This window comes from Lampetra fluviatilis, chromosome 54 (genome assembly GCF_964198595.1).
Source record: "Lampetra fluviatilis chromosome 54, kcLamFluv1.1, whole genome shotgun sequence".
Taxonomy (NCBI): Eukaryota; Metazoa; Chordata; class Hyperoartia; order Petromyzontiformes; family Petromyzontidae; genus Lampetra; species Lampetra fluviatilis.
In genome coordinates, this window is record NC_136328.1 from 4,097,946 (window position 1) to 4,332,257 (window position 234,312).

A 234,312-nucleotide genomic window follows, 5' to 3' on the forward strand; every position below is an offset into this window, starting at 1 on the left:
ATGCGTACATACGCCTGACGCACCCCCCCCCCGAATCCTATAGAACAGCCGATATTTAATCCACGCAGAAACGATCAATGATTAATAATATTAACGTGTTTAAGCAAACAGACAATCCTCCGACGGCTGCGTTCAATAATTAAGTTGTGTACCTTGGCCACTTATTTTGCTGAGCTGCGTGATAGCTGCAGTCAGGGGCACGGTGGCATGCAAGTGACGTCTCTCCCACAGTCCCACTTCTCCCGGCAGTACTTGTTGTCTGACAGCTGAAGAAACTGAACTGTGGCTCATTTGCAGGCCAATGTAGACAAATTATTATCGAGGCTTCACCCCCCCCCACCCGTTTCCTATGCGTACATTGTCAGTACGCATTTGGATTAACCCCCCCTTCCCCCTCCATGCGTACGTACTAGACGGATGGCCCTTTACGTGGCAGCCTGTTGATCTGCAATGGAGCTGTCACCTTTTGCGTTGACGATGTATCACGGTTGGCTCCATACGGCGCCGAAAGAAGTTCAACGTACGTACGTGCCGTCGTCATCAAATCATCGTCGGAGTCATCGACATCATGATTTCCAACAATGGTGAGATGGGAGATCCGGACATCGTTACGTTTTCAATTATATTTCTCATAATCATCGTCGTCCTGAATAATCATCAGCGTCTTTAGCATTCTTGTAAATGTAGCATCAGTCAGCCAAAGGATGGAATACGCCTGACTGGACGCAAACCGCGGAGACAGAGCGATGCAATCAGCTGGCGTGCAGATGGATTGTTGCGTCACAGAGCCCGGGAGAGATGGCGACAGTTTGGCGGGGCCTTCATCCAGCAGTGGAGTCATCGCGGTTGATGATGAGTGACGGTCAAATGTTTGGCTGTCAAGCATATATAAACAAAAATTGCGTCAACTATTAAGTGACGCTAAAGAGAAATAGGTAATCATTTATACTTAACGTTCCGTTCAGAATGAGCTCATTATGTATTTCGGCGCAGTAAAGCTTTTAGGAGAAGATAATAACAGTAATTACTATTATTACGACGACCCAAGACAGCTTCACTCAAGTGTCGCGGAGTTGTGTTCAGGAGGGCCATGCATTGAATTGAGATGTTTGCCCAATTCTATAAACGATTGGAATGTGAAACAAAACCGGAATACCCAGAGAAATCCACGCATGCAACTGCGAGGGGGGTATGTAACATGCCACACGGCTTCACAAATCAGTGTCTGTACCGCAAACTCCCGGTCAACTCACAGCCTAAGCCTGAAGTTTTTCCAGGGCAGTCTCCGATACAAGCACTAACCAGACTCAGTCACCCGCTTAGCTTTCGAGAGCTGACAAAGGTGGAACATACTCTTTGGTTCTTTCGGTAAAGTCAGGTAGGTATAAAATAAAATAAATCACGACGTTTCGGGCGCAACACAAGTGTCCGGCATCAGGTGGTTGCGCCCGAAACGTCGTGATTTATTTTATTTTATACCTACGTGACTTTACCGAAAGAACCAAAGAGGATAGATTCCTGCAGTCACGAAGGCTTCAAATCAAGATTAAAGGTGGAACGCACATCCAGGGCGATATGGTGACATACTCTTTGTTTTTTTCGGTAAAGTCACGTAGGTAAAACATAAAATACAATAAATTAAAACAACCAAATTAATTCACGACGTTTCGGTGACAGGCGAAACACTGCCCTCGACTAGCGGTGTATTGTCAAACGATATGGTCGACAGCTTTTAGAACGTCTACGGTGCCTACATTACGCGCGCGTGCGCATGCGCGGTAAGGTAGCAGTGAGCGCGGTAAGGTAGCAGTGAGCGCGGTAAGGTAGCAGTGAGCGCGGTAAGGTAGCAGTGAGCGCGGTAAGGTAGCAGTGAGCGCGGTAAGGTAGCAGTGAGCGCGGTAAGCTAACAGTGAGCGCGGTAAGGTAGCAGTGAGCGCGGTCAGGTAGCAGTGAGCGCGGTCAGGTAGCAGTGAGCGCGGTCAGGTAGCAGTGAGCGCGGTAAGGTAACAGTGAGCGCGGTAAGGTAGCAGTGAGCGCGGTCAGGTAGCAGTGAGCGCGGTAAGGTAGCAGTGAGCGCGCTGCGCTGCACCGAGAACGTAGCGCAGCGCGCGAACCGCAGACCGGCGACGCGGGTTCGATTCTCGTTCACGGCCAACACCCAGTGACAATTATCTTAACCGGTCCTGGGCATCCCCTAAGTCGACTCAGCCTCAAATGACTACACGGTCTGATGTGTGAATGGCATGCACTGAGAAGACAAAGGTGGCCGGGCGTGGTGGTGGCGTGGTGGTGGTGGTGTTGGGCCCCACCGCCTCCCAACTTACCGCAACAGCCTGCGCGGACTTTATGGGGGAGTGGGGGCGGAGGAGTGACACTCACAACAACGAGCAGAGCGTTGGGCGGATAAAATACAGGAAGTTAGCACAGTGGGCAGCACAGGTGCTGGATTTATCAGTCGTCTCGGTCAGCCAAATCATAAAACGTGGGTCTGTCTCGTGACCTCCTTCCAGCAGCGACCCTTCCACACTTCTTCACGTGATAGCCTGAAGGTGCACCTAGCCTGGTACAAGCACCGTGGTGACATCACCGCCACTTAGTGGCCAACGGTGGATGTTGTTGTTGTAAAAGGGTGTGTGGTTGCCACGGTGGCGAGATGTTAGCTACCTCGTCTGGTATACAGGAGGTCGCGGGTTCGATCCAGAGCCTGACGCCTGCTGTTGTATATTTGGAGTTTTCGTGTCTCTCTCCCCTTGGCCGCGTAGATTTTTCTCCGGGTCCTCCGGTTTTTCCCTCCACATTTAGAATCAACGTGTACGGTGATTTTTTTCTGCAATATTTTGCTGTCTTTTCTTGGATTTTCTGTTTGCACTTAGTCACATATTCACTTTAAGATGTTTTTTGTTCATGTTTTTGTTTTTTGTTTGTTGTGGTTGCACCCGATTCAAGAGCCGAATTGCTCACAGGGCTATACCTAATAAATGAACTTGAACTTGGGTTTAGACGTATTTGCCTGCTACAAATTTCCACGTGATGATGATAAGCCACTTCGTCGAACTATTATTCAAGGTAGCCAGGTCGCTTCTGAAATAGAGCTACACAGCTCAGTGGGCCTTACCTGGTGAAATAAAAACACATGTTTATAGTTTCAGTGTGTGTGCGCGCATGTAATTGTGTGTACACGTGCATGCATATACTGGATATGCGCGTACATTCCTTGGTGACATTAATGCACGGGCCACGAACCATTATAGTAACTAAGCCAAGCATTTGTAACTTGAGCAGTGAAAGGGGAATCGTAAGTCCACGGGCAGATTCATTGTCGTCATCTACTTAACAGCTTTTAGCATCCGTGAGTATACATTGGAATCGGATTGGTCCTTCCCCATGCACGTCCGGGCACATGGCAGGAAGAGCGGCAGAAGAAAACATCAATGTGATCATTCCACGTTAGCTTCTTTCCAGTGAGCTGAATGCCACAAACATAGCAAGTATATACCAGGGAATGAGTGAAGCAACGGCCGTCTGGAACGCTCTTCCTTCCAATGTTAGGAAGCCACTGGAGCTATGCACTTTTAAATCATCTCGACTGAAAACTCATCTCTTTAGACCTGCTTTTTGTCTTTAGTTTATTGTCCTTCCCCATGCACGTCCGATTAGCACTGTTGACCATGTACGGTGCAAAAGAAGTTCACCGTACGTACGTACATACGTGGCGAGCAACACACACCAATGCCTCGAGGAAGGGGCATGGCGCACAATCGTGTCGCTGCGCGGCCACGCTTCTCGCCACTTTCGCTTATTCCAGCGACCACCGGCACCACAGGACTTGCGTGCGGTCGGTGCTAACCACACAACGCTGGGATTACGACAATCGGATCGGAGAGTGTGCGTGCCGGGGAAAGTGGCTTCCGCGTTGGGACCCATCCAACATGCGATGCGAGTGCGATGGCATCGATGGCGATGATTCACTGGAGGGCCGAGGGTGCCGATGCTGGCCGCTGTCAAATGCTTCACACATTCAACCGCAGCACTCAGAAATTTTGAGGTGGGGTTCGTTTTTGAGCCGGCTTAGTCAAACAATGAAATGCGTTAAAGGTGCAGCCCTGCACTTGCCTCCGCTAGAGCGAGCTCTAAAACTAAACCATTTATTTTACCAGGTAGGGTTCACTCAGCTATACAGCTCTTTTTCAGAAGAGACTTGGCCGCAAATCATAGCTCAAGAAAGTGCATTATCACTCTGTGGAAATGTATAGCAGCCAAATAATGAAAACGCATGTTGATTCTAAATGTGGAGGGAAAACCCGGAGGACCTGGAGAAAAATCAATGTGACCTCGGCGAGAACATACAAACTCCAAATATACAGGTGACAAGGTCAAGATCGAACCCTGCATACCAGGCGAGGTAGTTAACATCTCGCCACCATTGCACCCAAGAGCCCCCTCGTAAGGGTATTTGGCCTACTCTTCCACGCTGGTCAAAAGTCTTGAAATAGGTGGAGGTAACCACACTTTACCCGGCCGCACATGACCTACCGATCGACAAATTTGTGGTGTGCCCATTTATACCGATGGGTGGACAAGGGCGGTGGGATTTAACTGCCGCGCCAGGAGATTAAACCAGAAACCTCTGGATTGCAAGTCCAGTGACCAAGCCATTGCACCATCGCAGCATGTCTACCAAACCATAACATTGCAATTATACATCCCGGTGGCAAAATATTACGCATGATATATAATCGAAAACTCTACAGCGTGTTGATAAATAGTTTGTAGGGAATATAAAAATTAACTTTTTTTGAATTTTACAGTTAGCTTATTCACTTCCGATTATTTTTTATTTTTTTCCTCTCCCAGCGATGGAAAAGACGTCCGCTAAAAGTGCCACGAGGACATGATATTGCACATTTGCAGTCCTGCTGTCGGCGACGTTGGGAAGACAAAGGTGGGGAACGCGCCAACCTCCTTTCTCAACGCCAACGGCTTTTAACCTCCACGCCCAAGGACAGGCGGCCCATTTTTCCATCTCTGTGAACCAAACTCCGAGACTTCCGTAAAAAAAAAATTATCCAAACTTTTTTTTTGTCGCACACACGCGCCTCGACAAATATCCCCCCGTGTATGCAAAGTACATGTACACAAAAAATCAATCTCCAACTCCTACGGCTGCTGATGAATTCTTGACAATTATATAAATAAAATAGTGTGCCTGCACTTAACTTTCGTTGTTTGCACTGCTTAAACCTCAATGAGTACCCGAGACAGGAGGATAATGCTTAGATGTATTATGCATGCGCATTTACATTTACTTAACTTGCATGTGGATGTTTGAGCATGCTTAAATATTTGATACCGTTTTAGTTGTTTGATGTTTTGGTAATATTTTATATATCTTATATTTTTTGGATAAATAATATATTTATGTATTTTTATGGTTTACGCATTGCAGAAGGACATTTTAATTAATTGTCCAAAGACAATTACCGGACAACTGGGCAGAAGTGTGGATTTGAGATGTCACAAATGCCAGTGAACTTCAAGCTGTGTATGTATTGAAAGAGACGGGTACCCCAATGCATGCACCTGTAACATACTCGACAGTTCGTAATGTCACGCGCGCACACGCGTGGAAACAAATGCACACATACAGAAATGTACTCGTGCGAAAGACGATCAATTTTAGTACACCATGCATGAATAGAGCGATCGGTGTGTCATTTTCTTCCGTCTAAGCATGAGTGTGTAAGTACACTTGCATGTATGCGGGTAGGCGTGCCATTGCGTGTGTGCGTGTGTGTGTGTGCGTGTGTGTGTGTGCGATGGCCCTTATAAAAGGCGCTCCTTGGGGTAAGCTAAGATCATCAGACAAGCGATCTGCTGAGAACTCCTCGTAAACCTTATCTGATACCACTCTCCACCAGCTCTCTTCAGCGACAATGTGCGAACACTGGGGCTACGGTTCTGAGAACGGTAAGTTTCTACACACCCACGGTCACAACACATTGGCGTTAGTGTGTACGTGTGCGTCTCGCTCACGGCCAACATCAGTGACGATTATCTGAACCGGTCCTGGGCCTCCCCTAGGTCGACTCAGCCTCGAATGAGTACCCAATGCGGTGTGTCGTGCCAAACTTCATAGGTGCTCGCTAACAGCACTTGCCCCAAAAGTCTGTAAAGGCTACGGGGGATCTTTGTTTTTGTCTCGCCTCATGCGACGTGTGCTACGCGTTGTCGCCGCCCGTTTGTTCGGCACGATGTCCGACGTTTCGCTCCACGTGCCAAACGCGTCCTCTTCTTCTTCTGCAGGAACTGAGCATTCAAATTGGGGAGATAATATGGTATTATGTTTGGAAAACGTACACACTTGGCATTCATTAACTATGAGTACACTCTATTATAAAAACATTTTATAACAGGTGTGAATATGTGAGAAAAAAATGTTTCAGGGACTGCGTTGGTTATGTTAGTGACTTGCTTACCTTTCCTATGCTTTGCACTCCCATCGTGTTTTCTGTATTGTTTGTTGTTGTGAATGTCTGACCCAGTGCCCCACCTGGGCACCTCTAATAAAAGATCTTCATAGTTCATCGGATTCCACCAGTATGAATACAGATTCCTATTCTCTGTGTGTAAAGGCAGAGGGGATAGAATAACGTTACCACCAAACCCAACAATTGAAAAAATAGAGTGAACATATGTTCGCATATTGGCTCCTTCTGCGAGCAGATCGAGAGGGAAGGCAAAACTTAGGGGCCAGTTTGTCTTAAAATAGACAATACCGCAGCAGCCTGCCACTGAAAGTCACAATCTGCCATTCCGATCTCTCAGTTTCTGAAGAAAAAGGGTGGCTGCAGAAACATTGCTTCACCTTGTCATTTTATATTTTAAATAACTCTCGACCAATTATAGCGTTGGTACAATATTTGCAGCCTAGATAGATAAACGTGCCTTTGTAAAAGTGACGATACAATAACGGCAGGGAAGACGAAAGTGTGGCGCTCTGTGATTAGACGAAAGTGTGGCGATGACATGGTGAGGCCTTCATCCAGCAGTGGAAAGTCTAATGGATGGCGATGATTATGAATTTTCTGGATGACATGTAACCTTAGCATTTTATAAGCTGGCTTTCGCGAGCAAAATTATTATTTATAATTGGATACTATCGGGTTGGATCGTGTCGCTGTGACCCTCCAACACTCGACCGTGACAATCGAATCGAGTTGCCTTGTGGGATGTTTTTGTTACAATTGATTAGTTTTTTTTAGCTGAGCTGTCGTTAAGATCTGGATGTAATTTCCAGCGAAAGGTCAAATAAAATTTGTTACAATTACACTCCAGAAACATATCGTACCGTTGAACCACACGCGGTGCTCCAAGCCTGCGGAGGCCACAAACCAACGGCGGCGGTAGGGCACAGAGCGAGAGAGGTCAAACGTTTACATTTGTCAAAGGAAAACGAATCGGCCTTTTTGACAAACAAAAAAAAATGTTATGTTTAGCGACAAGTGATGGCAGCCTCAGGCGTGCCCCATCACGGTAAGGCCACTGGCACCGCTATCAAGGCGGAGCTGCTGGAATCACATTCCCTTCACCGTCAACTTTTTTCGCCTTTTGTGAGATTCTGACCACCTCCGTTGGGTGTTATTGTTTGCGTGACTATTGTGTGCTTAACGCCTGCGTGCGTGCGTGTATCAATGTAGGTTTGCTGTGTGTGTGTGTGTGTATGCCGAACCTGTTTCGCACCGTACATATCCAACCGCGCTAATCCGAGGTACCGGGGGGGGGGGGGAATGACCATTAAACACAAAAAAAATCTGTACCTGTTGCCCTTGTTAAAATGACATCTTCAGTAAAGTAACTATTATTTCGTTTACGTGGTTATGCACTGCTCGGTGTAGGCTTGCACGGTATATCCAGGAGTTCCCAATTGTTACCCTCAGTGGGGGCACCTTGTAACAAGACAAATACCCCAACTTATTTTAAAAACCCAGCCCAGGTTTAAGTGTTCAGGGTGGCCACCAAGGACGATTCCAACTTTGTGGGCCATTTTTTGTAAATCCAATTCCTTCTCTTTACCGTATTTTGCCACCACCCATTTCTGACACCACATTGTTCGTTACCTCGGTTATTACAATTCAAGGTTGTCGTTGTTTTGCTTGTTTTACGTGATACAGTGTATGAATCGTAAAGCTAAATCATTAACAACGCCTCGGAGCCAGGCAAGGTTGGGGCCAGGCGGGTCCTAGGGTCAGCTGTGGCCAACCAAATGCCCCCTTTGACTCCACCCAAGTTCACTCTGCTGCTTAGCAGTATGTCACTGTTGTGGTGCCCCCAACTCCAATCCGATTCCAGACGTACTGGAGCCAGGCCTTCACAGAGCGCAGTTCGTTTAGCCTCAGGGGACCCCCTTAAACTACAAAATATATTTTTTCATTTCACCAGGTGTAAGGCCCACTGAGCTAAATAGCTTTTTCAGAAGCGACCTGTCCACAAATGATAGCTCAACGAAAAGGCTTATCGTGTTGAAATGGAGAGCCGCTAAAATACTCGAAACGCGTGTTGATTCTAAATATGGAGGGGGAAAACCGGAGGACCACGGAGAAAAATCCAGGTGACCACGGGGGGAGACAGAGAGAGACACGCAAACTCCAAATATACAGCAGCAGGTGTCAAGGTCAGGATCGAACCCACGACCTCCTGTATACCAGGCGAGGTAGTTAACATCTTGCCACGACCGTGGCGCCCCTTACCCGATGGCAGCTGTCCCTGTGCAACACAAGGCAAGCACAACACCAGCCTGCAAGTCGTGGGCATTAGTCTGCGATGTTGCTGTTTGGTTTCAAATCATCGAACTAATTTGGACCCGTGACGCCGTCACCCGATGTCTGCTCATTTTCCAAGAACGTCGCTCGATATTTAGCGGCCACCGTGAAGCAGACGAACGCATTGCGTTGTCGTATTTGTTAACACACCCACCGCGGTGTGAAATCAAAGTGGCATTTATGTGTTTGTTTTTTTATTTTACCAAGGTGCAAAACCTTATTTGAATTTCAGGCACAGAACTGCCATTAATTAATACACGTAATGACGCTGTTGTTTTCATATCCAAGTTACACATTGGGTGTATCACAGTCTTGCTTTTCAACCATTACAAAGTTTCACAGACTATGTGGGGGGGGGCGGGGAGGGTTTGTGGTTCGGGGTCAAATTCTAGGCTGCTGGCCCTGCCCTGGCCTAACAATCAGGGGCCTGCATAGACAGTCCAACGTGTCGCCTAAACAGCCCGTTAAAGACACAGCGCGTCGCCTGCGAATGTATTAGGGCAGTGGTTCTTAACCTGGGGTGCGGGTGCGGAGATGCCCTTTCTGGGGGGGGGTGCGAGACGCGGGCAGATTTTTATTTCGAAGGTAAATAATCGAAAACACAAATTAATCACGGGCACGTAAGTACAACTTACTTTATATTCTTTCTTTCGGTAAAGTCACGTAGAAGGGAAATATTATTTTATTATTTCCCTTCTACGTGACTTTACCGAAAGAACCAAGAATATGAATCCCTGCAGTCACGAAAGCTTTAAATCGAAATACAACTTACTTTGTTTCATCAAACCCCCTATGAATTTATGAACATTATATTGTTAAAAACATTACGATTGAGAAGCTAAGGGGTGCAGGGCTGCAGTAAAGGTTAAGAACCACTCCTTTAGGGTCTTTCGACCGTGATCCTGCGTGACCCCGGCGAGTGGTAAAGTCTCGATAGGAGCCATCCCGGGGACTTTGCACGACCACGGTAATTGCGGGCACGTGGTTCAAACGGGCAGAATTATTACTTTTTATCGCTATTGAGTGGCACCTTAAATTGGTCGGTTTAAAAGTCACCTGTAGTTAAACATTTAACGAAATGGCCAGGAATAGGTAAATACGTTTTAGCGCCGTGATACAGCGCACACGTAACACTTATTGGCAGTTTTTTTTGCGAGGGTAATAATTAGACTTAAGTCGTCTTTACCCAACTCTGCCCCCTTAACAATGACACGATTTGCACTTCTGATCGCACAGCTGGGGGCTAATCCTGGAGTGTCACTTAATCTGAATCATATTATAATTGATTTTATTCGCATTTTATTCAGTCAAACTAATTTAACGGCATGTTCGCAACAGGCAAAAATGTAACCAAACGCAAACTAGGTGACGTGTATCAAGTGATCTTTGAGCTATAAACACGCGTGCAAAATATGTTTCAGGAAATTGACTTTACCTAATATCACGGGAAACCTCATAAGTCAGTTAATTATGTCACTGTTTGAATTAGTGTGGGGTTACCTGTACCCTGACCCTTAATCGTGACCTCTACTGATGATGTCTTTCTTCGAAGAGTGAGGTCCGCCCAGACATATGATAATCTGCTTTGAATTGGTATTTCAATATTCCCATTAAAACTGGCATCAAGCTACATGATAGTCACGGTGTGTTTCCCAATCATTCGAAACTCATTTCACAAAGACTCACAACAGAGCCACAGTCTAGACTCAAAGGATAAACCTCTCTCCAGCCTAATTCCCGTCCTCTGTCATGAAATAAAATAAAAGATTACACTGCGAACTGGATTTGCAAACTGGACATCACCGGTTCGATCCAACGCGTTTCTTACATCCGCCTCCCCCCCCATCTAGCGAACAATGCAAATCTGTGGTTAAGTTGTTCGGCAGGTCACGCGAGGTGGGTTAAAGTGTGTGGCACTCCCACCACGTCTGCTCAGTGCGGATGAGTAGGCCAAACACCCTCGAGCGGGGCGTCCTTGAGTTTCCCTCTCCCGGAAGCCCTTTCACCCGCCTCAGAGTGACCAAGCAGTCGCCAGGCTGCACCCACAAACCCGTCTCTAGACGAAGGGAAAGCCACTCACAGCTCTCCGATCTTATGGCGCAATGCGTCACGTTCCTCCCATGCGTTTTCGTGTGCCCCCCCCCCGCCTCCCAGACAACGAGACAAGAAGTCATTTAATTTTTTACCTACGTGACTTTACCGAAAAAAACAAAGAGTATGGATCCTTGCAGTCACGAAAACTTCACATCTAGAAAGGGATGCCAAATAATGCTGTTTTGAATGTTCGCCCTTACCGTTCCCTCCCCTATTATTGTATTTTTCCCATTGCCCCTATAATTATATGTTCCCAATTGCCGTTCCCTCCCTTATAATTGTACGTTCCCCATTACCGTTCCCTCCCCTATACTTGTGCAGTGCAGGACTTAGGAGACGACATTTGTGGAGGCACCTTCTTTTATTAACACACACGATCACGACGATACACACTAGCCGACACAACACTAGCCGTCCAGCATCGGCGGCGCTAACGAACTAAGGCAGCTGGCAGGCTATCTAGCAGCGCAACATCGAGGGATGACAGAGACGACGCCCCCCTTCTCGAACCCACTAGGAGGATCCAGGGGCTTCCAGATGGACCCCTCCCGACTTCTTACACTCTGCCGACACACACCGTGCATGCTGTCGGTCACTAGCGTGTGTGCTGTTTTTACACCGCAGTTGCTGCTTTTCGTCACCAGCCGGCGCTATTACACTACAACTTGTATGTTGCCCCCCTCGCCGCTCCCTCCCCCCATATAAACGTTCACTTCTCTCTGCTCGAGTCTCCCCGTACCTGGGCGTGGGGCCGCGAGCCCAATCCGCCCCTCTTCACCAAGCTCGCCCCCGGCCGCGTCCGATCTTCTGCTTCTGTGACCAGCGGCAATGTACCGGGCTCGTGTCGAGTTGGCAGAAATAAATGCAGGCGGTTTTGTGTCACGACGTCTATAATCGTCTCGGATTAAAGACAAGGATGACCGTGCGATGATTGCAGGACCCGAGGTGTGGGGCAAGCATTTTAAGAACGCCGATGGGTCTCGTCAGTCTCCCATCGACATCGTGCCAGCCAGCGCCGTCTACGACGCGGCACTGGGCGCCCTCTCCGTGAGCTACTCCGGCGCCGATTCCATGAGCATCTCCAACAGCGGTCACTCCTTCTCCGTGGACTACAACGACTCCGGCGACAGCAGTGGTACGCGAGCGTTCTTTTTTTTTATCATTGCCTGCCTCGATTTCTCTAAATCGGTTTCTTTTTGCTGGAACATTACTTAGCCGGCTGGCTTGCAGGAGGGGACTATCGGCCTAAAGGCAAACTTACCTGCCGCTAGACCAGGGGCAGGCAAACAAAATAACAAGAGCCATTTTTTTTGTTAGAATTCGGTTAAAACAACAATAAACCCAACTCAATATTTCAAGAGACGCAATGCACTGTGGTGGTGAATACGAGCACCACCGCGTTACTTTATCCCTCCGCGTACTGCAGCTCGAGAAAGTAGTTCGTCGTCGACCGCTCACAAACCGCGTCCTGTGAAAGAATGTCCCCTTATGAAAGAACCATGTTACGGCGAAGATGCGTCGTGCGAACACCACGCAGTGTGCGTGTGTTTATGTTGTTGATCCCCCCCCGCCCACACCTCCGATCAGCACGGTTGACTACGTACGGTGCGAAAGAAGTTCACCGTGCATAAGCTAAATTTCGATTTAAAGCTTTCGTGACTGCAAGGATTCATCTTCTTGGTTCTTTCGGTAAAGTCACGTAGAAGGGAAATAATAAAATAATACAAATAAAACATAATAAAATAATTCTCACGACGTTTCGGCCACAACGCCAGCAGCCGTCCTCAGGTGAAGAACAGGTCTGTCGTGACTTTACAGACAGACGCTGTCTCCCCGACAGACCTGGTCTTCACCTGAGGACGGCTGCTTGCGTTGTGGCCGAAACGTCGTGAGAATTATTTTATTATGTTTTATTTTTATTATTTTATTATTTCCCTTCTACGTGACTTTACCGAAAGAACCAAGAAGACGTGCATACGCTTTTTAAAATGCAGCAGCGCTCACAATATCCATGCGGCCAAAGTTGGGCTGCCTACCAAGCTCTTACTTTTGAATCCTCGGACGTATCCTGGAGCGCGGCCAACGGATGAGATAAACTGGACTCTTAAATAGAACAATGAGAGCACAGCGAACGATAACCAATCTCTCCTACGGATATTGCTTCACATTGCGGCGAAGCCAGCGGCTGATTTGATCACGTTCTATACACCACACACAATGCCACGCTTTATAACATTCGTAAAGTTTGGACTCGATTACACTTTCCCTCCGTCATTCATCGTCGGCAGTTCCGGTCACGAAATGGGCATTTATGCGCTTAGATAAAGATTAATTGGGGAAAATATTAGCACGATCTCATCCTCTCTATGGGCGCGTGGTGTCTTTGTATAGCGGTGGAGATGATAGAGAGATGGTTAATTCTAGATTTGAAGTTTTCGTGACTGCAAGGATCCATACTCTTTGGTTCTTTCGGTAAAATCACGTAGGTAGAAAAATAAAATAAAAATGAAAACAACTAAATTTAGTTGTTTTTAGTTGATTTCATTTTATTTTATTTTCACCTACGTGACTTTATCGAAAGAACCAAAGAGTATGATAGAGATAGATTAATTATTAGGTTTTTTTTCGATTCAAAGCTTTCGTGACTGCAGGGATTCATCTTCTTGGTTCTTTCGGTAAAGTCAATGTATTTTATAATGTTGTATTTTTATTATTTTATTATTTCCCTTCTACGTGACTTTACCGAAAGAACCAAGAAGATAATGATTAGTTATTCACCGACGGGCATGCTTTCCACCTCATTTTTTTTTATTAAACCCAGAACATATAATGAAAGGAAGAAGGATACCTCACAATACCGAAAGAAGGGAGGACTTTTCGTGTCAACTGTGCTGGATTATTACTTAACTAACCCAACAAAAAACTGCGGCTATTAATGTCCCCGGCAAGACCTCCTGTCATCCTTAAAGCGCACATGGCTTGGCACAAGCGCCATGGTGACACCACCGCCACTTAGTAACGAAGGGCAGTTGTTGTTGTTGTTGTTTGCGGTGGAGCGGTGGGTGTAGTGGTTAGCGCTACGCTGCTCTACGAACCCAGCGACCCGAATTCGATTCCCGCTCACGACCAACACCCGGTGACGATTATCTGAACCGGTCCTGGGCCTCCCCTAGGTCGACTCAGCCTCAAACGAGCACCTGGTGCGATGCGTAAACGTCACCATTGGGGAGACAAAGGCGGCTGGGCGTGGTGCCGGCATTCATAGGTGCTACCCGCTAACAGCACTTGCCCCAACAGTCTGTCGAAGGCGATACAAGCGGGGGATCTTTGTCTTTGCAGTGCTGAGTGGGGGGCCGCTCGCCAACCCGTACAAGCTGAAGCAGTTCCACTTCCACTGGGGGACCTCGGACGCGAAGGGATCCGAGCACACCGTGGATGGGAATTCCTACTCGGCCGAGGTGCGTGTGTGACTCTGTGTGTGTGACTGTGTGTGTGTGACTCTGTGTGTGACCCTGTATGTGTGTGACTATGTGTGTCACTGTGTGTGTGACTCTGTGTGTCACTGTGTGTGTGACTCTGTGTGTCACTGTGTGACACTGTGTGTGTGTCACTGTGTGTGTGTCACTGTGTGTGTGACTCTGTGTGTGACTCTGTGTGTGACTGTGTGTGTGTGACTCTGTGTGTCACTGTGTGTGTGACTCTGTGTGTCACTGTGTGTCACTGTGTGTGTGTCACTGTGTGTGTGTCACTGTGTGTGACTCTGTGTGTCACTGTGTGTGTGTGTCCCTGTGTGTATGTCCCTGTGTGTCACTGTGTGTGTGACTCTGTGTGTCCCTGTGTGTGTCTCTGTGTGTCACTGTGTGTCACTGTGTGTGTGTGTCCCTGTGTCACTGTGTGTGTGACTCTGTGTGTCCCTGTGTGTGACTCTGTGTGTCACTGTGTGTGTGTCACTGTGTGACTCTGTGTGTCACCATGTGCGTGACGCTGCATGTCACTTTGCCCGTGACGCTGTGTGACTGTGATACTGTGTAACACTGTGTCACTGTCTGTACCACTGTGGGACACTTTGCAATATTGTCTGTACTACTGTGTGCAACTGTGTCTGTGTGTACCTGTGTGTCACTGTGACCCTATGTGTCACTGTGTATATGGGATCCTGTGTGACACATTCACGCAACACCATAAGAAGTTGGCCAAACACCCCCCCTCCCATATCCAGATCCTTCCTTAAAAGATAAACGTCATAATAATAGTTAATTTTGTTATATACACAGAGATAAAATGGATTGGGGTCAGTGTTGCAATAGCTCAGTGGGCATTTCCTGGTTAAAACAAGTTGTATTTATCTTCTTGCTTCTTTCGGTAAAGTCACGTAGAAGGGAAGTAATTAAATAATAAAAACAAAACATAATAAAATAATTCTCACGACGTTTCGGCCACAACGCAAGCAGCCGTCCTCCGGTGAAAACCAGGTCTGCCGGGAGACAGCGTCAGACCTGAGGACGGCTGCTTGCGTTGTGGCCGAAACGTCGTGAGAATTATTTTATTATGTTTTATTTTTATTATTTTATTATTTCCCTTCTACGTGACTTTACCGAAAGGACCGAGAAGATGAATCCCTGCAGTCACGAAAGCTTTAAATCGAAAGTTGTATTTACAGAGTTTTTAAGTGATTTGCTAACGTTTTCTCTACTCTGCACTCCATTCGTGTTGTTGTCCTGTTTGTTGTTGTGACGTTCTCACACGCCCCTACTGGACATATGTGGGAAAAGAGCTTTATAGCTCGTCGGATTCTTCCAGCGTCAACAAATACTCTTTGGTTCTTTCGGTAAAGACACATAGGTAGAAAAAGTAATAGATCACGAAGTTTCGATCGCAGTTATTTTTTCTTGCTGTGGTTGTCCCACCTGATGACGATTGCTTGTGTTGCGATCGAAACGTCGTGATCTGATATTTTTTCTACCTACGTGACTCTACCGATAGATCCAAAGAGTATGGATTCCTGCAGTCACGAAAGCTTCAAATCAAGTTTCAACACAAATACTCTGATGCTGTATTCTGTGTTCACAACCATACGACTGCAATTGAGGGGACTAGAACCCATCGTCTCACGGAAGCTAAAGCCTGCTGCGTAGTCCTGGGATGGGTGACCAACAAACGCTCAACACAAACTCTCTGTCAATCTTAATTTGGAGCTTTCGTGACTGCAGGAATTACTCTTTGGTTCTTTCGGTAAAGTCACGTATAAAGATAAAATAATAAATTAAATAATAGCATACTACGACGTTGCGATTGCAACACAAGCAATCATCATCAGGTATAAAAGACATAGCAGATATCACAAAGATACATAGAGAGAGAACGTCTCTCTGTGTGCCAATGCGTGTTCTCTCTCTATGTATCTTTGTGATATCTGTCTGCTTATATGTCTGTCTATAGTTTTCTGGTTAGATTTGTGTTGCTATTTCTTTTATACCTGATGATGATTGCTTGTGTTGCAATCGAAACGTCGTAGTATGCTATTATTGAATTTATTATTGTATCTTTATACGTGACTTTACCGAAAGAACCAAAGAGTAAACTCTCTGTCCCCCAATGCCCTCTCATGGATGGCAGACCTCGACATTGGCATTCAGCAAACTGAGCATATTGCCATCGCGCGCGAGGACGGGCTAGTGGGAATCGGAGAGTGTCACTGTCGCAAACAAAAATCCACAGCTGGACTGCACTTCTAAGCTCAGTCTATGCTCCCCACAGTTATCGATCAGCGTGGTTAAGAACATTTTGACGAACCCCCCAAGACTCACGCGGTGGGTGTGGGGCAAGGCCATAATTATAATATATATTGGGGGACACACATCCCCCCCCCAATATTTAAATATGCTCAAAATGTCCTCCCCAATATATTGCTATAAAATAAATTTCTGTTTATATGATTGTGGTTATGGTTGTACTTTATTAATCCCTAATCTCTGCCATTACATACAATGAAACAAGAAAAGGTAAAATTTTAAAAACACAGCAATGTAATACAATACACTATTAGACATTATTGTAAAAAAATAAATTAAAAGCCCATCCCATGTGTTAGTGAATTTTGGAATATTTTAGGCAGGAAATGAGTTTTCAAATTGAGATTTTTTTTCTGGGGGGGGACCCCCAGACCCCCTGGAAGATTTGCCCCCCCCCCCCCAATGTTGACTCCATGGCTACGGCCTTGGTGTGGGGAGGCGCTCATCCAGCAGTGGTATTGACACACCGCTGCACGGGTACATGCCAGGACACTTCACCGTGACATCTCATAGCTGTCAACCCGTACGGTTTACCCCGTGTTCTTGTACAGGGAAATTTAGTTTTCAGGCCCATACGGCGTTACAGCCGTTTCAATACGAGCAACAAAAACTAATTGTTTAGTAACATAATTTTCCTCTGTTCCTTTGTATTTCTCCCTTGTGATGGGACTTTGTAGGATAAACGTTGAGATTTAGAAGGCGCACGGGGCGACCAATAAGGTCTGAATTGGTATGCAATAAGGCACTGATAAGGGTTTGACAGGTGTGCGTCACCTCCCATGTGGCCCCGTCCGCCACGCAGTGGCTCACCGCGCCCGTGTCTCTCCGTTGCAGCTCCACCTGGTGCACTGGAATGCGGTCAAGTACGCGAGCTTCGACGAGGCGAAAGACAAGAGCGATGGGCTGGCTGTGCTGGGCGCCTTCGTGAAGGTGCTCCACTCGAACAAAGATCCCCCCTATAGCCTTTACAGACTGTTGGTGCAAGTGCTGTTAGCGAGCACCTATGACAATCCGAACAGTACACGAGGGGGTGGGTGGCCAGCACCATGCCTGATCACATTTGTCCCCCTAGTGGCGATGATTTTACACACCGCACCAGGTACTCATTTGAGGCTGAGTCGACTTAGGGGAGGCCCAGGACCGGTTCAAAAAATCGTCACCGGTTTTGGTGGCCGTGAGCGGGAATCGAACTCGGGTTGCCGGGTTCGTAGCGAAGCGCGCTAACCGCTCACCGCCACACTACCGCTCACCACATCCACCCTCACCCAGACTCACCCACCCTCACCCACCTACACTCACAAATACAAAGATCCACTGCATAGCCTGTAACAGACTGTCGGGGACAAGCACACCCCTTGGACATTCTCATATTCAGCTTCAGTGTGTAACGGTAAAGCTGACGTCGGATTTTACATTTTTTCCAGGTTGGCGCAAATAACGCCGGATTGCAGAAGGTGACGGATGCTCTGAAGGCCATCGAGAACAAGGTGAGGACACGACAGAATGTGTCGACACGTGACGCACAATCCCAAAATCCCACGGGCAACGTCAATGAACACGAGCATTGTGGACTGTCGAGTTTTCTGAAAGCAGACGTTACAAACCACCGGTTTGCAACAACCAAACAAATAATAACGTCAGTCATGTGTTTTTGGTTGACGTGGTGTTATCGCTGTTTAATTTATAGAAAGCGTTCGAAAACAAGAAAATAGCAAACTCTGCTCACGAATAGAAATGCTCCGAGCAAAATTCCTTCGCCATCCAATAATAATGGTAATACAATTGATAATCGACTCTGCGTCACTGCGCGATTATCCGGCTTCCAACATTATCCGGCGATGCTGGGCCGATCCGGCGAAACCGGCAAAACTGCTTCAAAGGCTGTAACCAGGTCCGGCGATCGGCACCATGTGGCGTGACAAAAAATAAAGTAGCCATGCTTGATTTCGGTGTTAAATATGATATAAAGTACACTATACACTACATACAACTTAAGCAATGAAAATACTGCGTGTATGTACATCACCCCATGCAGAGTCTTCGAGATTGGAGTGGTAAGTACGGGTGAGCAAACACAGTAACTTCTTAAAGTATGATATTTATTTGTGTCTATTTGTATGTTTATTCATCGTAATTAACGTGAAAGAATCGGCAACATACCGTATCATGGCCCGTCTGGCAGCAACGGAGTGAGCTAGCAATTGCAGCACTGCACCTATAACTTCACTTCCATAGTTATATTGAACTGGATTAAGTCTCTACCTACAGCGGGTACATTCAATCAGGAATATTATGTACGGTTTTGATAGTTAGGGTCTTTTTCACTATAGAGTTCACTCATCAACGTTTAAAGCTTCCCAGCTGAGCTTCCCTTTCAGCAAAGATGACATCTCGAACGCATGAGCTCAACTTGATCTCTGCTGGACTTCCATAGGAAGTCAGTGGGCGGAAATTATTTGCTGCACTGCGCCATTAATGCACCAACAAGAGTTTGATTTCCAGCCAGGGCTAACACAAGCGGCGATTGATATCTAAACTGATTCTGGGCCACCCCGACCTTCAGAAATGTGCAATTGTCCAGCGTATGGTTCAACAACCTCCATATGGCTGACAGAGCATGGGGGAGGTTTTCATCCAGCCCGAAGTAAAAAGTATTGTAAATAATTGTGATTTCAATATTTACATTGCTGAAATTTTTTTAAAATAAAAATCGAGAGTGTTCGAGTTTTGGTGGATTAATATTATAGACGGATGCCTGCATTTTAACCTGAGCCAACATTAACGGTAAGACCGTGAAAAAATTAACCCGTAAAAACAAAGTTTTTCACTATAAATCCTTTATATGCGTGGCGGCTAGAGTCCTCTCGTCCTCTGGCTTGAGATGGCTGCCACCTATGGGTCAGATGATTGCATGCAACCATTAAGCAATTGGTAATTAAATATAATATTTTTGTCCTAAAAAGTGTAAAAAAAATTTAAAACAAATTTTCACGAAAAGTTATTGTCACGCACAACGAGTCTGTGTGGAAAATGTCAGCTCGATTGGATCACGGGAAGTGGTTTAAAAAACGACCGAAAGATTTGCACGGTCCTAAGCAAGCAAGCAAGTGAACTTAATATAAAGGATTTAAAAAAAAAACATTTGTTGCAAGCGACCTCACTCGGAGTGCCGTATTTATTTATTTATGTATTTGTACTCCAGGGTGCCAAGGCGGACTTCAAGAACTACGACCCCTCGGTTCTCCTGCCCAAGTCCCTGGACTTCTGGTCCTACCTGGGCTCTCTGACCACCCCGCCCCTCAATGAGAGCGCTATCTGGATCGTGCTCAAGGATCCGATCTCCGTCAGCAAGGAGCAGGTGAGACAGCGATACAGGCCCGGGGTGGGGGGGGGTACTGGGAACACCATGGGTGCTTGAATGTGTGGCGAGATGTTAACCACCTCGCCTGGTATACAGGAGGTCGTGGGTACGATCTATTCCGACCACCGACGCCTGTATATTTGGAGTTGGCGTGTTCTCCTCGTGGTCGCGTGTATCTTTCTCCGGGTTCTCCGGTCTGTCCCTCCACATTTAGAATCGACTTGCGTTTTAGAGTATTTAACTGCTATAAATGTCCACATGATAAGCCACTTCGTTGAGCTATCCTTTGTGGCCAGGTCGCTTCTAACAACAAAAAAGAGCTATATAGCTCAGTGGGCCTTACCTGGTAAAATAAAATAAAAGCTTGCCTCACTTATCTGTACAGTCCCATCGGTGAGCTCCTCCAGCAGGGAAGGCTGCGCTGGCTGGATCATGTAGCCCGCATGCTCAGCCACCGCATGCCTAAACAGCTTTTGTTCGGCCGGATAGAGGGCCAAACGGGCGCGGCACGGGCTAGAGAATAGATGGAATGATGTGGTACGAGAGGATATGGATCTAAGATCGGCATCTGTGGAGGAGGCTCGTGAAGGACGCTACTGAGCAGTTGGAGGCAGTCTTCCTCCAGCAACAGCAGAGGGCAGAGGAGCGACGCTCACAAGGGGAGCTGCTAAACACAGCAAATTGGCACAGTAGAGGGCAAAGTTGGTGCATCTGCCGGTCATCTCAGTCAACCCATGGCACCTGGGTCTGTCCCGTGACCTCCTGTCAGCGGGCGTTCGACACTTCACGTCGCCTTAACGTGCACGTAACCTGGCACAAGCGCTGTGGTGACGTCACCGCCACTTCGTGACAAATGGCGATTGTTGTCGGAGTCTCGTTAAATCTCAATATTATATTCTTGGTTCTTTCGGTAAAGTCACGTAGAAGGGAAATAAAAAATAATAAAAATAAAACAATACATTTTCACGTTTCGGCCACAACGCAAGCAGCCGTCTTCAGGTGAAGAACAGAGCTGTCGGAAAGACAGCGGCCTAATCAACACTGCTAAGCTTGGCAGCGTATTTTAAGCTGGGTGGGAGGAGCAGAAAGCCTTGACAAAGAAGTTTACATATCAACATAATAATTTAGCATGTTGATGACAAATGCAGATACGGGGTTAGTCACTGCTCGTGGAATGTGTAGGCGGTAGGGGGTCTCAAAGTCATATTATTTCCCTTCTACGTGACTTTACCGAAAGAACTAAGACAATTATTCCCTGCAGTCACGAAAGCTTTAAATCGAAATTTAAATCTCAATATTATCTTTACAGGAGGGTCTTCCGTCGGGATATTTGGCCAATTTCCACAAATTAAGTGTTTTGGACTCTTGTGGAAGGAGCGAAAATGCCAACAGAAACCATCGTGTGTCGTGCTACTCGCTAACACCACTTGCCCTCTGGTATGTTAAGGGCTATACGGGGGCGGGTATCTGCCTCTCATCTTTCGTCTTCGTTTTGTTTTTACCTCTCAGCTGGCTGCATTCCGCTCAGTGAAAGCGAGCGACGGCTCCCAACTGGTGTGCAACTTCCGTCCGACGCAGCCTCTCAAAGGCCGCGTGGTGCAGGCCTCCTTCAAGTGAAAATCCAGCCGGACGCAGGGTCCCGTGTGCGCGTGTCACCGCGTGTGTCACCGCGCCTGTGCTGTTGTGCCAATTGCGCCGAGTGGTTGTGGAATTGTGTCCGCCTGCTAATGGAATTGTGCCAAATACGCCATTAAAATTATATACATAGTAGGATATAGATAGCTGACAAATTTGTAGGGGGGATTCATCGAGCAGTAGATAAATTATGGCTGATGGTGATCTCATATATATAGAATGAGTATCTATGTGAATTACCTGTTGGGTATGCAATGATTTTTTTAAGGATTGAACATCGGTGACAGAAGCACAAACGTTGGCACACAATTTATACCTAGATATATATTTAACAATTCTAAGTGTCGACTTATTTTTGGTAGAAAAAAATAGATCCACATTTTTAAATGTTCAGCTTATCAAACCCATAAAATGTGTGGCCGACTGTCTTTTCTTGGTTCATATTTTTGGTTTGCAAAGTGTCCGCTAGGGGGACCAAAGTTTGTGACGATGACTGGAAATGTAACACACAGCACTTAAAACACAGGATCCAGAGGCAGCCTCCGTTTGCTATGTGTGCTTTTATCTATCAATCGAAGTGAAATGCCGTGATTATGCCTTCTTACACGCTTCCGTGAAGATTTGTGCCAAACTTTACATGTTGAATATTCAGAATGTATCAAATTTTCGAACGCAGTGATTATTCTGTTTAAATTATTCAGTTTTTTAGTGTTCTTTTTATGAGCCGTTTAAGAAAAGTGGCTGAGAACCACTTTGACAATACAATAGTTAGTAACAGTGAATAATTTAAACACCAATGATCCGTGAATATTTAATAGCTTACTCTGTAAAGCACATTTCAGTTTGCTCGAATCAGTTTGCGCTTCCGACTGTTGCTTTTGGGATAATAAATATCAAATAAACTCAACGTTTGACTCACTTATGCTGAGTTGTGACTCGTTTTAAGAGAATTGTATGGTGGTGGTGATGCTGCTGCGGCGTTGGCAGTGGTGCAGAAACAACAAAAAGCTCAACACAATCGTCAATAAGTGGCCTCTATTTTTCCTGTTAAGGCCTCAGAGATATCGTGGATAACGTGTTCTTTTGCCTGTTCATGTGCCTATCCACGTCTAAAAAACTGTTCAGAAAACATTTAAATTAATGTCATTATATATGAGACCCTTTTTCATTAACTTTATCTAGACTGGAGGAATCATCTTCACTGGTATTAGTTTTAAATACAATGCATATTTACGACGGAAACCGGGAGACTTCACAATTCTGGCTAAGGGGCCGTCCATAAATGAAGTCACGCACCTGGGGGGGTGGGGGGCAGACATTTGTGACGATGTGTGACGAGGGGGGGGGGGTGAGAAATGCGCAACTTTGAATAGAAAACCGCTTATATATAAGCTCCTAGCTTGGTAGTGTCTCATTCTTCACCTGAAGACGGCTGCTTGCGTTGTAGCCGAAACGTCGTGAGAATGTTTTTATTTTATTATGTTTTCTTTTTATTATTTTATTACTTCCCTTCTACGTGACTTTACCGAAAGAAGTTCTACTTATTTAGAGCGTGCACGGCGGGTAGGACGGTGACGTCATGTCCCCCTGGGGTATTTAGGCGGGGACCCGTGACGTGTTGCAGGAGTCCGTGAAGATGGAAGTTGGAACCAGGGTAGTGGGGAAATTAGCGCCAGGATAGAGCAGCCTGTGTAAGTGCTAGAAATTCCCAGTACCCTTCCCTTGGTGTGTAGAGTGCGGCTAATAAGAGATGGGAACGTGTGCCTGCAGTTGGGAACAGCCCAGCCTCCGCCGAAGGCTAGAGGGTTAGAGCCCCACCTTGTCACCAGGCGGTGATGGGCGAGCCCCCGTCCGGGGCAGACGAGGGGAAGCCGTGCCGGGGGGTAAGAATAATGGGAGACAGTTCACGTGCATGCCAGAGTTCTGACGCGTACCTTAACGGGTGTAGGCGTCGGGTGTGGAGTGTAGGCAGCGAGTGGGCCGTACTCAGAATGTAAGCAGAATCGTGTGTGAAGAAGTGTGTTGAATAAAACTGGCGCAAGCCCTTACATGAAGCTCCGTCTGGATCTACAAGTCTCCAATGGTGTCAAGCTTAACCACACAACAAATGTAACTCATCAGGCCCTCACGGTGTAAACAAGTGCCAGCTCCAGCCCTTACTATCCACTCCGTCTCTCTACTGGCCTATGCACGTGCTTTGAAAAAAGGCTTTGCCCGAAACGTCGCCCAATTGTTTCATTTTAAGTTTTGCCTACTCTTGCGTCGCATTACGACGCTACTTGTTTTGAACTTCTTTCGCACCATACGTAGCTAATCGGAGGTGCGGGAAATGACAGTATCGCGGAGGTGCATTGTACGTGGTCAGAAATTATGGGAGAAAACGGAACCAGGGGAGATCACACAAACTCCTTGTAGATAGGAATCGAATCAGGGTGTCACGTGATGTTAAGGCACACGTCGTTACCACGGGGCGGTCTTGTCACACGTAGTAAATGTGGCCTACAGCGTCCTCTCGTGGGAGACATCGTACACTACAATAATCTTCAAACCTCATCTGTTTTGCCTGCATATTTGGACGGTCTTATGACCAGTTCACTCAGAACACCAAGTGGGTCTCGCAAGCCAAGCAGGTAGCAGCCTGGATATTCCCCGAATTGGCAACCGCGATGCACAACAGGTGTTATCGACTGCTTCGGGGCCATGTCAGAAGGTGGCATTGCAACATCATTTGTTGAACTGCATTTTCAGTCCGTGTTCCCCTGGATTCACAAACCCACAGTTGATCAACGTGCCAAAGTACCATCATTAAAAGCTACGACCTGTACGCATGTGGAGTCGGCCGTCAATGCTACACTCGGTTAAATGAAATTGTCAATGAGATGAGACGTAGACGCAAAGTGAAGGCAACACGGGGAGGGGGGGGGGGGTTACAAATGCACGAAACAAAACATGCGTGAAAACACGCAGAGCTGAAAAAAATACGACGTAAAATTAACTACGAGCATATCAGGAGCCACCACCATGGTGCTCTGAGAAGACATTTGAGGCAAATATTTAAAGGAAACTGAATCTTAAAGTTAAAATATGGAATTATGGATTTAAATGCAGCCAATTTTAGTCAATGGGTATCAACACAAATGAGAACAGGAAGTTAACGAAACTACCACGCAAACGAAGGCATCACCACATTGTCCCAAGCATTAGTTCATTGCAAATTAAATAAACCTTCAGACACCACCAAAACAACGTAGACAAATAAAAATCACGAAACATCCCAAGTGTCGAGCTGTGGTCTTTTATTGATCAAAATCCCGCATTACAGATCGAGTGACCCTCTCACTTCTTCTTGGGTTCAATACCGCCGTCCTCCGCCGCCTCCTTGGCGCGCTTGGCGCGGATGCCAAAGAGCCTGGCATGGCTGCGAGCCACGCGCAGGGTGACGAACGCCTTGAAGTTCTTCTCATCCTCCGTGATCTTGCGCGCCTTCTCCACCCTCTGGTGCTGTGGGACGAGAGTTTTGGTGGAAAGGAGATGGGGGGGGGGGGTGCGGGATGGGTTGGTATTTAATTAATTATAAGCAAACATATAAACATTGGATGTTACAATACGCATTGCCGTCTCTTCAGAAGACCTTTCCACCGTCTGAAAACACGGGGAATTTCACACGACTGGATAATTAAGTGCAATTTAATCTATATATAACATATGGTTGCTTCATCTTGTAGCTACCTATCCACATTGCCGTGAGTCGTTTTAAAAGAACTAGAGAGGCCATCTTTACAGGACACAACTGACACTTTGCAAATTTTTTATGAAGTTAATGCACCACTCATTAGTCTTTCTTCAAACTCATGACGAACAGCCACTAAGACAACCGAGGTGTAGCTAGAACGTAAGCACTGCCATTTGGGATGCATCGTCCTTTGAACTCTTAATGCAAAGTTACTGCTTTAACATCCGAAGCGTGAGCAAGTGCCACTTCTCGCTAGCATGTGTAGCCGTAGTGACTAGACTACAAAATGCCACTGCATCATCGGTCGTCAGACAAATCAGGGTTCAGACGGATTTTCATCAACGAGGTACAGAGATTCCGGAGAAGCTGTCATCACACGACCGATAAATGTCAGAGCAGTGGAAATAAACCGTTCATTTCGTCAAATAATCGAGCGAAATGCACTCGAGTTTACCCTAAACGAGGTGCTTTAAAAAAGCAGAACCCCTGACAAAATTACAAATAGGCACGAATGACAAAATGATGTGCAACAGATGTTACGGATGAACACTGCATGAAAGCACAAGTATATATACGACTCCGTTTGTATAGCTTTAGACACCACAAACATGACGATAATAGCAGCACACGTACCTGTGAAATCGGCATCACCGTTCCCTTCAGCTGTGTGGCCAGCTTGAGCTCCTCGGGCTAGAATGAGAGAAACAGAATCGGTGAGAGAGGCAACGTTTCACAAGACCACTTCTTGATCCATTTCACAAGATCCTTCAAAACACAGCGATTGCACCGCGTGTGAAAAGTAGCAAGAACAATTATAGAAAACGCGGCATGGCTCCCACTGCTGGAAAACAGCTGAAATACACCTTACATGATTGTTGCCATGGTGGAAAGGGAGGGGGGGCGCAACTGGTGTGTACATGCACAATCCTTGTGTCAATAAACTTGCTCCATGACATGATCAGCTAACAAGGCAAGACGTTATTTTAAAACCAACAAAGTTAACCTTTAAGCAGACATGCACTTTGAAACCTTCACCACCTTCAAACACATTTGTTTGAGAGTGGAACTGCATTTACATGCATATTTACATAGGGTGCAGAAACTCTTGGTGCATGGGAAAATGCTGCACCCAGCCTTAAATGCAGTTGACAAGGGAAATCTTCAGCTTAAGCATTAAACAAACTTCTAGCAAGGTGTGAAAGTCCACCGGCTTCACTCAGGACGTTAAATATCCCAACGCCATCAGCAAGGGTAGACCATTGTGTAATGGCATGATCCAAATTTGAAAAAAATTACATGCAAAATTAATACATGGCATATTCTTAGGTTTTTTTTGGTAAAGTCACGTAGGTAAAAAATTTAAATTAATAAAAGTAAAATATAATAAAAATCAAGACGTTTCGGAGTACAGCTATCGTGCTGTGACGGTTCCACCTGAAGACGGAAGCTTGTGTTGCCTCCGAAATGTCGTGATTTTTTTAAAATTAATTTTTTTACCTACATGACTTTACCGAAAAAACCTAAGAATATGAATCCTTGCAGTCACGAAAGCTTCAAATCTAGAATTAATACATGGCAATCATCACACCTCTCCCCAACTGCGAAAACATGGCAGGACTCTCCTGAAAACAGCCACGAGACTCTGCGAGGCTTTCCTGGGGAACCAAGCATAGTAATAATAACGAAGCAACACGCACCGAGCTGTCTCCCTTGGCAGGCTTGGCGGCCCTCTTGGGGAAGAGGATGAGCTTGGAGCGGTAGATCTTGAGACGCTGCACGTTGGCCTGCAGGGACTCTGTTGACTTGTTGCGCCGCCGGTGATCCACAGCGATGCCGATTGTGCGAGCCACCTTGCGGTTGATGCCGGCAGCCTGGAGAAAAAACACAAAGGGTTCCATATAAAGCAGTGTTCTTCATTGCAAGGCAGCCCCTGGTGGCCATGAGTGCAGCCCCTCACCAATGTATTACACTGGTCACTCTTTTTCTGGCATAAGGTATTCCAACGGTTTTTAAGGTAATTTTGGGGTGCCGATTCCAAATCGGGCATCAGTTTTTGTCTATCACATCAGGTTTTTGAGATATCAAATATTGCATTTTCAATAAAAACTGCAGAAGAAAAATATTAAATAAATGTGGATATCTACATAAAATGATATAAACACACGATCCTAAAAATACAGCACCATATTTTAACACTAAAGCAGTCACTGACTCGCAACAACTTGCAATCATAAGTGACGGAGTTAATTTAGGGTAAAATCAATGAAAATGGGTTATGCCGATAGCATAAAATGAGATGTGATAGAGCAAATCTGAGATCAGATTTGGAATCGGCACCCTGAAATTAGTCTAAAACAGCTGCAAAAGTCCAGGCCAGATTTTTTTTGTTGACCAGTTATCAATGAAAGTGCCTCCCTTTTGAAAATTAGCGAAGAACGCCGAGCAATAAAGCATTAAGCGACATGGCCGCAATGTTGTTGTACAAGCACAGACAACAATTTCTACATATGCCATATATACTCGAGATTTTTAACAAAGAAAAAATTGTCGGCTTACATTAAGGGAACTAAATGTGTTTTCTGGAAGAGATCACAAGTTTCATAGCCTTGGTATCCCCATCATGTGCTGATGAAGTTGAATTGAGAACATCTGGCTAGCTTTGCATGTGTTGTACATAGAGAAGTAAACACACATACAAACAAAATTTGAAGAACCGATTGACAGACTGTTGAAATCAGATGTTTATGGAAGTGTACAATACCGATGTCAGAAAACAAAACTTCAACAGATGGGTGCCATTCACATTTTCAGAAGCAAATTCCGCTTCATCCAACCCTGCCATGCTGGGGGATTTAACTGGTGACCTCTGGATTCCAAGTCCAGTGGACTAACCATTCCACCATGGCAGCTTCCCCCCAACATCTATGCAACAGGTGGTCAAAACAAAGCCATGAAAGCCCATTTAAATTTACCAAAATCACCAATACAATTTACTCCCTCTCAACCTTTTCCCATGTAAAAGGCAGAAACAGAGAGAAGTAAAGTTGGATGACCACCGAAGGGGGGGGGGGGGGGAGACGTGAAACGACAGACGCGCACAGGTGCTCACCTTCAGCTCCTCGAGGGAGAATCCGCGCCCGGAGCGCACCTTGGTGTGGTAACGCACCGTGGGGCAGCGCACGACGGGCCTGAGGTCACCTCCCACTGGCCTGGGGGCGATCTTCCGGGCCTTCGCAAGACGATTCTTGCGCCTATGGGACCACGCGCACAACTGCGTTGGTCAAACCTTGGTTGTTGATGATGGAACGTGGCTTGCAAAACCCATCGCCGGTTTTAGGAACTCACCTTTTTTTCTGATTTAACGCACGGCGCGCACTCATTACCTTGTATTTATATCGCAAGGTATAATCAAGGTATAATGGATGGTGACATGGTGCCCGCTGCAACTAAATATGTAAACAACAAAACTACAATTATAACAAATTGCTTTAAAACTACATCTTATAATAGTAGTGCATGCCACCATGGAGCAAGATAGTGGGTGGGTTTTACTGCTGTCAGACAAAAAGGGTTCGAGGGTATCATCAACAGATGTACAGAGATTCCGGAGAATGTCATCACCCAGCAGAAGATTGCCACCCCTTACCTTGAGTCCTACACTTCACAAGTAATTTATTTTAAATCGCTTTGCCGTTGCAGTGGTTACGAATTGTTGCAGTGGTTGAGTGCTCTGAAGAGAAAAACATGGTTCACCTAAACTGTCCCAGCTTGGTGTACAAGTGGAAATATTCACTCCAAAAATGGACAATGCCAACCTTTAAAAAAAACTATTTACTTTTATATGCACAAGCCCATTTCGACAAGTCGTATTTTTCAAGACCCTTAGCCATACAATCTGTGTAGGCCAATCATATAAATGGGTTTGATTCATAATCCGTAGAGGCTTTTGGGTTAGATCGCGTAAATATATGCGTCGTTAAAACCCACCACCACCCAACAGCCAACTAGTAAGGGTTGTCACGTAAACAGAACGTGCCAATTCGTCACTAGTACAGCACGGACTTAAAGAGACCAAAAATGTACTGTAAAAGACATTAGCAAACACGAATCACCAACGCGTGCTAAACACTTGTTAAGTAGTTTGGCCCTTTCAATTACAATATCGGTGCCACCGACCCAACATGCGCAGCGGGGGACTTGGTAACGTAGGTGGCGTGGTGGTGCAAGTCCAAGTAGGATCACGCTGTATTCCCATATGTCCTGAAGCAGAAGATTTTTGCTGGATCCAATCACATTTGCAAATTTGATTTGTAATTTTGATCATTACCTGTGTATCGATAGTCTAATTTTAATGCGCCATTTTATTGAGGGACTGTTATCTCGGTGGGGTCTGGGAGTGTGTTGTTGTTGCTTTCTGCTGCCTTGCCCAACAATAAATAAGACATGTTATTTATATTTAGTGACTTGCTTATCGGTTTTTTTTCTTTATTTAGCCCTATCGTTTCTGCTGTATTGTTTGCTGTTGTGACTCGCCGACTCCCCGTGCCCCGTACCGGACATCCGTGGACGAATTAAAGAGGGCTTCATAGCTAATCGGATTCCTCCTCCAGATTCGGACCCCGACGCGCGCCATGCGAAAACATGCGACACTCGGGTGGGCCCACTCTTTGGTTCTTTCGGTAAAGTCACGTAGGCCACGTGGCAACTCGGGTGACAGTATACCTCACCTGCGCTCCTTGCGGGCGGGCTGGTTGAACCACGTGCGCACCCTCTTCTGCCAGTCCTTGTGGAAATGCGCATTTGGGATCATGTTGTTCCGCTTGGGCGCCATGCTTGCGTTTTGTTAGTCGGCCCTGCGAAACCCACACAAACACGTAAATCCAACGTTCCTACCAAAGCGATTAGCTACGTCCGACGCGAAAGAAGTTCAACGTACAGTACATAGACTGGACTTAGGTTAAAACGAGCTTCATAGCTCATGGGATTCCTCCAGTATACATAAATATTATTCTGATACACGTAATGTGTTAAGGCAAAACACAACCACAGCTGGTCACGTGCTTAACACCATTTTGGTAACACCCACTCGTGCAGATGATTGTGTGTACATCCATGTACACACCAGCGTGACGGAGACTAAACCAAAAATTATGTTTTGGGCAAACTCGAAGAGCAAAGATAGTGGGTGGGTTTTACTGCTGTCAGACAAAAGGGTTCGATGGTATCATCAACAGATGTACAGAGATTCCGGAGAATGTCATCACCCAGCAGAAGATTACCACCCCTCATCGCCTACTCTCCAGGAGTTGCCCGTCAACCCACTAGTCAAAACCAGTGAAGATAAAGCCCCTTAACATTGCTCTCGTGCTCCTGCGGGCATTTAAAAAAAATCCCGCGGTAGCTTTAAGAACCCCCTCCAACCCCACGCGCGCCCATCCCAACATCAGCAGCGGCCACGGTCAATCCACTGCTGGACAAAGGGCCTCTCACCACACCAAAGTCAACGCCACAATCACAAGTTATTTATACCGAAGGAATCCTGATGAGCCATGAGCTTCCCCCCCCCCCACTACAGACGTCCAGGTCAGAACGTTACAAACGCACGGCTAGGATTTGCAGACGAGGTGTTACGAACACTCGAGATCCGTGCACGCATTTTGGCTGCCCACTCCCTCCCACGTCCCCTATTCTTCACCATCACAGCCAGCATGGATGATGGCATCTTCTAGCACCGCCGCGTGCCAAAGCCCGCGTACGTTTATAAAGTTTTGTCGTCGTTGTTAAACCCGCGTGGTACATCTAATGTACGTCTCCGCAACACGTGGGCGGCAACACGGTGGATTGAACCAGTGCTGCCCGAGTCGAGTTACTGTACGAAGGTTATCGCTTAAATCAATTCACGCAGATTCTGGCCTTACGATTCACTCTCGATTATCGTCTTTTTCCCCACGTTTCCCTCGCATATCACATGTCCGTCTCTTTTACGATTCAGCAAATCGAACCCACAGGAGACAGGACGGAAAATAAACTCGGAGAGCCCAACATTCACGATGCACGCACGAATCGATATCGCATGGAGGCAAAGCGAGGAGGGAAGAGAGAGGGAGGACGCGACACGTCTCCATCCAGCTCGCGCGAATCCCAACATCTCCCTTCATCCGCGCCGACCGCGCCGCTAAACGTCGCGGCTCCTTGAGCTCTCCGAGCGTGGCCGTGGCGCGGCGTGCGGAGCGCGGGCGACCGCGGATGGACGCCGATTGCGAAGGAGCCACGGAGCGCAACTCACCGCTGGCGAGAATGGCCGCGCCGGAAAAGGGACCCGCGCACGGAATTGTGGGGGGTTTAAGGCGTCGGTTTGGGATCACGCCCGAGCTATCGCGAGATTTGGGCCGAGGGCGCTTCTCGTGACGAGCAAGTCTCGCGAGACTTAATTGGCCCCGCCTTTAAAGGGACTGCGTTGCGAACCATGCAGGGTTTGCCATCGCATACAGGACCTGTCAATCCCTTATCAGATAAATTCAGACCTTATTGATCAACCCCGTGCCTCTTATAAATCTCAACGTTCATCCTATACACGAAACTATGCACTACACTATAAACTCCACTATACAGTACACTATACACTACACTATTATACACTACTATACACTACACTATACACTACACTACTACATGCCTGTCAACCCCTTATCATACCAATTCAGACCTTATTGGTCAACCCCGTGCCTCTTGTGAATCTCAACGTCCTATACACGCCACTATACACTAAACTATAAACTCCACTATACAGTACACTATACACTACACTGCTATACACTACACTATACACTACACTACTACATGCCTGTCAACCCCTTATAGAAATTCAGACCTTATTGATCAACCCCGTGCCTCTTATGAATCTCAACGTTCATCATATATACGACACTATACACTAAACTATAAAAGCTCATCAGCGAGCCCCATGACCACACAGCCCAGCTTCCACAACACAGAGCTCATCGGCGAGCCGACGACCACACAGCCCAGCTTCCACAACACAGAGCTCATCAGCAAGCCCACAAGCACACTGCCCAGCTTCCACAACACAGAGCTCATCAGCGAGCCCACAAGCACACTGCCCAGCTTCCAAAACACAGAGCTCATCAGCGAGCCCACGACCCCATTTCCCAGCTTCCACAACACAGAGCTCATCAGCGAGTCCACCACCACCCTGTCCAGCTTCCACAACACAGAACTCATCAGCAAGCCCCAGCACCACGCGGCACGGCTTCAACAGCACAGAGCTCATCAGTGAGCCCACAACCACACCGCCCAGCTTCCACAACACAGAGCTCATCAGCGAGCCCACAAACCACACCGCCCAGCTTTCACAACACATAACTCATCAGCAAGCCCCAGCACCACGCGGCACGGCTTCAACAGCACAGAGCTCATCAGTGAGCCCACAACCACACCGCCCAGCTTCCACAACACAGAGCTCATCAGCGAGCCCACAAACCACACCGCCCAGCTTTCACAACACAGAACTCATCAGCAAGCCCCAGCACCACGCGGCACGGCTTCAACAGCACAGAGCTCATCAGTGAGCCCACAACCACACCGCCCAGCTTCCACAACACAGAGCTCATCAGCGAGCCCACAAACCACACTGCCCAGCTTCTACAACACATAACTCATCAGCAAGCCCCAGCACCACACGGCACGGCTTCAACAGCACAGAGCTCATCCGTGAGCCCACAACCACACCGCCCAGCTTCTACAACACATAACTCATCAGCAAGCCCCAGCACCACACGGCACGGCTTCAATAGCACAGAGCTCATCCGTGAGCCCACAACCACACCGCCCAGCTTCCACAACACAGAGCTCATCAGCAAGCCCCACCACCACACGGCACGGCTTCCACACCACAGAGCTCATCAGCGAGCCCACCACCACACTGCCCAGCTTCCACAACACAACTCATCATCGAGTCCACAACCACCCTGACCAGCTTCCATAACAGAGCTCATCAGCAAGCCCACGACCCCATTTCCCAGCTTCCAAAACACATAGAGCTCATCAGCAAGCCCCACCACCACATTGCCCAGCTTCCGTCTTCCACGGCTAGAATGGGCAGCACTTGTCCGGTTCGACACAAACCACAGAAAAATCGGACGCCTAATGCACAAGTGGAAGATCAAAGCCTGTCTTGATCTCCTGTGCGGGACTGCGGCTATGATCTGAAAACCATGGACCACATTACATCGCACTGCCCCAGTTTACATTTAAAGGTCCTGGGTGAGAGGATGTATCTGCAGTTCACCGACTCTCAAAACAATGAAATAGTTACATCACTGAGAGGGGAATTTCTATTAGACTAATACATTTGAAAGTTAATCTTAATTGTCCACACAAAAGAGTGTAGGATTTACGGGTCTTTACAGACAGGGCAATGCGTATCCACCCATTTAGGTCACATTGTATAGGCGGGAGTGACTTGTGTGACTCTGCCTCAGTGTTTCGATTTAAAGCTTTCGTGGCTGCAGGGATTCATCTTCTTGGTTCTTTCGGTAAAGTCACGTAGAATGCTTGCGTTGTGGCCAAAACGTCGTGAGAAATATTTTATTATTTTATTATTTCCATTCTACGTGAATTTACCGAAAGAACCAAGAAGATGCCTCAGTGTTCTTCACTCATTTTCAGAGCGGGGGTGGCGGGGGGGGCACTTTCGCCGATAACTCTTCATTTTATTTTACCATGGAAGGCCCACTGAGCCACACCGATCTTTTTCAGAAGCGACCTGGCTATCACGAATGATAGCTCAACGAAGACACGAGTGTGTGCGGGCCGCCAAGCATTTGAAACAATTGGGGGGTTTGACAGCAGCGCGATTATGATGGGAGGGTGGGGGGTGTTGTCACGTGTTGTGTATTGTCGGGGGCCGCACGTAAGGCCCACCAGTGGTCTGCGGGCCTCGCAATGCAGAGCACTGCTCTACCCTGTTTCGCAACCTCCGTAGTGAGCAGCAGATGGCAGTGCAGCATTATCCATTGTCCTGCATTGCACACCACCCGCACATGCTCACCGCCTTTGTAAGCCAGCAACAACCAGAGAGAATTGTGCAGTATGGTTAATCTTATTGTTTCTTTCGGTAAAGTCACGTAGAAGGGAAATAATAAAATAATAAAATATAAAACATTATAAAATAATTCTCACGACGTTTCGGCCACAACGCAAGCAGCCGTCCTCAGGTGAAGAACAGGTCTGTCGGGAAGACAGCGTCTGAGGACGGCTGCTTGCGTTGTGGCCGAAACGTCGTAAGAATTATTTTATTATGTTTTATTATTTATTATTTTATTATTTCCCTTCTACGTGACTTTACCGAAAGAACCAAGAAGATGAATCCCTGCAGTCACGAAAGCTTTAAATCGAAATTCAGTATGGTTAAGTTACCCCCATGACCGACAGTTTCTCGGTCGTGGTGGCCTTTGTCAAGCAGTAACTTGACAATAGGGTTGTACATGTAGATTATTATAAACGGATACATTCTGGATCCTGCATTGATGGGATACTATAAACTTTTTTTTTTATTTTACCAGGTAAGGTCCACTGGGCTATATAGCTATTTTTCAGAAGTGACCTGGCCACAAATGAAAGCTCAACGAAGTGGCTTATCATGTGGACATTTATAGCAGCCAGATGTTCTAAACGCATGTTGGTTCTAAATGTGGAGGGAAAAACCCAGAAGGACCCGGAGAAAATGTCACGCGGCCACAGGGAGAGAGAGACACTCAAACTCCAAATATTCAACAGCCGTCAGTGTAGGGATCGAACCCTCGACCTCCTGCATACCAGGCGAGGGAGTTGACATCTCGCCACCGCAGCGATTAAATGTTGATGGTGGCCCCTAGATACAACCCGAATGGCAATTTACCACAGGGAAGGTGCAACCCAAATAAGGGGATACATATTACTCGACATATATAAGTGGACGACTGCGGTGGAATGCATCAGTGATTGAACAATTGTTATTAGTATTATTTTTGTGCTTATTGTTTGCAATAATGGCCAATCGTGCCCTAAAAAAACATCAAATGGGATATCTCTCGCAGAGAAGTACAACGCTTCACATGAGAGAACAGTCCATAGCAGTGGATGCCACAGAGCCATCTCTGACATCCCTTCACGTGATCCCGAGGCTATACAATAGGGGCAGCACTTTCCTACCCCGATGACAGTCAAACCGATCATTTTCAATCTAAGAGGTGGAATTTTGCCAAATTAAGTACTGTACAGTATAAAAGGAATTTTAATGTAAATATGTTTTTTTGGTGTGTGTGTGTGTGCAGTCATTGGTGACCGGACCGAGACCATCATTATTAACTCACCATGAACTCTCAGCACTCGAGAAACCGATTGAATCGCGGACGACATCCTGAAATCGAACCCAGGATCTCAGCGTTGCCAGGCTCAGCGCTCTGACCTCTGAGCCACCCGGCGCCCTCCTCATTAAAGTGTCTTCAATATCCGGTCGCCCCTTCTCCTCTCTCGCCTACTCCTCCCCCCCACAACCGCATTTTTTACCGAGCAAGCTGGCACACACGCCTAGCTCCAACTATGCTGTCATACACTCACGTTAATCACGTTAATCCTCACAATCATGAGCCACGCACAGCAGATTCACAAATGTCCCCTTGGGGGCCCTGTTAGAGGGGTGGGTTATATATATTAAAAAAGAAGAGAACACATGGGACTGCGAAGTAAAAATGCATGACATGGCATGATGTGATTGTTTGGCGGTTTAAGAAGAAGCCCCCCTAGGGAAGCATTCGGTGGTTTGAGCCCGCTGGCTGAGAAGGTGGAGGCTGCGTGGATGTCTTCACCTCACCCTGCGGTCGTGCGGCTTTGCAACAAAAAAAATCGCATGACATCACCCGCGTGGAACGCGGCTCGCTGCAGCCGCGGAGCCCACGTGCGTGTGATGTCCGTGGCGCTCTCTCAGTTCGCTATCGGAGCACGAGGCACAGTGTTCACCACCACTAACACACTCGTTTCTGTGTTTGCGAATTCAACCCAGGCACACAAGAATTGTCACGCTACGTGATTAAACACGTGCATGTGGTGACACGGCGTTGGTCGTGGTGCACAAGCGCAAATAACTAAAACACAAATCAACACAAATAAAAAAAAGCCGCTGCTGCTGCGAGGATGACCAGAGTTCGCGTATTGATGCTCCTTGAGGAGGTCAGCGAGGTATCGTAGTCCATTTGTGGCAAGCACTTTGTGTGTAATGGGTGCATGGTGGCTCTCCCCCGCCCGCCACTTAACCAACTTGCACTGACGAACACGGTGAAGCAGACACGGCATGGGGAGGCGTTCAACCATCCTGGTTGGACAAAGATCTCATATTGAATACTTCAATTTTAATTCAATTGCAGAGGAAGCATGGCATGGGGTTATTCCATTGATGATATGCTTTTCATAACGAATGCCACAAAATCAGTGCTGCCACTGTCTCCCATCCGGCCAAGCCTTAGAACACGCTCAGGTGTGGCAGTGAACAGAACTTCTGTATTCTGGGAATGCCTGTGGTGGGCCTGGCTTCTATGGGCTCATCACGCCAGCAAGCCACATCACGTCCACGCCAGGGCTTTTTACAAAACTAAAAAAAATTTAACCGACAGTAGTGAATATGAGACTATTTTTAACAGATTATATCATACAGCCTTTGCCTCGAAGAAGGAACGTCCTTTGCCGGTCTGCGTGCCCTGGCATTTGCGCAGAATCAATCCATGTAGCAGCCCTCTCTTGTGAATCCACTGCTGGATGAGAGCCTAGCAGCAACGCCGTGCGGATCACGGGAGTTATTTGACCATACTTCACCATCAAGGTCAGCGCGGGTTGGTGAATGAGAACATATATCCGGAAGCATAGACGTACAGTACAACAATTTATGTTTTTTCTCGCACTGCTTTCTGCTGCCCACAACGTGACCCCGCAACAGCCGATAGCACCTGTTTTACGCACGGTGATCACCCCATCCAATCACCATCTGAGTCTCATTTACCTTAACCCCCTGGGTGATGTGGTCATAGGCACGATCAATAGACGTACCGATGCATGCATTGCTCCTGAGATTATTTAGATTATTTCGGGGCTATAATTGCCCAAATGACGGGGCCACTTTGTCTAGCTACCATTTGTGGTCAGGTGTCTTCTGAAAAATAAGTTAATATCTTAGTGGGCTTTGCCTGGTAGGGAGGGGATGGTTTAGTTTTATTTGTACGTGTTTTGTTTACCTTTATTGTACTTTGCACTACTATCATGTTTGTACTGTTTGTTGTTGTAACGTTCTTATCGGCCCTCACTGGACATCTGTGAAAAAGAGCTTCATAGCTCATCAGATTCCTCCAGTATAAACAAATATTCTGATTAATAAGAGATACGTCTGTGTGTGTAGCCTGTGCACGGTGAATGTCCACATTGCCACAAAAAATCATGCGGTTACCGGTAATGCACCCACCCCCCCCACACGCAATTTTTACAGCCCGAGTATAAACACAAGGCGAGCGGAATGGCGAGGGCTAACAGGACTTATATAGCAACCTCATACATATTTCACCAGCGTATACATTCAAACACAACCGGACACAGGCACACAAAAATGTATCATTCCGGGAGTGGGACTCGGCAAGACGGTGTCAAGAAGTTCATCTCGAGCAGAGAGAACGGCGGTGCAAGAATTCTAGATTTGAAGTTTTCGTGACTGCAAGAATTCATACTCTTTAGTTTTTTCGGTAAAATCACGTAGGTAAAAAAATAAATTAAATGTATAAAAATAAATTAAATTTATTTAAAAAAATTACCTACGTCACTTTACCGAAAAAACCAAAGAGGGTGGTGTCAAGAAGTTCATCCCGAGCAGAGAGCGCGGCGGTGCAACTGGCGCCATCGATGAACCCGTGCCCTCGGGACGAGTCAGCCTGCCACGTGCTCTTTGAAGATTTTTATTTATTTTTACTGGAGCAATCCGATGAGTTATGAAGCTTTTTAGGCACCTTGTTGTCTCTCGTGTTTGGCTTTTCATAAAATATATATTCAGACATATTCAATGTGTAGCAATGCACAATGTTTATTTAAAAGTACAACTATTTAACCCTCCCCCAAAATGTAATTCAGCCTCCCTAAAAAAAATACCTGCTGCACATATAAGTGGTCACGATTCACTTTAACAATGTATTTCATTGATGTATAATTAATTGAGCTGCAATATATATTTTCTGTTATTGTGTTTTCATAAATGTAAAGCCAGCTGGGCCAGGATTGGGCAACACCGAGCCCACGTTTCACCCACGGAAACTGAAAAGCAGCACAGGCTTAGCATAACTAACTTAACATTAAACTACACAATAACATATTTAAGAATCACAATTAAGAGACAAACAACATATATCCTATTAACATTACAATATATGTTTTTACTTAAAATGTCATTTATAGTCATAATTAAACCATCTTATAACCAGATCCTATTTGAGCCTTTTTTGTAGTGGTGAATTATTGTGCACCCAATTGCTAGAACCCGCTAATCGGAGGTGTGGGGCAAAGACAAACAACTAAACACACACACAAAATTATAAAAAACACGAGTTTTCAATCTAGATAATTTTAAAGCACATAGCGCCAGTGGCTTCCTAAAATCGGAAGAGCGTTCCAGACGGCCGCTGAGAAGCGCATCTGAAAGGACGCGCCATTGCGTGATCGTCATTGTTTAATGGCTCAGCCAAAAGCCGCCAATGCTGCTGCTGTTGCTGCGAGGATGACAACCGTAGTTCGTGGGATGATGGTTGATGCGCCTTGCCAAGATTAGCGAGATAAGGGTTACGGACGATGGCCTCAGACACAAGGAACTACAATGCACTTCTTTAAGAAATGCTGGTGCCGGTTTTGCATAACGCGCAAAGCATTATTATACACTGTTATTATTGCTACTACACACTTTTATTGATCCCCCCACCCCCCCCAATATTCAAATACTGTATGCTCAAAATGTCCCCCCCAATATATTGCAGTAAAATATATTTATGTTTACATGATTGTGGTTATGGTTGTACTTTATTAATCCCGAATCTCTGCCATTACATACAATGAAATAAGAAAAGGTAAAAAAAGAAAAAACTGAAATGTAATACAATACACTACTAGACATTATTGTAAAAAAATAAATAAAAAGTCCATCCTATGTGTTAGGGAATTAAAAAAATATATTTTAGGCAGGAAATTAGTTTTCAAATTTAGATTTTTTTTTCGGGGGGGGGACCCCCAGACCCCCTGGAAGATTTGGTCCCCCCCAATGTTGACTCCATGGCTACGGCCTTGCTTGAGCATATTGGCACAAGACAGAGGAGAGTGGAAACAAATGACGACAAACGGGCAGGGCCGGATTGAGGTTCTTGTAGGCCCCAGGCACTTCTCTTTAATAGGCCTTTCGTGATCACTTTTATAAGTTGGTACTGCTGCTCCATGGTTACGACTACCTCCGCTCTAACTCTTTTCTTTCACGCGTAGGACAACGCCGCCTTTGTCTTCCCTTGCACTACTCTCTATTGAGGATGAGATTGTGCGAAAAAATAAGCACTTTGAAGATGTTATTGTTAATTTTGCAATGAAAAAAAATTCTCGAAAATGTCATCTCCGGTATTAATTTCTCTTACCTTGTGAAAAACAACGATTGACATGACTCTGCCTCTTTATTTACACACTGTGCTTATCCTTGCTATATACATATATATTTTTTCAAGAAGATGTCTTGGTTTAAAAAAGTTGTTATACAAACAACAAAAACGTGGTCATTTGTTTTCGTAGGCCCTTTAGTTTTTACAGGCCCTAGGCACGATACCTACTGTGCCTATTGGATAATAGAGACCCCGACTCTGGGCTATCGTGATGATGATGATGCTGCTGGTGACATTTCTGTGTAGAGGGCGCTGTGGGTCTTGCCGTGAAAGTCCCACAAAGATTCTGCTGCTGCTGCGGTGGGTTTTCACAATCTCGTTTCCTAGCAATGAGACTGCCCCCAGCCCTCGCCGGACAAGACCCCGTTGTCGCGTGTGACACACCGCCCAAATATGCACCTACAAAAAAAGCCGCAGGTGTTTGTTTTTCTTAGTTTCTGGAGTCGCATTCCTTTAAATCTCAACACTACCCCCACCCCCTTGACTCGTGGTTCGTTGAGGATGTTTGTAAAACTGTCTGTCACACAGAGGGACTTAACAAAAAGCGGTTTAAGTTGGTTTACATCAGCTGTGAGCGATGCAATTGATGGTCACTTTTTCAGCAGAGATCTAACGATACCAACAATATCGATTGAGGATCAATGCTTTTTTTTGGTATTCGTATGTGTTGTATGTTATGGGTTCACGTGACCTCTGCGTATAGCACTTGGGTCACGACCTTCATGACAAGGTTAAACAAATTAAGAATCGTTTATCGAATTGGTTTTGGGATCTTGAATCGCTACAATTGTGTTTTTTTGTCATGCCCCTCTTCCCCCCACCGCCCCCCCACACACCCCCTCAATGTCACGAGCCGAATAACTCACTGTAGACTCTCGCAGAGCAGCGCGACTCTCAGCGCTAGCCAACGGCTCCACACGGAAGCAGTTGTCACAGAGCTACATCTGAGATTTCTTTCAAGTGACCTTTGTACCGCAATGTAGAGTGGAAACACACCTCTCCACGTGCTCTGCGAATGAGAGTAATCTAAGTCTTTGTGACAGTCACACCGATATATATATATTTTTTATCAAAGCTGGAATATAGCCAAATTAAATGGAGTACCGAAATTCAATGTGTGTGTGTATGTGCAGTCATTGGTAACCGGGTTGGATACCATCAACTTAGCTACACTTGTAACCTCGGTTTAATCGTTTAACAGCTGGAAACATGGGTTCGAATCCAGGATCTTAGTGGTGCCAGCTCATCGCTATGACGTCCGAGCCACCTGGCTACAACTCTGTAATTTAATCACGGGGTTGAAAATACATCACTATAAGAACGCCAGCTCATTGGTTGTTGAGTAAAAAAAAGAGGTAATTGGATGAGGGTACTGGGTCTGGAAGTGTCGTCCTTTGGTGCTGATTATAAACGTTCAGTATTGGCTCACGTCCCTTCAATTATACATTTCGAATTGTGGACGGCCCCGTTTGCAAATTTGACAAAAGGGACAAACAAACACCCTTATGCCAGTGATACAGACGACTCAATTATCCGTGGGCGGGTTATCCGGGTTGTGGATTAACCATACGTGCTTCATTTAAAAAAAAATAAACCTAAATATCTTCATACGCGCCGGTATAATTAGTATTAGCTGCTCCCCACTCGTTGAGGTTCAGCGACTGAGCTCCCACGTGACCGCAAACATTTCAGAAAGTAAACCGATTACGTTAAGAAGCAATACAAACAGATGACGCGTCTTAGACATTCACCCCCCCCCATTCTACTGAGCTAAACAGTGAATACCTGCGAATATAGCTTTTAAATGACAAGTTTAGCATGATGCGTGTTTTATCTGGGCCACCACTTTCCCACCCCATTACACCTGATTTTAAATCCCTGTTGGGCTTAATGCCCAAATGAACCACGATACCTCCCTGATCGCGTCAAGGGGAGCATACACCATCATCACACCAACTCCGACCATCCTCACAGCGGCGGCTTTTGGCTGCTGGCCATCGAACAAAGACGGTCAGACCGCATCGCGCGCTTTCAGATGCGCTCCTGCGGCCGTCCGATATTAGAAAGCCATTGGAGTTACGCACTTTAAAGTCGAGATTGAACCCTCATTTCTTTAGAACAGTTTTTTTGTGTTTCGTTTGTTTGCCTTCCCCGACACCCCGCTATTAGCACGGTTGGCTCCGTACGGTGCGAAAGAAGTTCAACATACATACACAAAATGCGTGCAGGGCGGAATAACCGCAAACAAGCACTCGGTTCTACACAGTCACCGTGCTAGCACAGTGCAGAGTGGCCGAGCAATACCTACTTCATCTCACTCGAGATAGACGGGAATAGGGCCTTCGAACAACGAAAAACAGATGCATCTGGTGTCACGCAATAAGAAGAGCACTGGCCCTTCGCAGATACGAGGATTTGCGGACAGGAATTTGACAGATAAGCGATAAGTTGAAGCTTACAAGGGCACTTGGTGTGGAGTGTGTGACGAGGGGTGAGCTTGGGCCAGTCAAGCCACACGATGTGGTGACGAGGTTCCCTTCTCTCTGGGATCAACTCAGGGTCCCTGCTAAAGGACACTGGATGCTCTCCCGTGACCCCGACGCCTGCATGTTCCATCATCACACCTGGTGGCGTATCCCTCCCTCTTCTAGCAGTTAACATCCTCCGCCATCCGTCTTCGTTGCTCCCATCACCCCCTGTCATCCCATATCATCGAATTACATCCCTTGCCTGGTATGCAGGATGTCGTGGTTTCGATCCCGACCCTGAACGCCTGTTGTATATTTGGAGTTTGTACGCCTCTCTCTCTGTCTCTCTCCATGGTCGCGTGGATTTTTCTCCGGGCCCTCCGGTTTTTTCCCTCCACATTTAGAATCAACATCACGCGCCTAGAGCATTGGGCTGCTCTATATGTCCACGTGATGATAAGCCACTTTGTTGTGCTATAACTTTTGGTCAGGTTGCTTCTGCAAAGTCAAGTGAGCCATACCTGGCAGGGTTAAAAAAATAGTTTATAGTTTTTATTGTATCGCATCAATGCAGGGTTATATTTTTATAGTTTACATAACCCCCCTCCATCCATCACCCCACTTATCGTACCTCTCTACAGCTTCCCACTCCATTCCGCATCAAATTCTCCCCACCTAATATCCCCCCCATCATCATCATACTCTCCGTAATCTCTCTCTATCCCAATCCTACTCCCACCACCACCTCTCCCACCGCCCACCCTCCCAACGACCCAGAATCATCTCCCTCCCAACTCTCCCGATAAATTCCCCCCTCCCAACGACCCAGAATCATCACCACCCCTCCCAACGTCCCAGAATCATCTCCCTCCCAACTCCCTCGATTCATCACCCCCCCAACGACCCAGAATCACCCCCCCTCCCAACTCTCCCGATTCATCTCCCACCCCTCCACGCATCCACCCAACGCCAACCCCGGCCACGTGACCCGTCCGCGAGCGCGCGAAGCCTCGCCACGCCACGCACTACTTGGCGCGCGCGGACTCACACCCACAACCACCCACCCCCTACTACCCACCCATCGGAGGAAGCGCGCCCGTTGTCGTGGTGCGTTGCGCGCGCGGCGCGTCACGCGGAATGCCGGAGATATCCCTCCGCGCGTCGGTGGCGGCGGTGTCGGCGCACGGGGGGCGGGGGGAGCGGTTCCGCGCACATCGAAGCAGCGGGCGGCAGCAGAAGCAGCAGCGGCAGCATCGTCGTCGTCGGCTTTCTTCCCCAAAGCCTCCCTACAAACTCTGCCATCATAGCTAGCTCTGTCTCTCTCGCTCTTGCAGGCGAGCAAGCGGTGAAAGGAAAGGATCGTGGACGTTCAACGCAGACATCGGCAGCAGCAGCATCAGAGTCGTCACCGCTGCTCGGTTCATGGCTCCACCGCCGCGCACGGAGCCGGGCGGGCGCGAGTGACTCCCGGGTGATTTTACCGTCACCTCGTCACTAACGCCATCGTCGTCGTCGTCGTCGTCATCATCATCATCTCGTCCGCGGGTGGGAACGGCGGTCACGAGTGGCTGCTCCCCCCCCTCCCTCCATCGCCTCTTCGACCATCGTCTCGGTCGACAACCTCCATCGCCTCGCTCCCACGTTCACCCACCATCACCTCCTCAATCCTGTTCATCTCTCTCCGTCGTCACCCCCTCGCCTCCACCGCTTTCATCCCTGACCGACGGGGAGTGGTGACGGAGGGCAAGCGGGTCCCCTCTCCCATCACCACCTCCATCATCCTCAACCTCCCACCATCACCTCCCCCATCATCATCATCCTCCATCCCAGCACCCCACGTCCATCATCACCGCATCACCCTCCATCATCGTGCTCCTCCTTCCACCTCCATCCCAGCACCGGTGAAGAAGTAGGACGAGGAGGACGAGGAGGAGGAGGTTACCCAGGCTGAACCCTTCCCCACGCTCGCCATGGGCTCTTGCGAGAAGGACTTCGCCTCCACGGCGGCCGAGGGGCCACTGCGGCTGAGGCGGTCGGGCCCCGGGGCCCAGGACGTGAGGCTGGGGGGGTCCCGGGGGGTCGCTCTGCACGGGGGAGGCCCCCCCACCGGGGTGCCCCGAGAGTTCGAGGCCGCGGGGCCCGGTGGGTACCCCGCGGGGCCCGGTGGGTACCCGGTGGGGCACGGTGGGTACCCCGCGGGGCCCGGTGGGTACCCCCCCGCGGGGCCCGGGGACGTCGCGGCCGTGCTCGCGGGGCTCCGCATCTACGGCGACGGCGGGCACGGCAGGTCAGTTGGTGGCGGCCGGAGGTGGTGGTGGGGGTGTTGTGGGGGGGTGGGGGGTGTTGGTCGGGGGGTGATGGTGGTGGTTGGGGGGGGTGAGTGGTGGTGGTTGGGGGGGGTGAGTGGTGGTGGGGGGGAGTGGTGGGGGGAGAGTTGTTGGGGGGGTTGTGGTGGTGGGGAGTGGTGGTGTTGGTGGTGGGGGAAGTGGTGTTGGTGGTGGGGGAAGTGGTGTTGGGGGGGGGTGAGTGGTGGGGGGAGTGGTGGTGGTGGGGGGAGTGGTGGGGGTAGTGGTGATGGTAGGGGGGAGTGGTGGTGGTGGGGAGAGTGGTGGTGGTGATGGTGGGGGGGGGGAGGTGGTGGTGGTGGAGGGAGTGTTGTTGGGGGTGGTGGTGGGGGGAGTGTTGTTGGGGGTGGTGGTGAGAGAGTTGGTGGGGGGGTGGTGTTGGTGGGGGGGTGGTGTTGGTGGGGGGGTGGGGGGTGTTGGTCGGGGGGTGATGGTGGTGGTTGGGGGGGGTGAGTGGTGGTGGTTGGGGGGGGTGAGTGGTGGTGGGGGGGAGTGGTGGGGGGAGAGTTGTTGGGGGGGTTGTGGTGGTGGGGAGTGGTGGTGTTGGTGGTGGGGGAAGTGGTGTTGGTGGTGGGGGAAGTGGTGTTGGGGGGGGGTGAGTGGTGGGGGGAGTGGTGGTGGTGGGGGGAGTGGTGGGGGTAGTGGTGATGGTAGGGGGGAGTGGTGGTGGTGGGGAGAGTGGTGGTGGTGATGGTGGGGGGGGGGAGGTGGTGGTGGTGGAGGGAGTGTTGTTGGGGGTGGTGGTGGGGGGAGTGTTGTTGGGGGTGGTGGTGAGAGAGTTGGTGGGGGGGTGGTGTTGGTGGGGGGGTGGTGTTGGTGGGGGGGTGGTGTTGGTGGGGGGGTGGTGTTGGTGGGGGGGTGGTGTTGGTGGGGGGGTGGTGTTGGTGGGGGGGTGGTGTTGGTGGGGGGGTGGTGTTGGTGGGGGGGTGGTGTTGGTGGGGGGGTGGTGTTGGTGGGGGGGAGGAGGAGCGGTGGCGCAGCGGTTAGCGCGCCGAACTACGAACCCTGCGACCCGAGTCGCGATTCCCGCGCGCAGCCCGACAACACCCGGTGACGATTATCGGAACCGATCCTGGGCCTCCCCTAGGTCGACTCTGCCTCAAATGAGTACCTGGCGCGGTGTGTAGTAAACATCGTCATTGGGGAGACGAAGGCGGTCGGGCGTGGTGTTGGCCACCCACCCTCTCGTGTGCCGTGTCGGCCTTCGTAGGTGCTCACTAACAGCACTTGCCCCAACAGTCTGTTACAGGCTACCCGGGAGGAGGGGGGGCCTTTGTCTTTGTTGTGTGTGTCTTGTTTTCGAGCGTGTTCATGTGTATGGGCACTGTGTTGGCACAGGTGCCGCATCCTCTGCCAGTCATCTCAGTCATCCCATAAACACCTGGGTCTGTCCCATGACCTCCTGCCGTCGTGTCTACCGGACACTTCAAGTGGCCTCGAAGTGCACCTAGCCTGGCACAAGCGCCGCGGTGACGTCACCGCCACTTTGTGGCTGGCAAATGGCGGCTGTTGTGTTGTCGTTGTGAATGGGAACTTGGATCGGTGTGTGTACGTGTCTGTCTGTGATTGAGTGATTGTGTGTGTGTGCGCCTGTGTATATGGGGAGCGGTAGTGTAGCGGTTAGTTCCATTCCCGCTCACGGCCAACACCGGTGACGATTATCTGAACCGGTCCTGGACCTCCCCTAGGTCGACTCGGCCTCAAATGAGTGCCTGGTGCGATGTGTAAACATCGGCGCTAGGGAGACGAAGGCGGCCGGGCGTGGTACTGGCCACCCACCCCCTCGTGCGCCGTGCCGGCTATCATAGGTGCTTTGCTAACAACACTTGCCCCAACAGTCTATTAAAGGCTACACGGGGGACCTTTGCCTTTTCTGCTATATGTGAGTGATTGTGTGGGGGAGATTGGGCCACATCAGTGTGTGTGCACAAGCATGCTTGTGGGGTCACAGGTCTGCTGGATAAAGGACCCTCCCCATGCAGTAAATCCTTCGCTCACAGTCTCGTCATCCCACAATGGTACACGCATACCTTTCAAACCATACGGTTTACCCATTTTCTTGTGCAGGGAAATCGAGTTTTCAGGTCCGTACAGCGTACAGACGTTTCAATACGGGCAAAAAATAGTTTTGTGTCTATTTGTTTGTGTTTCTCGCTTGTGATGGGAGTTTGTAGGATGAACGTTGAGATTTATAAGGGCAAGGGGTGACCAGTAAGGTCTGAATTGCTCTGTAATAAGGTAGGCACTGATAAGGGGTTGACAGGTATTTACACACCATCTCCTACAATCTATTCCATCTCGTGCACGTGGACTGATCCAATTGTTCCATTTCCAAGGTGGTTGTTCTCTGGGGGTGCTTCCTCTAAACTAAACTTTTTATTTTACCAGGTAAGCCCCATGAGCTATGTAGCTCTTTTTCAGAATCGACCAGCCCACACATGATAGCTCAACGATGTGGCTTATCACGTAGAAATGTATAGCAGCCATATACTCTAATTGCACGTTGATTCTTAATGTGGAGGGAAAAACCGGATCACCCGGAGGAAAATCCACACGACCACGTGGAGAGAGACGTGCAACGTCTAAATATACAGGCATCAATGTTGGGATCGGACCGACGACCTCCTGCATGCCAGGCGAGGTAGTTAACATCACCACCGCGGCGACCCACTCCATTCCATTGGTTGTCATTCTGTCACGAGTTATCCATTGTCCCATTATCGCTTCTGGCGAATGTGTCTTGGTCAAGGCCGCCGACTTTTCTTAACAGTCGTTATGTTATAATCTTTATAATGTAACATATGTCTGCTGTTCCACGCACTCTGCTTCCTGCCTCTCTTAAGTCTGATTTCGAACATGGGCATCTCCACGCGTTGTTGTTCCCTCTTCATCCTTTGTTCCAATTTCTGAATTAGTTCTCATGATTCAGATCATGATTCAAGTATGTACGTTGAACGTACGTAGCCAATCACGCTAATAGCGTTCTTGCAATGAACATCATCGCAAGATAATTTTCACTGAACTTGTGTTCATACATTTTTTTTTACATGGCTAATGCAAGCGTATAATGCGATGATGCTCTTTGAAAAAAAAGTCACCAGAACTATAATTTTGGATTCACAGAGTGTGTAATTATATATTTTTATGTTTCAAAATAAAGACATAGGCAGAGGAAATGAGGAAGGACTTTAACAGGGGAAGTGGGTTTGACAGCGAGCAGTGTCTCGTGGGAGGGATTTTCAGACAGCGGGTGCAGCAGAGGAGAAGGAGCAACCTCTCGCATGAGATCACGGCTCGAGGGGTGTAGAGTTAGATAAGAGAGGGAAGAGTCAGGCAGGGGTTAAAGAGCCCAGCGAGTGTGATCCTGTAGTTTGATCCAGCCCTGGATTGTGAGCCAGAGTTTTGGAAACACGTGGCCTTGGCCTCAGTTGCAGATAAACGCAAGAAGTCTGGCGGTGGCATTTTGGATGATCTGGAGTTTGAGATGATGGATATTAGGAGGATGTAGAGGTGGTGTGCGTGACTTTAAGTGCCCTTTACACTCTGGCCCCAGGGGTGGGGTCTTCAGGGCCAGACTAGCTGCTCATCATTGAAATATCTGGCCTCAGGGAGAGCTGTTCCGGTCAGGTATCTGTGGCTACTTTTTGTGCAGCAGGATTCATTCTTTGCATCAACGCACACTTCTAGTGCATGAAGCGACACATTCCCTTTGTTATTTAAAGCTGTACAAGTTCACGGGGTGGTGGGGGGGGAGAAATCAATGGAGGTATTTTATCGAACTATCCACAAGGGCTTTGTGCTGTGTAGCTGTGTGGATGGACGGGGTCTGTGCATCTCAAGGCCGTAATTATAATATATATTGGGGGACACACATCCCCCCCCCTCCTCCCATAGTAAAATATGCTCAAAATATCCCCCCCAATATATTGCTATAAAATAGATTTCTGTTTATATGATTGTGGTTATGGTTGTACTTTATTAATCCCGAATCTCTGCCATTACATACAATGAAACAAGAAAAGGTAAAAAAGAAAAAACAGAAATGTAATACAAAACACTATTAGACATTATTGTAAAAAATCAAAAGTCCATCATATGTGTTAGTGAATTTTTTAAATATTCTAGGCAGGAAATGGCAGGAAATTAGTTTTCAAATTTGGATTTATTTCTGGGGGGGGGACCCCCAGACCCCCTGGAATAATTTGGACCCCCCCCCCCCAATGTTGACTCCATGGCTACGGCCTTGGTGCAACTCCTAGTGCTGTCGCCTCCAATGGAGGAGAACTTCCATGGGGGTTTAAGCCTTTGGTGGGCAGAGCCGAATATTTTTTTCCCTTTTTTTCCGTTGCACTTAATTTGTTAAAAGTTCACCAAATTGGCACAAAACTGGTTGACATCCTTTCAGTTGGTCGTTTACGTCACCGCGACACCATGATAATTGTGCCCCCCCCCCCCCCATTATCATGATAGTTATCGTTAGCGGTGCTGATTATCTAATTATCGGGTCGCGTGTATATGAGCAGCTGTGCTGGGCCCGGCTATACTGAGAGCAGTTATTGTACACGCTGACTCTGAAGTGACCTGCCGAGCGTTGGCTATTTTGGAGTTCCTGTGTCGAGAAATTACTCTCGGGTTTTGATCCTGGAACTCACAACATTTAATTAGCGGCCGTTAAAAAATAAATTGTCGTACCCCGCTCACTCATTTGTTGAAATGTTCTCCCATTCCTCCCCCCCCACCCTCCCTGTCACATTCCGTTTCGCTGATGCCATGATTGCACAGTCTGCATATTCCGCAAGTTAGTGAACCGGGGTTTGGGGTGGGTGGGGGGAACTTGAAAAGTCGGAGTCAGTATGTGTGTTGGTATTCGTGTTCATCTCCGTTTGAGAACGTCGTCGTTGATTACGACGATGACGACGATGGGTGGTGGTGTCGTGAATAAACGTTGAGATTCGATTCGTCCGTTGACCACCATCGCCCTCGTTTATCCCCCTTCCACAGCTTCAGGCTTTCCCATTGTGGGCATTGCTCCAACAACCTCGGGGTCTCTTTGTCAAAACGAAACGGCGGAATATTTAAAATTGAATATTTTTTAAGTGAGATCTCTCTCTCTCTCTCGGCAATTGGCGCTCATAACTGACTTCATAACACCGGCGTGCATTCGGTGTACGCAAAGTGTCAACAACAGTCAATAGTTACTTTTAGTTTTGTGGATTAATACCACCAGAGCTAACAATACAGTGTATAGGATATTTGGACATGGATATTAGCGGAGTTGGCCAGCCCCAAGCGTTGGCAATTATTCCATGCATTAGTCACCAAACTGTTCAGCGCGAGCAGTAAGGGTTTCAAATGAGTCCAGTGGTTGATGGTAGTGGACTGGGCAGAGCTGCATTCCTCCGCAGGGAGAGTAGCACTTGGTCTGAACCATAGACACTCATTGAAGTGAGTTTTTCGTGGAAGCGGGGAGAGCCGACGGTTTTCGCCCATACAGCCGCTTTGGCCAAGAGCAGCCCTTTGGACCTGGACAGAAAACCTCACGTGGATTGCAAGATATACCCGCTGTGATGTCGGCAAACAAAACCCAAAAAATTGACACCCGTGGCCAAAGCAGGAGAAAGAATGAATTGATCAGGAGAGAGACGGGAGCAACCTTTGACCTGACCAGCAGCAGCAGCAGAGTTGTTGACCTTACCGAGGCATAATATGCGGATAGGGTGGAGCCTTGAAAGATGAAGGTAACCTGGACCTGGTCAGGGCTAATAGCTGAGAAGTCACGCCTTGGGCTGGAGGCACGAGGCTGTTTGCGAGCAGTGAGCTTGCCCCCCGCCCCCCTGCCATCATCCCCTTGTAGCCTCGCTCACTGACACAGGAATGTTTAAAGGTGGCCAGCCTGCCCTGACCGCCCTTGGGCCACCGGGTGCTCTGATGTGTGAGCATTCTAGATGTGAAGCTTTCGTGACTGCAAGGATTCATACTCTTAGGTTTTTTCGGTAAAGTCGCGTAGGTAAAAAAATAAAAAGAATAGAAATAATAATAGAAATAAAATAATAAATCACGACGTTTCGGGCGCAACACAAGCGTCCGTCATCAGGTGGGACAACCACAGCAAGAAACAAATGCTGAAGTGGGCAAAAGAGCTGCTGTAACAAGGGGCTATATAGGTAAGAGTATGTGTGAGCATCACACGTGATGCTAGGCTTGGGCTCTTTCCCTCGCGCATCGTACGAGCACTGAAAACGGCTCTCACCTTTCGCGTGCCCCCTTTCTCTCGCTCCCTTTCACTGGTGCCGAGGGCGTGTACGTGATGGTGACTTTGATTGTTATTGTTATTCCGCAGTTACTTGCCATTCCCTACCCCCGAGGGTGAAACGTGTAAAAGTTGATCTTTGGGGAGAATTTTTTTAAAATTGAGATTGTTTAGCCTCTTAATTTAAAAACGATTCTGTTCTCTTTGTTACTCTTTGTGATCAGTAATGTAGAGTTATTTGGCCATGATGCCCTCAAGTTGGTATTTTAAAATGTTTGTTTTAAATGTTAGCTCCGTACGGTGCATGTTACACATGCATGTCACGTTACTGGTCATTTGCGTTCAACTTTACACCGTATAATTGTCGTAAATAGAAAAGGTTGTTTATAGTTGTAGAATTTTGTCAACAATAATCTTCTTAAGTAATTGTTTAACAAGTTGTAACACGAGCATAAGCATTTAATTAAGTTTCACAATCCTACGTCTCAGCATTTTACTGAAATACGCTTCAGATTTTTTTCTCTCTCCAAAAATATTTGCATTCGAATCAAAGTAGCGATTACTTTGTAGAGAGCTTACACCATCTGCTTTTATAATAAATCTGCTGGCATTCGACCGTCGCTCGTGACCACTGCTGCGATCGCGTTTGCCATGGGGCGCACCTGCTTTTGTGAGGAGTGATGTGTTTGGATTATTTCGATTATTTTTGCTGCTATGAATTTCCACGTAACAAGCCACTTTTTTCGAGCTATTGCTTGTGGCGAGGTAGCTTCTGAAAAATAAGTTGATCGCTCAGTGGCTTTACCTGATGAGATAAATAATAGTTTATTTTTATTTTTTTAAAGTGATTTTGTTGACCTTTCCTATACTTTGCACTCCTATCGTGTTTTTGTATCGTTTGTTGTTGTAACATTCTGACCCCGTGCCCCTACTGGACAACTGTGAAAAAGAGTGGGACCGTCACAGCCAGATTTGCTGTGAAAAAGAGCTTTGCAGCTAATCGGATTCCTCCTCCAGTCTAACGAAAGCATCCGATTCTAAAAGATTCTCATCATGGTAATGCGACCGTGGTGATGATACTGGACATTTCTAAAAAAATATATCTTCTTCTAGCACGTCGGATTCCTCCAGCACAAATGGACATTTTCTCATTCTGAAGGGACGGCCAGTGCTTTAGGAAACGTCGCGACTACGGATGGCGCCGTGGGCCGGCCCCCCCCCCCCCTTGTCAGGCGCTGCAAAAGCGGCTGGCACGTTTTGCGTTGCGATAACGCGTCGAGCGGGCACGTGTGCCGAGTTTGCTGCCGAAGCGATAGCCTGGCTACGGCGAGTGTTGTAAATGCTGCACGTCGCTGATAGTCGCGACACCTTTGACCTAACCTTAGCTGCCGCCACGCTCCACCCCCCCGCCAACCCCCAGTCATTTTCTGCGGTGCCTCCGTAAATTTGGCAAAGCAGGCGGCCGGTGCAGCTGCGCTGTGTCGAGCGGCGACCGTGTCGTGTCGCGCCGCGGTCGATTGTCGATTAACGGCGATGCAAGATGCGCGGTAATGCAGACAGCTGGAGAAGTGTAAACATTATCTTTTTACCGTCATGGTAAAAGTGAGCATAATTTGCGGATGGGTGGAGCCTTTAAAGTGCAGCGGGAATGGAGAGGGTCTGAGGTGGCGAGGGTGTATCCGGTGTAGGTGGTCAGGGAACTGGAGTTACACAAATCGGTTTTCTCACTTTACTCCCTCGCCTGGTATGCAGGAGGTCGTGCATTCGATGCCAACCCTGACACCTGCCTGTATTTTTTGAGTTTGCATGTTCTCCCCATGGTCACGTGGATTTTTCTCCGGGTCCTCCGGCTGCTCCCTTCACATTTAGAAACATGCATTTGAAGTGTTTGCCTGCTTTACATTTCCACGCGATGATGAGCCACTTCGTTGAGCTATCGTTTGTGGCCAGGCCGCGTCTAAAAAAGAGCTGTGTAGCTCAGTGGACTTGACCTCGTAAAATAACAAAAAATAGTTAAATAGTTGTCATAGTTTTTAATAGAAATCTTGGCGTGCGCATTGCATCCTAACTGCGTTGCAGCCGGAGAGAAAAAATGCTATTAAAGTGAGGAGGCAAAGAAGTTGAGGGAACTTTGCGAGTGACCTCGGTGCGATGCTACTGTGGAGGCATCTGTGGTTGTACCGTGCGATAACCCTCCGGTGCGTTCCCACATTTTACCGCGAGTCGTCCGGTACGACGTCCGACGTTTCGGTCCGCGTGCCCGGGGTTGCTTCTTCCGCGACCGAATTCGTGAGGCGCTCAACGTCGCAGGAGGAGGACATTGTTCTGCCAAAGACTGCGTGGCATGACCTGAAAACGCATAGCGATGCCCATAGACTCACGCAGAGACCCATAGACTCGCGCAGAGACCCATAGACTCACGCAGAGACCCATAGACTCATGCAGAGACCCATAGGCTCACGCAGAGACCCATAGACTCACACAGAGACCCATAGACTTGCGCAGAGACCCATAGACTCGCGCAGAGACCCATAGACTTGCGCAGAGACCCATAGACTCACGCAGAGACCCACAGGCTCGCGCAGAGACCCACAGGCCCACGCAGAGACCCACAGGCTCACGCAGAGACCCACAGGCTCGCGCAGAGACCCATAGGCTCGCTCAGAGACCCATAGGCTCACGCAGAGACCCATAGACTTACGCAGAGACCCATAGACTCACGCAGAGACCATAGACTCACGCAGAGACCCATAGACTCACGCAGAGACCCATAGGCTCGCGCAGAGACCCACAGGCTCGTGCAGAGACCCACAGGCTCACGCAGAGACGCACAGGCTCGCGCAGAGACCCATAGGCTCGCGCAGAGAACCATAGACTCACGCAGAGACCCATAGCGTGTTGTCCTGCCCCCACACCTGTGATTTGCATGGTTGGCCACTTACAGTGCGAAAAAAGTTCAACATACTGGACATACACCTCCCGTTTGTACGAGTCGATGCTCACCCGAATGAGAGCGCAACCAAAGTTTCGGAGGGGGAAACAGTGCACCCAGATATTTAACACCACCTACCCCCCTCGCATCCTACTTTTCACCTTCCCCCTCTCACCTCCGATTGGCTACGTGACGGTGCGAAAGAAGTTCAACGTTACGTACGTAACGTAACTGCTTCACGACGGCCGGTCCCGAATCGCGGTGCAGGTGCCGGCTTATCCGTCGCATTCCGTGCCAGCAGCGACACACACGCGGCGGTGTCTCTCACCGGTGCTAGTTGCCGGAGCGCGCCGCATGAAGGTTCCCGCGCGCTCGGCGGCGTTTTTGCGGTTTTTGGATTTTTTGACGCGTGAATGAAGGGACGGAAAGCGCGCTTCAGCGGCGACACCTGGCCGCGTCGGGTTAATCCAGGTGAAAGCAAAATCCGCGCGAGCCGAGGGTTTAGCCAGCGTGGCCCACGACTCTCGCGGTGCTTGCTTCGCGCTGGAATCTAGAGTACGTCGTCAAAGTCTTGAGCGTTAGAAGCTATAAAACTTTAAAAAAATGTATTATCTTCTTGGTTCTTTCGGTAAAGTCACGTAGAAGGGAAATAATAAAATAATAAAAATCTAACATAATAAAATAATTCGTGGCCCACGACTCTCGCGGTGCTTGCTTCGCGCTGGAATCTAGAGTACGTCGTCAAAGTCTTGAGCGTTAGAAGCTATAAAACTTTAAAAAAATGTATTATCTTCTTGGTTCTTTCGGTAAAGTCACGTGGAAGGGAAATAATAAAATAATAAAAATATAACATAATAAAATAATTCTCACGACGTTTCGGCCACAACGCAAACAGCCGTCCTCAGGTGAAGAACAGGTCTGTCCCTTCTACGTGACTTTACCGAAAGAACCAAGAAGATGAATCCTTGCAGTCACGAAAGCTTTAAATCGAATTTTTTTATTATACCAGGGAAGGCCCGCTTAGCTATGTAGCTCTTTATTCAGAAGCAACCTCGCCACAAATGATAACACAACGAAGTGGCTGATCACCATGTGGACCTTTATAGTAGCCAAATTACTCTAAACGCATGTTCTTTCTAAATGTGGAGGGAAAAACCGAAGGACCCAGAGAAAAAGCCACGGGACCACGGGGAGAGAGAGACACGCAGACTCTAAATACACAGCAGGCATCAGGGTCGGGATCGAACCCACGACCTCCTCCATACCAGACCCGGTAGTATTTTTGCGATTGTGTTTTAAGTTTTTTATATACATACATTGCAAAATTGCGGTATGTGCAAGCGGAACATATATGTTGGGTGAAGTGCACTCACTGTGTGTTATAAAATACTGCCTTCTACACACAGTATGGCACGGTTGTTTTTTTTATTAACAGTAATCCATTTTACGGAGAATACTTTAAGCAGTAATAACAGGAAACGTCGCCATTGTTCACGTTCTACTTTGTTGCGACGGAGCGCCTCTTCGAAGCCAAAATGGGTTTTGTCCATTTCGTGAGGCATTGGCGTTTGAAAGGGAAGCTTATGGCTTGCACTCCCTCCGGCAGCGACTGAGTAAACAGCTCTGAGAACCTGGGTTTAATCCCGGGCCAACTGCTTTGCGTGAATCGATGGCCCTCCAGCAGAAGGTTTGATTGCAGCTTGGAGGGCCTTGCTCAACTGCAGGCAAACTGCACAGTGTCTGGCCAGTTGAGACGTCCATTTGTGATTTGGTGTCATTGCCACCCTTGAAAGGTGAAACTGAAACAAGAAGATTTAAGAATTGTGCTTTAGCCATTGACAGAACCTGTTTGAACATTGGCAACCACCCACCTCATGCTGGTAATGTCCATTTCATTTGCTACAAAGGAATGCCTAGATTGTCGTTTTGGTTTACAACTTCCTGTAAACGGTGGCTTTAACTCGTGAGTTAAAATCCTCCACTCCTCGTGAAAATTGTTGTTTAAAAGACACCGCTATTGTTAACATATCGTACATTCTGTACAAAGGAGCATTTTTTAAATGTGAACATACCTATGTTTTGTCTGGGCGAATGTACAGAATTCACCAGTGTGTGTATGTATGTTGAACTTCTTTCTTACCGTACGTAGCCAGCCGTGCTAATCAGAGGTGCGAGGGAAGGACAACAAACTAAACACAAAAAGCAGTTCTAAAGAAATGAGTTTTCAACATTTTTCAATCTAGATTTAAAAGTGCACAGTGTGTAGAACTATGCGGCGCGTGCGTAGCGCAGGTGGCAGAGATAACGCAGCGTGTACCGTGCCTGCCACAAGCGTTGCGCTTCACAAACGTGGTTGCACGTGTGTGCTGCGTGCTGCCCATTGTGAGCGGTGGGCTCGGTGCAGAGGTCGCAACCGGGTACCCGATACCCGTACCCTACCCGATACCCGGCTACCCGTACCCGGCCGGGTACGGGTACGGGTACCCGTTTGTGACCCTGGTGCGGCCGGGTACGGGTACGGGTAGACCGTGAGTCACTGGTGAGTAACTGTTTGTCACTCATTTCCCAACGTCTTGTCTCTTCTCACAATTCAAGTTCTTAGAATCAACCCACCCACGCCTGCAACATGGCTTCATCCCAGAGATCGCAATCGGGTACCCGATACCCGTACCCTACCCGTACCCGGCCGGGTACGGGTAGGGTACCCGGCCGGGTACGGGTAGGGTACGGGTACGGCCGGGTACGGGTATCCGTTTGCGACCCTGGTGCGGCCGGGTACGGGTAAGGAATCAAAACCCGTTTGCGACCTCTGGCTCGGTGTAGCGTGCTCTGCTGTGCGCTGGACTCGCAGCGCTTGCGAACAAAACCGTCTCATCTCAACCGTAATGCTCCAAGACAAGTAGAGTCTGCAGGTACCTTAGGCAGAAAACAAACATTAAAACCATCAGGGTCTGAGAAAAATTTGGGCGTTTTCTATCCCGTAAGTAGTTCACAAGCGTCCCGCGATGCCAGTGCTATCCACGTGAGCTTTCACGCATTAAAACGTATCCTTAGCATTACGAAACTCATCAATACGGCTCGTTCTTAAGCGCGTATTTGTTTTTTGCACCGTTTGAACCCTGCGCAACTGCCAATATCCCATTTATACCGTCGTCGCGTCAACCCGCGCGTTGGCTTCCGCAGGTATTCCCAGGAGAGCAAGCGCGCCAGCCTGGGCGCCTCCTACGACACCTCCACGCGCATTGGCGGCGGCAACGGAATGGCGATGCCGGGTGGCCCCTCGTCACTCCAGGACTCTCGGCTCGCCGGCAGCCCTCGCTCCAGCCTGGGCCTGCAGCCGTCTGATCATCCTCACGGCCTGCCTAGCCCGCGCGGCTCCTACACGGGCCCGTTCGACAAGTACGCCAGCCCGCGCTCCAGCCTCGTGCTGGCGCCGGGCTCTCTGTACGCGAGCCAGCGCGACGACGCAGCGGGCGCGGCCCCCGGCAGCGCCCGTTCCAGCCTGGGCTACGGCGGCGAGCTGCCGGCCAGCCCGCGCGCCAGCCTCATCGGTCACTCCGCGGAAGCGGCGGGTGGTGCGGCCGCTGCTGTTGCCGCGGCCGCGGCGGCCGCAGCTGCTGCGGTGACGGTCGGCGGCAGCAACCGCACGAGCGGGATCAGCATGGGCTATGACGACCGTTGCCCCGCGATGAGCCCGCGCTCCAGCACGGGCAGCCAGTACTCGCACGCTGTCAGCCCGCGCGAGAGCTACACCAACTACACGGGCGACTTCGACGCCTTCCGCGTGCCGCACGGCCTCCACGGGGGCGCCGGACACGTGGGTCTGCAGCAGCTGCAGCAGCAGCAGCACCAGCAGCAGCACCAGCAGCAGCACCAGCAGTACCAGCAGCAGTACCAGCAGCAGCACCAGCAGCAACAGTACCAGCACCCGTTCCACGCCGTGGTCAGCCCGCGCTCAAGTCTGTCGAGCCACAGCTCGCGCAGTTCCCGGGGTTCTGGCGCCGGCTACCCCGAGCTGCAGCTGCCGTCACCGCGCTCCTCGCTGGGCCACGAGGAGGCGGTGCCCGTTCCCGTGGAGACGGCGCAGATGCTGGCGTGCACGCCGTTCAGCCAGCAGAAGGCCTACGCCGCCCACCCGCTCACGATGTCAGGTACCGACGGAGCCGCCCCGCGTGCTGTGGCCACTGTCACGCCGGTGGGGAAAATGAAAGGGTGTGAGGTCTTGAACGAGTGAGGAGCGAGTGAACGAGTGAGTGCGTACGTTCATAAGAATTCTCACAAGGTGATGGCCCGAAGGTTACCGAGTGACTCAGAGGTCAAGAGCGTCGAGCTGGCACCGATAAATAAGGATCCTGGCTTTGAATTCAGGCAGCTGTGCCTGTGATTAAACCGGCTTCTCAACTGTAGCGAATGTGATGTTCATAGCTCGGTTGCCAATAACCGCACAACAACAACAAAAAATCCACCGCATAAAATTTGTTCTGCACTTACTTTAGTAAAGAAAATTCCAGCTCTCTGCGAGTTAAAATATCAGTTTGTTGACGAGTGGGGTGAGAAGATGCTGTTCTCTATTGTGTGAACCAGAGGTCACTTGAAGGGATTTCAGAGGTAGCTCTAGGGTGTCCGCTTTCGCAGGCCGTTATCTCACTTGAAGAGTTTTTGCGCTGCTTTGTGAGATCCGAATGGGTACTTTGTCTCTTGATTTGATGCCGATTAGCGCAATTGCGATTCAACTGGAGAAAAATTACCAAAAACAAACCCCCCTTTTCCCTTCCAAGCAAAACACATGGCAAATAGCCGACTGTGGCACAACGTTTGCTATGTGCCATCACGAATCGCAGGGAATTAAATTATAAAAAAAACCCATTGGGTTTCATCGGTCTAAGGGCTGTGGTGGAATCGGCTTAGACGTGGATCGTAACCTTCGTGCAGTGCACGCTGCGTGGACCCCTCGTGGCACCTGTGAGTCACTTGGGACCCCTCCTCTGGCACGTCCCACATATCACTCGGGGCCCCTTTGTCTGCTTCCCTCCTTTGTGACGTGCGAGAGGCCTCCTGCCTTGCATTGTTTCTGCACGACCCCGTCACGTAGTGGCCAGCCGTCAGTAAATTACCGATGGGCATTTCCTTTCTCGCAACGGTCGCGTGCCACGCGTGTCCGAACGAGTTCCCACCTGCAACCGCGCATTACGATCGGAGGAGACGGCACATCACAACCGACATAGTACTGCCCGTAGACTCAACATTGCCCCCCATGGACTCAACACTGCCCGTAGATTCAACACTGCCCATGGACTCAACACTGCCCGTAGACTTAACACTGCCCGTAGACTTAACACTGCCCGTAGACTCAACACTGTCCGTAGACTCAACATTGCCCATGGACTCAACACTGCCCGTAGACTCAACACTGCCCGTAGACTCAACACTGCCCGTAGACTCAACGCTACCCATAGACTCAACACCGCCCATAGACTCAACACCGCCCATAGACTCAAGACTGCCCATAGACTCAACACTGCACCATAGACTCAACACTGCCCATAGACTCAACACTGCCCATAGACTCAACACTGCACCATAGACTCAACACTGCCCATATACTCAACACTGCCCATATACTCAACACTACCCATAGACTCAACACCGCCCATAGACTCAACACCGCCCATAGACTCAACACTGCCCATTGACTCAACACCGCCCATAGACTCAAGACTGCCCATAGACTCAACACTGCCCATAGACTCAACACTGTCCATAGACTCAACACCGCCCATAGACTCAACACTGCCCATAGACTCAACACTGTCCATAGACTCAACACCGCCCATAGACTCAACCACCGCCCATGGGCTCAACACTGCCCATGGACTCAACACTACTCATAGTTTGTTGTCCTTCCCCCGCACCTCCGATTCGCACAGTTGGCTTACGTACAGTGCGAAGGAAGTTCAACATACATGCTTTTGACTACCGCTATTACCACGTGTGATCAACCCTCTAGATGACGATGTTCAACTTGGACCATTTTCTATTTGCTGCCGTCGTTTCCATAGCGCTGTCGATCTTTACGTAACATGCAGTCTGCGCGCACAGTGGACGACACGTCCAGAGAAGCTTTGTAACGCCTTCCTTCCACTGCGCGCATTGCAAGCATGCCTTGAAATAATGCACGCGCTTGTGTGTGTGTGCGCGTGCGTGTCTCTGTGCACCACGCATAAAATGCTTAGTGTTCACAAGTGTAGAACTATGCGGCGCATTGTAGCGCAAGTGGCAGAGATAACGCAGCGTGTACCGTGCCTGCCGGTTGCGCTTCACAAACGTGGATGGGTGTGTGTGTGTGCTGCGCACTGCCCACTGTGAAGCGGTGCGCTTGGTACCTCGCCTGGTATACAGGAGGTTGTGGGTTCGATCCCGACACTGACGCCTGCTGTATATTTTGAGTTTGCATGGTCTCCCTGTGGTCGCTTGAATTTTTCTCGGGATTCTCCTGTTTTTCCCTCCACATTCATAATCAACATCACGCGTTTAGAGTATTTGGCTGCTATTTATTTTCATGCGATGATAATTCACTTCGTTGAGCTATCATTTGTGGCCAGGTTGCTTCTCAAAAATACCTATTGTGGTTCAGTGGGCTTTACTGGTAAAATAAAATTTTTTGATTGAGTAAAAAAATGTAGTTTTTTTATTTCAGTTGACCATCTCATCTCAACCGTGATGTGCTAAACGACACACATAGAGGCTGCAAATAACGTAGACCGAAAAAGACCTTATCGGTGAAGTTTTGGGCAACAGCCCTTCTTCATATGTAGTTTCCTCTTTCGGATAGCGTTGCTGTGATTGGGCACCACTGCCAACAGCGGCAGCAGTGTCACCCGCTGATTTACAGAGGCGTTTGGAAGCTAACCCCCTCTCCAGGTCACAGTCTCACCGTGGCGGAGGAAAGATACTGGAGGGCACTAAGCTTATCCTGTTCCTCACCGCAGCATCGCAAACGTTGCGCGCGCAACATTTCGATAGGCCTAGTGGAAGGCTCCACCCACCGTCGTGCAGGTTACGGTAGCGGTGCGCGTATCACTTGCCCCCCACCCCCCCCCACCAACCGTACGACTCGCCATCCCAAGATGTCTGGGCATTTCCTTCAGATGTATTCGTCACGTCTTAGCGCCGAAGGATGAGTTGCACGGCGGTCATTCCTCGCAGCCACGCGTTGCGTAGGCATGGCCCCGGCGCTGCGTCACAAACAGGATGTGGTGGGAGCTTCCCCTCGCAATGATAAGCCTGGCCAAAGATTATCACCCACGTGGACTCACTTTGAGGAACTTGTGTCCTACATATTTTTTGTTATCAGCCAGAGCCACCACTCACGTCATCACAGACCATGTTAAATTGGATGTAAACTCGTTATTATCATCTCCCACACATCCGATGAGCACGGTTGGCTACGTACTGTGCGAAATAAGCTCAACACACACACGTACATTACGCTGGTTTTACCAGGGAAATCGTCATTGAGTCTCAAAACTCATTTTCAGGAGGGGCCTGCCAAATGAGTTTGGCGGTAATAGGCCGATGTTGCGGTTTGTAATCCCGATTGACCAATTTGCAGGTAATTTTTCAGCATGAGGATGTTTGGCCAAATATCAGTTACGTTGTGTGTTTTCAGCTTAGCATTTTTGGTTGTTGAAGAGAATGATGGATAATACTAAATATAAACATACCTCGGTTCTATGTCCTCGCGTACGAATAACACGTTTGTTCAGTCATCCCGCCCATTGGGGTTTTCAGTACCGAAAACATCAAGCAGCAGCATTCGTTCGAAGCAAGAAAACTCCCGAATGAATTTTGACCCTCTGGGTCTCAGTTTCATTTATTTGGTATAGCCCTGTGAGCCATTCGGCTCTTGAATTGGGTGCAACCGCAACAAACAAAAAACAAAAACATGAACAAGAAAACATCTTAAAGTGAATATGCGCAGACAGAAAAATCCAGGAAAAAACTGCCAAGTATTCCAGAAAAAAAGCACCGTACACCAACAGACTTGTTTAACGAATGTTGCTGGACCAACCAGGGTTAGGATGTTATCGGTGATGTGTGTTGATTATTTTCTCACTGATGTTGGAAGCGGCTACCTACGACAAAGTCGCCCGGATTGGGCTCACGTCTCGGAAGCCGTTCTGAATTATCACCGTGATTTCGGTTTGTGTGTGACACCTTGCACTTTGCAGGCAAGTTTCAAAGCATTTCAGTCGCGTGCTGTAGGTTTAGGTTTTTGTTGTTTTCGGCGTGGAAGAGTAGGCCAAACACCCTCTCTGGAGCTCATCTCGAGCGGGAGGATCTTCTGACAGCAGTGGCGTGTGCAAGCGGTTGCAGGACTGCACCTTTAACTGTAGATTTACAAAACCCTTTGGTGCGCCATTTGTTTGTCGATGCTAAAGAATGCGGATGATGTAAAGTTGAACTTGAAATTACTCTTTGGGTCACAGAGACCTTTGCAGCCTTGCCGGCGTTCTCATCGACAGCAGGTCCAGTCCAACGTCCAGGTGACTCTTGCAAATGAGACTCGTCCTGTTCTCTTTGCGTTCGCAGGCGGTCAAACAAAAGAAACTTGAAAGTTGCGAATCTCGTTTTGTTTATTCCCTCCGCCACCTTAATGTAGTTGGCCGCCTCGAGGGGGCGCAAGGCCCCACCCCTCTCCTCGCAGGGTTACAGCTCCTTTGTCTTCGATCAGATGTGCAGATCTTCTTCTTTCGACGCAGAGCAACAACTGCAACGTTACATTCAGGTGGTCAAGCCAGACGGACGACCGTGCCCGGAGCAGCGGTGCGATGTGTCGCTGCGATTCCTCCTTCGTATGTTTGTGGATCAGACATCGAGTCGTTCCGGATGACCACCGGTCGCACCGCTCCTGGAGAGTTTTACATTTTACATTTGTGCATCGGGTATCTGCATCTGCTGCCATGGTTAGTGCAGTGGATGCGAGTGGAAGATGGCAGCCTTGTAGTAGATTTATTCTTGTCATTTATGCCTTCCACCATCCAGCAAGATTGTCACATTTGCAATGATACGGTTTAGGAACGTCGCAGGTTGATGTTCAATGCAGTCATGAAAAGTCTTCGGTCTTAAACCATCGGTCAGAAGTTTCTCGCGATATTGGCAACATATATCTTTTAAAACGTGACAATCTTATTGGGTGGTGAGCGGGGGGGGGGTAAATGGCAAATTATTTTGGAATAAAACTACTGCCACGCGACCTAACCCTGTCAACGGACATGGATAACATCGGCTCATATTTGCCCAGAGTTTTCTGGTCCTGTCGATTTATAAAGAGTACCACATGGAGAAGAACAAACACAGGAAACATCAACTATTTTCACATCACTACTGTATTCACAACTATTTTTAGCCATACACGTTGTTTGTGCAGACAAATGTATAAAAGAAAACCCATGTAACACCACACACACGTACACACACAGTTAGAGTTGCGGTGAGCTTCTAACCGTTACAGCAGTCGGTTCCGCGTGCATGCAGACGTAATTAAGAGGTTTTCCTGTACTTGCACTCGCCGATAAAGATCGTTAAACGCACCGAGGAGGAGGGGGAGGGACGTGGCTGTTTTTTCACCGTGTAGGCTGTTGGAATGTTCTTGCGTCACAGTTATTTTCGCCATTGCGGCGCCCTTTTTTGATGCTTTGGTAAAATAATCTTACGCTCGCGACCAAAGGGCCGAGATGTCGTGTTCACAAAGACAGAAGTGCGCGAGTTCCCGCACGGAAGAAGAGGCTTTTGGGGCTACATTTTTCGCTCTCTCTGTCGGTATAGGGCTAGGGGTCGGCAGCCAAAATAACAAGAAGAGACATTTTTTTCCGAATTCGGTTTAAAAAAAAAAACTCGAGCCCCGAAGCGTGTGCTCAATACGAGGCGGCGTGGGTCCTCAATAAATGTATTAACGGTCACGAAGCAGCAGCCCTTATAGGGTTCGGCAACCTGTGGAGCCGCAGCCGCAGATTGCCGACCCCTGGTATAGGGCGTGGTGGGTCAGTGGGGTGAGAAATGGCTTTAAACAAGGGATGTGAGCAATGGTGATGATGGCTGGAAAGGTACGCTCTGTTAAAACTAATAGTAACTTATTTACCCAGGAAAGTCTCATTTACCGTAGTCCAGCGTTGTGTTTTCATATTCAGATTTACTTGGCCGACCAACGGGTTTTCATACATGTGAAAGCGGATCGGAGCACCCGGAGAAAACCCCTCTCGTGCGAGGGGGCAACGCTCTATCCCATACAAACAGGACAGGAGATTGGTCCGCACTGACTGTACCGCCTTGTACTAGAGGAGGCAGGCGACGGCACCTCATCGACGCCTACGGGATGGGAGTTTCGCAACATCTGTGTCGCGACCCACGAACCCTCACCGCTGCCTCCGCAGCGCCGGGTTTCAGGTGGCCACATGCGGTGTAGCCACCACCAAACACCGCCCGACTGTGGCGAGTTGTGAAGCATTGTGATGGCAAACGGAGGAAGTAAGCAGCTGCATGCTTGTGTGATGTCACAGGGTTTCTTAGAGCCATCGCCTGGTGTTATTTCCACTTAGCCGTGTCACGTCCGTGCACAGGAGAGACATTGTTTGATTCCCTTGATTACGTAACCGTTTTGTTTAGTTGGACTTTAGACCGCTGGTATTTTTCCATCCCTTAACAATTTATATTATTTTGCAAAAAAACTGAAAAAAAAACTCCTTGGTACACAAAGGAACACTTTATCACCAGGTGCCATGTTTCGGCCCTGGCGTGTGGAATTAAAAAAAAATACTGGAGGAGCGACAACGATACAATCGTTGAATGTTAAAATTGTTAACTGTAGCCTCTGACCGATTATGAAACATTCGCTGATAAACATGCAATGGAAGTATTCACGACGCGGTAAGCTTTTCGTGTTTTTCCCCCTCCGCCGGACAAGTTTAGTTTGCGTGGTAAAAAAAGTTGAACGTGCCTCTGAACTCTCGCGTGCGATTGGATGTGATGTCTGCTTACCCACAATCCCCTGCGGTTTGCGTGGAGCAGCATGGGCTTGCGTGTCGAGAAGCAAAACACTCCTGTCTGGTCGTGCTTTGGACCTTTGCAGACGAAAACGCCAGACGGTTTACCCTCGTTGTCCGGATGGGTGGCTCATCTTCGAGGCCACCTTGTATTGTTGGCACTGCTAAAGGAACTGGTAGATTTAATGGCGGTGTTTTACAACTTCTACGTGTGTATGTTGACTTGCTTCGCGCTGTACGTAGCCAACCTTACGTAGATTTGCACCCCCCCCCCGAAAGCAATTTGACGAATCATCACGATTTAGGATCGGGATTCTAATCCAAAAATCGAAATTGTATTCAACGTAGCGGCCACGAGTGGCTGCAGGGGTCACGTGAACTCATTTGTACGTGTGGTTCGATGCGTGGAATAGTTAAAGGTGCAGCCTTGCAACGGCTTCCTTCACTACACTGCTGGCAGGAGGGGCCATTGCATGGGAGTGCCCATTTTGTGCTTGGTGGATGGAGGCAGGCGGCGATTGTTAAGAAACTTCCACGGTGGCTAGGAGATGTTAACTACCTCGCCTGGTGTACAGGAGGGTCACGAGTTCGATCCCGACCGCGATGACTGTATATTTGGAGTTTGTGTGTTCTCTCTCTCTCTGTGGTCGCGTGGGGTTTTCTCCAGGACCTCTGGTTTTTCCCTCCACATTTATAAACATGTTTTTAAGAGTATTTAACTGGCCTAAATTTCCATTTGATGATAAGCCTCTTCATTGAGCTATTGTTTGTGGCCAGGTCGCTTCCAAAAAAGAGCTGTATAGCTCAGCAGGGCCTTACCTGCTAAAATAACAAATTGTTCATAGTTCATAGTTCACTGCCTCGCCAGACGTTTGAAACCGGTGACCTCTGAACCGCAAGTCCATTGTGGTTCACCAGGGCAGCACCGCGGCCACAGCATCCTCGATGGCATGCACCTTGAGCTCATCGATCAAATGTCAAACGACGAATGAAAGAAAACATAACGCCCACATCTTTCAGGCCGTCACGTTCAAAGCAACGTTCCACTTTGACGACGCCCGTCGAAACAATTTCGGAGCTCGTGAACCAAAACTTGCGGGTATAGCACTCGATTGCATCAGAACGTTCTGAATGCGTACATTTTTCAATACGTTTAAGTTTAATGTACCTTCCCAACCTACTTGGCCCTGACTCCTGCCTAGAAAGGTGAACCTTACCTGGGCCCGTCTCTAGACCTCCCGGAGTAAAAAAAAAAACAACGTTGTAAATGTGCCATTTTACCCACGCAGGAGATAAGACGACGGTTTATTAGCCGGCGCGGGGCTGCCCCCAGGACACAGATGCGGCAAGCATTTTAGTGTCATGGCAGCGTGGTTAGTGCCGCATATTTGGCTTGTTTATGGCCCGCGGGGTGAGTGCACGCGCAGGTGCGAGCGCCGATCTGACGTGGACGCCGTTGTTTCTGGGTCCCGCTTACGCCGCCGTTCTGTCGTTAAAGCTGCACGTGCGCGGCATTGCAGCTGCCTCTCCGGTCGGATTGCCCCGCGCCAAAGGAAAGCTACCGCCGCGACCGCCGCTTTGTGTTGCATGTGAAGCCACCTGCAGTGAGCTGGCGAAGCAACGGGGCGGGATAGAGCCATGTCCTCCTCACCGCGACGCCGACGATGCGGTGGTGCTCTCCTCGGGCATTTTCAAATTTCCCCCCCCCCCACCTCTTACCCCACCTTGAGTTACTGTGACGAGATGTTAATCAACTCGCCTGGTATACGGTAGGTCATGTGTTCGATCCCAACCCTGACCGCCGTTGTATATTGGGAGTTTGCGTGTGTCTCTCTCTCCCCGTGTTCCGGTGGATTTTTCTCCGGGGTCGTCCGGTTTTTTTCCCCTCCGCATTTGGAATCGACATCACGCGTTTAGAGTATTTGGCTGCTGTAAATTTCCACATGATAAGCCACTTCGTTGAGCTATCATTTGTGGCCTGGTCACTTCTGAAAAAAGAGCTACATAGCTTAGTGGGCCTTACCTGGTAAAATAAAAAGTTTAGTTTAAGTAAAAAACTGTTTAGTTTTTAGTTTAGATGACCGTCTGATCTATGGTGGAGGCTGCGGTGTGCAGTGGTTTGCACGCCGTGCGATGATTTCCGTCGATGGCGATCAAGAGTGGTGAGTCATTTCTTAAAGGGTGCTGCCCTCACTTCTCACTCCCCTTCACTGTCCCCCCACTTGACTGGTGTGGTGAAGTATGGCCAACCAACCTTTCACGACCGACACGGTGTGGGGGAGCAGGCCCCCTCATCTCCCGTTTACAGCCCTGAGCCAGCGGTGGAAATTCCACATTCCCATGGCGCCCCACGTCTCTCCGTGTTACAAAACACTGTTGACTTCTCCCGCAGAGTAGGTAACAATTTTATCGACCCTGGAGGGATGATAGGCTGTGTCAACCCCCAACTAGAGACAAGGTATCATTATTATTATCATTTTAAAACTTAGCACGTGGCTCCGACTGGTAAGAGTCGCCGACGGGCGTGGAAGACGCTGTGCCCGATGGCCCCGCGGTATTTGATGGAGCGATCGTGGATCACTCGGCGATTATTAAAAATAAGTTAAGGCCATATTTTGTTGAGTGGGATGATTTATAATGGGCGGCCTGCACTGCTGCTTTGGGAGCGTGTTTATATTTGAGTCTGCGCTTGGCTGTGAAGGCTGCTGCTGCTTTTGGGGGGGACCTCCCGCGGCGATGTTGACTGCTGTCTGGGGTCTCCGTGTGTGCGTGTGTGTGGTTAGGGTCTTGGTGCGCGTGTGGTTAGGGTCTTGGTGCGCGTGTGTTTAGGGTCTTGGTGGTGTGTGGTTAGGGTCTTGGTGTGTGTGTGGTTAGGGTCTTGGTGTGTGTGGTTAGGGTCTTGGTGCGTGTGTGGTTAGGGTCTTGGTGTGCGTGTGGTTAGGGTCTTGGTGTGTGTGTGGTTAGGGTCTTGGTGTGTGTGGTTAGGGTCTTGGTGTGCGTGTGGTTAGGGTCTTGGTGTGTGTGTGGTTAGGGTCTTGGTGTGTGTGTGGTTAGGGTCTTGGTGGTGTGTGGTTAGGGTCTTGGTGCGTGTGTGGTTAGGGTCTTGGTGTTGTGTGGTTAGGGTCTTGGTGCGTGTGTGGGTAGGGTCTTGGTGTGTGTGTGGTTAGGGTCTTGGTGTGTGTGTGGTTAGGGTCTTGGTGTGTGTGTGGTTAGGGTCTTGGTGGTGTGTGGTTAGGGTCTTGGTGCGTGTGTGGTTAGGGTCTTGGTGGTGTGTGGTTAGGGTCTTGGTACGTGTGTGGGTAGGGTCTTGGTGTGTGTGTGGTTAGGGTCTTGGTGTGTGTGTGGTTAGGGTCTTGGTGGTGTGTGGTTAGGGTCTTGGTGTGTGTGTGGTTAGAGTCTTGGTGTGTGTGGTTAGGGTCTTGGTGTGTGTGTGTGGTTAGGGTCTTGGTGTGCGTGTGGTTAGGGTCTTGGTGTGTGTGTGGTTAGGGTCTTGGTGGTGTGTGGTTAGGGTCTTGGTGCGTGTGTGGGTAGGGTCTTTGTGTGTGTGGTTAAGGTCTTGGTGTGTGTGTGGTTAGGGTCTTGGTGTGTGTGTGGTTAGGGTCTTGGTGTACGTGTGGTTAGGGTCTTGGTGTGTGTGTGGTTAGGGTCTTGGTGCGTATGGTTAGGTTCTTGGTGCGTGTGTGGTTAGGGTCTTGGTGCGTGTGTGGTTAGGGTCTTGGTGGTGTGTGGTTAGGGTCTTGCAGCGCGTGTGTTTAGGGTCTTGGTGTGTGTGTGTGGTTAGGGTCTTGGTGTGCGTGTGTGGTTAGGGTCTTGGCGCGTGTGTGTTTAGGGTCTTGGTGGTGTGTGTTTAGGGTCTTGGTGGTGTGTGGTTAGGGTCTTGGTGTGTGTGTGATTTGGGTCTTGGTGGTGTGTGGTTAGGGTCTTGGTGGCGCGTGATTTGGGTCTTGGTGGTGTGTGGTTAGGGTCTTGGTGACGCGTGTGGCTGGGTTCTTGGTGCTGCGAGTGGCTGGGCTCTTGGTCGTGCGTGTGGCTGGGCTCCTGGTGGCGCGTGTGGCTGTGTTTCCCCGTGCATGCTGCCGGGCTGGGACGCACGGGTGGACGTGTGTGGAAAGGAAAGCAGATGCAGATTGCGGGGATAGATGTAGGTCAGTGTGAGCTGGGAGGCAGTGCAGGGCGGACGGGCTGGCTGGAAGACGCACGGAGCGGAGACTCTGGCGACGCGGGCCGACTCTGCCAAGGCGCGGGCGGACGCACGCTGGGCTGAGATGCGTGCCAAGCTGAGACGTGGGGGCCCGACCGGCAAAGTCCGTGAACACAAAAGGGGAATGCAGGCCAAACCGGTGCGGGACAAAAAAACGCAACCATCTGCAGGGCTGGCTTTCTGATCCAGAGAGATGCAGGCAGATATTAAACCGCGTTGTGTTTTGATGTGGCTGGGTGGCTCAAAGGTCAGAGCACTGAGTCGGTGCTATTGAGATCCTGGGTTTGAGTCAGGATGTCGGCTGCCGAACGGTTGATTAAACCAGGCCCTCAAAGTTGTGCGGAGATTTTAATGGTCTCAGATTGAATTTCGATTTAAAGCTTTCGTGACTGCCGGGATTCATCTTCTTGGTTCTTCCGGTAAAGTCACATTCTACGGTCTCAGATTGGTCGCTTATGACCGCTGGCGCACAAACGCATGTCATTTTTTTTCTTTTTCCGCCTCCGGCTGCTTAGAAGTTTCTGTTTCTTATACTTGCTGTAAGTAATCTTTGCTGGGCACCGCAAGGTGTGCTCCTCGTGTTGGGTAAAGGTGTCCTTTCGAAGGGCCCTCTGGAGTAGTTCTGCGACGTCCTCTTCCGAACTCATTTCATTGTTGTTACAGGACGGTGTAGTGTTACCCCACGGAGTTTTGAATGGGGATGCCAAGAGCACAATTGTAATGTAAGGTTGAAGTAAATAAATCATAACTTTATTTTCAGTGGAAGATGCAGCCAAAATTATACATCCTTATCAGCTTGTGTGTTGCCTTGTGGGCTGTCCGGCAAAAAACCTGAAGATCATTCAAAGAAACCAAAAAAAGACTTCGAAGTCACGGTCGGGCACATCGTCATCGCGGTGGAGCGATGTCACTGCCGTGACGTCGTATGCGAGCAATGTCGGTCGATGTTGTCGACACAGACGAACGCCAAACGAGACGTAACGCAGCACGAAGCAGGCGCGTGCAGACGACACGACGCAGGCTCGACAGATGGAACGAAGCGTTTGTTGTCCGTCTCCCCCCTCACCCTCCGCTTGGCACGGTTGGCTACGTAGGGTGCGAAAGAAGTTCAGCATACGTACGAAACCGTAGAACGAACGGTGCAAGACATCGCAACGGGACACACAATAACAAAATAATCGAGTTTTGAATTTGAGCCTTTTCTTTGATCCATTATCACCCACATGGACTCACTTTGAGGAACTTGCGTCCTGAAATTTCTATTTTTATTAATCGGCCATAGCCTCCATTCATGTCACCACAGAGCACATTTAATTGTATATAAACTCATCATTATTATTATTGTTATCATATCCCACACCTCCGATTAGCACGGTTGGCTACGTACGGCACGAAAGAAGTCAAACACACACACACACGTACATTACGCTTGTTTTACCAGGCAAATCCTCATTGAATCTCAAGACTCATCGTCAGGAGGGGCCTGCCAAATGTGTTTGGCGGTAATGGGCCGATGTTGCTGTTTGTAATCCCATTTGAGTAATTTGCATGTAATTTTTGAGCATTAGGATGTCAGTTACATTTTGTGTTTTTAGCTTAGCATCATGGCTTATTGGGGAGAATTATGGATACTAATAAATATAAACAGCAAATCATGGTAGTGGTGATGGTGGCGGTGATGTTGATGAGGAAGTGGGGGTTGTTGTTGGTGGTGGTGATGATGGCGATGATGGTGTTGATAAATGCGGCCGTCTGGAACGCTCTGCCTTCCAACATTAGGAAGCCAATAGAGAACTGCTCTTTGTGTTGAGTTTGTTGTCCGCCTCCGCACCTCCAATTAGCACGGTTGGCTACGTATGGTGCGGAAGAAGTTCAACATACACACGAAATCATGGAACACTTACGAGGATGAACGGTGCACGACATAGCAAACGAGACGCACGATAATAATGATCGTCACAATTGCATCGGCTTCTTCTTTTTCTTTCATATGGCATGTAAGCTACAGTTTGTGTAGATGTCATAGTTGAATGTCAAGGTCCTTCAACTGATCCAAGGCAGCAGTAGCCTCTGTACAGATTGCAGCAATACCGCCAGGGTATGCATGGGTCACGCGCTCGTTGGTGATGCGTTTGAAGGTTTGGCCTTTACCACAGTCGCAGTTTGGCGATTCTTTTCTTTTTCCGTCGATGGAACACCGTGTACGCACATCTCCCGTGCCGCGTCCGAGCCGCGGTTCAGCGTGGGGTCCACAGTCATCGTGAGAGAGAGAATCCCGGCACTTGGACGGTCGGGTCCTCAGCGATGTTTTTTGTTTGCCACTTTCGTAGCCCGTCCACCGCCCTTGAGACCGTCGAGTGCCGGCTGACTGAAAATGTGCAGCGCTGGGGGGGTTTTACTTTAGCCGGGCGTGACCCCTGTGCCCGTTGCCGTGAACTCCTGAAAATACCGCACGCTCCGCGCTTGGTTCGAGCGAGCTGGAGCCGAGCGTGGCAACGTTCACGCCACATGATTGTGGCCGGGATTAAGGGTGTGTCAAGGTACATTTCCCAATGTACTACATTGCTTTGTGCTTCATCATCATCATCGTCGTCATCAAAGCAAGTCAGAAGTGATTTCCTGCCCAGATGAGCATTCAGGCCACAATGCTCATCTCCTGTTTATAGCCCCTGGGCCCGGGCGGTGTAAATTACACATTCCTATGTTGGGGGCCGAGTCTTATCCACGGGACAAACGCACTGGTTGACTTTCCCGCAAAGTGGGCGGCCATTCAAATGTCACGTGAGACTGAAAATGTGCAGTGGTTTTATAAAGGTGGTGTGTGGCTTTAGAAGGATAAGGGGAGATCTCGGAGAACAGGAGCACGAGAGAGAGAGGAGGAGGGCGTAGGGGCTGGTTCAGGCAGCATCACAAGCTCAATGCTTCCGTGGCCAGGCAAGCCCAGCAGAGCCTACCGTGGCAGTCAGCTGCTCGTCCTTACGTGGAGGATGATAGAACTTATCTCCATTTCCGCCGTGACCAACATGCCGGATGCCTCCTTATAAATAGCGAGGAAGGTCCACACACGGCGGAGAAGATGGTGGAAACGATTCAGTTCCTTTTCAGGAATATATTGTCGCGAGCGCCGAAGATGGCGAGATGAAGAGCGGTCCGAGGTGCGTTTCTGCCGCTCGTACCGATGCGCGGTTCACGGGCGGTTTCTCTTCGGAGAGCGCGCAAGGCCGCAGTAACGCGCGTGGCGGGTCGTGCCGTGCGATGGCGGAGCGTCGCGTAACAGGGCGGGCCGTCGAGCAGGCCGAGCGTGGCCGGTCGCGCGCCCTTTAGCGGTTTCGCTCGCTGTCGCCCTCATTTGTTTGTGCCGGGTACGAGAGTCCCTTTTAGGGAGGGGTCCCTCCAAATCTCCCCCGCGCGATTGTTTTACATTGTTGTTATTATTTAAGAACCCCAGAAGGGAAAGTAGATTTCTAAGAGGGGGGCGGGGGGGAAACAACAAGTCCCAGAGTGGTACACCCTTAAAATGAGGGACCAGATGTGGGGCATCTGGGATTGCTGCCCTACCCGTGGGGGTACCCGTGGGGGAACCGGTTGGGGGTAACGGTTGGCGTAATGGTCGGGGGTAACGGTTGGGGGTAACGTTTGGCATAACGTTTGGCATAACGGTTAGGCGTAACGGTTGGGGTAACAGTTGGGGTAACGATCGGGAGCAGTTTATTTACAAGGGAGTGGGAGACGTTGGAGGGAAGAGGGAGAAATAATGTCACCGAACAGAACCGGAAATGAAATCACGTGAATGCGACGTCCACATTCGTCATTCCTGTTTTCTCCCAGGGGCGCCACCGTCCCATGACTGTTTGACGGAAAGTTCCGCATCATGAAATCTTTTAGTCTATAGATTCTTTCACCCACTGGTTGTTTGTTGTTGTGCACCTTTTCAGAATTGGTTGTTGTCGTATAAATAGATGTGGAGGTCCTTTCACTCGGCGTCGCTCAGAGGGAAATCAAACAATCTTGGGATGGTTGCTACGTGTGCGTGCGTGGGTACGTGCGGGTATGAGATTCGCCTTTCACTTTCATCCGTCTCGTAATGCTTGTTGGTTGTGCATTATCTAAAACGTATTTGGTTGTCGTACGTTTCATATTCTGTACTTGAGCTGCATATCACGGCAATCAAACATACCTTGTCGGAAATCAGGGATTGTTGCCGTTAATGTTTCCCGCGCGGTTGTCCTGTCGGCTCTGCAGTAGCAGTAGCTGCTGGAGTGGAGGTAGGAAGCGTTGGCAGTGAGGTGTAGTGGTGGTGACATCTACGGCTTTGTCTATGATGACACCTTGTGGTGGCGGTGGTGGTGGTGGGGAGCGGTAGTGTAGCGGTCAGCGCGCTTCGTTATGAACCTGGCGAGCCGAGTTCGATTCCGCTCACGGCCAACACCAGAGAAGATTATTTGAACCGGTCCTGAGCCTCCCCTAGGTCGTCCCAGCCTCAAATGAGTACCTGGTGCGATGTGTAAACATTGCCACTGGGGAGACAAAGGCGGCCGGGCGTGGTGGTGCCGGCCACCCACACCTCCTCGTGTGCCGTGCCGGCCTTCATAGGTGCTGCTCGCTAACAGCACTTGCTCCAACAGTTTGTTAAGGCTACACGGGGGGCGGGATACAGGTCTTTGTGCTTGTTTGTGGGGAGCGGTAGTGCAGTGGTTGGCGCGCTGCGCTACGAACCCGGCGGCCCAAGTGTGGTGACCATATGAACCGGTTCAGGGCCTCCCTCCTAGGTCGAAATGAGTACCTGCTGCGTGGTGTGTGGACATCGCCACGAGTGGGCGGGCGGTGGTGACGACGACGACGAACGACGATGATGAGCGCGGCGTCCTCTCTTGGCAGGAATGGGCGAGCAGGTGGGGCTGCCTCCCCACCGCGGCGCGCCCGGCCTCCTGGAGGCGCCGGGCGGCGGGGACGCGACGGCCGCCGAGCGCAAGCTGGAGGCCCTGACGCGGCAGATCGAGTTGGAGATGGAGGCGCAGACGAAGGCCGAGTACTTTGGTGAGTCCGCGGGGGCCGTGTGTGGGCACTCGCATGCGTCGGTGAAAACCGATTGCCGCCAGCGTTGTTTGTTACGACCGCCGCCGCCATCGCGACCGTTGATATCGCTACGGGCCACGAAAATCATCACCTCCTGCATTGCTCATTGCTGTCACCACTGCCATTACCACCGCCACTACCAGCACCATGACCACCACCGTCACTACCACCGTTACTACCACCATCATGATCTCCACCATCATGACCACCACCGTCACTACTACCATCATGATCACCACCAAAAGATCCCCCATATAGCCTTTGACACACTTTTTGAGCAAGTGCTGTTAATGAGCACCTTTTGAAGCACACGGGGGATGAAGGGTGGACAGCACCACGCCTGGCCGCCTTTGGCTCACTAGTGGCGGTGTTTACACATCGAACCAGGTACGCACAATCGCTTATACCACTGCCATCATCAACATAATCAGCACCAACATAATCAGCACTACTTTAACACGTAGGCTTTTTGCGACCAATATTATCGATAATCATCCATTTTTGGGTTAGATCGCGTAAATATGAATGTGTCGTTAAACCCTCCACCACCCGACACAGCCAATTAGTAAGGTTTGTCACAACTAGCCTGATGAAGCTAGTTGTAATTATTGGCGAACCGTCGTACTCTGATTGTAAATGTTGTGGATTTGCTCTCCAACACACCGGTGTGCTGTACTAGTAACGAATTGGTCACGTTCTGTTTACGTGACAAACCTTACTAATTGGCTGTGGCGGGTTTAACAACATTTATGCCATCTAACCCAAAAAACCTCCATTAAGGATAATCAGCAGCACCAACATTATTCTCAACCATAAATCACCATTACGCTCTCTGCCAGTGCAGCTCATCGCATCTTGATGCAACACTTGAATGGGACCAAACAGATATTTCGCCAATCGACACAGTCTGCGATCTGGTCAAAGTGCCGTCAGTAATATCATAGTAATCCGTTACTCGTTGCTGGATGCTCTCGCTGTGAATGCCACAGTATTCCAAACACTGTTGCCACAATGAGACCCTCTGATTCAGCCGAAACGATCATAATTATTGGCACATTAAGCGCTTGTACACGTGGACAAGTTTAAGTTGTTTGGCTGTGCCGGGCGTTGGTAGGGTCTCAACCACAATGTTATGATTCATAAATATCAATGATGAATCGTAACATTGCCAGAGAAATCCCTCCGTTGATATTTTTCTCCAAATTCCAAAGCCAGCAGTGACTGCAGTCCAGGTTGTGCCCCTATGGCACGGTTGGCTACGTACGGTGCGAAAGAACTTGAACAAACATACATAAGTGCTTCCTCCTGTTGAGTCATAATAATTTACACTTTTCAGGCGCATTTCATCTGTAGATCCCAATGCGCCCAATATATATGATCCATAAAACATTGAAGATTCATCAACAACAAACACGTTTAATCACGTGAAAAACTTCAACTGGCTAAATATTACGTATACAATGCAGTACAGTGCATTAGCGTTTGAAGTTTAAAGCACATTGTTTTTTTTTATCCTACTGTCTGCACCGCAGCTCCGTTGACCGCACTTATTATATCTGTGCCTGGGGGAGGTTTGCCCTGGCGGCAGGATTATGGGGCGCCACGGTGGCGCGAGATATTATCTCCCCCGCCGGGTATGCAGGAGGTGATGGGTTCGATCCCAACCCCGATGATGCCTCCGGTTTTTCCCTCGACCTTTAGACATCGACATACGCTTAGAGTATTTGGCTGCTTGAAATTTCCACGTGTTAAGCCACGAACATTGAGCTATCATTTGTGGCCATGTCGCTTTTGAAAAAGAGATCTGTAGCTTGGTGGGCATTGGTTAAATACAAATTTGTTGATGGTTTCATATTTTTTTTGAAAGTTTATGTTCATATGGAAATGTATGTGTGAGACTGCGCAGTTACGGACGTGATGCGTGCATATTGCGTGGGGTTAAATGGGCTGCTCTGGTGCCACCTTACAACTATGGTGGCATTGAATAAGCCCAACTGAAAACTCATTAGTTTGAAAACTCATTTCTTCGAAACTGCTTTTTGTGTTTAGTTTGCGGTCCTTCCCCCGCACCTCCGATCAGTTGGCTACGTACGGTGCAAAGGAAGTTCAACAAACCGTACATACCCGCAACTCATTCCTGCAGTCGCAAAAAGTAGTCGCTTCTGATTCACAGTCGATCCATGACCGAGTCAGCTGATCGTCTCAGCTGTAATTTAATGCTGTCAGCGTCGGTAGTAGTGCCCCAGGTAATCTCCCGCAGCAGGAAAAGGCTGTGGGGTGGGGGGTCATCCCCCAAGTGGGGGGGGTGGGGGACAGTGGTAAAAGTTGCTTTAATCCTTGACCTTGAATCGGTCAGAAGTGGGGGCTGGGCAGTTGTTTTCACGTGGAGAAGCCGCTCAGTCGTCTCGCCAACACAAAGTTCAAGTGAAAGTTCAGCAACGGCTCACGTCCTGTCATCTCCTTGTCACCTCCCTGAGCGGCGCGGGAGTAGAACATGCGAGAGTTGGGTGTTTTTTTTTTACTCGACGGGACTGCTAAGTTAGGACGTGTTATATATATACACGCGTATAATATTATTAGGAAGCCACTGGAGCTATGCACTTTTAAATCGAGATTGAAAAACTCATTCCTTGAGGACAGCTTTTTTTACGTTTAGTTTCTCGTCCTTTCCCCCCCCCCACCTCCGATTTAGCATGGTTGGCTATGTCCAGGTGTGAAACGAGTTCAACGTACTCGCGTATAAATAACCACCTGCACGCCGCGTGCGCATTCCTGAATCGAAGATGTACTAGCGGCACAGCACAGCTTAGCGGGGAAAACGTTGTATTAAAAAAAAAACACGTCATATCACCGCCCTGACCGATTGGCCAGGCACACCCAGTGTAGCATTTGCGCGCGATTGAAACCGTCGCGCTGCAACAGACCTTCGCGAATGCGACCTTTTCGCACATCCACCCGACAGGTACCTCGGTCGCGAGCGAGAGTCGCACGGGGCGACGTCGCGCCGCACGTTGGAATCTCTTCGCGCGCAGCCAAAGCAACGTCGCGAGGTTTCCTCTCCGCTTTTCGCAACCAGCTTTTTTTAAGTAAGCTTATTTCACGGTGTTGTGCTGTTCCGTGGATTTTTATATTCTTTAAAAAAACATTTTCATTGCTTTAATTTATTTTGAGACGAGCTCTACGAACGATTCCCGTCGGGTCGATAGCGTAAATACCCAGAAATTTCCATAAAGTTGGCCCTGGCTGAGAGAGGAGAGAGAGAGGGCCCCCCCCCCCCCCGCAAAACGGCGGCGACAATGGCTCCATGGCGAGAGCGTGGCAGGAATGCGCCCGGCCCTTGTTGCGTTGGGGCCACGCGGGTAGAGGCTGGGAGCGCGCGCGCTCGCTAGCGCACGCGCGGGCCCCCTCCGTGCACCGGTAGTAGCAGATGGCTACTAATGCGTCACAGATGGCGTCTCATTAAGCATACAAACCCAAAGTGGTTAATCTAATGAGCGGGATCCCCGCGGGGGTAATGTGCAGAGGCAAAAAAACGGAAATTCACAAAAGTATTTGACCATGCAACAGCGTTTCCTTTGTGCTCTTCAGTGTGTGTGTGTGTTTATTTATTTATTTGTGGGGTGGGGGGGCTGAGGAATTTAATCAGGTAATCGCCAAAAAGGATGCCTCTGTCACACCACCGCCACCTTGCAGGCGAATCGTTTCAAACGCTCGCTCAACGCTGCCCTCAAACGTGAATGTTTTAGGACCCGCCTGCCACCGAGCGTGGCGGGTTTCCGGGCCGCGCGGTTAATTGGCTGGCCGGGGCGTTACCCTCACCGGCGTGCGGCGGCAGTGGCGGATTGAGAAAGATGTGGGAATGTGAGGAAAGCAACAGGCTAATTTGACGCGTGGTGCCTTTCGTGAAACCTTAAGCAAATGGGACTTTTACCGGTTTTTTGTTTGTTACGTGAATTCTAACTTTGCCGACGGCACAAAGTGGCCAGAAATTAAGGGCGCTCGTGACGGTATGGTGGATGAAAAGAAATGATCGGCGTACAGAGGATTAAAGTTGGTATATATATGAATATAATAACAGAACTTGTGATCGAACAACATTTATGATGCTGTGCAACAGGGCTTATATTCTTTGTGTATCTTTAAAAAAAAATTTATCGGACAAATTGGGATGTTTGGTATTGGCCAAACATCCCAATTCTGAAAATTTGACCTGCAAATCGCTCGAAGGGGCTCATACACAGCAGCAACATTGCCCCCCCCCCCCCTACAGGCAAGTCTGCACGGTCACTGCATCATCACTCGCGCTTTCAGATGCGCTTCTGCGGCCGTCTGGAACGCTCTTCCTCCCGATATTAGGAAGCGGCTGGGAGCTATGCAACTTTTAAATCATCTAGATTGGTAACGCATTTGTTTAGCACGGTTTTTTGTGTTTAGTTTGTTATCCTGCTCCCCGCACCTCCGATCAGCACGGTTGGCTACGTACGGTGCAAAAGAAGTTTGACGTACCCACAGAGACCCACAGAGACCCACAGAGACCCACAGAGACCCACAGAGACCCACAGAGACCCACAGAGACCCACAGAGACCCACAGAGACACTCAGCCCAGTACGGTGCGAAAGTTCAATATACGTACATCGTCTCACAGTTTGTTGTCCTTCCCCTGCACTTCCGATTTGCACAGTTGGCTACGTACAGTGCGAAAAAAGTTCAACGTACACACACTCCACATGAGACATGACAGGGGGCCATCCTTACAAGACTCGGCAAGGCTCTCCGAGGTGAACGGGCACAGCTAAATAAATAAAAAGCCTCAAATAATCATCGCTCTTAGCCTCGTGTGCGACCGCCTCGCGGCTGCGTCTTTGCGACGTTACAATTACGTTGCGCTGACCTCGGAGCAACCCCCCCCCCCCCCCTCTCAATATCGACCGGCTGCCAGCGGTTTTTTAAACGTCCACGGGGTATCATGTCTGTGGCGAAACTTAAACCCGCTGATGACCTATCTGCGAGCTGCACCGCAGTGGTCTGCAGCGGGTAGTGAATTCTGTTGCGTGATTAACCCGCTCTGGCGGCGACGTAATTGGCGGGGGCACTTGATCTCCACCGTCTGACTCGCATTTTATGTTTTAATTTGCCAGCTTTAAACCCCCTCTTTACAGTGATTTTTTTAACGTAATTATCGCCCGTTACAAATGACGGTGGACGTGGAGCCAAGCAACAACGTACGTAAGGTGATGACAATGCCGGACGCGTTATTCGTGGGTGGCTGTAACCGTTGCTCGTAACGCGACTATCTACCTACACGGTGAACAGTTGTGCGCATGTGAATATTGCGGGGCTATTAACCCGTTCCGATGACGTGCGTACGTGAACGTCATCGGTTTTTCTTCCGATCACGTTCCGATGACGTACGCGTGTACGCCTGCCGAGGCTCCCACAAGGCCCCCACGTGGGAGGGCGCGTGGCACGCAGTTTTGGCGCCAGCTATCGTAGAGTTGCGGCGGTCGTGTCACCACGGTTCTCTGCGGTGAGTTCAAACTTCTTAAAAATAACAACGGCGCTGCTGCTGCTACGCCCCTCCAACTAAAATTATTGCCGAGCCGCTCGAGCGTTCCGAGATTCGGCGTTTAACGGGACCACCCACCGCCCTGCAACTTTGCAGACGTCACCGGAACGGGGTTGGCGATCCTGCCATCCGATGCGCTTTTTCCTGGTCGGGACCGAGCTCTGTTCGGCGCCACGTCCCCCGACGATTCCGCCGCTTGTGCCCGTGGGGAGCCTCTTCGGCGGCTCCGTGTGCCCAAACTCCTCCCGCGGCATCGCCTGGCGGCGTTGGATGTGTCCGGAACGTCGTGCCAGACAACCGTGCTGGGGGGGGGTGCGGGTAGGGGGGGGCACCGAGCAACCCGAAACCGCGTCAGGAGAACTGCACAGCACAAAACCCCGAAAGATCCACGCCGTAGAACTGTCGCAGCGCGATTCGGAGATGCTTTCGCATCTCAAGATGCGGCGCGGAAATTGTGAGCGTGTTTATTTTCTAGAGTGCTCATGAAAAAGACAGGCCTAAGCTACACCCCCCCCCCCCATTGTGGCCATCTATTGTGTAACCTTGTCGACAGAGGGAACAGGCCTTTCGCTTTTGCAGCTGCTGTGGCGATGACGTTGCTAGTCCGCGCACGCCTGAGTTGTCATTAAACGTCTGAAGAACAGCTTTTCGTTGTTGTAATGGGATGTCTTTCAATCGTAGGCAGCCTCCCCACCGGACAAAGGAAAAAATGAAGGTGATAGATAGATGACCCTTTTCTAACAAGGTAAGAGCTCGTTGCGAGTAAAGAAGTTCTCTTGTTCAGCGGAGACCTGCGTTTAACTACTTACAGAGCCCTTTGTGCATTGCACAGTGGCGCGGACACAACGATCAGAGGACCTGTCGGCAGACGCGATCGGCCTCCGGTCGTTATAAATCCAGCCCGTCCATCCGTACCAGTCTCAGTGAGGCTGCACTGTTTGTGTGTGCATGCCCGCGCAACATTTTAATTGCAACAAAAAATGTAAAAGCGGCATTCTCGGTGCATTAAAGTAAGCCAAGCTTATGATATTATTCCTCTCCCAAATTTGACAGGCGTTGTTGTTGAGTAGCTTTGTCCGGGGGAGGGAGGCTTGTAAACCGGGGCATTAATTATAGATTTGAAGTTTTCGTGACTGCAAGGGTCCATACTCTTTGGTTTTTTCGGTAAAGTCATGTAGGTAAAAAAAAGGAAAATAAATTAAATCACGACGTTTCGGAGGCAACACAAGCTTCCGTCTTCAGGTGGAACCGTCACAGGAAAATAGCTGTATCAAGTGATACAGCAATCACTTGATAAGGAAGCTTGCGTTGCCTCCAAAACGTCGTGATTTTATTTATTTTCCCTTTTTTTTTACCTATGTGACTTTATAGAAAAAAACCGGGGTATGTTTAGCGCATTGGTCACGAGCGCCACGTGTTGTGGACTAGCTAGCAAGCTAGTTAGCGGGTCTTTAGCTAGTTAGCGGGTCTTTAGCTAGCTAGTGGGTCTTTAGCGGGTCTTTAGCTAGCTAGTGGGTCTTTAGCGGGTCTTTAGCTAGCTAGTGGGTCTTTAGCGGGTCTAGCAAGCGGGTCTTTAGCGGGTCTAGCAAGCGGGTCTTTAACGGGTCTAGCAAGCGGGTCTTTAGCGGGTCTAGTTAGCGGGTCTTTAGCTAGCTAGTGGGTCTTTAGCGGGTCTAGGAAGCGGGTCTTTAACGGGTCTAGCAAGCGGGTCTTTAGCGGGTCTAGTTAGCGGGTCTATAGCTAGCTAGCGGGTCTTTAGCGGGTCTAGCTAGCGGGTCTTTAGCTAGCTAGCGGGTCTTTAGCGGGTCTAGCAAGCGGGTAAAGGCCCGCTGCATGCGTGGGCGGGGAGCGGTGGTACAGCGGTTACGGCGCTGCGCTACAAACTCGGCGACCCGAGGTTCGACTCCCGCTCGCGGCCACCAACACCAGTGCCGATTATCGGAACCGGTCCTGGGCCTACCCCTGGGTTCGACTAGGCCTCAAAATGATTAGCTGGCCCGATTGTGTGAACATCTTCACCGGGGAGACAAAGGTGGCCAGGCGCGGTGGTGCTGACCACCCAACCCCTCGTGTGACGTGCCAGCCTCCATCGGTGCTACTCGCTAACGGCACTTGCCCCGAAAGTATGTAAGGCTATGCGGGGGATCTTTGTCATGTCTGTGTGTGTGTGAAAGCCCCACCGCCACTCTGCGAAGAAGCCGCGAGCCGCTGTGATCCTCTTATTATGCTGTCTAGACAGTCTCCCTCTGGGTGCGGTGTGTCGCTCTGTAGGTGTGGGGGAGGATGGATAGTGGGTGGGGGGGTGTGTGGGGGCGGTGGGTGGGTGGGTGTTGTGCCACGCTGTAGGTGTGGGGAGGTGGATGGTGGGTGGATGGGTGGATTGGGTGTTGTGCCGCGCAACTCGGGGATGTTATTTTACCATTTATCTCGGGGTCACATTCGCCAGCCTTGAAACCTCACGAAGGAAAAAAGTCTGAAAGAGATTTTTTTTTAATCGCAGCTTTCGTGGAAAAAAAAACGCGTTTTTTAAATTCCTGCTTGGCACGTAGGCTTCTGTGTGTACATTAAAATGACAGCTCGCATGATTTTCTGTTTTTGCCGGTATCAACCGTACCGAGAAGTACGGACTTTTATTTTGTTTCTCACGGTGCTAACCCAAAATAGTCTAAAATCTGTTAACGCCACGCACGATCAGTTAGCCATGAGGTGTGTGTGTGTGTTCTTGCACCACAGGGCGTAAGCTTTTCCGTGAAACCGAATTGTCTCTGTTCAAATCAAGTGGTTGAAATTCCACATTTACGTGGCAGGGCATCGGTTTTCTCCTGAAACAGAGCAGACAGGCTGATCACAGTGGGTGAGGGATGCTCGCCTGTCTTGTCCGTACGCCTTCGTGCACAGATGCCTCCTGCGTTGTCATTTCATTCGTGACTTCGCCAGTGGTGTGGTTGCCGGCTTACCCATGTGTTGGTATATGGGGCGTAGTGACACAGCAGATCGCAGACTGCGTTGTACACCCGGCTACCCGAATTTGATGAAGCCGCCACGGTGGCAAGACGTTAACTTCCTCGCCAGGTATACAGGAGGTCGTGGATTCGATCCCGACTCTGACGCCTGCTTTATATTTGGAGTTTGGATGTTCTCCGCGTGGATTTTCCTCCGGGTCCTCTGGTTTCTAACCTTTCACATTTGGAATCGACATGCGTTTATAATATTTGGCTGTTATAAATGTCAACGTCATAAGCCACTTCGTTGGGCTATCATCTGTGGCCAGATTGCTTCTGAAAAATAACGACACAGCTCAGGTGGGCCGTTACATGGTTAATAAAAATAAAAATGCGTTAAATAGTTTGATTCCTGGCCACGGCAAACATCAGTGGCGTGAACCATCTGACCCGGGTTCTGGGTCTTCCTCCTACAGCAGCCCAAACTAACGAGCATCATGAAGCAGACACGGCAACGGTATTCTGACGTTGGCCAAATGCGCGGTGCTTTGTATCGTCGCAATAATCGTTGGGAATTATAGAAGCAACCCCCCCATGACCGAGGCCTTCTTTTTGTGCGTCAACATCTTTCAGAGAGCATCTTTTATATATCTGCCAGCTTTCGGGCATTATACCCCCCCCCCCCCACAGTACATGTGGAGCAGAGCTGCGTAAATACTACCATGGTTTTGTGTTTGCCAAGCAAAATAAATCATCCGTGCACATGCGTGCATTTAAGTCGTAGTCTGGCAGCGTCGCCTACTTTCGCAACATTACCAAGCAAAGACTTTAGGAAACAGCTGCTTTGCACTTAAGCGCACGTGGTAAACAGATTGTGAGATCGCTGGGAAATTTGCCTTGTGGCACATTAGATATGTGTGTGTGCGTGTGTCTCGTCTCCGCTATTCCTGGTGTAGCGTCACGCCCAGAGCTCGTGTGACCACTACAGGCTTGTTCATATCAAAGACAATTCACCGATTAGCACAGTGACCAATCACATTTTTTTCAAAATATAATAATACAAATAGACCCCAGTATGGTGACATTATTATTGTCATACACGTACAGCCCTTTGTTCAACCCACTTTTTTTTTACCGGGTAAGGCTCACTGATCTATAATAGCTCGTTTTCAGAAGCGACTACTGGTGGATTGCCGCTAATACATGTTTTATCTAATTTTGACAGTGACGAATACAGTAATTATCTAAAGCACATTTATATTTCACGGTGTTTTAATCACCTGTTTCACTTACCTAGACACAAAACAAGTGTGAAATACAGTTTGATGTTTACCTTGACAACAATGCAGCATAACGCTGTACGCCTACCAAAATGCATTCTGGGACACTTGAAATCTGTGCACGGGTGATTAACAGCCTGTGACCTCTCACACTTCAGCATCGCAGAGAGGAGAGGATTACTGTTAATCCAGCAGTGACGCATCACTAGATAAGTTATGCAGCGGCCGTTCTATTCTTGCCTATGGCAATGTGTTCAGGAGCGGATTTTTCTCCGGGTCCTCCGGTTTTTTCCCTCCACATTTTGAATAAACATCACGCGTTTAGAGTATTTGGCTACGGCTATAAATGTCCACGCCGCCACCTCGTTCAGCCATCATTTGTGGCCAGGTCACTTCTGAAAAAGAGCTATATGGCTCAGTGGGCTTTACCTGGTAAAATAAAAATAGTAAAAAAAAAGTGAGATCTAATGTCGCTTTCTGCCAGCCCCACCAGAGTTCGTGGAGTTCTTCCTCCGTTGAAGGAGCTCACATCAGTGGTTTTACGGTGCGATCCATCGTTTGGGTTGCTTGACCACAATACAGCGGCTGCCACCCCTAATTGCACCAGCAATGAACACTTTGGTATAAGTTCAACAACAACGACTAACATCTTAAGAGTTTTCTTGAGCAAACCTCCATCCGCCCGATGAACATGTTACTCCACAATTGTATTTTAATTACAAGTGCAGTTTGTTTCGCCGACCGCTGCTAAGCGTCTACGTACGTACACGCCGCTCTGTGAAGACGAATTTGCGCCTTAACGACAAATGAATTGTCGCCCTAAACCAAAATCCACGTCCGACAACCCCCCCCCCCCCCCCAAAGGGAGTTGGTAGTGGTGTCGCTGTAAACACCACGTGAACACTGTGGACATTTTTGGTCCCCAAAATAAAATGTAAAAAAAAAACACCTGACATTTGTCAACACCAACTGGGAGCTGCCTGCGTTCATTCTTCCGATCGCTTCTGTGTTACGACGGGATGATCGTTCAGAACGGGTGCTCTCTGTCCACATTATTGCAGGCCCGGAGACGAATAGATTCAACGGCACAAATCGGAGGTTTTCTTTCTGCTGTTTGGGAGCACACATCTGCGTGTCGTTAAATGAACGCAGCGACCATCCTGAATTAATAACACGAACAAGCAGACAATATTCCTTCGTCGTAAATCAAGCTCTCCACGTAAAAATACACGAGCATTACTTGCACAAGCCATCGGCCGTACCGGTCTTATGGTGCTGCTTTAATTACAGCAGCAGTGGACGCGTGTCCACACACGTAGAATGGAAATAATACAATAATAAAAATAAAACATTATTAAATAATTCTCACGACGTTTCGGCCACAACGCAAGCAGCCGTCCTCAGGTGAAGACCAGGTCTGTCGGGGAGACAGCGTCTGAATGGAGACGCGTCTGAATGGAGACGCTGTCTCCCCGACAGACAGACCTGGTCTTCACCTGAGGACGGCTGCTTGCGTTGTGGCCGAAACGTCGTGAGAATTATTTTATTATGTTTTATTTTTATTAATTTATTATTTCCATTCTACGTGACTTTACCGAAAGAACCAAGAAGAAGAGCTTCTCAGCTCGTGAGTTCCCCCCCCCGGTATAAATAGTGTCCGATTCTGGCGGAACGATGCGATTGTCCGTCCAGCACGGCACGGCTCGGGAAGACTTTTCCACTCTCAAAGGCAGCTCGGAAACTGGTGGTGTGTTGGGGGTGGGGGCGGTGTGAGCGGCTGCCTACCGCTAGTGCGTGTGCGTGTTGCCCGCTCGGGCTCGTGTTGTTTGGGTGGGGGATGGGGTTCGGACGTTGTTGGGGGTTTGGTGGTGGTGGTTGTTGTTGGTGGTGGTGGTGGCGAGGAGGAGGAGGGTAGAGAAAGAGATGGGGGTGGTGGTGGTGACCCAAATTTCGCAGCCAGTTTGCGAGCAAAGTTGCCCCGTTGGGTTGGAGACGCGTTGGACCGGAGATTTTCCAGCGCAGAGGCACGCCAGGAATTTGGCCCGGCCCGACCCTTCCTTTCACAGTCGCTGGGCAGAAAAAGCTGAGAGCTTTATAGGGTGGCAGTTAGTGGAAGGGGGGGGGGAGAGACGATGTGTGTCTGTGTGTGTGTGTTTTTGTGTGTGTGCGTGTGGGGTTGTTGTTTTTGTTGTCTGCTTGCGAGCGCGCGCGCGTGTGTGTGTACGTCTGTGTGTGTGTGACTGCACATGTTGTATATTTGAAACTGCCGAATTCTCATGTACATGCTCCACGCTTTGTTTGACCTTCGGGTGGGAGGGGAGTGTGTGTGTGTCTGTATGTGTCTGCTCGCCTCCCGCGTACTAACGCAACCGCGTGTGCTGCTTTGTGCGCGGTGGGTCTCGTGTGTGTACGCGCCTGTGTTTGCGTATAGGGGACGGGGGGGGGGCTGTCGTCTTTGTGTGCGTGTGTGTGTACGAATTTGGGGGAGCGGTAGTGTAGCGGTTAGCGCGCTGCGGTACGAACCCGGCGACCCGAGTTCCATTCCCGCTCACGACCAACACCCAGTGATGATAATCTGACCCAGTACCTGGGCCTCCTCTAGGTCGACTCAGCCTCAAACGAGTAACCGAGTGCGGTGTGTGAAATAATCGCCACGAGGGAGACAAAGGAGGCCGGGCGTGATACTGGCCAAACCAACCCCCTCGTGTGCCGTGCCGGCTTTCATAGGTGCTCGTGAACAGCACTTGCCCCAACCCACTGTTAAGGCCATACGGGGGATCTTTGTCTTTGTGTCTAGTCGGGGGAGTCGGCGAGGTCGGTGTGGCTTTGGGGTAGTGGCAAGCTGCTGAAGAGAGGCGAAGGAGGAGGAGAAGACAGAAGGGGGGGGGGGTCGCAGTGGTGGAGGAAGAAGGGGGTGGGTGGATGGGTCCTGGGGGGGGGGGGTTGGAGAGTTTGCACGGAGTTTTTTTTTCTTGTGTAGAATCTCGGAAACAAGGCGACCCATTGTCCCTGGCGGGGCCGGGATTGTGTGGGTGCAGCGCTGCACCTGACGGGGCTAACCCCAGCCGCATTCCACAAGACCACCGCATTCACATGCAGCCAGCCAGCCAGGGCTGCTGCTGCTGACCTGCCTGCCGCTGCTTCTGCCGCTGCTGCATCTTCTGCTGTTTCTTCTTCTGCTGCCGCTTCTGCCGCTGCTGCTGCTTCTTCTGCTGTTTCATCTTTTGCTGTTTCTTCTTCTGCTGCTGCTTCTTCTGCCGCTGCTGCTGCTTCTGCTGCTGTTTCTTCTTTTGCTGCTGCTTCTTCTGCCGCTGCTGTTGCTTCTTTTGCTGCATCTTCTGCTGTTTCTTCTTCTGCTGCTGCTTCTTCTGCCGCTGCTGCTGCATCTTCTGCTGTTTCTTCTTCTTCTGCTGCTGCTGCTGCTTCTTTTGCTGCTGCTTCTTTTGCTGCTGACCTGCCTGCCGCTGCTTTTGCCGCTGCTTCTTCTGCTGCTTATTATTTTGCTTCTTCTGCTGCTGCTGCTGCTTCTCCTGCTTCTTCTGCTGCTTCTTCTGCTGCTGCTTCTCCTGCTGCTGCTTCTTCTGCTTATTCTTTTGCTGCTTCTTCTGCTGCTGCTTCTCCTGCTGTTTCTTCTTCAGCTTATTCTTTTGCTGCTGCGGCTGCTGCTGCTGCTTCTGCCCAGACGAGAATACAAGCTATTCACTATTTTTTATTTGACCACATAAAGCCCCGCTGAGCTTCTGTAGCTCTTTTTCAGAAGCGGCCTGGCTATCACAAATTATAGTTCAACGCAGTGGCTTGTCAAATACTGTAAACGTGTTTTTATGTTGATTCTAAATGCGGAGGGAAAAACCGGGAGGACCCGGAGAAAAATCCACGCGACCACGGGGAGAGAGACACGCAAATTCCAAATATACAGCAGCGGGCATCAGGGTTGGGATCGAACCCACGACCTCCTGTATACCAGGCGAGGTAGTTAACATCTCCTAGGCACCGGGACCCATCTTATCGCGCTCAAAAAACGCGACCTATCTTCGAGATTTTTTTAAAATGCATTTTTTTAATAGATTTGTTTTTCACTTCACAATAACAAAGGCCCACGCTGCAGAACGCCGGGCGAAAAGAATAAAACAGCCGCACATGGATCTACGCCAGGCCCCATGTACACGACCCGTCCTGGGTGATGGCGGGCGGGGGGCGAGTTGGGGGGGGTACAGACAACCCGGGGGATATCTTCGAGATTCTTCAGAGGCACAGGAACTCCTCCCCCCCCTTCTTTGGGATAACAACACATATTACCATACAAGTGTATATTCGTTATAAGCCGAAGAATTTGTGTCCGTGCAATAAAACATTTTTTTGTAAACTACTTTTTTTTCTGAACGTACGTATGTATTTTTTTTGTAACCGTTAGGGTTTTGCTGATGTTGGAAGGCTGTCTCAGTGGATCGCGGTTTTTTTTATTTTCGCAAACAAAACTTAGGTGAACTGGCCGAGTGAGCAGTGGCAGCGAGTTTTCCGCTCGTCGCGGCGGCGGTTCGGGGTCATGGGAAGAAGCGTAGGGCCGTGTGTGTGTGTCAGTGTGTGTGTGTCAGTGTGTGTGTGTGTGTCTGTGTGTGTGAGTGTCAGTGAGTGTGTGTGAGTGTCTGTGTGTGTGTGTGTCAGTGAGTGTGAGTGTCAGTGAGTGACTGTGTGTGAATGAGTGTCAGTGTGTGTGAGTGTGTCCGTGTGATTGTCAGTGAGTGAGTGAGTGTCGGTGTGTGTGAGCGAGTGTCAGTGTCAGTGAGTGAGTGAGTGTGTGTGAGTGAGTGTCAGTGTGTGTGAGTGTACATACATGTACATGAATGTTTAATCAAGTACAGTACAGTTAATGATTCACTCATCGTCCGTGTCATGATAAATATGAAAGGCGCGAGCTGGGGGTGGACTCGTTCCTTGCGCGGGCGATGCGGTTACCACGCCGTCAAATTCACGTTCGCGTGATGCCGGGGTGGGTGGGTGGGGTGGTTACCCGACTGCCGTGCGTGCAGCGAAAGTCCCGAGTCACACAAAGGTGCGAGTGTGAATTCGCGTATGAGCAGGTCCGCGTGCCCCCGAGACCAGAGGTCGCAACCGGGTACCCGATACCCGTACCCTACCCGATACCCGGCTACCCGATACCCGGCTACCCGTACCCGGCCGGGTACGGGTACCCGTTTGCGACCCTGGTGCGGCCGGATACGGGTACGGGTAGACCGTGAATCACTATTTTATTACTTCCCTTCTACGTGACTTTACCGAAAGAACCAAGAAGATGAATCCCTGCAGTCACGAAAGCTTTAAATCGAAATTGGTGAGTAACTGTTTGTCACTCATTTCCCAACGTCTTGTCTCTTCTCACAATTCAAGTTCCTAGAATCAACCCACCCGCGCCTGCAACATGGCTTCATCCCAGAGGTCGCAATCAGGTGCCCGATACCCGTACCCTACCCGTACCTGGCCGGGAACGGGTAGGGTACGGGTACGGCCGGGTACAGGTACGGGTACCCGTTTGCGATCCTGGTGCGGCCGGGTACGGGTAAGGAATCAAAACCCGTTTGCGACCTCTGCCCGAGACCTCACTTGTAATTGATTAAAACCAGCATGGCAACAGCGCCCCCTACTTGGCGGCAGACCATTGCCGCCCGTGCAATGCAGCCGCCTTTTCTGACAAGCCGCGCGCAACGGGAATGTCGCGAAAGGCCAGAAAAACGAACCTTGGTGGGAGCCCTCCAGCCAGCGGCGGTGCGTGCGGCAGTGGTTGTTCACGTGGCCGCCTCTAGTCCAGCGGCCGTGGAGGCAGCAGCGAAGGGAGGGGTTGGTGGATCGCCGCACACAGATGTTGTGAAACTCCCTTTCCGTGGGTGTCAAGGAGGTGGTACAGCCAATCAGTTTTCTGCCTGTACGGGGATCGAGTGTTTCAACCTGCAGGACGTCTTGGAACGGGGCAAAGGGGTTAACGGAGCATTTCACCTCCCCCACTGCTCGTAGTCGTGGGGGACCTCCCCACCGGCATTGGAGAACGCTGGCCTCTGCCAAGGAGTGTTCACATTTCGCCGAACATCGGTACAAATGCTCTACAGCTGTTTGCACTCGGTCCTCATGGAGACAACACTTGCCCAGTTTTCAGGAAAGTTCCCGTGACGTGCGCCGTTCAGGCGGAGTTCATGGGAATGTTTGGGTCGGTGCTACTTGGCATATTCTGGTGTGATGTGCGGCGAGAATCGTTGTCGATTGTGGTTGCGTGGAACGCCTTTGCTTTCACACCGGCGACAAGATCGATGGCCCATCGGGGACCAACTCGAACCATCCGTGCATCCCCGGTGGACATAAAATGACGAGCGCTTCGTGGGAATTTTCTCCTACGGCGAGAGTGACCCCTGCCATATAAATGTGGAATTTCCGTCACTAAATATTTCTGCCTGGCAGAAACCGGGCTGAGAGCGCATCCGAGCGGGAATGGTCGTGTGTCGGTGAATAGGTGCCGAGCGGGGGTGGTGATGACGCATGTGGGAAATGGGTTTGTACGACCCAAGCGATAGAAACAACTTCTATTGTTCACATCTGTTACTCCACACCTCCAGCCCCAGGGATTGTTGCGAGGGACGCGTGTAAACGTACGTGTGCGCCTTCTCACAACCAAAGCTGCTTTTTACCGTTCTCATGGTGACGAACGAGCCGGCTCCACCGCATCGTCCCCGCATGCCTCGCACCCCCCGTCATTAAGTATTATCCGGTTATGAATACTACGCACTATGGACGGGGTTGAAGAACCGACCTTTGATGCACTGCCATCTGCTGACTTGGCAAATCTCTACGATTCGCTCGCCTCCTAGATGGCGGAGCAGCTCAAGATTAACATGACACGAGTTGGGATGTCCTATATTTTATGAAGTAGAGTAATCAAATACCCTCCTGATTGCCGATGATATTACTCGGCTAATCGGATAACATTTGGGGGGGGGGGGGGGAAGTGTAACGTCTGTTGGCACGTGTGCACCGGGATAAATGTGATGTGGGCGGGGCTTGGTGACATCATTGACACAATCAGCCAAGTAAAACTGGGTGTGGCCTGTGCTGGGGGTTTCCAGCCTTCGGGAGTATGTATGTACGTACGTTGAATTTCTTTCGCACTGCACGTAGCCGACCTTGCTAATCGGAGGTGTGGGGATGGAAAGGAGAACGAACTAAACACAATAAAATAAGTGGGCGGAGGCGTGAAGTCTGGGCGGCCACTGTCTTTAAAAGGGTGGCAACGCATTGTTAATAGTCGAGCCTCACAGCAACAAGCACCTGGGTTCGCTTCCTGACTCGGGTGCCATTGCGTGTGGAGCTTGTACGTTCTCACCCTGTTTTCTACGTGGGTTCCCTCTAAGTGCCCCGGTCTTTCCTCCCATAGCTAAAAGCTTAAAAAGAAATTGGTATAATTGGACCAAACGTCCACAAATACTGACAAAGTTGACCTGCAAATTTCTGAAGCGGGGATTACACACTGCAGCATCGCACCATTGCAAATGCGCGATCCTAACAACAACAACCATTAAAATAATAACAAGTTGTACGAACAGATTATCGCAGATAATAAAACGTGCACGCTGTCAGGTTATACTAGCCCAGGGGTCGGCAACCCGCGACCTCGGAGCTTCATGCGGCTCTTTGAAGGACTACTTTCGCGGCGTTATTTATCAAGGGCCCACCGTCTCGTATTCACGCTGCAATTGCGGCTCTTGTCGTATTTATTTTGTTGTGAGTGAATTGAAAAATAAAAATGGCTCTTTGTTATTTTGGTCTGCCGACCGCTGTGCGATCCAATGTGAACCTAACACGGGGACTGGCTGTCCTGGCTATTTCACATTTTAAAAAAATACTGCAACGTGGGAACGATAGTGGGGGGGGGGGTGAAACCTTCCTGGGGAGGGGCGACCATCCATGGAGATGCCCTGGCTGAGCACGCGAACGCTGGCGCCTCTCGCTACTTACGTAACGCAGCGGTTGCCATTTCTGCGAAAAAATTGTGGAATTCCACGTGGCTCAATTCAAATCGCAGGACAGGCCCACAGTCCAACATTGATAAACTTTTGGTATGAAGGAAGAGGAAAAGCCCATTGCCACAATTGCGATTTCACTCAAATATTGTGACGATCCGATATTTGAGATGCAGATTTTAGATAATAACCAGGCGAAGGTGTTTGGATAGTTTTCGTAGGGGGGGCCCTGGGGGTGCCCTCCCCAGCCAAGTCCGTGAGCCTTGGGGGGGCGGGGGGGGGGAGAGTGGGGGGGGGGCCACCGTCGATGTTTGAGAGTCGCGACCGAGACCTCCCCTTCACGCCATCGGGTCGTTTGCGGGGAACCTCGAGCGACGACGCGGTGCGATCTCTTCACCCGAATTGCCGAGTCTTGTCTTGTCTGGTGCATTCTGAGTTTATTTGTATTTTTCTGGAGTGTTGACATTTCTACGCCTACAGCGCTCTGTGGTCCTTCGGTGAAAGGCGGCGTTATAAAAACACCAAGTTGTTTTCGTTGTCGTTTGGAGGTAGAGTTGCGACGTTAACAAGTGGCGCAACAATGCGGGGTATGGCCCACCGCATGCTCGCGAGTCATTTTTGCTTCCTGTCAACATCCTGGCATTGCCTGGCGATCGAATGAGAGGATGTACGTGTGTGTGTGTGTTTGTATGTTGAACTTTTTTCACACTGTACGTAGCCAACCGTGCTAATAGGAGGTGTGGTGATGGTCGTGAGCAGCCCCAGGTTGAAACGTTTTATTTTATTTTACCAGGTAAGGCCCGCTGAGCTGTGTAGTGACCTGGCTGTCACAAATGATAGCTCAATGATGTGGAAATGTATAGCAGCCAAATACTCTAAAAGCGTGATGTTGATTCTAAACGTGGAGGGAACAACTGGAGGACCCGGACAAAAATCCACGCGACCACGGGGAAAGAGACACCGCAAACTCCAAATATACAGGGGTCGGGATCGAACCCACGAACTCCTGTATACCAGGCGAGGTATTTAACCTCCCGACCTGTGGACACGGGAGTGGGCGTTATTCATGGAGCGACGGACGATGATGATGACGACGTCGCTTGTTGTTTTGCGTGCGCGCTGCCGTCGTGCGTTGTGCCGGACGCAGGCATGTGCGTCAAGTGCAACAAGGGGGTGTACGGCTCCAGCCAGGCGTGCCAAGCCATGGGCAACCTCTACCACACGTCGTGCTTCACCTGCAGCTCCTGCGGTAAGACCCCCACCCACCGCCCCCCCCACTCACCGCCCCCCCACCCACCGCCCCCCACTGCTCACTGCTCTCCACCCCATAGTGCTGACTCCTATCACCACACAGTGCTCCCCACCACCCCACAGCACCGCCCCCCCCCACCACCACCGCACAGCGCCGCCCCCCCCACCACCACACAGCGCCCCCCATCCACCCCACAGCGCTCCCACCACCACACAGCACCGCCCCCCCCACCACCACACAGCGCCCCCCACCACCCCACAGCGCCCCCACCACCACACAGCGCCGCTGACGTTGCCTCGGAGAGCGATGGGGACGTGCCGCTTTTCCCGGCACGTGTGCGTTTTTGAGATTGTTTTCTTTTTCTTGGGGGGGGGGGGGGGGGGAGAGCCATCGTCCAGCTGTGGATTCACAGAGGGCTGTCGTCATTATTTTATTCAAGTGATACATAGGCGCGTGGTGCGCGTCCTACGAGCACCGTTGTCATTCTTCGCGTTGTCGCGTGATGAATGAGGAGGCGTGCGCACGAGTGAGATCCCTCCCCGCCCTCGTTCACGCATGCACGTACCCACGTTGGACTTTTTTTCGCACCCTACGTAGCCGACCGTGCTAATCGGAGGTGCGGTGGGAGGATGGGGGGTGGGGAAGGACAAGAAGACGTAGGTATCGTGTGTCTGTTCCCATTCACTCGCTAAGCCCCATGGTCTCGGAGAGTTCGCCTGAAGGCACCGCGGCGTGAACAGACTACGGGCTCGGTGTCATTGCCCGAGGCTCAGACGGGCAGACGAAGGGCCCACCATTCAAGAAATAATTCGTGCGGATCGGCTTCAACGCTTGTCCTTCAGAGCTCTCATTTCAGAGGGCATCGGCACGTTGCTTTTTTGTTGTTAATCGTGCTTGTGCGCCGCTGCCAACGCAGCGGCACTGAAAAATTCGTCACATTTTAAAGAAGTTTTATTTTAACAGTGGACCTTTAAAAAACGACAGTTTTTTTTCTTCCAATTATTGTTTGTGAATTGGACGGTAAAGGAGCGTGTTTGCGCGGAACTTTTTCTCGGCGTTCGCCTCGCGCCGAACTCTGGCCGCCAAAAAAAAAGTGCTCGACTCCGTTTGCGACTTCCGTTCGATTGGGCCGCTTTTTTTCGAAATGCGACCGTCAAAACATTTCACGGCCGCCATCGTGCAAAAAACTCAAACCGTTGAAACCTTTGAAAGGTTTTTAAAGAAAGAAAAAACAGCATTGTGAGCCGATTTTGGTCGAGAATACCGCACAGCATTTTCAGCCGCACTTTTCTAGCAAAACTAGTTTTGTGTTGGGGGATGAGGGCTGGGGATGAGGGGGAGATGGGCAACCTCAGAGCACTCAAATCCCTCCTGACGGGATGCAAGTCGAGCGACGATGCTCACTATTTATGTGTGTATATGTTTTACTTGGTTAGACCCCACTGAGCTGCTCTATGTAGCTCTTTTTCAGAAGCGACCTGGCCATCACAAATGTGTGGACATTGATAGCAGCCAAGTACTCTAAACGCGTGTCGTTGATTCTAAAATGTGGGGGGGGGGGGGGGGAACCGGAGGACCCGAAGAAAAATCCATGCGAGCACGGGGAGAGAGAGAAAGAGAGACGCAGCCTCCAAATATACAACACGTGTTGGGGTCTGGATCAAACCCACGACCTGCTGCATACCAGCCGAGGGAGTTAACATCTCGCCACCGGGGCGCCCTGCACATTACGGAGATCAAGGGGGGGAGGATGCTGCGAGTGAAAGGAACTTCCCGAGGCTACCAAATCGCTTGGCACGTTTTCATTCTTTCTCTTCTCTGTGAGGAACGCCCTCCTTCTCCTCCTCTGTGGGTTTTTTTTTGTTTCACGTTGCACGGCACGCGAGAGCGAACTGATGCGTCCTGACGACTCGTCGATTGGCAGCGAATGCGGGGACCCCCTTCACGGAATGCACGGACTTGAGTGGGTGGAGGGGTGTAAATTGGCGAGCGACCGCACAGTGCAAATTCGACGGCACGAAGCACCGACCGGAGCATCGACCACACAAGTGGTGAACCAATTGTGAACTCCAAAAAAATTATGCCGAAGCAATCCGTCGCACATTTTGTTTCGGTGTTACGTAAAGCAAGCAAGGGCGGTGGAGGGGGGGGGGGGCAGCTCACTGATAAATCCACGGGAGTGGGCACCCATTGTGGTCGGTGACCTCGAGAGAAGATGCTAGGATTAGTGTAATTGGAGCAAAAGACTCGACACATTGATCAGCAACACTGACCTTAAACAGAAAAACACGCACATGTATAATGATGAAGAGAGACACTGTCCGAAACGTCGGCCATTATATTTAATCTTTTTAAGGCCTCAAAGTTGTTGTAGATGAATTTGTTGAGTTTTTCTGTTGTGCTAATTGTGTTTGTGCAATACTGACAACGCAGACGCGTCGCCAACTAATTTGTGTTGTAAAAGCAGATCTTGGGAGGTTGTGCATTGATTTTGCACATCTCCTTCCGATACAGCATCAGGGAGCCACTGGAGCAGCAGTGGCTGCTGTTGATGCCTTGCCTGGGCAATGCGCATTCACATGGCCACTTTGACTGGTGGTCAAAAAAAATCTAAAAGCCTTTGCCAACTTCCTAAACCTTGAGTCGAGGCACATTGATGAATGAATCCTTATGGGTGTTTGTCATATAAATTGTAATTGTTTACGGCTATAGCGATTCCTGGGAAGCATGCCGTAGGTTATACGCAGAAATAATTTTGAGGATATACTCGAGGGAAATATCGTCGACATCTCAGGATCATTTTAAAACCCAGTGCTTTGAAGACAGATTTGAATCAAAAGTTATGTAATTTCATAAATTAGTTCCTGCCCTATAATTCACAGTTTTTTCCAAGTTTCCCTTAAAGATTTTTTTTTTCATAACATTGGCGTATCGCGTGGTTGTAAATGATACTTAATAGGAATGGGTTTCCGATGAAAGAATTTCAGATGTCGGATTTTTAAGGATATGTTCAGATTTTGTATAATATTCATTATGCGATACATTTTATTTAACTTCGCTTCTCACTAAGAAAAGTCACTGGCACACGACCCCAATTATGGCGGAAAAAGCCAGAAGTGACATCATATAAGTGACATAATTTCCTGTGACATCATACTTTGGGATAAATCTGAAACAAATATTTTTTTTTCCGTATCATCCAATACTTCATATCTAGGTGCGATTTTCAAACCTTTCATCCAAAAATCATGAACACATCTCTAGTTGTTAATATTAAAATATACTGACTACAATAATTAATTGGCACTTATTCACGTGAAAGCTTGTACGACCTTCATCAGGCAAACAACATTTGTAAGAAGCACTGAATTGGTCTGCGTATATTCCCCAGAACATTCATATTTGTCTCTTGCATGACAGACTGTCCTTTGAGTTTCCATCGCCTGGATTTATTTCCCATGGGAAATTAACACATTGATTGCTCAACTGGCACCTCCTGTTGGACACGTTGAAAGCGTGCTCTCTTCATATTCACGGCGCAAAAAGACGTTAAAACCTTAATCTATAAAGTACCATACATATGTATGTTGAACATCTTTCGCACCGTACGTAGCCAACTGCGCTAATGGAGGTGCGGGAGAGATTGGACAAGAAACTAAACAAAAATATCTACACCACGTGTTAAATTCCATAATCAACACCTACCACATTCGATTCAGGTTTATTTCCTATTTGGTTTTGTAAATAAAATCTTAATTAGTGACACACCGAGCGATATTTCCGGTTCCTTGAAGACGTTATGCCGGGGTTTGACCGCATCGTTTTTATTGTGTCACGTTTTCTCCCCCACTCCTGGTAACAACTTCACACGTGTTCTGATTTTTCGTTTGATTCAGGTCGGACACTCCGGGGAAAGGCCTTCTACAACGTGACTGGAAAAATATACTGCGAGGAAGACTATCTGGTAAGAACACATTTAGAATCAACGTGCACGTATTTGGCAGCTCTAAATGTCCACACGATAGACCACTTCGTTGAGCTATCATTTGTGGCGAGGTCGCTTATGAGAGCTACATAGCTCAGAGGGCTTTAACTGGTAAGATAAACAATAGTTAATAGTTATGCAGTGGTAGGGTTATTCGATTATCATAATAGTAAAATATTGGATCCATTTTGTCTGTGTTGATGATGGGGGGTGGGGGGTGTTGTTTGACCATACTTCCCCACGCCGGTCAATGCGGGTTGGCGAATCGGTGGGTGGGACCGGTTCAGATATCCCTCGCCCGCCGCCGATGTTACAGAAATGGCCGGGAGTCGAACCCAGGTCGCACTGGGTTCACAGGTTCGGCGTGCCCAACCGCCTTAAATTTTCCACCGCTCGACGCAATCAGGATCACGCGGGTATTATTTGACGCGCGAGACATGCTTTTGCCGTGTCTTCCCCGTTCGACAAATGGGTTTCTGTTTGACGGGGAATTGAGCAATCCGCGGGGTGGGGAAGGGATGCGCGGTCGGAGAGGGGAAAACGACGCGTGTGCAGCCCGGGCGGGAGATGAAACTGGCGTGTGTCGTCATTGCGGAGGAGGTGGGCAGGTGTCGACGTGAGAAGACAGTGCGGTGGCGAGCGCCGCCGCGTGCATCGCAGAGACACGTCGCCTGAAACCCCTTTCCCCATGCAGAGACGTCTCTCGTTCGGTGCTGAATCACTTGAACGGTTCGGCGTTACATTTGATCACGAGCGAGGCGTAGCAGCGCCGTTGTTTTTAAAGACGCCGCAAGAGAACTTTAGCGACGTGACCGCACCACCACCGCCGCCCCAGACACAGCCAGTTAGGAAGGGTTTGTCACGTAAACAAAATGTAGTTTTTAGTTTGAGTACTTGCGGCGTTTCCCTGGTGATTACAACCAGCCTCATCAGGCGTATTTGCCAGAATTGTTAAGAAGTATTCCTGTTTCCGGTCTTAAATTGAGTAATGTGATGGTATCACATTATTTAATGTCATCACCTTCCTCTTTTACATCTGACGACGTGACGTCGAAGCGCGTGGCCCCCCAATGCGGGGGGCCCGGGGCAGTTGCCCCGATTCGCCGCCCACCCTAGGGACGGCTCTGCCTGTACTATTTATCATAATTACGAAATCTGGCTGGGTGGTGCACTGGTTAGAGTGCGCATCTCCCAATCCGGAGGCTGCGATCGAAATCCAGGTCAGAGGTCGACTCATCCCTCTGTGGCCGCTTCAGTGCGTACTACTTTGTGGCACGTTGACAACGATCCTCCCACACACAACGGGGATGTGGAATTTCTGTCGCTGAGCCAGGGCTGTAAAACCGGAAACGGGCGCCGGTCCCCCGCGCCCAGCGACGCGGGAAACCGCGTCGACTCGCCGCTTCGTAGTTGAACGATTTCCTTGTGCTTCATTCCCACAGTACTCGGGCTTCCAGCAGAGCGCGGAAAAGTGCTACGGCTGCGGACACCTCATCATGGAGATGGTACGCGGGGCGCGGGCCCTCGGTCGCCGGTGTACTGCTCCTCGTAGCGAGCAACCGCCACTGCGGTCACAGCTGTTCTGTTCCCCACCCCCCCGCTGGATAAAGGCCTTCCCAACACGCCTCTTGGCCGCGGGAAATGTTGGTGAACCCGGTACCCAGGATCGGTTTAGATTGTCACTGGGAAAAGCCCCTTTGAGCCAAGCAGCTTTGCAACAAGGGACGGCCGCAGCCCAAGGCAGCTGACAGTGGCGGCAGCCGCAGGACGTTTCGCTCGCGTTCGTTACCGCAGCGGTTGCCCCGTACACGCGGGCCCTCTGATCTGCCACTCTCTCTCGCCCCTCTTGTTCATCGCGCTACCATCTCGCGCTTATTTGCGCTATCTTCACGCCTCGGCAAACCGGCCACCCACCCCCTCGGTTAAACCGCGTCTCTCTCGGCTGTTGCTGGTGGGGGGCCGTGGCTTCGGCGGGCCAATTGGAAAGCCTCTCCCGGCCCGCGGGCTGTGCGGTGCAGCGTGTCCCCGCGGTGATGTAACGGGATCTCTGCGTCTCCTCCTTCTGCTCCTCCTCGTCCTCTCTCAGATCCTGCAGGCGCTGGGGCGGTCTTACCACCCGGGCTGCTTCCGCTGCGTGGTCTGCAACAAGTGCCTGGACGGCGTCCCCTTCACCGTGGACGTGGAGAACAAGATCTACTGCGTGCGCGACTACCACAAGTACCGTCGCACGGCACCGCTCACTTACACGCACGCACGCAAGCACGCACAAAGACAAAGGTTCCCCGTAGAGCCCGAACAGACTATTGGGGCAAGTGCTGTTAGTGAGTAGCACCTATGAAGGCCGGCACGGCACATGAGGGGGTGGGTGGCCAGCACCAAAGCTCTTTGTCTCCCAAGTGGCGATGTTTTTTACACACCACACCAGGTATTCATTTAAAGCTGAGTCGACCTATGGGAGGTGCAGGACTGGTTCAGATAACCGTCACTGGTGTTGGCCATGCGCGGGAATGGAACTGGGGTCTCTGAGTTCGTAGCGCAGCGCGCTAACCGCTGCACTACCGCTCCCCCACACAAAGACGAGGACAAAGATCAGCCATATAGCCTGAGCAGACTTTTGGGGCAAGTGTTGTTAGCACACACCTATGAAGGTCTGGCCAGCACCACGCCCGGCCGCCTTTGTCTCTCCTAGGGTTGTTAAACGGTGACAGGTAAAGTCAACGACCGAGGGGGGGTGATCGATTTCGGCTGGAATTTTTTCAAAGTAAAGAATAACGCCGATCGGTTGACTGCAGCTGGGCTGCCCTAAGCCTCCGCGTGGTACAGTTGGCCCTCATTTCTTGGTTATTAAAAAAAATGGTTGTTAAAAATACACGTAAAGAACGTCACAAAACTATCGCCGGACGTTCTTTTCGAATGCGTAAACGACGAGGGGAAAAAAAAAATCCCAATCGTAACGGCAAAATCATTGAGGCCGGGAAAAATACCAAGTTTCGAATGACATGTGAGAGGCACTCGGCATTACGCGGAACAAGCATCAGAAGTTGCCCTGCACTGTGGTCCTCTCGTCTTTAAAAACACGATCACCCAACCCCCTTTGAATGCTTCCCGTTTTGTTCATGCGGTTAGCGGTAATGCAGAATAAACGATGTTAGCCACCCCGACCGAGGTATGCGCGTTCACGCGAGGGAGGGAAACGTTTGTACGCGGCTGCCCAGTAGGGCCCGGACCTCATCGTCACGTATGCTCGGTGTGGTCTCGTTATATATTTTTTTTATTTTACACGTATATACTAGCTGTACTACCCGGCTTCGCCTGAGACTTGGCCGCCTTTGCCTCCCCAGAGGCGATGTTCACACACCACAGCAGTTACTCGTTTGTGGCTGAGTCGATTTAGGGGAGGCCCAGGACCGGTTAAAATAATCGTCACCGGTGGTGGCCGTGAGCGGGAATCGAACTCGGGTCGCCGGGTTCGTAGCGCGGCGCGCTAACCACTACACCACAATGCGTTACGCTTCCACATGCGCGAGTCACGTCACAGCTCACTTGCTGTGCAAAAATATATGCATTATTGAGCTCCCCTCCTCTAAAAAAGTGTATTTTTATAATTTTTGCATGGTGTACAGTCTGGAAAGTACCCACATGGCAAATTTCAAGTTTGTTGCATGTCGGGGAAGTACGCTAAACATTTTGAACAGACACACCTATTCACAACGTTGCCTTTTTTATATATATATGGAGATGTAATGTGTTTTTATTTAGGCACTCACACAAGTCCGGCACAACGCGCAGGGGGTGTCAGGGGGAGGTCGGGGGGGGGACAGAAAAACCGGCGCTTGCAACAGATGTCGGGATGGCGAGGGGCAAAAAAAAAATCCTCAGTACCCCCACCCAGAGGGGGGGGATCCTCCGGGGGGGGGGGGGGGGCGGTGGTGGGCTCGGGGGGGGGGGGGGCAGGCAGGGGGGCCAAGTAGGAAGGAGTTTTAGCGGCGTGCGGTCGTGTCGTTATTAACGACTTCAAAGGATTGGGATCGCCCGGTGAGCAAATTGTCTATCGTCACGCGGCTCCCCCGGAAACGTGGCGCAGTGGTCGGCGCACTGCACTTGCGTGGGGGGGGGGCTAACATCGGTGGCAAAGTGATTTCTGAACAGGTCTTGAAACCCCCCCATCCCCCCACTTTGCCTCCCTGCACTCACCAGCATTGTAACGCAGTGAAACAACCTCCATGATAGGCATTGGCAAAGGCGTTCGGAGGCATTCATCCAGCAGTGGATTAGCCAAGGGGCTGTGTCTGTCTGATGCAGTCGGCGTTGCATATATACACACACGCTCGCACGGCCTTATGTCTCATAGGAGATGAATAGTATTGACGAACTCCACGCGGTGTTGTGTGCGTTTAAGATGCACAGATGAGATGCGTAAACAACATGAGTTTTCCCACCTGATGATGATTGCTTGTGTTGCAATCGAAACGTCGTGATTTACTTTATTTTCTACCTACGTGACTTTACCGAAAGAACCAAAGAGTATGGATTCCTGCAGTCACGAAGGCTTCAAATCTAGATTGACATGAGTTAAACTAATTATTTGGCAGGGCTGCTGCTGCTACGTTTGGCAGTACGGTGCACAAGCACACATCAAAGCCAACTCAACACATTCGTCAATAACACGGCCCATGAAGTAGGCCCATTGCCCGCGATGTCGCCTGTCTTACATATATGTATAGTTTTAATTTTTTAAAGGCTACACTGTTGTTATTGACGAATGTTGACGGGTTTTTTTTTTTGCTTCGTTTCTGAAAGGATGCTTCCAGCAGCGAAAAGATGCAAGAATGTGGTTGGGCCGAAAAAACTGTCTTTTCTCCCCGAAGCTCTGAAGAATGTGTTTGTAACCGATCCGCTGGGGCTGCTTGAGAGTGGAATCTCACCCACCCTCAAGTGGCCTTCAGCTCTCCTCTCCTTCACAATAGGGAGGCCCATCCCCAAGTGCAGTGGTGGTCGGCTCCATATCCACCCCCCCTCCCACCCACCCATCCCCTATTGTCATGGTGCAGGTGCAAGGTGGTTTATCCTCCCCCCAACCACCACCACCAGTGTTAATTGCTTTCAATACGTTACAGGTGGTTCTACCGTGCGTTCGCGATAACGGTGTTGTGAGTACGATATATGTCATCTGGTAACGGTGACGTCAATGGCAGAGCGTCCGTTACCCGGTTCGCAATCGGAAGATCTGATCATTTAAATCCAGGTTGGGGGTTGACTCAGCCCATCATCGCTCCGGGAGAGGGGTCGATAAAAAGAGTACCGCTTTGTGCCGGCCGCATGCTTACGAGGCTGGAGACGAAGATTGCTCCTCGTTTTGGTTCGTGTGCTGGACCGTGCATCGCCTTGGCTCACGGTGTTACGGCTTTCTGTCTCCCCCCCCCCCACAGGATGTTTGCTCCGAGGTGCAACGCCTGTGGCCAGCCCATCCTGCCAGCCCAGGTAAACTAATCGATAGTTCAAAAGATTACAATAATCAATTACACTTATAAAGTTCCTTTCTACAAGGCGTCGTACAGTCACGTATAAATAAATAGCTCGTTGGACGAGGGGAGGAAGAAATTTAGATGACGAAAGGATGTTAATCGAGGGAGCGGAGAGCGAGAGAGAGAGTAACGCAGAAGTCGTCAACCTGCGGCTCCGGAGCAACAAAACCCAACACAAAAAGCAGTTCCAAAGAAATGGGTTTGTCGGCCTAGATGATGAGTGGTTCTTAGTCTGGGGTGCACGCATCCCCTGGGGATGCGAGATGCCCTTTCTGAGAACCAAAGGGGGGTGCAGGCTGCAGTCAAGGTTAAGAACCACTGATTTAGATGATTTAAAAGTGCGTAGCTTCAGTGGCTTCCTAATAGCGGAAGGAAAGAGCGTTCCAGACGTCCGCAGAAGCGCGTCTGAAAGCGCGAGATGTTTTGGCTGGCTCTTTGAGCATGTTCACCACAAGTATGTCTGGTTAATGCAGACATGGTTCCTTGCAAAAGGTTTATATTTGGTGTTTGAACATCTTAACACCTGTGTTATTGCCAGAAAGGGTCAAAGCTATTATTTTTTTATTATTTTACATTTTTTAAAATGTTTATGTTGTTCACGCACATTGGTGGCTCTTGAAATATAGGAAAAAAAATTGGGGTTTTACCGAATTCGAAAAAAATGCCTCCTGTTATTTTGGTTGCCGACCCCTGGAGTTGACACTGTGGCTGTCTCCAAATTCAGAACACCCCACTGGCCCTGGTATTACCCTTGCTGGTAGCACATGAAGGTCGTGAGGCTCAGCGGCGTTTGCGGCGTGTGTGTGTTGATATTCGGCGATTGCCGCAGCAGTTACCGCAGTGCCGACCCGAGTTCGATTCCGGCTCTCGGCCAACCACCAGTGACAAGGTTATCTGAACCGATCCTGGGCCTCAACCTCGGTTGACTCGGCCTAAAATGAGTACCTGGTGCGATGTGTTAACCTCGCCACTGGCAAGACAAAAGCGGCCGGGCGTGGTGCTAGCCACCCGCCGCCATCGTGCGCCATGTCGGGCCTTCGTAGGTTGCTGCTCGCTAACAGCACATTGACCTCCTGCAGTCTGTTAAGGCTACACGGGGGAATCTTTGTTATTGTTTATTGAAGGTCTCTTAACTCTCGGTGATTTTTCGAAAGGGCTGCTTGTTTGTGAACGTGTGCCTGCTCCTTGTCGTGTTGGCCCAGGACACTGAAGAGACCATACGGGTGGTGTCCATGGACAACGATTACCACGTGGAGTGCTACCACTGTGAAGTAAGTGAAGTCTCCGTTGCCCTCGAAGTTTCACGACGGTTCAGTCGTGCATTCACTTAAACCCCCAGACAGTTGTAACCCCGTTTTTGGCCTGACGGATGTACGTACGTACATTGATCCTCTTTCGCACCGGACGACGATATTACATTCACACTGCAAGTTGCCCTCAACAGCGGAAACGTAGCAGGGCGTGCTCGGCACGCCAACGTTACGTCACTGTTCCTACGCGCGTATCGTCGCGTATGTACGCTCGTTTGTTTCCAGCTTTGCACGTATGTGTGGATGTATGTACGCATGTTGAACTGCTTTCACACCGTACGTAGCCAACCGCGCTAACCGGAGGCGCGGAAAAGTCTGTGTAAAGGTTAGCGAGCAACTTTTCGCAAGCGTTACGAGTTGTTTTTTTGAGTTCACTTTTCGGTGCATCCCTCTCGGTGCGTTGGCGTGTCGTCGATGCACGTCGAGTGCGTTTGTGCGCTCTGCCGACTTTCAAAGAGAATTTACAGGGTGCTTCAAAAACACGTTAACACTTAAATGAGACTAGCGTTTTTCATGGGAAAAGAACGGATAAGGCACTGTGACATGAGAACAAATGTACGTTAATGGCTTGAAAAAGTCCCCACGCGCGCCTGGAATCCTCTCCAGGTGGTCTCCAGGGTCCGGAGGCACATTTCTTGTGGTATTGTTGCAAATTCACCGGCGAGGATTGCGGTTTAAGTTTGGCCACTTGCGGTAGAGGAAGACAAGGTCCCGTAACGTCTGGCAGGGGCACAATATCCTCCATCCTTTGAATGAATGTTCACCGTAAGGTTTCCGTCTTGCGTGCTGTCCGAGCGATGGAACTTTTTGTTTCCGACGCTCGTCTGAACTTACTGGACGACGTTTAAAGCGGTGGTTTTAAGCGAGCCTGAATCTGCCGATGAATAATAATAATAATGTTCAATGTAACTCTTAACGGGCAGCACGGTATTGGCTCACTCTGGAAGAGAGAGGCGCGAGGGACCACAAACGAGCGTGAAGGCAGCTAGACAGTGAGCCCAGCACTACTGACGGTTGCCCAATGTCTGCCGTCCTCCATATACGAAGATCTTTCAGCCAGTCAATGAGTTTTTGACACGTTGAAACGAGTCCAGAGTTAATGCTCGTATTAAACCAGCGCTGCTGCTGAGGAAATTCGACTCCCGCAGGGCTGTGCGGGTAATGGCACGGTTAAAAAAACACGATCCCTTTTACGTTTTTTTTTACATGGAAGGACGAAAGTGGCTAAGGGTGGGGGGTGGGGGGGGCCGCATTGTCTGTTTTGTGGCGTTTGAACAGGGCCGCGCGTGAGTAATCGAGAGTGAGAGACACAAAGCCGGGTCTCGCGATGAGAGACGTTTCGCTAATCGCAGAATGCACGGAGGCGCAGGTGCGAGCGACCGTTTCAGAGGAGGTGTGGCTGTGGTTCTGGAGGGGGGGGGGGGAGCGGTGGCGCAGCGGTTAGCGCGCTGCGGCACGAACCCCTGGCGGCCCGGGGTTCGATTCCCGCTCACGGCCGAAACCAGTGACGAATATCTGAACCGGTCCTGGGCCTCCCCTAGGTCGACTCGGCCTCAAATGAGTACCTGGCACAGTGTGTAAACATCGGCACTAGGGAGACAAAGGCGGACAGGTGTGGCGCTGGCCACCCACTCCGTCGTGGGCCGTGCCAGCCTTCATAGGTGTAAATCGCTTAACAGCACTTGCCCCAACCGTCTGTTAAAGGCTATACGGGAGATCCCTGCCTTTGTGATTCTGTAGCCGAGGCGATTTGTAGAAATGTTTGCTTTGGGCCGCACAACAAACGTCATTTGACCTGCTGGTGAACGTGCGCGTGTTGTTGTGTGTATTGTTGTGTGTATTGTATTGTGTGTATTATATTGTTGTGTGTATTGTTGAACGTGCGTGTTGTTGTGTGTATTATCGCGTGTATTGTACTCTTGATAGGCGAGCAGCTCACGCTGTCGCTGCAGTTGTAGTCGGGGAAGCGGCCGTCTCTTTCCGTGCAGGCATTCGCTTTGCGATGATGAAAGCGGCCGCCGCCGCCATCGTCATTGATCCAGGGGATCTGTGGGAGCTGCCCAAACGCGCCCAACGCCCCAACATTCTCCCCATTCCGTTTGCGCAGCCCCCCGCCCCCCCTTTTGTTTGCCGGCCGTTTGCTCCTCAAAGTAACGAGGAAGGGAGGGGGGGGCTTGACGTTCGAGCGGCAACCAAGCGTTCGTTTGGTTTCAAATCGATTTCCCGCACCCGTGTTTGAGAGAGCTGCCAAACACTTATAAAAAAAATTGTTTATAAAAAAGATGTATGTATAGTAATAGGTTTTTACCCTTTCAACTGGTACAAAAACTGACACCTTTATACAAGGCATCATGTTTGCAATAACCACAACACAAGCAGTCAAAATGCAAACAAAAAGAAACAACTCTGATGATGATAATGATATGCACTGTCCATTATCATCATCAGAGTTTGCACACCTCTTGCGTGCGCACGTAGCGCCGCGTGCCGCACGCGCTTCGCCACATGTTCGCGCGTCGTGTGTGTGACCCGTGCGTGCGCGATGCACGTGTGCGTGTGTGACCCGTGCGTGCGCGATGCACGTGTGCGTGTGTGACCCGTGCGTGTGTGTGTGTGACCCGTGCGTGTGTGTGTGTGACCCGTGCGTGCGCGATGCACGTGTGCGTGTGTGACCCGTGCGTGTGTGTGTGACCCGTGCGTGTGTGTGTGTGTGACCCGTGCGTGCGCGATGCACGTGTGTGTGTGTGACCCGTGCGTGTGTGTGTGCGCGACCGTAGGACTGCAGCCTGCAGCTGAGCGACGAGGAGGGGCACCGCTGCTACCCGTTGGACGGGCGGCTGCTGTGCCACGGCTGCCACCTGAAGCGCCTGCGTGGGCAGACGGAGTTGCGTGCCACCATCCACTGAGCGCCGCCACCTCCCCGCACGGCCACCCGAGACTACGCAGCTCTCCGTCGCTTCCTCCGTTTACGCGTTCACCGAAACCCCCCCCCCACCTTCTTCCCCGACAGCCCGGGTCCGCCGGACGGCGAGCGTATCGCAAATGCGCTGAAGCTGAAGCGTCTGGGAAGCAGAGACGATTTGTAAGGGCCAGACTCCACGAGGGGGTTGGAGCCCCCGCCTACAACCGGCTGCTTCGCAGGCCCACGGCGAACCGCGTGGCAAGCCCGGCTCGCGAGGCAGTCCGCTAGCGAGGGCCACGGCCGGTCTCACGCACTGTGACAGCAACGACGGCGACGACGATTGGCCGGTGGGGGCGCCGTTGAGGTTTTCGGAACCCCGCCGGTCTGACCGTGCATCCTGAGGCTCGGGAGAGTTGGCACGGAAGTGTCAGCGGCGCGACCGTCGAGGGCGCGATGCGGAAGCGCGCGCGCGCGAGCGGGCCGTCGTGCATAGGTGGCCGTGTCGGCGCGTTCAAATGTCCGAGCAGTTTAAACGCGCCGAAGCGGGACCGCCGTGGCTGCGTTTTGAGGCCGTGTTCGAATATCAAAAACAGTTGCCGTCGGGAGCAGCAGCAGCCGGGCTGACGCTGCTATACCACTCCCCCCCCCCCTCCCCCCGTAGGTCAGAGTGTGTTTCCATCATTCCCTCCTCTTGCAGGATCGTAAAAGCTGCGTCGTAACGCAGGCGCAAGCAAGCTGCGTGTGCGCGGTGATACTGCAGCTGCCGCCCCCACAGTGCTTGTGATTAGAAAGAGTGTTCCTCACGCCAGCGGTAGGAACTCTCTCGTTTGTTTAAAACACTTCTGCAAGGTCACCGCCGCCGCGTGATTACGTTGCAGCAAGCTGAACGATAGCCAACACCCCCTGTTGGCGCCGTCGCTATCACTGTCGATTTCGTCATCGCGATTTCTCACGTTGGCCCGAGAGTGGGAGTTGGCACGTTCAGTCCGAGCAGGCCAACAAAAACAGCAAATCCATTCGCTTTTAGTTGTGAGGATTCCAAGAAAGGTGGTTGTTAACGTTAACAAAAAAAACAGTCGTTGCCTTATATTTAATGTATTGTCAGCTTTTGTGAGCATCCTGCCCATCAGTGCAGTTAACTTAAGATTACAACTTGATTCAAATATCGAAGGAAACAAATATTGGTGTTGCAAGATGTTAACTTGGCATCTGCAGTCTCAACACAAGTGTAACTGCGCAGACCCAGAGATGGGCAATGCAAAGTTCTGAGTCCGAGGGTGCCACAGTGGTGAGATGTTAACTACCTCGCCTGGTATACAGGAGGTCGTGGGTTCAATCCCGACCCTGACGCCTGCTGTATATTTGCAGTTTGCAAGTTCTCCCCGTAGTCGCATGGACTTTTCTCCGGGTCCTCTGGTTTTTCCCCTCCACATTCAAAATTGACGTGCGTTTAGGGTATTTGACTGCTATAAATTTCCACATGATCATTTGTGAAAGCCAGGTCGCTTCTGGAAAAAGAGCTCCACAGCTCAGTGGGCCTTACCTGGTAAACTAAAAAGATAGTTTATATTATAGTTATAGACTGGGTGCTGGTCAAAATACAATGTTGTAACTGCCCGATTAATTGCTACGCCCTTACCAACTAAGGACTCTTTGACTGTCAAGCCGTGCGCGTACAGACCCTCTTCGCATTCTTACCAAAGTCCGAATGTGACTGGCGCAGTTAATCATTTTGCAGTGTTTCAACAAAGCCAGAAGATCAGAATCAACAGAATGAGAATCTTTACTTGTACTGGACTGAAGGAATCCGATGAGCTATGAAGCTCATTTTTACAGATGTCCATTAGGGGCGGATCAGAAAGTTTAAATAACAAACTGTACAAAAACACGATCAGAGTCCAAAATATAGGTAAGGTAAGCAAATCACAATTTTTTTTTATGTTAAACTAAACTATATTCTACCAGGTAAGGCCCACTGAGCAATTAGCTTCTTTTTCAGACAGCGACCTGGCCACAAACGATAGCTCAACAAAGCAGCTTAACATCGCGCGGCCACGCATGGCTCACGCGCGAGCTGTTCCCCAACGTTATTAAAACTCGGTGTGTGCAAAATGAACACGGGTAACTATTGGAACAAAAAAAACAACAACCCTGTTTGCTCTTGCGCAAGCCACTCTCTCAAATGAGGGGCGTGCCGTATACATTCCCAACGGCCTCGCATATTTAGCAAAATAGTTTCCCGTATTGGAGGGAAGTCTCTTGCAGGAAGCCAGGTTTTGTACGATTTGCACCGTGGCGTTTTTTTTTTTGATCGCTCGCAGTTTCAACGATCGTTGAAACTTGACGTTTGAAACCGTCAGCGGTGGCGATTCTTTGAAGAATCAGGCGCAGTGTTCCCCCGTTCATTTCGCGAGGGATACATTCCGGAGGTGCTCATGAACAGCACATTTTTTGCGGATAAGCTTTCTTTCATCCGGCTTATGTGGATGGAGAGCAACGACTACATTGAAGGTGGTCATTAATGATATTGGCTGACTAACCCTTACCTTAAATAAAAACGTAAATATGCTATTAAATACGGGAAAATTATTTCACCACTTTGTCTCATCACTTGATCTCATCAATTTCACTAATCACATTCCCTCTCATCACTTTATCTCTCATCACTTTATCTCTCTCGTTGCAGTGGTCGTGTCAGAGTTCTAGATGCAATTTGCGGATAGCCAAAATCGTGGATAGCAAGTTCATGAATAACGAGGGAATACTGAATTTTGCTCTATACAAGGCTGAAACAGGATGACGTCTTCAAAATTCTGACGAACCACCCGATGAAGCTGGTTGTAATCACCAGAGAAACATCCCAGTACTCAAATTGTAGATGATGTGGGGTTTACTATCCCAAGTGGGAACTAATTGACACGTTTTGTTTACGTGCCAACCCCTTATTTAATTGGCCGTGTCGGGGGTGGTGGTGGCGGCGAGGTTTAACGACACGTTTTATATTTACCGCGATCTGAACCCCAACAACACAAAGCCGAGGGAATACCGTGTTGTCGAACGGCTTCAGCGCTCACCACCCAAGGTGGCAGCCAGGTCGGATGCCCGGGCAATTTATCACCCTGACCAGAGCGCCCCCCTCATTTAAGCTGCTACAGCTTTTGTTTATCAAGGGCCGACAAAAATGACCGTTTTTTTTTGTTAGTCAGTGCCAGCGTCCACATCTTTTTGATCCTTACGTTCTCGCACGTAGGCGTTCGCGAGCGATATTACAGCAGCTTGTCGTCGATTTACGTTTGGGTTAAATCGTGCGGGTAATAATGCCGATGGGCTCAGCTGGTGCACCGTTCCGTCACCGGACGGAGCCGATGGAACAGATTTTGTTGCGTTTGTCAGATGTTCGTGACTATTTATGAAAGGTAATTATTCCGTATGTTAGTCCTACGGACGCTGGCATCAACTCACAAAGTGAGGTTTTACCAAGTTACGAAACCACCTGCTTTAAAAAAAAAAAAACTATTTAATGATACTATTATCTTAAACACAATTGTGTACATCCATGCTGAGTGGCCATGCCCAAAGTATAACTTGGGGAGAAAAAAACCATCTGCGTCGGATTTATTTTTCACTGTGGATAATTTTGCAGCGTATCTCTTCGTTAAGTCGAAGCGCGCCGACACATTTCGAGAGGGTTCTTTGAAACATTTCAAAAAAATAGCTGCAAGATTTCAAAACATTTCATCCGTTTCGCTCGATGCGACTGTTTGTCTGAAGGGTCCCTTCTCTCGTCCTGGTGATAATGACCGTCGACAAAAACTTAAGTTTGTGGTTTGCGAGAGGAGCTACTCGTCAGCTTCGCGTGGGAAACATTTAGAAACAGGTCAAAGCAGAGGCATCCCCTAGGGTGGACGGCGAATCGGGGTGACTGCCCTGGGCCCCACGCTTTGGGGAGCCCCAGGCCCTATGCTTTGGGGGGCTCCGCGCTTCTACATCACGGTGTCAGATGTAATACTTCCAGTTTAGTTTGAAGGTGTCGGGGTGGAGAGGGGGGGCCCACACAGTGTGGCTTTTGGCCCGGGCCCCATACACCCCCTCCCTATGGACGGCCCTGCGGTCAAGCGACGATGCCCGTCTTGTTACGCACGCAGCTCTTTGCCGGCGTTGTTGACGAGTGTGCCCCCTTCCATTGAACGGAAGGAGAAATGGCCACGGCACGGCCGCTAGTTTTTTTTAAAGAGAATCAAAACGGTCAATAAATGCCTAGGGACTTTTTGTAACGTAAGTTCTATGAAAAAGCAGAAGGTTTCAAATGAACGTTACGGATTAAAAGCCCGCGAGACACCTTCCCAGTGTGAACGTCCCAACAACGTTGATGCCGACGCGGCCGGAACCGTTGGGGGCTGCGAGAGATCGTCGGCTCAACGTTTGGCAGCGACGTTGGGCCCAAAACGGCTGCACGTTTACTGGGCTGCTTCAAATCAAATTGAGACGACGCGGCCGCCGTGAACTAATTCTCGCGGCATTCTTATCGCAACGAGTGACCGGTTAACAGCGCGCCCACCGCTGCTCGCAAAACTCAAAGTTGTAACTGTGGGCGGCATTTGTATGGGTTTTTGGGGGGGGGGGGGGTCGGTAAACACAATTCCTCCTGCAAATTGTGATCCTAGTGTTCTGGGGTGGGGGGGAGAGGGCTTCTGAGAAAGTAGTTCCGCAAGGATTGCCTGCAACGGCTTCCACTTCAACGTGGACAGCTTCTGTTGTTGTTGTTGATATTGTTGTTGTTGATATTGTCGTTGGATTAGCGAATGGCGACGCCGCACGTGTGAGAGGTGCCTGCCACTTCGTCGACGCCGTTTGAAAAAAAGCGTTGTAAATATTTCTGATCGCTGCAGATTGGGGGGGGGGCTGGGGTTCGGAGGGGTGGGGTGGGGGGGTAAATAACCTGTAAAGCTTAAAGTGTAGAAGGAGGTGTTGTGATTCGTGCTTCCGAAAGGAGGGGGAGTTGGAGGAAAGTACGTTTCAGATCGCAGGTCGCCGCCGTGGCTGGCCGATGCACACGTGCGCAGGTTATTGGCGTCGGTGTAAATTGTACATTTTTTTTTTCAAAGGAGTTTTGCGGATTTGCAGTATTTTTTTTCTTTTTATTGTCGCGCGTGTTCACGATTTAAGATGTAGATTTATCATTCCCCGGACGCTCACTCTCTTTGCAAAGTTGTTGTTGTTGAAGAGAACGGTTTTTAAAAAAATATTAATTATATATCAGCCTTTTGAAAATTATACATGGCTTGTTTTTTACGCGCGTTGAAAACTTCAAGCGATCACATGTTTGTCAAAACAAAAGCTCGCCCCCTAACACGTTTAACTTGGTGTGTAAATACAATTTACAACAAAAAAAGAGGCTTGTAAAAAAAACTAGTGAAGGTAGCACGGTGTTTGCTGGTTTCTTTAGAGCTTTTTTTTATATTCCGTCTCTTGATGTTATGAAGGAAATGTCAAAAGTCGATACAAAAAAACATTTCAATCGTACACGCAGGTGGTCCGAATGGCCCCTTGGTATCTCCGTGCGTGCGTGCGTTTGGTTGGACACTGGTGGCTTTTGTTTGATCGTTGGCAAGGGGAGCACACGGCCAGATCTACGCGCGCGCGAGCGTTTCCAGCGCAGGCGCCAGACCACAAATGAGAGATCCCCCCCCCCCCCCCCCCCGTACAGCCTTTACCAGACTGCTGGGGCAAGGGTCGTAAGCGAGTAGCACCTCACGAAGGCCGGCACGGCACACGAAAGGGGGGGGGGGGGGGTTCGGTGGCCAGCACCACACCCGGCCGCCGTTATCTCTCCTTTGCGGCGATGTTTACGGCACACTGCACCAGGTGCTCGTTCGAGGCTGAGTCGACCAAGGGGAGGCCGAGGACCGGTTCAGATAATCTTCACCGGTGTTGTTGGCCGTGAGCGGGAATCGCACTCGGGTCGCCGGGTTCGTAGCGCGGGCTCCTCTTGATTCGTGGTCACCCCGCGCCTCTATTATTTGATATCAAAATATCGCGTGGCCGCACCGTGAAGAGGGCACATGAACAAAAATGCTCCACGCAGACACGCCAAGGGCAGAAGCGGCCGTGCTCGGGTTGAATGCAATGCGGCTCGGTCGTGGTGGTGGTGGTGCAGCGTATATCTTCGTTAAGTACAAGATTTTTCAAAACTAAAGCCGTTCTATCGCTTTGCGGCAAGAACACAAGGTGGGAAGATTTGTCCAGTCACGTCAAACAAAAACTAGCGTGCTGTTTCTTTACGTCACAAAACGCTACTCGTCTTATTGCAATTGTTGTGAGTTTGGTGTCCGATAAAATACAAGTCGCTCAGTCATCCAAAGGCCACGAATCTCAACTCGGCCTCTGCTGCCTTAACGTGAACTGTGAAAGTCGTGGGAATGTTTTTTTTTTTGTTGCGCCGGCACCTGGCGTCAATGTGTGTGGCAACCCTCCACCTTTGCCTTGATGAGACACAAACCTCGTTGACAGCTCGGGGTGGGGGGAGAGAGCTCGTGGACAAAAAGGCGCAGAGTTGACGTGCCACCCGCACAATTGTGGCGCTTCCAGAATTGTGGCATCTCCAGAATTGTGTTGCCTCCAGAATTGGGTCACGTGCAGAATTGAGGCATCACCTGCCGAGTTTCCGCAGTCAAGTCTGAATGATGCGTTCGTGCCAAGACTGCCAAACCATTCCTCGGCACGCGCGTACACCAGGCACACGGTTCGGTTCGTGTCGTCCGGTGTTCTTCATCGCAAGGCCCGCGAGCCACCGGCAGGCCCCTGGTGGCCTTTAGTGCGGCCCCTGACGTGCCCCCCACCCCATCTCATCATCATCGTCGTGCTGTCAAACCCCCGCTCCGAAAATGAGTGAAGACCACCGCTGTAGGCCGTCACGCGAATGAGGCAGTGTCGTGTGGGCCTCCACCCCCGTGGCGAGAGAGTGGAGGAGGCCACACATTCGTCGACGTCAAACGTCTATGCAGTCTCGTGCCTCACCCGAAACACCTCAACAAGGTGGTGCACACACTCTGCACGGCATCCACGCGCGCTCGGCTCGTGCCTTGACTGGCTTGACAATTCAGCACGCAGTACATACCACGTTGCGGTGAGCTCCACGGATGGCACGCTCGCTCGTTCTGTTTCGTTGCCGATAGTGGGAAAACGCCGTCTTCTCGGCCGACTCTGGTGCGCTAAACTCGTAGGCCGCGCTTCGCTCGCTCTCTCCGAAACAACTTTACACTTCGGCTGCATTCGCGGCATGAAAGCTCGCAGCTGCGATAATTAATCAAAGTGTGCGGCGGCGGTGGTGGTGCTGTTGTTGCTGCAGGGTTAGCATTGGCGTCCCAAGCAAGCACATTGATCAACATAACTGCGTTGCCCGAATATATAACAGGTATATAATAGGCGTCGTTTCGGGCAATGGGCCTTCTTCAAATATTGTAAATAATTGTTTTCCTTCTCAGGCAGTGTTATTGACAAATGTTTTGGGTTTCAGGACGGGGCCAACACGTTTGGCCCTGGTTCTGTCTCAGTGCTGGGGTGGGGGAGGATGACGCTGCTGCGTCCAATCCAAGGCTCAAATATATGGTAGAACGTGTGAGTGTGTGTGTGTACGTATGTTGAACTTCTTTCGCGCGGGAGAAAGAAAACAAACTTGAGCACAGAGCAGTTCTAACGTAACGAGCTTGTCAATCGAGACGATTTTAAAAGTGCCTGCTTCCCGGTGGCTTCCTGTCGACCGGAAGGAAGAACGTTCCAGACGGCCCGCAGGAAGCGCACCTTGACATTGGTGACGAGGGGCACGTTCACTGCTCGTAGTGATGACGAGTCGCACGCGCGGTGTTACCTCTTCGCTCGATCACAGCAGCAGCTCGGTAGCCGAGAAGAACGCCTAAATCGCGTAAATCGAGCGTCGCACTCGGCCCGTTTTTATGCTGCACGGATTGGACCGTATTTCCGTATTTGCAAAAGGTTTTACCCTTCCTGGCAATCAAAACAGCAGGTGTTCAGATGTTAAAACACGTAACGGAATCCTTTTTCAAGGAATCATGTCTGCTTTAACCACACGTACTTGTGGTGAATATGCAAACACCAAAAACATGCTCTGGTAATACATGATGCATTGTTTTTTGAAACTGATTGGTCCACGCCAGAGACGGCTTTCTTTAGAACCGAGTCTCAACCAGTGTTAGGCCAGAGAACGCCAAAAGGCGAACATTAAACCTGTTCAAATGTTAATGCGCTGTTACAACAACAACAGCGGCAGTAACAATGGGAAGGAGGAGCACTGGTTTCGGAAATCCACCTTCACACCGCCCCCCACCCCACCCAGTAATGCAGTTAACGTAGCCGGGGCAGAGCTGCGAAGTTGCTACGGTCCGTAGCTGCTCGCTTGAGACGCTCACGAGCAGAGGAGGGAAGGGGGCGTTGCGTTACGCACGCCTTGCCCTGTTCACGCGGACTCCGGCAGCGGCAAACCCCTTCACACCGGCGACTAACATTTCTCTTTAATACGCTTGTAAGATTTGTTTTATTTTTAAACTAGTTTATTATACAGATTTTTTTTTTACATTTCTATTCAAGGCTAAATTTAATATTTTGTAATATTTCATCAGCATGTTATTCTAAATAAACATATTTTTGTTATTATTACAGTTATTGCTTCGTCTAAGTTTGTTGATTTTTTTTACCCACCCCACCCATCCCTCGGATTAACAATAATTGAGTTGTGGCCCGGTGTGGTGACCTTGCGGCGGACCTTTGTTCTGGGCTCGAGCGATAACCATCGTCAAAAGAGGGTCCCCAACGCTTGACAATTCAAAAAAAGTTGTAACTTCCATAAAGAGGGTTGTTGGGTTTGATCGCGTAAATATAAACGTGTGGTCAAACCCGCCGCGGGCAATCGGTAAGGTTTTAACACGTAAACAAAACGTGACAATCCTTTACTAAATTTAGATTTAAAGCTTTCGTGACTGCAGGGATTCATATTCTTGGTTCTTTCAGTAAAGTCACGTAGAAGGGAAACAATAAAATAATAAAAATATAAAACAATAAAATTCTCACGTTTCGATTGCAACACAAGCAATCATCATCAGGTGTGAAAACCACAGAAAGAGCTGTGACGTCATTTATGGACGGCCCCTAAGCTTATGGCTCTTTTTCAGAAGCGTCCTGGCCACAAACGATAGCTCAACGAAGTGGGCTCATCATCATCACGTGTAAATGTACAGCAGCCAAATACTCTAGAGGCGTGACGTTGATTCTAAATGTGGAGGGAAAACCCGGAGGACCGAGAAAAATCCACGCCACCACGGGGCGAGAGAGACACGCAAACTCCAAATATCCAGCAGGCGTCAGAGTCGGGATCGAACCCAAGACCTCCTGCGTAACGGGCGAGGTAGTTAACATCTCTCCATGCAAATAGTCCGTTTTGGTGACATTAGTTTTTGTTGAGAACAACTTAAAAGGATGAACCACCACGACCTAAAGAAAGCCTGCCATTCAAAGCAAACCACGAGAAGTCGGTCCGACTTGCTGTACTGTGTAATCTGCTGCCGAAATCCACATGGGCCCCCGCCCGAGTTCTATGAGGCTGCGTTTGGCTCAACACACGCAGCTGCAGTGCCACGTGGTGAACACGAGGTGGCGGCAGAGACATTAATCCGCCAAGCGTTCATATTTTAGCCAAGGGGCCGTCCGTAAATGACGTCACGCACCTGGGGGGGGGGGTCAGACATTTGTGACGATGTGTGACGAGGGGGGAGGGTTTGGGAAATGCGACGTCACATCAAAATGCGCAACTTTAAATAAATATAGAATTGTTATTACAACACTAATTGTTATAACAACACTCCTACAACATCAGAGTTCAGCGCCACATTAAATACGCACTACAATGACAATAGTTTAAAGCGATTTGAAGCATGTTTTATTTTCAAAATGGAAATATGGTTTGGGGGGGGGGCAGAGCTTTGTGACGTCATATTTGAGGGGGGGTCTGACTATTTGTGACGCCGTGTGACGAAGAGGGGGGGGGGGTCAAAAATCGTCAAAAATCGCGTGACGTCATTTATGGACGGCCCCATTCACTGTCGTTGGCCGTGTGCGCGGGAATCGAACCCGGGTCGCAGGGCTCGGAGCGTAGCCCCCTAGGGGCGCTGCACTTTCACTTTCTCTCTCGCCATCCGTTGCGATACAATTAAAACACAGCAGATGGGGCACTGACACCACGTGGCCCGACCCGACTCGAATGTACGTTGAACTTCTTTCACGCCGTACGCAGCCGAGCGTGTTCATCGAAAGGTGCGGCGGACGGGGAGGAACAACAAACTAAATAGAAATAAAAGCAGTTCGAAAGAAATTAGTTTTCAATCTAGATTCAACAGTGCATAAGCTCCAGCAGCGTTCTAATAATATATAATAATATTCTAATAATAAAGACGCTGTCGCCTCGACAGACCTGGTTTCACCTGAGGACGGCTGCTTGTGTTGTGGCCGAAACGTCGTGAGAATTATTTTATTGTTTTATTTTTATTTTATTACTTCCCTTCTACGTGACTTTACCGAAAGAACCAAGAAGATGTTCAACATACATAACCAGATTTTTTTTACCCAGTTACGCAGCATGCAGCCACCACGTTGCATTGGTGAGCACGCCCGACTTGCAACCCCAGAGATCACCGGTTCGATTCCATCTCCCGGGGAGCGTAAGATGAAACAAAGGTGGACGTTTCTTAAATCTCCACCTCTGTCCACCCGCAGCGTCAACGGCTCCACCGATTCGGCGATCAGCAGGCGGTGTGTGGTGGGGGCAGAGTGTGGCTACACCCATCTGGACAGCAAGTCGGTGAAATTAGAATGTATTTATCCTGGAGAAATCCAACGAGCGATGAAGCTCTTTCTCACAGATGTCCAGTTGGGGCGGGTCAGAAAGTTACAACAACAAAGAGGGGGGGCTTTGCAGCTGTGGCGGACCAAGCCTTTTATATGGCTGTGACCAGAATATACGGTGACCTGCAGAGGGTCGTTTCACCTTCCGCTACTCCGGAAGAAAAACTAAAAATAACTTTATCGGTACCAAGGGCTCTCACAAGGCCATGCGGGAGGGTATGTGGCAGTTTGGCACCGGCTGTCGTAGACTGCGGCGGTCGTGTCGCTACAGTTGTCTGCGGTGAGCACGATTTCTTTAAAAACAGCGGCGCTACTACGCCTCATCTGAATTAAATTTAACGCGGAGCCGGCCACTTGCGCGTTCCGAGATTCAGCGGCGAACAGGACACACCACACACCCTGCGACTTGCAGACGCCTCGGAATGGGTTAATAAGTGGCCTCCATACAGGTGACGACGCGACAGCAAGAGACCACGGGAATTGTGACCGAGCTTTTCATCGGTCTTTTTTCTTCGCGTCGGTCCACAAGCAGCGACACCGCAACACCACTCGGCCTCCTCCGTGGCTCGTTGGCGAGTCAAATAAACGCATCGCACGCAAGCGCCATCTAAGCAAATAAAAACGCGACAATTTTCACGTCGATTTATAGTTTTCGTTTTTATTTTTAAAGCACCGCTTCAAAATAAACCTATATACACAAGATGGAAATCACTTCTTCCATTGTCGACGATAACCCAAAAACTGATTTTTTTGCGTGTTTAGTTTGTTGCCCTACCCCCGCACCTCCGATTTAGCACGGTTGGCAACGCAAGACCCGACAGACGTTCACAACACGCATGCGTACACCTCTGGGTTTTCCAGACCCTTCCAAACCGACAGCGGCGGGGGGACGCTGGCATCAATGCAGAGCTCTCTCGCGCTTAGGCACAAGACCGAGCGCTTCTCGCGAGAGTCCGTCTAAGATGAGGCGCGACCCCACCACGCTCCGAGGAAGTTTCTCCGTGAATCCACGGCCGAGCAGGGCGCCCGACCTCGCAGCGTGGCCCGAAGCATCTCACAGGTCGGCCTTGGGCCCAATGCTGACCGGGATGGCCATGAGCTCGCTGCGCATGCACAAGTACTCCCCGATGACGGCCATGAGCGCCACGCACACGAGGTTGACGAGCCACCAGGTGAGCGCGCTGGGGAAGCTGGCGTTGTACGCCCAGCACGCGAGCATGTGGAAGAAGTGCGTCGTCACAGTGAAGTCCAGGCACTGCTTCCCGCGGCGCACGAACAGCCACAGGCCCAGCGCGCTGCAGGGTGGGGAGGCACGCACAATCGAGACGCGCGTTTACACACCAGGGCACCAGCAGAACGTGCGTTTGCACACCAGAGCGTTTGCACACCAGAGCGTTTACACACCAGGGCACCAGCAGAACGTGTGTTTGCACACCAGAGCGTTTGCACACCAGAGCGTTTACACACCAGGGCACCAGCAGAACGTGCGTTTGCACACCAGAGCGTTTGCACACCAGAGCGTTTACACACCAGGGCACCAGCAGAACGTGTTTGCACACCAGTGCGTGCGTTTGCACACCAGCGTGTGCATTGGCAATGGTTGCAATTGCAAAAGCCGTGATCCGTCCACTGCTGGATGAATGCCAGTGTTCTAGTCTTCTCATCCAAAAAACTCCGCTCTGTTGCATGGAGTCGGATGCTTGGATTTTATTTTTCCACGAGCTTCTATTTTGTGCCTCTTGTCGCATTCACTGCCCTTGTATCTCATTCTACCACATCCTCCCATCTCACCCTCGGTCACTCACTTCGTGCCCTGCAACGGCGTCTCCGTAGCCCTTCTAAGTCCATATCCTTCGTCTGTTCCCAACAAGTGGCCCAACCGTCTAAGTCGAGCCTGCCTTACCATCGCGATCCACCAAGGTTGGATGATCAGTGGTGTGTCAATTCATACGCCGGCATGTCCACCCCATACACACACACACCAAGATAAACACTCTTTACAGGGCAAGCGTGAGAGCAGCTTCTAGTGATCTTTGCACATCATCATCATCTACCACACCCTGATGTGTGGACCCGCGGGACAATCGAGTATTTCCTGTCACAATGCCACCAATGGGAATTGGTCTTATACATTCCCTTTGAACATAAAAGTCATGCGAGAGCACGCGTTAGGCAATTGGGGGGGGTGGGGGGGGAGAGATTTATGGTGTGGGTGTTACAGCCCCTGGCTAAAACGACACGGGGACAATGGTGGCTTGGGAAAGTGAAAAAACACTCATCTGGTGACTTGTGGATTATATTTAGCTTTGTGTGGCCAAATCAACTTAAAATTGTAGCTGGATTCTCACCCAAGTAAAAAAGCCATCGTCGAGGTGACGCTGTCATTGGGAGGAAAAAAAGGGGCCACTCTCCGTGCGAAAGCATTATCCTGACAATCGTGCAAAAGACTCCATTCGTTACTGCGACAATTTAAAAATTTTCAAACTAGGAAATTAAGAAGCCCGATTTACAAAGACACCTCAGTACAGCGTGCGCCAGAGGTCATTCCATGTCATGAGTGGAAAAAACCCGATTTTTCCAGCGGCAGGCATCGTTTTTTTTTTAGAACCAATTAAACCGGATTTCACCCAATCTCAGATGATCGGGTTTAATATAAAAGACAATTAAACCCGATTGTAAAAAACCCGACTGTGCCACACTTGTTCCATGTCAAGTCAACACAGCTATTTACCTAACCTTCCACGAGCAGTGGTAACTGCGACTTGGCGACCCAGCAATGGCTTGGTACACATTCCAGGATCATCAGCAGCAAGGGCCGGATTTCGTGTCTCCATTTATCATGAGCCAAACTTTGAACCTGTCTCCATCCCCAACCTCCGCCATGGACTGGCAGTGGAGCAATCCTGATTGCGCATACAACATATCTTTAAATTTAGGGATGATCAGGCCAGGCTACTTAAAGGTAACTTGTCAATTGTAAATCAAGATTAAAATCAAGATTAAATTGTAATTGTTCGCCCTGTATTTAAACAGAAACATGGCCCTCAAGTCGAATCAAGTGAGGGGGTTTACTCTGCTTCTTGGTTTTCCACCGCCCCCGTGACCTAACTGGGACCTCTACCGTGACCTCTACCGTGACCTCTACCGTGACCTCTGCCGTGACCTCTGCCGTGACCTCTGCCGTGACCTCTGCCGTGACCTCTGCCGTGACCTATGCCGTGACCTCTGCCGTGATCCAGTGACATCACAACTGGTTGCGAGGTTGGCGCAGGGTAGAGCGTGTGGCCTGGCAGGAGAAGCAAGTGCCGCGGACGGGCTCGCCAAGCCCACGTATACGTGCGTGCCGTGAGCGACTTGAACTGGCACGGTTGGCTACATACTGTGCGAAAGAAGTTCAACATACGTACGTACTGTGGGTAACAAGGGCCAAGTTTGGACGGCCGACTTGAGATCCTGGCTGGCGCTATTCCACATGGCCGCGGAGACTCGTGACCATGAGGCGTCGCGTCTTAGAGAACTCGTCTTAGAGAACTAAAAGTGACCTTATTCAACCCCCTGTCCTACAGACTACACACACCGAACCGCAGAGGTCGCAACCGGGTACCCGATACCCGTACCCTACCCGATACCCGGCTACCCGTACCTGGCCGGGTACGGGTAGGCCGTGAGTCACTGGTGAGTAACCGTTTGTCACTTATTTCGGGTAGGGTACGGGTACCCATTTGCGACCCTGGTGCGGCCGGGTACGGGTAAGGAATCAAAACCCGTTTGCGACCTCTGCCGAACCGGCACTTCTCGATAACCGACTTCATCAAGTATAAGGGTGGCTGGGAAGACAAAGGCTCATGACGACGAGTTGGGGCACGGCAAACTTAACGCAGCGAGTACAGTATCTGCGTTCTCACTGCACCAAGGAGCTCGTGGTCGTCATCGGTTTGAAATTCCAAACCACCGCCGCAGGCCTCAAGTACAAGAAAGTGCACGGTGGGGTGGGGGGGGAACGGAACGGCGTGAGCAGTTACGCGTGCGGTTCAACAACGACCAATCCAACGCAGGGGGTGTCACGCGCTGCGCGAAGCGCCGCTGCGTAGATTTGACGAGGAGTGACCCCCGCCGTGACGGGAGGGCCACTGCTGCAAACTGCCCTCACCAAGTGAGCGCGTTGAGCACGAAGGCGATGAGCGGAACCCTCCCGTGCGCCGTCGAGAACTCCAGCACCTGCACGCGCGCACACAAAGACAAAGAGGCCCCCTGTGTAGCCTCAACAGACTGTCGGGGCAAGTGTCGTTGGCGAGGAGAAGGCCGGCGGGGCACTCGAGGGGTTGGGTGGCCAGCACCACACCGGGACGCCTTTGTCTCCTCAGTGGCGATGTTTACACATCGCACCAGGTACTCGTTTGAGGCTGAGTCGACCAAGGGGAGGGTCAGGACCAGTTGTCCGTGAGCGGGAATCGAACTTGGGTCATTGGGTTCATAGCGCAGCGTGTGTGTGTGCACAACACCACCAACACACTCATCAGTCACTCCGGCACTCTGCCAAAAAGAACACGCACACACACATTTTCACGAGGACAAATATCCCCCCCCTCCCCTGTAGCCTTTAACAGACTGTTGGGTTAAGTGTTGTTAAAGACAACCTGTCAAGGCTGGCATCATCAGTTGGAAATTCCACACGAGGGGGGTGGGTGGCCAGCACCACACCCTTTTATCTCCCCAGTGCTCATGTTTACACACCACCAACTGGTACGTGCTTTTAAGGCCGAGTCAACCTAGAGGGGGGAGGCCCAGGACCAGTTCAAATGTTGGCCACCGTTAACTCGGGTTCGTACCGCGGTGCGCTAACCACCGTGCCACCGTTTCCCCCCCACACATGCACACATGTCCACCACCACCACCACCACGCTCAACGATTACCACAACTGTTGCTCTAACGGCGGACAATGCATGAAGGCAGTTGTTGCAGCACCCTCTCATGTGTAGAGTACGGGGTGTTGTGAGAATACTGCTGCATCGACACTCGCGTAACTTCAACTTCCCGTCAGTGTTGCTCTACAGCATCACCTTCTTCGCTGGCTTTGCTTATTAACGCCGTCCGAGCAAGGGTCAGAAGCGCTTACGCATTAGCTCTGCCCGTCAGTAACAGGGGCGCTAAAACTCTGGCACCGAAGATCCAACTTAAAGCGTGGCAAAGATGCAAAGATTATCTTAAATTTTTGCCCTCCGGCACCCATGCCACTAATTTAATGCTTCCACGAACAAACATGTGTTGGAACCCGCTCGCATTATTTTGCGAGTCTGCAACCCGTTTGGGCTGGCAAAAGTGTCCGCGAGTGATGCTTAATAATGTTTCCTTAAGATGTATCACACGGCTTGCTTTCTCAGGTCACCGATGGCAGGCAAAACAAACGAGACAATGTCTCCATATTCATTATATAACCGCATTTGAATGGGTTTTAATTTAGCCGCGACACCAGCCCAGGTCACCCTTGACGCGCTTAAGAGACCTGCGTTATGAATTGTGAATCGCAGAGAAAGATGACGTTGATTATTTTAATACATTTTTGCTCTCACGCTTGTTTATCCCAGAGAGGCTCGCCGAGTCTCATGACTTATTTTCAGGTGGGTGCTGCCGTGTTTTCGCAGTACGGGGCGACGCTTGCTGTCATTTTTCAAACATGCCAAATTTTAGACCATGACGATGCCACACAATGGCCTACTCTTGCGAATGGAATCCTGGGATCTTTAACGTCCACTGTCAAGCAGATGGGAGTTTGTATTATTACGGTTAGTACGCACCGCAGCAGTATTAATCAGGGCGGCCGCTGGATTAGAACAGTGAACCTCTGCAACAAGCGGTGAATGTGGTCTCTGCCAGGCCATGACAACTTCATCTTTTTCACCTTCTAATTATAAGAGTTGTGCATCACACTTTATCTTAGTTCCTACTCTAAATCTGCACTGCACACTTTTTTTCTTACAGAATTCAGAATTTGCACCTGGAAAATACGTCTGAAGCCATAACTAAAAGCCTTAAAGAAATGCCACGATATGCAAAAAAATGCTTGCAATCCAGCTTGATTCACATGTGAACTGGGTTCAATCAGGGTCAACTACCATTAACGCTCCACCCAATTACATCATTAGGAGTTAAGTCCCACGTGAGCGGATTACGTGAACGCTCATCTATCCATCTAATTCAGCTCCCCCATGAATCGTGTAACTTGGCCAGCCCCACTCCGACTCCCACCCCACTCCCATGTCCTGTTAAAACAGCCACAGTGATACCTGGTGACGTCGCTGTGCAGAGACGCTGCTGTTTCCAAGGCTCAACTATTACTGGTAGGAACCTCCTGGTTACACCAGCCCACAGGAGATTATTGTGTCCGTCCGTCGTGCAGGGAGGGGCTGGGTGGGGAGGGGCTGGGTGGGGAGAATGGGCCTGGGTGGGGGGTGGGGGGTGGGATGGGTGGGGCTGGGTGGGGAGGGGCTGGTCACCCCGTAGTGCCCTTATAAAACTCAACGTTTAACCTACTCACGCCGGCTTGAGCCCGCCCTCACAGTCGGCCATATTTGCGGAATACACCACGCCGTCGTTGACCCTGGCCATTGACCGAGCAACCCAACGTTCCTACCAGCTCCCTCCGCAGGAATGTGTTCATATTGACGTCGATTCACACCGTAATGACATCCAGTGATGGTGGCATTGATACCCATTTAAAGCATGTGTCCTTTCCAAACACAGAGCACTTCCGCACCTCCCATTAGCACGGTTGGCCAGTTACGTTGTGAAATAAGTTCAACATACAGTACTAGACTTACATAACACCTACTGGAATGATAAGCTTTTGACGGTTTTGGCCAAGATATCTCATTGGTTCCTCCAGACTCTCACTTTCCATCATTTTCCTCCAATTTCACATTCTTTCTCGATCTTTTCTTCCCCCCCCCCCCCCCCCGTGGCTCCCCCCCCCCCTGTTTTCCATTAATCACATCCACGACTCTACTCACCTTCCCCGTGGTGTGTGCCATGGGCATAATATTGTCACTGCAAGCCACTTAAAAGTCAAACATTGGGTTTAACTACTAGTTACGTAATTGGGTGGAGCATTAACATTATGATCTGGCTGTTTAGAGACACAATTACACACAAGTTCGTATTTCCTGTGACTATTAAGTTTGAATTCATCATCATCTTCGCCAGCCACGAACAATCCTCCCCAAATCTTCTGGTGACATCCCTCACGCGTTCTGGATATGCAACTAACAAAGATACCCCGTATAGCCTTAACAGACTGTAGGGGCAAGTGCTGTTCGCGAGCACCTATGAAGGCCAGAACGGTACACGACGGGGTGCGTGGCCAGCACCACACCCGACCGCCTTTGTCTCCCCAGTGTTGATGTTTACACACCGCACCAGGTACTCATTTGAGGCCAAGTCGACCTAGGGGAGGCCCAGAACTGATTCAGATAATCGTCACTGATGTTGGCCGTGAGCGGGAATCGAACTCGGGTCGCCGGGTGCGTAGCGCTAACCGCTGCGCCACCGCTCCCACTATGCAACTAACGGTCCCAACCTGCACACAAATCGACTCGGGCAACCTCAAGTTGTCAATTCGGCAAATACCATACAAGTACAGTACAACATTTCGATTTAAAGCTTTCGTGACTGCAGGGATTCATCTTCTTGGTTCTTTCGGTAAAGTCACGTAGAAGGGAAATAATAAAAATAAAACAATAAAATACAATTCTCACGACGTTTCGGCCACAACGCAAGCAGCCGTCCTCAGATGAAGAAACAGAGCTTGGCAGCGTATTTCAAGCTTAAAATACGCTGCCAAGCTTAGCAGTGTTCATTAGGACGCCGTCTTTCCGACAGCCCTGTTCTTCACCTGAGGACGGCTGCTTGCGTTGTGGCCGAAACGTCGTGAGAATTGCATTGTATTGTTTTAATTTTATTATTTCCCTTCTACAGTACAACACTGTCCCCCTAGAAGATGAATCCAAACGTCTCTTCGTATTTATTGCGCTGTGCGCGGTTGTCGTTTTCGTTTACACGTTTTAAAGTTTAGGGGGTTTATACATATCCAAGTGTGGAGGAATCGCATGCGGCAAACACGTGCAGCCCCCGGACGTGCCTGGTAGCTGAAGATCTGGTCAAGGGTGCGATTCGCCTGCACCAATACGTCGATGAGCGCCAGCCACAGGCACAGGAATCCGTAGAAGACGCACTGCATGAGCGCCATCTGTGACACGATCAGCACCGGGTCCCACGCGTAGCTGCGGAAGTGCCCCGCCATGCCGGACGGGCACCACCACCGGCACCTCATTCACCGACTTCCTCCTCACACCAACTCTTCACCACCTCCTCCTCCTCCTTCTTCCTCCTCTTCACAGAAACTTTTCCTTCACCACCTCCTCCTCCTCTTTATTCTTCCTTCACCACCTCATTCACCGCCTACCTCACCTCCTCCTTCCTTCCCTCTTGACAGCAACTTTTCCTTCACCCCTTCCCCCTTCTTCCTTCACCCCCCCTCTCCTCATTCACCTCCTCCTTCCTATTCACACCAACTCTTCACCGCCTCCTCCTCCTTCCTCTTCCTTCACCACCTCCTCCTTCCTCTTCTTTCACCCCCTGCCCCTCCTCGTTCACTTTCTCCTTCCTATTCACACCAACCCTCCCTTCACCGCCTCCTCCTATTCCTGGGTCACTCCTCCGTCACCAACCACCACGTCCTTCACCACCACCACCACCACAAACCACACTCAAGACCTTGATTTCCGAGTCCTCAGTAGCTACTTTGTCAATCACTACACTGGTGACGCAGTGCTACTATTGGCGATGACGATGTTGTTGATGTTGACACCCCCCGCGTCTCCGACCCTGGCCGATTCTCCTCCCCTCAAGTCGTGCCGACGACTGTGACTTGCCAAGTGCGAGATGATGAGCGTGGTGATGTTGGTAATTAAAATGAAGAATCCGGCAAGTGATGATGATGATGACGATCAGCTGATGATGTTGACGAGTCAAACCCCTTGATCTGGCTACCTTAACTCCTCTCCCCGCAGGCCCCGTGTATCTGTAACTCTTCCGTCTTTCTCTATCGCTCTCCTCACGTGCCTCTCCTCCTCCTCCTCGTCTCGTCTTCTCGTCTATCGCCCCGCGCGTCTCCACCTCCCCGCCGACTGCCGCAGACGACGCAGATGCCGACAATCTCCCCACGTCTCCTCCATCCCTCGCCGCCAAATGGACTCCGCATCCGGCGGTCGTCACGTCCGGCGATGACGCTAGCCCGGACGTGACGCAATCGGACGTGACGTCGCATCCGTCCGGCACGACGACTCCCTCCCCCCCCACCATCAATATTTATTTTTTAATTAATCGCATTAAAGAAAGCTAATTCGCAATTTAAGAGTCCTCCTCGCACGCGCGGGTCTTTCGCATGGACGCTGTCAAAATTAAAAAATCGAAAAAAATAAACCCGCCCACGCGTTAATTGCCGACCGGAAGTGCGGCACTTCCCGTGGTGCCGCGCGCGCCTCCTCCACTTCGCCGTCGAGGTCATTTGTCGGCGCGGCGAGCAGCACGAGGAGGAGGAGGAAGACGACGAGGAGAAAGGTGCCGATCCACGACCTCTCTCATCATCATCATCCTCACCTTCATCAATCATCGATAATCATCACCACCTCCTCCTCGTCTAGATAACGAAGAAGCGATCGGGGTCCCTCGGCAAACACCGGCCGCGCGGATCGGACGGCAACGGGGTTTTTTTTGTGGCTGTTGAGGAACGGGTCGGGCCCGGGTCGGGAGTGGCGGGAGGGAGGCGGTGTCCAGGGCCCCGTGGGCCGCGCGCGTTCCCGATGCCTCGGCGGCGTGTGGCGGGCGGGCGAGACCGCCGTGGAGAAGGCAGCGGAGTAGGAGAAAAGTGGGGTGGGGAATCTTTAGGGGGGGGGGGGGGGGGGGGACGCCCCCCCTGGTTTGTAGGTTTAGGGGGTTGCTGGGATCGTGTTGAGGCTGATAGTTGATTAGGAGAGGGGGGTGTGTGGGGGTCTCCCCCGGTGTGTGTGGTGAGGGATTGTTTTTTACCTCTTGCGTTTCTGCGAGATGGGGTGCCAGACCGCAGAGTGAGGAGGGGGGGCAGGTGAGAGGAAGGGGGGGGGGGCTCGAGTGTTTGTGGGGGGCCAACGTGGACTCGGGGGGGGGGGGGGGGCTCTTGCCGCTTACTCAAAATCGACGTCTATTGCTAAGGTGCGCTTGACGGCTACATTCATTTTTTGAATGGTGGTTGGGTGCTCGTGCTTGACTCCGGGTGGGTGGGTGGTGGGGGTGCTGTGCGGAGTGACGGCTCGCGGGTCCGAGTCACGAGACGCGATGTGGAGATGCAAAGTATGGGGGGGGGGGGTGGGAAGCCGTGGAGGCGCCGCGGTGGCGGTGATGTTGGTGGTGATGATGGTGGTGATGATGGTGGTGGTGTTGGCGTTGATGTTGGCGGTGATTGTGCCGGTGGTGGCGATGGTGATGGTGGTGATGTTGGCGGTGATGTTGGCGGTGATGATGGGGGTGATGGTGGTGATGATGATGGTGGTGATGATGATGGTGGTGATGATGATGGTGGTGGTGTTGGTGGCGACGGTGGTGGTGGTGGTGTTGGTGGTGGCGGTGGCGACTTGGTGGTGGTGGGGGTCCTTGCGGCAACTTCAGTGCGGGGTGACCTTGCGCGCGTCGCCGTCGCCAGCGAACACGGAAGCGCCATGTTGGGAGAGGCGATGGCGGCGACCTCTGCCGCCTGTGGACGTCTCGTCCGGCCGCTTTGTTTGTAGCTCTGCCGCCGCTAGCGCCATCGCTGTCCTTCCGCGCCGCTCTTCGATTCAACGAAGTTGCCGGCAAAGTTGACCCTTCCCCGACCTTCACGGACTCCCCCCACCACCACCTCTTCTCTCTCTCGCCGATCGTCTCCCGTTTACCGCCACGGTGCGGCGTCGTTGTTGCTCGCACCACCATCATCACCACCATCATTACCACCATCACCAACATCACCACCAGCACCACCAACACCACCACCAACACCACTCACCACCAGCACCAACACCATCATCACCAACACCACTATCACCACCAACACCACTATCACCACCATCACCAACAACATCACCAACACCACCAACATCACTAACACCACCATCAACCACCACCAACAACCAACCATCTCGGCGGCCCCTCCATTTCTGATCTAACACGTCATTCAAGACTCACAATCTTGACCCATCTGGCTTAAGCCATTGTCCATTGAAACGCGTTCGTCCCGTAAACTGTAGCTGCTGGCCGTTGTGGCCCTTTTCTTCGTCTCATCAAATCATCTGGGTTCATCCACGTCGCTTTACAACGTTTGTAATCGACACTGCTTAAATACATGTACAGACCATACGGTTTATACCCCGTGTTCTTGTAAAGGGAAATTGCGTTTCAGGTCCAAACGGAGTACAGGCGTTTCAATACGGGCAACACAATTTTTATTTTGTATTTTGTGTGTCTCCCTTGTGATGGGACTTTGTAGGATGAACGTTGAGTTTTATAAGGGGCACGGGTGACCAATAAGGTCTGAATTGGTCTGTAATGAGGTAGGGCGCTGATAAGGGCTTGACAGGTATGCAACGTCCTTCAAGGACCACCGTCAAAATCGCGGGGGTGGTGAGGTTGGTGGCTACCAAAATAACAAGAAGGCAGTTTTTTTTCTTCGAATTCTGTAACAACAATAATCAATATTTCAAGACCCGCAATGCATTGCGTGGTGAATCCGAGACGCCGGGAGGGAGGGGGGGTCCTGGATAAATAACCATCACGAAGCGGTTCCGGCATTTGCGTGTTGCCCACTCCCGCTGGTCCATGACCCACGTGGACCGCGTGCCTCTCTTTTTTTGGCGTTTGCGCGCATCGGACCCACGACGCTGCTGCATTCAAGGACCGGCCCGTGTCCGTGTCCTCACCTTCGCTGATGTGTCTCTCGGGCTCGTTTCTCTCGCTCGCCACGCGCATTCGACGCAGTCCCCCTTTTGACTATCCTGGCTTTTGAGGTCATCCTCGTTGCGCGCTGTGGACAAGTTCCTTCGGGAAGCACCACCTCGTGTCTACGACTGCAGGATCTTCCACTGCATCTGTCCACTACAAGTTGGCTACCCAGCGCACAGGCTGCTCATCCAGTGGCTCTTTTTCGCGACCGTGAGCGGCTATTTCAAGCGCCATCGCCCAAGCTCTTGACAAACCGCCAGGGCCATAAGATCGCAGTGTAGGATTGAAATAAATTCACGATAACAACCCACAATACATCTTTTGCAAGGTCGACCTGGGGAGGTTTGTTGCATGAAGATCGCGCAAACCCATGACCTACCGTGTCAAACCCCGGCTGCTGATGTAGCCCTCCCGCCACAGTGGCCCGTGCCTGACTTGCGGAGGGCCACCTGGATGAGTGAGATCCCCTCCCCGGGGGCGAGTGGCGGTAGCTTGAGACGGTGCCAGCGTGGCTGCCCTGAGGGGGGGTGGTGGGAGGGGGGTGGAGTGTGCGGACCGGCAAGCGGCGACCTTCAAAGTCCGCGCCGCGTCCCCTTGTCCGCGCCTGCCCTTGATGAGCTCGCTGCTACTGCTGCTGTTACTGCGCGTACGTGCCTTGCCTGCAGGGCGCTCATGGCGTTTAAGCCACGTGTGGGCCGGGCTTCGCTCGTTCGCTCTCTCTCTCTACCTGCTCTGTGTGTGTGGGTGAGGCAAGTTTCCTCATGCTTTGCGTGTGTATATGTGCGTGCACTGTGTGTGTTTAAGATTATCGTGGGGAGTGGTGGCGCAGCGGTTAGCGCGCTGCGCTATGAACCTGGAAACCCAAGTTCGATTCTCGCTCACACCCAACAACGGTGACGAATATGCTTAACCGGTCCTGGGCCTCCCCTAGGGCGACTCGGCCTCAAATGAATACCTGATGTGGTGTGTAAACATCGCCCCTAGGGAGACAAAGGCGGCCGGGCGTGCTACTAGCCACGCGCCGTACGCACATTGATGGGTGCTTGCTATCAGCACTTTCTTTCAATGCTGTGTTATGTAGTTTACCCTCAACACCAGGATCTCAAAGTGCAGGCTGTGGTGACGTCATCGCCACTTCGTGACCGGGTGCTGTCGTGTGCAAGCAGTGGCATTGTGGTTAGTTGACACATTAGGGGGCACAGGTGGAGCCAGTCATCTCAGTCCGTCAACCCATGGCACCTGGGTCTGTCCCGTGACCTGCCTGCGAGCCTTAGATACTTAACGGGGGGGCCTTAAAGTGCACAGCCTGCCACAAGCGCTGTGGTGATGTCACCGCCACTTGGTGGCGAATGGCGGTTGTTGTTGTGGTTGGCGCACTGGGCTACGCACCTGCCGATACCCGAGTTCAATTCCCAGCCACGGCTAACATCAGTGACCTGATATCTGATCTGATCGTCGGCCTCTCCTAGGTCGATTCTGGCTTTTATCAGTCGTCTGCTGAATAGCTCCAGTGGCCTCCTAATATTGGAAAGAAGAGCGTTCCAGACGGCTGCAGAAGCGAATCTGAAAGCGCGCGATACGGTGACCATCTTTGTTCAATGGCAGCCAATACACGCAGCTGTGAGGGATGACTGGAGTTTGCGTGATGATGGTTTATGCTCCTTGATGAGATCAGCGAGGTATTGTGGTTCATTTGTGGCAAGCACTTGGTGTGGATTGATTGCGTGTGAGGCACATTGTGAAGTCGTAGATGATGACGGTGATGACGACGATGAAGGATTGGACGTCTTGTGTGTGAACGTGTGCTTTGCAGATGCTGGCCACACGTATGCTGAGTTTGATGGGACGGAGGGCGCTCGCCACCACGGCGGCGCGGCACGGCCACGGTATGGGTGACACGGGCGCAGTGGCACCCACAGTACCCCCCACAGTACCCACAGCATATTGCACCCCTGTGCAGCACACACACGCACCCATACAGCGCACACACAGACACCCATTACGCCTGTGTACAGCTCACACACGCACCCATACAGCGCACACACAGAAACCCATTACGCCTGTGTACAGCTCACACACACACCCATACAGCGCACACACAGACACCCATTACGCCTGTGTACAGCTCACACACGCACCCATACAGCGCACACACAGACACCCATTACGCCTGTGTGCAGCTCGCACACGCACCCATACAGCGCACACACAAACACCCATATTACGCCTGTGTACAGCTCACACACGCACCCATACAGCGCACACACAAACACCCACTGCGCCTGTGTGCAGCTCACACACACGCACCATACAGCGCACCCACTGCACCTGGGCGTAGCTCACACGCACCCGTAGAGAGAAAACCAAATGGAGCAAAGGAAAGTACAGCAATGGAGCATATTGCAATCGGAAGAACAACTAAAATCGACACTTTTTTTTTACAGAAGTCTCGTTTTCCTTGACCGTCCATTTCACCTACCGTTGATTCTCAATGGTGGAGGTGTAGAATAACTTATGGTTTGGCTGTGACTCCCGTCCGTCATTGGCCTGGATCCAGTGTTCCATTTGGCATTGCATTTTGCGCAGTGCAGTCTCCATTACTGCGGCGTCTACAATCGGTTGAATTTTTTTATCGTCTTGAAAACACGACGTGTAGGACATGACAATTGTCTTATCGTTTCTTTTTTTTTTAAAGGTAATCTTTCTGACCTTCCAGGTGTGCTCAAATAACGAGTGAACCCCGGGGGGGTTACTCTTGCAAATGAGACTCATACTGGTCTCCGGACTTCTTACCCGATTTAACAAAATAACACCTGAAACCTGAATCGGTGCAATTGAAAACGCGACTCATTTTTGAATGTAAAAGCTCAATTTGGCGTGCCATTCTAGTCAACTGTTTCCTCAACCTTTGGACACTTGCGTTTTTCATTGTAAATAGCAAACATATTAAGGGTTTGCAATGCATAAATAATGATTGTTTGCTTGTGTGTACATGTGATGTCACGTGTCGTTTTATATTTCTAGTTACACATAAGCTTATTTTTGACCCTGTGTAGAGATTATATTACTGTAAAGCATCTCTTGAGGAATAATCGTTTGGGCATCTTTGAAATGTTTTTTGCGTGCATGTGCCCGCGTTAAGTTACGGTCTGCGCAGTAAATTTCGGGTCACAAGACAACATGTCTCGCTGTTACAAATGAGCGATTTTCGCCAACGCTTACCGCCTTGGCAAACTCAGCCGGTGACAAATTCCACATTCTCATGGCAGAGACGAGTCTATCCATGGGACGCCAACTGCTGCACTTATTCAGTGCTGTTAATTGTTTCCCAAATTAGCACTTTCCCACCAGGGGAGTCGTGATGCCCTCCGTGGGGCAGAGGGAGGAAGGGTTTTCAGATAAGTAGTAGTTTTAAGTCATGTACAGTTGTCGCACACCTCCGTCGCACTTGCACACCTAAACCTTTTGCTACTTGCAGTAATTGCGAGTCGTAATCCTGCTCCTGGGCGATCCGGTCAACGGCACGATGAAATGGCGTTGCGATTGTGTCGTGCGCTGACACTCGTGCAAAGTGAAAGCACGGAGTAGGGACGATGGTGCCGTTGGTGCGGATCCTGCTGATGCTGCTTGATGGTGTTAACGGTGCCGATGGTACCGATGATGCCGACGCTCCTGATGATGCTGACGGTGTCAATGGTTTTGACGGTGCTGACGATGCTGACGGTTTGTACAGCGGTGGTTGCAAAGCCCGAGGAGTGGAGCCTGCCCCAGTACACGGACCGCATGGACGTGCCGCTGCCCGACATCCCCTACGTGCGCGACCTCGCGTCGCATCAGCTCGCGCTCAAGGAGAAGGAGAAGGGACCCTGGACGGCGCTCAGCCAAGCCGAGAAGCTGGCGCGTGAGTGGCGCACGCACCCAAAGACAAAGATCCCCCGTGTAGCCTCAACAGACCGTTGGGGCAGTTGCTTGTTTGCGAGTAGCATCTATGAAGGCCGGCACGGCACACCAGAGGGTGGGTGGCCAGCACACCACGCCCGGCCGCCTTTGTCTCCCCAAGTGGTGATGTTTACACACTGCACCAGGTACTCATTTGAAGCTGAGTCGACCTAGGGGAGCCCCAGGACCGGTTCAGATTATCGTCACTGATGTTCGCCGTAAGTGGGAAATAGCCGTAAGCGGGGTTCGTAGTGCAGTCCGCTAATCGCGATACTTCCACTCCACATGCACATACACACACAAAGCTAAAGGATCCCCCTTTTAGAGCCTTTAACGGTGCCGAGATGTTAACTCGCTCACCCGGTATCCAGGAGGTTGTGGGTTCGATCCAGACCCTGACGCCTGTTGAATATTTGGAGTTTGCGGTGTCTCCCTCTCCCTGTGGTCGCGTGGATTTTTCTCCGGGTCCTCCCGTTTTTCCCTCCACATTTTAGAATGAACGTGCGTTTAGAGTATTTGGCTGCTGTGAATTTCCATGTGATAAGGCCGCTTTGTTGATCTATCATTTGTGGCCAGGTTACTTCTCAAAGAGCTATACAGCTTGGTGGGCCTTTCCTGGTAAAATGAAAGTTTAGTGTTGGTCTTTATTCGTAACGTTTGGGAGATTGCTTCGTGGTTTTTGAGTGCCTGCCCCTGCCACCTAATTGCTGCAACCCTCTTCCCACGATCCCTCACGTTTACCTCTGCACCGCGACGGGTGCGGCGTGGGCTAAGCCACCTTAGCCTTAATGGTTACGCATATTAAAATAAGAGTGTGATGGCTAAAGGACAGAGGCAGAGACTTCTTTCCTGTAAGATAGCTTGACTGTTTCGCTTTCCCTCGCTCTGCTATTTTTTGTCGTGCTTTTCGCGAGAGCTAAAGTATGAATAATGGATCGCTGCACGGAGCCCAAACGCTCCTCAGGGCACTGCTCATGCGGAGCAGAATTCAACTAGCCTAGAACCGCCCATGTATGTTGGACCTCTTTCGCATTGTACATAGCCAATCGTACTAAATCGTTGGTGAGGGAAAATCAAGTTTCTACCATGCTTTGGGGGGGGTTAGTCCAGATCATCATCACGATCTATGGACCAATAGCCCATAGGGAGGTGTCTGCTTCACATTTCGTAATTTGTTTCCACTTTCCTCTGCCTTGTGCCGCTATGGCTCAAGTAGTGGCCACATCTTGTCTGGAACCAATCTCTCATGTCGCCGTCATCGTCAAGCCATTAACTCCGTTAGGTCTTCCTCTCTTTCCGCCTTCTTCCATTTTTTTCCGAACAACATCACACCTTTTAAATGTTCCTGTTGTTGTCCATCCTACTACACGTGTGTCCAAAGAGTGCCTGGTTCCTTCTCATCTCTGCCCGCATCATCGGGTTGTCTTCTTCTTTGTGCCACCTTTTTCTTCTCGTCCGGATAAGGGGCCTAATATATCCACAAGGGGGCGCACACACTGCTTACGTGGCAATGCATCATTACACACGTGGGAATACTCTGCTCAAGTATGAAGACACAAATGTGCTACTGCCACCTACGCAAATTGGCATACACATGCACGGAGATGTGTCGCCCATATGCACAGGGCTAAAAGGCCACCTTTATTAATTGATTAAACCTTCGCTCCTCTTGCTTTATGTAGTGCCACAGGAACCTATCCTGCTAACAATAATAGTTACTTGTGTGTATATATATTGAACTTCTTTCACACCGTACATAGCCATTCATGCTAATCGGAGGGGCAGGGAAAGGGACGACAAGCTAAACACTAAAAGCAGTTCTTCAGAAAATTAGTTTTCAATCTAGAATTAAAAGTGCATGGCTCCAGTGACTTCCCAAAATCGGAAGGAAGAGCGTTCCAGACGGCCGCAGAAGCGCATCCGAGAGCGCGCGATGCGGTGACCGTCTTTGTTCGAGGGTTAGCCAAAAGCCTCTGCTGCGAGGATGACCGGAGTTTGCGTGGTGGTGGTTTATGCTCCCCTTGACGAGATCAGCGAGGTATTGTGGTTCATTTGTGGAAAGCATCTTGTGCACGAGTTCGACCTTATCTTGAGGCCTACTCAACACCTCGCCAACGTGTATGCACATTGTGTCACCCATGTGACCAAATCTCCCGGAATGTGTCCCCCCTCCGATCTCGTTAGGTCTCGGAAGCTAAGCAATGTTACACGGTTATATTACGTTCATAAATCGGGATTATTCATGGAAAATTGTCGCCCCCTTATTGTAAAATGACGGCGATTGTTGGCACCGGTGCTGTCGATGCCCTTGTCCTCCTGCGCCTCCGCTCGAAGATTTGCAAATTGTTCGAGTTTTGAGATACTCCCATGATGTTGAATTTTTTTTTAGTTAGATCGCGTAAATATAAATGTGTCGTTAAACCCGCCACCACCCGACACAGCCAATTAGTAAGGTTTGTCACGTAACCAAAACATGGCCAATTCATTACTAGTACAGCACACCGGTGTGTTGGAGACCAAATCCACAATATGTCCAATCTGAGTACGACTTTTCACCAATAATTACAACCAGCTTCATCAGGCGACAGCCAGATTTGTGGTGAAATCCTCCTGTTTCGTTCCTTAAATTGAGGGATGGCTGTGATGAAGTCACTTGTGAGCCCTTCACCTGCGAAGTGGGGGGATTAATGAATGCATATGAATTAAAATGGGTATCTATTGCCAGTTGGCTGTGTCGGGTGGTGGCGGCTTTAACGACACATTTATATTTATGCGATATATCCCAAAAAAAACTCTACTATAGATGATATTGGTCACGAGATACTACTCGCGCGAATGACTCTGTCAAAATGACGCATTGTTGGGCCAAGCAGGCTTTTTAGCCATGGGTGGGCGACCACCACAGGCACCGACAAGTTGCCGTAGGTCTTTGCGTTAAGCGATTTGGTTGCACGCAACACAGCAGTGCAACTGATATGCTACAGACTGCTCCCGTCTTTAAGCAGCTCCACGTTGTTTCCCCCCCCCCACCTCTCCCTCCCCCGGCATGCAGTGTACCGCATCATGTTCAACAAGACGTACGCGGAGATGGATCAGCCCTCGCACGAGTGGAAGACTGTGCTTGGAGCGGTGTTCTTCTTCTTCGGATTCACGGGACTGCTCATCATCTGGCAGCGCCACTACGGTGAGGGCCCCCCCCCCTGGCACCCCCACGCACCCCCACGCACCCCCACAGGTACGCTCACGTGCTCGCACGCACGCTCACGCGCTCGCACGTACGCTCACGCGCTCGCACGTACGCACACTCACTCGGGGGCCGCGCTCGAGTCCTGCCCAGCACTGGGAAGACTGAACCGGATCAACCGGAACAAACCTCAGATGTGACAAAGTGATAAATCTGTTCTGGGCCCTCGGACAATTAATCTGTTCTGAAAGTCACTTGTACACACCCCCACCCCCCTATTCGACTGGCACATTCGAGCAGAGCCCGAACCAAACCGGAATATGCTGGCCTCACGAGACACGCGACTGGCTTGGGGCCAGATCAAAGGCAGGGCTAAATATGCGTCCATCGCGTTTGACGTTGGTTGGTAAACCGAGGACGACACCGCGTCTTCTGCTATGGGACTCGACCCCCGCGTCGGCTGCATGCGCCTCGACTAATTACTACGTCAATTTAACACGAAGGCGTTCGCGACCAAATATTATTCATAATTCTGGCAAAATCGCCTGATGAAGCTGGTTGTAATTACCAGGGAAACGTGGTGCTCAAATTGTAAATGCTGTTGGTTTACTCTCCAACACACCGGTGTGCTGAAGTAACGAATTGGCCACGTTTTGTTTACTTGACATACCTTAATAATTGGCTGTGTTGGGTGGTGGCGGGTTTAACGACACATATTTACTCGATCTCACCCAAAAAAACACATTATTTTGGACAATTACTCCGTGTCGGCGGCACGACTCCGCTTCTGCGGCGGGCAAACAAACCCGGCGCACCCCGTGGCGAGGTGTCTCGGCGCAGCCTCGGCACTGCTCGTCTGTGCCGACACCTGATTTTAGTTGGATGCGAAATAAGTTCTACATACATAGAGATGTTACGACGGCTGTGGTACGTTAAACGTGCGTTGCGATGTGTCTTCCCCCTCCCGCAGTGTTCGGGCCGGTGCCGCACACGCTGTCCGAGGAGTGGGTTGCGATGCAGACCAAGAGGATGCTGGACATGCGCGTCAACCCCGTGGAGGGCTTCTCCTCCCAGTGGGACTACGAGAAGAACGAGTGGAAGAAGTGAATTGTCGACGGCGTCGCCAACACCACCACCACCAACACCACCCGCTCGCCAAACTCGGCGTGCGTGCGAGTGTGCGTGCGTGTACGGGTATCCCATCTGTCACACCCACTGCTAAAAGCGGACGTGGCCTGCGTCATGCCGGAGAGATGATGGGCTTCTCTGAGCTTCTTCTCTGAGCTTCTTCTTTGGGCTTCTCCAGGCCCTCCCCCCCTCCCCTCCTCTACCATCCACGGAGACAAAACATTTGCCGCGCTTTAAACGGAGCTGCGCTCACGCTCGCTCACTTTCCTTAATGCGCACGGGGTGGTGCACCGATTGCCACCTCCGTGATGAGCACGCGGACTATTGGGTGATGCCGCTGCATTTTCCCAAAAAGGGTTGTGCACTGTTGGCCACAGCTTCCAGGTTGCATGTTAACCACGGCATTAAATTGGCGAATTTGCCGGATATAAATATTTGAATGATTTGCCCCTGGAGTTAGCCCTTGGCACAATTTGTCGAGTTAATTTTATTTAGCTTTGCACTTATGGCGAAGGTGACAAATCGTAAACGTTTAATACTGTACACGTCAAGCTAACGCCGATAATTTGTTTTAGCTCGCTTGCTTGCTACACTTTCCTCCACGAAACAGCCGTATACAATTGGTGTAATCGAAAGTTGACGGCGTATATTTATCAACTCCGCTCGTCTTGTGCCGGCAAAAAACATTTCGTGGTGTGCAGTGGTAGCGCGGCAAATGTCTCTCGTGGGGGGTGGGGGGGGGGGTCGGTCTGGAAAAGCCCATCCCTCCCAGGGACGGTCCTGCACACACACACACCTGTGTGCGGGGGTGACCACATTGCGGTGTGTGCGCGTGCGTCCCTTCATGATTGGTACACGACCATAGGGGCCAAGTCCGCTTCTGCCCACTCTTCAGATCAGGAACCGTTAACAGATGTAATATCTAAATGAAGAATTTGTGAATAAAGCATAGCCCTTACAATGAATGAAGTCCTCTCGTTGACCGTTTCCTTGCTTGAGTGCGAGCGCGTAGCGTGGGGGGGTTCCTGGCCCAGAGTCTCCTTCGTGTTTCCCTGCGCGGCGTTTTCATGGCCTTAGATTGCGTGTGTATGTGTGTTTTTTGTTTGTGTGCGCGATTGTTGTGCAGCCCTTCTTTCAGTCCACTGATATGGGAGAGGGTTTCCCCTTGTACACAGTGTGGGGGTAAGTTGATCTCGATTAACCGATTTTTACGACATTGAAACGAAACAAAAATGGCGGTGGTGATACATCGAGACCTTTCTTTGCCAGTATCATAGTTTGAAAAATAATAGGTTTTACCCTTTCTGGCCATCAAACAGTTGCTAACGTGTTCAAACCAAATAGATACCTTGAGCAAGGAATCGTGTGCTCGACTCGAGCTATAAATGCTCTGGTACGTTCATTGTCTTTGTTACTACTCGCCTTGTGGTCACACTGGTGAGACTAGGCCATAAAGAAGGCCGTCTCGTGTCTCTCAAGGATAATGCATTTATCAGAACGTGTTAGTTTGCATGTCCACCACAAGCACGTGTGGTTGACAGAAGGGGGTAAACACCGATTATTTTTCATTGCGGTGGTGACTTTGCATTTTTGGAGACGTCCAAAGAAAAGCCAATTCATCCTCGGCACGAAAGTCACGGTGACGGCCGTCAATTCGTGACAAGTGGGCACTTCCGTTTAATGTCCGAAAGAAAGTTTGGCGTCGCGACGACTTGGGCCAGCCTGATTTGTGGTACAATGAAAGTAGTACCACGGTGTTCTTGCGTATAAATTACATTTCGTCCGGTTATCACTTAACTCCTAAAAGCTTACATTGTCGTAGTTATGAACGCGGTTATAACCTTATTGTTCAGTCGGCTTTCCAATTTCACCGCGAATCTCCGTTGAACGGTTGTGGTTGCAGAAGCCACCCGCTTATTACGGGGTTTGACTAATCTGCTTGAGTTGGGAGGAACGCAAGACTCGAGATGCACACCCAATGAGCAAAGATCCAAAGGGCCTTTGGTTGGTCGCAACCCGGAGAGAACCCATGCACGTGAGCGGGCAGCACTCGTCTGTACAGACAACAGGTGGTGAGATGTTAACTACCTCGCCTGGTATACAGGAGGTCGTGGGTTCGATCCCGACCCTGACGCCTGCTGCTGTATATTTGGAGTTTGCGTGTCAATCATCATCACGGTGGATAGGGGATGTTAATTCCCTCACCTGGTATGCAGGAGGTCGTGGGTTCGATCCCGACGCAGATGCCTGCTGCTGTATATTTAGAGTCGGTGTGTCTCTCTCCCGGTGGTTGTGTGGATTTTTCTTGGGATCCTCCGGTTTTTCCCCTCCACATTTAGAATCAAGGTGCGTTTAGAGTATTTGTGGCTGCGAAACATTTCCAAGCTACAAGCCACTTCGTTGAGCTATGATTTGTAATAGCCAGGTCGCTTCTGAAAAAAACAGCTACGTATCTCAGTTGGGGTTCACTTGGTAAAAGAAAGTTTTTAAAAATATATATATTAGGTGGGAGTCCACACTTTTTGCCGTACCACATTCGAGCAAGCCAGGCTACGGCTCTTTCCAATCGTCTTCCACGGGTTGAAGGAAGTTTCACAACGTGTATGTGTGTGTGTGATCCACCACGTCCTAGCTGCTTCCTGCACCACTGCAGGTAGCCACCACTGGGCGCCCGACTCTTCAGTGTGAAAGGTGCGTAGCAGAGGTCGCAACCGGGTACCCGATACCCGTACCCTACCCGATACCCGGCTACCCGTACCCTGCCGGGTACGGGTACCCGTTTGCGACCCTGGTGCGGCCGGGTACGGGTAAGTAATCAAAACCCGTTTGCGTCCTCTGGTGCGTAGCAGTACAGCGATGGAAGTGAGAATTTCATGTAAAAAAAAAAATGACAAACGCAGCACGAACTTTTTTTTTGTTTACTGTAGTCACACAGGATGGTACAATCTTACAGCAAGACAACTGTACAACTGGTTTGTATGAACAGTGTAAATACAGGCGGAGGTGTTTTATCACATGAGATACAGTATTGTCAATTTGCATATGCTAAAAAAAATGTGAAAGCCTTACAAGAACTGCTTATACACACGCAGATGCAAATGCTCGTTATCACGTGAACCTTAACATGACGGTACATTTTAAAATAGAGCAGTAATGCACTTATTATTGTGATCATACCTAATGTATACGATTTCATAAATTAACAAATCATTAAATATATACCTACTGTTGTCAGTTCCAAACAGTGGGAGGGAAGGAAGCGAAATAGGAAGAAAAAAACAATATAATCAAACAGTGTGCGCTGGTGATAGCATCGTTAAATAGAGACAATTTCGTACGCGGGGAAGATTGTGGGTGAGAACTTCTTTCACACACACACAAACACACCTGGTACGTGTGTGAGAACTTCTTTCGCACCGTACGGAGCCAATTGGAGGTGCTGCAGGAGGGTGAGGTGGGGCTGACGTGGCCTGGCATGAGGCCGCTCACGTCTTTTTATTTGACGAGTCGAAACGTCACGAAACCCGCGTTCTGTTCCCACGACTCGAGACGGCTGGAATTGCTCACAAACTCCTGACCACAAGCTCAGCTTTAGGGGCCACCATCATATTTGTATAACCCCCCCTCCCCCCCTCCCTTTGAGTAGAGCAGGCACGGAACATAACGCGCACACACACACAGCTCCCTCCAGGCAAAACGTTTAGCTTTTACACCCAAGGAACGGGAGTGCGTGCGCGTCTTATCCGCGCTAATACGTGGAGCTCAATCCAAACGCCATTGCCAGACCCACAGATATGAAAAACTTGATTTGGAGCTTTCGTAACTGCAGGAATTATTATTTGGAATAAAACTATTTTTTTATTTTAGCAGGTAAGGCCCCCAACTAAGCTAAGATAGCTAGATATTTTTTTTCTCTCCCCGAACCGACCTGTCCACAAATGATAGGTCAACGAAGTGGCTCAGCACGTGGCAATGCATCGCAGCCAAAGAACTCTTAAAAACGCGTGACGTTGATTCTAAATGTGGAGGGAATAACCGGCGAAAAATCCATGCGACCACGGGGAGGGGGACGCAAACTCCAAATATACAGCAGGTCGTCAGGGTCGGGATCGAACCCACGCACTCCTGCACACCAGGCGAGGGAGTTAACATCTCTGAGCCACCGCGATATCGAGACACTGGTGGCGGATATCTCACTTTGGGACCACAATATTTTCCCACACGCAGAAGAAAAGAACCCCTTCCCACGCGGCCCGTTGCCTTGATCTCATCCCAAGACGAAGACGTTACTTGCACAACAAATATAACAACCTGCCACAGAGGGTGAAAGAACACAAAGTAAAGTGTTTACATGCACTTTAGCTGCCAGCAATACCGACGTTAGTTACAATTGACATCGTGGTCGTTAACCGACAAGAATAATAACAAGAACGAAGAGCACAACGACGACTTTACATGGCCCGCCCACGATCACCGAGAGCCGAACGCGATGGGAATGCAGAGTTCGCGTGAAGTTGATTGTAGGTACTCTTAGGTTTTTTCGGTAAAGTCACGTAGGTAAAAAATAAAAAAATAAAAATAATAGAAAAAATAATTAATATAAGAGAAATTAGTATTTTATTTATATTATTTTTTCTATTATGTTTATTATTTATTTTTATTTTTTACCTACGTGACTTTACCGAAAAAACCTAAGAGTATGAATCCTTGCAGTCACGAAAGCTTCAAATCTAGAATTGATTGGAGGTGTTGTGTCCTTGTGTGCACTACAGCTCCCGTCACCCTGCACCACAGCTCCCGTCACCCTGCACCACAGCTCCCGTCACCCTGCACCACAGCTTCCGTCACCCTGCACCACAGCTCCCGTCACCCTGCACCACAGCTCCTGTCAGTCACCCTGCACCACAGCTCCTGTCAGTCACCCTGCACCACAGCTCCCGTCACCCTGCACCACAGCTCCCGTCACCCTGCACCACAGCTCCCGTCACCCTGCACCACAGCTCCCGTCACCCTGCACCACAGCTCCCGTCACCCTGCACCACAGCTCCCGTCACCCTGCACCACAGCTCCCGTCACCCTGCACCACAGCTCCCGTCACCCTGCACCACAGCTCCCGTCACCCTGCACCACAGCTTCCGTCACCCTGCACCACAGCTCCCGTCACCCTGCACCACAGCTCCCGTCACCCTGCACCACAGCTCCCGTCACCCTGCACCACAGCTCCCGTCACCCTGCACCACAGCTCCCGTCACCCTGCACCACAGCTCCCGTCACCCTGCACCACAGCTTCCGTCACCCTGCACCACAGCTCCTGTCACCCTGCACCACTCACAAGCTCCTCCTTCCTTACCGCGAGGCTCACCACACGGGCTACGTCTCTCTTCGCACAGGGAGCTCTTGGAGATGTTCAGAGCCCACTCTACACCATGCTGGCGAGATGTCTCCGAAGGAGGTGGGGGGTAACCCCACACTTTACCCCACCGCATGCGACCTGCCGATCGACTCCTGAAGTTACTTTAATCGCTCTTTGTTTCACCCTTCCGATTAACGACGCTTCAAACTCGTATCGAAACAACACTGGCGGGGGGGGGGCAAGACTGCCCAGGTGCCGCCATTTGTATCTCAGACCACAGTAGCCAGTAGCGGGCACACAGGCTGCCTGCCCCGCTGCTGTGCCAGGCGGCAGGGGGAGGTCGTGTCGGGGAGGTCGTGTGGGGGAGGTCGTGTGGGGGAGGTCGTGTGGGGGAGGTCGTGTGGGGGAGGTCGTGTGGGGGAGGTCGTGTGGGGGAGGTCGTGTCGGGGAGGTCGTGTGGAGGAGGTCGTGTGGAGGAGGTCGTGTGGAGGAGGTCGTGTGGAGGAGGCCGTGTTGGGGAGGTCGTGTGGAGGAGGTCGTGTGGAGGAGGTCGTGTGGAGGAGGCCGTGTCGGGGAGGTCGTCTCGGGGAGGTCGTGTGGAGGAGGTCGTGTGGCGGAGGCCGTGTCGGGGAGGTCGTCTCGGGGAGGTCGTGTGGAGGAGGTCGTGTGGCGGAGGTCGTGTCGGGGAGGTCGTGTCGGGGAGGTCGTGTCGGGGAGGCCGTCCAGGCTGCAGCGGACAGCGGGTCAGGCATCTGGCGCGGGTCAGCAACTACGCGTTCAGCGACGAATCAACGGGGTCACACTCTCATGCTAGGTCCCACGTGTGCTGGACTGCTAGACTCAAATATTTTTTTAATTGTATTTGACCAGGTAAGGCCCCATTGAGTTATTACAGATATTTTTTGCATAAGCGACCTGGCTATCGCAAATGACAGCTCAACGAAGTGGCCTATTGTCACGTGGACATTTAAGGCACCCAAATGCTCTAAGCGCGTAACTTGATTCTCAATGCGGAGGGAAAAGCCGGAGGTTCCGGGGAAAAATCCACACATGGGGGAGAGTGGGACAGACACGCTACAGAGTTGTTACATTCGTAAAGAACGGTAGGACGCGAGGGCTTGGCAAGATTTCGATTTTTTTTTAACATAGCAACTCTATTTAAATCTTCCTGCACTAATGTCAACCAGCCACCGGGCATGCCGGGTAGGGTGCAGCTTGCCTGACACCAGCCCATTTGGTACCACCCAGGTTGGCGGGTCGCAGGGGTTCGCGTGACCTATCCGTGCGGGACCCGGTCCCGGGGTGGGGGGGGGGGGGCTTTTCCGACAGCTTTGGTTTCTCTCAACGCACGTAAAACATTTTAAGTCGAATTACGCACTGGCCGAACGTGTCCCAATGTAGCGGGGAACCTCCCGAAACGAGGTCCCTTGGAGAGATGCGACTTCGACGTGGCCATTAATTTAAGAAATGAGAGGAACATATGAAGATCCCCCCCCCATTGCCTCTAACTGCAGGCGACAGACTCATAGTGGGGGTCTATGAACGGTACACAGGCGACGGACTCATAGTGGGGGTCTATGAGTGGTACACAGGCGACGGACTCATAGTGGGGGTCTATGAGCGGTACACAGGCGACGGACTCGTAGTGGGGGTCAATGAACGGTACACAGGCGACGGACTCATAGTGGGGGTCTATGAATGGTACACAGGCGTCGGACTCATAGTGGGGGTCTATGAACACGGGGGACGGAACTTGCCAGTGGCTCGAGGGAAGGATGCTGGTTGCCACGCTTGAAATCAACGCGGTCACAACAAACGCGACAAAAATATTAAAATGTTAAAAGTCACGTCCTTTTCGCAAAAGGAATCGGGGCGGGGGTCGGGGGGGGGCACACGGCCGCTAAAACCTCGTGCGCCGGACCACGGCTCGAAACGTGAAACTCGCGGGGAGGCCACGTGCTTTGGGCTTGGACTGGTGGCAAGCCAAGGGCGAGCTGCCAGCACCTCCCTGTCCGCACACGCCGTGTGAGCGGCGGCGTCGGCGGCGGCGTAAATGTTACAGATAGCAGACGGCAAAACACCCACGGGGATAGCGAGGCCCGGTGGGTGGGTGGGGATGGGCCCGCAGGAGGTGGCAAAATTGGAGTCGTACCAACGTCTGTAAATCATGATGTAAAAGCGAGCTACGCAATGACCTTATCGGACAAGTGCGTCATCACAAAAGGCCATTTTTTAATTGCCAATAATACATAAACTGGTATCGCTAAATAAACCATGCCATTCTTTTACCAGGTACGGCCCACCGAGCTCGATAGTTACTTTTCAGAAACGACCTCGCCACAATTGATAGTTCAACTATCAATTGTGGCTGATCACCAAGTGGACATTGATAGCAGCCAAATTACTCGAAACATTTTGCTCATAAATATGGAGGGGAAAAAACCGGAGGAGCCGGAGAAAAATCCACGTGACCACAGGGAGAGAGAGAACATGCACCCACGACCTCCTGTAGACCAGGCGAGGGAGTTAACATCTCGCCACCGTGGCACCCCGGAAATATTTTCTGCCGTGGCCGACGGACTACAGGTCTCGGCACAGCGATACACTCCCACTATACTCCTGACGCGGTTATCTGGCTTGACCACGTGACTGTGAATTCGTGGTTGTTGCTCTGCATCTAAATCAGCCGCCATACGAAAAAAAGAAAAAAAGGCACAGCTTCAGCCGCGTCCCTGAGAAGCCACTTTGCATATTGTTTGGACAATACCCCCCCCCCCCACCACCAGAATGCATAATACCAGCACTGAAGTGTCGCACGCTGTACAAAAACGAGCCCAAAAGCATTTACGATAGCGAGACAATATTACACAACTCCACACAAAAAGATAACTTAAATATTTGGAATCTTACACGCGCGTGTGACGACAAAAGGGGGGGGGGACAAGCAATGCTTCGTTCAAGTAAAGCCGTAACATCGTTTTAGTTTTTACATAATTAACAATTTCCTCGTCCTCCCGTCACGCGGCGTTTTCGGTTGCCGCTCGCCCGGCTATTTTCGGGCCGAGGATGTCCCAAAGGAGCTGCCGCGATCGTGAAGTTTGGCGGCATTTTGGCGAAACTGCCAAGCGGGCCCGGCCACTACTGGACACCTGAAAAAAAAAAACGAAGAGCTTCGGAGCTCATCGGATTCTGAGCGTGTAATTCGGCCAACGAACTCGGGCCTCCGTGTTCGTTACGGATCGGGCACAGTTTGCAGCGATTCTGCAAACGTTGCACAAGTATACAGCACAGAGGCACTTGACCCCTCGTCAGTTGCAAGGTCGCGAGTTAACTTTGGTCCATCATTTAATTCCAGGGGAGATAAATTAAGTGCAGCACTACTGCTGCGGCAGCGGGTAAACGTACTGCCTACTCTAGGCGGGAGGTCAGGAGCGATCGGTCTTGTGGGAACGTGGAATTTCCGATTGGCGGCCTCGGGCTGCTGGACAAGCGAGGGTCCCATTGCTCGCTTGAACGTCGAATTTTAAAAACACCGCCGAGCGCGAGGACGCCCGGTCACACCGACTGCCCAAATGCTTCTTAATGGCCTGGGAGTGCAAGCCTGAGCCTTCTTGTGTTGTCATCGTCATCGTTGTTGTTGTCACGGTTACGCGAGAAAATAATCAGAAGCGGGCTTTAAGTTTAGCCGGCCGGAGACCCGTACCAGTATAAACGCTCGCTTAAACCCCAAGAGCACGACGCAACGGAGAGCGCGAAAGGGAGAGCCGGAGGGAAAGAGAGCGCTTTCAAAAAAGATGAGCCCCGGCGCCAGGATGCGAGCCACTCTCCGAAGATCCCCTTTGTCCCCTCCGGAACATTCGAGGGCACGCCGGGTCAGCGGGGCCCTCACGGTAACCGTGGGGTGGTTCTCGGGGCCCTCCTCCCACCCTCACGCCCCGCTGGCTATTTGGCACGCCGAAGCAGGAATCCCAAACCGTTGTGCTCCGTCGGCTTTCGCAAGAAGATATCCGGAGTCTGGCTCAAGGGGTGGGGGGGGGGGGAAGGGAATTCTAGATTTGAAGCTTTCGTGACTGCAAGGATTCATATTCTTAAGTTTTTTCCGGTAAAGCCAGCGGTCCCCCTTACTTTACCTAAGAATATGGGAAAGGGAATGTCAACGAATTATTAAAATCTTCGCGAGATCTCGGTGGAGGACGCGTCGCCGCAGTGCACTCGCGGTGTCCTCCCGTCCGCTACGTAGAACTTCTCTCGCACCGTACGTAGCCAACAGAGACCCCCCCCCTCCTCCTCCTCCGACATCGCCACCCGCAGTGGGTGCTCCGGAGAGAGCCGGGAGGGGGGCGGTTTTATTTTCCTGGTGCCGAGTTAAAGATTTGCGTGATGGCACGCGCGTTCGCGAATAATCTCTCTCCAGCGGTCCCTTACTTTACCAGCAAAACAACGCAACTATGCGCAACGTATCCATGTCACTCCGATGCAGTAATGTTGCCCCCCTTCTCGTTTGGATTCATATTTTTTTGTTTCACACACTTGTCGTTCGTTCCCCTCCGTCCACGATAAATACACGTTATATACTGCATAGCATATGGAGACGACATTTTGTTTAGAGTTACGTGTTTTATAGCTGCCGCGATGTTAAATAACATTTTTTTTGTACAAAGTAACTATTTTGTACACTAATGTTTTCATAGGTCGTTGTTTGCGTTGGTAAACATGTTTTTCTTTTTTTCGTTTGAACGATTATATTTTGCCACCTGGACATTCGTAACGTGTAGTTTTCTGCTCAGACAAAAAGTATTCCAAACAGGAATTTAGGCGAAACGACAGCACGACAATAAATAATGCATCGCCTCATTTCAGCATGGCATCGCTAAGACTAACAAATCGGTCAACGTCGCGATATTGAAATCCCGGCCGAGGGGGCAGACTCGGCACACCATCACCATCGCACGCCCCAGCGACTACAGTGCTCAAATGTGGGGAAGTCGCGAAAGTTGGCCGCCTCCTACAGCAACTCTCCAATCCCTCCCCCCCGCCCCGGCCATGGGAATGTGGAATTTCCACCACTGGCTCCGGGGAAGACGGTTGCACATTTACCGCATTAAATATATATATCTTTTTTTGTTAGCTGCCTCTCTGCGATAACAATCCAACAGCCGCGGCTCGTGAACGATCACGTGATCCCCGTTCCGTCTGACAAGGGGTCGCGGTTGCCGAACTTGGCGCGCCCCCTAGCGTGCACTTTTTTTTTTAAAGGTTTCTTTCGTCTCGTAGGACACGAGCGACGGCGAGCTTCAGAGTGCTTCGCTAGTTTGTTAACCCTCTACTCCGGGCGAAGCTGCGTTTTTCATCGACCCGCGCGCCTCGGCGACGTGTGGCACGGCGCTTGCTTTGCGTCACGCGGGCTGCACTTGCAACGCCGGTACAGTCCAAAGCAAGGGCATTGCACGGAATAACTTCCATCATGCATTAGAAACTGCAAACGATCTCGACCCATTATATATTCCCCCCACACACCCGCCACCCCACGTGGAATCCCGTGGGCGCGCAACCAAGGAGAGTGATTTTGATTTTAGTTATTTTTTTGTTTTGTTTTTTTTACTTTTTACACATCTTAAAAATGCACAGCCCACTCCGGCCCATTTAGAACAAAAAAAAAAGAGGGCACCGTGCACCTCGCAGGGACGAGCGAGGAAACGTGGCGCCCACACGCACAGGCAAAATAATTTTGAGAGTCGCACCGACACGAGTACGCCCCCCCCCCGTGCTCCCTGCTGGTTCATCGTTACTGGCCGCCGTTAAAGTCCCCGGCGAGGCCTTAGTGGTGGTGGTGGTGGTGGTGGAGGCGTCAGCAACGTCGTCCACCGTCGCGACATAATACGGGACGCCCCGACCTCCCCAAACCCCACTGCCCCCCGCCCCCTCCTCTCTCTCACCCCGAGAGGAAAAGCCTCAGAGAGCAGCCGTCTTTTTGACGGAGCGCACACGTTCGTTTGTGCAGTTCAGTGGATTTAATGTCTCTGGGAAACACAACGGCATGAGTCGAGGCCCACCGTGAGAGCCATCATGAGGGCCCACTGTGAGGCCTACCGTGAGGCCCACCGTGAGAGCCATCGTGAGAGCCGTCGTGAACCGCTGCCGTTTGCTGGGAGGTGACGCCGCTGGGACATGACGGCAATACGGCGGTGCTCGTTGTGCCGCTCACTCCGGTGACCGGCACGCGATTGCCAAAGAGGGATTGGCACAATCCTCTTAGGTCACTTGCGGCCTTCCGTGCGGATTGACCGGGCGACGCACGCACGATTGCGCGACCGCCCGCTCGGTCCGCTGTCTCGTTGTGGATGGGCGGGTGGGTGGCTTCCAGGCCGCGTGGTTCGACGCCACGCCCGGCGTCGCGAGCGGGGGACGTGTCCGTCGATGGTCCCGGAGCTCGAAACTGGCGGCAGAGTCATGGCTCGTCTTCTCACGGAGGTCTCGGGAGCGCGGTGCACGGGTGGCGAGCGGCGCGCGCTGGTACCGCGTCCCGTCGGCGTTGGCACCAGCACCGGTTTCTGCGGCAAAGTTATTATTATGACAAATATAAAAATCCAGAGAGGCCTTAAAGAGCTCCCGGGCGTTCGTCTCCGGCTGTCGCGGCGACGGACTCGACGCTGGCAGGATCTCAGAGCGGTGATACGACGTCGTTTGTGTTGACGTGGATTGGTCCGTTTAATCGAGCGCTGCTCGCCAACAGCACTTGCCCCAACAGTCTGTTAAGGCCGCACACGAGAGGAGTCATCATCTAGCGAAAAGTTCGCGACGTCAGGTTTTTTACGCTTGTGCATCGTGGGAAGAAAAAAAAATCCCTTGGCTGAGAAAGAACAAAACGTTTAAAACCACCTCAACAAGAGCCAAGCCCTAAAACTCAACGGTTTAAAAAAACACACACACACACCGTCAGCTCTCACCAACGTCCAGCTTCAAAAACCGCTCGACAACGAGCGGTGGGAGCCACGCGTCGCTGGCCGCAAGGAGACTCCCGACGGCCACTGGGCAGCACGTGGACAGCTTTCCCCTCTCGAATCGTAAAACGGTGCGGACAGCCGCACCTCGGATCAGGACGCGGCACCGCAACGCGCACCTCGAGGGTCCGCGCCTGCCCAAGCACCTCGTCCGCTTCGCAAACCACACGCAACCCGTCGAAAACCACCGCCGGAGCGTTTTTCCTCCATCGAAAAACGACGAACGCTACGGGCCCGACTCCCCAGGTAATGATCCTCGCGCGCGTGTATCATTACAATTGGCATCGATGAACACATTTGTCATCTTTTAAAACAACGAAAAAAACGTCAATTTTCAAAACTACTATTTCGTATCGCGATCATCGCGCGCTCGAGGCGACCCCTTCTCCCCCGTTGAGAGATGTTAATTATTCTCATTATTATTGTTATCAAGGTGGAATTGCATCGGTCAACCCCCTGGGACGTGCGGCGTGACCATGAGTTCGCGAGGGCCGCCACAGTAAAGTTGCGCGATTGCCGGGCAACGTGTAGAGAGACCGGGGTGGCTACTGCCCCCTGACGGCGCATGGCCCCACCTCGCCACTTGGCGCCTGCCGACCGTGCCCAACTGCGCTAGCGGTTCACAGCTAGCCGAGTCTCGGCAGCCGCCCCGCGCTCACGCCACTGCCGCTGGAGGAAACGACCTTAACTGGAGGAGGTGGAGGGGGGGGAGGCTGTAAAAAGACATTTGGCCTACTCTTCCACGCTGGCTGGATGTCTTGGGAATGCCCACACTACTCTTTACCACACCGCACGCGAGCTACCCAATCGGCCAACTGGAGCTGTAGCCGTTTAGATAGCTTCGTCGACAAGAGATGAAAGGGTTTAAGAAACCTGCACTGTCGTTTCAACCGACGCGTCGGACGGAAGAACAAATGGAACTGGCGCTCTGAAGAAGGGCCATTGCCCGAAACGTTGCCGATTTTATTTATAATTGACACCGCAGCGTTGGTTGACAAATGCGTTGAGTTTTGGTTTGTCGATTGTTGCTTGTTTAACAACTCCATTACGTCATTAAGTCCCCGATACTTGCTAAGGAGGGCCGGTTGGCCAAAATGCCAACAACTCCCTTTTGCCAGAGCGGCTTCCAAATAAACCCCATCAACTGTTCGGGATTAAGCTGCTATCCATTGTTTAAGGGCACCGAAGCGGCAAGTCCAGGATTTCATAAAAGCTTAATTTAGTCTCTTGCCGGTAATGGGCCTATCGGTAATGACATCCCAGGCCGATTGATGTCCCCTTTTCTGTGGTGAAATCGCTCACCGTAAACCAACCCCCCCACCCACCCCCTACCTGCCCGCCCCCCCCACCGTGCCGGTGACATCGGCGATGATGGGTCCCGGTCTGCGAGCGGCGCAAGCGACGAGGCAGAACGCCGGATTTTTCATTTTCTTTTTTTACTTTACCTCGGCAGAGATGTGACAGAGTGGGCACGTAAAAAAGAAAACAATAATTAAAATTGATTTAAATTTCCCCCCAACCCCCCGCCACCCCCCCCCCCGTTTTACTTTGAACGTCTCTTAGAAAATTAAACAAAATGAATAAATAAACCTGGCCCTCGACCGAGCGCTCGCCGCCGAATACTGATAATGCACGCGGGTGCACGTACGGCCACACGTACAGCCGCGTCGTCTCGCCGCTGTCGTGCGAGCCCCCCCCAACGTTTTGACGCTCGCCAATCAAACCCCCACCCCCCCGACCGCCTCGCCCCGGCGCAGCGTTCCGTCTCCCCCACCTAACCCCCCCTCCCCCATTCCTTGCATTAATCACACCTGGGCCCCAGCACCCAAGAGCGGCGGTACTTAAAACTGCGACCGTTTCCGTAATGCCCGTGACAAACGTGAGCTCCGTGCCAATGGCTTACGAACCGCAGCTCCCTTAACTGCTAACTTACTTCTGCAATGACCTCTAACCTCTAATCTTAGCTCTAAACACTCCCCCCCCCCCCTCCACCACGATCTCCAACTCCCACAATCACCAAAGCCTAACGTCTCGGCAAGCCTCATCCCCCTAACTCGTACGTCTAAAGTTAAAAAACGCCGTGACGACCGACCGCTTAACGCTTAACCCTCCCCACGAATTCACACTCGCTCGCTCTCGCTCTTCCTTAACCTTTCCTTCCTCAGAAAAAAGAAAACCCCCAACCCTAAAAAGGGTGGCCGCCCATTGCCGAGCCGAACCAACGAAATGCACCATCGGTGTTCTGCCTGTCAGGCTCCGAATGTCGGTGCTGCCGTTCCTTGAGGGCAGCGGCGGCGGCGGCGGCGGTGGTGGCGGTGGAGGAGGTGGTGGGAGTTGCAGCGGTCAGTGTCGCCGGTGGTATCGGTGGTGGTTGTCGAGGATGTGGATATACGGCGGCGGCGGTGGTCGCCGTGGTGGTTGCGGTGAAAGCAGTTGCGGTAAGAGGAGGTGATGGTTGAGGAGGTGGTGGTGGAAGTTGGCGGTGATGGTTGAGGAGGTGCCTTTGGGTGGTTGAGACGTTGGTTTGGGTGGTTGAGCAGATGATTTGCAGTGGTTGAGGTGGCCGGTGGTGGTGGTGCTTGAGCAGGAGTTGGTGGTGGAGGTCCTTGAAGCGATGGAGGTGGTCGAGGTGGTCGATGGTGGAGTTGCCCGAGGAGCTGGCGGCGACGATGCCTCGAGCCGCGTCACTTGTGCACGTTGAAGAGGGCCCCGACGGTGAGGCAGGCCCCGACGGCCGCCAGGCCCGTGATGACCGTCTTCAGGGAGGGCCACGCCAGCGGCTCGTCGTCGTTGGCGCCGTGAAGGCGTCGCCGGGCCAGCCCGCCCCCGCGCGCGCCGTACAGCGACACAAAGGAGTCCTGGCACGTGCACAGACACACACGGGTGACGACCGGGAAGAGAGAGGCGCGCACACACACCCTGCTGGGTAGACAGCGGTGGTGGCTGTGCAAATGGGGAGAGGCCAATCGACGTAGTTAATCGGTCCCCAAATATAGCTTCTAACAGACTGTGTGGAGGTGTGGGGGCAAGTGCTGTTAGCGATCACCTATGAGGGCCGGCAACGGCACACGAGGGGGGTGGGCGGCCAACACCACGCCCGGCCGCCTTCGTCTCCCCAGTGGCGACGTTTACTACGCACCGCACCAGGTACTCATTTGAGGCTGGGGTCATGCTAGCGGGAGGCCCAGGGCCAGTTAAGATAATCGCCGCCGGTGCTGGTGGCCGAGATTGGCTCGCTGGGCTCGTAGAGCGGCGCGCTAACTGCTGCACCACCCGCCGCTACCTAGAGAGGGAGGGAGGCGCGCACACGCGCACACAGGGAGGTACGCACGTGTCGTAGAGATGGGCACACACGCACGAGCTCACCGAAGCGGACCATACATCCAGGGCTAAACAGACATTCAGAACTCAAGCCTTGTTTCCCGAAGGGGGGGGTGGGGGGAGCGGCCGGGGGAAGTGGGCTGGCTCAGCACGACTTTAGCACGGCTCGGCTCAGCAGTGGGAAAAAAAAAGCGAGCGAGGGTAAGAGAGTCACAAACAATCAGGCGGCTGCGGAAGCTGTTGACCCGGCTGCCTTTGGAAAATAGGGCTGACGAACAGGCGTGACAAAGTGTAATTACGGCCGACGTCGTAATCACAAAAACAACGGCAATCGCCTCGTCCGCAACACACCGGGGACGTTGGTTGCGACACGCGGAAATTTCACGTTTCCACTGCAGGCATGAACACACCACTACTACTTTAAACCATTTTAATTTTGACAGTTAAAGCCCCAACGAGCTTTTTAGCTCTTTTCTCAGAAGCGCTTTTTTTCTTTCCAAAGTGATCTGGCTGTAAATGATAGCTCAACAAAGTGGCTTATCGCGTGGAAATTCATAGCAGCCAAAAACCCCTAAACGCGTGACGTTGATTCTCAATGTGGGGGGGGGGGGGGGGGGGGAAATATCTACACGCCCACGGGGAGGAGAGACACGCAAACTCCAAATATACAACAGGCGTCAGGGGCCGGGTTTGAACCCATAACCTTCTGCATACCAGACGAGGGAGTTAACATCTTCTAGCCACCGTGGCGCCCACACGACGCAGAAAGCAGGAATTAAGAAAAAAGGTTTCGGCTCACCCTCACACCACCCCGCCGTGACGACCTCATGTGAACAAACAGCTGGCGCTAAATGGCGTCTGCAATTACGCGACAATTGACTGAAATTGCAGTGTGATGTTTCACGGCAGCATTTAGTCACAGAAGACAGAATGCATAGCCGACGTTCTCCACTCGTCCAAACATTCCCCCCCCCTGCACGGCCTTTCGTATGGCCCTTTCGCGAGACACCGGCAAAAGGCCAACACGGCACACAAAGGGGTTGGTCTGGCACGAACCACGCCCGGCCGCCTTTGTCTCCCTAGTGGCGATGTTAAAACACCACACCAGGTACTCATTTAAAAGGTTGAGATGATCTAGGGGAGACCCAGGATCAGTTCAGATAATCATCACCGGTGTTGGTGATCGGAAATCGAACTCGGGTCACCAGGTCCGTAGCGAAGCGGGCCAACTGCTCCACGACCATCCCACACATCAACAACAACCGCCGTTCGCCACTAAGTGGCGGTGACGTCACCACGGCGCTTGTGCCATACTAGGTGCACCGTTCCCCTTGCACACATCCGGGCACAATCGCATTCCTCTACGCGAACACAGTCAAATTATAAACACAGTGAGAAAGCTAAATAAAGAATTAAGCAACACTGCAGGTGATAGGACAATGACCACATTTCCCGGAATGCGCGGCCCCCCCCCCGCGCCCACCTCGTAAAATCTCAGAAACTCATCCGGATTGAGCCTGGAAAGCGCTCGGATGGGCGACCGCCACATACAAGCACACAGGTGCTTTCGGCTGCTGCGGGGCATTGCCGTGAGCAGCACTGAGAAGTGCCGAAAGATCCGTTGTACTCTACAGCGCTGTGCTCCCCGCGCTGGTGAACGTGTGCCAAAGCATGGTCAAATAACGTCGGAAGGCCCTCATCCAGCAGTGGAGTGACAAAAGGGCTGTACACGTACACATGTAGGGCCACTCGTATGCAAAACAAAAACAACGCATTTTGGCACTACGGTACAAAGCCTACTACTTTCTAGGTTTGAAGCTTTCGTGACTGCAAGGATTCATATTCTTGGGTTTTTTCGGTAAAGTCACGTAGGTTAAAAATTAAAATTAATAAAAGTAAAATAAAAATAAAATAAAAATCACGACGTTTCGGAGGCAACACAAGCTTCCGTCTTCAGGTGGAACCGTCACAGCACGATTGCTGTATCAAGTAAATGAGTACTACTTTGATAAATACGGCAGACGATTTAAATCCGTGCGTCACCGATAGCGAACGCAACCAGCCTGGCGATCGGACAGCGCTTGTTTATAACGAGCCTGACACTGCTGGCGAAACCCACAAGGGGTGAAACCGATCCACAGTTTTCTCGCTAAAACTCAATGCTTGCCCAATAGGCCGATGGACTGAACATGAATTTTAGTCGTACGTGGAGACACAGAACCAAATTCATTACATGCGCTTCAATTGTTGTCCGGCATTAAACTTTTCACTTCATATTCAAAGTGTTATTTATATATGTACATTTTTTTTTGCGCAAAAGTAAGCTCAGTTCACAGCCTGGGTGGCGTGGTGCTTTGAATTCAACTCAAGTATCCTTCCCATCGCTCGCAGGTTTACGGGCAAAGCTTTGCTTATATAAATCGTAGCGTTGTCGTTCGTGCAAAAATCGCGTGTCTCACAATCGCCGCGGGAGCGCACACAACAACCACCCAAGCTCTGGGGTCCTCTCTATATTTAAAGATGGGACTAAAACCAGAGCACCCGGAGAGAACCAACGCGAGCAAGGGGGGCAACACTCGATCCCATGGCGAGCCAGGGGTACGGTGCTCCTCCTTGACGCCCACGGGAAGGGATTTTCACAACGTCTGTGTGCGGTGATCCGCCAACCCTAGCAGCCGCCTCCACACTGCTAGATTGCTGGCAGCCACGTGAAGCGGTGGCCACCGCCGCCCAAGCTAAATCTAGGTGGAATTAATTGGTCGCTAAAATTAGGTAGGATTAACAAACACCAAAATGGAAGGTGGTGCTGCTCATAAACAGCAGGAAGGTGCGACGCCCACATGACCCGTACGCCGCTCTCGGCCTATGAAACCCCGCACCGTGGTTTCAACCTGCCGCGCCGGGAGATTGAACCGGCGATCTCTCCGCGGTGAGTCCGGCGGGGCGACCACGAAAGCGCGACCAAAAACAAAATTTCATCAGCGCTGCTTGCCCCTTGGACCGGGGATCCCAGCTGCTGGCATTGGTAATGGCCCAAGTGATGATGGGCAATAAAAGAAGCTTTAGTTGTAACTGGACGAAGAATCCCATGAGCTGTGAAGTTTCTTTCAAGACACTGTGAAAGGGGGGGGGGGGGGAGCGATCATCATAGGCAGAGGCGAATGGGGAAGTCTCAAACCAGGACTTGAACCCGGGCGGTGGGACGGAGGAGGGGTGGGACCTGCCGAACCTCGTGCCGCGTTTACGGCAGCCGCGCAAGCGCGGAGCCACGACGGCTCTCTGGCACGACGCGTGGACTTGACTTGCATCCCACTGGGATTTTTGCACAGTGTTGGTGTACGGTGCTTTTTCTGCAATATTTTGCTGTCTTTTCTTGGATTTTATGTTTGCACATAGTCACTATAAGATGTTTTCTTGTTCATGTTTTTGTTTTTTGTTTGTTGCGGTTGCACCCGATTCAAGAGCCGAATGGCTCACAGGGCTATACCTGATAAATGAACTTGAACTTGGAGCCGCATGGCGCTCGGTCTTCTTCTTCTTTCCCATGGCGGCTGGTGTAGGTGCGGAGCAATGACTGCAATGTCACATTTCAGGTGGGTCAAGCCCAGATAACAGTGTCCGGAGCAGCATCGGAATGTCTCTTCTTTGTAATTGTGGATCTGGCATTGCGTCGTAGGGTCTCATCTAAATGGCCACAAATCGCACCCACTCCTGGAGAGTTTTTTTTCATTTTCCATTCGTGTATCAGGTATCCGAATCTGCTGCCATGGGTTTGTGCAATGGATGCGATTTAGGGTGGACCCTCAACTTTGTGGAAGATCAAACCCCGGGGATGTTCTGCTTTGGGTCGCGCTCTGTGACGAATCTCGACGCTTTCCCCCCAACACACACCGACAGCTAAAATAGAAAAAGCCACGCAAGCGAGTCGTGGCATTTCTCAACGAAGAAACGCTAAAAATAAGCCGCAAGAACGCCGACGTCATTTTGATGTTGTTTTGATATGCAAAGCACGCTGGGATTCCGGCGCATGCAGTATGTCTTGTTGACGGTACTGATACACATTTGGCTCCCCGATGCGCAGACGTACATCATCACCACCAGTCACCGTCGACTCGAAACAATCCTCGATTGGGGTGATAAAAAGATCTGGCCGTTTTTTCCAACAAAGATACAGATTTCCCGTATAGCCTCAACAGACTGTTGGTGCAAGTGCTGTTAGCGAGCAGCACCTATGAAGGCTGGCACAGCACACGAGGGGGTGGGTGGCCAACACCACGCCCGGCCACACACACAAAAACCCCCAAAGATTATATCACGCAAGGCTGGCAATGCCAGAGTCATTGACTGTTGTATTATAAACGTAGTTCTCAGCCATCGTAAAAACCATCAGTCTGCTTGGCACATCCATCCCATCAAAGCTGCCATGGAATGGCTGTGTTACTAATCTGGCTAAGGAGGTACAGAAGAAGTTTGGCGAGAATAAGGGTTTCCCCGTTTTTCTGGCAACAAAGCACGTGTGCAGATGTTAAAACACCAAACTGAAACCTTTTACAAGGATTCATGTCTGCATTAACCACAATACGTGTGGTCAGAATGCAAACAAAAAACGTACTCTGAAAATATATGCATTGTCTTTGAAACTGATTGGTCCACACCAGAGACAGCTTTCTTTTGGGCCTAGTCTCAAACGGTGTTAGACCAGAGGACGCCAAAAGGCATCCTCTGGTCTAAAGGCGTCCCTCTGTTCAGTATTCATCTTTAACTCCAAACAATGGAGCCGAGTGGAGTTCAAAAGAACTCGCAAAACACCTTGAGAAAGACTCAACGCAGACGATCCCCTGGGGTTTGATCTTCCACGAAGCAGCTCGTGGTCCACCCTGAACCGCATCCGCTGCACAAACCGTGGCAGTAGATGCGGATACCGGATGCCCAAATGGAAAATGAAAATCTCTCCAGCAGCATGCAGCTGTGGTCATCCAGAACCGACCGCCAGAGGTCGCAACCGGGTACCCGATACCCGTACCCTACCCAATACCCGGCTACCCGTACCCGGCCGGGTACGGGTACCCGTTTGCGACCCTGGTGTGGCCGGGTACGGGTACGGGTAAGGAATCAAAACCCGTTTGCGACCTCTGCCGACCGCGCAACGTGTGAACGACGCAACGTGTGAACGACGCAACGCGCCGAAATCCACAAATATAAAAGGGGACATCACGGCGATACACCACTCGGCTGCTGCCGACTCTGTTATCTGGCTTGACCCACCTGAATGTGAAATTCTAGTAGTTGCACTGCACCTACATGAGCCGAGACTCCAAACGATTACCACCGCTGCCATGCAAAAGCACAGATTCGCCTAATGTTGGGGGATGCTGTTGCCTGTCACAGTTGCTCCCATCTCACTGGAGAGAGAGAGAGACAGACAGAGGGACAACCACGGTGCCACAGGAGGCACACGTCATTGCGCTTGGGGCTCGTCATTTCCTCGGCACCGGTAACCTTCTCCGTACCCCCTGACGACGATGACGACTTAGGGAGGGAGGGATTCTCAAATAAACAGAAAGAGCCACGGCACCTTCGCAGCCTGGCCCCTGGAGGCTAAAAAGGATTTTGAATATTGAGGGCGTTTTGTACTGCGGCCCCACGACTCATCCATCAATCTGTGGGTTTTTACCCCCCAACATACAACCGGTGGTGCTGAACTCGGAACGAAATCGTCGCGTTTTGTGGCGGGTTCAAAGGACACGTCTTTCCGACAGACCTGTTCTTCACCTGAGGACGGGTGCTTGCGTTGTGGCCGAAACGTCGTGAGAATGATTTTATTTTTTATTATTTTATTATTTCCCTTCTACGTGACTTTACCGAAAAAACCAAGAAGATGAATCCCTGCAGTCACGAAAGCTTTAAATCGAAATTTGACACGTTTATATTTACGCGATCTAACCCCCCCCCCCCCCCCAAAAAAAAACCCTCTATTATGAAAGGAGTGTTATTTGACACCGGGTTATTTGACCAGGTCACACTGTCAGTCTCCCATGCTCAAAAGAGCACGGGGAGGAGGAAGTGGTGGGGGTCGGGGGGCGGGGGGGTCATCTCCACTGTTGAGTCGGTGGAGAAAACTCCACGTTCCTATGGCAGGGGCCAATCTCTCTCTCTCCGTCTCTCGAGGGAGCTGTTGTGGTCCACCAACATCACACGGCATCAGCGCCGTGTGATGCGGTGCTGGTGATGGATATCACATCCCAACGATAACTAAACTATAAAATATATTTTTTTAACAGGTTAAGGCCCACTTGAGCTATAGAGCCCTTTTCCAGAAGCGACCTGTCCACATACGATAGCTCAATCAAGTGGCCTATAGAAAAACCGAAGCACCCGGAGATAACTCCATGCGACCACGGCGAGAGAGAGAAAGAGACACACACACAAAGTCCAAATATAAAGCAGACCGTCAGGCTCTGGATCGAACCCAGCACCTCCAGCATACCAGGCATTTCTCACGGCGGACGAAACGATGAACGCGTGTGTCGAGTCGTCATCGCGTGTAATCGGTTTGTGAGATCACCCCCTACCCCGCCCACAGCCACTGGAGGCCGCTACATTCACCGCCATGTAAACTTTTAAACCAGAACAGATTCTGACGGATCAAACCACGAGACGCCTCCTCCCCCCCACCCGAATCGTGGGGAGAGAGAATCATTACAATGAGTAACAGCCCTTTAATCATTATTTTAATCCATGGCCTCAATCACTGCAAGCTTTACTGGAGACAAAGTCTCTTTGCTTTTGGTGGCAGCTTTAAAATACAGGGGGGGCGTGGGTGGCATTTCAGGAATGTGTCCCAACAAAAACACTTTGGGCAGGGCTGCACTTAGTGAGCCACCAGCAATCCGCGTGGTGTGCGGTGTTGAGTCATAGGTTACAAAGGGGGCGGCTGGAGATGACACAAGCGGGGGGGGGGGGGGAAGGCGGAGGCTATCAGCGTCCACTGAAGGTTCTGCGTTCGAACCTGGGTATCGGCCGCCCTCGATTGGAGCCGTGGAGCCGATATGGTCTCACGCACGAGACATCACCCTTTAAATGTGGATGTTGCAGGTCATTGATTGGATTGTACGTCGAACTTCTTTCGCACACCTACGTAGCCAAACGGGCTAATTGGGGGGGGGGGGGGTGTTCGGGATTACACGGGCTGCGCAGATGAACAACGATTGGTTTTGGCTGCCAACGGACAAACTTTTGCACACAGGGTGGCACATGGCTCTCTCTCTCTCGCCCACCCGCCCCCGCGCCCCGGGACCGTCCGCCGACACGTCAGAGGTCGCAAACGGGTTTTGATTCCTTACCCGTACCCGGCCGCACCAGGGTCGCAAACGGGTACCCGTACCCGGCCGTACCCGTACCCTACCCGTACCCGGCCGGGTACGGGTAGGGTACGGGTATCGGGTACCTGATTGCGACCTCTGGGATGAAGCCGTGTTGCAGGCGCGGGTGGGTTGATTCTAGGAACTTGAATTGTGAGAAGAGACAAGACGTTGGGAAATGAGTGACAAACGGTTACTCACCAGGGTCGCAAACGGCTACCCGTACCCGGCCAGGTACGGGTAGCCGGGTATCGGGTAGGGTACGGGTATCGGGTACCTGGTTGCGACCTCTGCGACACGTGCGGGGGCAGCTTCTTCGGGGGGGGAAAACGTAAATTGTTCGCGACGGGCTACAAAGGGCAGCGCTGCCCCCCGAGAAGTACACGGCGGAAAGAAGCGCACTGCAGCACAACCGCGGAACGCATAAAGCCGGCCGTGTGGGATTAATACCGCGGGTCGCACCTCCGCTTAGCCGGCCGGCTACGTGCGGTGCGACAGAAATTCAGCACACGGACCTAGGGCCGGGCGCACGCACCAAAACTACCGTTGTCAAGGCAAAAAAGGAAGTTACGGAGTCACGGCCGATTAATTGCATTCGTCACGTGCCAATCGCACGACGAACACATTTCTACACGGTTACACCACACCTTCTCGCCTCCGGTCATTCAAGATTTGCTTTCACGGGGGAACAAAGTAAATGCCGCATCATCACCGTCATCAATACCGGCGGGGGCCGAGGTTCAGGGGTTGGAGGTGCCACGGCCGCCCTGGTGAATGCTGCGGGTGCATTGATCATAAATAATAAAAAATAATAAAAATGATATTTTACACGTGTAAAGAGGTGGGGCATTCATTCTGTAGATCCCACCGAAGGCGATACCGTGTATGGAAAGCCGGGAAATAAGAGCCTGCAGGGTGAATGGGCTAGAAATAGGCAGTAGGGAGGGGGGGGGTAAAGTTTAACGAGGGTAAGAGATTTTGAAGACTGGATTTAAATATCACTAAACGATTCCGATCGTCTTCTCATTAACAAATCGTTCCAAAGCTTGGGAGCTCCGCTGGCACCAAGCCCGACGACCAACGCCAGAGAGCGGAGCCTTGACCTCGCGTACTCCTCCGAAGAAGAAGGCAATCCGAAGACCTCGGGGACCTCTCGTTGGGAGAGTAAACACGAGTCGGTTTCCTGGATATTTTGCAGGGGCTATCCCATTGAGAGCCTTCGAGGCGAGCAGGCGGATCTTCATTGTACCCCTCGATACTTGATCGGTGGTCAGGGTAAAAGGCGAGAGAGCAGGCGTGTCGATGCGCCGTCTGCCTCGTCGGTGGAAGGTGAAAGATCTCCGTGACGGAATTCGAAGGGCGAGCAGAGCAGGCCATTTTCTCCCCGCCACCTTCACGGTCCAAATTTTGACAAATTTGGAAAAGTCGGGACCGCAAGCGTCTCGAAATATGAGAGCAGGCGGCAGCAAACATCACCCCACCCCCGCCACCCTGGGACTGCAGACCGACGTGCAGGCTTGCGTCTGTGAAAGACGCTGTCTAGGAATGGCGCAGACAACCATGCAAACCGACGATTTGATTTCGATCAAGAGAACGCCAAAAAAGCTCGTGCACGCTCACACACTATAAAAACACTCAGCTAACCAGGTAAGGCCCACTGAGCCGTGTCGCTCATTTTCAGCAGCAAGCTGGCCATCACAAACGACGGTGCAACGAAGTGGCTCATCGTGTGGAAATTTATAGCAGCCGAATACTCTCTGAACGTGTGATGTCGATTCTAAATGTGGAGGGAAAAACCGGAGGGCCCGGACAAAAATCCACGCGACCACGGGGAGAGAGACACGTAAACTCCAAATTTACAGCAGGCGTCAGGGGTCGGGATCGAACCCACGACCTCCTGTATACCAGGCGAGGTAGTTAACATCTCCTGGCCACCGTGGCCCCACACACTGCAGTCTCCCTGCTTCAAACAGCCAGCACTCGCACCTTCACTGGCAGGGCTGTGTGCCAGTGGTGGAAACTCCATGTTCACATGGCAGGAGGAGGATTATGCGCTCAGCTTACCCCACGCGTGAGAAGATTTTCATATTTTTGCTTCAAACACTCGTGTGCAAATCACATTCCTTGCACAATTCTTCACGTAGCTGATTTCACAATGCATCTCGTCCGCGTATTTTAAACCTTACATTACCCAATGCGCGTTCCGTTGCCAAATGAGGACAGCACACAGGAATATTTAACCCAAAATTGCTCAATGGGGATATTACCACATAGCAGCATGTAATTATGTTGAACTTCTTTCGCACCGTACGTAGCCAACCGTGCTATTATTCGGAGGTGCGTGGGAAGGACAACAAACTAAATCCAACAAGCAGCTCTAAAAGAAATGAATTTTCAATCGAGATTATTTAAAAGTGCATAGCTCAAGTAGCTTCTTAATATCAGAAGGAAGAGAGCGTTCCAGACGGCCGCAGAAGCGCATCCAAAAGCGCCACGCGATGCGGTAACCGTCGTCTTTGTTCGATGGCCGAGCCAAAAGCCGCCGCCACCGCTGCTGCGTGGGGGACCAGAGTTTGCTTGATGATGGTTTATGCTCCTGGTACCGGCATTGTTGTGGCGAACTTTGCCGCAGGATAAATCGCACAGTTTTGAAAATAGACCTTGTGCCGAACGACTGCGGTGGTAAGGGTGAAAAGGCCTTACGACGGCTCAGGGCTTGGATGGCCCCTGCTGCTGTAGATGAATTGCAGGTGGGACAAGCTAACAAGGCAGTAGGGCATTTATTGGTCGCAGTAAAAGCCAAGGAATGCCAACAATGTTTAATTAACAGCGACTGCGTTTCCAGAGCAACAGACCACCAAACAAAGACAAAGAGTCTCCGTATAGCCTTAAAAGACTATTGAGGCAAGTTCTGTTAGCGAGCACCTATGAAGGCGGGCACGGCACACGAGGGGGTGGGTGGCCAGCATCCACGCTCGGCCGCCTTTGTCTCCCCCGGTGGCGATGTTTATACATTGCACCAGGTTGTCATTTCACCGAGGCAGAGGCCCAGAACCGATTTCAGATAATCGTCACTGGTGTTGGTGACCGTGAGCGGGAATCGAACTCGGGTCGCTGGGTTCGTAGTGCAGGGCGCTAACCATTGCACTGCCACTCCCCACCAACATGCCACCACCACCACCACAGACTGGTTACTTAGGTGAACTCTACCCCCTTGGCTTCTCGTGTGGCAGTTATTTTTTTGCGTGTGTGTGTGTGATGTACGTATGTGCGTGGGCAGGGGGAGCGCTTGCGGGGGGGAAGATTATGTGAGCTCAGCACAGGTATGTACGTGGATGGATGTAAACGCAAGGGGATTAGGAACCCCCATGGACTCAAAAGGCCACTTACAATTCACTTGCCCATTCACTCGGTGTACAACAATTACCCCCCCCACCACCACCACCTATGAAGGCCGGCAAGGCTTGCATGGTGGCAAGATGTTAACTCCTTCGCCTGGTATGCAGGAGGTCGTGGGTTCGATCCCGACCCCAATGCCTGCTGTATATTTGGAGTTTGCACGTCTCTCTCTCTCTCCCCGTGGTCGCGTGAATTTTTCTCCAGGTCCTCCGATTTTCCCCTCCACATTTAGAATCAACGTGCGTTTAGAGTGTATTTGGCTGCTATCAATTTCCGCATGAAGATAAAGCACTTTGTTGAGCTATCAGATATGGCCAGGTCGCTTCTGGAAAATAGCTTTGTAGTTCAGTGGGGGGCTTACCTGGTAAGTAAAAAAAAAAGGTAGGGTTTGGTTTTACGCGAAATCTAAATTGCAGCTGTGCACAATCCAGTCGCCGTATAAAGCGGCGCATCGGGGACATCCTTGGAAAGGCAGGGGCAATACTCTTGCCCATTGTGCAGGCCAAGTGACACGCGTACACTCTGACGCCTGAAGTATAGTTGGAGTTTGCGCGTCTCTCCCCCCGTGGTCGCGTGGATTGTTTCTCTCCGGGTCCTCCGGTTTTTTTTCCCCTCCACATTTAGAATCGTCATGCGTTTGGAGAGTATTTGGCTGCGAAAATTTACCACGCGATGAGCCACTTCGTCGAGCTATCATTTGCGATAGGCAGCTCAAGTGGCCCTTACCTGCTAAAATTGTTTAGCGTTTAAGTTTTACAAGGGTGTGTGTGGGTGGCCAGCGCCACGCCCGGTCGTCCTTTGTCTCCCCAGTGGCGATGTTTGTACCCGCGCACCAGGCACTCATTTGAGGCCGAGTCGACCTAGAGGGAGGACCAGGCACGGGTTCAGATAATCGTCACCGGTGTTGGCCGTGAGCGGGGAGAATCAAAACTCGCGTTCGTAGCGCAAGCGTGCTACAGCTACTTACGCCCGTCACTCACGCACCCACACACGGCAGGCACGCAGGCAGCGTTGATTTGGACAAACGCGTTGGGAGAGTTGTGTTTGCTTTGTTGATTGTGCTCGTGCACCAACCCGCCACCTCGGCACCCTGCGAACAATGTGCCAACGCGGCGCTGCTATCGCGAACGCGGAGCCGTCGAGGCCGAACGTGACGACCGTCAGCTGGCACGCGCAGTATGTGGCACTGCGACATCGCGAGCATTCGGCGCGATAATTCCTCTCCGCAATATTTTTGTCGCGTCGTTATGTTTCTAAGCCAGCGTAGCTGTCATGGTGGGGGGGGGCAGGGGGAGGCCCCGTTCTCCTCGGGGCACGGTTCGTATGCATTGTCATGGAACCGCTTTCTGGACGAATGAACGACAAAGCAAGCAACGTCCGAATCAGAATCTGTATCTATCGTGGAGAAACTTGATGATGAGCTACAAAAGCTCTTTTTCTTTTCTTCCTACAGATGTACAGCAGTGCCCGTGCTGTGGCCCAGCGGACATCTGTGCCGCTCGGAAAATCCAACAAGTCGGTGGATTTAATGCAAATTCCTCTACTGCGCCACGCGTGTGTGAGGCTGCATGCCTTGGCTTGCCACAAGAATGCCACGCGATTACGTAACGGCATTGCTCACAAGGGTGTGTGTGCGTGTGTGTGCGTGTACGTGTGTGTACGTGTGTGTAGGTGTGTGCGGGGGAGCGGTGGGGTAGCGGTCAGCGCGCTGCTGCTGCTCTATGAACCCGGCGACCCGAGTTCGATTCCCGCTCGCGATTAACACAAGTGAGATGATTGCCTGAACCAATCCTGGGCCTTCCCTAGGTCGACTCGGCCTCAAATGAGTACCTCGTGCGGGGGCGTAAAAATATTGCCACTGGGGAGACAAAGGCGGCCGGGCGTGGTGCTGGCTACCCAACCCCTCGTGTGCCGTTCTGGCCTTTATAGGTGCTACTCGCTAACAGCACTTGCCCCAACAGTCTGTTGAGGCTATAGGGGGGGATCTTTGTCTTTGCCTTCATAGGTGCTACTCGCCAACAGCACTTGCCCCGACAGTCTGTTGAGGCTATAGGGGGGGATCTTTGTCTTTGCCTTCATAGGTGCTACTCGCCAACAGCACTTGCCCCGACAGTCTGTTGAGGCTATACAGGGGGATCTTTGTCTTTGCCTTCATAGGTGCTACTCGCCAACAGCACTTGCCCCGACAGTCTGTTGAGGCTATACAGGGGACCTTTGTTGATCTTTGTTGTGCTCTGCACGAGATGTGCGGGCAAAGTTCAGCCTCCCTCCCTTGACGGATGGTGGGCAGCTGCACCGAAGCGAGCTCCACCAATCGGTGAAGTGACCACGTTGGCAATTTTCAAATCGGGTCGCAGACGGAAGGTCACACGACTGGACATCTGCGAGCAAGAGATTTATAGCTCATCGGGAATTCCTCCAGCGTCAAGACAAACATTTCTGATTGTGGCTACCAATCACTGGTCCATACTCTTAGGTTTTTTTCGGTAAAGTCACGTAGGTAAAAAAATTAAATAAAAATTAATAAAAGTAAAATAAAAATCACCACGTTTCGGAGGCAACACAAGCTTCCGTCTTCAGGTGGAACCGTCACAAGTACGATTGCTGTATCAAGTAAAGTCATCGGGAATTCCTCCAGCGTCACTTGATACAGCAATCGTGCTGTGACGGTTCCACCTGAAGACGGAAGCTTGTGTTGCCTCCGAAACGTCGTGATTTTGTTTTTACTTTTATTAATTTTAATTTAATTTTTTTACCTACGTGACTTTACCGAAAAAAACCTAAGAGCATGAATCCTTGCAGTCACGAAAGCTTCAAATCTAAAATCACTGGTCCATCAACAACATTCGATATTTTCTCCCACTCACATTTTCCAACGTACGGTGTGGTGGGGTGCCCGAGCATTGCGTACGTGTCCTTAATTACACAGCCCATTGGTGGAATATCACGGGGGGCGCAGGAGGGCGGGGGGGGGCTTCTTTGCTCTTAGTAAACAAACGAGGAGATGATGGTGGAGGAGGGGGGGTGGGTCAATGTATGGGAGGGCAATGGGCTGGGCATGTTGGCTGCGAGGGTGGGCGGGGGGCCATCTCACATAGTTCACCCTTTCCCATTCCGATGGCGAGGCAGGCGTACACGTCAGTTTTTCTTTCCGATTCCGTTCCGGATGACGGTGCACACGCACGCGTCATGCCGGCGAGGGGGGAGGGGTGAGCGGCGCAGGCTATCGCCACAGTCCTCCGCGGTGAGTAACGACATCTTAAAATAAGTAATATTTTTTTAAAAATACTTTTTTTTAAAAACACGCTTTTATGAAATGTACTCGTAATGGTAGAACTCCACGACTCCAGGAAGTGGCCCCGAAGCTTGCCATAACGTAAGGGACCGTGGCCAATTACAGCCAACGTCAGTTGACCGTGGACAATTAGACCCAAGCCGAAACATAACATATAAAAAAGAATGTTTAAAAATATCGAATATTTTTTTTTTATGATAGAATATAGTATTGTCATCAGTATGACATAAGTATACCAAGTTTGCAGTCGATACCACATTGGGAAGTGGGTTACAATTGAGTTACAAGATTTGAGGATACAACAACGACAACAACAACAACATACAGAGTGAGTAAAAAGAAAGCATGTAAAAGACCGGCGGCCTCTACACCTGGCGAGAGAATTGAAGCCGAACCGCTCCACTTCTGCGGCGAAGCGGGACACACACACCACCCCCCCCGCAACGTGCAGATGTCTCGGAAACGGGAAAGGGGTTAAGCGTGTATACCCCCACGTGATCGAGACGCCACAGCTGATATAGGGGAATTGTTCGTCAACACAATCGTCAACGCTCCAAAGCGTTTTTCCAACACGTTGTGTTGCCGACGGGGGCTAAAACACGGAAGCGATTGACCTAGATTTTCCCCAGTTCATCGTGTCCTTCGGGGCTACGCGCGCGTGCACATGCCACGCGCGAGCACTCAAGGCGTCACTCTGTGCGCACGGTGGCGGCTTGGGTCATTAGCATTGCCAGCAGCTGGCTCCCGATCCAAAAGGAACGTACAACTCCCGTCAAGGAGCATAAACCATCAATCACGCAAACTCTCTTCGTCTCCCGCACCTCCCGATCAGCACGTTTGGCTGCATGCGGCGCGCGAAGGAAGTTCAACGTACGTACGTTACAAACTTGGGTCGTCCCCTGCGGCGGCTTTTGGATGACCATCGAACAAAGACGGTCCCCAACCGAAATCGCTGGCGCTTTCAGGTGCGCTTCTGCGGCCGTCTGGAACGCTCTCAACTTCCGATGTTAGGAAGCCACTGGAGACTGCACGCTTTTAACTCATTGAGATTTACAAACTCATTTCTTGAGAACTGCTTTTTGCATTTGCTGTCCTTCCCCCACCGCACCTTGAATAAGCGCGGTCGGCTACGTACGGTGCAAAAGAAGTTCACCGTGCTCTATTCGACATTGATACGAACGTACAAAACGAGACGACGAGCACGGAAGTGAGAGAGAACCGGGCTCTCGAATGGAATCCTAGCACGCCCCCCCCCGATCGTTACACCGCCCCTCAGAGAGTAAATCGGTGGGTCAGTTCGTTTCGGACGAGGGTCCGTCGGGCTTGAGAAATTATTTTCCAACGTGGCGACGACCCCCGGCCAAGGGCAGCCGATGCGATGGCAAGCGAGCGGCGCGTTACGTGCCAAAGGGGGGGGGGGGGGGGGTGACGGGTTCAGAGGTCACATTGCACCAAAAGCAGGGTAATTGCATTAAAAACACTTTTACGTAGTAGCAATAATAATAAACAAACCAGAACCATGTACAATGGAAGGCCTAGCGAGCAATCCATAAACAACGCGGTCGGCGCACCGGGGGCCTCGCGACAGAGAGAGGAGGTCGCCGCCGGTCGAATCTCGGCGGGTGACAGCAGCGCGACGCGAAATTGCCGGCACCGGAACCACGACACTCGCCGGCCACGCGTCCGGGCGGACACGCGGCGGACTACAGTACAACAACGGCAAGCGGATGTGTCGTGATGGCGGATTCTGCTTCGACCCAAACGTAACATTTTTTAAACAAATAAAGAAATATTTCCACGCTTAACCAAACAGTGATTAAAAAAACAAACCTGTTTGTTTTGCGACCCGACTTTTTCTATGGCCTAAATTCCAGGTTATTGAACTGTGGGCCGTGCCAACCAATTGTAAAAATCTAGTCCACCTGCCAAAAATCTCTCCTCTACAGCCACCCTACATCTCCACGACGTCCCTCACCTCCCTGTCTGTGTCCCTCTCCACCCCATGGTCTCTCACCTCTCCACAGTTGTTGTCAAGTCAACACCAAACCTTCAAAACGCACCGGGGTCTGGCTTCAGGGCTTCTCTTGCCCTCCAACGGGTGCCACTCCAGCACCCATCATCTCGGTCACTTGCCCTCCTCCGTCTCGTGACCTCTACCCTCCGAGAGAGGGGGGTGGCGAGAGAGAGAGAGATGGGCGAGGGGGGGGGCAACGTCGTTTTGACTTGCTGCACCGGGAGATGGATTCAAATTTGTTAGAACTCTCTGACGTGCCCCCCCCCCCCCCCCTTACTGGACATGTGTGTGTGTGGAAAGAAAAAATAAAAGAACGAGCTTCGCAGGCTCATCAGATTCCTGGGCGATTTGTGAGCCGGCTGCGCTCAATCATCGACACCGCCGCTGGTGGCAGCGTCCCTACCCCCCCCCACCCCCCCACTGCGATCCAAAAATGCGAGACGAAATAACGAACGGGCGGAACGACGCGCGACCCGCCAATCGTTTTGAAGGGGGTGGGCGCACGGGGGGTGAAGGACCGACACCCGCAGGGACCGGGAGTGCTCGTGGGTATTGCCGCGTCCTCGTATGGCAGGCCACGCTCACTGTCTGTTGTATCCTCAACTCTGTCTGATGTCGTATCCCCAAATCTTGTAACTCAATTGTAACCCACTTCCCAAAGTGGTATCGACTGCAAACTTGGTATCTGTATGTCACACTGATGACAATACTATATTCTATCATAAAAAAATTTAAATATATATTTTTAAGCAATCTTTTGTATATCTTATGTTTTGGCTTGGGTCTACTTGTCCACACTCAACTCATGTTGGCTGTAATTCGCCACAGTTCCTAACGTTATGGCAAGCTTCGGGGCCACTTCCTGGAGTCGTGGAGTTCTGCCATTACTCGTACGGTACATTTCATTAAAGCGTGTTTTAAAAAAAGTCTTCTTAAATATTACTTATATTTTACCAGTTAAGGCCCACCGAGCTGTACGGCTCTTTTTGAGAAACCGAACTGGGCTGTCACAAATGACCGCCCAATGAAGTGGCTTATCATCATCATCACCACGTGGAACTCGAAACGCATGTCGATTCTAAAATGTGGAGGGAAAAACCAGAGGACTCTGAGAAAAATCCACAAGACCACAGGGAGAGAGAGAGAGAGAAACGTAAATTCCAATATACAACAAGGCATCAGAGTCGGAATTGAAGCCGGGGGGGCGGGGCTGCCAGGAGGGGGTAGTACGCCAGACGGTGGCTGACCATGATCCTACTCTGTGCGGCAAATGCTCCCTCGCTCGCTCGCGCGCCAAGCGCATCGAGACCACCGACGAATTCAACTACGCGGGCCGGATTCGGGTGCTGAAAATGGGGGAACTCATAAATGCCGCTCCCCACCCCCCACTTCTCCAGCACTGTGTGGTGACAGCAGCGACCTCCCTTCGCGTGGGCATCGAGGAGGAGCCCGTAGATTGTTTTTTGATGGATGATGGTATACAGCACGTGGACTTAAAATCGCCGGCCGTTTCCATCCGTGCGGGGATAGAGCGTTGGTCCGCTCGCTCGCACGCGCGTGGGCGGGTGGGTTGGTTTTAATTCTGGATTTGAAGCTTTCGTGACTGCAAGGATTCATACTCGTAGTTTTTTTTTTACGTGACTTTACCGAAAAAACTACGAGTATGGGTGCGTTTTCTCTGGGAGCTCCGGTTTCCTCCCACGCGGTGTAATGAACACAGCTCATCGTTAAATCGGCATCTGAAAATATCCGAAAGCATCTTAAAATGAGAACCCAATGCAGCAGCAGCAGAACCCTCTTGGGAAAAATACGGTAGTTATACTACTGAATGTGGCTTCCATGGATAGGTAAGGGAATACACAAGATAATAGATAAGGGAATACACGAGATAATACACAAGGGGATACACATAGGAGAACTGTCACGTTATGATAAAGGCTGGGGACAGATTTGTTTTGAAAGAATCGCAAACGCTTGGTTACGCGATTGGTCTTTAGGCGATTTCACGGCAGGAGATGCGTGCAATGTACCGGTTTTGGTTCACGCATGGCAGACACAGCCGTAAACTAATTAAGCGAAAAGTTGGCAGGAACATCTACGGAAAGGAGCACACTTGAGCCAAGTCGAAGCAATAGGCTAAGAAACAAAGAAAAAATGGGAGGTATGGTGGAGGCGGAGAGGGGGGGGGGTCCGCATCGTTCGACTCGCTGACCCCGTGCCCCATACTGGTCATCTGCAAACAAGAACTTCATAGTGCATCGAATTCCTCCTGCAGTCCAAATTTATATTCTGACGATTCTGTTTAACGCCATGCGACAGGATCGCTTTCAAACGTTTCTTTTGTGTCGCTACGCAAACCCTCCCATTGCTCACGGACGGAATGCGTAAACGCCGACGCAGAGAGCCGGGCCTGGCGAGACCAGGGCCATGTCTCCGGGATTGAGCTGGATTTTCCCAGATCTCCCTCTCGGAATTTCTCAACGTTTCCCCGCTACGGTACAAACGGCGCGAGTCGAGACCATACCATTGTGTTGGGGGCGGGGGGGGGTTCATGGTCGTGCTGCTGCCAAGCGCTGCGACGCGCCTCTGGGTCGTTCGGAACGACGTCCGAACAACGCGCGGTGCAAACCCCCCTAAGACGAGTGCGGGTGGGGGAAAACAGCTGATGCTCGTGAAACTGTCATGTCGGGAGGTGACGACACGACTTAAAAACAAGTAACGCTTAGTCCCCACTCGCGTGTGGGGCAGCGAGCCCAATCTCTTCCCCGTCCACGGACTGAGGAGCAGTGAGGCCGGGGGGCCTTAGTCCGCAGAGTTTTTGTATCCCCCCCCCACCACCCCGCTCTCGAACGACGTGCGGTGGCACAACCGGAAGATACAACGGAGAGAGAGCCGCACGTGCGGCGGCGGCACGACCGTGGCAACCACGACAACATTGACAACATTAAGAACATTCACAACATTCACAACCCACGCGCGGTACCACAAGACGCTCACGGCCCTGCTGGAGGGTGCAGCAGGTGACTGGGTGGGTGGGAGGATGCAAATTACGGGCCCACACACAGGCCTCTCTCGGGCTGCAGTAACCTGTGGCCCAGTAAACAAATGAACCTGAACAACACGAAACGGGCGTAACCCCCCAACGCACAAACAGGCCCCCCCCCCCCCCCACTTTCCTGCAGACAAACAACAGCGTTTTTTTTATAGTTCCCAACGTAAAGAGACGTTTAAAGGACAAACATTAAACCCTATAGTCTACCCCTGCCCCCCCCCACTCCCACCCCACCCATAGCTCCTCGGCACTGCCAGTCTTCTCGCTGCCGCCTGCCTGCCTGCCACAGTGGAGATGCCCCGCGGCCAGTCGGCGCGTGGCATGGAGGACAGCGGGCTCCTGGTGACTCGTCCGGACAGACGCTTCTCGCCAGCGTGGCCGGCTCCGGTGGGGGGTGGGGGGGAAGCCGAATACGTAAGCAGCCCCGGCACGTCACCCCCGTGACCTTTCGCCAGCATCCTTTCCGCTAACCCCGTCACCCCCCCCCCGAGCCATGAGAGAGGAGAGACCCGCCCTGGGTATTCTAGATTTGAAGCTTTCGTGACTGCAAGGATTCATATTCTTAGGTTTTTTCGGTAAAGTCACGTACAGCTATCGTGCTGTGACGGTTCCACCTGAAGACGGAAGCTTGTGTTGCCTCCGAAACGTCGTGATTTTTTTATTTTACTTTTATTAATTTTCATTTTTTTTACCTACGTGACTTTACCGAAAAAACCTAAGAACACGCCCTGGGTGTGTCCGTCCGGTGAGAGAACTTGCCCAGGCAGATCACGAGAGTCACTCGCTCGCCAGGCGTAGGCACACGGATCAAAGGTCACGACTTCCAGGCCACGGTTGTGACGTCACTGTCTGTGTGTCTTTTGCTCCAATTTCCCGACTTGCTTCTTTGCTCTCCCTTTGTTTACTTTGTTGTTGTTGTTGTTGTTTTGCTGCGTTCGCCGTGTTGTGGTGACCCAGGTGCGGGCTTTGCAAAGTGAAGACTCCTATCCTGGTTCCTCGAGTTCTCACCTCCGATGAGCACGGTTGGCCACGAAACAAGTTCAGCATACACACGTACAACAAGATCAACTCAAACAGTCTCTGACAATTTTTTGGTTGGTTTTAAATGCGGTGCATTTGGTATTCGCGATTTTCTTCTGGATTGAGGAGTTCCTTTGAGCAGATGGGCGGCGGCTTCCAATTACCGTATTCTCAGGACTATAAGGCCGCCCAGGACAGAAAGATGGGCACCCCACCCCACATCTGCCGCTTGGCTTTTCCAGATCAGCAGGACCCATCCGGCAATCGTTTAAAGCAAGCAAAACTCTGGCGGCCTCGACTTCCTGGGGTTCATCAGCAGGGTCAGGGCTTGTGTAAACGTCCACACAGCTTCGTTACGAAACAGCGTTGTTTGGCCGGAGCACTCCGCAAGCGTGTTCACTCCCCGTGGTCGCGCGGATCTTTCTCCGGGTCCTCCGGGTTTTATCCCTCCACATTTAGAATCAACGTCACGCGATTAGAGAGCATTTGGCTGTTAGAAATGTACACGTGATAAGCCGCTTAACTTCGTTTCTTCTGAAACAGCGCTCTATAGCTCAAGTGGACGCTACCTGATGAAATAAAAAATAAAAACACAAAATAAAAATCAGCATCGCTCGCGTTTAGGAAGAACGGCAACACCAGCCCTGGGTCACTGGATGTGGCCTCATGCTCCCCATTCACAACACTGGCAAAGTAGTGGGTGGAGCTACCCGACTAGTGGGCGGGGCTACCCGGCTAGTGGGCGGGGCTACCCGACTAGTGGGCGGGGTTATCAGAGCAGTGGGCAGAGCCTTTGAGCAGCCGTCAGGGCTCAAGTATTTGGCAAACAAATCATTCGGCCTTTCCCTCTCGAACGCAACGTGAGAGAAACCCGTTGAGAGAGAGAGGCGTGTCCTCGTCAATTCGGGTAACCAAAGGGAAATAAATAATGTCAAGGAAATCAGATAGGCTTGCTTTTTTTTATTAGTTGATCGGCTGGAGCAGAATTCGGCACGATATTTAGTGACCCCCAGCATTCCTCCGCGCGTGGATAAAACCGGCGGGGGGATGCTTTGCGACGCACTCCATACAAAAAAAAACACGCCCATTGCGTAACTCAATTTTCATTGCCAATTTAAAAAACGTGGGCACAACCCAAAGTTTTGATATTCTCTCTCCAGGCGGCGGCGGGTGCCAGCAAAGTGAAAGATCCGGTCCGTGCCCACGGGCTAAAACGCCGGCGAAATGAACAGAACGCCCAGGATTTGTGTTTTATAATCCGTGTTGCTGGCGTTGATGTCACCCCATCGTTTAAGTGCAGAACACACCGTAACATCATCGCCCGTCACTCGGAACATTTACACGAGTCGGTGACTCAGGTGCCTCGGTTAGGAATGCCCCGAGTACACGGGGGGGAGGAGAAGAGGGCGGGGGGGGGGGGGGTGCCACGTGGCCCAGCGTTGGCGCTTTCGTGGCTTGCTGCTCCAATTCGGCAGGCCGCCCTGGGATAAAAAAGAAAAAAGATAAACTATAAAACTATCAACTATTTCTATTTTACAAGGAAAGACCCACTGAGCGATTTCGCGCTTTTCCGGAAGCGACCTGGCCACAAGTGATAACAAAAGTGTCTCATCACGTGGACATTTTATAGCAGCCAAATACTCTAAAAACGCACCAACGGAAAGGCACGAGTAAAAATGTTTGCACTTCAAAAACAGTTCCTTGAACGCTGGCGTCATGCTCCAAATAAGAGAAAATTGCTAAAATGACACCGCGAATTACACAAATGCAATTACGCATAGCAATCATCCCCCCCCCTCCCTGCTGTCAACAGCGATGCTCACACGCAGGCCCTGCGTGCTGAGTCGCCGCCCTGCGTGCCACGTCCCAGGACCCTCTTTAAATGAAACAAGTAAACCCGTAAAAACAAAGTTTTTCACTATAAATCCTTTATATGCGTGGCATCGGGGCGGCTAGAGTCCTCTCGTCCTCTGGCAGCATGAAACAATTGGTAATTAAATATTTTAAAAAATTTCCCTAAACAGTGTAAAATTTTTGAAATTTTTTTTCACGAAAATGCATTGTCACGCACAACGAGTCTGTGTGCAAAATGTCAGCTCGATTGGATCACGGGAAGTGGGGTAAAAAACGACCTAAAGATTTGCACGGTCCTAAGCAAGCAAGCGAACTTAATATAAAGGATTTAAAAAAGAAAGAGCTCATGAGACTCGGCGAGACTTCCTGGGTAAACAAGCATAATAACAACAATAATAGCGGAGAATAACCTCTCGTGTTCGCGTGGGCCTACACGAACACATACTTCGCCGAAGATGTACGATGGACGCCCAAGCAAGAGATGGAATGACAACAACGTGGATCGAAGGTGGCGGGCAGCGTGCCTCTGCGGGTGTGCAGGAGAGGTCTCTTGACCGCCCCCCCCCCCCCACCGTTCGCGAACGTGAGACTCGCGCGTGTTACTTCAAGTAAAAATCACGGCCGTCCCTCTCGCTTCGCGAGCCACCAACCTGTTCTGTCGCACCCACTGCAGAGTGTACGCGTGTCACTTGGCCTGCACAATGGGCAAGAGACTTGCCCCTCCCTTTACGAGGATGTCCCCGATGCGCCGCTTGAAACGGCGACTGAATGGTGCACAGCTGCAATTTAAATTTCACGTAAATCCAAACCCTACTTTTTTTTTTTTACCAGGTAAGCCCCCCAACCGAGCAACAAAGCACTTTTCCAGAAGCGACCTGGCCACATCTGATGGCTCAACAAAGTGGTTTATCTTCACGCGGAAATTGATAGCAGCAAAGAGAGAGAGAGACACGCAAACTCCAAATATACAGCAGGCATCGGGATCGGGATCGAACCCACGACCTCCTGCATACCAGGCGAGATCGTTAATATCTCGCCACCGTGGCGTCTCTACCAAAGAAGCTTCAAACTTGGACGGATGAAGCTTCAAAAAAACCACGACAGACAGCCTTGGGCACACACATCCTAGGTCCATCTCCGGATAAGCGTTACCAAAGCTCATTGGGCGAGGCCTTCATTTACGAGGGGGCTAAAACGATAGCGTGCGAAGTGAATTTAAAAAGGCAGACGGTAATCTGCGTGCACCGATAACGTCCGACCGCATCACTGCCGCGCCAGTCTCGGCAAAATGCATGAGCAGCGCGCGCACGGTGATAATCAACATCTGTGCTCGGCGTAGCCCCTTCGCCCAGGAAGAGGCTACAAAGATACATTCGTAAGGTCGCGCTTATTGCACCACGCAAAGTGCTCGCCACAAATGAACCACAATAGCTCGCCGATCTCGTCAAAGGAGCATAAACCATCATCACGCGAACTCCGGTCGTCATCCTCGCAGCGGCGGCGGCTGCTTTTGGCTCAGCCGTCGAACAAAGACGGTGGTCGCCGCATCGCGGCGCTTTCAGATGCGCTTCCTTCCAAAATTAGGAAGCCACTGGAGCTTTTTCTCTTCTTGGTTCTTTCGGTAAAGTCACGTAGAAGGGAAATAATAAAATGATAAAAATAAAACATAATAAAATAATTCTCACGACGTTTCGGCCACAACGCAAGCAGCCGTCCTCAGGTGAAGAACAGGTCTGTCAGAAAGACAGACCTGTTCTTCAGCTATGAACTTCCAAATCACAGTTTGAAAAAAGCATTTCCTTACAACTGCTTTTCGTGTTTAGTTTGTCGTCCTTCCCCCACACATCCAATTCATGTGGTTGGCTATGTACATTGCGAAAGAAGTTCAACATTACATACAAGCGCGAAACCTCCACCAATAGAAATATTTTTTTACAAGGACCAGCGAACCAAATGCCAGATGCGGGAAACCGTTACACACGAGGACACGCTGACCGCGGAGCGTCGCCAAAAACGGGGATTTCTTCGGGCAGTTTAATAACAGGGATGGGCAGGCGCTGAGGAGCTGGGCAGGCGCGCGAGAGAATGCGGTGTTGCCCCGAGCGGCTCTGCCACTCTCACGCACGCCGGGGTCAAAGTGGACCAACCAAACCAAGCACGACAAGTGCGTGAGCGTTCTTGCCGCGCGGAGACAATTCCATCGAGCTGCATAGAGACTCATTTTAGGCACTCGGGGGGCCCCCCGTTTTCCTGTCCGATGGAAACAACAACATAATAATAATAATAATTACTATTTATAGTGCGCATTCCATCCTAGGATTCCCAAATACGGTGGTGCAGTGATGAGCGCGCAAGGCCAGATGATGGCCGTGATTTTTTCTCGCTGGCAACTTTCCACCACAGAGGCCTTCTCGGTTTGGGGTAAATCATTGTCGAAAGGCGCAGCCACGTTTGGAATGTAGAGCATGCTTGTAAGGCACTAACCACCAGCTAAGGTGGGGGAGGTTATTCAACATTCTCAAGGTCCGCGATGACATCGGTAATAACCATACATCCGTATCAAAGCGGTACGGTGGATTTTCAGAACAAATACATTTTTATATTCTTGGGTCTTTCGGTAAAGTCACGTGCATAGGTTCAAAGAAAATAAGAAAAAATAATGAAAAAAGCTACGACGTTTTGATTTTTCTTCCTGAGCTCCGTTTCTACCGACTGTCCAAGGAAAGAGAGACATCATTGTGGCCGATGGCACCACCGCACATTCTTGACATTGCTTCCTTCTGCTGGAATCCCGCGAATGTTGCTGTGGGATGTGGTCTCATGCTCCCACTCACGACACAGGCGGAGCTGCCTGAGTAGTGGGCGGGGCTACCCGAATAGTGGGCGGGGCTACCCGAATAGTGGGCGGGGTTAAAGAGAAGTGGGCGGGGTTGTCAGAGCAGCGAGCGGGCTTAGAGCAGTGGGCGTGGTGTTTTGAGAAGCTGTCAGCCCTAATGTCACAGAATATGAGGCCTCATTGGTGGTGCTTGCGATTGAGTGGGCGTGACTATGTAAAAGTGGGAGGGGCCGAAGTAGGGAGGGGCTGCCGTCGCCCCAAACCCAGCGACCAGCGTTCAATTCTTGGCTCACATCAGCGGCGGCTGCCGTTGAAATCGGCGCACTCATGTGACACGAAAAGGGGCTTTCGTGCGGCATTTTTCAGACAAGAGTGGCCCTGTGAATTTATCTCTGGCAGCGATAAGCAAAGGCAGATGCTAAACATTCAGTGCCATCCCCATCTGGTGCCATGGTGGTGACATGTTAACCACCTCGCCTGGTATGCAGGAGGTCATGGGTTCCATCCCGACCCTGACGCCTGCTGTATATTTGGAGTTTTGCGTGTCCCTCTCTCCCCGTGGTCACATGGATATTTATCGGTGTCCTCCGGTTTTTCCCCTCCACATTTAGCATCAACATGCGTTCAGAGTATTTAGGCTGCTATAAATTTACACGCGATAAGCTTCTTCGTTGAGCCACCATTTGTGGCCAGGTCGCTTCTGAAAGAAGAGCAAGACAGCTCAGTGGGCCTTACCTGGTAAAATAAAAATAGTGTTTAAAATGGTTTGATCTGTGAGCAACAGCAGGCTTGACCGATCGCCCTGTGCCGCCCCACATTCCTGCGTGGGAGCAACAGAGTGAACGTCCACCTGTGCCCAGGTCGAACTCTGCCCACGGCACAGGAAGAGTCAATTTCCCTTAACCATCATTTCGGTTTATATTTAGTATATCAGCAGGCTGCGTGTCGTGAGATAAAGCGTGGGGGGGTCGTCTTTTGGAGGCCTTTCCGCCAGCAACGATGCGAGCAAGCAACGGCAGGGGCTCCGCCTTTATCTTTAATCTCGCCAAATAAGTACTCCGGTATAAAACTGCCAGGGTTTCAGTTTTGTCTGTCCTTCTTGTGTGCATGTTGAACTTCTTTCGCACCATGCGTAACCAATCGTTCTGAAGAAATGCGTTGGCAATCTCGATGATGTAAAAGTGCACGCAGTTCCCCCCCTGTTGCTTCCTAACACCGGACGTTGTGTGCGCCTCATCGGCGCCCATCGGGGACGACGCGTCCTCGCGACCAAAAACGTGACGCGCCGAGTCAGCCGAGGCTGCACGCGACGCATCGGTCACGACACCGGGGCACACAGGGGCCACACGAGCAACCGGGGACGGCGGGCGGGCGGCCGGTCGCAGCCGGCTCGCTCCATCGCCGGGCGGCTACAATTACACCGCGAGCAAAAGGCGCGTGACTCTTGCTTCCTTCTGCTGCGTCGTCATAGATTTTTTTTTATCGACGGCCCCAACTGCGTGATCAGCACAGCCAGCCCCCTCCACCCCACCACCCGCTTTTGTGAGCCTGGGAACTCCTGAGCACAGCAGCAGCAAACTCCACATCCCCGCGATGCTATCGCCCAGACGTAACACCGAGAAGGGCCGTCGCCTGATATCCCAAACCGGTTATGATTTTTTTTTGTTTGGCAACTACGTTGCCCGGTTGGTAGCCATGGTGGTGATTGGTTATCTACCTCGCCCCGTATGCAGGAGGTCGTGGGTTGCACACGTTCTCCCCGTGGTCACGTGGATTTTCTCCGGGTCCTCCGGTTTTTCCTTCCACATTTAGAATCATGTATTTAAGCGTATTTGGCTACTGCTATACATTTCCACGTGATAAGCCACTTCATTGAGCTATCATCTGTGGCTATGTCACTTTAGAAAAAGAGCTATACAGCTGAGTGGGCCTTACCTGGTAAAATAAAAACATTGTATAATGATGTAAATGGAAAGCAAAAAGCTGTGAAATTGGTCGAGGATATGCTAGTATAGTTTTAGCTTATTACAGAGAGAGACACAATAAGGTTTGGATACTGCACTTTACACCATTGGGCCTGATAAGAATAACATTAAAACAAAAATCTTTCCTGATGACACCAGTTTGAATAATTACAATATTAGTGGCTTATGAGTAACAGACAAACGATGCAATAACCAACCCGTATCACGACTAAATAAACTAATTTCTATTAAACGTAATAAAATGTTGTTGGTGCTTTGCATTGTGGGAAGGTGTGTTCATGTATGTATGCATGTTGAACTTCTTTCACACCGTGAGGTATCCACTTTATAGATTTTTACTTGAGACATTACTCACCGAATGTGGTACCAAAATATAATTCGAGCTTGCAACTGCAAATCATTTGGCGAGGGGATAGCCATTTTCCAGAGCCGAGACCACCGATCGCACCACAATTCTTGCAACTCAAGACATGAGAGCGTGGAGCAGCGGCAAGGAACGGCGACAAGAACCACGGGAAAGGATTCCGTGAACGGGAGTTTTTTGGCACTCGCTCAGTGCAAGGTAGCAGGCAGCACAGTCGTAGCGGAAATCCACACAGGACCCAGGGGATGGTCTCGAGTTGCAGCCCAGACTGGGGGATAGGGAATCAAACAAAACAAATCTGCGTGTGTGTGTGTGTGTGTCTGTATATGTATGTATGTTGCTCGCTAACAGCACTTGCCCCAACGATGCGTCAAGGCTATACGGGGGGCGGGATCTTTGTCTTGTCTGTACGAATGTTGAACTTCTTTCGCACCGTACGTGGCCAACCGTGCTAATCGGAGGTGCGGGACAAACTCATTTATTTCTCTACGGGTTCCCAGAGGCAGCAGGCTTTAACCTTGCCGGTGAGAACCAATGAGAAAACAACGGTCCACAGTTTCTGTCAAGGCAGTCTTCCTTTGCTCACATTTATTGTGCTGGTGACCCAAGACAAGAGGGACCACAATGCACTGCTGCAGGAAATGCTCGTGGATTTTTGTGGAATACAAGGAAGCCTGTCTGCTTTTTTCTTTTTTTTACACATTTTGGCGTGTTGCCCCAAAACTTTTGGCAGAAACAGCCAATATGTGCAACATCCAAATATGGCCAATTTCCCCAACATGGCCACTAATGTGGGCATTTCAAATCATAAATGGCCTAAGTACATTTAGTTCACCCACGTTCATAGCAAAATATATTTATTTCCTGCATAGCCTCTTGAGCTGGTCTTTAATACATTAAAACGAATTGAATAGCTACGAAAAGTAGGGAACAAATCATGGACGAACGTGTCAAGTTTTATTTGCTATTCGTCGACAATTTAGGAGGGCGTTTTTTTATTTTTCCCCAAAGTAATCCGATACATTTGAACCCACCGATAATGTACATCGCGCACAATTCTGTTCAGACAAGCGCCGCAGTTTAAGTTGCTCCATCAATTATCGCGCGCACCTTCACAATCTATCCGCGACGTATCTTACGGTAAGGTACCACGCATTTTTAAAAATAATCTTAACCATTCAATCGAAACGAGCAGACTTTGTACGGCACGGCAATGGCGTTTCCCGACCGATCGTGCCGCTGTAGATCGCGCCTGCCTACGGCTTTGCCTAAAACAGTACACATCGTTTAATATCACACTCTGCTCAAACAGGGAGCGCACAAAGGCGGCCACTGTGTGCTAGTCTTCCAAAGTTTTTTTTTCAATAACGCACACGCGCACGGCTCTTTTTGTCCCACGATGGGGTCGGGCGAACGGGCGAGTCTCGGCTGGCGGGGCGGGATAATCTCGCACGCTATTTTGTTCAATCACACAGTGTCCTGAAACCGTAGAGGCAGAGAAGCCATTCCCCCCCCCCCCGCCGCCCCGTTAATGACCCGAACACATTACGCGCTCATCGGTTTTCCCACACAAACACAAGGGTATTGCGTAGATCAAACGCGCCGCCGGCTCGCCCGCTCGCTGGCAGGAGGGTGTCACCTCTCGAGCAATGAAATGTCACACCCCAGGGAGCGAGCGCTCGCGGGGCGATGGGGCCGCGGTGGCCAGCGCCGCCGCGCAAACGAAACCCGCCGAGCAGAGTTCGATTCCCGACCCGCGCCTGGCATCGGCGGCGAGCCGGGAAGTCTGAAGCCGGGCCGAGTTCGATTCCCGACCCACGCCTGGCATCGGCGCCGAGCCGGGAAGTCTGAAGCCGGGCCTCGTAGGAGTCGAGCGATGGGACCGCTCACCGCGGTTGCGAGCAGTCGATGACTAAAGTAAAAAAAATCGTGTTTCCCCGCCTCTGCAATTAATCCTTTCCAGGCTCTGGTGGTGGCGCTGCTGGGGAGTAGGGGTGCAGCGATTAGCGCACGCCGCACACACGGACCCAGTGGCCCGAGTTCGATTTCTGCTCACAGTTAATATCCGTGGCGAATATCTGAGTTGGTGCTGGGCCTCCCCGAGGTTGACTCGGCCTCAAATGAGTATCTGGTGCAATGTGTAACCATCAGCACTCGGGAGGCAAAGGCAGCCGGGGGCGTGGTGCTGGCCACCCACACCCCCTCGTGTGTCGTGCCGGCCTTCATTGGTGCTACTCGCTAACAGCACTTGCCCCAACAGCGTGTGAAAGGATATGTGAGAGATCGCTGTCTTTACTGCTGGGGAGATGGCAAGCCTCAGAGTCCAAAGTCTAACTCGTGTATAACATTTATTGTTACTATTTTTATTCTACCAGGTAAGGCCCACTGAGCTCTTTTTGACAAGTGACCTGGCCACAAATGATAGTTCAGTGATGTGGCTTATCATGTGGAAATTTACAGCAGCCAAATACTCTAAACGCTTGTTTCTAAATGTGGAGGAAAAAAACCGGGGGACCCAGAGAAAGATCCACGTGACCACGGGGAGAACATGCAAACTCCAAATATATGTCATGGGTTGGGATCGAACCCACATCCTGCTGCATACCAGGCGTAGTAGTAAACATCTCGCCACTGTGGCGCCCTAAAAAACAAGACATGGCCCAGCCCTGCGTGGTGCAGTGTGCTTGGCATGCCACCATGAAGTGCCCCAATGGGCACCACTACGAACAGGTCATGGGCCAGAGCAGAAATCGGTACCAACCAAAGATAGCAAAAAACTTCAGTCATAATGATTCATTTACATGGCCGATACGAGTAAGTAGCTCGATACAACCCATTCGTTTCAAATGGACGTTACTTCATTCACCGCTGTTGGGCACAAAGGAACGGGGACCATTTAAGTGACGCCATCTCAAGAGGGACCGACGGGTGACTACATCTGCCCTGTGGGCTCGTTGCAAACGATCTGCGCAACTATTCGCCGCGGACCCTCGCAAGCATGCTCACCAGGCGGTCAGGAATCCATCCAACTCCAATCGCCACGGACCCTCGCTAGCACGCTCACCAGGCGATTCAGGAATCCATCCAACTCCAATCGCCACGGACACTCCCTCACCCACCCAGTGCCTATCGGTGGATTCGTTACACAACGCTGGCAGAAGCAGCAGCAGCAGGCGTGCCGTGCTAAAGACCTCGCACTCTGTTTAACACGTGACGTAGGCTTTCGCGACCAATATCATCCACGAGAGGTTTTTTGGGTTAGATCGTTAAATCCGCCACCACCTGGCACAGCCAATTAGTAAGGTTTGTTGCGTAAACAGAACGTGCCAATTCGTTACTGGTACAGGACACCGGCGTGTTGGAGAGCAAATCCTCTAGCTCTAACCACTTGTGGTGAAAAGACACTGTACAAAACAAACGGTCGGGCCAATCATCAAATGTGAGAATTTTTATTTTGAGCACCCTGTGACCCCTATTTAGCCCTGTTCCAGTGTTCCTAGCGCAGCGCCCACGGTCTCCCATAACGGCCGTGGCATCTCATTTGTCACGGCGCATGACCATTTGTTGAAAAAGGCAGCTTTTCTTTTTTTGTTCGGCTCATTTCGTGCGTCGTGGGCTACATGGTCCAGTGAGATTCTTTGACTCGACGAGGCCGAAGGAATCGGGAAACGCTTTCCAAGCAACGTGCATTCGTCCTCGGCGAAAGTATTTAAGTACCACGAGGGTTTTTTGTTTGTTTGTTGAAGAACACACACCGCCCCACCTCCAGCCAGATTATGTATTTCCAATTTAGAAAACAGGAGTCGTCAATCTTATTCTTTCGTACGGCTGATGCCGACGCAGAGCCACAACTACAATTTCACATTCGGGTGGCCAAAGCCAGATAACCACGTCGGGAGTAGTAGCAAAGAGTGATGTCTCCTTCGTATGTGTGGATGGGGCATTGCGTCGATATACGATCCCCTTCAGGATGACCACCAGTCGCACACCACTGGGAGAGTTTTAAATTTGACATTTGTGCATCGGGTATCCGCATCTGCTGCTGCCATGGTGTGTGCAGCGGATGCGTTTTAAGGTGGACGGTCAAACCCCGGAGTCGTCAATGATGAACGAGTGTTAAGATCCTCAGCACAGGGCTCTATTTGTCAATGCACTGCAGGATGAAGGTCTCCACACCCATGATCAATCCATTGCTGGATGAAGACCTCCCTCCCCTCCCACCCCCCACCGCACCACCAAGCAAGCCGTCGCCCACCTTCTCTCGCACTCCTGCGACGACGTGACGACTCGAGCACCTTGGCGACTGTCGCACGAGCTAATTTCATCACTCCGTCGCCGCGGAGGAAGGACGTGAAAACCCCGTACGGAGCGGTGGGGGGGGCTGGCGGGTGGCGTACGCAAAAAACACACTGTGCGTAGCAAACGCACCAGGAGGAGGCCATGTGCATAACGCGTGGCGGGAACTACCGGGCGCACTTCGAACCTCCCGGCCACTTGGAACGTCGTGGGTGGGCGGCGTCGTGGCACGGCGGCTAAAATCTGTGCTCGCTGGCACCACGGGAGGGATTCATGAAGTCCCGTTGGTACGGCACACAACACTAAGAGGGGCGACCCAACCACCCCCCCCCCCACTGTATCAAAGCCACTTTGCACGCCCAATTAGCTCCGCGACTTTTGCATTCCGTCATGCCCTCTCGAAATACACCGCGCGCCCTGGCAGTGTCACCAAAGACGGCATGCCATGTGGCGGATGTCATTTTATAAAACGAGCATGTTGGGGAAGTAACTAAGGAAGTAAGCAAGTAGGTAAATGGACGTACTTCACCATGCTGGTCAGTGCGGGTCGGGCGGACAGATCTTTGCAATTGCGCAGGCCATATAGGGGATCAGTCCAAAATACAATAGTACGCATACAATAAGAGGTTGTTGGGTTAGATCGCGTAAATATAAATGGGTCGTTAAACCAAGTTTCATTTATTAGGTATAGCCCTGTGAGCCATGCGGCTCTTAAGTCGGGTGCAACCGCAACAAACAAAATATGTTCTTAGGTTTTTTCGGTAAAGTCACGTAGGTAAAAAATAAAAAAATAATAAAAAAAAATCACGACGTTTCGACGTTTCGTCGTGATTTTAATTTTATTTTAATTTTACTTTTATTAATTTAAATTTTTTACCTACGTGACTTTACCGAAAAAACCTAAGAATATGAATCCTTGCAGTCACGAAAGCTTCAAATCTAGAAACAAAAGATGAACACAGAACATCCCAAAGCAACGAGACGCGCAACAGAAACATCCTGGAATAAACCAGCAAATTAAATTTTTTCATTAAAACGCTGTGTGCAAAAATCACCACCAGCAACACGACAACAAGCAATTAGTAAGGTGTGTCGCGTAAACAGAACGTGGCCAATTCGTTACTAGTACAGCACACCGGTTGTGTTGGAGAGTAAACCCACAACATTTACAATTCGAGTACATGTTGTGGGTTAACTCTCCAACACACCCCGTGTGCTGTACGAGTGTAGAAGACTTGGGGACGACTCACTCGGAGACGGAGGTGAGTTAAGGGCTTTCGCCGTAAGTTTATTAAGGGGTCAATGATACAAGGGGGTGATACCACTTCCCAGGGTAACTTTTGATTTAAAGCTTTCGTGACAGCAGGGATTCATATTCCTGGTTCTTTCGGTAAAGTCACGTAGAAGGGAAATAATAAAATAATATAAATATAAAACAATAAAAATGCTCACGCCGTTTCGACTGCAACACAAGCAATCATCATCAGGTGTAAAATCCACAGCAAGAAAATTTGGAAAAAATGTAAAAAAATTCTTACTGTGGATTTCACACCTGGTGATGATTGTGCTTGTGTTGCAGTCGAAACGTCGTGAGAATTTGTATTGTTTGATATTTTTATTATTTCATTATTTCCCTTCTACGTGACTTTACCGAAAGAACCAAGAATACACTTCCCAGGGAGTTAGGGGTCCCGGGCGGGCTCCCACTGGGTCCTGACACAGCCGGCTTGCCCTGCGCTGTCTCCTCTGCGCCGGCCGTGGGATCAGCCAACACGGCCGAGCGAGGATCACAGCCACGTACAGCCCTGGCGCTGTGCTATAGCCCCTGTCCCTACCCTCTTGCCCCTGGCTCCCCCCGTTCCACCCCTACTTCGAGGAGCTGTGTCGTCATGTGCGCCGTCCAGAGCGCGTGACCCCACGTCCCGTGACGCCATCGCACTGGACAGCGCACATGACGCCACTACCCTCTTCGACTCCTCTACACGAGTAACAAATTGTCCTGTTTTGTTTTCGTGACACACCTTACTAATTTGGCTGTGTCGGGTGCTGGCGGGTTTAACGACACATTTATATATTTACACGATCCAACCCAAAACCTCTATCATGGATAATATTGGTCGCGAAAGCCCTACGACTACGTGTTAGACCCAAAAACATGCGTGTTTACGAATATTTTTTGGTGGTTTTAAAATACGGGACCTTCTGCTGTGAACTGGACATTCAGGCAATGAAACGACACCCATTGTCGTCGTTTTTTTAAACATTTATTTATACTGGGAGAAATCTAATGAGCTATGAAGCTCTTCATCGCCAGTAGGGTCACATACAAGATCGCCTGCCTCTGCCACAACGCCTTCATATCTGCCTGCCCGCCGTATCTTTCTTCATTATTGACAACTTGCAGCTCAGCACACGGCAGATGCCTGCGCAGCGCGACTCACGACCTCCTCTTGATACCAAGATCCAGGATGGTCACGTCTATGCGCCGCTTCTCGGTGGCAGCCCCAACAGTCTGGAACGATATCCCTCTGCACATTCGCAGCATCACCTCAATCGCCTCCTTCAAGAGAGGCTTAAAAACTCACCTCTACAATCATGCTTTTGAGCGACTCTCAGCTTGGCTCCGCACCTCTGAGTTGCGGCCACTATGTCTGCAAATTTGCACGCGTTACAAATTGAACTGTTATTATTATTCATCCGTAAATTTACACGTGGCACCTGCCACCAGCGAGTGTGCACGATAAACATGATTTTTGACACTTCATTTTTCTTAAGCTGGAAAACCAGCCACTTGAGAAACCCGATAGGGGACGGCGCACATTGTTTCCAAACACGCTCTTGCAAGAAAAATTGGGTCTAAATTGCGGTAGAAAGTAAACACATTTTTTCAATAAATAAATAGGTTTTGTGAATTGGTAAAAAACAAAGGTTTTTTTTCGCTCGTCAATGCGAGTGTCCACAGCTGGCAACTACGACGTCCAAATGTAAAATAGTTTACAGACCTTTGTCAATCTACTTTCTCCCCGCTTCTCCTCCGTGCCATGGCGGTGGTGGTTATTACAGGGTGAGTGCGTGTTGTTTCAAATGTACATCAAACGGTGCTGGGGAAGCAAGGCCGTAGCCATGGAGTCAACATTGGGGGGGACCAAATCTTCCAGGAGGTCTGGGGGTCCCCCCCCCCAGAAACAAATCAAAATTTTAAAACGAATTTCCTGCCTAAAATATAAAAAAATTCACTAATACATGGGATGGACTTTCTATTTTATTTTTAACAATAACGTCTAATAGTGTATTGTATTACATTGCTCTGTTTTTAATTTTTTACCTTTTCTTGTTTCATTGTATGTAATGGCAGAGATTAGGGATTCATAAAGTACAACCATAACCACAATAATATAAACAGAAATCTATTTTATAGCAATATATTGGGGGGGGGGGGGCATTTTGAGCATATTTGATTATTTGGGGGGGGGATGTGTCCCCCCCCCAATATAGACTGTTATAATTACGGCCTTGTGCTTAAGTACGACCACTCAACACAAAACTAACTACACCCTGGTGCTGTGTTCGACAGCAAAAATTAGGCTCTTAATTCTTCGGAAAAGTCAACAGCTGCCGTCCGGGGCCTTTTATATGCCCCGGCTCGCAGTTTATGAAAGAACAAACACCCAGCGAGCATGTATACACATAATACCATGGTGGGCCCCCCCCCCAACCCCCACCCCCCACGACACCCATTGACAAATGACAGGTGGCGAGCGAGCGAGGTGAGGGGGTGGCAGCTGCATCCGATTGCGTTTCCGCTCATTCACCGCAATCGATACGCCGGGCGCGCAAGCGTGAGCGCAGGAGCCCATTCATAAATAACGAGCATCCGGAAACGTGACCTCCTCCTTCCAAAAAAGAAGCGTGCACTCCGAATACAGTGGATACAGTGTGCGTGATGGGCATTGCACGTTGTGTGCGCGTGTCCGTGCGCGCAGTCGTGTCGTGGGGGTTAAGCGCAACGAAGCCGGCGACCCCGAGTTCAATTCCTGCTCACGGCCACCAACCGACGGTTATCTGAACCGGTCCTGGGAACTCCCCTATGTGGACTCAGCCTCTAATGAGTACCTGCTGCGAAGCGTAAACATCGCCACTCGGGAGACAAAGGCGGCCGGGGGTGGTGCTGTCCACCCACCCCCTCGTGTGCCGTGCCGGCCTTCATAGGCGCTGCTCGCTAACAGCGCAGATGACTCGCGTAAACTGCGTTGCGACGTCATTTTATGTCTGTCGAAGGCGAACGACACGGCAATCTATTCCTCTCGACGAGCTCGACACGATGCGCTATTCACAGTTTTGTTTCTTCTGCGCATTCGTCCTCGCCGCTGCGCTTGGACGACACGACAACAGAACGATCCGTGCCAGGCGGGTTGCGGCGTTTATGTGCGCGGTGGGACGGAGTCACCAAAAACACAGAAATTTTATTACGATTTTCACTTCCGTTTATTCGGGACCCCGGGGTCCCGCCATAAGGTTCACTTGCCCCAATGTCGCATATCTGACCGTGGCACACACACACACACCGCCCCCTGACCAAATAACCACACCCAGCGCGGCATTTCTGCTCGGCGGTACGCGACTGCCATTTCAAATTAGGAAGCAACTCTGAGGCAGAGGGGTTCTTAACATTCACCGCAGCACAGAGGTCGCAAACGGGTTTTGATTCCTTACCCGTACCCGGTCGCACCAGGGTCGCAAATGGGTACCCGTACCCGGCTGGGTACGGGTAGCCCACCTAGGCCCACCCCTCCCACCCAGCCCCACCCTACCCAGCCCCACCCCAGCCCCTCCCCACCCAGCCCAGCCCCTCCCCACCCAGCCCGACCCCTCCCATTTATGGATGCACGACGGACGGACACAATAATCCCCTGTTGGCTGGTGTAACCTGGCGGTTCCTACCAGTAAAAGAGTTTCGTGGACATAGTTGATACAGTACTGTATACAAATACCTCTGCCAGTCTTGTGTGTCCCAGAGTGCATATTTCAAATTTGCCTGTATCATTTTGAGTTTTGCATCTCTCTCTCTCTCTCTCCGTGGTCGTGTGGATTTTGTTTCCCATTGGGACCTCTGGGTGTTTCCCCCTTCACATGTATCATCGAAGTGCGTTCATGGGGTACTCGGCAGCCAATGAATATCCACGCGACACAGACGCTTTGTTTGCGGTGGGGGCCAGGTCGCTGGTGAAAAACAAACATCTCAGTGGGCTTTACCTGCTTAAAAAAAAGACAAAGCAGGTTAACACAGTTCCATTCCATGCCTAGTGTATATGACTCGACGTGATGCATTCGTGCTTAAAAAACACGGAGATTACACACCCCTCCCTCCCTCCGCACTCCGTTAACTCGCGGCTCGCACCTGAAACGATGATGGTACGCGTTGCCGAAGCAAACAATGAGATCACAGTATGAAATAAGTAATGTTTAAAAAAAAAACTTTTTTTTTTTAAACACGCTTTTATGAAATGTACTCGTAATGAAAGAACTCCACGACTCCAGGAAGTGGCCCCGAAACTTGCCATAACGTAAGGGACCGTGGCCAATTACAGCCAACGTCAGTTTACCATGGACAATTAGACCCAAGCCGAAACATGACAAAAAAAAGAATGCTTAAAAATAAAGAATATTTTTCATGACAGAATATAGTATTGTCATCAGTATGACATAAGTATACCCAGTTTGCAGTCGATACCACATTGGGAAGTGGGTTAAAATTGAGTTACAAGATTTGAGGATACAACGACAACAGACAGTGTGAGTTAAATGAAAGCGTGTAAAATTGAGTTTTTTTTTACCCCTTTCTGGCAAAAAAACTGGAGGTGTTAAGATGTTCAAAGACCAAATAGAAACCTCTTGCAAGGGGGGGGGGGGGCAAACGACGTGGAAGAGGAGCGAGGCGTGGGAAGGTAAACATCTCCGTCGCGCGCCCAGCTATACTGCCGTTTTACGCAGAGACACCTGCCTTCGGTGCCTCCCCACCGCCCGCCCCGACCACCGCCGTTGTAGTACAGGCGGAGTGTTCGCACCGATAACTTCTTCTTCTTCCTAGCATTGTTCCCGCTGTGGCGCAGGGTCCGCTTTTCGGCATTGTCTTCTCCATTTGGCTCAGTCCAGGGCATCTTCGGGGGATGCGTTGACCGTCTTCACGTCTTCCTCTATTCGATCCATCCATCGCTTCTTCGGACGTCCGCGTGGACGGCGGCCCACTGGCTCAATACGCACGGCAGTCTTGGCCGCCGATGACTCTTCACTTCGCATCACGTGGCCGTACCACCGAAGCCTTGCCTCAAGCATCTTGTCCGCAATGGGGGCCCACACCAAGTCGCTTCCGAACGTCTTCGTTCATGACACGATCCCATCGAGTGAGTCCGAGGCTCCATCTGAGCATCCTCATGTTCGCACCGATAACAACTTGGCTAAAACCTTGGTGAAGAAGTATTTCTAATTTGTCTAAGCAAGCCCGACTCTCGTCGGTCAATGACAGCCAGGAAGGTCACAGCACCCCGCGCAGAGTTGGCGTGCCCAAGCAAATGACGCTGGTCCACCAACAAAAGTCTCGGAGGCCAATGGGCGGTGAAAAGGAATCATCGTCGTCGTCGTCATTAATTAATGAGACCGTGCCTCCCGTGCTGTACATCGTGAGAGGGGACAGGATGGTCCTCGATTGAAATTCACGTGTCATACAGGGCTGTTTGAAGCCGGGCGGTGGTGGTGGTGGCTACGTCACACTTGGCTGCCTGGAATCCAGCGCTGTCGAGGCAGCCGCAAGGGTTGGTGGACCACACAGATGTTGCGGAACTCCCTTCCCGTGGGCGTTAAGGACGTGCCACGCCCTGCATCTGCCAGAAAGTAGTGCAACAAAGTTGCGGACCCATGCCATCTGTCCGTCTGTATGGGATAAAGCGTTGTCCCCCTCCCACGTCTGGGTTTTCTCCGGGTGCTCCGGTTTTCTCCCATATGTAAACACTCATTAATGTGGATAACACCTTAAAATATAAATAGAGGATTGCAGAGCTTGGGCGATTGCTGTTAGCGCTAGCTGCTCAATACTGCTGCTACTGCTGCCTTCAAGCTCTGTCTGTGGTTCCCCAGCGAATGTGAGATGCAGATTGGCACGGGCGATGCTGCCGTGATACGAAACTGAACACTATTGTGATAACGGACACACCCCACTGAAATAATGACGGAGAAAAACATTTTCATTTGAAAAGCCCGGACGCGTTGCCAAAGCAATTAAAGTTACATTCCCACCAAATCACGATTGCTCACCGCTGCAGAATAATGGATCGTCGTCCACGTTCTTGACAAATGATGCGGCAGCAGGAAGTCATTAGCAGCGAGTCATTAGAAGGAATCAACCTGGGGTACCACAGTGGCTAGGAGATGTTAACTCCCTCGCCTGATATGCAGGAGCTCGTGGGTTCGATCCCGACCCGGACAACTGGATATTTGGAGTTTGCGTGTCTCTGTCCACGTGGTCGTGTGGAGAAGTGTCTTCTCATCACGTGGAAATATATTGCAGTCAAATACCTCTGAACGTGTGACGTCGATTCTAAAATTTGGAGGGGAAAAAAAACGGAGGACCCAGAGAAAAATCCACCCGACCATGGGGAGAGAGAGAGAGACACGCAAACTCCAAATATACAGCAGGCATCAAGGGTCGGGATCGAACCCACAACCTCCTGTATACCAAGTGAGGTCGTTAACATCTCCTCGCCACCGTGATAAGAGAGACACCGCAAACTCCAAATATACAGCAGGCGTCAGGGTCGGGATCGAAGCCACGACCTTGTGAATACCAGGCGAGGTAGTTTACATCTCACCACCATGGAGCTTCAGGAGAGAGAGCGTGCGTTTAGTTTAGTTATTCCTCCTCCGTAGTTTTGTTATCTTCCGTCCTGCACCTCCAAATAGCACAGTTGGCTACGTACGGTGCGAAAGAAGTTCAACGTACGTAGGTATGGAAAAGGAGCGCAGACACCCAGAGCGGTGCCTGATTAAATAGTTGCACAACGCAAAAGGGTGACCCATCAACCAACAATCCCTCGCAAAGAGCCATTGCGAGTTCTTACGGAGCAATTGTCTGCATACTGCGAGCGGCTGGCAAGGTAAATACGCGAAGAGCGCATGAGGCAATGCTCTCGATCTGGACCCAAGACAACAAGAGAAGGGCCCTAACTCCTGTTTGGCAGCGCAAAAAAGGAATTTCCCTTTAAAAGAAAGAAACAAACAAACGAACGAGCGAGTGCGTGCACCCACGCACACAATAGATTTGTGGTTTTTTCCCACGCTATTGCTGCTGCCTTCGGTTGTACCCGATTTTATCATCGCAAAATCAACTCGTGGCCGTGACACACGGTGATAAAAATTACCCGCGTACTATCAGCCCTAAAACTATAACCAGGATGGCGGATGGCGGGGGGTGGTGGAGCGGTGGAGCAGTGGTGAGCACGCTGGCGTTGAAAATGCGTGCTCGCGTTTTTTGCAATTTTACACTTTTGCAATGCACTCCAAACCCGGAGACCAGAATTCGATGCCTGCTAACGACCAATAACAGTGGCGAATATTTGAACCGGCTGTGGGCCTCCCCTAGGTCGACTCGGCCTCAACACAAGTAACTGGTGTGCGGTACATAAACAATCGCCACAGGAGAGACAAAGGGTGTGGTGCTGGCCACCCACTTCCTCATGTGCCGTGCCGGCCTTCATTAGGCGCTCGCAAACACCACTTGCCTCAACCGTCTGTTAAAGCTGCACGGGTGACCTTTGTCTTTGTCAATTGCAAACACTGTGGGAACTGCACACATATCCGCAGCCATTTTTGTGAATCAACTGGATGAGGCCCTCCCCTACCCGAGTAGACACCAGAGGTCGCAAACGGGTTTTTATTCCTTACCCGTACCCGGCCGCACCAGGGTCGCAAACGGCTACCCGTACCCGAACGTGTACGGGTAGCCGGGTATCGGGTAGGGTATGGGTATCGGGTACCCGGTTGCGACCTCTGGTAGACACCATCCCTGGCGTGCCTGCGACGCCAAGATGCATGACAGTGCCAGCTGCATGCGAGCCCTATTTCCCTGCTCCATCTAGCCGAACGTATTCCACGGGGCTTTGCACGGCAGAGAATTTCGGTCGAAAAGAGACCACCCCCCCCCCCTGCGCATCGATTTCCTGCTCGCGACGAACAACATTTTCTTGTTTACGCCGCCCTGAAATTCCACGATGCTGTGGCGGGTTCCACGGAGAGCCACTTCACGTGACGTCTTGCCACAGCAGCGAGTACGGCGCTCGCTTTTATTGCCCCCTGTAGGGGCGTACGTGTGCACGAGAGAGTTCAGGAATGCGAGAGGATGCACGCCAAGTACCCAGTGTACTTGTGCCAGGATTGGTCACACGGAGACCTCAGCATGGCTACAGGCACCATGCCACACCCCCCCCCTACCCCAAACCATCTCCCTTCCCACGCTCGGTGAGCTTCGGCGCAGACGTAAGGCGGCATCAAAGAATGCCGTGGCAACTCGTGCCAGCAACACAACAGGGCGGAGAGGCGTTTACCCCCCAGGCGTGGTACCAACAACAACAAAAACAACCGCCCCCCGTTCGCCACTAAGTGGCAGTGACGTCACCACAGGGTCTGTGCCAGCCTAGGTGCACCCCTTGGAGGCAGTCGCGTAAAGTTGCCAAGGCTCGCTGCTGACAGGAGGGCACGGGACAGAGCCTGGGTGCCACGGGGGTTGATCGACTCCCGAGATGACTGGCAGATGCGCCAGCAGTGATGTGCCACCCCATGTCACCACCCACAACACTGCAGTCTTCTGAAGGCGCATGCCCTTGAAGGAATGCCCGGGCATAGTGGTAGCGTACAGTCTATGTGCAGCAAAAGGACAAAAGTCCCCCTTATAGCCTTCGCCATACTGTCGGGCAAGTGCTGTTAGTGAGCGTCAATAAAATAAAAAGTATTGAATCTTGAAACGCATTCGGACACCCCTGCATCTCAACAAATCAAGCACTGGTTACACCCCACGAAAACAGTGATGTTACACACTACAAAATACGTAACTCATTGCAAGCACCACTCTATATTGGAGCCGCGTCGCTAGAGGGTATGGCTGCTGTGTGACGGTCAAAACGATGTTTTAACACTCAAAGCTGGAATTAAGCCAAATGCATTGCAAAATCTACGGGGTTTTTTTTCAACGATGGGGCTTTTTTCTGGTTTGGCGTGCGGTCATTGGTGGACCAGACTCAAACCATGAGAAGAGACCTGGCCATAAATGATAGCTCAACGAAGTGGCGTACCACGTGCAAATTTATTGCAGCCAATTATAAAAAAAGAAAATGCATGTTTCTAATTGTGGAGGAAAAAACCGGAGGACCCGGAGAAAAATCCACGCGGCCACAGAGAGAACTTGCAAACTCCAAATATACAGCAGGTGTTGGCATCGAACCCACGACCTCCTGTATACCAGCCAAGGTAGTAAACATCTCGCCACCATGGCACCACCCACTTCCAGGTGCTGTCATTTCACCTCCTACTTCTCATTGTAAATTCAGTGGTGATACTCTCCAGCTTGGCATAAGGACCCTGCCACAGCAGAGGCAGTCAATGGAATTACAATGACAACAGAATAAATGACGACTTCAAGAGCGCAGTGACATGGAAAGCCATGACAAGGGTGCCCATTGGTCCCTAGTACGTCACTGAACGTGTTGCACTGTACCTGCGTAGCCAAACAGACGCTGCAGTCATGTGACAAAGTTCCCACACCGCATTATCGCCCGGAGCTGACAATCAACTGAAGGCTTGGCAGATATCCCCAACCCAGAGGCAAGACAGACCTTATGTATTCAGTATGCGCTGTGTAGCAGAGCCTGACCAATGCTGGATACACAATCCAGATGGCATGCATTTGTCTGTCGACACAGTATGCTGTGTACATGCATACACAAATGTACCCAGAATGCAGTGCACATGCATTCATCTACCCAGCATACACTGTGTACGTGCACACACTAATCGACCTGGTACGGTGCACAGTGTGTACATCACACTTTGCATGACCGTACAACAGAATGTCAGCGACGCACGCAAGAATCAACGCGTCGCTGGTTGCGTACATGCGCTGGCGTAACACAACGACGCCAAACCCCTCCGCTGGACTTCGTTCATTAGGGCCGTGCGCACTGCAGGAGCTTGCGGTCGTAGCCCACGAGCAGATGTCCACGTGCGTCACACGGAGAAGCTAAAGGGAGGGAGGAGGAGGGGGGGGTCCTTGTTTTACTATAAACTGCAAACCGACCCATGGGATAAACACAAGGGGACAAAAAAAAAACCTGCAGAGCCCACGCGGCTTTAGTTCCGTGCCCAGACGCGTCCGAGTTTCTTGTTACAGCACACAGCGAGGAGCTCACGCGCAGCTGGACGGAGGCAACAGCATCGTCAAACGGCACGACTTCAAGGTAAAACAAACACGCTCGCCACCGATGAAGGAGGAACAAAAGGGTAAAGGGTTCCTTTTTTTGGGGGGGTGGGGGGGAATACAGACCAAGACAACGGTGATACGGTGGCGTCGTAATGACGAGTGACGCCGGGCGCGGAGGAGAAAGTGACTTTCAGAAAAGTGCAGACGATGGCGATGATGATGGCGATGATGATGACGATGATGATGACGATGATGGCGATGATGATGATGGCGATGATGGCGATGATGATGATGGCGATGATGATGGCGATGACGATGACGATGACGATGACGATGGCGTCGGCAGGCGGGCGAACCCGATGGGGTTGACTCAAGACCCGGGTGGCTCGATTTGGTTCAAAAAAGTTAATTCCCCAAGAAGTAGGAATTGACTGTTTCACCCAGAGTTCTACAAAGTAAATTCCCAAGTGAAGATGTCGACCAGTGCGGAAAACGACAGTCCAGTGCCAGGAGTGAAGCTATCCGGTAATAGAGGTCTCAAGAGCGGTGGGTTTCAGCTTGTGCCGTGCCGCGCGTTGTTCTGCACGGTGTCAGACGTTTCGCTTTGTCGACGAAGCTCCAAGCACGCCAAGCGAAACGGTCGGATATAGTTCCGTTAGCCGAAGAAGCACCTGGGGGGGGAGGGGAGGCGCGTGAATTGTCACGAGCCGGGCCGGTGGCTGCTGCAATGCTGCGGTGTATTCGCACCTCGGCTAGATTCTTATAATTCGAAAATGAGATTTTTTTTCCTCATTGGGACTCATCAACAGAGTCAAGCCTGCCAACTCCAGGATCCAATACACTTATTATACAGGTAGGAAACAACAGTTCCACACTGCCCACCAGGGATGATTTGTCTGTCGTGCATAGCCCCTCCCAAACATGTACGCTCCCGGATTGGTTGAAGTGCGTCACGTGACCGCGAGCTCTGTCGTACACGAATGCGCTGTCCAACCAAGTTCCTACCTGCCCACTCCGAAGGAATGTGCAAATGAAAAATAATGTGTTTAGTTTTAGATTTGAAGCTTTCGTGACTGCAAGGATTCATATTCTTAGGTTTTTTCGGTAAAGTCACGTAGGTAAAACATTAAAATTAATGAAAGTAAAATGTTTTACCTACGTGACTTTACCGAAAAAACCTAAGAAAATGTGTTTAGTTTGTTGTCCTTCACCCGCACCTCCGATTAGCACGGTTGGCTACGGTACGGTGCGAAAGAAGTTCAAGACACACGTACAGCGCCATCACAAGTCCAGTGGGGGGAGGGGAAGTGATGCTCTCTATGTATACAAATTATGTGCATGTCATCCTACGCCGTCAATCATCGTCGCTCGAGTCGACAGCAGCGTTCACAGAACTCTGTTTGGGCCACCCTTGGCCGTGCCCTCTACCGCAGAGCACACGGAGAGACGCTGCAGGCGCGACGTTGTGAATGAAAGCCAGCTTGGCTTGCCAATTGGGAATTAAAAAACAAACGTGACTTTTTTCTTAATTACGCGACGCCAGATCGAGGCACCCGTTGATAAAAAAAAATAAACCGCGACTCCCCAAGCAGTGACTCATGCAGCCAGCTATGGGCTGCAGAGTTTGGTAGTACAGGTTGTTTGCGTCGTTTATTGTGAAAATTCGGTCACAGTTTCTATGATCACTGTTTCATTGCTTTTATGGCTTTATTTTGGTGATTTTCGAAAAGTTTTTTGGTTTAGCCATGTTTGTAGTACAGAGTTAGACTGATGGCCTTAATCTAAGTTGTCTTGTGGTTGTTGTTGTTGTTTGACTTTCATCCCACTGGGATTTTTGCACACGGTGTTGGTGTACGGTGCTTTTTCTGCAATATTTTGCTGTCTTTTCTTGGATTTTCTGTTTGCACAGTCACTTTAAGAAGTTTTCTTGTTCATGTTCTTGTTTACTGTTTGTTGCGGTTGCACCCGATTCAAGAGCCGAATGGCTCACAGGGCTATACCTAATAAATTAACTCGAACTTGAAAGTCGAATGCCAACAAGCTCCCAGCGGCAATACGCCCAACGAAACTTGCTCCAACCCGAGGAACACCTCTCGCACAACCTCCGATTAGCACGGACGGCCACGTGCGGTGTGAAAGAAGTCCCATGTACGCACGTAGCAGGAGAGCTGTACAGCGCGCCAAACCGCGGGAACCAAAAAAACATTCTACGCTGCAAGCAAAACCTTCTAAGATTGTGTAAGAGCGGCCTGTGGAAATGACCCCTCGATTTCCTGTAATCCTCCACAGCACAGCCACACAATGCCGCACAGGGGGTGGGGCTGGTGGGGGCGCACTGCTGCTGACTTCACACAAAGTTCTGGACAATTCGATTCCTCGTGAAGTCCAAGGCGAGGGCGCCAAGTGGAAAATAGATGGCGAAATGTGAATTCCCGCGCACGAGCAGTGAGTTTTTTGCAAACCATTAGTGTCAAAATCGTCGCCTTAATGTTGAGTCTCATAATTGTTTCCTCGTCCCCCCCCCCTTCCCATGGAACCTCCGATCAAGCACGGTTGGCTAGGTACGGTGTGAAAGAAGTTCAACACACACACACACAGTTTCGATTGAAAGCTTTCGTGACTGCAGGGATTCATCTTCTTGGTTCTTTCGGTAAAGTCACGTAGAATGGAAACAATAAAATAATAAAAATAAAACATAATAAAATAATTCTCACGACGTTTCGGTCACAACGCAAGTAGCCGTTCTCAGGTGGAGAACAGGTTATTTACATTCTACGTGACTTTACCGAAAGAACCAAGAAGACACACAGTTACCAAATCTCCCCCCCCCCATTCACACAGAGTCGTCGTCGTCATCGTTGCATCACAGCGGTTCCTTGTGGCTCAACCCCTTCAACGGTACTCTGTGTCCACCACATGAGTGACGTGAGCTGTGGGCCCGAGTTCGCTCAAGCTGACGCAACGTTCAACTCCGGCGTGTGGGCGAAGGGAAACCCGCAATAACCCCCACAAAGTTCTGGACAATTCTATTCCTCGTGAATTGCAAGGCGAGGGCATTGAATCATTAATCGTTTTCTAATCGAAATCGCAATTTGAAACAATGCGATTAGCAAATGGCAAAGGCTGCGATTTTTTGCGATTTGAAAAGTGCTCTTACTTTCTTATTGGAATGTTTTATTTGTTATTATTCTAACTTTATTTATTTAACGTAACAATTGTTCAATGTTTGATTGTTCTATTTCAATAAAAAATTTTTTTACAAATACAAGTTCTCATCCTTGCATTAGAATATATAGAGCAGTTCATATTTTGATGGTATCACGTGGTAATGCTCCATCACATGTTTTAAATCAATTACACAGTGAATATTGAACTAAAGCTTGACTTTAAAAAAATTGAATCGCAAATCAAATCGCAATTATCTGTCAGAACAATCGCAATTAGATATTTCCCCCCAAATCGTTCAGCCCCTACTACCCACGGCAAACACACGAGTGCTCGAGACGCACGGTTTTGCTGCGCTGCACTTCCAATCCAGAACCCGTCGTCGGTTCGATCTCCCATCGCGGCAATGGGTGCAAGTTTCTTAAATCCTAACTGCTGAACTAAACGTTTTATTTCACCAGGTTCAAGGCCCACCGAGCTGCATAGCTTTTTTTCAGATGCGACCTCGCTATGACACACGATGATAGCTCAACGAAGTGGCTTATCAACACGTAGCAGCCGACTACTCTTAAACGCGTGGATGTTGATTCTAAATGTGGAGGGGGAAAACCGGACAAAAATCCACGCGACCACGTGGAGAGAGGGAGAGAGAGACACGCAAACTCCAAATATACAGCAGCAAGCATCGTCAGGGTCGGGATCTAACCCACGACTTCCTGCATACCAGGCGAGGTAGTTAACATCTCCTAGCCACCGTGATGATGATGATAGAGAGAGACACGCAAACTCCAAATATACAACAGCAAGCATCGTCAGGGTCGGGATCGAACCCACGACTTCCTGCATACCAGGTATACACACGAATGACCTCCCACAACAGGGCACTCAAGGAGAGGTACCTTGGCCTACTCTTCCACCGCTTGCCAGGCGCAATGTGAAGAGGTCGCGAGTGCCCACACTTCACCCCACCCACTGCACGTGACCTGTGTCGTGGCACGCCGGAGGTAATGGTTGGGAGTTTTGTTGTCCGAGTGCCAGAAGCAGTCACGTGCGGTTCTTTCACACACCACCCCCCAACCCCCAAGTGATGGTGGCGATACAGGAACACAGTAGTGCTGTATGTACGCCACTGTATGTTGAACTTCTTTCGCACCGTACGTGGCCAAACCGCGCTCAACGGAGGTGCGGGCGGAGGGAACTAAAAACACGGCCAGTTCGAAAGAACTGAGCTTTCAATCTGCACGGTGATAACAATAACCGCGGGACAGTACAGTCACGTGTGAGTGTGTGTGTGGTATGCATGAGGGGAGCGGTGGTGTAGTGGTTAGCACTACGCTGCGTCACGAATCTGGCCACCCGGGTTCGATTCCCGCTCACGGCCAACACCGGCGACGATTATTTGTACCGGTCCTGGGCCTCCCCTAGGTCGACTCGGCCTCAAATGAGTACCTGGTGCGATGTGTCAACATCGCCACTAGGGAGACAAAGGCGGCCGGGCGTGGTGCTGGCCACCCACGCCCTCGTGTGCCGTGCCAGCCTTCATAGGTGCTACTCGCTAGCAGCACTTGCCCCTACAGTCTCTGTTAAGGCTATACGGGGGATCTTTGTCTTTGTGGCATGCACGTCCCGGATCACCTTCATGATAATCCAGACGCAACTTGCCTCTCTCTCTCTCGCTGATGTTGACAAAGTCGCAAGTGCGGCAGCAACCACCGCTTTCTCAAATTCAATTCCACCACGCCAACACCCCGCTCCCTTTACCCCCTTGTGAGCAGACATTTCATTTCCATTTATTTGGAATAACCCCGTGAGCCATTCGGCTCTTGATTCGGGTGCAACCGCAACAAACAATACAATTACAAGATACATTTAAAATGTACTGGACGCAAATTGCCTTCACTTTCACACTTGTTGAGACCGATTGGCTTTCCACCCCAATAAAGCAACAGCAGCAGCAGCATTTGTTTAAGCAAAAACACAAAAGTTCGTTTCCTCTACATTCACGAGATAGTGAACATATTTTGTCCATCAGCCGATTGGCTTTCAACTCCAAATCGGTATAAAAGCAGCGTCAGCAGCATTTGTAAGGCAGGAAAAAAAACACTCTGGACACAAGTTTCGAACTTCTGCATCTCATCAGCCGAGTCAACCTTTACTCACCCAATACAAGTCTACCGAATGGCCAAATCGTATTGGCAAGAGCACTCCCGCATGCAAAAAACTAATTATATGGGCCACCAGCCCTATCAAAGGCAAACAGGAATACCGTATCTTCTTGGTTCTTTCGGTAAAGTCACGTAGAAGGGAAATCATAAAATAATAAAAATAAAACATAATAAAATTCTCACTTTTATTATTTCCCTTCTACGTGACTTTACCGAAAGAACCAAGAAGATGAATCATTGCAGTCACGAAAGCTTTAAATCGAAAGGAATACCGTACACACAAATGTGCGAAATGTGTTTTTATCATAAACATCTGACATCCGTCAGCAAATTGCAAAGACGCCGGGGTTTGTCTGCGTCACCGAGTAGGAGAAATAACTCAACTTACTGGAGTTCAAATCTGCAATCTGTGCCATTTGAGCTATTTCAATCGTTTCCTCCCACCCCCCCCCCGTTTCGGAAGTACTGTACTTGTGTTTATCGGCCACAGCTTGAGGATTGTTTTGTTTGTAAACGGGATGGCAATTCGTCAAGCATTTAGCTCGTCCTAAAGTCACGCATTTAAAGGACCCAAGCTGCTTGTATACTGCACACCGGTCACCAAACGGTATCACAGTGGCACCATTCGAAAGTCCATCAATCACCACCACATCACTGTAGCAGCAGCAATGTTACCACCACCAACCTACCGCTACTATCATCATCATCATCACCTCTCCAGCACCGATCTAGGCATCATCATCATCATCACCAACACGTCCTACAATCACCACCAACCACATCACTGTAGCAGCAGCAACATTACCACCATCAACCTACCGCTACTATCATCACCATCACCTCTCCAGCACCGATCTAGGCATCATCACCAACACGTCCTACAATCACCACCAACCACATCATTGCAGCAGCAGCATCACCACCACCACGTCCTACAATCACCACCACATTATAGCAGCAGCATCACCACCACCACTACTACCATCATCATCATCTCTCCAGCACCAATCTAGGCATATGCATCATCACCACCACGTCCTACAATCACCACCAACCACATAATTGTAGCAGCAGCATCACCACCACGTCCTAGAACCACCAACCACATAATTGTAGCAGCATCACCACCACCACTACTACCATCATCATCATCTCTCCAGTACCAATCTAGCAGGCATCATCACCACCCACCACCACTACCACCACCATGTCCTACAATCACCACCAACCACATCATTGTAGCAGCATCAGCATCACCACCACTACTACTACTACCACCAACCACATCATTGTGGCATCACCACCACCACTACTACTATCATCATCTCTCCAGCACCAATCTAGGCATTTGCATCACCACCACCACGTCCTACAATCACCACCAACCACATCATTGTAGCAGCAGCATCACCACCACCACTACTACCATCATCATCTCTCCAGCACCAATCTATGCATCACCACTAACCACATCATTGTAGCAGCAGCAGCATCATCACCAACACGTCCTACAATCACCACCAACCACATCATTGTAGCAGCATCACCACCACCACTACTACCATCATCATCATCATCATCTCTCCAGCACCAACCTAGCAGGCATCACCACCCACCACCCACCACCACCACGTCTCTCGCTCACCCAGCCGCCGTTCTGCTGGATCCAGTCGCGCAGCTCCTCGTCCAGGTAGTTGGCCATCCACTGCGCGATTCCGTCCACCAGGAAGCCCATCTCCTTGTCGGCGCACTCGGCGCAGAGAGCGGCGCCGAAGGCCAGGAAGGCCACGACGCGGCCCCAGTTCACCCCGTCGCGAAACAGCTCGGCGGTCACCTCGGCGAAGCGCTGCTCGGCACAGCCCTGCGACACGTGCAGCTGCTGCGACAGGTCCGAGAACGAGGCACGGTAGCGGCTCTCGAACTCGTCGCCAGCCGCTCGCAGCACGCGGAGCAGCTGAGCCGTGGACTGCGACGACGGCGGAGGAGGAGGAGACGACGGTGGTGGTGGTGGTGGCGATGGACCGCTCTGGCCGTAGCCGCGCTGCGTCAGCTTGTATCGGATGAAGTCGTTGACGATCTCGCGGTTGTTGTAAGGGTCCGACATGGTTGTCTCGCTCGCTCGCTGTCTCTGTCTGTATCTCGTCTGCTTGTGTTGCGGCTGTCTCGCGCCCCCGCCTCCCTTTCACGCAGACATCGACAAGTTTCCTCCGCCCGCTGCTGCTGCTGCCACTGCTGCTACTGCTGCTGCTACGTAGCTGACGCACACCGACATTGTCTGCAAAAGCCTTGCTAGATGCCACGCGCAGGCTTATATACTACCCCGCCCCTTCCCCCCCCCTTCTCAGGACCACGCCCCTTCATGAACACGCCCCTTCCATTGACCACGCCCCTTATCAGGACCAGCCTCCTCCCATGTTCGCCACGCTCCCGATTTGAGACCACGTGTAGTGTCGAAGGCTCGCTGGCCGGACGCCACGGGACAGACCCAGGCTGCCATGGGTTGACTGAGATGACTGGCAGATTGCACCACCAAGTGATTTTCCACCCATGCCAAAATGATAATAATAATCAGATAATTCGTTTCCTGCACATAAACGTCACCTACATTAAAAAAAAGTATTATTCACACAACCCATTGGCCAGACGGCCTTCTGTGATTACATATCAGCAGCATTGCTTCAGCACAAGCAAAGTGTATCATCATCAGTGGAGTGTCAGGCTTGCCTGAATTATAGCTGATACAATAACATGGCGCTGTACCTTTAGCTATTAGTCCTCCCAGCTCACCGCACGTGTGTGTGTGTGGTAACATCGTATCTCGCCAAATGTTATCGTTACATTGTTTATGGGGAAAGAGTTTGCGCTTTAACGAGTGTTTATAGCACGCCAAGAGCGGCCATAACGACACCCATTCAATTTAACACGGGGTGGGTTTTCGCTACCAATATTATCCATATCACGGGATCTTTTTCCCCAGTATTAAAGAATGAAAATGAGAATAGGTTTTAACCCTTTCTGGCAATTAAACAGGAGTTGTTAAGATGTCAAAACGTCAACCAGAAGCCATACTTGTGGTGAACATGCAAACAAAAACACGTGATGTATGCATTGTCTTTGAAACGAATTGGCCTACACCAGAGACAGCCTTCTTTAGGGCCCAGCCTCACCAGGGTCAGACCAGAGAATGCCCAAAGACGAACAGTACAAGGACAATGCTTTGTACTGCATGTTCACCACAAGTATGTGTGGTGAATGCAGACTTCATTCCTTGCAAAAGGTAGCTGTTTGGGGTTTGACCATCTAAGCAGAAAGGGTAACACCTATTGTTATTTTTCATTCTTTGATACTGGCACAAAAGTCCCATGATAGAGCTGCTCACCCCGACCTATGAATGCTCTGATAGTGCATTGTCTTTGTACTTTTATTTTAATTTTACTTTTATTAATTTTATATTAATTTTAATATTAAATGTTTATTTTACTTTTATTAATTTAAAAATTTTACCTATGTGACTTTACCAAAAAAAGAATATGAATCCTTGCAGTCACGAAAGCTTCAAATCTAGAATGTCTTTGTACTGTTCGACTTCTGGTGGTCTGTGGGCTGACACTGGTGAGACTAGGCCATAAAGACGATTGTCTCTAGTGTAGGCCAATCAGTTTCGAAGACAATGCATATACAGGTAGTCCCCGACTTACGATGGAGATGCGTTACGACGACCCCATCGTAAGTCAAAAATATCGTAAGTCGAAGATGGCCTAGCCTACCCAGGAGTCTTAAATAATGGTGATAATTTAACAAAACAGAGCAATTTACAGTACCGTACTGTATAAACTATATGCGTACAGTACATCCCGGCAGCGTCCCAACGTACAGTATCGTACCTCGTACGCTGCTGCGTTTGCCTGCCGCGCGAAATGCAAAATATTTTTCAATTTTGTCATATTTGTCATCAGCATCGTAAGATCGATATATCGTAAGTCGGATAATCGTAAGTCGGGGACTACCTGTATTATCAGAGCATGTTTATTTGCATGGTCAAATTTCGATTTAATGCTTTCGTGACTGCAGGGATTCATTTTATTGGTTCTTTCGGTAAAGTCACGTAGAAGGGAAGTAATAAAATAAAAAAACATAATAAAACAATTCTCACGACGTTTTGGCCACAACGCAAGCAGCCGTCCTCAGGTGAAAACCAGGTCTGTCGAGGCGACAGACCTGGTTTGCGACGCACTAAAAAAAATCAATATTATTTTATTATTTCCCTTCAAAAAAACATTTAAAAAAATGTTTTGTTACTATTTTATTATTTCCCTTCAACGTGACTTTACCGAAAGAACCAAGAAAATGCATGGTTAATGCAGCACATGATTACTTGCAAAAAGGGTAACAACACATATTCTCAGTTTTCAATATTATCCACAATCGAGGTTTTGGGTTAGATCGCGTAAACACACACCCATGTATTACCCCCTACCAGAGGTGGGACAAAGTCATTGTTATGCAAGTCCAAGTCGAGTCGCAAGTCATCAAATTCATGACTCGAGTCTGACTCGAGTCCAAGTCACATGACTCGAGTCCACACCTCTGCCCCCTACTCCCATTCATGCCATTGACACGTGTTCTGCACGTCCCCTTAACGCTTGTGTCAATCGACTGCTGGATGAGAACCTCCCTACGACCGTGGCGGTAATTGGGTCTTTTATGCTCCATGCTTCAACCACGCTGTTCAATGCGTATAACGGGCCGTCCATAAATGACGTCACGCACCTAGGGGGGGGGGGGGTCAGACATTTGTGACGATGTGTGACGATGGGGGGGGGGGGGGGGTGTGAGAAATATGACGTCACATCAAAATGCGCAACTTTAAATAAATATAGAGTAAGTAAATAGACTTTTAATAAATGTTTTCTCCTATAACATCAGAGTGCAGCGCCACATTAAATACGCACTACAATGACAATAGTTTAAAGCGATTTGAAGCATGTTTTATATTTGGGGGGGGGGCAGAGCTTTGGTCATATTTGAGAGAGGGGGGTCTGACTTTTTGTGACGCCGTGTGACGAAGGGGGGAGGGGAGTCAAAAATCGTCCAAAATCGCGTGACGTCATTTATGGACGGCCCCTAAGTTGTTGTCAGAACATCGTTGTGCATTGTAAGAGGATCGCTTGGCGTGGTTGCACTGCCCTCTGCTGACGACGCAGCCACACAGGATGACGCTGTGTGTCCCGGTATCTCTAACAGGGATTAGATGAATCCTCGAGAGAATTCGTGATAAATTATGTTAATTGCCGAAGAAAGCCAATCAGCGCCAAGAGGTAGCCTCACCCACAACATTAATAATAAATTATGTTAATGTTGAATGAAGCCAATTATCGTCCAAGGGTCGGCCTAACCCGCGTCAGAACTATTGATATATCTTCTTGGTTCTTTCGGTAAAGTCACGTAGAATGGAAATAATAAAATAATAAAATTAAAGATAATATTTTTTTCCATTCTACGTGACTTTATCGAAAGAACCAAGAAGATGAATCCCTGCAGTCACGAAAGCTTTAAATCGAAATTTAACTATTGATACATTATGTTAATTATAGAAGGAAGCCAATCAGCGTCAAGCGACGGCCTAACCCACGACAAAGTAATACATTATGTTAATTTTAGAAGGAAGCCAATCAGCGTCAAGAGTCGGCCTAATCTGCGACATAATTAATAATAAATTATGTTAATTTAGGAAGGAAGCCAATCAGCATCAAGAGGCGTCCTAACCCACGACAAATCGAATAATAAATTATGTTAATTATAGAAGGAAGCCAATCAGCGTCAAGGGGCGGCCTAACCCAGGACCAAATTAATAATAAATTATGTTAATTGTAGAAAGAAGCCAATCAGCATCAAGAGGCGTCCTAACCCACGACAAAATTAATAATAAATTATGTTAATTGTGGAAGGAAGCCAATCAGCATCAAGAGGCGTCCTAACCCACGACAAAATTAATAATAAATTATGTTAATTGTAGAAGGAAGCCAATCAGCATCAAGAGTCGGCCAGACCCGCGTCAGAACTATTGATAAATTATGTTAATTGTTGAAGGCAGCCAATCAGCGTCAAGACGCGGCCTAACCCGTGACATAATTATTGATAAATTATGTTAATTGGTGAAGGAAGCCAATCAACGTCAAGAGGCCGCCAAACCCACGACAAATCGAATAATAAATTATGTTAATGGGCAGGAAACTAATCAGCGTCAAGAGTCGGCCTCACCCGCAACAGAATTAATGATAATTTATGTTAATTGTTGAAGGAATCAAATCAGCGTCAAGCCACGGCCCAATCCGAGACGGAATGAATGATACATTATGTTAATGTTGAAGGAAGCCAATCAGCGTTAAGAGTCGTCCTCACCCGCGATGGAATGATTGATAAATTATGTTAATGCTGAATTAAAACAACTAAATTAAATCACAACGTTGCGAAAGCACAACCGCTACGTTGTCCCCACCTGAAGAAGGACGCTTGTGTTGCGCCCGAAACGTCGTGATTTAATTTAATTGTTTTCACTTACTTTAATTGAACAAAAAATGTTGACCTACGTGACTTTGCCGAAAAAAACAAAGAGTATGAATCCGGGGGCATGTTTTGCGAGAAGAGCCTAGCCTACTGCTGCCTAAGTGCCCAGTCACTCAAACGTCCTACCACGTACCTCGAAGCTGTACTCACCGCGTCGCACGGACGCTGTGAGAGTGGGAGGGAGAAGGACGAGAGAAAACTTCACCTATCACTGCCTCGTAGCAGCACTCGCTGGCATCACACGGATGCTGCGAGTGGCTCGAGGAGGCAGGACGGCAGGGAGTGGGCCTTGTTGGCCCAGATGTTGAAGACAAGAGACCGAAAATGGTCCCCGGCTACTCTTTTTAAATCCTTTATATTAAGTTCGCTTGCTTGCTTACGACCGTGCAAATCTTTCGGTCGTTTTTTAACCCACTTCCCGTGATCCAATCGAGCTGACATTTTCCACACATCCTCGTTGTGCGTGATAATTAATGTTCGTGAAAAATTTTTTCAAAAATTTTACACTTTTTAGGACAAAAATATTATATTTAATTACCAATTGCTTAATGGTGCAATGCAATCATCTGACCCATAGGTGGCAGCCATCTCAAGCCAGAGGACTCTAGCCCAGGCCTCCTAAAACTGTGCATATCTACAAACTATACAGACTAGCTTAGTTTGTAGACACCGCCAGGATTAGTTTGTAGAATAAATGTAGATCATCTATAGAGCCCCATTGTTTCATTGATTTACGCTCGCTAACGAAGCAACGACACCAGGAGGCGACGCTGCTTTGTCTGGAAGATGCCCTCAAGGGACAGATGCATCATAGAACTGCGGAACTCGTCGAGTTCCCACTTGAGTATCGAGAAGTCCGACTCGACCGCCGTCGTGTTGGCGAGCACCGATGCCAACCCGCCGCTGAAAGCGCGGAGGTTGTCGAAACCACTCGGCAGCACATCCCACGCGTCGTTGAATGTCGTCGTGTTGGTGTGCTTGTTGATGGCGTCGTGAATGATCGTGTCCTCCTTGTAGAGCTTGACCAGTTGGCGATGCTCCTCCTCGACCATGTCGACCTTCACAGCTGACCAGAATTTCGTCACATGCACGCGACGCACTGCCAGCACGTACTTCACGAACACACCAGGACGCATCTTCACGAGCTGAGCGGGCATCACGGGCGCCGCATCCTGGTCGAGAGCTCGATTGGCGTCGTTACGCTCTGCTTTGACGTCGTTGAGACCCGCGATCAGCGTCATCGCATATATCGAGATATCCTTGACGATCCTTGTCTTGTCGACCTCATTGAGACCCTCGTAGCTCTCCTGCGCAAACGATCCCTGCTCCTCAATGTGGGCAATGATCGCGGCAGACGCGATGCGCATCGACTGATCATGATACGACACGTACGCCTCATCATGATTGTTGACGCCATCAACAATCTCAACACTGAACAAAACGGTGAGCGACCCGATAAGCGACTGAATATGCTCCTCCTGCTGCGCGATGAGCAGCGACTGGCTCTGGAGCTGGACGATAGTGACGTTGATGGCGTCGATGGCGGGCGCGAGCGCGTAGGTAAGAACCCACCAATCGGCGGTGGGCAGCTTCGCGGGGTTGTTCTCAGTAGTGTACTCGATCAATGCTCGGCGGTACTGCTTGTAGAACTTGAGCACGTTCCCGAGATTGGCCAATCGGTTTGCCTTCCTGGGGCACTTGACCTTCATCTTGATGATCAGGTTGTTTTGGGCGCGGAGGTACACCAGGCCTCCTAAAACTGTGCATATCTACAAACTATACAGACTAGCTTAGTTTGTAGACACCGCCAGGCTTAGTTTGTAGATATGTGGCGCTATTCATAGCGAATCTACAGTTTTAGGAGACCTGCTCTAGCCGCCACGCATATAAAGGATTTATAGTGAAAAACTTTGTTTTTACTGGTTATACTTATTATCCCCTTAACTTGAAAAGCCCGGGGTGACGTCGTACCGCGTGGCCAATCGTGTGCTTACCTGTGGTCTTTGAGCCCTTGCACCTTCTTCATGGAGTGCCGTGGGCCAATCGTGTGCTTACCTGTGGTCGTTGAGCCCTTGCACCTTCTTCATGCAGTCCCGTGGGCCAATCGTGTGCTCACCTGTGGTCTTTGAGCCTTTGCACCTTCTTCATGGAGTGCCGTGGGCCAATCGTGTGCATACCTGTGGTCTTTGAGCCCTTGCACCTTCTTCATGGAGACCCGTGGGCCAATCGTGTGCTTACCTGTGGTCGTTGAGCCCTTGCACCTTCTTCATGCAGTCCCGTGGGCCAATCGTGTGCTCACCTGTGGTCTTTGAGCCCTTGCACCTTCTTCCTGGAGACCCGTGGGCCAATCGTGTGCTCACCTGTGGTCTTTGAGCCCTTGCACCTTCTTCACGGAGTGCCGTGGTGGTTGCCGATGCTGCCCATGGTCCATTCATATTCATTAACTCTGACCTCCTGGTCTGCTCTTCTTGCCTAATATTCCACCCTCAGCCTCTCCCAATGTCGTGAATGACTCATTGTGGCTGGCCCAGTGAACCTCTTGGCGCCCATACAATTTTAAGCCAACTCAGGGGCACCGCAATGTGACCTGTCCTGTGAGGATCGGCCAATCTCCTGGCACCGGGAAACCGTGGGATTCTCCTCCTAGGGACTCTTCGGATGAAAACCCGTTGCGCCAGGTGATCCCCCGCCAGGACACTACGTGTGTGCGCTGCGTGTGGGTGCCCAGTGTGTGCGCTGCGTGTGTGTGCCCAGTGTGTGTGTGTGCTGCTTGTGTGTGTGTGCTGCATGTGTGTGCTCAGAGTGTGCGCTGCGTGTGTGTGCTCAGTGTGTGTGTGTGTGCTGCGTGTGTGTGCTCAGTGTGTGCGCTGCGTGTGGGTGCCCAGTGTGTGTGCTCAGCGTGTGTGTGTGTGTGCTGCGTGTGTGTGCTCAGTGTGTGCGCTGCGTGTGGGTGCCCAGTGTATGTGCTCAGTGTGTGTATGTGCTGCGTGTGTGTGTGTGTGCTGCATGTGTGTGCTCAGTGTGTGCGCTGCATGTGGGTGCCCAGTGTGTGTGTGTGTGTGTGCTGCATGTGTGTGTGTGTGCTGCATGTGTGTGCTCAGTGTAGGCGCTGCATGTGTGTGGTCAGGGTGTGTGTGTGTGTGCTGCGTGTGTGTGTGTGTGCTGCATGTGTAATATCTTCAATTATGGCGGGAGACGAGTTTACGGGCAGCACTCTTTATTCACAACGGTTGTACACGTAACAGTCCCAACCGAGATAACACCTATGTCACACGTGCCTGACTCGGCCACGTACTCCGTCTTCCCCGTGGGGTACGCGCACCTATCTCTGCCTCGACTCAGGCTCTCCGGCTACGCTCTCCCCACGGGAAGCTATCAGACCCCTACGCGCACTCGGCTCGGGTCGTACTCAGTCTCTCCCGTAGGGTACGCGTGCCTACCTCTGCCTAGACTCAGGCTCTCTGGCCACGCTCTCCCTACGGGGAGCTATCAGACCCCTCTTGTCAGACTACGGGTCTCGACCACTGGGCTACACAGCCCGAGCCCTTACAAGGGCGTCGGACCGTGAATCCCAAGGCCTCGCCTCTGAGCCTCTCAGAACCCCGGCCCTTACAAGGGCAGCGGGGCTAGGGGTCCCAGGGCCTATCTCTTCCTCCGTCTTCTGTCTTCACCGGTTACCAACTCCCCGAGTGCCATCGCGCATCGCCTTACATAGCCCTCAGCTCCCGAGGGGGCGGAGCCTATGCGGACCGCGATGTGAGCACCCACTCGATGTAACCAATCACCACGCGCTGCCTCACGATCCCTCCTGCCAGCGCGTATCACCACTACACATGTGTGTGCTCAGTGTAGGCGCTGCATGTGTGTGCTCAGTGTAGGCGCTGCATGTGTGTGCTCAGTGTAGGCGCTGCATGTGTGTGCTCAGTGTAGGCGCTGCATGTGTGTGCTCAGTGTAGGCGCTGCATGTGTGTGCTCAGTGTAGGCGCTGCATGTGTGTGCTCAGTGTAGGCGCTGCATGTGTGTGCTCAGTGTGTGTGTGTGCTGCGTGTGTGTGTGTGCTGCATGTGTGTGCTCAGTGTGTGTGTGTGCTGCGTGTGTGTGTGTGCTGCATGTGTGTGCTCAGTGTGTGCGCTGCATGTGTGTGCTCAGTGTGTGTGTATGTGCTGCGTGTGTGTGTGTGCTGCATGTGTGTGCTCAGTGTGTGCGCTGCATGTGGGTGCCCAGTGTGTGTGTGTGTGCTGCATGTGTGTGCTGCATGTGTGTGCTCAGTGTGTGCGCTGCATGTGTGTGCTCAGTGTGTGTGTGTGTGCTGCGTGTGTGTGTGTGCTGCATGTGTGTGCTCAGTGTGTGCGCTGCATGTGGGTGCCCAGTGTGTGTGTGTGTGCTGCATGTGTGTGCTCAGTGTGTGCGCTGCATGTGTGTGCTCAGTGTGTGTGTGCTGCGTGTGTGTGTGTGCTGCATGTGTGTGCTCAGTGTGTGCGCTGCGTGTGGGTGCCCAGTGTGTGTGCTCAGTGTGTGTGTGTGCTGCGTGTGTGCTGCATGTGTGTGCTCAGTGTGTGTGTGTGTGCGCTCCGTGTGTGTGTGTGCTGCATGTGTGTGCCCAGTGTGTGTATGTGTGTGCTCAGCGTGTGTGTGTGTGCTGCATGTGTGTGCTCAGCGTGTGTGTGTGTGCTGCATGTGTGTGCTCAGTGTGTGTGTGTGTGCGCTCCGTGTGTGTGTGCTGCATGTGTGTGCTCAGTGTGTGTGCTCAGCGTGGGGCCAGGGGGGAGTCGCGGCGCTGGCTGAGTTGGTCCATGGCCGTGGCACCGCAGATTTTCGCACGGGAAATTCGGACTGCCCTTGAAAGCTGTGCGGGTGCCGCAAGAGGCGAGTAGGAGCCCCGTAAGCTCTCTGCAAAGAGAAGGCGGCAGTGACGGACTGGGACTACGAAATGGGCCCAAGCAAATTTAGTTAAACGCACAGCGGGCCCACACTGCCGTGCGATCTCATTTGGGCCCATTTTGGGGGACTGGGTCTGATACAAAAAATTGCGCCGGTGAGGAAGGATCTTTGGGGCTGCCGAATACGGCGGGCGCTTAATGCCAGCTGAGAGGGTAAATAAGCAATGAGGCGTACACATTGGAGCTAATGAAATAATTGAATAAGATATTAGCTTTTTTTCCCACACAGACCGGCCCACCGGCCCTGGTTTGCAGTGGATGTTAGCTGCTTCGAAGGCAGTGTTCTTCATTGCAAGATCCGCAAGCCACTAGGGGCCCCTGGTGGCCTTTAGTGCGACCCCCCGACTACACCGCATGTGAAGACACCCATTGCAGGCGGTGTGGCGGCCCTCACACTGGCGATGTCCTATCGGCGAAAGTAACCCCCGCTGTGAGCTATCACTGTGGTCACAGCAGCAAGGGTTGGTGGATCACGCACTCAAATGTTGTGAAACTCCGTTCCACACGGGCGTCGATTATTGTTTTGAATAGATGGGGCTTCTGTGAAGTTCCACCCAGCCCACAGAAGCCACGGGGAAGTGAGTAGCTGTCAGGTGAGCTGGCAGCAATGATCCCCATCGTATTTCGGATATATATGGCTGCATTGATACAATAACAATTCAATAATTAAGTGACGAAGAATATGCTGTCTGTACAAATTTTAAATGAAAATTAACTGAAAGTCCTGCACATTGTGTGGTACCCGAATGTTAATCAAATGCTTCAGGGTACCTATATACATGTACAAATATATTGAAGAAATAACGACAAATATTTAAACACTAACCCACGAATGATAGCGATCCAAGCCTATGAATATATTTATTTAACCGAACACCACGACAATTAAGAGTGTGTGATCTCTCGCTGCAATATGTTAACGCTGACATTCGTGAAGCATATCTGCAGTCACTGCACATTCGCCAGCCAATAGGGTAGCAGGCTCAGAGAAACGTGGCGTTTGCAGATATTTTCACCAGACACATGACGACCTTTGGAAGTGTTTTCCCTGGCTGTAGGTTGCCAGGCTGTATCTGTGTCCTATTTTTTTTTGTTTAATCTGTGTCTTGTGTGTTTGCCGAGCGAACTCAGATGCCGAGCAAACACACACGTGCATAAAAAAAATGCTTATGCGCGCATCCAGGGTCAGGGCTAAAGGGCACAGCAGCTTTTACACTCGTTCACGATGTTGCTTATACTAAACTAAAGTTTACCAGGTAAGGCCCCACTGAGCGATATATCCATTTTTCATAAGCGATCTGGCCACAAATGATAGCTCAACGAAGTGGCTTATCTCATGGACATTTATAGCAGCCAAATACTCTCCAACGCGTGACGTCGATTTTCAATGTGGAGGGAAAAATTGGAGGCTCCGGAGAAACATCCAAGCGACCACGGGGAGTGAGAGAGACGCACAAACTTCAAATATACAGCAGCAGGCATCCGGGTCGGGACTGAACCCACGGCCTCCTGCATACTAGGCGAGGCAGTTAACATCTCGCAAAAATGCCAATTGCTGGACTGTCCAGGTAAAAGGCACATTAATGTGAATAAGGGTCGTTGCCCAAAACGTCGGATATAATATTTTTCTATTAATGCCACAGTGTTATTAACACTGTGTTGAGTGTTTTGATCATTATTTGTCAATTGATTTTTTTTCTCACAAGGCTTGCTATAAAAGCAGAACACGATACTATCATCGTCATCATCGTCATCACTCAGAATATTCCGTGAAAAATCCCATGGATCACACCCACACCAATGCTGTTTTTGATTTCAAGATTCTGGCAAAATAATCGCTTCGGTTTCCTGGAACGTTGACAAGAGTCATACCGAGGGCTTTATTGCATGGATAGTTCTTTCCTCCTGCACCTCCGATTACCACGGTTGGCAACGTACGGTGCGAAAGAAGTTCAACATGCATACATGGTGATGATGTTGATGATGATGTTGACGATGATGTTGACGTTGATGGTGAGGATGATGTCAATGATGTTGATGATGATGGTGATAATGTTGATAATGATGGTGATCCTAGCGATCTAGATTGAAATTGTTTTTCTTTAGAACTACTTCTTGTGTTCGTTTGCTGTCCTTCTCCCGCACGTCCGATGAGCACGGTTGGCTACATACGGTGCAAAGGAAGTTCAACATACGGACATCTAACCACACAAAATATTAAAGAGTGATCAAAACACTGATGATAACTAGCATCATCAGACAGACAGCCACATCTGGCATAATACAGGTTTTTATTTACGCGATCTAACCCAAAAAAGCCAGTATTATGCATCTCATACCTGTCAACCCGATGATGAGTTTTTAGGTCCATACGGTGTACAGCCGTTTCAATACGGGCACAACAAAATTGTCTTTGTTTCTGTGTCTCCCTTGTGATGGGGCTTTGTAGGATGAACGTTGAGATTTATAAGGGCACGGGGTGACCAGTAAGGTCTAAATTGGTCTGTCACAAGGTAGGCAGTGACAATGGGTTGACAGATATTTCAATCAGTGTTCTTCACTAATTGTCAGAGGGGGCAACGGGGGGGGGGGCAATTACGCCGATAAAGCATCATCAGTGTGAGGGCCACCACACGTTTGAAACCATTGTTGGGTTTGACGGCACAATGATGATGTTAGGAGGTGGGGTGGGAGGTGTTTTCACATTTGTGTATTGTCAGCCAGCACGGGGCCTTGGCAATGAAGAACACCGGTCTCGAGTAAGGGCTCATACCAGGTGTGTGTGCCGTAGCACACTCGCGGCAGCGTCACAGGTGTGCTGCTCTCGCAGCAAATATTCAGAATTGCAGAACGCCGCTGTCCGCTAGCTCGGGCGGGCGAATTCTCTCCTCCGTGCCGTTCGTGTGGCCAGTCCGCGTGATGAAGTGATCGGTTCTGCAGGCAGCCGCGAACGTTGTCACGCAAACCTCGCGTTTATTTGTGAATCGCCGGGTTATCGTCGCCGTTGTTTGAAAAGAGGAGAGGGAGTAGGAGGGGGACATGAAAGGATCGGAATGTTTGGGGATGGGGTGAGGGTTAGGGGGGGGGCATGGTGGTGGTGGTGGTGGTGGGGGGTGTTTGGCAAGCGAGAGTACAAATTTCCGTGCGTCCAGCAAATGAGTTGTCAGTCAGTCACTGCCCTCCCTCTGGTGTGTGACCCCGACCGAGTCACCACACGTACAGGAACACAATGGCCGTGTCCGCGGCGATACCTCTGCTGCTGATGCTGCTGTCTGCATTCAGCTGCATACGCGCGCAAGCCCAAGGTAACCCAACCACATTGTCCGTGTTCAGTTCGGTTGGCTCTTCAGGCGCTGCGGTTCGAACCCCATGGCCGCCCCTCCCCCCCCGGTTAATATTGCGGTGTGTTAAAAAGAGCCCGTGAAAGTTATTTGGCCATTGTGTGCCGACGTGTAATGATTAGTATAATAGACTTGCGAACGAATTAAGAGGCCCCCTGTTCGATTTGATCTCCCGGCGTGCCACTTGACTCAAGCGAGATGTTAACTCCCTCGCCTGGTACGCAGGAGGGTCGGGGGTTAGATCCCGACCCTGACGCCTGTTGCATATTTGGAGTTTACATGTTCCCCCCGTGATCACGTGGATTTCTTTCTCCAAGTCGGCACGCGTTTCGAGTATTTGACTGCTGTAGATGTCCACGTGATGATGATGAGTCACTTCGTTGCGCTCTCATTTGTGGCCAGGTCGCTTCTGAAAAATAGCTGTTCAGTTTCATTTTCATTTATTTGGTATGGCCCTGTGAGCCATTCGGCTCTTGAATCGGGTGCAACCGCAACAAACAAAACACAAAAACATGAATAAGAAAACATCTTAAAGTGACTATGCGCAAACAGAAAATCCAAGAAAGAACTGCAAAGGCTTCCAGAAAAAAGTACCGTACACCATATCGCTCAATGGGCCTTACCTGGTAAAATTATTTAGTTTTGCATTTTATAGCATTCATATCTTTGATCTTGCTAGATAAGGGAACACGCCAAGGAGTGAACAAAGCACGTCGTGCGTGAGTCGCTCGCCTGTAGATCCGAATTATCCACATTTCTTTTGCCAAAACGAGAGCTCAAAACGTTGTGTGTACGTTGAACTTCTTTCGCACCGCTCGTAGCCAACCGTGCGAATCGGAGGTGCGGGGGAAGGACAACAAACAAAACGAAAAAAAGAAGTTCGAAAGAATGTTTTATTTATTTTTTATTTATCAGACCTCGGCTATTGTTTGCCATTTGGCTCCTGAACAAATTTTCTGCTGCTGTCACGTGCAACAAAATATGCGAAGGTCGTGCGACGATTAGCTCGGAGGTGAGGGAGGGGGGGGCACGGGACCACAACAGAGAGAAATAGCGAAAGAAAACGGTGGAAACGAAGGCGCGACAAGGGAGATTATACGGGGGGTGGGGGGGGGGTGCAGGAAACCCAAAGAAGACGTCTTTGGTGGGAAGAGACTTGTGGAAGGTTCCAGACGGTGGGGAGTGAGTGCGTTACTGAGTGCGGTTGTTACTGGGGGTGTGCCTCACTGGGAGTCTGTTGTTGGGGAGTGGTAGCGCTGTGCGCTACGAACCCGGCGCCCCGAGTTCGATTCCCGCCCACGGCCAACGCCGGTGACGATTATCTGAATAGGTCCTGGGCCTCCCTTAAGTCGACTCAGCTTGAAATTAGCAGCTGGTGCGATGTGTGAAAACATCGCCGCCGGGGAGACAAAGGCGGCCCGGCGTGGTTGCTGGCCACCCACCCCCCTCGTGCGCCGTGCCGGCCTTCATAGCTGCTACTCGCTAACAGCACTTGCCCCAACAGTCTGTCAAGGCTATACGGGGGGAGGTGGACCTTTGTCTTTGTTACTGGAACAATCGAGTCCCCTTACTATCAGTAGCGGCTCGTGTGGACAACTCACCCCGTTTCAAATCGAACTGGGGGAGGTTCACGGCACCGCCGCATTCGCGCTCCTGTACACGGTGCACCCTCTGCAAACTTCGTTTTGAACTCTCAGCCCCTGGGGTCAGGGCTGATGCTTACGGCCGCGGTTTTCTGATGGGCGCCGCCAAGCGCCGTGGTTTTGCAATGCCCGATAGTGCTCCTCTGCGTGAGCGAAGGATGTCGGAAGAGGCCTGGCCTGGATTTTGAGTTTGTTTTGTTTTTTTGTTCGTAACCTGTATCCGCATTGTAAGCTGACCGCGGACGATTGATGTGTCGGGTGGTGGTGGCGGCTATGCACGTGGCTGCCTGGAATCCAGCGATGTGGAGGCAGCGAGGGTTGGTGGATCACCGCACAGATGATCTGGAGGGAACTCCCCGTTTGCGTGAATGCTGTGTGTTTATGTTGAACTTCGTTCGTACCGTACGTAGCCGACCGTGATAATCGGAGGTGCGGTGGAAGGACAACAAACTAAACGCAAAAAGCAATTCTAAAGAAATTCGTTTTCAAGGCAGGTGCCGTAGCCTGGCCCTGCCATGAGAAGGCGGTCCAGCAAAAATGTTGACTCCATCTGTTTCATCTGTACGGGATAGAGCGTTTCTCCCTCGCTTGCGTGAGTTTTCTCGGGGTAGCTCCGGTTTCTTCCCAATATGATTGGCCCTATAACACATTGATATGCAGAAGACCTGCAGAGCTTGGACAACTGTTGGTGCAAGCTCATCACGTGGCTGCCTTCCCTCTCGCCCGTGGGCGCCACGGTGGCGAGATGTTAACTACCTCTTCTGGTATATAGGAGATCGTTGGTTAGATCCCAACCACCGACGCCTGTATATTTGGAGCTTGCGTGTGTCTATCTTTCCCCGTGGTCGCGTAGATTTTTCTCCGGGTCTTCCAGTTTTTCCCTCCACATTTAGAATCAACATCACGCATTTAGAGTATTTGGTTGTTATGAATTAAAATTTGTATTCCCTATAATATGTCCACTTCATTGGTTATTTACCCTCTCAGTTGGCATTAAGTCCCCCATATTCGGCAGCCCCAAAGATCCTTCCTCACCGGTCAAATTAGTTTTTTTGTTTAAGGACCCAGCCCCGAATGGGCCAAATGAGCTCGCGCGGCAAAAAAGAATCACACCGCAACATCTGGCTAACTCCGTCGGCCCGAATATGTATCCGCGTGTGGTTTTCTTTTCTTTTCTTTCTTACGAACGCCTCGGCCCGATTTTTTTTTAATTTGTTTAACCCCCCCCCCCCCCCCCCCAGTCTGTCACTGTCTCTCCCCACGCCTGTCCTCCATCCGCCGTGACCCGTCGCCAATTTTTGCCCCCGACCGGGAGCAGGGCCGACCTGCGGGGCCCCGCCACAGATCTCGCACGGCCACGTGGTGAAACCCAAGGGGTCGTACGCCGCGCAGGAGGAGGCGCAGTACGAGTGTGACGACGGATACACTCTCCACGGACCGCGGGCCTTCTGCAGCGGCCAGGGGTGGTCGCACACGCCCAGCTGTGACAGTGAGTGGGGGGTGGCGATAGGTGTACCGCACACACACACACAGCAGCAGCATAGCCACACACGCCCAGGTGTGATGGTGAGTGGTGGGAGGGGGGTGGGAATATGTGTACCGCACACACACACAGCAGTAGCATAGCCCCACATCTATGGATGTGACGGTGAGTGGATAGGTGTACCGCACACACACACATGCACAGAAACCCAGAGCCACACACGCCGAGGTCAGGGCTGCCCAGAGGTCCCTGGAAGCCCGGTGGCTGGAGGCACGGGGCAGTTTGCGAGATTGGGGGGCCCCCTTATTAATTGAGGCCCGTGGTAAATTGACTGAGGCCTGTGGTAAATTGACTGAGGCCTGTGGTAACCTGAGCGAGGCCATGGTAAATTGACTGAGGCCTGTGGTAACCTGAGTGAGGCCATGGTAAATTGACTGACGCCCGTGGTAAATTGAGTGAGGCCCGTGGTATACTGAGCGGGGCGTATGATAAACTGAGCGAAGCCCATGGTAAATTGAGAGAGGCCCATGGTAAACTGAGTGACGCCTCTGGTAAATCGGCCCATTTGGCCAAAAATCCTTCCAGCCTTGCCGAGCGCCGCGGCTCGCCGTTGTTTTGCTGCCGCCCCGCCACCCCACCCCACGCCCCCTTCCAGTGCCGTGCAAGGTGACCTCAGGCGATCTGGAGGCCCACTCGCTGGAGATGGCCGCCGAATCGCAGCAGTTCCGCCGGGGCTCGTCCATCTCGCGCCTCTTCAAGGCCACCACGTACAAGATCCCGCCGGGGGAGATGGCCAACTTCGCGTGCCGCAAGAAGAGCGTTGCCGTGGGCCCGCTGAGCGCCATATGCCTGCAGGGCTCCCTCGAGCTGCCGTTCTGCGAACCCGGTACGGCGTCGGCAAGGATGAGGAGGGCCTACGAGGTGGTTGGAAGGAGGAGAGGGGAAGGGAGATGATGGAGGCTGGGGCAGGCGGTAGGCGAGCGAATGGGGTGGGGGATAGGAGGAGGGCCGGGTTGGGACATTCTGCCGGATGTTTTTGGGTAATATAATAGTCATTTTAATTTCTTAAGCACCTTTAAACAATCGTTCTCAGGGCGCTTTGCCATGGAAAGGCCGATATAGTTTAACGTCAATCAAGGAAAGAGGAAGTGAGAAAGACGTTTGGAAAGAACTGGGGAACCCGGCTGATATTCTCTGCGGCGTGGCTGGCTCTGCCCTTGGCCACGACCACCTTCCAGAATCCTCGAGCAGGATCTGGACCCCGAAAACGTGACCCCAATTAGCCCCCACTTGGGGCCCCTTTGTAGACTTAACCGGTCACGTGTCCTCTCGGGTCAACCAGAGTGCCATGGCCTTTAGTTACCCCATTCCTACGGCCGGCACTCCTACACCCTGTCCTGTCGGGTTGGCACTGCACGTCAAGCGTGGTGCCATCTAGCGCTATGAATCAGCGCACACTTAGCCCCTCTAGGGCCGGTACCACACAGTGATGTCACTACACTACTACTACTACAGAAATCGTGAACAAAATCTATTCACACAAAATATTTGTAATGTATTCATTAAAACTAGTTCATTGTCTTTCCCCCGCACCTTCGATTGACATGGTTGGCTACGTATGCACCGTACGTAGAAGTTGAACGTACATACAATAACATATTCATAACAGGCGACTTTTTGGGCAACGGCTCTTCTTCTGAGCACCATGTTAATTGAGGTTGAGTTTTGTTATTTATGTTTGCGCACCACTGCCAATGCAGCAACAGCAGCAGCAGCGGCACCACCTAAATCATTCATTGGCTACCACATTCTGATAAGCCCCTCCCCCCCTCCCCCCTTAACTGGTACTTAAGAGCTTACATCTTGAATCCCTGCCTCACTTGATGCAGCAAATCTGGCTGTGACGGTCCCACCTGATGACGGAGACTTGTGTTGCCTCCGAAACGTCGTGATTTTTATTGTTTTACTTTTATTAATTTTAATTTCATTTTTTACCTACTTTGACAATGAACCCACAGGGTTTGAGAACCCGGTCGAAACCGCGGGGCCACTGGTCACGGTTCAGTAAGACCTCCCCCAACTTTGTCTCGCCGTGCGGTGTCGCTCGTGAAATGCACAGAATCGTGTCGCAGGCTGGAAGTGGCGCACGGGAAGCTCGTGATGTCTGAGGACACGGTGCGTCACAACCACAGCGCCAGCCTTGCCTGCGACACGGGCTACGAGGGCTACAGCAAGATCTCGTAAGTAGTGACGGTGCCAGGCCTCGTATAAGTCGCGCACGCACAGGGCTGCCGGCGTCGCTTGCCATTACGTTGGTCAACAGCACGACATGCACAACACAGTCGTGCAAACGAACAACAACAACAACTAAGTGGTGGTGCCAGGCTATGTGCACTTTAAGGCTACGTGAAGTGTCAAACGCCCGCTGGCAGGAGGTCATGGTACAAACCCAGGTGCCATGGGTTGGCTGACTGAGATGATTGGCCGATGTACCACCTGTGCCCCCTACTTTGCAAACAAACACACACACACGGACATGCAGCCAAGCGTGTAACTTTGACCATCCCCTCTGCACATTCGCAGCATCATCTCAATCGTCTCCTTCAAGAGACACTTAAAAACTCACCTCTATGACCACGCTTTCGAGTGACTGTTAGGTCTGCAAAATCGCGTGACGTCATTTATGGACGGTCCCTTTGAGCCTTTGTGCATGTGTGCGCTGCGCAGGTGCAAGGCCGGGGTGTGGGAGCCCACCCCCGTGTGCTGCGCCCGTCCTGCGGCAGCGGTGGCCAACGGACAGGTAATTAATCACTCGCTAACTCACTCGCTCAAACGATTTAAAAATATATATTTTAACCAGGTTAAGGCCAGCTTAGCCGCGATTATAGAGCTCTTTTTTTTACACGCTTTCTTTTAACTCACTCTGTCTGTTGTTGTTGTTGTTGTCGTTGTATCCTCAAATCTTGTAACCCACTTCCCAATGTGGCATCGACTGCAAACTTGGTATACTTATGTCATACTGATGACAATACTATATTCCATCATAAAAAAACATACATTTTAAAACATTCTTTTACACGTATAATAATATTAACTCACTTTGTCGGTTGTCTATCCTCAAATCTTGTAACTCAATTTTAACCCACTTCCCAATGTGGTATCGACTGCAAACTTGGTATACTTATGTCATACTGATGACAATACTATATTCTATCATAATATATATATATTTTTTTAAACATTATTTTTGAAATGTTATCTTTCGGCTTGGGCCTATTTGTCCACGCTCAACGGCCCCCTTACGTTATGGCAAGCTTCGTGGCCACTTCCTGGAGTCGTGGAGTTCTTCCATGACTAGTACATTTCATAAAAGCGTGTTTAAAAAAAAAGTAAAAAAAAAAATACTTATTTTGTTGGAAGCAAACCCGGCTATCTCAAATTGATAGCTCAAAGAAGTGCCTCATCATCATCGCGTGGACATTTTAAATAATAATAATTTACATGTATTTGTAAGGCGCCTTCCACTAATGTCTCAAGGCGCCTTATAAGAATAAGTACAAGGACAGGTCGAGAGATAAGGAGAAGCTAAATAGAATAAACGAACTTAAGAAGATGTGGTTTTACACGAGACTTAAAAGCATCCAACGAATTTCCAACGGCAGCGAATTCCACAACCGTGGCACAGACGCAGCAAGTGGCCACTCACCCCATGAATGCAGCCGGGATCGAGGCACGCACAGAAGGGCGCAGTCTACAGACCTTGACGCAAGTTGATTCTAAATATGGTGGGGGGGGGGCCGGAGGAGAAAGATCCTTGCGACCACGGGGAGAGAGACACGGAAACTCCGAATATCAGAATCAGAATATTTGTTAATACTGCAGGAATCCGATGAGCGAAAAATCTCTTTTTCACTGATATCCAGCACAACAGGTGCAAGTCCCGTCGCAACTCACGTCGTATCCTCAACCCCTGACCTTGTGTTCAGGTGAAAGTGAACAGGGAGACGCTGACGGCTGAGCTGGCCTGCTCCACTGGGTTCGAGCCGGTCAAGGGTCAGCAGGTCGCGTGCCGGTCGGGCGCCTTCGACACGAAGGCGTTCGCTTGCAAGGAGCGTGAGTGGAGCGCTGGCGGTGTTGTGCTGTCTTACACCCACAGAACGCACACAATCTTACGACGCTGACGATGTTGTGCTGTCTTACACCCACAGAACGCACACAATCTTACAACACTGACGGTTTTGTGCTGCGTTACACCCGCAGAACGCACACAATCTTACAACACTGACGATGTTGTGCTGCGTTACACTCGCAGAACGCACACAATCTTACAACACTGACGATGTTGTGCTGCATTACACCCGCAGAACGCACACAATCTTACAACACTGACGATGTTGTGCTGCGTTACACCCGCAGAACGCACACAATCTTACAACACTAACGATGTTGTGCTGCCTTACACCCGCAGAACGCACACAATACTACAGCACTCACAACGTTGTGCTGCACGGAGCAAAGTCTGTTTCCACAGGGGGCGGCGGCCAGAGGGGAGGGGTTCAGAGTGGGAGGTGGCCACACACGTCACGTGACCTACAAGAGGCTTGATCCCATATAGAATAATTATAATAACCTCCATTTTATAAAGCGATATCGAATCATTATAATAAAAAACTTCTATTTTATAAAGCGCCTTTCGCATTGAAGGCTCCACAGAGTGCCGTGCGTAAACAATGAAACTAGTACAGATGAAATGTAAGCAGAAAGCTGAAAGTGTGCCGTGTATTTATATGTGTAATGACGACTTGACACGTTTCTCTTGAGATGTCACTTTATTCAAGACACGTTCACTTGACATCGGGCAGAGACCCCCACTTCGACAGCCCCGAGTCTCTCGCGCATCTCTCTTTTATACCGACACGAGGCCACGCCCCTCTTCTCGAACCTTCTCGCTGACTCTGGACGCTCGCTCCACCGGCAGACTCCACCGTCCGTTTCCGTCGCCTGGCCACGCTCCCTTCTCGATCATTCCCGTAGCCACCAGTCCCTTCACACTCACAACTGATACCCCCTGTCATTACCTCCCGTGGCCACTATTCCATTCACACTGCAGGCTGACTCCCCTGTCATTACCTCCCGTGGCCACTATTCCATTCACACTGCAGGCTGACTCCCCTGTCATTACCTCCCGTGGCCACTAGTCCATTCATACTGCAGGCTGACTCCCCTGTCATTACCTCCCGTGGCCACTATTCCATTCACACTGCAGGCTGACTCCCCTGTCATTACCTCCCGTGGCCACTATTCCATTCACACTGCAGGCTGACTCCCCTGTCATTACCTCCCGTGGCCACTATTCCATTCACACTGCAGGCTGACTCCCCTGTCATTACCTCCCGTGGCCACTAGTCCATTCATACTGCAGGCTGACTCCCCTGTCATTACCTCCCGTGGCCACTATTCCATTCACACTGCAGGCTGACTCCCCTGTCATTACCTCCCGTGGCCACTAGTCCATTCACACTGCAGGCTGACTCCCCTGTCATTACCTCCCGTGGCCACTATTCCATTCATACTACAGGCTGACTCCCCTGTCATTACCTTTCGTGGCCACTATTCCATTCACACTGCAGGCTGACTCCCCTGTCATTAACCTCCCGTGGCCACTAGTGCACTCACATCGCATGCAGGCTCGATTGTCATGACACATGGATACCGTTCAGAGTTGAGGCTTCAGCGCGGAAGAGGGGGGGGAACATCGGCGGTGCCGTGAGCGGTCGTGGTGGTGCATCGTGTCGCGTGTGTGTGTGTGCGTGCATGTGTATGTGTGCGTGGGTGTCTGTGAGTGCACACAGACACGGTAGTGTAGCGGTAGTGTAGCGCGCTGCGCTATGAACCTGGCGACCCGGGTTCGATTCCCGCTCACGGCTAACACCAGTGACGATTATCTGAACCGGTCCTGGGCCTCCCCTAGGTCGACTCAGCCTCAAATGAGTACCTGGTGCGGTGTGTAAACATCGCCACTGGGGAGACAAAGGCGGTCGGGCGTGGTGCTGGCCCACCCACCCCCTCGTTCGTGTACCGTTCCGGCCTTCATAGGTGCTCGCTAACAGCACTTGCCCCTACAGTCTGTTAAGGCTATACGGGGGATCTTTATCTTTGTCTGTGAGCGCAGGCAAGTGCGACCCGCGCGCCAGCGACTACCCGCACGTGAAGAGTCTGGACAAGGGCAAGGACGGCTTCACGTACACGGTGAAGTGCAAGAGCGACCACGCGGCCTTCGTCCCCACCGTGCGGTGAGCGGTGGTGTTGGGTTGGGGGGAACGCGGCCCGGCGCACGCATGGACTGATACACGCGCAGAATGCGTGCGCACACACACACACGGAAAACACACACAGAACGAACACACACACACGGGGAACACACACAGAACACACACACACACGGAGAACACAGACACACAGAGAACACACACACAACACACGGAGAACACGAACACACGGAGAACACACAGAACACATACACACGGAGAACACACACACGGAGAGAACACACACAGAGAACACAAAATAGAACACAGCACACACACACAGAACACAGAACACCACAACACAAACACTGGAGGCAGCTCTTCGAGGTGCGTTCACGTAACTCCCACCCCTCCCCCCCCCCGTGGTTGTTGTTGTTGTTGTTGCTGCTGCTGCGAAGGTGCGAGCAGGGCACGATGGTGCCCACTCCCTACTGCTGCTCGTCCACCCACCGCATCCCCCACGGCTCGGTGGGTGTCGGCCAGGGCCACGGCAACGTGCACGCCAACATCACCTGCGAGCCGGGCTACCACCCGCCGCAAGAGACGCACGTGCTTTGCGTGAACGGAGAGTGGCCCGCGGGCAGAATCAAGTGCGACAAGGTCACAGGTGCGGTGGGGTCAAGGTTCACAGGTGTGGCGGGGTCAAGGTTCACAGGTGTGGCGGGGTCAAGGTTCACAGGTGTGGTGGGGTCAAGGTTCACAGGTGTGGTGGGGTCAAGGTCACATGTGTCGTGTGGTCAAGGTCACAGGTGTGGTGGGGTGAAGGTCACAGGTGTGGTGGGGTCAAGGTTCACAGGTGTGGCGGGGTCAAGGTTCACAGGTGTGGCGGGGTCAAGGTTCACAGGTGTGGTGGGGTCAAGGTTCACAGGTGTGGTGGGGTCAAGGTCACATGTGTCGTGTGGTCAAGGTCACAGGTGTGGTGGGGTGAAGGTCACAGGTGTGGTGGGGTCAAGGTTCACAGGTGTGGCGGGGTCAAGGTTCACAGGTGTGGCGGGGTCAAGGTTCACAGGTGTGGTGGGGTCAAGGTTCACAGGTGTGGTGGGGTCAAGGTCACATGTGTCGTGTGGTCAAGGTCACAGGTGTGGTGGGGTGAAGGTCACAGGTGTGGTGGGGTCAAGGTCACACTTTTATTTTACTCGCCCTGTTGTCCGCTTGCTGTACATCCTTTCGAATCTTTGACGCGTTAAAATACCTTCGGATCTACGAAGCCACTAACGAGCTGAAATGTTGCACACGCGGATTCGCGGTTGTCGCCTGCCGTGTGACGATGCAATATTTCATTTAAATAACCCGGGCCCAGTGTCCCGACGATCCCGGGCCCTCTATGTGTTTTTGACCTAAATTTTTACCTAAATTTTGTCCAAATTTTTTATCTTAATTTTGACCTAAATGTTTTCAAATATATATTGCAATTATCCAGACAATAAAAGTAACTCTTGTTATTGTCTGGATAGAGATGTTCAAAATTAATATGGACGTATAGAAATTATTATTGTCAAGATTAACATGAAACACAATTGGCTAAATAACAAGTGTTTCAATGCACACACTTTCATTTGCACTCAAAAGTAGAAAATACATTATTTTGACGCCGGAAATTCATCAAATATTACGTGCTCAACAAAAGCGGGTGGCTTGCATACATAAAAAAAAAATTATATACCGAAAGGAAAACCACTCACTGCGGTCAAAATAATAGAATATTATCACGACCGGCCTTTGGAGGCAGATTGGGCAGTTCGAGGCAGTCGCCCTCCAGGAACAGGAGCGACGCTCACAGCGGCTCACGCCTCCGGGGTCAGTCCCGTGACCTCCCCCTGGACACAAGCACCTTCCAACCTCGCACGCGATGGCTTCGGCGTGCACCTAGCCTGGCACGAGCGCCGCCGCGTCGCCCGTCACTCGGTGTTGAATGTCGGCGACCGTTGTCGCTGCGTTTGTGCGTCCAGGCGAGCTGACGGAGAAGAAGTGCATGTGGGGCCTGTGCATCGGACACACCAAGGACACGGCAATATTGGTCAACGAAGGTGCCGATTATTCTCTTCTTCGCGTGACTGTTAATCGACTAGCGGCCTACGGGATCTTATCCCAGCTGCAGGCACACACACACACACAGAGTGTGTGTCAGTAGCAGACTCACCACCCATAGCGATCCCCCACCCTCTTCCACCCATGAAATATCTAAAGGTGCCCCCCCCCACCACTGAGACCCATACACTCACACGGAGACCCATAGAGACCCATAGACTCACACAGAGACCATTAAACTCACACGTAGACCTATAGAGACCCATAGACTCACACGGAGACTCATAGAGACCCATAGACTCACACAGAGACCCATAGACTCACACGGAGACCCATAGAGACCCATAGACTCACACAGAGACCCATAGACTCACACGAAGACCCACAGATACCCATAGACTCGCATAGAGACCCATAGACTCGCATAGATGATCCTATAGACTGATAGATTCGCATAGACCCATAGACTCACACAAAGACCCATAGACACACACGCAGACCCATAGAGACCCATAGACTCACACGGAGACCCATAGAGACCCATAGACGCACACAGAGACCCATAGACTCGCATAGATGATCCTATAGACTGATAGACTCGCATAGACCCATAGACTCGCTTAGAGACCCATAGACACACACGGAGACCCATAGAGACCCATAGACTCACACAGATACCATTAGACTCACACGGAGACCCATTGAGACCCATAGACTCGCGTAGAGACCCATAGACACACACACACGCAGAGACCCATAGACTAACACGTAGACCCATAGAGACCCATAGAATCACACAGAGACCCATAGACTTGCGTAGAGACCCATAGACACACACGGAGAGCCATAGAGACCCATAGACTCACACAGAGACCATTAGACTCACAAGGAGACCCATAGAGACCCATAGACTCACACAGAGACCCATAGACACACACGGAGACCCATAGAGACCCATAGACACACACAGAGACCATTAGGCTCACACGGAGACTCATAGAGACCCATAGACTCACGTAGAGACCCATAGACACACACGTAGACCCATAGAGACCCATAGACTCACACAGGGACCATTCGATTCACACGGAGATCCATAGAGACCCATAGACTCGCGTAGAAACCAATAGACACACACGGAGACCCATATAGACCCATAGACTCATACAGAGACTCATAGAGACCCATAGACTCACACAGAGACCCACAGACTCACAGGGAGACCCATACAGACCCATAGACTCACACAGAGACCCATAGACACACACACACAGAGACCCATAGACTCGTATAGAGGATCATATAGACTGATAGACTCGCATAGACCCATAGACTCACATAGAGCCCCATATACACACAGAGACCCATAGACTAACACGTAGACCCATAGAGACCCATAGACTCACACAGAGACCCATAGACTTGCGTAGAGACCCATAGACACACACGGAGAGCCATAGAGACCCATAGACTCACACAGAGACCATTAGACTCACACGGAGACCCATAGAGACCCATATAGACCCATAGACTCGCATAGAGACCCATAGAGACCCATAGACTCGCATAGAGACCCATAGACACACACGGAGACCCATAGAGACCCATAGACTCGCATAGAGACCCATAGACACACACGGAGACCCATAGAGACCCATAGACTCACACACAGAGAGCCATAGACTCACACACAGAGACCCATAGAGACCCATAGACTCACACAGAGACCATTAGACTCACACGGAGACCCATAGAGACCCATAGACTCACACAGAGACCCATAGACTCACACAGAGACCATTAGACTCACACGGAGACCCATAGAGACCCATAGACTCGCGTAGAGACCAATAGACACCCACACACAGAGAGCCATAGACTGTCAGTGGACACGAGCCCACGTGACGCGTGGCCGCGCCTCTCCTGGGGAGTGCAGAACACAAGGTGCTCAAGCTGACGGCTCCTCAGCAGCGGACGGCCGCGGTCACCCTGAGCCCCGACCCCAAGCTCACGCAGTGCCTCTCCTTCACCTACGTCGCTCGCATGCCCTGGACTCTCAAGGTACCACACGCAGGCACACACACACACAGAGTGTGTGTCAGTAGCAGACTCGCCACCCATCGCGATCCCCCACCCTTCCACCCATGAAATCTTTAAAGGTCCCACCACCCAACCACCACTGCTCTGGGTGAAGCTGGGTGGACTAAATACATTGTGATGCGGTACTCAGAGAAACTAATGGGGAGAGATAAACACACAAACTACAAATATACAGCAGCAAGCATCAGTGTTGGAATCGAACCCACGACCTCCTGTACACCAGGCGAGGTAGTTAATATCTCTTAGCCACCGTGATGATGGGAGAGAGAGACACACACACTCCAAATATACAGCAGCAGGCGTCAGGGTTGGGATCGAACATACGACCTCCTGCATACCAGGCGAGGTAGTTAACATCTCCTAGCCACAGCAGCACCCCGGTGTGGGGAACAGTAGTGTAGCGACCCGGGTTCGATTCTCGCACACGGCCAATACCAACTACGATCATGTGCGCAGATCGTGGGCCTCCCCTAAGTCGACTCAGCCTCAAATGAGTACCCGGTGCGATGTGTAAACATTCCCACTAGGGAGAGGAAATGCTGCCGGACGCGGTGCTGGCCACCCGCCCCTTCGTGTGCCGTGCCGGCCTTCATAGGTGCTGCTGCTCACTAACAGCACTTGCTCCCAGCAGTCTGTTAAAGGCTACGCGGGTGATCTTTGTCTTTGTGCGCGTGTGTAGTTGGGTAAGTCCGGTGATGCCACCCCCCTGGTGAGCCTGGCTGGCTCTGCTGGATATGGAGGCAGTGTCACTGCACTGGAGCCGCAAACCACCGAGGTATGACTTCAATAATATACATCACAATTATTACTCTTAGGTTCTATGGGAACCTCATTTGCCAGTAAAAAATATGATAATTGGTTCTTTACCCTTCTATCTGGCAACAAAACTGACACCTGTTTACAAGGAGTCATGTTTGCATAGACCGCAATACCTGCAGTCATAATACAAACAAAAGAACATAACTCTGATAATGTGCACTGTCCTTGAAGTTGACAGTGCACATTATCAGAGTTATGTTATTTTGTTTGTATTATGACTGCAGGTATTGCGGTCTATGCAAACATGACTCCTTGTAAACAGGTGTCAGTTTTGTTGCCAGATAGAAGGGTAAAGAACCATACTCTTAGGTTTTTTCGGTAAAGTCACGTAGGTAAAACTAAAAATAAAAAAGAGAAAAAAATAAAAATAAAAAATAATAAAAATAAATAATAAAAAGATAGAATTAATAATAGAAATAAAATAATAAATCACGACGTTTTGGGCGCAACACAAGCGTCCGTCATCAGGTGGGACAACCACAGCACGAAACAAATGCTGAAGTGGTCAAAAGAGCTGCTGTAACAAGAGGTTATATAGGTAAGAGACGGGGGAGGAGCCAGGGAGGAGAGATGGAGGAGGGGGGGGGGAAGTGGGCGGGGCTGGGAGTGGGAGGAGGAAGACACTGGAGATGCGCATATGAAGGGGGCTTTTGGCTGTGTTGCGCCCGAAACGTCGTGATTTATTATTTTATTTCTATTACTATTTCTATCTTTTTATTAATTTTTTTTATTAAAATGTATCTTTATTATTTATTTAAATTTTTACCTACGTGACTTTACCGAAAAAACCTAAGAGTATGAATCCTTGCAGTCACGAAAGCTTCAAATCTAGAATCACAATTATTTATCATAATTCTTTTAGAACTGTTTTTTGTGTTTAGTTTGCTCCATCCCCCCGCACACTCCGATTAGCAACGTACGGTTCGAAAGAAGTTCAACATACATACACATACACATCCTACCTCGCCAAACTTTATCGTGAGTACATTGTTTACGGGGGACATTATTTTCGATTGACGCGTCTTTCGCTTAACGCGCCGACTCTTTAGGAACGCATCGACTACTGGCGCGTTAAACGGAGAACTGCTGGAACCTGATGTCTTCCCAGGAAAGGAGAAACACGTTAAATGCGTGATGTGTTCCCGGCTTGATGTGCGGAGGTCGAGATAGTTGTTGAAAGTATAAACGACTAAACAATTAGTTTGTATCTTACCAGGAAAGGCCCACTGAGCTATGTAGCTCTTTTTTTCGGAAAGCGACCTTGCCACAAATGATAGCTCAACGAAAATGGCTTATCACGTGGACATTTATGGCAGCCAAATACGCGTGACGTCGATCCTCAATGCGGAGGGGAAAACCCGGAGGCCCTGGAGAAAAATCCACGTGAGCACAGGGAGAACATTCAAACTCTAAATATACAGCAGCAGGCGTCAGGGTCGGGATCGAACCCACGACCTCTTGCATACCAGGCGGGGGAGTTAACATCTCCTAGCCACCGTGATGATGATGAGAGAGACGCAAACTCTAAATATACAGCAGCAGGCGTCAGGGTCGGGATCGAACCCACGACCTCCTGTGTACCAGGCGAGGGAGTTAACATCTCCTAGCCACCGTGATGGTGATGATGACAGAGACACGCAAACTCCAAATATACAGCAGGCGTCAAGGTCGGGATCGAACCCACGACCTCTTGCATACCAGGCGAGGTGGTTAACATCTCCTAGCCACCGTGATGATGATGATGAGAGAGACACGCAAACTACAAATATACAGCAGGCGTCAGGGTCGGGATCGAACCCACGACCTCCTGCATACCAGGCGAGGGAGTCAACATCTCCTAGCCACCGTGGCGTTTATGGTTCGTGCTCGTATCCCCCCCGCGTGTGTGTGCGTAGGCACGTCTGGAGTTGAAGTTCCAGGACCTCATGATCCAAGCACTCGGTTTGCAGACGTGCAACCCGACGGAGATCAGCTTCGTCGGTACGTCCATGCGACAGTGAGAGAGAGAGAGAGAGGGAAAGCGACATATGTAATATTGTTAAACAGAGAGAGAGGTGAAGCGATAGCTGTAATGTTGTTAAACAGGTAGCCCAGCGATGCTTCTGCTGCTGCTGAGTCAGCAGCCGTGCTCCTGCACCGCTGCCAACTTCATCATCATCATCAGCAGCAGCATCATCAGCAGCAGCATCATCATCATCAGCATCATTAGCAGCAGCATCATCAGCAGCATCATCATCATCATCAGCAGCAGCAGCAGCAGCAGCATCATCATCATCAGCATCATCATCAGCATCATCATCATCAGCAGCATCATCATCATCAGCAGCATCATCATCAGCATCATCATCAGCAGCAGCAGCAGCAGCAGCAGCATCATCATCATCAGCATCATCATCAGCAGCAGCATCATCATCATCAGCATCATCATCAGCAGCAGCAGCATCATCATCAGCATCATCAGCAGCAGCATCATCAGCATCATCATCAGCATCATCAACATAATCAGCAGCAGCGGCATCAGCATCATCAGCATCATCATCAGCAGCAGCATCATCATCATCAGCAGCAGCGGCATCATCAACATCATCAGCAGCAGCGTCGTCGTCGTGAGCCAAATCGCGAGTTGAGCTGCGCGACTTTAATGGTTGCGCAGCTCAACTCTGTCGCTCGTCGCTTTGCGGGTGGACGAGGGATGCCGCCGCCGCCTGCGAGTTCGTTTCTAGCGCAGCAGGCGGCTCGGG

At 50.6% G+C, this 234,312-nt stretch overlaps 7 protein-coding genes and 3 non-coding genes across 10 annotated transcripts; 4 read left to right on the plus strand and 6 right to left on the minus strand.

Moving 5' to 3' along the window:
• Positions 1-5,882: 5,882 nt before the first annotated feature.
• On the plus strand, positions 5,883-21,862 carry LOC144949483 (carbonic anhydrase-like). Its single transcript, XM_078879405.1, has 7 exons — positions 5,883-5,967; positions 11,851-12,048; positions 14,253-14,371; positions 17,540-17,635; positions 18,130-18,192; positions 19,908-20,063; positions 21,576-21,862. The coding sequence occupies exons 1-7, from the start codon at positions 5,934-5,936 to the stop codon at positions 21,681-21,683; spliced, it is 774 nt and encodes a 257-aa protein (XP_078735531.1). The 5' UTR covers positions 5,883-5,933; the 3' UTR covers positions 21,684-21,862.
• Positions 21,863-24,980: 3,118 nt separating this feature from the next.
• On the minus strand, positions 24,981-31,794 carry RPL13 (ribosomal protein L13). The gene is made up of 6 exons (XM_078879597.1): positions 31,721-31,794; positions 30,162-30,287; positions 28,544-28,685; positions 27,132-27,305; positions 26,068-26,124; positions 24,981-25,202 (listed from the first exon to the last, which is right to left on the minus strand). The coding sequence occupies exons 2-6, from the start codon at positions 30,263-30,265 to the stop codon at positions 25,038-25,040; spliced, it is 642 nt and encodes a 213-aa protein (XP_078735723.1). The 5' UTR covers positions 30,266-30,287; positions 31,721-31,794; the 3' UTR covers positions 24,981-25,037.
• Positions 25,720-25,809, minus strand: LOC144949712 (small nucleolar RNA MBII-202). Its single transcript, XR_013640302.1, has one exon. It is a non-coding gene; the product is annotated as a small nucleolar RNA MBII-202 (small nucleolar RNA).
• Positions 28,975-29,054, minus strand: LOC144949711 (small nucleolar RNA MBII-202). The gene has a single exon (XR_013640301.1). It is a non-coding gene; the product is annotated as a small nucleolar RNA MBII-202 (small nucleolar RNA).
• LOC144949710 (small nucleolar RNA MBII-202) lies at positions 30,619-30,697 on the minus strand. Its single transcript, XR_013640300.1, has one exon. It is a non-coding gene; the product is annotated as a small nucleolar RNA MBII-202 (small nucleolar RNA).
• An 11,920-nt stretch (positions 31,795-43,714) lies between the features above and the next one.
• On the plus strand, positions 43,715-111,835 carry LOC144949625 (Wilms tumor protein 1-interacting protein homolog). The gene is made up of 10 exons (XM_078879599.1): positions 43,715-44,909; positions 57,333-58,300; positions 74,271-74,429; positions 93,408-93,509; positions 97,409-97,476; positions 98,940-99,002; positions 99,584-99,714; positions 102,927-102,978; positions 104,225-104,293; positions 107,110-111,835. The coding sequence occupies exons 1-10, from the start codon at positions 44,593-44,595 to the stop codon at positions 107,236-107,238; spliced, it is 2,058 nt and encodes a 685-aa protein (XP_078735725.1). The 5' UTR covers positions 43,715-44,592; the 3' UTR covers positions 107,239-111,835.
• Positions 111,836-118,783: 6,948 nt separating this feature from the next.
• On the minus strand, positions 118,784-127,435 carry SYS1 (SYS1 golgi trafficking protein). The gene is made up of 3 exons (XM_078879600.1): positions 126,281-127,435; positions 122,296-122,363; positions 118,784-119,440 (listed from the first exon to the last, which is right to left on the minus strand). The coding sequence occupies exons 1-3, from the start codon at positions 126,470-126,472 to the stop codon at positions 119,200-119,202; spliced, it is 501 nt and encodes a 166-aa protein (XP_078735726.1). The 5' UTR covers positions 126,473-127,435; the 3' UTR covers positions 118,784-119,199.
• A 193-nt stretch (positions 127,436-127,628) lies between these two features.
• COX4I1 (cytochrome c oxidase subunit 4I1) lies at positions 127,629-139,365 on the plus strand. The gene is made up of 5 exons (XM_078879601.1): positions 127,629-127,761; positions 131,963-132,035; positions 133,883-134,050; positions 137,141-137,272; positions 138,243-139,365. The coding sequence occupies exons 2-5, from the start codon at positions 131,963-131,965 to the stop codon at positions 138,377-138,379; spliced, it is 510 nt and encodes a 169-aa protein (XP_078735727.1). The 5' UTR covers positions 127,629-127,761; the 3' UTR covers positions 138,380-139,365.
• Positions 139,366-152,523: 13,158 nt separating this feature from the next.
• On the minus strand, positions 152,524-204,626 carry LOC144949628 (bcl-2-like protein 2). The gene is made up of 2 exons (XM_078879602.1): positions 203,988-204,626; positions 152,524-153,612 (listed from the first exon to the last, which is right to left on the minus strand). The coding sequence occupies exons 1-2, from the start codon at positions 204,444-204,446 to the stop codon at positions 153,439-153,441; spliced, it is 633 nt and encodes a 210-aa protein (XP_078735728.1). The 5' UTR covers positions 204,447-204,626; the 3' UTR covers positions 152,524-153,438.
• Positions 204,627-217,029: 12,403 nt separating this feature from the next.
• LOC144949520 (complement factor H-like) lies at positions 217,030-233,571 on the plus strand. Its single transcript, XM_078879444.1, has 12 exons — positions 217,030-217,154; positions 220,152-220,322; positions 220,972-221,202; positions 222,436-222,556; positions 223,044-223,116; positions 224,303-224,429; positions 226,489-226,609; positions 227,023-227,231; positions 228,574-228,651; positions 230,589-230,713; positions 231,432-231,527; positions 233,467-233,571. The coding sequence occupies exons 1-12, from the start codon at positions 217,079-217,081 to the stop codon at positions 233,569-233,571; spliced, it is 1,533 nt and encodes a 510-aa protein (XP_078735570.1). The 5' UTR covers positions 217,030-217,078.
• The last annotated feature ends 741 nt before the right edge of the window (positions 233,572-234,312 follow it).

Coding starts and splice junctions, on each gene's coding strand:
- LOC144949483 (XM_078879405.1), top strand. CDS start 5,934: ATGTGCGAACACTGGGGCTACGGTTCTGAGAACG. Junction 18,193..19,907: donor TGAAGGCCATCGAGAACAAG/GTGAGGACACGA, acceptor TTTGTACTCCAG/GGTGCCAAGGCGGACTTCAA. Junction 20,064..21,575: donor TCTCCGTCAGCAAGGAGCAG/GTGAGACAGCGA, acceptor TTTACCTCTCAG/CTGGCTGCATTCCGCTCAGT.
- RPL13 (XM_078879597.1), bottom strand. CDS start 30,265: ATGGCGCCCAAGCGGAACAACATGATCCCAAATGCGCATTTCCACAAG. Junction 28,686..30,161: donor CCCGCCCGCAAGGAGCGCAG/GTGAGGTATACT, acceptor GTGGTCCCATAG/GCGCAAGAATCGTCTTGCGA. Junction 27,306..28,543: donor TCTCCCTCGAGGAGCTGAAG/GTGAGCACCTGT, acceptor TTTTTTCTCCAG/GCTGCCGGCATCAACCGCAA.
- LOC144949625 (XM_078879599.1), top strand. CDS start 44,593: ATGGGCTCTTGCGAGAAGGACTTCGCCTCCACGGCGGCCGAGGGGCCA. Junction 58,301..74,270: donor CCACCCGCTCACGATGTCAG/GTACCGACGGAG, acceptor CTCTCTTGGCAG/GAATGGGCGAGCAGGTGGGG. Junction 93,510..97,408: donor CTTCACCTGCAGCTCCTGCG/GTAAGACCCCCA, acceptor CGTTTGATTCAG/GTCGGACACTCCGGGGAAAG.
- SYS1 (XM_078879600.1), bottom strand. CDS start 126,472: ATGAGGTGCCGGTGGTGGTGCCCGTCCGGCATGGCGGGGCACTTCCGC. Junction 122,364..126,280: donor ACCAGATCTTCAGCTACCAG/GCACGTCCGGGG, acceptor GCGCGCGTGCAG/GTGCTGGAGTTCTCGACGGC. Junction 119,441..122,295: donor GTGCTCAACGCGCTCACTTG/GTGAGGGCAGTT, acceptor CCCACCCTGCAG/CGCGCTGGGCCTGTGGCTGT.
- COX4I1 (XM_078879601.1), top strand. CDS start 131,963: ATGCTGGCCACACGTATGCTGAGTTTGATGGGACGGAGGGCGCTCGCC. Junction 134,051..137,140: donor CCAAGCCGAGAAGCTGGCGC/GTGAGTGGCGCA, acceptor CCCGGCATGCAG/TGTACCGCATCATGTTCAAC. Junction 137,273..138,242: donor CATCTGGCAGCGCCACTACG/GTGAGGGCCCCC, acceptor CCCCTCCCGCAG/TGTTCGGGCCGGTGCCGCAC.
- LOC144949628 (XM_078879602.1), bottom strand. CDS start 204,446: ATGTCGGACCCTTACAACAACCGCGAGATCGTCAACGACTTCATCCGA. Junction 153,613..203,987: donor TCCAGCAGAACGGCGGCTGG/GTGAGCGAGAGA, acceptor TGCACGTGCCAG/GACTCCTTTGTGTCGCTGTA.
- LOC144949520 (XM_078879444.1), top strand. CDS start 217,079: ATGGCCGTGTCCGCGGCGATACCTCTGCTGCTGATGCTGCTGTCTGCA. Junction 222,557..223,043: donor GAGGGCTACAGCAAGATCTC/GTAAGTAGTGAC, acceptor TGCGCTGCGCAG/GTGCAAGGCCGGGGTGTGGG. Junction 226,610..227,022: donor GCCTTCGTCCCCACCGTGCG/GTGAGCGGTGGT, acceptor GCTGCTGCGAAG/GTGCGAGCAGGGCACGATGG.